The sequence below is a fragment of the Pan troglodytes genome, chromosome 17 (assembly GCF_028858775.2).
Source record: "Pan troglodytes isolate AG18354 chromosome 17, NHGRI_mPanTro3-v2.0_pri, whole genome shotgun sequence".
In the NCBI taxonomy this organism is placed as follows: domain Eukaryota; kingdom Metazoa; phylum Chordata; class Mammalia; order Primates; family Hominidae; genus Pan; species Pan troglodytes.
The window spans coordinates 83505168-83793525 of record NC_072415.2 but is presented as its reverse complement, the minus strand read 5'-3'; the positions used below and the strand labels follow the sequence as shown (position 1 = coordinate 83793525).

At 36.9% G+C, this 288358-nt stretch overlaps 1 long non-coding RNA gene across 1 annotated transcript; it reads left to right on the top strand.

Annotated features, from left to right (window-relative positions):
- Window positions 1-61549: 61549 nt before the first annotated feature.
- Window positions 61550-284887, top strand: LOC129137891 (uncharacterized). The gene is made up of 6 exons (XR_008540756.2): window positions 61550-61685; window positions 91090-91220; window positions 96416-97239; window positions 252194-252400; window positions 281319-281466; window positions 283933-284887. It is a non-coding gene; the product is annotated as an uncharacterized LOC129137891 (long non-coding RNA).
- Window positions 284888-288358: the final 3471 nt, after the last annotated feature.

Genomic DNA, 288358 nt, shown 5'->3' with positions numbered 1-288358 from the left:
TAATTAGTAATCAAGACACTTTTAGATCCCAGGGAGAAAGAGCATGCTGTTTAAATAAGAGAAAACAAAACAGTTTAGAATAGCCATTGAATGTATATTCCAAAAAATTAATAAGAAATAACTAAAATATGCAATTCCTGAATTTAGAAAGAATAAATTGGTACTGAATCATGGAACATTAGAACTGAAACAAACCCTGACCATAAGCATCAATTGTAGGTCTCTCAGTTTGTAGGGAAGAAGCTGAGGCCCAGGGTTGGACAGAGGCACGTTGGACTCCGGAATCACACATTTGCCCTGACAGCAGGCTCAGTCTCTGAGGTCCCGCAGGCTGTGTTCCCTGCTTGGTTTCCTTCTGTGGCTTGGATGCAGAAGAAGATAAAACAGGATGTGGGCTGCTTTTGTCATGTATAATATTAACTTTTTAAGTTAATCAAGGGCACTAACAATTCCATATATTTCTCTGTGCGTTTACACCCTAAAATTTCAAATAGCCATGTTTAACACGGCTTTAAGGCAACTTTTCTGCCTTTGTTCCAGATTTCCTTCCCAGTGTAAAAGCACTCCTCATTCTTCTGATGGACAATAAGTGAAAACATTTCACCTGCAAGTGAAAAGCCCACTTGTAAACAAACCCGCACCCCACCCCAATCCCTGCTAGGCTTTCTACCCCTTTGCATTTCACTATTTCTTATTCTTTCTGCAAGAGGATGGTAACATTCTTACATCACCTCTGGCTTCAGTGAAAACAGTTATTTGTGTCCACAGGTTAATGCTTCTGCCTAGAACATTTCCTTGCTCTTTTCTATTTGAAAATACTTGAATTAGGATTTTGAAGTCATGGAACAAAATCTGCAGCAGAATATAAAATGGAATAGGATGTTCAAATGTTCAGGGAGCGGAAATACAGTATTTGCAATCAGGGCATGGGAAAATCTCTGGGTTGATTAAAATGTAGACTAAGCAGCTGACATAAGATTCATTATTTACTCCGATGTAAGGCACTGGAATAAAAAAGATTAGGATTTTCTACATGCATACAGAGTTTGGGTCTATGATTTGCCTAAGGAGAGTAGGAAATAAGAATTGGTTTTCTTGATGATAATTGCTCAAGATGGTATGAAAATTGCTAATAGTTTCACTAGCACAAAGAGATGATAGGATTACGACCATTCTAATGGAAATGCAAACTTTGGAATTAGCTTGGCTTTTCATCTTATCTGCGTCATTTTTTAGCCTAGCAGACTTGGTCTAGTCACTTAACCCTTTTGTATCGTCCTTAAAATTCTATGCAGTTCTAGAGCTTTGTAATCACTTTAGTATGCGATTGACTAATATCCTGGGAAGGGCCAGCTGGAAAAGAAATCAACGTTATTTACTGAGCTGATAATTTTCTTATGTAGACTCTCTTTCTCTTCTTTCTGGTGTTTGTCCTTTGACCATTTATTGTCTACTTTGCAAGATGATATTGAGAGAATGTGAAAAGGTTTGAAATTTCAGCAAGTTTAGTTTGCAACTTGCTTATGTTTTTGGAAAAGAAATTTTCTTAACCGTGTATCCTTGTCTGCTATTATGACAGAGATTTTGGAAGTGAAAATACCTGCATAATAAATTTAGTTCTCTACGTGGACATAAAGTGGCTTTTACTAGATTGTGAACACCTTGAGGCTAGGGACCCTCTTGTATTCTGTGACTACCAGAAAATTTGTCATGGAATGGGTGCTTACTCAACTTTTCCACAAATTACAGACCTTTGGGAAAGCTCCAAGGGACCAAATTGACCTTCTATTGGTTTCCAGATTCCTGAGAACACTCAGGTGTTTTATACTTATAAAATTTTAGAGTAGAATTCAACTACACAATATCTTTTCCTATTGCCTTTGTTACATTTGATAAAGTGGTTTTTATTAGCTAGGGTAGTCCGACTGTTATAGTAAAATATCCCCAAATCTGAGTGGATTAACATAGAAGTTTCTTTCTTTTTCATGTAATGAGACAATGTGGGTATTCAGCAAGCAGCCTTTCATGTGGTGATTCAGGGACTCAAGCATCTTCTACCTGTGTCTCCTCAAGCTCTGGGGTCCTCTGTTGATTCTGATGCATTGGATGCAGATAAGAGAAAGAGAGAGAGAGAGAGAGGAGGATCACTGTGGGAGGATTTTATGGGTCAGTCCTAAAAGAAGAAACCAGTACTTCTGCCTACAGTCTCTGACTGGAACTATTACATGGCTACACCTGCCTGTAAGGGACTGGGACCCACAGACGAGTCATGTGCTCAGTAGGAGAAGGAAAATGATGTTGTGAACACATCAAAGTGTCAGCCATGGTCTACTGTGTTAGCCAGAACATACACTCCAGTCTTCTGACCACAGTAGGATACACCCCCACCTCCCAGTGTACACAGCTCCAGATCCCACTCATAGCATTGAGGGCCAAAGCCGGGATCTTCTGATGATGTGTGGGCCTTGCTTCCACACCCGTGTGTATTGGTACATATGGGATGGTAAAACTTTTATTTGGAAAAGGAAAAATAGAATACATAGAGAAGCCCTAGTCTCCAACCATTGTGAAATCCTCTAAACAGGTGTTATGCAGCCCCTGTCCTACACAGGAGCAAGATGACTTGTTAAGGCCCTGACTCTGCTCTCTAGCGCAAGCTCCCTCTGTCTTATTTTATGTCCTTTGCCTCTTATTCCCCATGGCCACATCTAAGTGAGGATGGTATGTTCTCTCTAAGATTGTAGAGATACTAGGTTGGTGCAAAAGTAACTGCAGTCTTTGCCATTAAAAGTAATTACTTTTGCACCAACCCAATAGTATTGTTTCCTTCTGATCAGGTGAGTTTTGGGGCCTAAAACTTGTTTTAAGCATCAAAAAGCAAGAAGAGTAAGAACTGGATTTAAAGTTTCTTGGTCCATAACATTTTCTCAAAATTCAGTAGGTATCTCATGGATTTTCTTCTAGTTAATTTCCCATGCTTTAATAACCATACCCAGCATTTGTTTCTACACATAATCATCAAGCCCGATTTGTTCTGTGGCTTTTTTGGCCCCATGACTCAGTGTAATGACAGCTTAATTTGAAATAATAGACTTTGGTGACACTTCTAACTTGACCTTTGCTGAGATCCCTTGTTTCATTGAAAAGTTTTTCTGGGCCCTTGTGGCTCAAGCCGAATGTGCACCTTAGCTCTTTCTCTTTGCAGGTGGCTTTTCCTACCATGCGCGGCTCTTTCCACTGATCTCTGCCGGAAAGCCAGCCAATCCTCATTGGTGCTTTTGTCTTTCTTGGATTCCTACTAATGTCAGTCAGCAGTAATCAACACATCAGAACTCTTTCATCCACTTCCTCTAGAGTAGAGGCTCAGCAAGAATGTGGGCTTTCTTCCCAATTATTGGAGGGCTGGATTTACACAACTGTGCAGTGTGATTGTTCAGCTAGTGGCCATCTGGGCAGCGCTTCAGAACACCAGGATCCTGCATCTCATAGCTCTGCCACCCCTAGGGCCTCAGAGTTCCCTGCTGGGTCCTCTGCTCATGGAAGGATGGAGGATGGAAGATGACTTGGGAAGGTTCATATGAGCCAGATATGGAAGTGGCCTGTGTTTGATTGGCAAAGACTAATGGCTACATCTAACTACAAATTCAAGAAGTATTTTCTAGTCCAGGTGAAAAGGAAACATGTTTTGGTGAACACATGGCAACCTTGGCCACAGGTAGCAAAGACATGGACAGGTGGCAATATGTGCTCATGTGAACAGTTCAAAAGCATGTTTAAAGGTAAGAAAGAGGAACAAGAAGCAGGTATTCTTAGACGCGGCTAAAGAAATACGAAGAGTAAGTACGGGGGACATCCTCATTCAAGGACTTTCTTAAAGCCAAATAAAAATTAAAGAGAAAGTGGTGTGTGTCTCTCTCACCTGTCCCTGCTGATGGCCAGATGTCGTAGAGTCCTTCACTAGACTTGAAGACAGAGGTGGAAAGAAAGTCTTCTAAAGAGACACAGAAGCAAGGTGGGCTGATTTTTCTCAAAAGTTGAGTCTGCAAACCATACATTAATGCCACTTAGGTTTGTTCCTTTCCTGCAAGGCTGTGCATGAGTCATCTTGGTTCATTATTATTTAAAAATAACACAGGGAAGGTAGGAACAATGGAAGGAAACCCATCTCTGGCATTCAAGTAAGCCATTGGCATCTATCTTGGGCAGGATGTGGGGTCGACTTCAGAGCTCCCAGCAGCTGGGGTTTCACATTCCAGATAGGCACTCGGCTACATGTGAGGACAACTTCTGACCAAACTGGATAAAAGTGCTTGGTAGATTTTCACAATTTAGCTCTCTAATGCAGTTTACTAAAGCCTTTCATAAGAGAAATTATTTCTGAATTTTCCCAGGGATACGATGCAAAATCATCAGCCTCTCTAAGTTCAATTTCCTAAGTCAACCACTTGTCAATTTAGTTGTGGCAGAAAAGTAAGAGAAAAGTGAAGACTCTCTTATTCTGCACTTGGCAACTTAATATTATATATGTCGAATCATTCCTAGTTTTAGAAATCTCATCAACCTAGAATTTTTTCTTCCTTTCTTCCTTCTTGACTGCCTTCCTGCCCTCTTTTCTTCTGTCTTTGTTTTCTTACTTTCTTTCAACATTCAGGCACTATTCTGGGTGCAGAACATAAACTGGTAAAGAAAAGTATATATATCCGTGGAGAGGCAATAATCTAATGTAGTGTGTGCAGTAGGAATATATTATGAGCCACACATGTAATTTTAAATTTCCTTATAGCCACATTAAAAAGCTATAAAGAAAAAGGAGAAATTAATTCAAAGCATGTATATCCCTATATATTCAAAAACTGGTATCATGAAAATATTTCTCTTTCTTGGTTCTAAATCTTCAAAATATAGTGTACATTTCGCACTTCCAGCACATCTCAATTTTGACTAGTGGCTAGTCCAAATATCAGGTTTTCAGTAGTTACATGTGGGTAGCAGCTACCATGTTGAAGGGTGCAGGTCTAGTGAAAGATACTGAGGCACTTATAGTCAACTGTAATAAGCACCATTCTATGTGTCTCCATGAGACATAGAGGAGTCACCTGACTCAGATTTAGGAAATCAGAGAAGGTTGTTGACTGACAGTTGAGGATTTGATTTCAAATGATAAATATTTACTCTCCCTATTTCTTTAACGCCATCTAAGAATATTGGCTTCTTGTTCCTCTTTCTTAGCTTACAAACATGCTTTTGAACTGTTCATGTGAGCACATGTTGCCACTTGTCCATGTGTTTAGTTGGTCAAATCAGTGGCACAAAAGAAATATGTGGGGAAGAAAGAATATTATACAATAACATAGTGGTGAAAGAAAACGCTGCCTGTTAAATAATTAAGCAACTCTGTGTGGTTCCAATATAGAGAGCAAGCAGCAGGACTGGGGTGGAAAGTGGTTCCTAAAGCCACATCAGGGACTGATGGGTTGACACCATTCCTTCCCCTGGAAGTTAATTTCTAGATCATTGTTCTAGACTGTTAGAGCAAGGAAAGCCTGGAGGCAGCAAGACTATAAGCTCTCTCAATGATAAAAGCCAGAGTCGAGGAAGGGCAGCCTATTTAGGATAGTAGGTGTTGGGAAGAAATATTTAAGAAGAAAGAAAAAGCAAATGGTATACCACAAAACCAGCTTCTATCTAGTGAGATAATATTCAAAATTGTTTCTGCATCCACGGTTCATTTCAAAATGAAAAATTGATTTACCCTGTGACCTAGAAGTTACACTTTGGGGCGTCTATTCTGGAGATACAAATATTTATTTTTGTGAAGGAACTTGTACACAAATGTTTGTATCAGCTTTGTTCATAATAGCCAAAACTTGGAAATGACTACTTCTCCTTCAGTAGGTGAATGGTTAAATGAACTGTGGTACCTGCGTATCATGGAATACTACTCAGCAATGAAAAACTCTCCATGCATGCAACGACTTAGATGAATGGCAAGACATTTATGCTGAGTAGAAAAAGCCAATCTCAAAAGGATAAATACTGTATAGTCAGATTGATGTAGCATTCATGAAATAACATGAATTCATGAAATAACAAATAGAGACAGAGAACATAGTGGTTTCCAGGAGTTAGGGATGGTAGGAGAAGCAGGGCTGTAAACTGGTAAAAAGAGAGGGTCTTGTGTTGACAAGAGGGAGTATCTTAATTGTGATAGTCATTACACGAGGATATTCACGTGATAAAATTGCACAGACACAAATGAGTGCATGTATAGACGGTGAGATCTGAATAAGCTCTGTGGATTGTATCCATGTCAGTTTCTTGACCTTGGTATTGCGCTATAGTTATGCTAGGTATTTGCATGGAGGGAAGCTGAGCGAAGAGTGGGCAGGACTTCCTGGCACATTTCTTTACAACCATCTGCGAGTCTATAGAAAAAACTAAATAAAAAGTTAAAAAATGGCCTCTGCTCTTGCCACCGTTTGCCTTAAGAAAGATCTAGGAAAATGCCGCAGCACTTTTTGCCTGAGTGCTATAAATCACCGCAGAGCATTTCCCTACTTTAACTACTTTCTTGTCAGGTTATAACCATCAAATATATGTATTAAGGACACATAGTAAGTGCTGTACACAGATATAAAATATAGAGATCATCTTGCATATTCAGATCCATGACTGTCTAATGATCAAATCCTGTTCTCATCCCCTTTAATCTGAATTATTGAAATGTAGAATTAAATAATAACTTTTCCTTCTTTGTTCATCCTCCCTTCTTTTTAAGAATACTAGATTCCTCTCAGAGTTCCCCAGGATGCAGTTGACTCCTTTGTATATAGAGACATCTGACACTCAGTGAGCCCTACTAATACTTGCATCTCCATGGACGTCCTGTTCCTGAATTCTCTTTTCATGGTTGGTCTAAGAGGTGTGATGTATAAATGTATACTCAATCTACAGGCCCTGGGTACTGAAAGTTTTAAAATGAAAACTATGTGAGAGAGTACTTAGATCACCTTCAAATGCGGACTTTCTTCCCTACTCCCACTAAAATCACCATTGTACATGATGACAAGCCACAGTTTCTTTTACTTAGTCTCTCTGCAGGCTTGGACATAGTGCACTGTTCCTTCCTTCTTGGGACATTTTCTTGGCTTTGCTTCCAGGAACCACAACTCCCTTGATTTCTTGCTTCCTCTCTGCCTGGTAGTTCTCACTGTTCAGTTTTTGATGACCCTTCCTCCCCTTCTCACTCCGCAAAGATCAGAATTCTCAAAGGCAGCCACGCTTGGCCTCCTCTCTAGCTGTGGTCCCAGAGCTTTAGATGTCATCTGTCTACTCATGAAACACAAACTTATATCTCCAGCTCCTTTCATGCTGCCATTCTCCCTCTCCTCCACATGTCAGGCTGCCAACTTAGCATCTCACAGCTGACACGTCTGGATCACAACTTGGAATTTATTCTCCATCACCCTCTCCTCCACAGCTTGCACCTTCTCCACTTTGTTCTGCCTCAGAAAGCAGTACCACGCTTAATGCAGTTTTCATACCTCGAAGCTTGGAGATTTTATTTCCCCCGCACAAGAGATTAAAGCACCAGTAAATCCTGTTGGAGTTACCTTCAAAACATGTTCTAGATCAGACTTCTTTCTGCCATCTGCCCAGTAATTACCTTAGATCAAGATGTGACCCTCTCTCATTAGAATTCTGTAGATCCTGTGGTATCCATCTCCTGCTCAAAACCTCCAGTGGCTTTTCCTGACACTTAGAAAAACAAAATCTGAATTTTTTACCCGGGTTTGCAAGGCCCTGCATGAGCTTGCCCTGCCACGTCCCCGTGACTGCCTCTTTTGCCACTGACACTTTCTCTTGGCCTGCATGGCTCCATGGGCCCTGCAGGTGGTCCTGGAGATCCCAGGCATGCTCTTTGTTCAGGGGCTTTGAAATGTTCGTTAACAAGCAGGTTAGGCTTTGCTCCTATTTGAATGTTCCACCATTAGTTTGCAGTGGTATTTCTTCATTATAATGACCTAGAATATTAAACACCCAAGTGGATACAAAGGGATTCATCCAAAGGGATTTTTGCTGCTCCTCAACACTCAAGGTTTCTCCCAGCTCCTCCCAGGTCTTGCTCCGGCCCTCTATCTGGATCAGAAAGTCACATGCTGCAAGGCTTTCCCTAACTCTCTACGCGCTTCCTTGTCCATCTTAGTTCCTTGCTCTACCTTTTCATCATCTTCCTTAGAGCTGTCACTCTCTGTCATTACATAATATTTTTGGAGAATTTTTTTCTGTTTTCTGTTTGTCTTCCTGCCACTAATTTCCTTTATTTTTCCTTCTTTCCTTTTTTTTTTTTAACTTTGAGCTGACAGTTACCCATATTTTGTTTATTTAAAATTTTAGAATTTTTAATTTTGTGGGTACATAGTAGTTGTATATATTTATTGGGTGCATGAGATGTTTTGATACAGGAATTCAAAGTGAAATACTCATATCATGGAGAATGGGGTATCCATCCCCTTAAGCATTTATGACTTGCCAGCCACAATTTTCAAAGATATGATCCAAGAGGTATCTTGTTGGTCTTATTTACTGCAGGATCCCTCGTGCTTAAAAATGGCAAATACATGAATTGCAAGCCATGTACCTGGATTTTGTACCTGACTCTGGAATTTCTGAAGTAGGTGTTAAGTTTTTGGCCTTTGTGGTAGGAAAGTAACTTTATCCTATATACATTTGGTTACTTGGCTGGTGTCAATACGTTCATTGACATCTTGAAAGTTTTATAAACAAGTAGGCCAGTCTTTACTCTTATTTGAATTTTTTCCATCATTAGTTCACAGTGGCATTTGTTCACTAGAATAAACTAGACTATTAAATACTCAAAGCGCCTACAAAGAGGTTCAAGATAGAGTTCCTCCTCCAAGGAACTCAAGGTCGAATATGTGGATTGCAAGGTAGTTAAAAATTCTGACAACCTGCTTTTGGGCGTTTGGAAGAGAGTAAACATGTCCTTCTGCAACTAAAGACAGGTACTTATGAGATTATGTATGGAGGAGAGGGCAGAGCTTGGGTGATAGCAAACTCGATGTAGAAAATACCAGCAGTTTTTGAGTTGCAGATGCCAACAGTTTGGCAAGGTCAGGCTGCATTCTAATTGCCACTGGTGTCATTTAATGATGTGATGGCAGATTCAGTATGCATTTTCTTAAATGATAGAATGTAACTTTGCAGAAAGCAAAATGTAGAAAAGTAATTGGAAGTCTCTCTTTGTTTTCTTAAGAAGTAATCATATCACCTCATTGTTTATGGCCCACTATGTTGCATTCTTATGAGCTGACTATGGAAATGAGTCTCTAGGATGAACATAGAAACTTCACGAATTACAGCCTAGCTACAAAATTAGTGTTATGTAATCCTCCAACCACCTCCCTCTGCCGCCGAGTTCTGAAATAGTGGTGCACTAGAGTGGGTGGTAAAACTGTCTAATAGTTAGCTGCTAGATGAGACTGATTTGCATTCATTTCTATTTTACCAAATTATTTTGGGAAAAGAGTCTTAATTGACAGCATCACCACAATAGGCCTTACTTTTGGCTGAGTTTAACAGCCATTCTGGTGCCACCCAGATCTGTGGCTTTGTGGAACCAGGCTGGGTTCCCCTAAGGTGAGGATGCTCACATCCCCAAGTGACCTGTCTTCAGGTGGGCCTTCGGCTGGCTGGACCCGAATGACACCCTCTCCAGGACACTTTCTTGCCATGTGGCTTTATTCTTGAATCATTTACTTGCGTCCAATTTTCCTAGTAAATATGTGTAGTCATATTAAATAGGTAAGTGTGTCTTGTTCCTGGCTTGTTTACTATTGCCAAATACTTCCAAACTGGAGTGGAAACTTGGCTACTTGTGAGTAAGAAGAAAATAACTAGGAAAGATGAGTGTACCTATAATAAGAACAGAGTCTCTGTGTGTAAGCAAAGTATTGAAACTCACACTCATCCACATGTATGCACATATGCTTAGGCGCAGATAAATGACTCCATTTTACCCTAAAACTCTGTCTGCTGTAGTTTGAAGAGTAATTCCCAGCTCTCATGAGGGTTTCTCTTAATAGTAAAAAAAAAGTATGGTTTCAAACAAACAAAATGAGTTCCTACTTTATACAGTGCAGTAAAAAACAACAATAACAAAAAGCTTTAGCCAAATAAAGTGACAAAAATACAATTTTGTAGATATAAAAGTACAAAATCTATTAACGTGGTTATCTGTAAAAATAAAGTGATATTCTTAGTAATCTTAGCAGACATAAATTTACACACAAAATATCTTAACCTGTTTAACCCATTTATTTCCAAACTAAAGCTTGTTTTCCACAGGATTAGAAAATATTTTACTCTGAGTTTTTCTTGGTGTAGGTTTTCCTTCTATAATTTATTTCTGCTGTACAGTGTTTGAAGTCTGGCTATTAAAATACTACTAAAATTTTTTTTTCTCTAGAATTGATTTCCTACTTCTTAGATAGGTCTTAGGCCAAATTTGCTCCAGACCTGCCTAGGACCACTGCATATTTTGTCTCCTACATAAATGAAAACGTAACAACCACGGCTCTTAAAGCCCTTATTTCTCAGTGGCTTTTCTTCTATGGAAGTTTCCGTCAGTTGCATTGCTTTTCCTGTGTCCTGAAGCTGGGTCTGCAAGCATTCTAACAGATGCTTAAATTTCTTCCTTGAACCCATTCTTTATTTTCTAGGAGGTGTTCTTGACACTGAATTTATAAAGAGTTTTTCAGGCCCAGAATATAATACTGAAAACTCATGTGTGGAGAACTTACAAGGATTTTAAAAATGAATTTTTTAAAGTGGATTTATTCAACAAGCTTTGTTGAGTGCATCATTCTTACAATTTCTTGAATTTCTAGAATTGAATTATTAGATCCGAACAACTCTGTCATCAAAATTGCGTTTGCTTTTAAGTGACTGCTTCAGAGAAAAGTACAAGCTTTACTTTTATTCTAAGCTAATTTGTCCACTTTGTCATCATCTGTAATCTCTAGAGTGTAGCCGGCCATTGTGTGAAGAGTGCCAGAAGAAATGTAAAAAGAGAATTGAAAGGAAATGAAAAGTTATTTGATCGTTGACTACTTTTTTATTCTAACACCTGAATGGAGAAGATGGAAGCATTGGAAGGACTGCATTTATTCTGGGAAAAACTTACAAGAGTAATTGTCCTTTACACAAAATCTTTTGTTACTTTTATCTTTCTCTTATTACTCGAAGGTATTTTTATGTGTGATTATCAAAAGTGGTAAAGTATAGGACAATGATATGAAATCCATTTTGTAATTGTTCTTTGGTAAAATAACTTTCCTTTTTTTAAGCTTGAACTGGAAGAATGAGCAGATATCATAAAGACTGTGAGCTTTTCGGTGACATAAAATTGCTGTTCTATTATAATTTCCTTTTACAATTTCTTGAAAATCTAACAGAAAGTTGAAACCTGCATTATAACTATCTACAAATGGAATTGAAACAAAATAAGGAGCCCCCAAATGTGCTCATTAATTCTCATTGAAAACTTTAATTTTAATTAAAAATACAACTTCTTTGGTGTTTTTCATTTCATACTCCATTTGCCTTACCTGACACTGTTAAATTAAGTTGCAAGCATTTCTCTCATAGTACAAATGGGATGTTTTTAGCATTTAGTTAAAAAATATGGTTTGTAATGTCCATTTATTAAACAAATGTTTGTTGAGTATCCATGGTGTTCCAGGCATGATTTTACATGGTGTGATACCACAGCAAAGAAACACGGTCCTTGTTTCCATCTGGTGTTAGGTCAGATGGTGGAAGCACAGTGTTGATATACATTGCAGGCGTGTGAGGCACTCTGTGTGTCCAGGTGGAAAAATGGAAACCAACTGTGACCACATGAGGTGAGGGTAGGCAGGTATTATAGGGGTATCCAGGGAGACATCTGCACACCCGGGGAGGCCCAGGGGCTTTCTTAAGTGAAAAGGAGTTGATGAGATAAAGGCAAGAAGGGAGAGGAGAGATACAAGGAGCAAAACCTGGAGCTTTCCTGCATCTGGTGGGCCCCAAGTTTTCACAGGCGCATAGGCTGTTAGGGGTGTTGAATGAGGCTGAAGCAGCACAGAGCTGAGATGTGGGGGCCTCCTGCACTGTGCAGAGGGAGGCTGTGATGTGCTGTATACAAGGGATCATATTGTTCAGACTGCAGGCTATTAAAATAGAAACAATGGTGAGGAGGTGAGAAATGATGAGAACCTGTATTAGGACCATGATAGTGGGAATGAGAGAGTGAGAGATTTGGAAGACACTGAGAAGGAAAATTGGCGTGACCTTGAGACCAAAGGGAAAGAAGGGGAAGAGTCTGGAGTGAGTTCAAGTTTTTCACTTGGGTTTTGGTATAGGGTCACTGAGAGAGCTATAAAGGATAGGAAGAGAGTGGGCAGGTGGTGAATGGGGTTCAAGAACACTGAATTGATGTTGGCTCCGGAGAACAGGAGCAGGTAGCAGCTGTAGCCATCTGAAGCCCACAGTGGGATTTGGATTATAAATAAAAATTCAGAAATCATCAGCATTTGGGTAGTTAAAATGCCATCAGATGAACTCACCAAGGAGAGTTGTATAGAGTAAAAGAGCCAATGCTCCTTTCACAAAACCTCAAAGTATACCGAGAAAGGGGGAAAAAAAGCCTAGATGGGATGCTTAGTTATCTGTTACAACATACTGTAACGCAGGTCAGGAGTCAGTGCCTTGTTAGCTGGGTCCTCTGCTTTGAGAATCTCCCAAGGTTGTAATCAACAGAATCAAGGTGTTAACCAGGGCTGTGGTCTCATCTGAAGCTTGAATGGGGAAAAATTTTACTGGAACTCATGTGGTTGTTAGCAGTATTCCATTATTTTGCAGACTGCTGGACTGAGGGCCTCAGTTTCTTGATGGAAGCCACCTTCAAATCCTAGAGGACACCTGAAGTTCCTCGACATGTGGCCTCCCCAACATGGGATCCTCCTTCATTACAACCAGCAAGGAAGAGAGGACCTCCTGGCAGGAAGGGTGTTACTATTGTATGTAGTGTAATCACATACACATGCTCACACATGTCCTGTGACCATGATGTATTCTATTGGTTATAAGCAAATCAAAAGTACTTTCCACATTCAGTGGGGAGGAAATTATACACCAGAAAGTGGGGACCCTGGGGCCACTTTCATGTCTGTCACTAGGAAGCAGGGAAGGGATGACTACAAAGTTTTAAAGAGATCTAGAAGGGTGTGGTGTAATGGCTTTCATAGGGTAGGGAGTTTCAAAAATAAAGATATGTGCACTAAATTGAGCAATTAGAGGGTCCCTCCCTGATGAGCTTAGCTAGAACAACTTTAGTGGAGGGGTGAAGGTGAAATGGCATTGCAGTGTGTTGAGGTATGAATGGGAGGTGAAGGCTTGGAGAGGAGAATTCAATTTCTCTTTCAAAATTTCATATTTCCACATGAAAAGAGTAAGACTAAAATTGTATCAAAATCAGTTTTTAAAATCGATTATATTTATTGAAATAAAGAGATTCAGGAAAGCACTAATTTGGAAACATGAAAGCCAATACTTCTGCATTAAAATTACTTACAATATTTAGGGACTTGGCTCTTCAGATTTGGAAAGTTTATTGGACTGGAGGGATATATGGGTTTTGATCACCTGCTCTGACATTTAACGTTTGTGAGATCCTGCAAAACCCACTGGCCTTTTGGGGGCTTCTTTTCCTTTCCATAAAATAAAGAGATACAATATATTAAAAGAGGCAGAATTTTGGGTCTCCTTCAGTTTCAATATTTTGTGACGTTGTGGTTCTTTTATAACTTCACATGTTCTTATTCACAGAATAAGTGGCAAATTTACAATTTTCTAAGAGATTTTAATTCTAGAGAGGTGTGTTTCATAGTACAGTAAAAGCTGGAACACTGCCATAAAGCAGCAGCATCTCCAGTCATCTGCAGCCTTCACAAAAGTTGAGGATGAGTTTGTGTGCATTGCCCTCTATAGAGAGTGGATTAAAGCTTTGAGATGCAGCAGTTCTTGTTCAGGCCAGTTACTGTGACACATGCCTGGTCAAAGCATGCTTTTTATAACATGATTCTCCTTTATCAACTGACAGTAAATGGAAACAATTTCTTCCTAGCCTCAACAGTGTTAGAAAAACAAAAAAGAACATGCAGAAGATGGTTGGAACAAGAAATGCAAATATACCCACTTTCCCTCTTACTGAAATTCTAGCTGGCCTCAGGCACCCAGTTTCCCCCTCAGGATTCACCAAGTCTGCACCTCCACCAGTTTCCTGGGGGCAAATGGGGATATAACAAAAGACCAACAATATTGACTCTCAGATACATTGAGTGGATAGAAGACCTGAATCTCTTCTCTCAAGAGTATCTTTTGATGACCAGTTGACCCACAGCTAAGGTTTAGCCTCCCATGTGTGGCTGCTGGAGACTCTGCCTGAGATGTTCCGCTTTGAGCAGTGACTAGGTCTCTAGGAAGACAGCTAGCTCCACATTACTTTTCAGTACCACAAGAAAGGGACAGCTAAAGTCAGTGGCTCAGTTCCCTCTCCCCTCTGCCAAAGCTGGCTCGTGAAGGAAGGTTTTCAAACTGTCTGGGTTGGCTTAGGTAGCACATTGGCTGCTGCAATCTTAGCAGCCTCCTGCAATCTTAGCAGCCTCCTGCCATCCTTTCTGATGAAGTTCAGCACAGGCCTCTGCCTCTTCCCTCAGCTATACTGTGTTTGCTTGCTTAGAATTCCATTTACAAGGGATGGTATGAGTTTAATAGCATGGCCATGCCTGTTGCTCATGCCCGCTGTCCTGTACAACTCCTCCCAAAGTGTTACAGGCATCATGTCTGTTATGGAGTGAACGCTTGCTTCCCTCACTCCACCAGATTCATACACTGAAATCCTAACCCCAGTGGGATGATATTAAGAGATGGAGCCTTTGGGAGGTGGTCAGGTTTAGATGAGGTCATTAAGGCCTGGCTTCATCACGGATTAGTGTTCTTATAAGAAGAGACACCAGAGCATGTCCTTTCCAGCCTGTGAAGACAGAGCAAGCAGAAAGGGAGCCCACACCAGGACCCAAACATACTGGCACCCTGATTTCAGACTTCCAGCCTCCAGAGCTGTGGGAAGTAAATGTCTGGTGTTTAAGCCATCCAACCTATGGTTTTTCATTATGGTAGCCCAAGCCGACAGACAGTATCCAAATTTAGGGTCCTAAGAGACTTTGCAGCAGTTCCAAATCCTAGTTCTGAAGTCCTATTTAAGGATTGTATGCCAAACAGTAAAGAGAGACTTCAGGTGCTTATGGTTCCTTCTGTCCTTTACGGAAAGATGCTTTCTAAATTCTAATACAGTCCACGGCCACTCCACAGGCTGACACAGCACTCTGGGTTTGGCCAATGGCTGCAACTACACATTTTAAAAGCAGTCTCTACAACAGAGCCACATGACATGACAGGGTGCCCTCTCAACCCTCAGTCATATTTTTCTCTGTGATAAAAACTCTCACAGGCAAAGAAATCCTTGACTATGAAAACTAATGGTATTTGTCTATGCACCACTGCACAATAATGAGACTGGATTTTCCTCTGTGACCTATGAAAATTGCGCTCATTACTTCATGGGTGTAATATATCTATAGTGTAGAGACACCCTACTTAATTCTTCCTTTATTCAGGAAGCAAGTTAATATATATAAGTCAGGTAGTTGTGTATGAGGGCAGAAATAATAATGATTCGAATATATGCCCATAAATATCCTAGATTAGCCTGGGATAGATCTTTCCAAAAATGAGAGGATTAAAGTCAATGATTTCCTTGACACCCTTCATTCTTGGGTTAAGAAGGCACAATTTTCTGTGTTTGTTTTGGGTTGGGGAAATGTGCAGAGCTTAGGGGACCTCCCCAAGGCTACATAGCAAATTGATGGCAGAGCCAATCCAGTGTCATAAGCAGTGCCTGAGACCTGTGCAGCCTGGAGTTCTCCTGCTCTAGAGAGGGTCTCATGCTTGGTTTAATGCTCTGCTGGGACTCTCTTGAAATTTTTAATAATTTTTGAACAAGGGGCCATATGTTTCATTTTGCACTGGGCCACAAAAATTATGTAGCTTGTCCCGATCATAAGCTTCCAGTACTTTAGACATATCATTTGGATCTCATATTCTGAAATTGTAAATTATGCCTTTCAACTAGATGTTAGTAAGAACCTGGTACAATGGAGAAAAATGATGAAAGATTTTCCTATGGGCAAGGCAAGCCAAACAGGCAGTGGTGCTGGGGACTTGCAAGAGCTAGGAGAATGTATTCTTCCATGTTCTTTAAAGAGGAAGGAGACAATGTGCTCTATACAAGGTCGCCCGCAGAGAACACAAAGGCTTTCTGCACCCTGGCACTAGTAATCTGAGACTTTTGCCCAGATTTTAAAACTTTGCAATCCATTTGAAATTATGAACTAGAAGCAGTGTTTGCAATGCTTTTTTATTTCCATACTATAAATAAAGTACTATAAATAAATGGCTGTACATTTAAGTCTTTGAAACTTTAAGTGCATTTAAATTATAAGGCATGGGCATGAATGTATAAACAGTGCTGATCCAATTGGATTATGGATTGAGAGTGTGTGTTTTAGTTCTTTATTTCTTTAAACATATGGACTTGGTGAGGGCAATGATATATCTAATTTCATTCTTTATTTAGCTCCAGTGGGGTCAAAGTCACCTGATTTGCCAATATGAGGTTATCAGTTTTTCCAATCTTACAATTTTCCTTGATAGAGTTGTGATAAAAAGTGGAATATCTACATGATAATGTACCATTGCTTTGCCACTTACTGACCTCTTGCATTTCACCTATTTCATGTCTTTTTTTCATATCCTGGTGCAAAAAACCAAATACCTTCCATCTTACAGTATAATATGGTGTACAGTACGTTCCTGATCATTTATAGCAGTAATTCTCAACTGGGTGGCAATTTCATTACTTAGGGGATTGGCTAATGTTTGGAGGCATTTTTGATTTTGTAAATCAGGAGACTCTACCAAAATCTAGCGGATAGAGGCTGTTCAGCACCCTTGAATGCACTAAGAAGCTTCCCTAATAGAGAATTATCTGGCCCTAAATTAACAATAGCAAGGTTGAGGAATCCTGCTCTGCAGTTTAGAATCAGATGCAGAATTAACCTTTTGCTGTCCTGAATAAGGTGAAAGTGAGAATGCTGGCATGTGGCTCAGCTACTTAAGTGCTGTCAAAGCAAATGTCAGCTAGATTGACAGGTATTTTATTTTATTTTTTAGGGAAAGAGCAAAGAGTGTTCCCTGTAAAAGGTAAAGAGTTGTTGGAACTAAAATAGTTTTCTGCCAGGAAAAGAGACTGGGGATTCCTAGTCTGTGTTAATAAGCTGACCTTTCTAACACCTTCCAAGGCTTTTTTGTATCTCTTTGTTTTCTGTCTTTTTGGTAAGATCACTTAACAGGAGATCTACAAATTTCATCAAATCATATGTGCAATTCTTTGTATATCAGTTATACCTCAATAAAACTATTTGGAAAACATGTTGGCATTATTTGTTGAAGTAGAGACTGAGAACTAATAGAGAAAGGTCAACACTAATTGTGGTCCTAGCCTTCAAGAAAGGCATGGATGGCCTTAGAGGAGAAAGAAATATGTGTAGAGGGGGGGAATCATATTCAAATTCCAAATAATCACAGCTTTGTGAGGTTATACCCTTTTACCTTTCAGTAGTGGTTTGACAAAGGGGTGTCAGTAGCAAAGCCAAATTTCTGGGCTTTGGAGGGTATTTATTAGAGAGAGAGAGAAATTTTCATATGTTCGGTAAGCTGAAAATTACGTCAACATACTTGTGGTATAAATGAGTTGTAGTTCTTGAAGACTGTAAAGCTGCGACTCACCAATTCGGGATAGCTGACTTTCTTAGCTCTCATCTTCTATTGGTAGGTGTGTGAATAACTTCTTTATCACCAACTAAATAGTCTTCTAGGACTTTATCACCCTTTTCATAAGATTATGTGTGTCCTGGTGGCGAGAAGCCTGAGCCAAGTTTTGCAATACAAGTAAGTATTCCTTTTGCTGGGCCATAAATGGCTGATATGTTTGAAGCTGGCAATAAAGTCACCACTAGATGCCAAAGGGAAATATGGTTGGTATAGTGTCTGGGGGCAGCTTAGAAAAGTCTTTGATCAAGTGAATGCTGGGTGATCTATGGGCCCCTACACAGTCCATGGGTGCACAAACAATGAGCTTTGCCAGATCCACTCACTCTTAATTTCAGGACAGCTGGTCCTCTCCATTCATGGGCAACTTTCCCAGAATAAATGTCCATACTCCATGATTAACTCCCTCCTTCTTTTCCTTTCATACTTCTGCTTCTTGTTTAGACTCAAGGAAAATCTTTCTTCCAGCAGTGTCTCCTTTTCCCTTCCTATCAAATCCCTTCTTTCAACCTGCACCTGAAGCCCAGTTCTCTAGATCAGCACTATCCAATAGAAATACAATGCAAGCCACATATAGTTACTTGTGAATATCCCAGTGGACACGTTAAAGAACTAAAAAAGAAACAAGTGAAGTGAATTTTAGTAATACATTTTATTTAACCCAATATATGCAGAATAACATCTTTTGAAGAATTATTTGGCTTTGGTTCTGATGAGGTTTATATTTTCTTATTTTGGGTTGGTAGAAAAGTGTTATGTGAAAGAACATATATTAAGTGCCTTTTATGGTCTGTCACATGGTGATAGCTATTGTTTTTATTTCCTCTGGGCTGGGCTCCAGGCCTCTCCTAGATATTCAGACATTTATCCCTGGGGTAGGCAGGGAACTGTCAGAATTTTGCCTTGATAGTTTAGATTTTAGACAGCATAGAATCTGGGAATGGGTATGTATGTATGAATACAAAAAAAGTATGTGTAAAACATCCATGCCTTTTTGAGTCTTCAGTAGTTCTAGGAATTTTTAAATGAGGGCATTCTATTAATATTTTGGGTCATAGCTAATATATTGCACATTATACCAAATTTATGCTTAGCATTGTTTCACAAGTTTCATTAACTTCTGATCTGCCCAAATTTGCCAAACTAGGTGTATTAGTTTAATGGGGTTGCAATAACAAAGATCACAGACGGTGTGGCTGAAGCAAAAGAAATGTATTTTCTTACAGTTTTGGCAGCCAGAAGTCTGAGATCCGAGTGTGGGCAGGGATGGTTTCTTCTGAGGCCTCTCTCCTTGGGCTGCACGTGGACGCCTTCTTGCTGTGTCTTCACGTTGCTGTGAGGACCACCTTGCCGTGGTCTTTCCTCTGTGCACAAGCATGTGTGCACCGCCATCTCCTATTCTCACATGGACACTGGGCTAGGGCCCATCTATATGATTTGAGCTTACCTTAATGACCTCTTTAAAGGCTTTATCTCGAAATACAGTCAGTCACATTCTGAGGTGCTGTGAGTGAGGGCTTCACCATATAATTCTGGCAGCAGGACACAATAATCTCATAACACTAGGTAACCCCAGAGAGGATATCCAACTGTCTTTATCCATCTCCTTTCATTAGCCAGCTATGGCTTTGGTACCTTTGACCCAAGTAGCCTACCGTATTCTATGGATCCATTTGAGAATTCCAAGGAGTTTTTTATGGCTCTTTTCCCATTCTCTTACCTTTTCTGATGAATGTCTACCTTGGAAACAAATTATCCACATGAATCAGACTGTAGTTCAGTAGAAAAACTGCTAAAAATCATTGTTATTTCTTATTTGGAATGTTTTAAACATTCAAACAGTGTAAAATGACACTGTTTCTATATGCAATTTCAAAAGACTGAAAAGGCGATTTGGTTTTTGTTTGATTTTTCTGTGTTGACTTTAAGACAATACTTCAGAAACTTTTTAGACTGTTTGATTTTATTTCTCCAGTTTCCTCACATTAGATTTTTTGTACCATATCTTCAAATTAATGTCAAGCAAAATGACTTCTATTCAATTAACACTCCTAAATGCTTCTTGTTTGACCTCACTTCCTTGGAGCTGTCAGTCTTCTTTGTGTCTTGAATCAAATCTCTTGTCCTTGGATTTATTCTTGCTTTTTTTTTTTTTTTAAATTAAGGACTTTGGAAGGCTGAGACAGGCAGATCACGAGGTCAGGAGATCGAGACCATCCTGGCCAACATGGTGAAACCCTGTCTCTACTAAAAATACAAAAAAAAAAAAAAATTAGCTGAGCATGGTGGTGTGTGTCTGTGGTCCCAGCTATTCAGGAGGCTGAGGCAGGGGAATCACTTGAACCTGGGAGGCAGAGGTTGCGGTGAGCTGAGATTGCGCCACTGCACTCCAGCCTGGCAACAGAACCAGATTCCATCTCAAAAAAAAAAAGAAAAAAAAACAACAAAAAAAAATTAAGGTCAATGTTGTTAACTTTACCAAAAATTGCCCTAATAATAACTATTTCTCTGGATATGTGTGTATTATACTATGTGAATGGAATTTCAGTGCATGCTGCATGATATGGTTTGGCTGTGTCCTTGAATTTTAGCTTTCATAATTCCCACATCTCATCTTGAATTGTAGGTTTCATAATTCCCGCATGTCGTGGGAGGGACCTGGTGAGAGATAATTGAATAATGGTGGCGGGTCTTTCCCATGTTGTTCTCATGATAATGAATAAGACTCACGAGATCTGATGATTTTATAAAGGGGAGTTCCCCTGCACATGCTCTCTTGCCTGCTGCCATGTAAGACGTGACTTTGCTCCTCATTTGCCTTCCACCATGATTGTGAGGCCTCCCAGCCTTGTGGAACTATGAGTCTGTTAAACCTCCTTTTCTTTATAAATCACCCAGTCTCCAGTATGTCTTTATTAGCAGCATGAAAATGATCTAATACAATGCACATAATCTCTACTAATCTCAGGAGTACTATTTGATTAGAAGTTATTATAAGTGGTTCTTGCACTTTAGTCTATATTTACATAATTCCTGAAAATAAAATGCTGGATTGCAATGAGAAAATATCACCTATCAGTGGTATGGTCTGACCAGCATGATTCTCAAATAAAACACTCAATTAGACTTTCTCATTATAAAGCCAATATTACTCATCCACAATTGGGGGAAAATTATTATTAGATGTTTTCCTTACAGTGGCACTTTTTATTTTTTCTAACCAATACTCAGACTTATACATGGCTCCTTTGAGTCAATGATTGTTTTTTGTTTGTTTGTGGATGAGTTTTTGGGTAACTGGTCATATCAAAGTTTAATTTTGGCCTTATAAGGATGCTGCTGTAAATAGATTAACTAATAGTCAAGTGGCAGCAAGGTATACAGATTTTTTTGTTGTTAATTATTTGAATTGATGATCTTGAGTGTTATGTGTGCACAGTTGTTGTCTCCCACTTAGACAGTCTTGTGTAAGTCAGTGGTTCCTCATTCTTTGTGGTCGCTCACTGGGTGGCTTTCATTTGGGCACATCATATTCACTTGTACATCTCCTTGCTTGCAATGTCTTTCTTCTGACTCCCCCTTCACTGAATCTTTGTTTCACACACAGGACTTTCTTGGAGTCTTGGTGCCACATACTTGAAGCAGCTCAACCTTCCAGGCCTTGCAAGGGTCACCTTCAGTACAAAAACAGTTCATGCATTTTATGGTTACATTTGTCTTGACAGTTAATGTGAAGTATAGCATAGACAGTACTTATGGGACTGTTTGCAAATATGAATGTTTCTCTTTGAGTAGGTTCAGGCTGCTTGTATTCATAGAGAGCTGAAGTGAGGGTCTCTGCATGCATCCTCAGCTTGTGCCATGTTGCATCCTTTCTTCCAAGCTTCCGAAGGTCCATGGCTGGGTCTTGTAGGATGGGTTTTGCCAATCGGAACATTGCTGAGGAGATTGCCACAACCCTCACCTTATCACATGAGAGATTCTTCATTGTCATTATGTTTTTCCTAATGACAGTTCACATTTGCTCACTTATTTACTCATTCATACACACATCCTTGCCTGTATTCAGCGCATGTGTATCTGCCCCCTATGAGGCCCTGCACCAGGCACCAGTGATCACAAGATCCATAACACAGGCACCACTCCCAAAGGGCTCACCGTATATTGGAAAGATAAGCACATGCACTCTGATATATCTGATGAATGGACGATCAGTTTATCACGCACTGATGCCCTACTAAAGTTAAGTTTGACATACAGCACAGACTATGAGGCAGGCTTCACCCTAGACGCATTTACAATCTATGAGAAAGGTGACATTTTAAACAGAATATTTTAATGGTGTGTTTATGCTTCAACGTAGGAATCCACAGCTATTTTCTGGATTTCCATCAGGGATCTAGACTGTAGCTTGCAGGACCAGGTATGAGAAGGTTTATGTGCAGAACTCCTGGACATTCTGCTGAGGTGACTCCCACTGGTGGTATGGAAGCTGGCCAAGGGAAAGAGTGGAGAAAACGTCTTCCAGGCAACATTAAAAGCATTCAGTGAAGGCAGGTAATAAAAGATACATTGTGTGTTGGAGAATTGTTAGCAGTCAGTATTACCGGAGTTTAATTATGAATCAAAGGAGATTGCCTGGCTATTGGCAGGAGGTGAGTCTGGACAGATAGGTAGGTGGCAGCTCATTCAGGGTCAAATCTACTCTTAATGGGCTGGGGCACTATCCTGCAAGACAGAAGTTCTCATCCCTACCAGACATTTCCTTCTACTTAAATGTTTAATAATGCTCTTTTTACTGTCTTGAAATCTGCAGATCATATAACCTATCTATCTGTAACTTAAATTTAAGCATTTATATAATCTTTTTACTATAATATGAAGAAATATAACAGAAAAATTAATTTATAATAAAATGATGTCTATTTAAGGAGGTAAATGTTTGCATATAACCTCATTAAGGAATATGAGAAAATGATAAGAAGTTTAAATTAAACATAGAATAATAAGTGTGACAACTTCAAATGCAGACTGACATGTGCCACGTTGATGACTCAGATGCATGGGAATATTACAGTGATGCAATTTTCTAAAATGATCAATAACACTTGCCACCTTTAGAATAAAGCACAATGCAAGGTAGATGCATTCCTGGAAAAATCAGTGTACATTAAAACTGTATGAGTGCTTTGGGTTGACGGGCAAAGTGTGTGGGGCCATCCCACACATCCCAGAACATCTGCATCCTTGGCCTCACTGCTCACGGCCATAGCCTTCTGCCCATCACTGTGACAGCCCCAGACCCACACATCCATTTCCACACATGCAGGTACTGCCTCTCTAAGAAATGTTGCTTTGGACAATGAGAATTAAGAGTGTTAGTCAAGAGACTACCATGACCAATTTGCATGTAGTCAGATACTTCCAGAGTGTTTGTGACTTGAGTTTGAGGAGCACAAGATGGGAGGCAAGAAGATCTGTTACTGAGCTACTGCAATCGTCCATGAGATATGCAAAGATGGAATGAGGACAGTTGTAGTGGGAAGGGAAAAGAGTGAAAGGCATTGGAGACTGTTGGTGAGCTGAAGTATTAAGGTGCAGTGATTGAGTTGGTGCAGGGGGAAGAAGGAGAGTTCTTTGGCATGAGTCCCAGATTTCTGCCCTGGGAGGTGGATGGGCCCCTGGTACAGGAAACTGAGAAACAAAACACCAGAAGAATAAATACAGAGGAAAGATGATGAGTCTGGTTTCAACTGACTTCTAGTGCAGGTGTCCATAAGTGTCTATATTTACATGTGTATGTATATACATGTTTATGTTACGTATGTATTATATGGTATATATGTACACATATGAACACATATGTATTATATATGTATGTGTATATATTTATATATGCATGTATATATTATATATAATACATGTGTACACATATTATATGTGTATATTTATATATGCATGTGTATATTACATATGTTTGTGTGTGTGTGTGTGTGTATATACGTCTAAAATTTAGTGGAAAGATCAAGGTTGGAGAGAAAGGTTTAGCTAGCGTAGGGTTGATAGCTAAAACTATGAAAGTATTTCCAGAAAAGAGTTTGCGACACTAGATGAGAAGAAGAGCAAGAGTGTGAAACTTTCAGGAAAAAGTGTTTAAGAAGAAGGAAAAGCAGGAGGAGCCCACAATGAAGAACAAAGAAGAAGAGAAGAATTAACAAAGGAAGATGGATTCATGGAGGAAGACACAATCAATAGTCTCAAATGCAGGAGGAAGCTTAGTATGTGTATACTACCATAACACACAACAATTTATACCCACCCTTCCCACATGGAAGTTAGGGGCAGCTTTACAAACAAAGTGTCTTTTAAATACAACTGATCGGGCAGATGCAGAGGCTCATGCCACCCAGCACATTGGGAGGACAAGGCAGGAGGATCCCTTGAGTCCTGCAGTTTGAGACCAGCCTGGGCAACATGGCGAAACCCTACTTCTACAAAAAATATGAAAACTAGCCAGGTGTGGAGGTGCACACTTGCAGTCTCAGCTACTTTAGAGGCTGAGGTGGGAAGATTGTTTGAGCATGGGGAGTTCAAGGCTGCAGTGAGCTATGATCGCGCCACTGCACTCCAGCCTAGGTAACAGAGTGAGACCCTGTCTAAAACAAACAAACAAACAAAAACCCTGATCTTTTCAGAAGCATGTAAGGAAGCATTCTGAAGACAGTCTAATAAAGAAATCATGGTGTCCATATATCAGTTTTTCTGTATTCCTGAGTATTCATGCACACACATAAACATGTCGTAAGATATGGGTATTTATATGAATGACTGTATGCATAAATGTTTGTATGTATAAAACATGTATAAAAAGGCATGTTTACAATCTTCATTCTAACCTTCACATTTCCTAAGGTACGGTTGTGTCGTAGTGCTTAACATTTAGGGTTTTGAAAGTTGAAGGGATTTGTATGTGTCTCACACCTTTTTATCAGCTTTAATCTTTACAGGACCGCCATTTTGTTTTTAACTCTTGCTCTTTCCAGGAATAAAATCTTACTGTGCTAAACATGAGTTATCCCAGTCATTTGAATAACCAGACAAAGGAGTGAGGGCTCATGTTTCTTTCATATTTACACCTTTTGAAGAAACGATTTTTCATAAAATGTGCAGTTTGATACTTATGCAAACATGTGCTTAGTTTTAAGGACTCAGTGTCAGTTTAGAGAAATCTTCGCTAAGCTTTCCTGCAGTTGTAACCCTGGTAATGACAACTGTCACTATCCTCATTATAGAGAAGGTGATCTGGATGCCTGAGGACACTAAACCATTTACATGTTGCCTAGGACATTCAGTGCCTTGCCAGACCCCTTGATTGAGCTCCTAAGGTGTTGGATTGATCCTTGCATGAGTTGGATTCTGAGAGTGTTTTAGGTAGAAAGGACAAGATATTAAGATATCCACATCCAGATCACATACAGGGCTAAATTGCTACAAGGTAGGTTTTCCTGCTATGGAGAAATGTCTCATTAACAGAAATCTGTTTGGAAATTCAGTGACAACTGTATTAGCAGGAAGACTCCCAGGTCTTTAGGTCAGTTCATTGCGATGAGAATCAAGCTAGCCTGAAGCCTGTGTCTTTTTTCCTTTAGGGAAAGAGATTCACCTTGTCACATTCAATAATTTGAAAAACACTGACGACAATGACATTCCTAGTGCCTTAGACACCCAGAGTGAATCATTTCCTGATACTTACTTCCTCCATATAGCAATTTGGCTACTAAATCATGCTGTTGATGAAAGATTTTGTTTTCTTTCTTCATTCTTTAGTTTTAAGATGAAAAAAAGAAGAATTATAAAACAACAATCACTTTCAATTTTAAAGTTAATATTCAAATCCAGTCACATGTTGTCTGCATGTTTTATGTTTGTACTAGAATTTGTACTTATCAAACAAAAATATCACATCTCACAATTAGTACTCTATTTCAGTGTATTAAAATTTAAACACAAAAATTTTCAAGTGGTCATACAGAATGACAACAACGAAGCAACACAAATGCAGTTTCTTAGTCTTTCCCATCACTACACTCTGTTCTTAAATACACTGTTGAAATGCAGCACTAGATGGTGAGGCAGCAGAGAGTCCCTAAAACGCATCCACAGGAAGCTCGTACCATTCTGAGCTACTAAGAACTTAATCTCCTTTGGGAGGCCAAGGCAGGCGGATCACTTGACGTCAGGAGTTTGAGACCAGCCTGGCCAACATGGTGAAACATGTTTTCTCTACTAAAAACAAAAATTAGCCAGGTGTGGTGGTACGTGCCTGTAATCACAGCTACTTGGGAGGCTGAGGCATGAGAATTGGTTGAGCCTGGGAGGCAGAGGTTGCTGTGAGTCAAGATCACACCACTGCATTCCAGCCTGGGTGACAGAGCGAGACGGTCTCAAAAAAAAATTAATAATAATAATATAAATAAATAAATAAATAAGAACTTACTGTCATTCCTCCAGTGTCAGAAAATGATCATTTAACTGGAAAGTCCCTAAATTTAACTTCCAGGTAGACCATCATGTTTACTAAAGAAGAATAATAAAAATATGTTAATTTGTAGCTTATACATGAGTTTTTAAAATTCAGTAGTAATCACATTTAAAACTTAGATCTTTTTTTTCTCCTAAGGGAGGTATAACTTATCACTGACCTTATTTAGAATTGCCATTTCATGATGTTAGTAAAAAGCAGGCAGTCTGCTAATTGTTGGCTTTAAATTCTCTACAATCAGTGAATCTCCCTCCTTCTCCCCTCCAAAGCCTGCACTTGGATCAGATCTTGCCTGCCACCCCCACATTGGAGCACAACCGATAATGAAATAGGTCTATCAGGTACCTTAACATCTGCTGCAATTACATCCAGAAGTCCAAGATTAAAAAAAAATCTATATGAAGCAATTTGTAGTAGAGAACTATTATACAATTGTTATAGACTGAACGCCTATGTCCCTCCCAATATTCACAGGTTGAATCCCTTATTCCAACATGTGATGATATTTGGAGATGGAATCTTTGGGAAGTGACTAGAGTCAGATGACGTCATGATGGTCTGATGGGCAGGGACAGGAGAGAGCTTTCTCTCTCTCTCTCTCTCTCTCTTTCTCTCTCTCTCTCTCCCTCCCTCTTCAGGTGTGCAAATACAAGAGGTCCAGAGAAAACACAGTGAAATGGCAGGCTCCTTTGAGCCAAGAAAAGAGGTCTCAGGATGAAACTACCTTCCTGGCACCCTGGTCTTGGACTTCCTAGACTCCAGAATTGTGAGAAAGAAATTGCTGCTGTTTAAGCCGCCCTGTCTATGGTATTTTGTTACGGCAGCCTGAGCAGACTAACACAATGATAGTCCCCTTGCAGCATTTTAATTTCCAAATCTTCCCTAGTTTTGTGAGAGAACTTTTATATCAATGATGTTTAGTTTGAAGGAATTTTCTATAACTCGTTTACAAGTCCTTAATTAATAGAGCTTTTTTTTTTTTCTCCCAACAGAAGCTGCAACTCAAACCTTAACTATAATGGTGTGAATGGTCTAGTATAAAGGTGATCCATGACTTCTAACAACAGGGTGTTTAAAATAAGATTTAATGTGGCCTGAAAAGCTAGATTTAACCTTGTATTACAGGCAGTATTAAAAGGGTCTAAAGTAATGAAGCGTATAAAGGCTTATGGAGAATAATAGACACAATAAGGGAATTTGAAACTCGAGCCAGCTATGAGGAAATGGTGCAGCTCCATCTTCCTCACTGGTGCTCCGCGTGCTAATGTCTAGCGTTTGCCAGGGGCCTTAATTATGGCAACATGCAGCTAAAGATACTCCCATACCACCTCATCCAACGGAAATGTGGGCATTTGGATAAGCGAGGTTAAAATGTCAGGAATTACTGTATTCAACAGTCACCAATGACAGCGCCTCCGCGTTTGATTCGGGACGTTCCTGTGGGAGGGAGCGGCTGGATCACACTTCGGTGTGCGGCTGGCTCTGCTCACATCCTCGTCCTTGGCATTACAGCGCTTCTTCACAAATGACTCTTGACCGACAAGCAAACACCACCAGGCATCTGGATGAGCGGCGTGTCCTGCTGCTGATTATTTTGAAATAGCAGCGATGTTTTGAAACAGGCATGTCTCCGTTGGCAGATAAGAAAGACGAAGTGAAGCGAGGCACCAGCACACCACAGTGCTCCGTCAAGCTCTTGTCTATTAAACAAACGGTGTTAGATAGACACTAACTAACATGTTGACCTTGCTGAAATGTTTGTCTAGTTTCAAGCTATTTACTTTTCCTGCATGTTTGCTCTTCTTTTATTTTTCAAGTATTTAAATATATGGAGAGCATTCTAAGCATGCACATATTTATCTGCTGTTTGTCAGCACATTCTTCACCAGTCTTAGAGTTTTAGGTTAAATTTTCTGGTTTTGGAGGAAAATAAACAAGCAGACAGACAAGAAAAAAAACCACACAAGTAAATAAATAAAAACTGAGGAGGACTTTGGTGAGGAATGTTCTCTTGAAATTCAGAGTGATTCCCTGGACCACGATACAGAGCTGGGCAGTCAGGTGACAGATGACACCAGGTGACAGATGACACCAGGTTCCTCGCCCCCTACAAAATCAAACAGTTGCAGACTCAGTCATAGAAATTAGAGATCTTGTCTCACTCTGAAGGCGATACTTGACCTTAAGAATTTCTTAGAATTTGTGTGTCTTACGCTGTAGGAAATTTCTCCCTGCTGTCCTAGCTGATTCCTCTTTGCTCCAAGTGTTCCTCCTGCTGTAATTAAATTGAAGCTAACACGTTTGAGGCCATGATGTTTAGCAGCTGTTCAGCCAGAAACATAAAGAGACATGAAAGGCAGGCAGAACGGTTATATTAAATGAATCTCAAAGTTAGAGAAAAAATATGGACTATATTTCTGTTTTACCAGCAGTAGAACTGATCAGGCGCTATGAAAATCAAGTTTGACATTTCTACATATTAGAATATTGCAGAGGAATTACTAGACAGTATTAGTGTGCAGCCATTTTACACAGACATCATCCTCAGCTTCCCACATGTGCAACCCAGCATCAGTGGAGCTAAGCATGAGATAAAATTGTGTTACCAAGGCTGGCAGTTCCTTACTATATCTGGTTCAATTTTTTGTTATTACTAGGCTTTGCATTTATATTGTACTGAGGGCATATTATATGCGATATCTTGTGCAGGCAAAATAAGCCTTGTTTTATTAATGAAAGTTTGGGCTCAGAGATGTGGAAGGATTTAGTCAAATGTTCACAGGACACAGATAGAGAATATTATCTCTATGTGGTTAAGGGCAGGAGCTCTGAAGTCAGGTTCTGTCTTAACCCCATGATTTCCTACACACAAGACCATGGGCAAATTGTGCAACATTCTGTGCTTCAGTCCTCATTTGTCAAATAAAAGCCATTGAGAAGATTAAATGAGGTAATTAATATATACACAGAATTGAGCACAGTGCCTCAGACTTGGCAGTCTTTTGGTTGGTTGTGACTAATATCATGATCACGCCCAAGATAAAATGGGATACTTTAAGAACTAAGAATAATTAACATTTGGCGACATGGTTTGGCTGTGTCCCCACCCAAATCTCATAATGAACTGTAGTTCCCATAATCCCAATGTGTCATGGGACCTGGTGGGAGGTAATTGAATCATGGGGATGGTTACCTCCATGCTCTTCTCGTGATAGTAAGTTCTCATGAGATCTGAGGGTTTCATAAGGGGCTCCCCCACTACCCTTTGCTTCTAACTACCACCGTCGCCACGTGAAGAAGGACATGTTTGCTTCCCCTTCTGCCATGATTGTAAGTTTCCTGAGGCCTCCTTAGCCATGCTGAACTGAGTCAATCCAACCTCTTTTCTTTATAAATTACCCAGTCTGTGTTTATTAGCAACATGGGAACAAAGTAATACATTGGGAAACCTCTGCTTTGGGACAGTAAATTTCTTGTGAATGGCTCTATCATTGGATGTGGAGCCATTTTGAGTTTGACTTAATACAAAAATAATTTCAGCTTTAAGGAAGTACCAAGCACTGTGAGAAACACATTCCGCCACACCTGATTTCTGTTTCCGATTCCCCTGGGTCTAGATCACCTTAGGGTTAGTTAGCATTAGAGATGGAGGGTGAGAAATGACAGCTGTGCATATTGTTTGGCATTTGAAAAATGATTTTATATTTTGATCTTTTCTTAATGGCTGCATCATCATGGCAATGTCAAGCTGTTCTTGTTTCATGTCATGAAATAAGTTTCCAAGTCACACCAAAGGGAAATATCTCATATTGGCTTGAGTTATCTCAGCTCCTACCTGCACTAGTGATGGTGAACTGCCCAAAGGGGCTGATATGCATTCAGCAGGAAAGATTTGGTCCAGGTCCTCCAAAGTGCTATTCCTATTATCTTCAATTAGAAAAGAATCTACAATATAAAAAAGTCAGTCACAAAAGTAATGAATATCCTTGTTGGCAAATAATACTTCCTTAAAACAAGCATACTTCTCTCTGTCTAAATTCTTACTTTTTGTCTCTAGAACTCCCTTCTCCCCTAATTTGCCTGTTGAAATCCTCCCCTTTCTTTCTTTTAGACATATCCCAAATTCTACTGATACACGAATCAAGAGAAGCTTCTCAAATTATGAAACTCAGAGTACATATATACACCATCCTATCCCAATCCATCTTGCTCTAAATACTGGTATGTCTACTTGGAAAAAAAAAAAGATTTTATGGTCAAATTAGTTTTGGAAACATTGCATTGAACTTTGTTATTTTTCCTCCAGGCTTGGAACCCTCCTCCCTTTTTCTTTTCATTAAATAGAACTTAACTTGGTTTTCTATACCCAGGACAGTTTTGGTTTTCCTTTCTTTTTTCTTTAGGGCACAAGAAGAATCAACAGTTTGTGGGAGACAGATTGTGTTTTCAGTGAGGTGACTGCAGGGTGGGCTGGATGGAACTTCAGCTTCAGTTTGGGTATTTGAGAGGCCCTTGCATCATCCAGAGAAGAGCTAACAAGAACGTGTGATAGAGCAGTGCCAGCAGACGAGATATAGGGAACAATTAGAGTGCAGTATTGGAGAGCTGGGATATCCTTGGATTGATGACTGAGTGGATCAATCCAATTGAGTTTAAAGGTTCAAGAGTAGTTGTGTGGGAGGAAGTTGGGTGCCATTTCTTGAACAAGGGAACACTAGAGGTTGACTTAGGAGTAGCCAGAGTAATAGCAGTTTTGGCACGCTGAATTTTAGGTGTAAAATAAATACATAAATTAAGATATTTAGGGGGAAACTGGAAATACAGGGCAGAGTTTAGAAGAGACCTCTAATTTGGGAAAATAGGGTTGGACATTTGTTCATAAAAATAATAATTAAGGCCGGGCACAGTGGCTCACGCCTGTAATCCCAGCACTTTGAGGGGCTGAGGGGCAGGGAGCACCTGAGGTCAGGAGCTCAAGACCAGCCTGGCCAACTTGGTGAAACCCTGTCTCTACTAAAAATACAAAAATTAGCCAGGCGTGGTGGTGCGTGCCTGTCATCCCAGCTACTCGAGAGGCTGAGGCAGGAGAATTGCTTGAACCCTGGAGGCAGAGTCTGCAGTGAGACGAGATTCCCACCACTACACTCCAGCATGGGCAACAGAGCGAGACTCCATCTCAATAGATAAATAAATAAATAAATAAAATAAATAAGTAAATAATAATTTTAAAAGATTACTGGCTCTGACCCTTGTGCTTTGATTAAAGGAAAGTGCACAATTCCCCTTTAACATCTTTTTACTTGTTTGTGGTTGTCTATATAAGTTTGTCTTTTGAAATTTGCATAATTTAAAGAACTTTTTGGTTTAATTACACTTCTACTGTGGAAGTTCTTCCTTTTATAAAAATAGTCATTTTCCTCCCTGGTTTTTTTTTCCCACCCAGCTTTTTTTGAGGCTGTCAAAAGCACAAGCTGCCATGGTAATGACAGGAAGATATGGGTGAAAAGCCAGCCCTAATTAGAGACTTGATTGCTCTGTAATAACAAGGCCTGTATTTGATTTGGACGGTTCTGGGTCGTCAGGTAAAATGAATTAAATATGTCTGTACTTTCATTTCAAAATGTGAAAAATGTGAATGTGCATTATTTATATTGTATTTCATGGCTATAATTAATTATGTGTCTGTGGACATGATGTCCCAAAGACAGTTGATTTTATGTTCAATCTGTATGTGCATTTGTAAAACTAATTTGTTCTCATTAAAATTTTTAAGGGTTTATTCGAGTTAAACTCAGGAGGCCTTTCTGGGTATAAAACTCACAAAATACAAAGCAAAAGTCGAATTTACTTTTTTTTTGCTAGTAAACTATTCAATGCCTGAAGCATTGTACTAGATATTATTGTAGTGAATATGGTGGGCTATAAAAATAAAGAGAAGACATACTTCCTTTTCAGCTAGTACTTTTAAACTTGTTTGGAAGACTTCGGTATAAAACAAATGAACATAATGCAATCTGAGCTTCTATTACTTAGTAAAAGAACACTGTGTTTTGTCAAAGAAATAGTAAGCCTGTATGATGAATTGAACAGTTTTTCTTGTGAATAGCCTATAGAAATGTGGAAGATATTTTGCTTTCTAAAACACTGTTTGGAATTTCTTCCAGTTTTAATTTTTAATATTTGCTAAATGTATCAACCATTAACATTAAAATTTTCAAATATATTCTCTCAAGTAGTATAAAGCTTTTTTTCTTATCAGTGACAGCAGTAACTGATTTACTTTCAAGTAGACCCACAAATGAACTTCAATACTGAAAATAATTTGTGTATCTCAAGTTCACTAAAATTAATTCTCTTCATTGTAGTTGGATATAATTGCAGTTATTAGAGCAATATTTACCAAAAAATTATTTTTCATCATTTTAGTTTTTTCTATGGTAGTAAATCCCTAGGTGTTCCTAGTCATGCTATAATTAATTAGTAGTTCAATGTGAATGTTGGGTAGTTCACAGACATATTAGAGCTAATTTCAATATTAAAAAATAATATTAGCATTAATGTTAATCAGTGAATTTACAGAGAATATTCATGTCTGAAATAAAGAGATTGGCTTCCATAGGCTCTGCGTATTCCACTTCCTTGTTAATATTCTTTTGTTAATTTTCAACATGATAATAATCGTAAGGACCAGCTGATTCCTTGTTTTATTTTATCCAATTTCAGAGATGACTACCCTCAACAAGATGAAGCAATTATTTGTCTCTTTATTTCTTGTTTTCAGAGACCATTAAGCTTATTTTGTCCTCATTGGAAAACAAAGCAATTTTCTATTCAAGGTATTTCTGATTCTCAACAACTCATTTTCATTAGAAAGTAAAGTTAGAATGTCCATGGAGTGCCGGCGTATAGAGAGGGGAAGTAGATCAATGGCGGAACACTTAGGAGCACCCCTGGCAAAGGAACAAGAACTTTTACATAACCTGCAAAGGAGACCAAAGAAGTAGATGCTGGGTAGGAGGAGACCAGAAACCAAGAAAAAACATTTCAGATGAACATCGCTATCAAATGAAGGAAAGGGCCATTGAAAAGTAGAAACCTGGATTGAATTTCATAGTAAGACATCAGTGCTAACTCTCGTCAGAGTTATCAGAGTGGTGTGAGAATATGATAAAGGTGAATGATCACAATGAAGTCAAAAACAGGGATGGAGACATCAAGGATAGTCTAATCTTTCATGAGAATTGAATTGCATTTATCGGCATGTAGTAGGTAGTAGAGAAGTGGAAATTATTAGACTTCTTATTGTCAGTAGCATGTGGTTCTAGGTACAGCTGGTATTAGATGCCTTACTCTGGGTTTTCTTTTATGTCACTTAGAGGCACACTATGATATTAAGAATAATTTTAAAAATCTGTTCTTGCCACCAAGTTTAAGAAAAAGAAAAAAAAGGGAAAATATCTGGACTCCATGTCTCTTTCTCTGAGGTTAATTTCAGGCATGCGAAGATTCTGGAATTTAACAAAATAGCTTTACTTACAAGCTGTTGATCTTTTCTTACTCTGTCATGTCATCAGGATTTACTCAACTGTATAAAAATTTTCTACATTTTAAACTTCAGTCTACATCCATGTAACCAATTAAATAACTTCTATTTACAAAACAATTCGAATACTATATCTTAGAGTGGACATCAGTATATAAATGACTGCAAAATAAATATTATAATATCTACAAATGATAAAGATATAAGATAAAATTATTACTTGATCAATCTAATCCATAGCTTTCAAAACGTAAATTGTGCATTCTTACAATGTATAATTGTCATTTTTAACAGACTTAGGTTTCATTCTAATTTTTAATTATATTATTTTTCAAACTTGTTAACTGACTGAAAAGTTGAAAGTTTGTGACAAACAAAGGAATTTGCAAGTTAAAACCAAAGGGTAGAATTTCATTTTATTTTATTTTTGTGTGTGGTTTATTATATTTGACATCATAAAACAGCCTACTATAAAAACAGTACATCTATTTTTCTTCTAACAAGAAACATTTTTTGTGGGTGATGAAAGTAAAGTGTTTTGACAATGCTAGATTTTTATTTTTGAAGCAATCATAACTCAAGATGAAAGTGCTTTAGCACTAAGTCCTCCTCTGCTGTGACCGCCATGTGACTGGCCCACTTGGGCAGATTGCACTGGCTCCCTGCCAACTTCCTGTTAACTCTGCTCTCGCTCCTATGCCTTCCAAGGAATCCTATTCCAAAACTTGAATGAGCAATGAAAATTGAGATGCAGATTTAAGGAGAGGTTTTGCATCACACACTGCAGTGTGTTGGAGTCAACTCATCCTGGTTTGCAAGAGTCAGTTGCGCACATCCGTTCCCTATTCTGTGTTCAGTAATGGCAACATTGGTAGCTTGAAATCAGCCACAGTGGGAATGTTTACACCTTGGAAACTGGCCATATTACAAACCAGGACTTGCACCTTGTGGAACACAGACTAACCAGCCTACCACTACCACACACTGCAGTCTCCCAGTATACATGGCTGCCCTCTCCATTCTCATCCCTGTTTGCCAGCTACTTAATTTAACGTTCCCCACAAGCATTTTCATACCCCACCAAACTATATGTCATAATCACCTTGCCTCACAATGCCTATTTACCCACAATTACTGTCTGTAATAGATTTTATTTGTTTAGAGCACTTTTAGGTTTAGAACAAAATTCAGCAATAAGTACAGGGAGTTACCATGTACCTAACGTCTCCACATACAGACAGCCTCCCCCATGAGCAGCAACTTCCACCAGAGGGTATGACCATCAACACTAATGAACCTGCACTGACACGGAATAATATCGTTTGGGTTTGTGTCCACACCTAAATCTAATGTCAAATTATAATTCTCAATGTTGGAGGTGGGGCCTGGTGCAGGCGATTGGATCATGGGGGCGGTTTCTCCTGAATGGTTTAGCACTACCCACCTTGGTATTGTCCTCATGACAGTGAGTTCATTCTCAAAAGATCTGGTTGTTTAAAAGTGTGTCACCTACCCCCTCCCTCTCTCTCTCTTCCTGCTCTGGCCATGTAAGATGACTATTCCCTGTTTGCATTCTGCCATGATTGGAAGTTTCCTGAGGCCTCCTCAGAAGCCAAGTGGAATGCCAGCATCATGCTTCCTGTACAGCCTATTGAGCTGTGAGCCAATTAAACCTCTTTCCTTTATAAATTACCCAGTATCAGGTATTTCTTTATAGCAATGTGAGAACAGACTAATACACATCACTATTACCCAAAGCCCACAGTTTACATTTCAATTCATGCTGGGTGTTATACATTCTATGGGTTTGAACATATATATAATGACATGTATTCCCTATAATAGTATCATACAGAGTAAGTTTCACTAAAAACTACTAAAAGTCCCCTGTTTTCCACCTGTTCATCTCTCCCTTCCCTCTAACCCCTGAGAACCACTGGTCTTTCTACTGTCTCCATAGTTTTGATGTTTTCTGCATGCCATGTAGTTGAAACCACAGAGTATGTAGCATTTTCAGATTGACTTCTTTCATTTAGTAATACAAATTTAAGGTTCTTCTGTGTTTCTTCATGTTTTGAAAGATCATTTTGGTTTAGTACTGAATAATATTCTATTGGCTGAATATACCACACTTTATCCACTTGCCTACTGAAGGACATTCTTGTTGCTTCCAAGTTTGAGAATTATGAATCAGCCTTCTGTAAACATCCATGTGCATGCTTTTGTATGGACATAGTTTTAACCTCCTTTGGGTAAATACCAAGAAGTGTGATTACCGGATCTTGTGATAAGCCTATGTTTAGTTTCATGAGAAATGGCCAAACTGTCTTTCAAAGTGGTGGTGCCATTTTGCATTCTCTCCGAAAATGAATGGGACTTCCTATTGCTCCACATCCTCACCAGCATTCAGTGTTCTGAATTTTGGTCATTTTAATAGGTATGTTATGGTGTCTCATTGTCACCTCAGTTTGCATTTCCTTGATGACACATGAGGAAATGCAAATTAAGGCCTCTTCTCATTTATTTCTTTGCCATCTGTGTATCTTATTTAGTGAGATGTGTGTTCAGGCAGTTGGCACAGTTTTTAACTGGGCTTTTGTTTTCTTGTTGTTGGGTTTAAGAGTTCTTTGCAATTTTTGGATACTAGTCCTTGATCAAATAGTACACATTGAAAGTAATGGCAAAAACTGCAATTACTCTTACAACAACCAAATACATTATTTGCAAATATTTTCTCCCAGTCTGTAGGTTGTCTTTTCATTCTCTTGACAGTGTCTCTACCAGGGTGGAATTTTTAAATTTTAATTAAGTCCAGTCATTAACTATTTCTTTCATAGATCATTTCTTTGCTGCTATATCTAAAACTCCTCACAACAAAACTTTATACCTTACTATACATATGCATACTGTTTTCAGCAAACCCAAAATTTCTTCTATAGAAGCAATCTCTAGCGAAAAAGGATTTTAAATCAAAGTCATCATCTTTCTCCAGAATTTAGGCAAATCCTCCTGAAACCATATTTACTTTACTTCTAGTGCTTGAGTTTCATAAAACTAAAGGCCCAATATTTCCCCGTCTCTATCTCTCATGCATGTGCACACACACATACACACCCGCACACACACATACACGCCCACACACACTTTTTTTAAATGGATTCATGGATGTGATTCACTTTTTAACTCCTCCAGCTCCTCTTTAAACTCTTAGATGCATGACAGCTGGTGAAAATGCAGGACTGGAGGTTACACACACACACACACACACACACACACAGAGACATGCACACATACAAACATGTTTGGTAGAAACGTGAAACACTAGAAACACTGGTGAGACAGGCAAGATCTCCACCCTGGTCTTCTCATCAAATATTATGCACCTTCCAGACAGGGCCACCATCTAGTCTCTGACCCCACACCCTGGGAGGAAGAGCATCATCTGGAGCCTATCCTTTCAGCATGTCCCTATTGGTTTCCTGAACTTCGTTTGGGAGGCAAAAGTGACTAGATGCCTTTTCTTCCTACCAGTGGATAAATGGATGGATATTTCCAAAGCACAAGGCCTTAGCCAGTGTTTGCTGTGTACACTTGCCATAGGAGCAAATTGGTATGCATGATCTCACTTAGACCCAGAGATGGAAAACCCATGTGGAGGATGATGGATTTCCTTGATCTGTACCGATCCTTTGACCTCGAGATTATTCCATGAGAGAGAGTGAGAGAGGGAGAAAGGGGGAAAGAGAGGGAGAACTGGAGAGAGAAAGGGGGGGTGGAGAGAGATTGATTTACATTTCTATTTTTTAAGCCATGGTATTTTTGAGTCTCTCTTTGTGGCTGTTTTGGTTTTATCCTAACTAAAGACACCTTGTACATATGATATTTCTACAGGTTCAACTATACATCGAAGTGTAATTACTGTAACTAAGCATATGTTTACTTAAAATTTTGAAAAAATGGTCCCCTATAGATGGTGCACAAAATACTGATGTGTAACAGAGGGCTGAAGAGTTTTGACACCCCAGCTTTCACATGTTTAGGGGTAGTGTAGGCCAAAAGCTAATTTATGATGTTTTGTTAACTTAAAACTTAATATATGAAAAGCCCCAATGTCTTCCCTTTATAAAAATTAGACTAACATATAACAGAAATTGTCAATTCCCAATTTTATGTTTAATCAACTTTAAACATCTTGTAGGCATGTACAATCAGGTCTTACCAGTACATAGTGGTATGTACACAGTGTTTCATAAATTTGACTGTACATCAGGATTGCCAGAGTAACTTTTACAATTTAGGTGCCAAAGTGGGTCCTGGATATCTTTTAAAGTATTATATGACATTTTGATGTACAAACAGATTTGAAAGCCCCTGATAGAAGGAAATAGGTGTGAGTTTAATGTCAGAAGACCTTAATCATATACAAAAATGTCATTTTAACAAGTATGTTTGACAATTTGAAGATAGGAACACTCCTCTGGACATTGGTTTCTACACGTCAGATGAGGGTAATATTAAGGATGCTTAATTTATACCTTTATTATGATATTAAATGAGGCAGTTTATGTGGAAGTACTTTAGAGTCTGTAAATGTTCTTCAATGATGTATAGCATTGCTATAGCACTTTTATGCCTAGAGCTGCAAAAATGAGGAATAATTTGTTAAACAACCAAATTTCATTTTCTCTAGAGTTAACAAAATGAAGAAAATAATTCCCATGAAAAGATTGATTTTCTGTCTATTTTTTATATGACTTCCGTAGATGTGATCCTATTTGTATTTTCATTTTTTCCGTATTACTTTGTTGATCTCTTACAGTCAAGCTCATTTATTTTGTTTCTGTTTTATTCTGTCCTATTTTCTTTTTCACTGTGATTTCTGTCTCAACAATGCTTTCACTCCATTTTTTTCTCTTCTCATTCCCCTCCAAAAAAGTGTTCCAGTTTTATAAATTAGCTGCATTTATTTTAAAAAATCATACCTGAGAGGTATGTTTACAATCTATGAATATAATCTCAAACCAACTTACTCTTTTGTTATAGTAACTTAAGTGTTTTGATTATTTTACATATCAATTTTTTGTGTTTCCACATTAGTGTGGCAGTTAAAATTTTGGAAATATAAAAATACTTCTATGGAAAGGTGATTTTTAAAATCTCCTTAAACTAAGAAGCTGATACTACCATATTGCATAAACAGGAAAATGTAATTTCAGTTAATAATATATGATACTCCACCTCAATTAATATACAGATATAAACTTTACTTAAAAATAAATTCAAATACATAATATTTTGTCATATGTAGAGATTTAATCATTGATCTAAATTAATTGAGTTGGAGGTGACTAATTCCCCAAATTTCTTTTATATACATAATGTAGTCAAAGTAATAATTTATTCTAGTAACCAGGAAAACATAGTGTGGTGGAATGATTTTAGACCTATGTCAAAGCAAAATTGCACTGGACAAAGTGAAATGAGTATGGAAAACTTTATTCAATGCTCTTGCAATAGAGGAGAGAAACTAGAATGCAGTCTGAAGTCAACCCACTGAAACAAAAGGCAAAAGGGTTTTCAAGTGCTGGGAAAACTACTGAAAAAGTGATGGAGGATATTAAGGAAGGTTAAACATAGTATGTGTTCAGAATGTTGAGTTATCTTGAGTTTGCAAATGTTTTTCTCTGGTGAATAGGGTAGCTGTGCTTGCTAATTAGCACCCTCCAAAGTTAGGCTGCCACACTTCCATACAGATCGGGAGATAGTGGCTGTATCATCCATGATGATTACATTTGAAAGGGATGGTTTCCAAGTCCTTGAGAGAGATGGTTCTGGGTCATAAACCTGGGAAGAGGAGTCTACAAAAATTTATATCTCAAAGGTGCAGAGGATTTACAAATTTTCTAAAAGTAAATGCTCTAAGGAAAGAAAGGTCAGGGTCTAAAGTCAGGAATAAGCTTGTTTACAGTTTAGTCCATCTGAGGGCACTGTGGTAGCTACTACTTACAAGATGATGAACAAAACATAGGTGAACTCTGTCCCCATGGACTTTACTGTAAAACTATAAATCATACTCACCTAGCCTAAAACTTGAATAAGTTATTGTCTTCTTAGGCAGCTGCAAACTTTCAGGTCTTTACTCCACGATATAGCTGAACAAACTGAAAAACAATTACTTTTCTTGAAACCCAATAGAATTGAGGTCACAGGGCAAACTACCATCTCAAAGTCTGGAAAGACAGGTGCATTGATGGAGCCACAAATGAGATCTGCTTACCTGGTGCAGAAGCTGCTGGAGCTATTAACTGGCCAGAACACTGATGTGGTCATTCTGATGAATTGCTAGAAGTGGAGTGTGAATGAGCATGAGAGTGAGAAACTCCTAGGGACTGAAGTCTTGGGAGGACTCCACATTTTAGTGGGTTTTATTTGCCTCCAGAAACCCCATGAGACTGTGACAGTAAAGAGCTGAGAGAGGGCCCTTTATGTCACCGGCAGGGGAGAGGAAGAACAATCACTGTGAACTGCACATGGAGCATCCTTCAGAGTAAAGGCCTGCCCTCCAAGTGAAGTCTTGACCACTGTATTGTCCCACTTGGGAGAAGGGCATTTATCCCATTCTAGCCTCTCTAGCCTTCCTGGCTCAACAAAGCAGGAAGTGGCCATACAAGAAGAAACATGTGGGGCTGTAACAGCCCAGAGACACTGGCCCACTAACGACTGAATTGGAAGATTATAGAACATCTTCCCTATCCCACTCCTTACCACCACACTCACAGGGCTCAGGTCATCATAGTGCTGACAGCTCAAAGACTCGCAAGACTTCAAGCATAAATAATTAGGCAAGATAAATCAACAGGGGATACAGAAACAAGGACCCCAGAGGAATCTGAAACCTCTGGCCCCTCCAGTTACAGGAAGAACAAGAGTAAGAAGTATAGCAGACTTCTCCCCAGAAACCATGCAAGCAGGCAGTGTGGACAGTAATAAAAATGTTGAAAAAATACAAAAAACTACAATCCTATCTCCAGTGTAAATTATTTTCAAAAAGTGAAACTGAAATAAACATGTTCTCACAGAGAAAGTGAGAGAATTTGTTTACAGACTTACCCTGCAGGAAATCTTAAATATTCTTCAGGGAAAAGGAAAATAATACAAGCCAGAAACTCAGACCTACATAAGGAAAGGAAGGGCATCAGGCAAAGAATAAGTGTGGAGAAAATAGTCTTTCATTTTTTCTAGAATAAGAGAAATAAAAAAATATAGGTGACCCCGGATTTGGTAATAGGTTTTAGATACAGTGAGAAAAGCATGAACCATGAAAGAAAAATAAGTTGGGCTTTATTAAAATTTTAAGAATCTGCTCTGTGAAAGATTCTGTTAAAAGAATAAAAAGACAAGCTGCAGATGGGAGAACATACTTACAAAACTTATATGTGGTAAAGGAGTTGGATCCCAAGTGAATAAAGACCTCTTAAAACTCAATAATAATCCAACAAAACGAAGTTCTAAAAATGGTTAAAGAAATAAACTGACATATCACCAAAGAAGATGAAAGATGCATCATCTATTATTAGAAAATTGAAAAAACAACAATGAAGAATCTCTTTATACCAACTTCAATGGCTATAATCTAATACATCAAAAATAGCAATTGTTGGAGAGGACGTGCAACAACAGAAACTCTCATACATTGCTAGGGGAATGCAAAATGGTACAGCCACTTTGGAAGACAATTTGAGAGTTTCATTTCAAGAAAAATACAGTCTTACCATAAGATTTAGCAATTGTGCTCCTAGGTATTTATTGATTTGTAAACTATGTCCACGCAAAAATGTTCATAACAACTTTATTTATAATCACCAACAACTTGAAGAAACAAAGATGTTCATCAATAGGTAAAATGATAAACCATCAGTGGTACATCATGCAATGAAATATAATTCAATGACAAAAAGGAATGAGCTGTCAAGTCACAACATACATAAATAAATCTCAAATATATATTGTTGAGTGAAAGAAGCCAGTCTGGGAAAGCTAAATACATTGTGATTGCAATTATATTACATTTTTCAAAATGCAAAATGTCATATATGATAAATGGTAAAAACTTATAGATGCCATTACTTCGGGAGTACTGGAGGGAGTTGAATAGGTAAATCAGAGAAGATGTTTATAGTGGTGAAACTATTCTTTATGATACTATAATGCTGGATAAATGACACTATGCATTTATCAAAACTCACAGAATTTTATAGCACAAAGAGTTAGTATTAATCTACACAAAAAATATTATTGTTCAGGAATTTAAGGGAATCCCAGGATGGAATGTAGAATACAACAAAAGAATCTAACTGTATTGCAAATATATAAAACAATCTCACTGAAGAAGATGAAGAAAGATGCTGACCTAAGTAACTTTGTAAATAAGTGGATCTATAACACTCAAGGAAATAGAGACTGCAGGCAAGCACTCTAGTTGATTTGATAGTGCTGTCTCCCAAAAGGGTGTGGATTAACATTTCTAATACCATGGTGGGAGCCAGGTTTCTCACTATTGAAGTGGATAAGCAAGGGGAGAAGGCTACAATGGTCCATGTGGCAGTGGATTAGAGTTGGAGATATTAGTATGAACTCATATTTAGCTTGATATAGATAAAGATGATTACATATGGACATGTGTTTCTACTTGCGTGTGCATATACCAGTTAGTATAAACACACCTATCTCCTTGCTTTGTCAGTTGAGAAGACCTGGAAGCAATGACACCCAGTAGCAATTAGCACACTGAATTCCCAGATTTGGGCTTCTAATACTGTTCTTCAATAAGTGAAAACAGGGCTCCTTGGAGAAATGGCTAATTCGAGAATTGGGCAAGGGGATATACAAGATGAGTGATATGGTTTGCCTCAAATCTCATCTTCAATTGCAGCTCCCATAATTCCCTGGTGTCAGTGCAGGAACCTGGTGGGAGGTAATTGAATCATGGGGGCGGGTCTTTCCTGTACTGTTCTCGTGATAGTGAAAAAGTCTCATGAGATCTCATGGTTTTACAAATGGGAGTTCTGTACTAGCTCTCTTTTGCCCACCACCATGTAAGACATGCCTCTGCTCTTCCTTCATCTTCTACCATGCTTGTGAGGCCTCCCCAGCCATGTGGAACTGAGTCTGTTAAACCTCTTTTTCCTTATAAATTACCCAGTCTCAGGTATGTCTTTATTAGCAGCATGAGAACATATAAATACAATGAGCTTGGAGCATCTTGTAGTGCTAGAAAATAAGGAAGAGAAGAAAAAAATGATGTGGGCATGTCAAAGGGACAAAGGGGTTACCTGCAAGAGCTTCCAGTGGCCAAAGTTGAATTTGGCAACATATTAAAGCATTGAATTATAACCCGAAATATAAAATAAATATCCATAGGTCCATACTGAAATAAATGATAGAATAAATGGATAAATGAGGAAAACAGACAAATATCTCAGGCAGAATTCTAAATAATTTATGTAGAAACTCTGCCCTCAAGGAGGTGGAAAATAACTCACCATTCCTTAAGTGAGGGCTCCACATGGGAACTTTCTTTTAAAAAGCACAGAATAGAAAGGAGGAAAACAACAAATAACTTCACAGTGGAGACAAAACTATCTCTGGCTGGTGATACAGACGAACAATAATAGTGATAATTTATGGTGACCATCTATACCATTCAAAATGTAATGAAAATGCACATCAACAAAATAAAAGGAAAAGAATATTTGATCATACAAGTTGTGCAGAAAAGTTAATTAATGGGATTTTATATAATCTAATACTTATTCTTGATAAAACCTCTAAGCCAGGTAGGAATGGAGGGGAATTACCCCAACTTGATAAAGAATGTCTACAAAATCCTACAGCTAAAATTATACATACTTACGAAAGACTAAGAATTAAGGACATGGAGACTGAGTAGAAAGAAATAAATCTCTATGCACATAGGACATCTATGTGCTTATCTATGTAGAAAATTCCAAGAAATCTATAAAACATAAAATCCTAGAACTAAGGGAGTTCAACAAGGTTGCAGATACATGATAAGAAACAAAAATCAATCACATTTTTATATACTCACAATAAACATGTGAAAATAAAAATTAAAGAAACACCACTTGCAACCACCCCCCAAAATGCACACTTTCTGTGCTAAGTACACACTAAACAATACATATGCAGAATCTGTATGATGAAAATTATAAGTTGATGAAAGAGATTAAGTAACACATAAATAAACTGAAAACACAGTGTGTTCCTGGATTAGATGACTCCCCATAGCAAGGTTGTTCATTTTTTCTAAAGTGATCAACACGGTAAAGACATTAATTGTCCCCAAAAGGATCTATAGTATTAATACAATTCCTCTGAAAAATTCCAGCAAGGTATTGTGTGAATATAGATAAATTTATACCGCAGAAAAGCAAAAATGATCTTGGAAAAGAAGAATAAAGTAACAAAAACAATTCTCCGCTATCTCAAGACCTACTAAAGCTACAGTAATCAAGACAGTGTGGCATGAAGTATGTCACTGGATGAGGGGCACACCTATAGATCAACAGAATAGAGAGAAGAACCCAAAAATAGACTGAAAAAAAATAGGCTCAGTTGATTTTTGACAAAGGTGCAAATGCAATTCCCTGGAGGAAGGAGAGTTTTTGGGCAAAGTGTGCTGCAGCAATTGGAAATTCAAAGGCAATAAAGAAACAAAGAAAGAACCTCAATAAAAAACTCACATTATATAAAAAAAAGTTCAAATTGGACAATGAAAGTAAATGTAAAATATAAAACTATAAAACTTTTGAGGAAAAGACATGGAAAATTTTTGAGATATAGGGCAAGACAAAGAGTTCATATGATTGACATGAAAAGTAAGAGCCATAAAAGGAATAATTAACAAATTGTCCTTCACACATTGACAAATTGGACTTGTCTATTTGTGAAAATTCATGTGAAGAGAATGAAAAGAGAAGCTATAAATAAGGAAAAATGATTTGTAATTATTATTATAAATTATACATCATAGAGTGAGAGAAGCTATAAATAAAAATAATTTGTAATTATTATTACAAATTAATTATGCATCATATAGTGAACTAGTATCTGGAATATATAAATAAACTCTCAAAACTCAAGACTAAAAATCAAATAATTCAATTAAAAAATGGGCAAGAGCCATGAACAGACATTTTACTGAGGAGGATCTACACACGACAAATGAACATATGAAAATATGTTAAATGTTCTTAGCTATCAGGGAAATGCAAGTTAATACCACAATGAAATATTATTGTACATTTATCAGAATGGCTAAATTAAGAAAAAAATTGTGGCAACACCCAATGCTGGTAAGAAGGAGAAACTGGATCTCTCATACATTACTGGTGAGAACGTAAAATGGTTTGGCCACTCTGGAAAATAATTTGACAGTTTCTTAAAAATCTAAACACATAATAACCACACCATCCAGCACAATTACACTCATAAGCATTTACCCTATAAATTAAAATGTATGTTTACACAACTACCTATACAAAAATGTTAATAGTGGCTTTATTTGTAATAACTCCAAATTGGAATCAGCCCAGATGTCCTTCAACAGATGAATGGTTAAACAGCTTGTGTTACATACATGTCATGGAATATTACAGGGCAATAAGAAGGAATATATTATAGATACTTAAAACAATTTAGATGAATCTCCAGGTAATCATGCTGAGTAAAATAATCCAATCCCAAAAAGTTGCATTCCGTATGATTTAATTAATAAAACATTCTTGAGAAAAATTTTAGAAATGCTGGTAAAATAGTGGTTGCTAGGGGTTTGGAACTGGGTGTGAACATATCCCTTATGTTGATAAGGGATATTCATGGTGACAGAATGTTCAGTTTAGATTGTGCTGGTGGATACATAAACATATACATGTGATAAAATCAAACGAAATTAAACACACACACTCACACAGCATGAGTATAAGTTAAACTGGAGAAATCTGAATAAGGCTGGTGAATTGTATCAATGTCAATATCTTAGTTGTGATATTAGACTATAGTTTTTACAAAATGTTAATACCAGGCAAATTAGGTAAAATGTACATAGGATCTCTTTTGTATGATTTCTTAAAGCTGCACATAAATCTATAATTATCTCCATAAAATTTTTAATTAAAAAAGTTGAATTCCTTCTAATCTTTGAACACATAGAAAAGTTGTCTTGTTTGCATTTTCCATCAAAGTCTAAGCGTTTCACTCACACAACATCACGATGGGGGCTATTACCTTGTTCTGCGCCCTCGAAATACAGAAAAAGGGCCTTGCCACTTATAAACAGCTACTGCATAGGACCAATTCTGCTGCTGCTGTGAAACCCTGCCTGAGATTTCAAATTGTTTGTAATATTTTAAAATGTGCTTTTTTTTTGGTATTTGGATCTAAACCAGAATAATATCACTATTCCCTCTGGAGATTGTATTTGAAACAATCTCTAGCCAAAATCACTACTGCAGCTTCCACAAAACAGCTGACTTTGGCTTGAAATCAGGGTTCCTACTGCATTATTTTTCTCAGGATAATGCTGAGTACGCCTACTATATCTCTCTTTGCTAATTTGGCCATGGGTACTCAGATTTTCTTAACCCTTTGTAATGCTCTTATAAATCCTACATGTCTACAGTGGACCACAGCTAAAATTTCTTGATGTGCCCACATTTTAAACTTCAGTTTTTGTTTTCACTATATTTAGTTTCTTGACTATCCTATAAGTCACGGGGAATGGCTCTCAAAATATTTCTATCCCCCCCGCCCGCGGCTACTTACTTACTACCTTGCCCTGGTAGTAACTTATACTCGTTATACATCTTTTTCATTTCAGAGGGCTCTTAGGTAAAATGTGTCACTTAATTCTTAGTAAACCTTGTCAGGTAGATATTTTTATCCCTTATTTATAAGTACGGAAATAGAAATTCTGAGTAATTCCCTAAGCTAGTAAGTAAGGAAGCATGACTTGAATTCTAGGCATTCTGGTTCTAGGTGGAGAGTCCTCCCTGTGACAATCAGGGTTGCTGGAGTGAAATGCAAACTGCCTTAGCGGATAGGTGGAAGCCAGTGCTTAGGGCCTCCTCCCAAGGCCTCCATGCCCATTCAAGGTCTTCATTACACATACCACAATCCAGGATGGCTAAAAGACTTCAGTGAAGAGCACAAAGTTTTCTCAAGCTTTACTTCGTTACTGGCATATGGATCTTGGAAAACATTTCCCAAAATCAGTATTTTAAGACTATATTTCCTGAGATATAAACAAATAGGATAATTAGTTCTAAATCTGCTTACTCATGGTGAGACAAGAATGTCCAAACTTAGTAGAACACTGCCTGAATGCATACTCGTTGAACAGATGAACAAATGAATGAGCCTATGAAGACTGTAATTGTGTGATGGAGAATGCCACATTAAGTAATTTTAAAGCAAACTTACTTAAAGGTAAGATCGAGAAAAATTACGCCAAGTGCTTTGAATACTGTGTGTTTGACAATGTGGATTTTCTTCATCTGTTTAATCTTTTAACATTTTACACCTTTGTTGCAGGTACATTTGTTTTCTTACCCAGGCACTTGACTGCATGTGCTGATAATGTCATTCTGGAGAAGGAGAGTCAATTGCATTCTTCTTTGTGGATGAACTAAATCAGCCACATAGGCATGTTTGTAAGAACCAGGCTGAATGTTTCTTTCTGCCTATCCCCAGTTGCCGGTATCCTGCATAGAATAGGCTTAAGTGAAAAGAACCTGGAGTCTGAAGAAGCACAACAGTAGTGTGTTTACATCATCATGTTTTAAATATAAGGTGAAGTATGCACTTTGTCCTTTCATTTCTTGAGGTGTGCCTCAATCTCTTCTTGAGTGTGCAGGGGAGAAAAGATTTCTTCCCTTGCCCATCATTAGGTTCATGGTGAAAGCACCTACAACAATTGAGAGATTAATAACAAAAAAAGCATACAGATTCTTATGTCATATAATTTTTATGTGAAATGAGAGACTTCATAGGAAATGAAGACCCAAAGAAACAGAGAAGACTGTGTATTTTGCTACCAAGTTTGATGAAGAAGTGGATAACTATGAAAAAGTATGACTGGTCCAGAGGTATGATCTAATGGTAATAAGCTGGGGGGATCTTAGCAAGGCCTACTTGTTTAGATTTTTCTCTCTGTCCCTGTGTCTACAGAGATAGGGAAAAAAGAGACAAAGGCTTTCCTTTTGGGGGGTATAGGTATATAAATGTGTACAAAATTGATATCTTTATGATGTTGAGTGTTAAAATCTGTTAGTTGGATGTAATTTTCCTTTTCATTTTTTGTTCTTTAATATACAGTCATGCATCATTTCATGACAGGAATAGATTCTGAGAAATGTATTGTTAGGCAATTTCATCATTGTGTGAATATCATAAAGAGTGCTTACTTACACAAACCTAGGTGGTATAGCCTCCTACACACCTAGGCTGTATGGTATATAGCCTATTGCTCCTAGGCTATAAACCTGTGCAGCATGTTACCAAGTACTGTAGGCAACTGGGACACAAATCACCAGGCCATAGCAATTCTTCAGCTCCATTATAATCTTATGGAACTACCATTGTAATATGAGGTCCATCATTGACTAAAATGTAGTTATGTGGTGCATGACTGCATTTTATTAAAATTTCAACATTTTTCCCATAAATTGTTGTATATTTTAAGATTGATTTTAGGAAATTAATAACTGATATTTACTGTAATTGGTATCTTTTAAATTACATTTTCTTATTACTTATGTGTAGATTTTACATAGTGATTTTGATTCCAATTTATAGTTTCACTTATTGCTTTCAATACCCATTATATGTAAATAACAATGACTTTAATTTTGTTTTTCAAATATTTATACATTTTTTTTCTTGCCTCAATGAACTGGCAAGCTCCTTCAGGAGAAGGGTGACTAGAACTGCTATTAAAGCAATTCGTGACTTGTTCCTGTCTGTAATTAGGTAATCACTGAGCATGATAATTGCTGTATAATTATCACCTTCAGAAAGTCATTTTTCCCCAGTTTTCTGTACATTTTTGTCATGAATGGACATTGAATTGTCTCAATAATTTTTCCGTATCTAATGAGATAATCGTGGAATTTAATTCCTTTTATAAGTTCACGTAGTATAATTCATTAATTGATTTTCTATTAATTCTTCTATTAAACATCTCCTACTGAGGCTGGGCATGGTGGCTCATGCCTGTAATCCCAGCACTTTGGGAGGCCGAGGTGGGTGGATCACCTGAGGTCAGGTGTTTGAGACCAGCCTGGCCAACATGGCAAAACCCTGTCTCCACTAAAAATACAAAAATTAATTGGATGTGGTGGCACGCACCTATAATCTCAACTACTCGGGAGGCTGAGACAGGAGAATCACTTGAACCCAGGAGGTGGAGGTTGCAGTGAGCCGAGATTGTGCCACTGCACTCCAGCCTGGGCTACAGAGTGAGACTTCTTCTCAAAAAATAAATAAATAAATAAAATAAAAATAAATAAATAAACAAACATCTCCCACTGTATTATCCTCTTGTCACATTGCTGGATTTGCTTTGTAACTTTGTTTCTGGTTTTGTATCTATGATCACAATGGAGGTTGTACTGTACTGCGCTTGTCAGTGTCAGTATGATAAACTTACACTGAACACATTTGTGGTAGTCTCTTTCTACACCTTAACATCATTTATGAAAGATGCATTGAGTCCTTTGATGGAACTTTCTGTAAACTGGGCCTGGTGGTTTCTTTGGAGAAAGAGTTGACCTGTTGATAAAATTTCAAATGTGATTATGGAACTGTATAGCTCTTCTAACTCTTCCTGAGTCTTTATTTTTCTTCTTCTTCTTCTTCTGTTTTTTTTTTTCCCAGCATTCCTGGTAAGACTGAAGAGTCTCTATTTTTCAACTCTCTACTCTGTACCCTGGTTCAAGCCAGACCATTGCTCTAACATTCTCTTCACAGTCAAGGCTACCCCTTTCTGAGCTTAGGTTTATTTGCAGAGAGGTCTTCTATTTTACCCCCTCAACACTGAGCAAGCCTGGGCTTGTCTCCTGACTTTCCCAACCCACAGGCTGACAAACCAAAGTTTCAGTGTATCCCAGTCCATAAATATCTTCAAGGGAAAAGTTGGTTTCCTTGCTGTGCTTGTTTTATGAAGTCATACTTTCATTGTGTTTCGGCCTTCTAATACGTATTATTTAATTTTGTTGACAGGAGGTTAAAGGCATTTACATATATTTTTCATTTTATCCAACATTTTTAGTTGTTTTTAGCTACAGGATAGTCAAGGTATCTAGACATTCATACCACCAGAGATGAAGGCTTACCTTCATTCTCAATTATATGATTTGTTAAATGCTTAATGTGCTTCAGGACCTACTTTTCTAATTTTTATTTTTTCAATTATTCCCTTTTTTCTGGACAATAACTTAGCAATTTCTAACACTATCCTAACACGTCAACAACTCTTATTTCTTTATGTTTTCGATGCATTTAGAGCAATGACATTAATTATAAAAATATTAATTTTTTTTCTTCATAGCAGGTGTGTTACTAGAAAGGGGTCCCAATCTAGACCCTAAGAGAGGGTTTTGGATCTTGCACAAGAAAAGAATTCAGGACAAATCTACCGAGTAAAGTGAAAGCAAGTTTATTAAGAAAGTAAAGGAATAAAAGAAAGCCTACTCCATAGACAGAGCATGGTGTTCCCAGAAGGAAGAGAAGGAACACATCCACCTTAAACAGAGCATGGTGTTCCCAGAAGGAAGAGAAGGAACACATCCACCTTAAACAGAGCATGGTGTTCCCAGAAGGAAGAGAAGGAACACATCCACCTTAGACAGAGCATGGTGTTCCCAGAAGGAAAAGAAGGAACACATCCACCTTAGGTACAATGCTCATTTATATATAAAACAGCAAAACAAAAAAAACATGGGGGAGGTGTGCTCTGCTACAAGGGCTTGTGATGAAGGATTGTTAATCTTTGCATAACTACTCTCTTCCACAAGAATCTATATTATTATCTTTAAAGCAAAACTTATTCTTAAACTAAGAATGTTCTTGTTCTTAGGATATTGGGACATCGGGACATTTTCTGGGTCTGTTATCTCCTGGGTCTGTTACATCCTGGTGTTAGCGGCAGCAAATCCATATGGGTCTGCAGCAACCTCAATTCTTGCCTTCTCTGAAGAAAGAATTCAGCCAAGGGGCATAAGGCAGAGTGAGAGGCAAGTTTTAGAGAAGGAGTAAATGTTTATTAAAAAGCACTAGAGCAGGAATGAAAGGAAGTAAAGTGCACTTGGAAGAGGGCTGAGTGGGCGACTTGAGAGAACAAGTGCACAGTTTGAGCTTGGGGTTTATATGTTGGCATGATTCCAGGGTGTTGCGTCCGTTCTCCCCGTAGTCTTCCCTCGGGGTGGGCTGTCTGCATGCGGGTTGGCCTGCCAGGACTTGGGAGGGGTGTTGTGTCCCTTCTCCCCTCAGTCTTCCCTCGGGGTGGGCTGTCTGCATGCGCGTTGGCCTGCCAGGACTTGGGAGGGGTGTTGTGTCCCTTCTCCCCTCAGTCTTCCCTCGGGGTGGGCTGTCTGCATGCACATTGGCCTGCCAGTGCCTGGGAGGGACCGCATGGGCAGTGTGTTTACTGAAGTTGTACCCATGCTCATTTGAGGCGTTCTTCCCCTACCAGTTGAGTGTTCCTAGAAGGTCACACACCAGTTAAACTGCACCATTTTGCCTCTTAGTGCACATGCTTAAGCCCACTCGCCCAACCCCCGAGATGTTATTGGGAAGCCGATCACTAGTTTCAGGTGTTTCTATCTATTGGGAGATGGGCTTTCCCTGGCACCGGCTGTGACCAATTATTACTTTAGAGAGAAACTTTAACAACTGCCTGACCATCACCAGATGGCTGCCTGATACTCCTGGTGTGGGGAGGGAGCAGCTCTCCTGCCCTGCTCACTGTCTGACTAGCCACCCACTGTAACACTGGGTCGGTTTTGTAAACATATTAACTTGTTTCCGTGACTGCAAATATCCTGTGACTAAGAATGCCTGATTTCCTGGCAATGCAGCCCAGCAGCTCTCAGCCTCATCTGACCCAGCCCCTATTCAAGATGGAGACGCCCTGGTTCAGACGCCTCTGACAGATGCTCCAAGATGATGTGAAGGTAAGTGTCATAAAACGTGGAGTGAGCTTCTAAGGAGTGATGTTCTGGGCTGTAGTGGGGAAGTCTCAGACAGATGACTTCATGAAAAGAATTTAAAAAATGTTTTAAAGTGGAATGTTTAAATGTAGCCTATTAGCCTGGTCACATGTAACTTATTTCAGTCAATCAGATTAAATCTTTATTTCAAGCATTTTCATTATTCTTATTCTAGAGTAAATCTCTAAATGCATTTTCAGCCACACTTTCATTTCTCATCAGCTCAACCTAATGCCACAAGTATAATCCGAAATAATTTTAGGTATGTAGACATTTAAAGAAAATGTTCCTATTTGACATTTGATTTTGTTCCACATAACTGGGCTACAGGCAGATATAAAGGAGGCAACTGTGGTGGAAAAAAACGAGCAGGAAGCTCTGCATGAGGAGACCTGGGGACTGATGCTCTCCCTCACTCCCTGAAGTTCCTAGGACAAGACACTATCCTCTCTGAGCATCAGTTTCCTCGTGTACTCAGTAGAGTCAACAATAAATTTCCTTCCACAGTTTTTATTAGAATAAACATCATCAGAACGTGATGCTAAAATGACGCTTTTACATTTCAAATCTATTCATTTCATTCTCCTGTTTAAAATCCTTCAACATCTTGCCATTTTATTTGCAATGAAATTTAACACCCTTATTAGCTGCATACATAACCTGGTTCCTTTTCAGCCCCTTTATTTCTTGACTCTCCTCACTGCCCCCTCCAGCTGCTCAGCAGGGCTCCTGCCACACCTCCTCTGGGACTCCAAACAATGGGCTCCTGCCCCTGTCATCTTAACTCCTATTTTTCCTACCGCCTGGATGCTTTTCTCCTTGTCTTCCTGTCTCTGAGGTCCCAGCTCAGACACTGCTCACAAGAGAGTCTTTGCTCGCCCTGTCTGATGGAGCACCCCTACCCAGTGCCCCAAGGTGTTGATTCTAGCCTTTATTATTATTATTCTGAATAAAACATGGGGTTTTTTTGGGGGAACTTACATACAGTGATGGTCCAGCAGCGGCAGGCTGGAGAGGAGAATGATAAGCACTTGTAAAAAGCATGCAGTTTATATAGCACCCTCACGTGGCACCCTCCCCTCAGCAACCTCCATGTGGCAACCCTAGTTTCTTGAGTTATTTCTGTCAGGTACATCTACCACACAGTGTTGCTATTTTTTAAAAAAAATTATCTATATGTAGAAATTAGAATCGATTCTAGCCTCCGAGGCTGTGGCTGCATGGTCCAAAGATATCCTCACAGGGTGACTTTCTGGCTGACCCCTGCTAGAGTGTAAGCACCTGAGGGCGAGGCTCTGGCTTCCACTGTGGAGTTCTGAACAGCTCAAAGCACCTGCCAGGCAATAGTCGCTGCATTTTGAATAAATGGATAGCTGTTTGGCTATGAATGCGTATTGAAAACTGTAAAGTGTTATTCAAACACATGGCATTTTGACTACATGTTTTATAGTCTGTTTTTTACATAGCCTGAGATTGTCAGCAAAGTCAGGTTGTATCATCATTCAGATCCAAGGTTTGATGCTCCATATGGCAGAGGCCCTGCAACACCAAGGCCTCGCGCCGACAGCAACTCCAATGACAGCCCAGGCTGCTCCTCGTGGCACTGCTTGAAAGCATATCTTGAAAGCCAGCCTTCAGCCTGGACAGATGAGCACTTCCAGCTGCTGTTTTTAGCATATTTTCTAAATGGAGGCACTTTAACCACCAGTGCCTTCCGTGTTTGCTGGAATCCTAAATTCAAATGTGCATTTTAGGAAGTGATACTGAGACAATGTCTGTGTGACAGCAAACAGGCAACACTTTCAACTCTGTCAAGCACAGAGACCCAGTGACAGACAACCAAGGAATGTATTGTTAGAGGTAAAGCTCTTTGTGGAATAATGTCAATAGTAGATGCTTTAATCACACATTAAAATTCCAAAGCACTTTTCATGAGCGTTACAAATTCCATTTAGCATAGTCCATTGCATTTCTTGTCATAATTGTACTAAGGCACGTTCCTCACTCATATAATAAGCACTGTATTACCAAACAACCATGACGCACTTGACCATTTAGAGAAGTCTCCAATATATTGTCTCCCTGTGGGAGACATGCTTGACATGGTTGTTTGGTAACAGAGTGCTTATTATATTGTGCATTCATAGCCAGGCAGCTATTCATGTATTCAAAATGTACTGACTAAATGCCTCAAAAGGTACTGCCTGGCAGGCACTGTGAACTTTTCAAGACTTCTCTAAAACAGTGGGGTCAAGCCTATGAGGGGACTGCTCACTAAAGGTGTCAGGTTACATAGCACTGTCAGCCGAACCAAAATGACTTAGCTTTGTGAAAGGAAAATAAAAACTCAGGACCTCAACTCACTATGCCAAAAGGAAAAAATGAAGCTGAAAGCTAAGTCATGCAAGAAACCACCTTTCCCTTTGTTCCCAAGCAGACAACAGGTTAGTATCGCCACGGCTATCTACTCAACGTTCATTTTATCTCATGTAAAGTGTCAATTTTACGGAGTACAAGAGGAGTTGTAATTGACTAGTTCCCTACCTGCTTCTTTTCTCTTGCCACACGTGGACCGACCACCATATCCTCTCACCTTCGCCTCCAGCCCACTTTTCCCCTTTAGATAGTGAAGCCCTCAGACTCATCTTTGGAGAAAGGCACGGACCAGACTGTTTCTGTGATTCCGTGTGTGTGTGTGTGTGTGTGTGTGTGTGTGTGTGTGTGTGGCTTCCAGGCATGTCCTTAACCTTGGCAAAATAAATTTGCGAATTGACTGAGACCTGTCTTAGACACTTTTGGCTTTCAGTGTGGTTGGGTGCTCAGACTAGTGAGTGTTTTGTTCCATGCATCAAATGACCAGTCGATGGAATCCCTTATCAGCAGAATCCATCTCAATGTGGTTCCAGAAACCGCTGCACGGTTCCACTCATCACAAACACAGTGCCTCCGGATCCTGTCCTACTTGCCCCAAATTCTGTTATTGAACATGGATTGGTTCTTCACATATTTATCTTCACTCCATCAGAGCTTCTGGTACATAATAATGATGGATAAAGAGTAAGAACAGTTTTATGTACCTTCTGATTCTATTTTAAGACTTTTGACCCTTGATAAGGAATTGACTTTGCCCACAAAGGTTTTCTCCTGTTAACTAAATATTTATCTAGAGGAGTAAAATACATGGACTGGGGGGAAAAGGGGATGTCTCCCCGCGTGGGCAAGTCAGCCAAATCCACATGGGGCGTATGGAATGATGGGCGTATAAACCAGAACACAGCGACATCTTTGAACATAGCTGATGGAAGCCCCCTCCTGCTCCACTCCCATCATCTTCCTCACACATCCTCACTCTCTGTCCAGTGTATGCAAAGTTCTGCTGCTCCATGAAGCCCTTCTACAATGTTCTATCCTGCAATGCCAGCCTTGTCTGGGTTTTTCATAGCCCTGAAGAACATGACTGTGAATGGTATTTGAGAGCATTTCAGTTAACTTTTCTTACGAGGTAGAAGACGTCTCTGCCATAAACCTGTCAGTTGGGTTTTCTTTTCTCCGTATGAACATGTCCAGAAATAGAGAGTTTATGTCATTCATTTTTCTGAAATACTCCTTTTGGTGCTTAGTCACATGCTGCTTTTGTATCGTTAGGGTCTCTGGGGGGAGATGGCACAGCAACATATCACATGCACTCGAGGTCCAGGTGACCTGGATTTGAGCAGTCACGTGGCACATTCCTAACTGTGTGACCTTGGTCAAGTTACTTCACCTCTCTATAACTCAGCTTTCTCACTTACAAACTTACAAATGGAATCACAACAACAATATAGACATCAGAAGTATTAATATACAAAATGGGCTTAGAATATTACCTACACACAGAAATAAAGGTTACCTCTTATTATTTTTCACTAGATGCATCTTTTGTATCCCCACAGGATTTGGCAAATAAATATCAAACTTAAAAAAAACCAAAGTCCATTTCTGTAACTTATGCTGTGGGATTTGAGAAGCAAAGCCACAGCATAAACATCAAGTGGTACATTTTCTGAGTTCTGTCGAACATCTTTGTCTTAGGCCAGGGACTCATCTAAGCTCATTACAGCCACCACATCCTGAATGTAGAAAGTCAATGGGGCTCCCCAGGATTTAAGGAAGCTGGTGCTTGGCAGGTGCTGAGGCTGCAGGGCAGGTCTGATGAAGGCCTGAAGAGAGGATGGGTTTCACACCACGCCAGAGTCAGGGCAGATGCAACTCAACCCATTAGCTTGAACGGGGTGTAACCACCATTGGGCCCTGGATTTTCACAGCTCCTGGGGGTGCATCCAGATGTGATTTGGATTCTTTGGTAATTCTGAAAGGTGGTGGGATGGGACAGTTAGGGGTTTCTGCTGCCAGAAACTGAATGCAACATGAATAAGCGGCTTCCCCAGGACCGACGTTGTCATCTCACATTATCAACGGTCTGGAGCCAGGGTGGTTTCAGACTCAGGGCAGGAGTTCAACAATGTTGTTTAGGACTCAGGAGTTGTATTTTCCTTCCCTCTCTGCAGCATCAACATGTTCACCTCTGCTCTGGTTACAAGAGGGATGCAGTGTTCCAGGTGTCACATGAGATAGCCGGGCATCTCATGAAGACAGGGGCATTTTTGTCCTTTGATACTTTCTATGAATAAGGAAAAAATTATCTGATATCTCCCTTAAAACCTTTCTGGCAGGATTGGGCCACATAGTGTGCCTTGCTGGAGGAGAGGCTGGAAGGGACAGTACCCGCCATCTTTGTTCTCTCAGGTCCTGCTGGAGAATGGGGAGGCACGAGGAATAAAGAGGGTATACTTCAGAGCAGCAGAAACAATGTTTCTTTCTGGAAATATACTGAAGAACAAAATGTGATATGAAGACATATGGAATATAAAAACAAAGGGTGGACAGGCTGTGTAAAAATGGAATCTGTCACTCATGTCTCCTATTTGATAAATTGGAGTATATATAAATTTACTCAATTTAAATGCAAATATTTGATTTTAGAAAGTCTCATACTCTTATAGGGCAGAAAATTTTCATATCATCGCACACTCTATTAAAGAGGATTTCAAACTATTTTAAAACTGTTCAGCAGCCTTGTAATAAAGTTATCCTCTGAACCTCTTCACACACTTATCAACCTTGACTTATATTACTCCAAATATTTCAGCCTGTTTCTTGAGGACGCTTTACCTTGGGGTCTCTAAGTGTAAAGATTTCCAGTTGTTTCCAGCACATTCTGTCACCTTTATTCAACTCTCCAACTTTACTTCATTAATGTATATGGATAATGTTCAGTTCCATCACATCTTATGAAGAACTAATGAAGCTCTTCCAGACTTAATTTTAGGATTCAGTGGCTGTCTGGATTCCCTTGTATCAGCATTCACTTTCGTCATCACTTGCCTTGGTAATTTCTCCTTCTCACAACAGCAAATTTCCCGACTAACGATGGCCCGAAGGCTCCTTCCCTCCACGGGATTCTGCTCCAGCCTCAGCAGAGACTATTTTGCACACCTTCCAGACATTGCTGCCCCATTCCAGGTACCTCAAGGTCAATAAACACAACATGCAAATCTCATCTTATACCCATCAGGAGTATAAACAAGACAGTTGAATGCACACTGTTATCAAACACTTTGTCTCTTACTGTTTTTTAATTTTATTTTTTTGCTGCTTTCAATTGCTGTTTTAAGAACACATTATATCTCCTTTAGGGAATAAATTCAACACAATGAGAAAATTAAGTACATTTTCACGGTTTTAGGGTTTTGAATTCTGTGTCATAACATAGATTTGCTATCTAATCAAAGGAAGTAATGATGATAACATTAATAGCAGCACCACTAACAACAATAGTACTCACAGCACCACTGGTTGCAAAGAGTTTGGGAAAAACTTACAAGCCTCTTAAAACAGAGTTAGTGGATTTTAGCTACTCACCAGCTTTTTACTTTTCTTATATTCTTATATGGGTGCTAACTCTTAAGGACAATACTACTTAACAACTAGTTACAAAAAGTAATGCCCTTCTCTTAGCGAAAAGGTGATAACAACATTTTTTGTAAAGTATCCTAAATCCAAAGACTCTTTCTGTAACCTTCCTTTCCCCCTCAGTGTCTCAATATCAAGTTGCAATAGAAGCTTGCTGTTAGTGGATCTGCAGTTTAAAATGGTACTTAATATGAATACATAATCAGAAGCGATTTTTTTTTACTTGTTTTGTGAAAATGAACTGCAAGTCAACTAAGATATTTAAAACAAGGAAAAAGAAAGTCTTCTACAGTGCCTCCAGGGTGAGTCACGGACTTAATCACCTGCTATATTTACCTCATGAAAGAATCAATGCCACTGCTGCAAGTCTTTCATGGTAAAGATTTTGAAAGCCAAGAGCTAAAAATCAATCCTACTACATATGCATCATTCATATGTTCAAAACAGCTCTATAAGAAATCCTGTTGTGTAGTAAATCCTATTAATTTCTCCATGACATTGATACCATAAATTTACCTGCAACCTCATTCTTACCTATATGCATTTGTCATTGTTAAATGAATACCCTTAAGAAACTTCATATTACCACAGATACAAAAAGAGAGATTTTTAAAAAAGTATTCTGCAATCTTAATTCCCCATGTTCAAAGGGCTCAACATAAGCAATTATTGTGAATCCTAATTAAATACTGCAAAACTCATCCTCTTTGTCTACATCAGTCTTCTCGTTACTAGAAGGGAAAAGAACTTGTTCTTGACTTTTCTGGCCTGTGTACTATCACTCTTGAACATAGGCATGATATTGAATCTTTCGGAAAGCACTGTGCTTCTATGCAGTGATAAGCCATTAGGATGTGGAGGGAAACATTCATTTTTCCAGATATTACTGCACATTCATGATAGATTTTGAATTCCCTCAGCAGATACAAGTGCCCTTCTTGTCTCATGGACTCAATCAGGAGATATGAAGATTGACAACTGATTGGCAAAAGTGAAGTCACTGTGTGACCTGTCCTGAAAAGATGGTGGCTGCATCTAGAAACAGTGATGTGTTTGGGGAACAATGGAGTAGAGTCAGAGACGTACCTACTAAGACATTTTGGCTGCTGGGCACCTGAACATGAGCAATGTGAAGCTTCTGGTGCGTGTTTCCATAGAGAGTTTTCTGATAATGTATCAGTTATTTTTAGCCACAAAACACTATAAGACAACTGAGCATGCTTTTCAGTGGCTAACAACTATAAGCATTAATTTTGCTCATGCACTAAGGGATGACTGAGCCCTTCTGCTGGCCTGGGCCACGCCTAACTGATTGCAGCTGGGCTAGCTCTTGCATCAGCTGGTGGATTGGCCTAGGGCAGGCTGGCCTAGGGTAGCTTTGGTTGGGATGATTTTTTCTGCTCTGTGGTCTTTCATCTTGTGATAGGCTAGTCTCGGCTTTTCCTACGGTGGAGGCAGGGGTCTGAGGGAAGAAGTGGAAACACTTGAGGCCTGGGAGGCCTACTTTGAGAATAAGCCAAGTCACCTCTGCTGCATTCTATTGGTTAGAGCAAGCCACAGCTCAGCCCAGACACAAGAGTTGGGTAACACCCTCTACTTCTTGATGAGAGGAGCTAACATGTAACTTTGCAAATGGAATAAATATAGAAAAAGGTGAAAATTCAGGGCCATTTTTGCAATCAGTCCATTACAGATGGTTTATTATTGAGAAACATCTATACATCCATATCCATATAAAATTACATATCTGTATCTATTTTTGATGTTATAGTTGACCCCTGATCCAGAGAAGAAAGGGAGAGAGTGTAATAATCTCTGCTTTCTGGTGGAACTCCTGTTGTTGAGTAAAAGGGAATATGATCAGGAAATCACAAATATCAAAAGAATGGAATGGATAACTGACAAATGATTTATATTCCATATACGTATGTCACATTTAATAAAACAAAATTATGGCTGAGCACAGTGGCTCACACCTATAATCTTAGCACTTTGGAGGCCGAGGAGGGCGGATCACGAGGTCAAGTTTAAGACCAGCCTGAACGACATGGTGAAACCCCGTCTCTACTAAAAATACAAAAATTAGCTGGGCATGGTGGTGCATACCTGTAATCCTAGCTATTCAGGAGGCTGAGGCAGGAGAATCGCTTGAACCCAGGAGGCGGAGGTTGCAGTGAGCTGAGATCGTGCCACTGCACTCCAGCCTGGGTGACAGAGTGAGACTCCATCTCAAACAAACAAACAAACAAACAAACACCCCACAAAACTACATAATAGGAAAATGTACTTGATAATATTAAACTTTTAAGCAGTCCTTTAGAAATGGCTGAGAAAAGTGATTAGGAAAAGAGGGTGAAAACCTCCAACACTTAGGGAAAATCCTGTAGCTATCAGCGGCAGAAAGCAATCCTTAATTTTCCATATGTCCCAGAGGGAATGAGAAAGTCAACTGGACTGAGGCTGTAGACCCACAATGGGGTTAGATTTGTGGGTGGGTGGTGGGGGTGAGCTGATCCCATGAGAGGAACTTCAGGTGTATCATCTTTCCCAGGTGCCAGACAGTGGCTGTGCCTGAGGCTCTGAATGTTTAGTCTCATGCAATTGTTGTAGATTACTCTCCTTAATAGTTCTGTGATATTGTCTTGTTTTCTCATTGTAAATATTCTATATGTGTGTCTTCCAGAACAAAATGGTTTTAGGTAGAAGCAGGTATAGCACAAAAAGGAAAGAATAATGAATTGAATCTATACTCAATGGATGGTGGAAATCTGACAGTTACATATCTGAAATCAACATTAAAACATAAATATTGACTTTACAGTGTCCTATCCAACACATAGGAATCATATACAGGTCAAGTGGCTGCAATAGGGCAGAACTCTGCCTTTGATTGACCCAGACCATCACCAGCCATGAACTTCAGGGATAGGTGATATGCCCACGAGGGACACATGAGGTTGTGTTTTTCCAGACACGGGTACCTTCCCTCCCACATGTTCTAAGTGTGAGGTGACCTTGTTTGCTCCACAGAGACTGATAGAGTCTAATTCCTCTCCTCTGAACCTTGACTGGTGTAAGTGACTCACTTGTAACCAATAATATGTCATGGACATGGTACTGTGACTTTTTTGGCCAGGTCATAAAAGGCCCTGCAGCTTCCTCCAGGTTCTTTTGGAGCACTTGACTCTGCAGACACCCCCAGGCCCCATGATCAAGAGTCCTGGGCATGCCGAGGCTTTACTGCACCTCACCCAGCTCAGGAACTAGATGTGAGCAAAAACGCTTCCAGGTGAGAACAGTCGGCAGTTGTTTGACGCTCCCGGAGTGATCCTAAAATCATGAGCCTCGTGAAGCCTTAGGCATCATGGAGTTGGAACAAAACTCTCTAAATTTCTGGCCCACAGAATCCAGGAGCATAGTACAATAGTTGTCATCTTACAACACTAAGTTTAGGGTGGTTTATTACACAGAACTATATAACCAGAAAGACCCAGGACAGGATGAGAGTCACAGCAGACGAAGCATCGTGCACCATTTCACTGAGAGTATGTAAACTTGTCACTGTATAGAGGTGCTGTGGTTGTGGGGGTTGAGCTGATCCCACAGGAGACCCTATAGCTGTCTCCTGTGCCAGGTGCCAGGAAGTGGCTATGTCTTAGGCCCAGAATGTTTGGTCTCATTGGGGTGGGGTGGGCAGAGAGGGAAGGGCAAGTATTTGAAAAGGGAAAGCACCTTGGTAATAAACTTTGGACACTTAATTTGACTATTATTTCAGAAATGACTGTAATCTGCCAGGCGCGGTGATTCACACCTGTAATCCCAGCGCTTTGCGAGGTCGAGGTGGGAGGATCACTGATGTCAGGAGTTTAAGACTAGCCTGGCCAGCATGGTGAAACCCCATCTCTACTAAAAATACAAAAATTAGCTGGATGTGGTGGTGTGCACCTCTAATCCCAGCTATTCGAGAGGCTGAGGTGGAAGAATTGCTTGAACCCAGGAGGCGGAGGTTGCAGTGAGCTGAGATTGTGCCACTGCACTCCACCCTGGGAGATAGAGTGAGACTCTGTCTCAAAAAGAAAAGAAAAAAAAAAAAAAAGAAATGAGTATATTCATATGAAAGACACTAAAACTTGAACCTTTACATTTTAATCCATTCTCCACCCCACAATCAAATAGGATCCTCAAGTAAGACAAGAATCATCTTACAAAAGAGACAGTTACATTGATCACACTGATCAACTTGTAGAATTAAATGTTGAGTCTTGCCACTAGTGGTTACAATGGCTGTATTGATTAAAATTAGTTACTTTGTAGAGGCTTTGGGGTTGTGAGATGTAAAATGAACTAAGATGTGAATGCTATTTGTAATTTTTATCAAAACTGAACATTTTCATTCATTGAATTGTATTGACATTTAGCAATTTAGGATAAATAATTTAAAGCTGTGTTGCTTTCTATATTACCTTGAGATAATTTGTTTTCTTTGTGTTTTGGTATCTGAAGCAAGTGTCACCCCATTACTGTATCAGATTTATGAAGGTTCATTTGCAGCAATGAATTCCCTGCGTTAGGGTCACTTTGTACTCATAGGCATCACATTCCCCTCCTTTCATCTGTAAAATGAGCATGGCATAAGCAAAGAAAAACCCAGTCAAGCACAAATCAGCAAAGGATATCTGAGTCATTTGAGACAGTAGCATCTTGACATCTGGCCCATGGGGGAGAAAAACAGGAAAATAAGTCACAAGAAAAATGAACAAGGCTGTTACAAATGGTGGATAATTATCTAATGAAAATACACAGTTTTAGTTGTATTTTTTCACTTTGCAATTCAATTAATGGTGCAAGATTTCAGCAAATATGTATGTCATCTTATTGAATGTATTTCCTAGTAAGTGCCTCATTGAGGCCAGATGTAGAATTACTCAAAAATTAGTCAGCAGTGATCCCAAAAGACACGAATGGTCAAACATTGCTGCTAAGAGGTGATAGATGAGCTCTCGGTAGAAACGCCTAGTGATGGGTGAAATATTCATGTTTCTTTTTCCATTTTACAAGGAGATGCTGCTGTGTAAAGAGAGGCCTCTTATTGCATGTGGTTTTGTGGTTGTCTCTGAGCCAGCAAGATTACTCACATCAAGAAAAACTGACATATTGGATATTTTGCCAAGTTTTACCTTGGATCAGACAGGTAGAAGAATTAAAAAAGGATATTCACAAAGACACAAAACAAATATTTTAAAAAGAATGAAGTATAGTGAGAAAAGTACGGCAGAAAGTACCGACGCTGTGTTCATTAAACACTGCCATGCTAGAAGGAGGGCTTGTCTCAGGCACCTAGCCAATATATTTGTACAGGTTTACAATGGCCCTATTCTCTAATATTTAACACATTTATTTTTAAATGTTCAGAAAAACATCTTGTTCTTTGCAATGCCGTGTCTTTTCAGTTCATTTAGATAAGAGAGAGAGAGACACTCTTCCTTTTTGTGTATTGTCCAGGGTTCTTTTATAACATCAATAATGAGAATAACAATACTACTTCACAATTGCATTGCAAGTTTATAACTTATATATTTCCTCAGTTTATTTGTGCTAAACCTTCTGAGATAAATAAGGCAGTCCTAGGTCAACCAGTGGAATAGCATAAGGAAATTTGAGGGCTTCTATGTTAACTGCTCATATGGAAAAATAATATAAGACTGTGCATTGGCTACCAGGGGATTTGAGTCCCATTTCTAATGCTATTTCTTAATGACTTCAGTGAAGCCACAGAGCTGTTTGTCTTTGTTCCCTCATATATGGAAGTTGAATCCCAAACCAACATTGACCTATTAAATTATGTGATACTCTATTTACTAGAGTTTCCATACAAATGTACATAATACAACTTACACATTTTTAAAAATTCAAAAGCAAGTTGTAATTGTAAAGTAATTTAAGCAAATATGTGTGATATAAATGTGGGTAGACAATATCTTTTCTTATATTAGTAGATGTTTCTTGCTGATAAAGGGGATGAATAGTATAAAGATTAGGCCCTCAGATTCTGCACCCACAGCTACTGAATTTAAATTCTAGCTCAGCTTTACAAAAGTTATCTTGCATTTTTCTGTCTAATTTTCCTTCTCTGTAAAATGGGATGGTAATGGTACTCACTGAGATAATTACTGTGAAGATGAAATGAAGAGCTATATGTAATTAAAAGAAGGCTCACACATGTTAATTACTACATGAAAGTTTGTTATTGTTAAATGCTGGTAAACATTTTAGTAGCAATTGCCCTATCTTGAATTCTCACTAGTAACTTGTTCAACTCTACCAAACAATGAGTCTTCATTTTACTTTGCATTATCATTTTATTTTATCTAATAAATTTGCTGAGTAGGATTTATACTTCTAGTCACTTGCTTTTGCCATTTTGAGAATAGTTCAGTTGATAAAATGGAGGAGTTTATTTTCCTTTGATATACCAATATTTCCAGTTGTAATTTTTATGGTGTATGTGAGCTCTTTATTGTGATTCTAGATTTGTAACGTATTCTTTCACAGCATAAACCTTTGAAAGTGAGACCGGTATATGTAATTTGGAAAGAATTGTTTTTTGGGAAAATGTTGCTCAGTAAATGAAGGTGAAATAGTCACATAGAATGAGTCAAACACCGTGATGTCTCTTAAACTCTCTTAAAATATTTTTATTTTTTATTTTTTATTATTTTTTTTTATTATACTTTAAGTTTTAGGGTACATGTGCACATTGTGCAGGTTAGTTACATATGTATACATGTGCCATGCTGGTGCGCTGCACCCACTAACTCGTCATCTAGCATTAGGTATATCTCCCAATGCTAACCCTCCCCGCTCCCCCCTCCCCACCACAGTCCCCAGAGTGTGATATTCCCCTTCCTGTGTCCATGTGATCTCATTGTTCAATTCCCGCCTATGAGTGAGAATATGCAGTGTTTGGTTTTTTGTTCTTGGGATAGTTTACTGAGAATGATGGTTTCCAGTTTCATCCATGTCCCTACAAAGGACATGAACTCATCATTTTTTATGGCTGCATAGTATTCCATGGTGTATATGTGCCACATTTTCTTAATCCAGTCTATCATTGTTGGACATTTGGGTTGGTTCCAAGACTTTGCTATTGTGAATAATGCCGCAATAAACATACGTGTGCATGTGTCTTTATAGCAGCATGATTTATAGTCATTTGGGTATATACCCAGTAATGGGATGGCTGGGTCAAATGGTATTTCTAGTTCTAGATCCCTGAGGAATCGCCACACTGACTTCCACAATGGTTGAACTAGTTTACAGTCCCACCAACAGTGTAAAAGTGTTCCTATTTCTCCACATCCTCTCCAGCACCTGTTGTTTCCTGACTTTTTAATGATTGCCATTCTAACTGGTGTGAGATGATATCTCATAGTGGTTTTGATTTGCATTTCTCTGATGGCCAGTGATGATGAGCATTTTTTCATGTGTTTTTTGGCTGCATAAATGTCTTCTTTTGAGAAGTGTCTGTTCATGTCCCTCGCCCACTTTTTGATGGGGTTGTTTGTTTTTTTCTTGTAAATTTGTTTGAGTTCATTGTAGATTCTGGATATTAGCCCTTTGTCAGATGAGTAGGTTGCGAAAATTTTCTCCCATGTTGTAGGTTGCCTGTTCACTCTGATGGTAGTTTCTTTTGCTGTGCAGAAGCTCTTTAGTTTAATTAGATCCCATTTGTCAATTTTGGCTTTTGTTGCCATTGCTTTTGGTGTTTTGGACATGAAGTCCTTGCCCACACCTATGTCCTGAATGGTAATGCCTAGGTTTTCTTCTAGGGTTTTTATGGTTTTAGGTCTAACGTTTAAATCTTTAATCCATCTTGAATTGATTTTTGTATAAGGTGTAAGGAAGGGATCCAGTTTCAGCTTCCTACATATGGCTAGCCAGTTTTCCCAGCACCATTTATTAAACGGGAATCCTTTCCCCATTGCTTGTTTTTCTCAGGTTTGTCAAAGATCAAAGGCAGATGTGACTTAGTGCTTTCATATCTAAGCTGTAACCTGGCTTATAGCCAGCTCCAAATATTTTACCTTAAATTGAATTATTCAACTAATTGGTAACTCTTGAATATTTGTCAGGTAATTGCTAAGTGCAAGGGAGTATGGGAAAAGATTACATTCTACTCTGTGGTGTATTTGCATTGACATAAATAGTAGCCAGCTCCAAATATTTTCCCTTAAATTGAATTATTTGACTAATTGATAACTCTTGAATATTTGTCAGGTAATTGCTAAGTGCAAGGGCGTATGGGAAAATATTACATTCTACTCTGTGGTATATTTGCATTGACATAAATAGTACACTGATTTATATAACATGGAATGATGCAGCATTGTAGATCCCAAGATTATGGGAAGCCTAGTTTGGGAAGCAGAGACAGATATATTTTCATGTTCCTAATAGTGTGTGTGTGTGTGTGTGTGTGTGTGCACACGCATTTACCTGTACCTGTATCTATATCTGTGTGTATATTTGACAAAAAGCAACTTGATCATAGATTTTGGTAACCATATGTACAACTGAATATTTTAACAGATTGTTTTCCTTTTATTTAATTAAAAAAGAAAAAATTAATTTGCTTATATTCTGTCATATACTTTTGATTTTAATAACAATTTTAAGGCATTATTTTGGAACTAAATCAATTGAAACTATATGGTCCATGCAGTTTTTTTCTGAATTCATTATTTGCTAACATAGTCTGCCATACTTGAACAGAATGCAGTAGTAAAGAGATTTGGACACAGGCCAAGTAACAATAAATTTCTCACATTCTTGTTGGCTCCCCTAGTTTATAAATTTCAAAACATTGTGAAAGTTTGCCAAAGAAATAGTGTTTGGTCTAAATATTGAAGAAATAGTAGACAGTAAATAAGAGTGGAATCATTTGAAACCAACAAAGCACAGAAAAATACAAAGAAAAGTTGAGATTCTATAGACAACATAAAGATGCTTAAATAACTTAAGAGCCTATCATATTCCAGTAACATTTAGAACTTGTCATATTAATGACGTTGATAATGTCATAAATCTTTGTTTATGATTAATAAGATGTAACACTATGATATAAAATTTAATGATTCGCTATTTCAATCAAATGGAAGAAAAATTTATTTTTAGATTATTTTAAATTAAGTAAAAAAAAATCATTTGAAGTTTGTAAGTTCCACTGGAAAAATTGAGTTTTGGATGTCTCAGTGGACTGGATTTATCATTTAAACAATGTATTCAGTTTTATGTTGTCAGTTATGACCAATGAAGCTTTTCAGTTTAAAGCACATGCTTTCAACTCTTTTATGAGAATTAATACTTAAAGCAATGATATGGGACACTTGTTCAATAATCTTCTATCAAATTTTCATCCCTTGAAATCTTTTAAATTGATGGTACCACTCTCTGCATGTCCCTCAAATGAGTCTACAGGGAGGCATCATGCAATTCGGCCTGCTTTATGTCTCTTCCTTATCACTATTCAACTATTGATACTATTATAGTTTGTTCTTTTCTCCAAGGATACATAACAAAAGAAGAATATTATAGTGAAAACGATCCAATTTTAATAAAATAGATAATGTAATTGGCATTTTTTCCCACACAGGGATTCTAATAAATTTAACAAAAGTGCATTTTATTTTTACTTTGTTCACATACAATTTTTCTTTCAAATTTTCCCCAAAGTTTTGTCTTTTTCAAATATCAAATAAATGCTTTTAATTTCAAAAACAAAACTTTTAGGATATCTGGCTTCCATCAGGAGAAAAACTTTTCAGGGATATTTTTGATTTATGATTAAAGAACTCAGGAAACAGAACTGTTAACTGTGCGCATTGAACATTTACTCAGCTTGGTTTATTGAAGACCTATTACCTTCTCGGTACTTTGCTAGGTGTGGGATACAATTTTGGGCCAAAGAAAGATAGACTTTCCATTCCTGAAGATTATAGTCAACTGAATGAGCATTCCCCTCAAAATCTGCTCTTTCAGAAAATGAAAGCAAAGAAATCTCTATCTGGTAAACTTATGGTTAGTATAATCTAACAGTCTATTTATGACAGGACTGCCAAACATATTACTTCGGCAAATATGTCAGTTGATTTACATGATGTTGACCCTCTAGAATCATATTCAAGGTTTACTTAGGGAGTCAACAAACACTTATGGGACATGAAGTAGCATGTAAACACTTGAGAGTTTTAAATTATTGTATACCTAGCGCTGTATGGTACTTAGGAATGCTCAATAAATGTTTGTGGAATTCATGAATAGAAGATTAGATGCATGTACCACCACCTGGAGATACCAGCTTAATTCTTGTCCTCAAGGTTACGCCCTTGTGGAAGAAATAGACAAATGTTTGTTGCACTTTTAATTAGGCCCATGATAAAGAGAAGCCCATGTGTGTCCTCCCAGGGGCAGGGAAGGCTTTCTGCAGGCTGAAATGGCTTTGAGAGATCTCTAGGTGTTAGATAATGAGGGAGGAAATTTTATTTAGTTAGCCGTGGAGCATAAATTAAAATTTTATAAGTAATTGAAACAGTGCTACCTAATAGAAATTTCTGTGCTGATGAAAATGTCATAAATGTGCAGTGTCCAATGCAGTAGCCATTTGCCACGTGTGGCTACTGGGCACTTGAAGTGTGGTTCATGTGGCTTAGGAGCTGAAATTTTAATTTCACTTAATAAAAACTTAAAGAGCCAGGCATGATAGTGGCTATTATTGGATGGCCTTGATTAGGAGGTTGGCAGGGTGAGAGGCTGAGGAACTCGTAAGGAAGCTGTTGCAGTAAAGCCAGACACGGTGGGAAAAACACGATTTTTCCCAGTGGCAGTGGGGATAAATATAAAAAGAGGAGTTAAAAGGAGTTTCAGGAAGAGGAGGGAAACCAGGAGACTGCCACTTTCTGGGTAAACAGCCAGGTATGGTGCCCAGTCATTTAGTGCTACAGGAAACAGAGAAGACAGGCCTGTATAGTCAAAGGTGACTCATTATCTTTGAGATACAGAAGAAAAGAAAGACCAAAGATGAAGACATGGGTGAACACTGAGACTTGAGGGGTAGAAATGGGATATATATGCAAGGAAGAAGATTATTATGTAGATGATGTAGAAAGACTCAGAAAACTGTGGTGTTGCTAATTCTAAAAGAGACTCAAGAAAGGATGAAGGGTTAAGTCTCATCAGTCATGGACAGGTGAGGAGAATAAGAACTAAGGAGTATCCAATGGAATGGGCATTCATCCTCCAGAGGTAACAAGAAACACAGTTTCACTCGAGATATGGGTTCTAATGGCTGAGAAATAAGCTCTTGGTGAGGGCAGATAAATGTAGGCTATGTCTTCCAATTTAAACTTTTAACTTTATATTAAAAAAATTAAATGATTTTTATGGCTCAATCACTCTTTTATACAAACGTCTCTCAGACAAACTTATATATTAATCTACTGTCAAGAAATACACTGAATTATTCATCAAAAGAAGCATGAAAGAAACTCCCAGAAATAAATGACTGAAATGAGGGAGTTTTCTTTTTAAATAAACAAATTTCAGTCATTTTATTTCAGTTTTTTATTTCTGGGAGGGATAACAGGGGTGAGGTATTCATTGTAGCTACTTTTAAAGGATTATTAGTATCTTCAACCCATGCGTTGTCTTTCTTCTGCAAACCTTCAGGAGAGTAAAAGTTTTCTTGTCCTCTGAACCATAAAGATTAATTGTTGTGACATGGCTAGAGTTTCACTCAAGCCAGAATGGCTCTGTTACTACTGATGAAATCTTGCCCAAGAATCTGGAAGTCAAACCCTTTTAAGTATGTTTAAAACTCTTGATTAGGCTGATGTGATGATGCCTGGTTACCTCTCTGCCAATTGGGCTCAGGACTGCGGAGGGAGTTGGGAAGTAGAGTCCCAGGGAGGGCTTGCTAGCCTCCCACCCACCCAGCACCTCCTGGCAGTTTAGAGTAGCCTACAGTTGTATGAAAAGGTGACCGAGGGCATGAGCAGAGCAGCAGTCACTGCCAATTATTACTCCTAACCCTCACCCAACAGGCACAGGACGACTGAAGAGGACAGCGCTACTTCAGAGACACAGCTGAGGAATTTTATTCTAAAAGTTGCAATAGTGCTTTGGTGCCATGTGACAGCTTCCTTGAACCTTCTCAGTGGGTCAGACTGACTGCATCACTGGTTCCCAAGTGAAAGAAAATATCTGTGCACTTTTGGAAGAGCTGTCATACTGTCACAATGAAGGGCAAAAAGAAGGAAAAAAAATCAAAGGTGGTTAAAATCTTTAGAAAAACATCAATTAAACAGGCACATTGGTCAAAAATTTATAAACTCCCAGTGCCCAGATTGTAGTCTTTAAATATTTCCCACATAAAGGGGCCAGGAGTTCTTTAAAAAATTATAAATTCCAGGACTTGGGAGAAAATGTACAGAATGAGCCTGGAACGGGTTGTTGTTCCAGGAATCAGAGCTATCAATGGCTATCAGGGTCAGGACCGCCAAGGTCATGTCAATGGACCGTCGGTAAAGATTATGATTGTAGTTGGTTAAAGCACATCACTTTTTTTCGATGTAAATTGTAACTTAGTGCAATTAAATGGTTCATGAGTAGGGATTTCTCTGTATGGGATGATTCTACATAACAATGAAGAAGAAATTGGAATATCACTTATTTGCAGTCCACTAATGAAATTAATAAATCCACGCAAAGATTGTCAATACCACCTAACTTCATGAAAAGGAAAACAACTAAACATTTTGTGTACCCAGTGGATGTACACTATGCTATCTATAAAGTATCATTGCCAAAGAATCCAACCTGAATCTGACCAAATGTTTGTTCCAATCTACCAATTTACTGGAAATACAGAAAGAAGGGAAATGTTTTAGGTAACACCACAGTGATGCAATGAGTAGAGTCCAGGCTGATGGAAATTCTACAGAACAATCTGGTTTCTTCAACACATAAATTGTGAGCAATTGCAAAACAAAACGAAGTAAAACAGAAAAAAAGAGGTGTTACTATGGTTTGAAAAAAGACATCAGATAATTATCTTTATTTGGATGTTGACCCAAGCGAACAATATAAAATTAATTTTTCCACTTGGAAAAATTTATATACTGCCTGGATATTTAGCAGGATTATGGAATGAGTTAATATTAATTTTGGAAGGATAATAATATTTTGCTTGTTTATTTGAGTCCTTATTTTTTGAAGATACAACAGTAATATTCAAGGACAAAATGATACGATGTTTGAAATTGAGCTCAAAGTATCTGAGGAAGGGGCAGAGTAGGTGGGGGTATAATTTGTTAGGTGGCAGAATTCTATATAGAGCCTCCCATTCCTGCCCAGCCAGAGATCTTAAAGGGCATGGATAGAGAAAGCAAGTGGTTGGAAGAGTCCAGGTTAATGTCAAGTGGAGGAGGACGGTGCTTATACTTTCATCTGGCTATATAAATGTCCGTTTATATCTGTTAAACACAAGCTCTTCCACCATGCGGTAAATTGGATTTTGGTCCCCAGCACCAGTATGGTGTTAGGAACTGCTATTTCCTTTTGTTTCTGGATTTTCTTACAACTTGAGAACTGGCCTTTATTTTCATTCATGTTGTTTTGTCAGTAACGCAAAAATGATTTAACTTTGAACTTATTTCAATTGGTCAGATTTTTTTTTCTTTTAGCCAACTTTATCAGATTCCAAAATTCCTTCTTCAGCCCCAGGTCATGAACTTTTGCCAACTTCTGCTTCCCTTAGTAATTAAAATTTTTCTTATAGGGAACATTGGGTTTATATTTACACCACCTGGCAAATTGACACCTGTATAATTCATAGGCACTAAAAAGGACAGACGCCCTCAAAACTGCCTGGCTTGTCTAGCTTTCTCTGGTTGGTTTGCTCTCTCACTCTCTGAAATAGTCATTTCAACTGTTAAAAACTTTCTAACCTCTAACCTTCCCTCCTCCACCTTGAATCTCAGTAGATCACTGCTCTTGTTACTTAACATGAAAAAAGAACTTATTAGATAGAAGTTCTGTCAAATTTCCTGCATGTATAAATAAATCTAAATATTTGGCACCCATCTTCTCCCCATCTATTGTGCTGCTTCTGTTGGTAAACAATGGAAACCGATACCTCCTCTAGGAATAACTCTATTCATGCTTTCTTAATAAACTTACTCTACTGATTATTTTTACTTTCTATTTTCAGCTTTTCTCTCCCTACTTAGTCTTCCCATCCCTATAGAAATGTGGTTTAGTTTCTCCTATGTTAAAAATGAAATGAAACAAGAATAATTCTCTTGGGACAGTATAAGGATCACACTATCTAGTTTCATCTAATCAGAGTCCAACCTTTTTAAAGAAATACTCTTATGTGACAGTTCGTGGTCTTCACTTCCATCTCCTCTGGTTCTGCACCTCTACTCAACTGAATCTGCTGCTTCCATGGACCCAAATAACACCTGGTTCCACAAAGTCAGTGGGTGACTTTCTGACTTGGCTTTTTCATCATCTTCAGCACAGTTGAACGCTCTCCTCCTTTTGACACTGTATTCCCTCTGCCTCCCCTTCTCCTCCACCTCTCTCTCTCTCTCTCTCTCTCTCTTCCTCTCTCTCTCAGCTGGGCATTCCGCATTCTCCATTGACATCAGGTTTGACTCTGATTAGATAAAACTAGATAGTGTGATCTTTATAATGTCCAGGGAGAGTTATTAATGTCTCGCTTTTATTTATTTATTTATTTATTTGAGACGGAGTCTTGCTCTGTGGCCCAGGCTGGAGTGCAGTGACTCGATCTCAGCTCACTGCAAGCTCTGCCTCCTGGGTTCATGCCATTCTCCTGCCTCAGCCTCCCCAGTAGCTGGGACTACAGGTGCCCGCCACCACGCCCAGCTAATTTTTTTGTATTTTTAGTAGAGACGGGGTTTCACCGTGTTAGCCAGGATGGTCTGGATCTCCTGACCTCGTGATCCGCCCACCTCGGCCTCCCAACGTGCTGGGATTACAGGCATGAGCGACCGCGCCCGGCCCTCACTTTTATTTTTTTTATTTTTATTTTTTATTTTACTTTAAGTTCTCAGAAACATATGCAGAACATGCAGGTTTGTTACACAGGTAAACATGTGCCATGGTAGTTTGCTGTACCTATCAACCCGTCATTTAGGTTTTAAACCTCGCATGCATTAGGTATTTGTCCTAATGCTCTCCCTCCCTTTGCCTTTCACTGCCCAACAGGCCCTGGCGTGTGATTTTTCCCTCCCTGTGTCCATGTGTTCTCGTTGTTCAGCTCCCACTTATGAGTGAGAACATGCAGTGTTTGGTTTTCTGTTCCTGTGTTAGTTTGCTGAGAATGATGGGTTCCAGCTTCATCCATGTCCTTGCAAAGGGCATGAATTCCTTCTTTTTTATGGCTGCACAGTATTCCATGGTGTTATGTGCCACATTTTCTTTATCCAGTCTATCATTGATGGGCATTTGGGTTGGTTCCAAGTCTTTGCTATTGTCAATAGTGCTGCAATAAACATAGGTGTGCATGTGTCTTATGGTAGAATGTCCTTCTCAGTCAGTTCTTTGAATATTGGTGTTCCAGTTTTGGTTCCAAGCCACATTTTCTTATGTGACTCTTTTCCTAAGCAAACTCATACACACCTGTAACCACAATGACTAATACCCAGAGTGTTGCGACTTTGTGTCTCCTGCTGAGATTTTGATTCTGAGCTCTGGGTCGGTATTTCCAATGCGTGTCTAATGACGCCCTTAGAAGCATCTCCCTCTCAGCATCTGGAAACTGAACCCATGCTTTTTCCCTCACACAGGGAAGGCCCTCCAGAGATCTCCCCACATACTTCTCTAGCTCCTTTCTTCATCACCTCATCACTTTGTCTTATTAGTTAAAAAGAGTCTCCCCGGATTCATTCATATATAGTAATTATTACTATAAGTGGGAAATATCTATACAAGTGGAAATTGATTTTTTTTCTGTTAAAACAGGAACATATTGATATCTTTATGCTTTACTGGGATGATAGAGATTCCATTTTATTTCAATTAAATGTGATTTATGTCATTCAGGAAATGATGCATTGCACCTAGCTAACATTAATCATAAAGGACTATGTTCTTATCTTTGGCATTCACAAATAAGACACATCTTATTTTCTGAATTGATTTCTTCCATTAGTCACCTAATATAGCCAGGAGCTACATTAATTTCACCTCTACCTCTGAGGAGAATGACAAAAAAAAAAAATGTGCCAGCCTGGGGCTTTTGTACATGGCATCTTAGAAAATTCCTGAAGGTCAAAATCCATTTCTTTGCTTCCAAATAATTGAGGGTGGATAAAAGCAAACTCCTGCCAGTTAACCAGTCGGAAAATCAAGATGTTCAAAAAACGTGCACACTGATAGTCTTCCAAAGTGGTTGAGGATGGAAGAAAAGACAGTAAGAAAAAAAAACAAAATTGAAATTTACTACACGCTATTTCTAATTGAATGTGGATTGATTAAGTTGTAATGAAAATAAAACTGCATTGGGGGCATCATCGTATCTGAATTTGAGTCCCAGCTCTGTCATTAAAACCACAGCTCTGCTAAATCATCTGGCAATGCCATGCCTCAGTTTCTTCAACTGTGAAGTGATGATCAAATGCCTCACTGACAATTCACATATGTGAAAGTATTCTGAACGTGTCATAAAACTGCAGGCTCATGTTCTTTATAAAGGTCCACAAATTTCCAGGCCATCAAATAATCTGATTGAGCTTTACTCCAGCTTTTGTTTTTAAAACTTCTAGATCTGAGAAATCCTCTCTCCGGGTACCCTGGTGGAATCCACAGAGTGATCCAAACCCCCCTGAATTCCTGGTGTACTGGCAGTGTTAGCCAAGGCAAACAAACGCGCAAAGCCAGCCCGGGCCTTCTGTCATTGCCTTGTGGGATTGTGTAACAGGATTTTCTTCCAAGGCATCCATTTATTTTCCTTTGACATTCTACCTTCACATTTTTCTTCCTATAGTTTCACTTAATACAAAGATCTGCTATGTGATACTTAGAAAAAAGGTGTTTATTTTTTCCTTGTTGAATATTTTCTATAAAAATTATACAGGACAAAATTCATGTTAATTAAATAAACTTTAAAGACATAACAATGGGGCTTTAGCCCCTGTGTGTTTCATTGAGACAGTTTCATGTTACTGGTTCTACTCTTTTTGTCACAATTCCTCAACCGTTCCCTTTCTCCATCCCCTCCTATCCTCCTTCCCTGAGGAGGAGGTGGTCCAGGCAGGCCCTGCCATCCCCTCTCCGGTGAGAAGGGCCGGGCTCTCTCGGAGGCTCTCGTAGCTGATGATGCGATGACTTCCTCAGCAGCCTCTGTTCTCCAGGTGCCGCCTTGAGTTGCCTTATCTCAACCTGCCACTTTTTGTATGTGGCAGTTTTCAATTGGTGAAGAATCCTGAAAAACGGTTCCTAGAATATGAAACTTCCCTAGAAGATAGATAGTAATATTACAAGACCAGAACAGTCCAACCTTTCAGCAATTCTCTTTGATGGATCTGTCTTCATCAATCAATTTATAAATCCATTTAATAAGGAGAATAATTACATTTTGCTCACCTGCTCATACATTTTTCTACTTCATAAACAAATACTTCAAGCTGCTAAACATGAATAGTTTGTGTCTGTGTTTTTGCTGCCGAAATTAAATATTTATATTTTAGCATTATTTGGTCACCTAATAAAATTATAGCCTGTTTATTGTCTAATTCTTTGGTGGAAAATAGATCTTTAGTGTTCCACAGACATTTCAAATATATGCTACATAATTAAAAAACAACCATCCAAACATATGCTGCATGATCTTTCAGAAGACAGTCATCCAAATATATGCTACATGATTCTTTTAAACACAAATGCCTAATACATACATACAATTGTTCAAGCTTACTTTTAAGAAATAAGAATTAAATGTAACAGATACATTTTGTCCACAAAATGGTGCAGATTAATAAGAATACAATAATAATGTCAAGAACGATGTGGGGAAATGGGAATCTTTTGTACTGCTAGTGGGCATCTAAGTTTGCACAAACTTTGTGAAAGCAATTTGTCAATATTTATCAAACACCTATACCCCTTGACTCAGCAATTCTGCTTTTAGGAAACTATCCCAAGGAAATAATTGAAGATGTTTATACAACAAAGCAGCTACAAGGAGAGCACTGCCATCTTTTTATGTTAGGCAAAAATGAAAATGATCAAACAGATGACTGGTTAAAGAAGCATGGCACAGTTGTACAATATGCCCATGAAAATGTGGGGATAGAAATACATTTTCTGACTTGGCAGGATATTCACAATACACTATTAAATACAAAGATAAGACATAAAACAGCCCAGGCAGCATTTTTGTATTTTTATATACAGAAGTGGTTTTCTCTGGGAGGGTGGATGATGGGTGACTTTTTTCTTACCTTGTTTTTATTTACATACCTGTAAATAAATTGTTTTTAAACAATAAAAACATGATTGTTTTGTAGTTAATTGGTAGTAAAATATATGTCTTTACTACACTGAAATAACATTTTTCTATGTTCCATAATGGAAAAACTCATCCATCTCTCTCTCTTCGTGATTTCTTTTCAAAGGGCAGTTCAGCGGCAGAGCTGGCTAGTGGCAGAAGTTCATGTCCTTGCAATTTGTCCATTATTTTATCAGGAATTTTATATTTTATTCTATCATTATTTTACAGGAATACAGTTCATTGATTACCTCATTTTCTTAATGTATGCAGAAATTGAGAAAGAAAAAGAGATGAGAATAGACCATGTATAATATTCAAAACAGGGAAAATCAGAGATTTGTCTAATATCCAAAGTTTTTCTTTATATGCACTGAGGAAAATGCTAAAATACCAAATACTTTCCTAAGTTGAATTTGTCTTAACAGTATACATACATAATAATCATCCATTAAATGAGCAGAAAAATCTTATGAAGATAAACGTCTAAGCAAGGTCATTGCATTTTTTTTCTCACTCAATAGCTTCAAATGTTGAAATAGGTATTTGTGTTAGAAAGCTTTACCCTTTCACTGTATTTAAATTTCATTAAATTATGTAAAATCATTTATAGTCTTTGGCATTAAACTTGCTGAATCATTTTTTGGCTTATTTTGGGCAGTGTGTGAGGTTTTTCTTTAACCAGCCTGTCTTAGTAACATTGTTGAGGGAGTTCTTTCAGGTAATTTAGTTTCTTAATAAATTATAGAAGTTCCCTCCTCACAAATAAGTATAAGTGACATTTATTTTGATCATTTTTTATCTCTGATATCAGAGGTAGTCTATTTTTCTGCTTATATCTATGAGATATTTCTAGAACGTTGAATGGACCACTTTATTTATTTATTTATTTATTTATTTATTTATTTATTTTGAGACAGGGTCTGTCTCTGTTGCCCAGGATGAAGTGTAGTGGCCTGATCACAGCTCACTGCACCCTGAAACCCCTGGGCTCAAGCAATCCTTCTGCCTCAGCCCTCTGAGTAGCTGAGACTGACATTTATTTTTGAATTTTTTGTAGAGAGAGAGTCTTGCTATTTGCCCAGTTTGGTCTCTAACTCATGGCCTCAAATGATCCTCCTTCCATGGCCTCCCAAAACATTGGGATTACAGATGTGAGCCACACATCTGGCTTGAACCACATTCTTAATTATTCACTATGTTCTTTGAATTAATTTCCAAAAATAGTTATATAATTCTTTAAGAACTCATCAGAACATTTTAACAAAGTTAAATTTCCCAAATTCAAGGAACCTTTACTTGTACAAAGTAAATTGCAAATAGAAAGAATGGTTATTGCAATTGTAAAAATAAAATAGATTCATCATGTCTAGTACATGCAAAATGTAAGACCTAACACCATAAAAACCCTAGAAGAAAACCTAGGCAATACCATTTAGTACATAGGCATGGGCAAAGGCTTCATGACTAAAACACCAAAAGCAATGGCAACAAAAGCCAAAATAGACAAATGGGATCTAATTAAACTAAACAGCTTCTGCATAGCAAAAGAAACTATCATTAGAGTGAATAGGCAACCTACAGAATGGGAAAAAATATTTGCAATCTACCCATCTGACAAAGGGCTAATATCAAGAATCTACAAAGAACTTAAACAAATTTACAAGAAAAAAACAAACAACTCCATCAAAAAGTGGACAAAGAGTATGAACAGACACTTCTCAAAAGAAGACATTTATGCAGCCGACAGACACATGAAAAAATGCTCATCGTCACTGGTCATCAGAGAAATGTAAATCAAAACCACAATGAGATACCATCTCATGCCAGTTAGAATGGCGATCATTAAAAAGTCAGGAAACAACAGATGCTGGAGAGGATGTGGAGAAATAGGAACACTTTTACACTGTTGGTTGGAGTGTCAATTATGTTGAACCATTGTGGAAGACAGTGTGGCAATTCCTCAGGGACCTAGAACTGGAAATACCATTTGACCCAGCGATCCCATTACTGGGTATATACCTAAAGGATCATAAATCATGCTACTATAAAGACACATGCACATGTATGTTTACTGCGGCACTAATTACAATAGCAAAGACTTGGAACCAACCCAAATGCCCATCGATGATAGACTGGATTAAGAAAATGTGGCACATATACACCATGGAATACTATGCAGCCCTAAAAAAGGATGAGTTCATGTCCTTTGCAGGAACATGGATGAAGCTGGAAACCATCATTCTAAGCCAACTATCATAAGGACAGAAAACCAAACACCACATGTTCTCACTCGTAAGTGGGAGTTGAAGAATGAGAATACTTGGACACAGGGTGGGGAACATCACACACCGGGGCTTGTCGGGGGGGTTTGGGGGCTGGGAGAGGGATAGCATTAGGAGAAATACCTAATGTAAATGATAAGTTGATAGGTGCAGCAAACAAACACGGCACATGTATACCTATGTAACAAACCTGCACGCTGCGCACATGCACCCTAGAACTTAAACTATATATATACACACACACATATATATACACACACACACATATATACACACACACACACACACACACATATATATCAGAGTATGGATATACAATCACTTTAAATGAGATGTCAGGTATTCTTCATTACAGCTGCATCAAACGCAGCTCTGATCCAAGGAAAACCAGCCAATGCTCCATCCCCATAGGAAACCAGCTTGTGATCCCTCCTCAAACAAAGCTGCTTCTATCCTGTACAGTGTAGCTTGAAATCTCCAGTTTCACAGTGCTCTAGATGAGCATAAAATCCTATTGACCTTAAGTACAATAACTTACTGTCCTACAAATCTGTTGAAAAATGTGACCACCTAGGCCCTTAAATGCCAGTTGAGCTTTTCAGTCCCTTTCAGCTAAATGAGAAAGCCAAATGCAAACTCTGTGATTCAAGGACAGTGGATGAATTTGTAAACATCTGTAAGGAACTCAGTCATAAATCACCAAATGAATTATATATATAGATATATATAGATATTTCTTAATAAGCAGATATTGGTTTTTGTTCTCATTGTTTAAATTATAATGTTGAAAGTGATTTATTAGCCAAATTTGGTTATGTCTTAATGAAAATGACAGTTAATGCCTCATCAGCCTTAACTGAATTATCTACCTTCTAGATATGGTAAAGCAAAAGACTCTTGTGTCTAGAAAGAACAAGAAGCAAATAAATGATTCGGGATCCCACTGACAGGTCTGCTGTGAAACTCAAGCGTTCATAAGCCTCTGTAACATATTGTGCCTTAATTACGATGCCAGTTTAATTAATCCTACTCATAATTTATTGATTTGTTAAATTCACTTCCTTGACAGGGTATTAACTAATCAATTTGAATCTATGGTACACAAATGCATACACACACAAAAACCTTCCTTTTTTCTTTTTCTTTTTTTTTTTTTTTAGATGGAGTCTCACTCTCACTCTGTCACCCAGGCTGGGGTGCAGTGGTGTGATCTCAGCTCACTGCAAGCTCCGCCTCCCGGGTTCACACCATTCTCCTGCCTCAGCCTCCCAAGTAGCTGGGACTACAGGTGCCCACCACCACGCCTGGCTAATTTTTTTTTTTTTTTTCTTTTGGAGAGACGGGGTTTCACCTTTTTGGCCATGGTGGTCTCGATCTCCTGACCTCGTGATCCGCCTGTCTCGGCCTCCCAAAGTGCTGGGATTACAGGCGTGAGCCACCGTGCCCAGCCACTTTTTTCTTTTGCTGGGTTACCTGCACATACAGCATCTATTCCTTTCCCTGCTTCACATTGTTGGGATTTCACACATTTAAGATTTACTGTTGTGTTTGCTTCGTTTAGGCAACAGTTTCACTCTAACTTTCTACTTGTGAAAAAGGGTCTGTCTCTATAGAAAGAAGACCTTGAATATACTCATAACTTATATAAAAATATGGCATTAAAAGAGCCTGAGGGTATTCTCCAAGAGGAGGAGGGGAGGAAAACCCAAGAGACAGGGAATTATTCCTTCAAATAAGCTTAGAGTTGCAAGATTTGTCATTGTGTGCTTGTGGCTTCAACTTTTAGTAGCTGCATAACCCCAGGCGAGTGTGGTAGGTGCCAAAAGTTGGTCCAGGTTTTGGATTGGCAAGCATGCAAACTCAGAGTCCCTAAGGAGAGTTTACTTCCATCTATTAACAAGTTGGCAATAACATCAACAACAGGGCATAGAATCCCCCTGGGAAGAAGGGTTTGAGTTTATTCCCTTTTGTTCCTTAGAGACGTTTGCTGGAAGTCTCCGAAGCCCAAAAATAAAAATTTGGCTGGTCAAAAGCATCCACTGACCTTTAAATTTTTGAGGAGGGGATGATGGTGGTGCGAATATCACACTCACAGTTTCAAGGGCAAGACTCATCCCATTTTAATGTATGATGACTCTTGCAGTGCTTTAGGGGCATCCACCCTTGAAAGTGTCAGAGCTAATACAGGCACCAAAAAACTTTGATCAGTGAATTATTCTAACAGTGTGGGAAGGTATGCAAATGTAAATACAGATACACAAATATATACTGATTCACAATGCTGTCATGATAAAACTGGGGGAAAATCCATAAGAGTAAAAGCTGTAATTCAGCCAGGTGCAGTGGCTCACACCTGTAATCCCAGCACTTTGGGAGGCCGAGGTAGGCGGATCACCTGAGGTTGGGAGTTCGAGACCAGCCTGACCAACATGGAGAAACCCCCCTCTCTACAAAAAATACAAAATTAGCTGGACGTGGTGGTGCATGCCTGTAATCCCAGCTACTCGAGAGGCTGAGGCAGGAGAATTGCTTGAACTTGGGAGGAGGAGGTTGTGATGAGCTGAGATCATGCCATTGCACTCCAGGCTGGGTAACAAGAGTGAAACTCCATCTCAAAAAAAAAAAAAAAAAAAAAAAAAAAAGAAAGAAAGAAAGCTACAATTCTCTGACATCTGTGCCTTTGGAAAATAGTCCCATCCAGGGCACCTTGCATTTAGAACCATGTCCTGGAATGACCAGCTCCATTGAATCTTAAAGGATTAAAGAGGACTGCTACCAGAACAGTGGCAGAATGAAAGGGGAATGAGAAGAGGACATAGCAGGCTTGCCGAAGGGAGTCAGTCCCTCCTTCAGCCCCAGCATGCAAAGTGTCCATCATCACTATAGAGCAGAGAAGAGAAAATGTTGATGCTGGCAGAGACCCTTGATGCAGGATTTTGTGGTCACTTCAAAGAGGAATGCAAAGCAAGTAAGCAAGCTGAAGCTGTGCAAAACAGCGTTCCAAAACACACCGAGCAGAGAATGTAGGTTAGAACGGTGCAGATCACAAAAGATAAGCAGAATCTGCAAGAAGATAATTTCCTTTCATCAGTTGAAACCATAATGTGAAATCAGAACCAACTTAAAACTGTCGTAGTTTTACAAACAATCAAAATGTATCTCCTCCTCTAGTGTGTGATTTGAAGTGAAACCTCTTTGTACTCTCCATCATGTCCTGTGTTGAAGCACTCTTAGTACCTGATTCTACATAGATACCTGTGCATGTTGGAGCTCATATGTGCATTAGACTTAAGTTACTGAAACTCAGAATTGCCCACTTTACCATGCAGTGATGTCCTGTAGCCCATAAAGATAAGAAGCAAGACTTAGACATCATTCAAAGCACTGCTTAACAATCTGCCATACCCAGCCAATCCTGATTAATTCCTTCTTGCATTTGTTCCATCCTGTCTCCTTTCTCTGAATTCCTGTTTCATTGCTTACAGTTCCAAGATGTTCATTGGATCTATCCAGATTTGGCATTCACGTGCTCCATAGGATTGCAACTCAGATCTCTTTTATGGACATGGTTTCCACCTCCTAGGTCTAGCATTACACATTTTCTTGATGGGAATTTCCTGCTCTAGGTATAACTCTTAAGAAGTAAAACTCTCAGCAGAATTTCTTCTGGGACATACAGTAGAAAATTATAGGTAAGAATTCAGTAGAAATTATAGATAGTAATTATAGAGTTAGAAGGTGGACTGAACACTCTTGCCTTCCCATAAAATAGGCCAAATACAAGAATAGATGATTTACATCTGTGCAATCAAATAAATGTACATAAAAGCATGAGCCATTGCCTATTAACAGATCAGCCAGATTAAAAAGATTGATATTACCTAAGATTTAGTGAGGCTTTGAGGAAACAGAAATCTCAAGCACATTAATGGGTACATAAATTGGTGCAAACTTCCTTGAGGGTAGTTTAGAAATATGCAGTAGGATTTTAAATATAGTTGTGGAAATAAACCAAGAACAACCAAACGAGCATGGACAAAGGCTATTTATTCAGAGTTTGCTATAGCAAGGGAGTCAGCACCATCATTTATGCTTTGGCAGAGACTCAAAGGCAGGCAGAAGAGTGGAAAGTTTTATAGCGGAAATCAGGGAAGGCTTCAGGTGTGCTGTGATTGGAGGCTGTTGGCCTGGGGAAGCTGTTGGTGGGCTGACTGGAGGTGGGGAATCCTATGTGATTGGTTAAAAGTACATATCTGACTTTTCCTGGTGGGTCCTTCATTAAAAATAGGGTCAAAAATTAGGGAACCTGTCAGTTATTAATCAAGTCATGGCCATTTGGGGCCATGTTACAGGGGGTCTTATTTGACTTCCTGGATAAGTTGCTAGTGTGGCCTGACTGACAGGTAGTAGGCTGGCTTCCTGGGTTGGTTCCTCTAGGAAATGAGTAGTTTTCCTAGTACAGTTGCTGCAGATCGTGGGTTAGATTCTGTTATTGTATGTGGTCTGGCCATCATCTGTTTGTATGTACAGACTTTTAGAATAACTGACTGGAGGAGGTAATTGAACAATGATTTTATTAAAGAAAGTGTTTGTTATTTCAGAAAACATAAAAGAGGTGACCTTTTTTTTTCAATCTACTGTTATACCAGACTGTTGCAAAAGACTGAAGCAACGGTTCTTGGTTTACACAGGGACAGATAGAGCTCTCTAAAAGTGAAGTTACAAAGGGAACCATCATCCCTTTGGTAAAACACAACATGATTCTTGCATAAACTGTCATTCTATGTGAAGTTTTAGAGTCCATCCCGATAAATCCCAGTGTCCACAAACCATCAGGAACACAACTATGTTTTACCTGTAGTCAAATAAATGTAGGTGTATTAACTTGCATGCCATAGGCAATCATGGGATGTCTCAGTAAGGGAGTGTTAGGGCGGGCTTGTATACAGTTTGGGCTTCCGATTTGGGGTGAAAATAAGACATTAAGGAATGGAGACTCTAAGGAAATGAGGTTTAATTTGGAATTGGGTGCTGCCAGAAAGCACAGCTGATGACAATTTTCTAAACACTTTTTACTTAGGAGGAAGGAGCACTGAAGTAGGTCTTGAGGTGTCATCAATGGTAGTGCTCACACTGGCCAGGAAGGAGAAATGTTTGGTTACTCAGTGGGAGCTTGGTATCCAGGTTTTATTTTTGTTCCAACAGTCATGGAGTGACCTGTCTGATGCTGACATTCTGTGAAATTGCTCGTGTTCAGTAGGAAGACCCATGGCCTGGCTTCATGGTTCCGAAACGGTGTGTAGAGGCATCTCTGGGCTCCAAAGTACATTCTCAAGACCATCTTGGCATAATTTTAATTTTGGGGGGAAGATCAGCAATGTCTTGCTGAGAATTCCATTAAAACCATCACATTGTTTGGACCTGACTACTTAACACGTGGAGTGGTTATGTGCTTCTTTCAGCTTTTGGAGCACTATGAGAAACAAACAAAAAACAAAAACAAACAAACAAACTCAAACAGGAAGGAAGCGATGAACTGAGCATGCTTAAGAACCTCTGGCCTTGCTATCACCCAACAGGCCAGATACTGGGCCAGTTCTCAGGGCTGGGGAGTCCTTCCCCAGTCCCTTTTTCTTATCCCCCAGCACATAAAAGTCTGAAATGATGGGAACTGCTGTCTAGACCTGTGCTGTCTAGTATGGATAGCATTTGCCACATGTTCTATTTAAAGTAATGCAACTAAATCAATTGTAAAAATCAGTTCCTTAATCACTATGGCCATATTTCAGGTGCTCAACAGCCACATCTCATGAGTGGCTGCCGTATTCGACAGCACAGAGAGACCCTTTCCATCACTGCAGCGAGGGCCCCTGGTTCCTTTGCTCTGTGTTCAGAACCTGGTCCAAATTCTGTGGGTGCAAACACTGCTGCCGTAGGAGGATGCCCACGTAGAAGCTCTCTCTCTGCTCATTAAACTTTTCACATCCTCTGGCCAAAACATATGTTCCTAAGCAAGGAGGTTGCCAGGTTTTCTTCCCTTGTTCACAAGTGAAGGACTGGCGGGGATAACCCTCTCCAGATGGTACAAACAACACCTGGGTCTGAAATATTTACCTTTGTGTTACTTCAACAATGTCTCCAGCGTCACTCCCAGAACTAAAAGACGTCGACAACATAAACAGATGCTTGTTTTCACAGTTAGAACTACAATAACGGCAATCAACAAGGAAGTAGTCACCTCCAAAAACAAATCAGATAAACTCATAAACTGATTTGTCTCAACTTAACAGTCATTAAGGGATCAGAGACTTTAAAGTTCAATACAGTATCAGAGCATCTTTTTAGGACAAACAACTAAATTATTGTGCTGTTTTGATACCAGACACCTGGGTTCCCACTGAGGACTTCACGTTGACCTTGAGTGAGGCTGAGCTTCTCCTGCTCCCTGGGTAAAGTTGGGGCTATCGCAACACAGATTAGGATTCTGAGCTTAGATTCGGAATCAGACTGCCTACCCTCGACCCTCCGCCTACTAAATCTGAGAATTTGGGAAAACCACTTAACTCTCTGTGTCTCAGTTTATTCCTTCATAAATTGTGAGGAAGGGAAAAAAGAATAGCATAACCTAAACCCATAGGTTGTTTGAGAACTTGATATTGGATACATAAAATGTTGCTAGGTATATAGTGCTCACTTAGCAAATTTTAGCTATTAATATTACCACATATCAGGTACTGTTAGGTGATTTGACATTGTAATGTCATTTAAATGTCATCAGAACACTGTAAGATATTCATCTCAATTATGGATAAGGAAATAAACATCAGGAAATATAAATGATTCACCCCAAATCCTACAGGTTAGGTTGCAAAGCTGAGATGCTTTGAACTCTTCAACAATATTAGGTCTGTCTATAATATGCTGCCCCTGCTAACAATGACATTTTTATTTAAATACTCCATTTACCTGTAATAATTTGTGAAATGTTGTTCTTCCCCTAGTATACTGTCCTCTTCACAAGAACAAAATTTACATCTGTCTTGTTCAGTGTTCTGCCTGATGTTCCTAGAACACTGTGTCAAAAATATAGCTCTTAATAAGGATCTGTTGTGTGGATGAATCTGTCGAATCCCATTTATATTTAATATTTCCTCTAACATGAGGTTTCTAAATGGCTCTCTCCTCATTGTACACTATCATTGAGATAATAATTTTACCAAGCTTCTTTCCATCATTGGTTCACAGGTCAGCTTAACTTTAAGTTGATTTTCTTTGAATTGTTTTAAACAAAATACACAATTCTTTTGTGACTTGTGCAAATAACTGACACATTGTTTCTCCATTTGATATCTCTAGTTTTCCAAAATCATTTTATTTTGGATGAAAAGGAGAAAAATGAAGAAAAACTAAATTTTTTTGTAGACTAAAGTTATTATTCAATTTTTGGAAAAATAATGTTTGTGTGAAGAAAAAGTGCTAAGTAGATTTAGATAAGATTTCCCAAGGAAAAGTGTCATTGATTTAAAATGAATGACATACTCAAAAGAAAAAATAAGCAGGCAGCATTTCGCAGTGATAAAAAGCATGAGTGAGTGGTAGATTTGTAGTATGGAAGATCCTGAAGTAATCCAGGCTGAAGCTGGCTAATGCCTGGATTGGGGACTCGCCTGCAGAGATAAAGAATAAATAAATATTCTTGATCTTTAATAGAAAAATATATTTTGTATATAGGGGAAATTCCAATCACCTTGAAAGTGACACTTTCTATATAATATTACGTTCCATTTTAATTTGAAATCTCAATTAAATTCCCTATAAATTTAGTTGTTGCTAGGTTATTTATTCTGCAATTAGTTGGCCTTTGACTTCTTTTATTAGAAATTACAGCTTCTTGCTTTATAGCTAATATGCCAAGCTACTAAATCATCACCTATACGTAATAAGTGCAATTTAAGCATTTAAGAGGAACAATAGCAGCCAAGTGCTGATAACAGATGAAAGCATTTACCCACAGGTAATGTCAGCAGAAATGAAATGTCTCTACTGAAGGCCCAAAAGCCTTACAGTAAAGCAAGTACCGAAGACCCTCACCTTAAACAGCTGCGCAGACTCAAAGGCATGCGGTATTCAGCAGTCAAGAAAAGCCTTTATTTCTCTCATGTATCTACAAACACGTATCTGTTACTGTATAAGGATTAAGAAGCTTTCTATTTTGGGAAAATGTAAAGCATCATTTTATCACAGTCTATAGTTGCACAATGCTTAATATTGAACAATTCTTTTATTCCTGAGATAAATCCTACTTGCATTAATCTTTTATTGTAATACTGGAGTTAATTTGCTAATATTTAATTGAATAATTTTTGCATTTATGTTTCTAAGTTAGATTTTTTATAGAATGAGTTGAAAAAATGTGCTGTTCTTTTTAAGCATGCATGGACTGAATATTTGTCCTGTCACCCCGCTCCACACATTTACTTGTTGAAACCCTAATCCCCAGTATGCCTGTATTTGAAAGTAATTAGGTTTAATCAGGTCATAAGGGTGGGGCTGTGATCCAAGCAGATTGGCAACCTTAAATGAAGAGAGACCAGACAGCAATTCTCTCTGTCTCTCTCTGCAGTTGACCATTGAGAAAAGGTCATGTGAGGACAAGTAGGTGACCATCTATAGGCCAGAAAGGTAGCTCTCACCAGAAACCACATCAGCTAGAACTTTGATCTCAGACTTCCCAGCTTATAAAACTGAGAAGTAAATTTCTATTGTATAACTCACTCAGTCTATGGTATTTTGCTATGACAGCCCTAGTGAAGTAAGACAATATGTTTTAGAGTAATTTAAATAATATAGGAAATATTTACTCCTTAAAGGTTTGGTAGAATTTACCAGGGGAAAAAAGTTGCATTTATCAAGTTTTCAAGGGAAACTTGTAAAAATTGAAAATTAAGTTTTCAATTTGTAAGAAATATAAATATAAGGTAATTGTAATATATACTCTTCTAAGGAACCATTGATTTGATTTTTTTTATTTTGTAATAAAAACTTTTTTATTCCTTTGAGAAAGTTTCTTGCATCTTTAGTTCTGGCTTTGTTTCACTATTATAACATTTATTCATACATTCTCTCACTTTCTCTAATCAGAATTAATGAGTGTTTATTCTTGTTTCAAAGATGAGTTTTTGATCAATACTGCTGTTTTTTAAAGTTTTATTACTGTATACTGAAATATTCTTTGACTCTGTTACTTTTTATAATTGATTATTTTTGTGTCTTTTTATGAAATAAATCTAGAAATGAATGACCAGTAATTTTATTTGCAGCATTTCCTGTTTTCTATTACAGGAATTTGATGTTATAAATGTTAGTACCTGAGGTTGTAAATATTTTCTTATATTTTCTTCTATGAGCTCATAACTTGAATTCTCTGTGATTTTTTGTTTTTGTTTTTGTTTTTGTGAGACAGAGTCTTGCTCTGTCACCCAGGCTGGAGTGCAGTGGTTCTATCTTGGCTCACTCCAACCTTTACCTCCCGGGTTCAAGCAATTCTCCCTGCCTCAGCCTCCCAAATAGCTGGGATTACAGGCACCCACCACCATGCCTGGCTGATTTTTGTATTTTTTAGTAGAGATGGGGTTTCGCAATGTTGGCCAGGCTGGTCTTGAACTCCTGACCTCAGATAATCTGCCTGCCTTGGCCTCTCAAAGTGCTGGGATTACAGGTGTGAGCCACAGCACCCAGCCGAATTCTATCATTTTTATTTAATCCTGAATAGACTATAATTTTCACTTTTTAAAAATTCAAGAATTAGTTCAAAAGGTGTTTTCAAACTTCTCTTTATACTCTCCATGGAGATCATAACCTGTGAATGTGATTGATTTGATTACTACTGTTTGAAATTTAGTAATTCTTTCATGGCTTAATAAATGTTGAATTTGCTTACATAGATCATGAATAATTGACTACTTGGGATATTCAGTTTAGCATGTATAGTTTTGTGACTATATTTGTTAAAACAAAGTAGGTTACTCAAGACTATGTTTTTCCTTCTCTTACTCTGGTTGCTATGCTGATTTTTGAGAAATGTTTATTAAAATTTTGCACTATAGCTACAGATATAATTATTTCTAACATTTTGTGTATAAATATTTCAAAACCACATTGTGACCAGTATGGAGGTGCTGTACATATTTGGTCAATGTACCTTTTGTCAATGAAATATGCCCACTCTGTATTGTGCCGATCAGGAACTCACTCCTTCCTGCTCTTTCTGGGCTGGTTTTGGCGGATTTCTTCCAGTGAGAGCATTGGAGGTGAGAGGATGATTTTCCCTGTCCCTCTGTGTCAGGTGGCAATTTGACTGTGGCCCGAATGTCCTCTGTAGCCCCATCTCCCCCCTTGGAGAGACCTGTCCTGCTTCTCCCTTCTGTCTGGGGGTCCAGTGGCACTGCCTGGCTCTTCCCTTCTCTCTGTAGCCTTCAGAGTGGGAGCAACCTCGTGTTGTTCATCTGTGCACTGTATCATCATCTTTATGCATCAAATTCCCTTTTCTATGTTATGTTGTCTTTGTTGAAATAGGAACAACGAATTCTATTTTCCTGATTAGACCCTAATACAAGCCCCTTAATCAAATAAAGGTTTGTGTATCATCTGATATGGTTTGGCTGTGTCCCCACCTAAATCTCATCTTGAATTGTAGTTCCCGTAATCCCCACATGTCCTGGGAGGGATCAGTTGGAGATAATTGAATCATGGGGGAGGTTTCCCCCATCCTGTTCTCATGATAGTGAGTTCTCATAAGATCTGATGGTTTTACAAGACACTTTTCCTCTTTTTGCTCTGCACTTCTCCTTGCTGCCGCCATGTGAAGGGGGATGTGTTTGCTTCCCCTTCCACAATGATTGTAAGTTTCCTAAGGCCTCCCCAGCCATGCTGAACTGTGAGTCAATTAAACCTCTTTCCTTTATAAATTACCCAGTCTTGGATATGTCTTTATTAGCAGCTTGAGAACAGACTAATACATCATCTGACCTAAGAAGTCCCGTGTCATGCAGTCCAAGATTGCAAGATTAGGCTTTTAAAATGCTTTCTAAAGGTAAAAATGCAGAGAAATGTGTGCAGTGATATGCCAATGGGTACAAACTGTGATGTGGTAAAAAGCATAAATGTGGAGATAAGCTTGATTCCAAATGTCAAAGTCAAAGTCTCCATTTTTCTGTTTTATTTTTTGGATGTGAAGATATTTCCTATTTAAAATAACAGGAGCCTCCATTTCCAAAACTTCCTAATCTGGGAAAAAATTTCATGAAATATTGCCAAATTCCACCTGAGTATTTCCCTCAATCACGATAACAGGAATGGCCATCACCAACTCGATCTAATAATGTGAGTCTGAGAGAATCAGATTTTTATTTTGGATAACACATCTTCTTGAAATGTCAGCCTTTACCTGATTTTCAGGCTCTCTTTAAATGGGAGAAAATGTAGATGTGTCTGTATTAATAGCTAAATGCTACGATGGAGAGTGACAGCCCCTTCTCCACAGCTGTCACTATGGGTGGAAGCTCTCCCCTGGGAGAGTCAATAAGGAATGAAATCATGTCAGAGAACACAGTCCACGTGATGGAAAAAACAGAAGGATCAAGTGAGGAATCTCACATTTTATCTTTTGAGAAATGTAAATGTTAAGCTAAGTACAGTTAACTCTTTTTATCCGCACTGGGTCCAATTTTGCTTTTTAATTGTTTTCATGGTGAAAGAAAAATTCCACATGTTTAAATCCTCTAATTAGCCTTACTCACATGCACTTGTTTTTTCTTCCTTCCTCCTGTCTTTAGACCAGAAGGTTTTTGAATTCCATCTCTAATGACCTGTCAGATCAGAAGACTGGTAAACCTGGAGCCTCATCCCAAGAGGTGATGGTGTCTGGGTTTATTATGGATTGCAGGATGTAACTATCAATCTGGAGGTAGGTTTAGCCTTGGCTCAGACAACTCAAAGCATCTGAAATGTCCTAATCCAATAAATTCTAATGTTTTCCTGGGTCACACACTTCACTTGTCATGAACAGACATGTTCTGTCTCTATAATCACACCATGCCAACTGGTGGTGACTTAGTAATATCTCCCCAGTGAACCATAACAAAATCATATTTCCTAGCTTCTTATAAACCAGAAGAAATACAATAATGCATGTTATTATTAGCCCAACACTCTCATTTGTGGTTGCTGTGTCACTATGTTTCCCTGGTATTCTGAAAGACTGTGGAATGATCAGGTCTACTGAGTAATGAAAGACCTCTAATTTATGTGGGAAATTACTTCTTGTCTTTGTGCAGCCCCTTATTTTTTATTTTTCCTTTTGCTTATGTTAACCTCTCTGTAGCTTTGATTCATATAGGGCTCCTAGACCCTCACCTTGGAATAGGCTCTGGTTTTGTTTGTTTCTTTGTTTGTTGTTGTTTGTTTTGTTTTGCTTTGCATAGTTGATTGAAGCCAAGCTTCGTATCTTCCCTAAAATATTCCCTAAATATTCTTCCCGTCTCTGCTTTTTCCTCCTCCTCTCTCTCTACTTCTTTTCTTCCTCTTTAAAATATTCCTGGGCACCCACCACGTGCCAGGAATTGTGTGTCAGGACTGGAGCTCGCACAGTAGGCAGAACAGATGCATTCCTGACAACCTAGTTGAGGAAACAAACATAAAATCACACAAATGAGAGATAGTAAGAGCAAGCATAGAGGAAAGATTTCATATATACAATTTATATTAGGAAAGATACACCTTAGGAAGAAAACGTGAGCTGGGAACTGCAGTATACATAGGAGAGAGCCAGGCAGGTAGAGGGAAGAGTGTTCCCGAGAGAAGGATCAAAAGTGCAAGGCTCTGAAGAGACAAATGATATGGCACCTTTGAAGAACTTAAAAGACTGACGTGGCCAAAGAATAGGTAAGGACATGGCTGTTTTTGTGAGATGATCCTGAGGCAGTGGTGCTGGAGTCTCACAGGATGTTGCAGGCCAAGTTAAGGATCTGGGGTCTTATACGTAAAGGCTGTTTTCCCTAGCAGAGGAGAGGTATAATTCAATTAAAATGAGGAAAGTCAGGAGGGGAATTCAGAAAGCCCTTGCAGGAAACTACAGCTTCCATAGAATTCCAAGTGGAATAGGGTGACAGCTGTGGACATAGAAAAAAAAGGAGGGGTAATCATGCGTTTTGGAATTTTAGTTGATAATCACCTAGTTTGGATATAGGAAGAAAAGGATTAGAACAAACCAATGGTAATTACAAGGTTTTTACCATGAGCAACAGGTTTGATGAAATTAAAATTTAATGAGATACAGAAGATTGGCAGAGAATCAGATGCTAAGAAAAACACCTGAAAGGGCACGTGCTTTATCTGAGACTCCTGTGAGACATTCACGAAGGGAGGTATCAAGTAGCTAGTTGGATAACTGGGAGCAGAGTTCGCCAGGAGCTGCCCATTTGGGCGTTATCTGTGTTTGGGTGGAACGGGAAGCTACTGGAGTGGATGAAAGCTCACAGGACAAGAGTGGATTTAGAAAGCATTCAGTGGCGGGCTTTAAGGAGCATTAACATTTCAGAGATTGGACAGTGGAGTGACAGACTGAGAAGTGAGCAATTAGGTAAGAGAATGTGGTTTCATGGAAGAAAGAAGTCTTTCAAGAGAGCAGGAGTAGTCAAAAATGCTGAGTACTACTGACAAGTAAGAAATGAATGAAGCAAGTCCATTGGATAGGCTGTAAGGGACATAACTGATGCTTTTACATGAGCAGTCACTTTCTCTCCTTTGCTCTCCAAGATGAGGTCAGCTCTCAGGGCTGCTGACCTGCATCACATCACAGGGACCTTTTTCACCCACTCCCGAAAGTCACTGTTTTGCACCTTCATCTTTTCTTCTTGTCTCCCACTCCGGATCTGTTTCCCCTTCCTAGGACAGCGTTCCCACCTCCGCTTTCGTCTCTTGCCTGTGGCGTAAACCTCCGGCAGCTGCCCTGCTCTCCATCCCCACACCTATCTGTGTCTGCATGAGTCTTTGTATCCTCAGGCGGTCCCCTTGGCCTCTGCTCCCTTTCTCTTCTGGGAAATCCAGTACTCACTGCCCTTCCTCTTCTGCTACAGTTTCTCTCTTTTAATTTACTTTCTGCTAGAACGATGCCGAAGCTACTCAACCCCCAAATACCTCCACTTGAAACTACCTCCTTTTCTTGGGGTGCCAACCCGTACTTCCGTCCTTTAACTGGTGAAATTCTTGGGGATTGTCTCCCCTTATCTGCCGTTTAGCTTTCCGTGGTTTCAGTTACCCAGTCAATTGTCATCCAAAAATAAGTAAGTACAGTGCAGCAACATATTGAGAGAGAGAGGGAGAGAAGACCACATTCACATAACGTTTTTCTTTCTACAACATATTGCTATAATTATTCTATTTTATTGTTATTGTTGTTAATCTCTTACTTTGTCTACTTTAATAAATTAAACTTGACCATAGGTACATATGTACAGGAAAAAACACAGTATATATTGGATATATTATCTGTGGTTTCAGGCATCCCCTGGGGGTCTTGGAACGTACCCCCCCACAGACAAAGAGGAACTTCTGTATGTGCAGACACATGCCCCCTAATTCTTCATATGAACAGTTCTCATTTCTGAGCTCTATGACCCTTGGACTCCACCTCAGCAGTGGTATCACTCACTCTGTTTCTGTTTTTACCACTAAATTCTAAGCTTCTTGAGGGCAGGTGGCCACATTTTATTCATCTTCACATACCATCATCATCAAACAGTGCCCAATAGGGAAGTTGCTCAATCGTGATTTGATGAATGAATATGCTTTAGAATACTTTAATGATTAAAAATATTATTCTTAATATAAAATATTGACTGTAATAAAGTACTGAATTCCATTGGTAAATGTAATTAGACATAGGCTCTCTAGGCTAAACCTGTAATATGCCTTAGAGAAAACATATGTGAACTGCCTTCCAAATTAAGCCAATGCGTTAAAAGAACCAGGAGCCCTTTGCTGACCTCACAGTGATAGATGTCCAACTGATACACAGACAATTAAAATCCTGGACTCTATCCTTAAAGAATTGTTGCAAAATCAGCTTTTGCCAAGAAGAGAGGGTTCTGCATTTCCCATCTATTGGGATATTTTAAAAAACAACTGTTGCAATGACTATTTAAACTAAACTGAGGATATTTAAAGTTATTTTTATATTTACATAATGCTCATCAGGTGTCTATTTTTTAAAACTTATGTCACATATGTTTTGCACACCATATTTCTGATGACATTCTTTTCATCTTAAATATGAAGGTTTAAATCATACTCAGCTTTGTCACCTGCTTGCTAATGCTTGGAAGGTGAGCAGAATTCTGTGAAATGGAAGACCATCTGGTTCCGCAGGTTACATCCTGTCATTCATTTAAAAGGGAGACTTTCATGGAAGAGAAAGCAACTTGGCCCATATATTCCCCTTTGCTCTCATCTGATGTTCCTGCTTTGAGTGCTAAGTATTGAATTTAGCATCGTGTGATGTAAACACAAGCAATCAATATGGTTGCTGCATTTCTACCTGAAAAGAAGTGCTGTTATCAGATTTACACTTTTGCTAACATAGTCAATTATTTTGCAACACTTTGTGGTGAAAACAGGTTGATATATGACTTACAAAACCATGATAGATTTCTTGTTTAAAATAAAAAGTTTTAATAGTGATTAGCTCTAAATGTACAAATTATATAAGACTAAGTGACAAAAGGTAGAAAAAGTTTAATGTTACTTGATTATTAGAAGTTATTATACTGATTTTTTCATGGACATAGCTAAAGAAAATACCAAAACACATATTTGAATACAGGCAAATCTTCTATACATATATGAAAGAATTTACTCAGAGGGGAAATTTTGTTTCTTCTTTTTTCTACATCAAAACAGACAGATATTGTAAAGACTGCCATATGAGTTACAATTAGTTGTGTCTGTTTTTAACATTAACACATGGTACTTTTTTCCAAAATAAGAAGTAACCATTTCCTAAGAGAACTTGGAAGACACACCCAGCAAAGCCTCATAAATTATTTGGAATCTGATAAAAACATTATTGTCTCCGATTACAAGAAAGTTCTCCTGATATGTATGGGCTTAAGACCACTTCATTCTGTGTTATGGGGAGTGTGCTGAGCCTTGCATTGGGAGATCCATATTTGTGTACTGCTCCCATTTCTGCCACTATATAATTTTGGCAAATTATTTCTCCGTTTTGAATCTCATCAAGTATCATGAACTAGATGATAGTTTATGCCTCTAAAATAAGGGCATGAACTATCATCTAAATTCTCTTCCTTTTCTAGATTACGGTAGTGTAAAATAACACAAAGGTGGGCAGGTCTTAGGCAAGATTTTACAGCAACTCTAATAAAATCAATGTTATAGTGAAAAGCATCAGTTTTATAAAAGACCTCTTTATGTTTAACAGGATGTTGAGGGCGGTGTTCCTCTTTCCTCAGAATTAGCATCTAGAATCAAAACTGGAGAAATAGAAGGCATTTAGTACTCCTATATCCTTAAGAGAGCTAAAAAAATGGGGCCAGCTACTCCTTAAAGCTCATTCAGAGGCAGCCACAGGCACTGCAAACACATCCTTATGGGCAGAGAACTTGAGGGAAGGAGAGAGAGCTGAGTGAGCCTTAGGACTCCTTGAACATTGAACTCATTGGAGTGGAGAGTAGAAAGGAGATTATCAGGGGCTGGGGGCCCCAGGGGTGAGGAGATGTTGGTCAAAGGGTACAAAATTTCAGTTAGGAGGACTAAGTTCAAGAGATCTCTTGTACAACATGGTGATTATAGCTAATAAGAATGTGTTGCATTCTTAAAAATTACCAAGATAATAGATTTTACATGTTCTCACCACAAAAATGATACATGTGAGGTAACACATGTTAATTAGCTCAATGTAGCTATTTCATAATGTATACATATTTCCAAACAACATGCTGTACATGATAAATATATATTTAATAGAAATATTATATATTATATATAATATATAATGTGTATGTATGTATATATAAAATTTGTCAATTAAAAATAAATAGATACAGAGAGAAGTTTGCTTAGGAATGCATTTTCCTCTCCTAGCTTTAGGGGGAAGAAAGAATATTTTGAACCACACCAGGAGAATTACCCTAGAGAATATAAGTTCACCTGCCAAAATGGGAGGCTGGCATCTTTTTGCTCTATGAGAAGGCTGCTGAGCTAACAGGTCTGCCTTGGCATAAATGTCTAGAAGAGCATGTGTCTCCTGGAGTGTGGGGACATTTGTGTTTCCATAAATTGGCAGCTGCTTCTGGTTAGAGACTTCTAAAAGGTCTGGAATACTGGAATACTGGTATAGTCCAAAAGGGGAAGATGAAAAGGAGCCGTGGAACATTGTACCTGGGAAGAAGATGGGACATTACTCTCCGCACGCCCTGGAGCTTTCGGAAGACGTATAAGAGGATCTTAGTTTCCATAGCTCCACATGAAAGAGCAAGCAGGGCTGCTGATGTCCACTGTGGGCTCCAAGTGAGGGACTGGCCCATGGGCAGGAGGTGAGGGAGACTTACTTGCTTTTCTCTGAGCTGGTCCACAGCAGCAGAGGAGACTGGGGTGAGCCTCACTCCAGAATACTTGTAGAGTATGTGACACCGGTTCCCAACCTTGGCTCCACAAAAATTACCTGTGAACCTTCTAAAATACACATAAGAAATTCTTACTGAATTGAACTGGGATGAGATTCCACGTATCAGGATTCTGTAAAAGCTCCCCCAGTGACTCAAGATGAAGTCCGGCTTGAAGACCAGTGATATGCAGGAAATGTGTCCTGTGATTTGGAACCACATTCCATTTGTCAAGCAAGACACTACGGCCACATAATGGAGATCTACTTCCATATGAACCAGTGGATTTCACTCTGCTTAATGGTAAGACATGACGTGGCTAACCCTGGCCATCTGTGCTGCTAATGTTCTGATCTTGCTTGAGATTTTGACTGCAAATGTAAGGAACCAGACATATACAGATAGGCTGTTTGCATAAAGGTCTCTTGAGACAATCTGAGCTGACTTGCTTATCTTGCAGAAAAATATACTGAGGCCCAGAAATTATTTAAATAAAGTCCTCAAATATGGTAATTTTAGAAAAAGGACAAGTGAAACCTATATCTGCCCACTACTCCCACTACTAGCACCAACGTTTTGATTTTTATAGTTATTTATGAAATAAGGTGTGTGCCTTTTGTAGAAACAAATAGAGCACTTCCTACAAGGCTGTCAGAGAGCTGGGAGGCAAGGAGCCTGGATTTTTATCATTTCTTTGTAGTTGCCTCTGGGACTCTGGGTAAATGCACGCCTTACTTGGTATAAAGTAGGCACAGTAATAGCATGGTAATACCTGTAATCATTTGTCCCATGTGTCTGAGCACCTGAAGGTAAAACAACACCGTCATCAGAAACAATTCAGTGGGTAGAGTCATTCAGAAAGAGAGAGGAATTTTTATCTGCTTTTGAAAATGTCTTAAGGAGAAAAAGACAAAGCTTTGAAGGCATTAGTAATTTAAGTATTGGGATGATGTTCAGGGACTTTTTGCTGTGATTCACATCCTGGGTAGGAAAAGGTGATGGAAGTTGTAGGAATGTCATCCAAGTGCCTGATTGATTTGATCATAGAGAAGAAAGAAGTGGCTATTGGAGAAAAAAGTGCAGTAGAAACAATAAAGGAAACAGGATAAAAACTGTGAATATTGTTCAGCTTCAAAGTGTCTTATGATTTAAATAGTACAGCTGGTTTGGAGATCTTTGGGTGAACAAAGATGTGAAATGACAGCATGTCAGAGTTGGGTCTGAGTATGGTACTAAATGGACGCTGTAATGTCAATGGCTGAGAGAGGTGTATGGAACACACCTGCTCCAAATGTGACACAAGAGAAGCCTTGGGGTGGTTTATAGTGTGTTTTTGAGCTCATGTGTTAAGGTGTGGATTGTTGGGACAGGAAAGTGCATGGAGAAAGAACATTGTCTGGGCAGATTTATGGGGAAAAAGTGTACCAGGAAGCCAGCTTCCTGAAGGCCGGTCGCAACATCTAGCTCAGAGCAATTGGGAAATAGCAGGAGGAAGCAATGGGCATCATATTTCAGTTTTCATGGCAAAAGAAGAACTAAAATAAAGATGCAGAGCAGTCGTGTTCTGGGTTTAGAGAAAATAAACACAGAATAATTTGGGCAAGGGAAAAAAATGTTAACTCAACTTTTGGACCCAGAAACAATGATCTACTTTAGTGTATCAATTTAACTGTTTGGTGTTTTCAATTTATTTTGAATTAGTTAATGGAAGTCATCGTAAATCATCAGACAACTAATGCACTTTCATCTTACACTGTGAACCATCATATGCAGCTATGGATGGGTATTGGAGATTAAGAGACAGGATGTGTGATATGTGCAGAGGGGCTCCACAGCTGCCTCTTGGATGGCCCATTAGGTCCAACTCAATTTTTGGGGGGTGAATTTCTTCATTCTCTAGTTATTGGTCCACACAGAGAAATTATTAACCCCAATGACACTTTAATTAAAGATTTATTTTCCCTTTAATCCTGTGGGGCGCCTAGGATCTTGGCGCCAAGATCCTAACTTTTGTCTCCGCCACCTTGTGTATAGTGAGCTGACTGTGATATGCATTATTTTTGATATAAGAATGTTTTGTAACATGTTTGTTTCTTCTCCAAATGCTACAAACTAATTTTAACATCATGGAATATTGGCTTCTGAAGTAGCAGTTCTCTCTTTGAACTAATGCTAATGCAGTTTATGAATTACATGGTACTACAATCCCTCACAAGGCTTTTCTTTACTATAAATAAAATATTCTAAACAAGAGCCAAATATTTTACTAGACAAATTCTATTACCAAAAAAAAGACACAAAGCTCTGGTATGAATGCATTAGTTAAATATATACGAAATAGATGGAATTGCCTAAGAATGCACAAAATCAAACAAAAGGTGGATTCTGATTACAAAATAACTTTTTTTTTTTTTTTTGGTGGAAGAGAAAGCAATGTAAAAACCATGAGTCACATTTTAGATTCTAACACTCCTTAGTAGTGGCTTCCTTTTCAGTCTCACGATAAACAACTTGTCTATGATTCTCTTTCTTCCTTTAGTAACTAGAGACAAAAGTGCTTCAGCAGTGGAGCTGACAAAGATTCCAGTTACTCTCTCCCATGTGTCTGTGCTGTGCACATGTTGTGTCTTACTGTTACTGTGGGACATCAGTGTTGATCTTTATAGCACATATTTCGGAGTAACCCTGAGAGCAATATGCATGCAATTTCTGATGCAGAACAGGTGAACACAGAAGAATGCACAGAGGAATTATGATGACTTAGACTTAGATGTTACTTAGATATAAAATGTATGATAGAATGTTGGTAGATCCAAAATTTGCTCTGCCAAAAAAAGTTGCAAATTTTGCCATGACACAGTGTCCTTAAAGCCTTATCTTCATAACTGGGTGTGAATAAATTTAAGAACCCTTTGCTCTGAGCAAATAATCACCATTTGTTAAAATAATATTCTTGATCAAAGATCTCATGTTTTCATTATACATTAATCTATTCATGTTCTTGGGATAAAGCTTCTTAATGCAATTATGAAAGCAATGTAGGAAATGTATGAAACAATGTATGAAAGCAATGTAAAAATGTTACATTCTTTAAATGTAACATTTAAATAATTATTTAATTTTCTTATTTCTTTTTTTTATAGTAGGTGTACATATTTATGGGTTACATGAGTTTTATTTTTTAAAAAATTTTGGGTCCATAGTAGCTGCATATATTTATAGGATTTCATGAGATATTTTGATACTGTCACACAATGCATAGTAGTGACAACAGGGTAAATGGGGTATCCATCACCTCGAGCATTTATCCTTTGTGTTAAAAACAATCCAATTATAGTCTTCATTATTTTAAAATGTATAATGAGATTATTTTTTACTATACAAAATAAAAATAATTTCATCACATATTTTAAAATAATTAAATTATTTTAACAAAATATAAAAATAATGAAATTATTTTTTACTAGCACCTGTTGTGCTAGCATATATTAGGTCTTATTTTTCTATCTTTTTGGTACCCATTACTACCACCTCCACCTTCCTGACAACCCTTTCCAGCCTCTGGCAACCATCCCTCTACTTTCTGTCTCCAAGAATTTAATTGTTTTGATTTTTAGATCCCACAAATAAGTGAGAACTTGTGATGTTTGTCTCTCTGTGCCTGGCTTATTTCACTTAACATAATGACCTCCAGTTTCATCCACGTTGTTGCAAATGACAGGATCTCATTTATTTTTATGGCTGAATAGTAATCCATTATGTATATAAGTACTACATTTTCTTTATCCATTCATCTATTGATGGACATTCAGGTTGCTTCCAAATCTTGGCTATTGTGAATAGCGCTGCAATAAATGTGGGAGTGTAGACATCTCTTCGATATACTGATTTTGTTTCTTTTGAGTGTATACCTAGGAGAGGGATCACTGGATCATATGCTAGCTCTATTTTTAGTTTTTCTTGAGAAACCTCCAAACTGTTCTCCATAGTGGTTGTAAAAATTTACATTCCCAACAAAAGTGTACCAGGGTTTCCTTTTCTCCATTTCTCCACATCCTCTTCAGCATTTGTTATTGCCTGACTTTTGGATAAAAGCCATTTTAACTGGGGTGAGATGATATCTCACTGTCATTTCGATTTATATTTCTCTGATGATCAGTGACATTGAACACCTTTTCCTACACCTGTTGGCCATTTGTATGTCTTCTTTTGAGAAGTGTCTATTCAGATTTTTGCCCATTTTTCAATCATATTATTCAATTTTTTCCTATAGAGCTGTTTGAGCTCCTTATATATTCTGGCTATTAATCCCTTGTCAGATGGATAGTTTGCAAACATTTTCATCCATTCTGTGGATTGTCTCTTCACTTTGTGGATTTTTTCATTTGCTGTGCAGAAACCTTTTTTATTTATTTTATTATTATTATACTTTAAGTTTTAGGGTACATGTGCACAATGTGCAGGTTTGTTACATATGTATACATGTACCATGCTGGTGTGCTGCACCCATTAACTCGTCATTTAGCATTAGGTATATCTCCTAATGCTATCCCTCCCCCCTCCCCCCACCCCACAACAGTCCCCGGAGTGTGATGTTCCCCTTCCTGTGTCCATGTGTTCTCATTGTTCAATTCCCACCTATGAGTGAGAACATGTGTTGTTTGGTTTTTTGTCCTTGCGATAGTTTGCTGAGAATGATGGTTTCCAGTTTCATCCATGTCCCTATAAAGGACATGAAGTCTTCATTTTTTATGGCTGCATAGTATTCCATGGTGTATATGTGCCACATTTTCTTAATCCAGTCTATCGTTGTTGGACATTTGGGTTGGTTCCAAGTCTTTGCTATTGTGAATAGTGCCGCAATAAACATACTTGTTCATGTGTCTTTATAGCAGCATGATTTATAATCCTTTGGGTATATACCCAGTAATGGGATGCCTGGGTCAAATGGTATTTCTAGTTCTAGATCCCTGAGGAATCGCCACACTGACTTCCACAAGGGTTGAACTAGTTTACAGTCCCACCAACAGTGTAAAAGTGTTCCTATTTCTCCACATCCTCTCCAGCACCTGTTGTTTCCTGACTTTTTAATGATTGCCATTCTAACTGGTGTGAGATGGTATCTCATTGTGGTTTTGATTTGCATTTCTCTGATGGCCAGTGATGGTGAGCATTTTTTCATGAAACCTTTTAACTTGATGTCATACCATTTGTCCTTTTTGCTTTGGTTGCTCGTGCCTGTGGGGTATTGCTCAAGAAGTCTTCACCCACTCTAATGTCCTGGAGAGTTTCCCCAGTGTTTTTTAAAGAATAATTTTAAAAATAATGAGGAGCATTGGAGAACTTCAAGAAATTTGAATAACGTATAATAAGGTTTACTGCCAATTATATATTTGTAACTTAGGAAGGAAATATTTATAAATGAGAACTCTAAGAATGTTAATTACATAGAATTCCATAGTTAGCAAAATGTATGTTGGTTATTAATATGCAAGTCTCTTAATTTTAAGTTCAATGATTTCTGTAATAGAGCTATAACAGATCTATAGCATTCAAAATTATTTTTTAAATGTAAAAAATTTCAATCTTCTCATTTTATGTATATGTAAAAGTAATATTTCTGTAGGGCTTTAAACATACATACTTCAGAATACTTTCATAAACACGACTTCATTTTTATCTTTACAACAATTTTGTGGGTTGAGTGTTTTATTATTATTCTCAACATAAAAATAAGCAAACCAAGGCCCAGTGACTTGCCCAGCTCATGCAGCCTTTTCTGGGAAGTCTGATGCCAGAAAATGATTATACAATAAAACTGAGTTGAGCAAACGTTAGCCTTTTTTTTTATCATAATAGCTTATGTTTTATAATCCTGCTTTATTTCAATTGGCTGTGCAATTGATTCTAAATTTAGTTTCCTAGTTGGACTAAACGCCGTAAGTATATTTTTCAAATCTATAAATTATTTTTCAATTTCAACATGAAACTCTATGATTTCACATAATTGCCCAAGGCCATTGCCATTTTGGCAGAGACAGGTGGCATAAAATGGAGCAGGACTCTTCGATGTCCCAGTAATGGCCATCAATTAACCTTTTAAAACTAAATATTATCTTTAAAAAAATAAAAACAACCCTCATATTTAAGTATTTTCTAATACACATGGAAAAAAGCAATCTTCCAAAGGAAAGCAGTCAGAACCAAATATGACTTTGAATTATTGTGCACGCTCCTGTGTATGCTGGCTTTCTACCATTTGAAAATGATTGTTATCTAGTCATGAGATTCTCAACCAAGTTTTACATCTACAGAGTGATGGGAGCCATGGGAAAAGCCATCTGCTCCTGTAATGGTGAGAGTTTCCTTCAGAGAGCACGGTTTGGGGAAGCCAAATTGTTTGTGTTTCTTCCATTCCAATCACCCTGGTTAGGTCTCTGCCAGCATGCCTTTCTTTATCATACCCCTTCCTTACTTCTGTGACTTCCAGTAGAAAAATGGCAACAGCCGTTGGAATAATGCACCACTAGATGCATTTTTCTTTTGAATTCTTCTTGAAAACAAAGATGCTGTAACTAGGAGAGAAAGAAAGGGACAAATTAGGAGTTTGTTCAATAAAAACGTTTCTCAGAATGGGATCGTCTGATGATTTGTACCAGAATTCTCTAAGGGTAGGCCAGGAATCTTAATTCTTAACAAGGTCACCTTGTTTACATCAAAGTTGTTTCCTCATCAATGGCATAGAACAGTGTTCCAAATATTTTAAAAGAATCCTAAGTTCTGACTGGGCACGGGGACTCACGCCTGTAATCCCAGCACTTTGGGAGGCTGAGGCAGGTGGATCACAAGGTCAGGAGATCGAGACTGTCTTGGTCAATATGGTCAAACCCCGTCTCTACTAAAATAGAAAAAATTAACTGGGCATGGTGGCATGTGCCTGTAGTCCCAGCTACTTGAGAGGCTGAGGCAGGGGAATTGCTTGAACCCGGGAGACAGAGGTTGCAGTGAGCTGAGATTGCATCACTGCACTCCAGCCTGGTGACAGAGCAAGACTCCGTCTCAAAAAAAAAAAAAAAAATCATATGTTCCTTTTGATTATACATTTAAAAATATTTACAAGTGATATGAATATAGGATGATAATAATGTTAGCAAACCACAAATGGCACTTGTAGATATTTAACATAAAGATTTAACAAAATTTTGTAAGCATTGCCAAAAAATCATAGATAATTGTCTTCATGCTCCGTGTGCCCATTTTTAATAATCACAGCACAGGCTCTGTGTGATAAATGTGGTGATTCCTACAATCATACGACAATAGTAACTCACAGCATAATATACACTTAGGGCTCTATTACTGTTTATAATCTTGGGCGTAAATCCATGTTTCTATTAGTGATAATAAGTGTTTGGTTGATTCTGTGGCAGATCTGATGAAGACAAGATTGCCACTTAGTTTAATGTGAAGCTGATGAAGTTTCTCATTAACTGTAGTGGATCAAGTTCTGTCTTTTTTACGTCATAACATCTCTAATAACCAATCCAAACAGTGCCCAGATTTTGGAATAGATACCATATTGGTGGGAGTAGGCTCTGGTCTGTGAGCTGCATGTGTCCCTCCTGGTGGAAGATCTATCAGCCCTGCCTGGGCATCCACTTTTAGCCTTACGTTTTATGGTTTCTTTTCAGAAATCTTTTAGTCTTACCTTTTATGATTCCTTTTCAGGAATCTTCTATAACTAATAATTGCTTTGTAGGGATTGAGTTGGCTGAAATTAAATTGCACAACCTCTTAAATCCTCTTACATGGATGCACCTAAACTGTAAACTTTAAGGAAACAGACAAGTGCAGCAACAGAGCCAGTGAGCAGCCCCTTGCCGTGGGCACTCGCATTCTTCCCTTGGGACATGCTGCACCAGGAGCGGTCTGAGCCCAGATGACACATGAACCAAGCGGATGTGCCCCAGTCAAACTGTGCTTCATGTAGTAGTGAAGCTTCCTGGGTACCTTACGCTTCAGATGAAATGAGTAGAGGCTTAATATTTCCTCCCTGTATCTCAGTGGGTCACCTTGAGAGTTTTGCTCTGAACTATATAACTCACCTGCACACTTTGGAGATCATCATGCCTAGGAGATACAGACACTGGACCAGTCACATCGATTTTGCTATTTAAATAATTTTTACTCTATATGTAATGTTGTACTTTTGGGGTACACGTAATAATTTGTTACATTCCTAAAATGTGTAGTGATCTGGTTGCATGTGCCTGTAGTCCAAACTACTTGGAGGCTGAGGCAGGAGAAATGCTTGAATCTGGGAGGCAGAGGTTGCAGTGAACCAAGATCCAAGATGGCACCACTGCACTCCAGCCTAGGTGACAGAGTGAGACTCTATCTCAAAAACAAAACAAACAAAAAAAGTGTAGTGATCAAATAGGGTAGTTGGAATATCCATCCCCCTCAAACATTTATTATTTCTTTGTATTGAGAACATTCCAAATTTTTCTTCCAGTTATTTTGAAATTTACAAAGGAGGGGTTTCATTGGCAAAGAAAGAAAATTAAGATTTACTGGGAATATCTGAGAGAGAGAGAAACAATAATAGAAACCACATCCAAGGTGGGCAAAGAAAAGTTGGATATTTTCTTTCTTCCACTCTTCAACTATAAGAAATTCAATATCTTTTCTTTACGTAGCCTGGAGGCATAAACTGACATGCATTTAAAATAAAAATCTGCAACATACTTATCAAGCATCTTAAAACAGTGATGCTGCATTGGTATTTACTTTTAAGTTTAAATGTGTCTAAAATATTGTATGAACTGTACATTAAGTAGGAAATTACTAATTTAAAAAGAGCAGGCAGATGTTTTATTAGAGCTACAAATAAACAGCTATATACTTTTTTTGATTGTGCTTCAAATGCTATTATCTGGATTCCTAACCAGTGAACAGACTCTAAAACATAATATTCCCATGAAAGGAATGCAGGAAGCTGTACTTAATCTTCTTTGTGGTTTTAAAGGCAACAAGAATAGTAAAAAGGGGTATCAATGATTAAGATGAAATAACTGACTATCTGACTACTTATAAAGCATTTGCTGTGAATATATTGATAATTTAGCAGGGAAGAATATATACTTTCTTTGTAAATGATAATTTATAAAGTACACACCAATATTTTGGGGAGATAAATTGTTTTAATATGTAAATTGTGCAATATCTATGTGAGCCTTTCTGTGCTCAAACTGGATATTTAAATAGGTAACACATTTATCAACTTGTGATACATCTACATTCCCATTATAAAATATATTTCCCATTTATCTTCATGGCAATTTTCATGCTTATTAGTATTTTTTGCATTTTACCATATGCATAAATTAACATGAATGTCTGGCTATATGTCTAGAGTATATGTGAAAACATTTTAAAAGCTAAGAATAATTTGCAGAGTTTAGTGTTGAAGTAAGAAGGGCTGTTAAATATTTGTAAAAATCTCATTTCTGTAATGTACTTTTTATATAAAGTTTATTCAATGGATTTTTGACTGCAGTTTTTTTGCAGATTATTAATGATGTTTATTAAAATTCCTGAGAAATGTATTATAAAAATATAACACTGGAAGACCTCTGCCATTTTGATCCTCTGCAAAATTGTATGCTGAGCATTTCTATGTAATTTGAGTCCCCTTGTATAAATGTAAATTTTTATAAAAAATCCAGACCTTCATGTTTCCTTAATTCTATAAAATAGATAAGCATCTAGATTTTAAAATTAGTGAAAAATATTCAAGAACAATTGATTGGCACAACTGCCTAGAAATACAGAGCGTGGTGTCAAGGAGGCATCTTGGCATCGTTCAGACACGTACTCCTCATTCTTCCCAGGTGTTTGGTTTTCAAAGCAGTCTCATTACACTGAAGAACTCACCTTCAACACAGGGGGTACTGCTTTTTCCTTAGACAAATGCCCAAGAGATACCTGAAATTTGGCAAAGGAAAGAACACAAATTAGAAGCACAGACAGATATATCAGCTGGTATGGAACTTGTTAGTGTGCTGTGGGATTTTCTTATTCTCCATTCCCCTTGTGTGTCTTAGGGAAAATCTTGATCAGTTTACCTGATTCCTGCTGTGATTTGAGCAGGCCTTGGATTAGGATCCAAATTATAGCCATACCATCTGCTGTTCCTGAGCTGTTTTTAACAGTAAACACTTTCATTAGTCTAATATATTCATTATTTCCAGGTATTGCTAAAAAGTTGCGAGCTATCATATAATCAATATTCATTTGTACATTTTATAGGTTTACATATTTTATGTTTTTAATTTATTTACATGTATGTATCTCTATATTATGTTTTATATTCATTTACACATTTTATATAAATACCTTCTTTCCTCAGCTCTTTGAAGTGTGTACTTACAATGGATTATGTTGAGAGAGTTTCCAATATTTTCTCAGCCCTATGGGTAAATATCAGGGTCAGGGAAGGAAAGTAATATTTACTAGCGTGTGATACAGTGTTAGGTATATTCTGTATATCACATCTTTACATCTTACACTAACCCTCTGAAGTAGGTACATTATCTTCATTTTGACAAATAAGGAGATAGGGATATTAAGTAGCAGGCCTAGTAGAAGCAAGCTCTCAAAGCTAGTGAGTGGCAATGCTGGTGTCTCAGCTGGGTTTATTTTACTTCAAGGCCTGAGGCCTTTTTATTATACAAAGTTATCCCCTTTAATATATCTGCTTAGGAGATATTTGACTCATTTTAAAGAGAATTTAAGTGCATCCCAGTCATTTTTTAGAAGGTTGTTACTTGTTACTCTAAATTTCTGACACCTAAATTTCTAAGTTTTGAATCTGAACTAAGGGATGTTGACTACACATTATAAGCATGAATCATGGTTAAATTTTAAGTTATTGTTGTTGTTTCTTGTGGTGGCTGTAGTAGGAGTGTGTGTGTGTGTGTGTATTTGTTTGAATGTTCAAAGCATTTGACAAGCGTGTTTGAATTTATTCTAAGAAAAAATCATATTAGTTATCCATTTCTGTGGGATAAATGACTCCAAAACCTGACCCAAAACCACTAGCATTTTGTTGCTCACAGTTCTTAGTTGACAATTAGTCTGGGCTCAAGAGGATCTATTTCCTGCTCCCTGCAGAGTGGCCCAGGCTCACTGGGGTCAGTTAGGGTCTAAAGGAGGTGTAGCTGCTTCTGGAGGGTGTCACTGACACTTGGGGCCTAACGCTGTTATCTGAAATGGCTGAGACTGATGGAATGTCTCCCCTAAGAGGCCTGTTTTTCTACTTGGTGTGTCATCTTCATGGAACCCAGCCTGGACTTGTTCACACAATGGCAGACAGCATTAACAGAGGGTGAAATTATAAACTGGAAGACCTTTTGTGTCCAATGCTTGTCAGTCACACAATATCACTCATGCTACGTTCTGCTTGTCACAGGGCCAGCCCACAGTCAAGGGATAGGGAAATAGACCTCATTTTCTCACAAAAGGAGATGCAAAAAGCTCGTCATTTGTAACTCACCCTGAATATAGAACACAGTGATTGTAATGAATGTTATAATACCCAAACAACCCAAAAGAATCAAAATGTTCTTAGTTTGAAATAAAAATGAGTCCTATATTTTCCCCACCCAAATACAATATATACATTTTTACTATGTATAACGTTCATCTGCTCAGGTAACCTCTTCTAATATAAATATTCAGTTAGAGAAGTTATCTGATATTCAGTGCTTAGCTGCAGTCGGAACTGATCAAATTTGACATTGACTGTTGAAAGGAGTACAATTTATTTCCTCTCCACGTATAAATAAGGAGATTGACATATCAGCTGGGGTCATGGCGCCTTTTTCTGTTTATCTGGCTGCCTGATAAGTAAGAAGAGGTTCATTGAGAAGGTGTATTATTTATTTATACCGATACACAATGCATGAAACCTAGCTAGGCTTATTTTTGCTTAAATCAGGTAAAGAAATAATGTCCGATTCTGGATACAATTCCAGTGTGAACCACAGATGCTATCAAGCGGATTATTACTAGGTAGTCAGCACCTAATGCAATACTTGAAGTCTGCAGCTGAGAAACTAGAAAAAAATGACATTGAGAAATCAGTATTCTTTTGGAAAAGCAGCCAATCCAAGGCAAAATATTGAATTAGACGATAAAATGCTTCATGTGCTGTTTTTATATGTTTATTTTTAAAGAAAAATCACCCAATTACTCTAAAGAAAGTATTTATTTTTGATTTTAAGACCCTAGTATGGTATGCTATGGTATATTTCTTACTTTTTAGAAATATAAATTTGTGGTCACTGGAACACATAAAATAAATCAGCCTTTCTAGTAAGTTGAGGGGGAAAACAGGATAATACACCATTTTGAGATGGCAGCAAGCTTTGGTGAAATGAACACAGCACAGAGAACTAGGAGAAGTAAAATTCCAGCCCAAATCTGTTAAATTACTTCTTTCTCTAACCTTGTTTCCCACGTATGTAAAATTTATGTTATATAATGATTGAGGGAGAGACTTCTGGCTGTCAAGGGATAAAGTGGTAGGTTAATTCTCTTTACACAAAAAAGGACAAAATCATATACAATTGTCTAATACAACAATTTCAGGGCTCTGTAAATTGACTAAAGACAGACAACAAATTGATCATCTTTCTTCTTGAAAAAATATCCACGGTAGAGATTTGAGTAAGAACAGCAGTAGTCTATTGTCTTTCTGCCTGGGATTGTTTCCCCCTTCTCCACAAATCAGTAAGTGAAAAAAAGTTTTACCAGCATAAGTTCAGCCAGAAAAGCAGCAGCTTTGCAGGCAAAGGGAGCTGACTCAGTTTGGAGCAAGGAAATAAACTTTGCAGCACTGTTAACTAGAAAATGGGTAATACCACTGAAAACAAGCAGGGAAAACCCACCACTTTGCTAGCCTGAGATTGTAGTATCTGTTGGGGTAAATGATACACTACCCAAAAATAGAATGTGGAAGATTCTGGAAATGAGAGAGCTGTGGAAGGGCCAATTAGGCTCTTTATACATCACAAGTGAATGTGCTTGACAGGAGAGGGCCAGGTGAAAAATAAAAGCCAAGGGAGACTTGAAAAATCATTGAACCTTGAATCCACTCTATGCCCTCCACACAGATTGGTAAGCAAAGGGTGTAATCCTTATAGTTAGAAGTGTTTGAGCACAGCGTGTGCCCAAATCATTGGCTGAGCTATAAATTATGATATATAGAAACAATCACTAGGAAGCTAAGGTAAGAAAATAAAGATTGAAAAACATTAACATAGTCCTCAGTAGCCACATACTCAAGGGAGCAAGGGAGATAGATTCCACAGAGGAAAAAAAGAAGAGGGAAAAAAGTCCACAAATCTCAGAAACATAAAGATAAATATTGAGTATTGTGTATTAAGTAAAACGTTGAGCTTTCAACAAAAATATTTGAGATGTGCTGAAAATCAGGCAAGCATTTACTAGTACAACTATGTACAAATTAAAAGAAACTATAATTAAATGTTAAATAAAATATGATAATCAATAAAAAGTAAATATGAAATCAATAAATGTGAACTCTCAACAGAAAAGGAGAAACTATAAAAAAGAAATAAATAGAAGCTCTAGAGTTGAAAAATACAATTAAAGTTAAAAAATCACAAGGGAGGCTCAACAGCAACTTGGGATGGTAGAAAAAAAAAATACCTTCCCTTGAAGATCATTGGAAATAGTCCAATCTGAAGAACAGAGAAAAAATGATTAAAGACAAATAAACACTCAGACCTACAAGACAACATTTTGTGTGTCAACATGTACATAATAGGAGTTTCATAATGACATAAGTAAAAGTGCATAAAGGTATTTGATGAAGGAGATACAGGATGAAAGGAAACATCAATAACACTAGATAGTATCTCAGATACACAGAAAGTAATGAAGATCACCATTGAAAAGTATGTATTTAAATAGGAAATATTGTGTGTGTGTGTATGAATCCTAAGGTTTTATGGATTCTGTATTCGTGAATTCACATACTCACTAAAATTTATTTACAACCCCAAAATCAATACTCAGGGCTTTTGTGGTCATTCATAGACATACACAGAGCAGTACAAAATCAAAGTCATTCAATGCACACAGTCTTCACCAGAGTTCAGGCCAAGGCAATATTCTACTTTATTTCACTGTAATACCATAAACAAGTATCCTTTTTATGGTCTACTGAGTACCATATTTTTGTCCTTTTCTTGGTGATTTTGTTGCTGACAATGGCCCTCAAGCATAGTGATGAAGTACTGTCTAGCATTCCTATGTATAAGAAGGCTGTGGTATGCCTTACAGAGAAAATACATATATTACATCAGCTTCATTCATGTATGAGTTATAGTGTCATTGGCTATAAGTTCAATCTTAATGAATCAACAATATACAGTATATTAAATAAGGTGTGTTTAAACAGAAACACACATAAAACAAGATCAAATATTGATTGGTTGCCTAAAGTGTTGGGACCAGAGTTTCACAGAAACATAATCATAATTTTCCCTAGAAGTAACAGTTCAGTATTCACTAATTGATTGTTTGCAGTGATATTATGGAACACAACTACTGTGTATGAGGACAACTGAAAATACATGTATACATGTGCATGTGGGTTTGTGAATGTGTAATTTCTCCTTTTTTTTAATTAAATTTTTTTTCACACCTGTAATCCTAGCACTTTGGGAGGCCACGGCGGGCGGATCACCTGAGGTCGGGAGTTTGAGACCAGCCTGACCAACATGGAGAAACCCCGTCTCTACTAAAAAATACAAAATTAGCTGGGCATGGTGGCGCATGCCTGTAATCCCAGCTCCTCGGTGGGCTGAGGCAGGAGAATCACTTGAACCTGGGAGGCCGAGGTTGCAGTGAGCCGAGATCACGCCATTGCACTCCAGCCTGGGCAACAAGAGTGAAACTGCGTCTCAAAAAATAAATAAATAAATAAATAAATAAATAAAATGAAAAATAATTTTTAAAACAATAACATTAAGAGTATTTGGGGGTTTATAACAAGTATTTATATGATATAAGTGATAATAATTGGACACAGGAAAGGGTAGAAAATAAAACCATATTGGAGCAAACCTGCAGCATTTTACCAAAATTAAGTAATTATCTGAAATAGATTGTAATAATCTAAGATATATATGATAACCCCTTGAGCAACCATTAAGAAAATAACACAAGAAGTAGCTTAAAAGACCCCAACAGTGCATTTAAAATGGCCTACTAAAAAGTATTTATTTTGCACAAAAATGACAGCAAATGAGGGCAGAGGAATGAAAAAAGATATCAGACGTAAAGAAACAAATAGCAAAATTTCAGATATAAACCCAGCAACATTAATAATTATAGTAAATGTGAATAGACTACACCTTTCATTCAAAGGACAGAGATTGTCAAACCAAATAAAAAGCCAGGTCCAACTGTATGATGGATACATTTACAAGCAACTCACATTAGATGCAAGGACAAAAATAGGTTGAACACAAAGGATGGAAAAGATACACCAAGTACACAGTAACCGTAAGAGACCTGGGCACTTTAAGTTAGTATCTCAAAATATAACTTTAAGACCAGAAATCTTACTAAGATAAAACAATTATTTCATAAGTAGAAAATGTTATATAGGAAGTAGATGTACTTTTTAAAATTTGTACTTTTCTTTACTCCTCCCACTAAGCATAACTAAAATCCCTGAACATCATCTGTAAAACAAACATGAGAAAATTGTAAAAGGTGAAGAGAAGGCAGGCTGGCAGGAGATCTTGAGAAATAGCGCAAGGTGAGTTCCTTGGCTTTTCTTTTTGCCTTTTTTATGCCAAGTTGGGGCTGAAGCAGCTGGCAACCTTGAGATGTCAGTGAGCATGGTAAAAATAAATTAATTGATTTAAAAAAGCCTCTTCAAAGCCAGACTCTGTCAATAAAAGGATCTGGAAAGAGACGTCCTAACACAACAGAAAACTTTATACAATAACTGCTCTAATCCAGTCAAACATCACAGCCCCACCTGTCCATACCAGCCAATGCTGAGTGGGGAATCAAGACGTTCTGAGACTGTAACAAAGCACCCCAACCCCTCCAGGCTGGTACACAGAAGTGTGGCTGGGGGCCAGGGCTCTCCTTCCATGGTGCCACTGGAGGCAATAGGGGAGCACCACAAGGTACTCCCACCCTTCCCAGCAGAGGAAGTGTCAGGTGAGGCCTAGAGGGAAGCTGAAAATCACATCCCCACCCAGCAGTAACAAGGAGCCTCCCCCACCCCACCCAACCTGGGAGTCAACAGAGACAGAGCGGGAAACCTGGAAACCATGAGATGATATCTCCTCTTCCCCTGCTGCGGTGGTCTCAGAGGAAGTCAGCTACTGCCAAAGTTTAAGTAAGATGCAGTCTCATCACATAGCACCAAGGTCCAGAAACATCATGTGACAAAATTCAATCTCTTTTCCTGATAAAAACTCTCAAAGACAATAAAAATAGAAAGTTTCTCAAGTTATAAAAACCATCTGCCCCAAACTTATAGCTAACGTTATTCATAATGGTGAAAGGCTGAATGGTCTCACCCTGAGGTTGGGAAAGAAGAAAGATGCCCACATTTCTATTCAAAATTTTATTAGAGTTTTTAGTCTATGCAAGAAAAAGAAACAAACAGAATAGTGACTGTAAAGAAAGACGTAAATGTGTCTACATTTGCAGATGATATGGCCTTGTATGTAGAAATTTCTAACGTTTAAGTCTTTAATCCATCTTGAATTAATTTTTGTATAAGGTGTAAGGAAGGGATCCAGTTTCAGCTTTGTACATATGGCTAGCCAGTTTTCCCAGCACCATTTATTAAATAGGGAATCCTTTCCCCATTGCTTGTTTTTCTCAGGTTTGTCAAAGATCAGATAGTTGTAGATATGCGGCGTTATTTCTGAGGGCTCTGTTCTGTTCCATTGATCTATATCTCTGTTTTGGTACCAGTACCATGCTGTTTTGGTTACTGTAGCCTTGTAGTATAGTTTGAAGTCAGGTAGTGTGATGCCTCCAGCTTTGTTCTTTTGGCTTAGGATTGACTTGGCGATGCGGGCTCTTTTTTGGTTCCATATGAACTTTAAAGTAGTTTTTTCCAATTCTGTGAAGAAAGTCATTGGTAGCTTGATGGGGATGGCATTGAATCTACAAATTACCTTGGGCAGTATGGCCATCTTCACGATATTGATTCTTCCTACCCATGAGCATGGAATGTTCTTCCATTTGTTTGCATCCTCTTTTATTTCATTGAGCAGTGGTTTGTAGTTCTCCTTGAAGAGGTCCTTCACATCCCTTGTTAGTTGGATTCCTAGGTATTTTATTCTCTTTGAAGCAATTGTGAATGGGAGTTCACTCATGATTTGGCTCTCTGTTTGTCTGTTATTGGTGTGTAAGAATGCTTGTGATTTTTGTACATTGATTTTCTGTCCTGAGACTTTGCTGAAGTTGCTTATCAGCTTAAGGAGATTTTGGGCTGAGACAATGGGATTTTCTAGATATACAATCATGTCGTCTGCAAACAGGGACAATTTGACTTCCTCTTTTCCTAATTGAATACCCTTTATTTCCTTCTCCTGCCTAATTGCCCTGGCCAGAACTTCCAACACTATGTTGAATAGGAGTGGTGAGAGAGGGCATCCCTGTCTTGTGCCAGTTTTCAAAGGGAATGCTTCCAGTTTTTGCCCATTCAGTATGATATTGGCTGTGGGTTTGTCATAGATAGCTCCTATTATTTTGAGATACGTCCTATCAATACCTAATTTATTGAGAGTTTTTAGCATGAAGAGTTGTTGAATTTTGTCAAAGGCCTTTTCTGCATCTGTTGAGATAATCATGTGGTTTTTGTCTTTGGTTCTGTTTATATGCCGGATTACATTTATTGATTTGCATATATTGAACCAGCCTTGCATCCCAGGGATGAAGCCCACTTGATCATGGTGGATAAGCTTTTTGATGTGCTGCTGGATTCGGTTTGCCAGTATTTTATTGAGGATTTTTGCATCAGTGTTCATCAAGGATATTGATCTAAAATTCTCTTTTGTTGTTGTGTCTCTGCCTGGCTTTGGTATCAGGATGATGCTGGCCTCATAAAATGAGTTAGGGAGGATTCCCTCTTTTTCTATTCATTGGGATATTTTCAGAAGGAATGGTACCAGTTCCTCCTTGTACATCTGGTAGAATTCAGCTGTGAATCCGTCTGGTCCTGGACTCTTTTTTGTTGGTAAGCTATTGATTATTGCCACAATTTCAGCTCCTGTTATTGGTCTATTCAGAGATTCAACTTCTTCCTGGTTTAGTCTTGGGAGGGTGTGTGTGTCGAGGAATTTATCCATTTCTTCTAGATTTTCTAGTTTATTTGCGTAGAGGTGTTTGTAGTATTCTCTGATTGTAGTTTGTATTTCTGTGGGATTGGTGGTGATATCCCCTTTATCATTTTTTACTGCATCTATTTGATTCTTCTCTCTTTTTTTCTTTATTAGTCTTGCTAGCGGTCTATCAATTACAAAAATTAATTCAAGATGGATTAAAGACTTAAACGTTAGACCTAAAACCATAAAAACCCTAGAAGAAAACCTAGGCATTACCATTCAGGACATAGGCATGGGCAAGGACTTCATGTCTAAAACACCAAAAGCAATGGCAACAAAAGCCAAAATTAACAAATGGGATCTAATTAAACTAAAGAGCTTCTGCACAGCAAGAGAAACTACCATCAGAGTGAACAGGCAACCTACAAAATGGGAGAAAATTTTCACAACCTACTCATCTGACAAAGGGCTAATATCCAGAATCTACAATGAACTCAAACAAATTTACAAGAAAAAAACAAACAACCCCATCAAAAAGTGGGCAAAGGATATGAACAGACACTTCTCAAAAGAAGACATTTATGCAGCCAAAAGACACATGAAAAAATGCTCACCATCACTGGCCATCAGAGAAATGCAAATCAAAACCACAATGAGATACCATCTCACACCAGTTAGAATGGCGATCATTAAAAAGTCAGGAAACAACAGGTGCTGGAGAGGATGTGGAGAAATAGGAACACTTTTACACTGTTGGTGGGACTGTAAACTAGTTCAACCATTGTGGAAGTCAGTGTGGCGATTCCTCAGGGATCTAGAACTAGAAATACCATTTGACCCAGCCATCCCATTACTGGGTATATACCCAAAGGACGATAAATCATGCTGCTATAAAGACACATGCACACGTATGTTTATTGAGGCATTATTCACAATAGCAAAGACTTGGAACCAACCCAAATATCCAACAATGATAGACTGGATTAAGAAAATATGGCACATATACACCATGGAATACTATGCAGCCATAAAAAATGATGAGTTCATGTCCTTTGTAGGGACATGGATGAAACTGGAAATCATCATTCTCAGTAAACTATCACAAGGACAAAAAACCAAACACTGCATGTTCTCACTCATAGATGGGAATTGAACAATGAGAACACATGGACACAGGAAGGGGAACATCACACTCTAGGGACTGTTGTGGGGTAAGGGGAGAGGGGAGGGGGGAGGGATAGCATTAGGAGATATACCTAATGCTAAATGATGAGTTAATGGGTGCAGCACACCGGCATGGCACATGTATACATATGTAACTAACCTGCACATTGTGCACATGTACCCTAAAACTTAAAGTATAATAATAATAATAATAATAATTTAAAAAAGAAAGAAAAAAAGAAATTTCTAAGGAATGCACACATATAAAACTTCTCAAATTAACAGAATATTTTGCAAAGTCTCAGGATATAAGATCAGTATTCAAAAATGAATTGCATTTATGCTATCAACAAATGATCTGAAAATTAAGTTAGGAAAACAATTCTACTCACAATAGCATGAAATAATTAGTTTCTTAATAATAAACTGAATAAAAGAAGTATAAGACATACCATACTGAAAATTAGAAAATGTTCCTCAGAGAAATTCAAGAAGACCTAAATAATTGGAGTAATTCACCATCGTCATGCATTGGAAGAGTTAATATTTGTAATACAGCAAATTGATCTATAGATTTATTACCCCCTTGCAAAATGCTAGCAGGCTTTTTTCTATAAAATTGACAAGATAATTTTGAGTGTTACAGGAAAATGCAATGGGGCTTAAATTTTAAAAAGAATTTTGAAAAATAGTAAATTGGAGGAGTTACCCTACCTGATTTTAAAACTTACTATAAATGTACTATAACCAAGTCACAGCTTTCTCTAAATTATTATGGTCAGATGTATTTGCAAACATGGTCATCTAGGTTATTGGTGAGTTTCCAGCTTTTGTTTTATTTTGAAAATGAACTGAAAGTATACTGAATAAATTTCTGAAAATAAACTGAATAAATTAGTGTCATCTTGGTAGAACCCTGATGAATCAGTTATATAATTGTAAAATTAAAATATGTAACATAATTTTCACAATGTTTTTTTGCTTAATGACTTAACTGGTACAACAATGTGACACTGTATTTTACCTTTTTATGCTTCTATTTTATCTTTCTTTTTGTATTTTAATATCTTTGCTTCAAGGCATCATATCTTTCATGTAATATAATAGTCTAAGGGAAAGTCTGAGCAATTGACAAAGCTTAATACTGAGTCAGACAAATGTGTTTTGGCCTGTGGGGTCTGTCGCATGGGAATACATGAAGCTCTGTAATGGGCAATACCCTGGAACAGATCCCTTCTTTGCCTTGTAGACTTAACTTCAGATGACTTGTCTTCCTGAAGTCTGCATGTCACTTCCCTCATGGCAGCTCACCAGAACAGGTCTTCCTTAAATACCACTTTGTACCTGCCACGGGCAGCTTGTTTTAGTAGCAACAGCATGGACTTCTGGGCTAATTACTTAACTTCTCCAAGCCCCACTGTTTTAATCTGCAAAATCAGCATTATAAAACTCGTTCAATCGGGCTGTGGTAGAATTTAACATTTTAGATTTTTTCTCTTTTCTCCTCTCATTCCTTCCCTTTTCCTTTCTTTCCTCCTTACCATCTCTCCTTCTCTTCGCGAATATTTTTAAAGTAGTGACTCTATCCTGGATGGTGCTCTGAGGCTTGAGGTTTATCAGAACAAGATTAATGAGATCTCTCACCTCATGTATCTAATATATCTGGCACAGGGTTGGAAACATATGTTTTTCTTTGCATTTCTCCTCCCATTCTCTGTCTGCTGTGCTGATACTCATCAGAATTTTGCCACCCAAGTTTTACTAGCATATAAAAAAATACTAGAATTAGACTCATCCAATAGTTAAGAGTATTTACTTTGAGGGGTGGAATTGGAGGTCCAAGAAGCATGGGGATTTACTGTCTTTATTTGTAAACTCTTTGTTTGACTTTGTCAAAATGTGTATATGCCTTTCTAATTAAAATATAATCAATGCAATAAACAGTGGTGGTAAACACAAAGCCAAACATATTTTATCAGCAAATCTCTTTCCCTCATGCCTTTTCCCTCGCCAATTGTGCCTTTCTATTTAGGAATGGTAATAGGTTGGAATAGTCTTTCGTCTAAAGAGCTTGAGAACATGTATGCATTTTAGCACACAGCACTGTCCTTCTGTTTGTCTCTGTCTCTGTTTCTCTCTCTCTCTGTCTCCCTGTTCTGTCTCTCTGCCCTTCTCTATCTCTCTGTCCTCTCTCTCTCTCTCTCACCATCCCTCTCTGCTTCTCTGTGTCTCCTTCTATCTCACACACTCTTTCTCTGCCCCCTCCCATCCCAGCTTCCATACACTGCATCATACCTGGGTTTACCTTCCACTAGTCTCTCCTTCTTTAATCCCTGTGCATATTCTTGGAAGTTCCCTTGAGTTCAGTGTGGGATCTGTGGGAAAGGAGGCATGAAGTCAGGGGCTTGAACTCATTTGTTTGGCTGGGAAAAGGGGGATTTTCTCTCACTTGCATTCATTTTCTATCTTCTTTCATTGTCCAAGTGATAAACAGATAATGGGGAACTCTGATGATGATATAACCGGAGTAAAATAGGCCAGACAACTGCACCTGCTTCTTTTTTAGGTCTTAAGCCAGAGAGGCAAATGAGTACCTGCATTTCACAAGTATCTGGGATAGCAGATGATGCTTGGCTCCAGTGTTAGGAGATAAGCAAGCAACGACTCAGCAGGTCTGCTCAGCCATGGACACCCCCAGGAACCTCTAGCCGTTTTGGGCAGTTGGTGGAGAATTTGTGATCCTTTGCATCCTTAAAATAGATTTTTCAAATTTCCTTATTTTATCTACTTCTTGATAAATCTCTTCCCAAGGCCTTGTGTCTCGGTTGCTGGACAAGCAATTAGTTGTTATAAAATAATGAATATTAATGTAACCTTAAAATCTGACTAAGAGACTGTGCAAAAACTGAATTTATGTTATTGAATCAGATTAATATGTTCAGAAACAAATTTCTATAGAAATCAGAAAGTTTCAAATATTCTTATTAAATGGGAGAATTTTCAACTAAAATTATAATAAAACTAGTTTTCTTTTTACTTGTTAGATGGATCTTTCTGTAATTACTTGTAATTATATTAACATGAGTATCATTTTATTGGCTCAGTGGCTCATTTTAAATGCATGTCCAATGAAAAATAATAGGCACCATTATACTTTATACAGTAAATGATCTTACTTTATTCAGCCAACGTTTATTAAATGGTCACAGGAGTCCATGGCAAGACTTGTTTTTTTCTAGTTTCTTTCTTCATCCCCTAGACATTTTAAATCATCTATTGTGGTTGATGATATTAATGGATGTAGCTAGAACTGAAGTTATCAGTCTTAATAATATGTTACCCTGATTTACTTTCCTTGGCTATTGAGAAACAGCCGGTATGCCTTGATTTAAATCCATCAGAAAGAATCTTCATGGAGAATTTAGGAACTGGAACTAAATGTCCCATTTAGGTTGAGTATTGAGAAGCACCAGCCCATCTCCTGGAGATGAAAGAGGGAAAGCCAGAGCAGGACATAAGGAGGCGGAAGGACAGGAGCCCAGCAGATTTGGCTCATGGTGCTGACATCATGAAGAAGAAATGTCTTCTTATTTTATAAGCCTCTTCAACTTCTAACACGTACTTGCTAAATAGCTTGAGATTGGAAATTTGTTACAATTAAGCTGCTAAACATCTTATGATTAAATAATGAGAGATCTGCTAGAAAGACTGTAATTATGTGATATGGGCAGGTATGTTGCATCTGGATTAAAAAATCCATTAGGCCGGGCGCGGTGGCTCACGCCTGTAATCCCAGCACTTTGGGAGGCCGAGGCGGGCGGATCACGAGGTCAGGAGATCGAGACCATCCTGGCTAACACGGTGAAACCCCGTCTCTACTAAAAATACAAAAAATTAGCCGGGCGTGGTAGCGGGCGCCTGTAGTCCCAGCTACTCGGGAGGCTGAGGCAGGAGAATGGCGTGAACCCGGGAGGCGGAGCTTGCAGTGAGCCGAGATCGCGCCACTGCACTCCGGCCTGGGCGACAGAGCGAGACTCCGTCTCAAAAAAAAAAAAAAAAAAAAAAAAAAAATCCATTAAACAAATCTCCAGTTCCCTAGTGGATAGTTAATTGAGATGTCACTGACCCGAAAGAGTGTTATAGAAAAGATATGACTTTCAATATTGTTTAGATAGGTTCAGATGGGTACATACAGGAAAAAAATACGATTTTTTTAAAGTAGGTAAATTTGAAAGTATTATTAACACTGCTGCTGACTTCATTTACTAACCACATCACTGTCCATTAAATTATGAAGTAATAGCTCTTAATAGCAAAAATGGTACTTCATTGAAGTCATTATATTAGTAACAATGCTTCCATCAGCAACTTCTCAAACATGTCCACAGTCTCCATGGCTTTCCATTGTTTTTCATCTTTTAGAGTATTGACTCTGGAGTTAATATTTTAACCTTTATTGCTTTTGCCACACTTTTGATCACTTACTTTATTACATTTATTGTATTAGTTTCAGAATTTGTGTCAAGGTCATAACATTTTAAACATGGGGATGGACTCTCAGATCTTCCTTTTAATATCTTTTTCTATTTTAATTAATGTAAGGATTAAGAGTAGAGTAAAGCAATTTCAGTAGTTGATCTAAAATATATAGCATACCAATATTATTCAGTTCAAGGAGCCACTTAACAGTACACAGAAATTTTTTTTTATTAACCCTTTTCAGTGCTACAAAATGTGTGCTAGTTCCGTTTTGTATATATTATATATATATTAAAGCATTCATTATATATATATGTCTTTTTATTTTATAAGCCTCTTCAACTTTATATATTATATATTATTTATATATATTATTTTATATATTATTTATATATACATTTATATATTATAAATATATATATAATTTATAATATTATATATATATATATCCAGCCACAATTTTGACTTTTTCTCTCTATTGGACTCCTGGGTTAATTTTAATTGGGATCCTGGAAGAGATAACCAGTTACTGAGGTTGAAAACGTTATCATTTATTATAATCTCGTAAAACTCTTACGTTTTCTGCCAGCAAAGGACTCTGTATTCAGTATCAAAATATTGCCCTTTGTAACTTCAATATATTATTATTGATTTTACCCACTTATATAATCTATATATTATATTTGACCAAAGGCCATAGAATAAAGAGAAACAATACTCCATGAATTGAAGATCAAAGTTTATCTAAAATATGGAATATTTTTAGTTTGTTTGCTTTTTGTTTGTATACTGACTACAACTTTCAAAGAGAAACAAAATAGATGTGATTCTCTTCAGAAACCATGTGTCCACTCACATACACACATGCACAAAACGTTTAAAAGACAAATGCATAAATATTCATATTGTATAAGGGTGTTTAGGTATTGAGTGTAGGAAATTTTACAATTTTTCTACATTCCTGCATAATTTACCTTTTCCTATTTTGGTTGCACAATACATATTTTACGTACAATAATTTCTGCAACTCATTAAAAAATGTGCAGCTTATTCAGAGTCGTGGAAGAAAATACTTCCGTATCATTTGTACTTAATTATTTATAATAATCTTTCTGTGCCTTTAAACTACAGTAACTATTAGTTATAGTTACTATAACAAATATGAGATAAGGATAATTGAATTTCAGTTAGAATAGTGACAAGGCTAAAAAAGAATATTTTCTCTTCTGAAAGAGAATACAGCTATTGATGCTAGTAGCTCATCACATTTCATCAGTTAATCAACATTTATTAAGTAACTAGCATGGATTTTGTTTTTAATTATCTTTGTGTGGTGAATCACATATATTGATTTGCATATGTTGAACCAACCTTGCATCCTAGGAATCAAGCCTAATTGATAGTTGTGAATTAACTTTTGATGTGCTGTTAGATTCAGTTTGGTAGTGTTTTGTTGAGGATTTTTGTGTCTGCGTTCATCAAAGATATTCACCTGCAGTTTTCTTTTTACAGTGTGCCTTTATCAGATTTTGGTATCAGGATGATCCTGGCTTTGTAGAATAAGTTAGGGAGGAGTCTCTCTGCTTCCATTTTTTTGGAATCGTTTCAGTAGACATAGTACTAACTCTTCTTTGTTATGTCTGATCGAATTTGGCTGTTAATCCATCTGATCCAGGGCTGTAAACAGGTTTTTTATTACTTACTCAGTTTCAGAACTCAACATTTACTTGATCAGGGTTTCAATTTATTCATGATTCAATCTTGGGAGGTTTTGTGTTTCCAGGAATTTATCCATTTTTCTCTAGATTTTCTAGCTTATATGCATAAAGGTGTTCATAATAGTCTCTGATGATCTTTTTTATTTTTGTGGGATTGGTTGTGATTTTTGTCATTGTTGCCATTTCTGATTGTGCTTATTTGGATCTTCTCTCTTTTTTATTTGCTAATCTGTCTAACTATCTATCAATCTTGTTTATTCTTTCAAACAAATCAACTTTTGGCTCCATTAATTCTTTGTATGGATTTTTTTATCTCAGTTTTACTCAGATCTGCTCTGATGTTTGTTATTTCTTTTTTTCTAATTTTTTCTTTTATTCTGCTATCTTTGAAGATCATTTTTCTATTTTTCAATTTCCTTTATGCATAATGTTGTTGTTGTTGTTGTTATTATTATTATTATTATTATTATTATTATTATTATTTCAGACAGAGTCTCGCTCTGTTGCCCAGGCTGGAGTGCAGTGATGCAATCTCAGCTCACTGCAACCTCTGCTTCCCGGATTCAAGTGATTCTCCTACCTCAGCCTCCCAAGTAGCTGGGATTACAGGCGTGCACCACCATGCCCGACTAATTTTTGTATTTTCAGTAGAGATGGGGTTTCACTATGTTGTCCAGGCTGGTCTCAAACTCCTGACTTCAAGTGATTGCCCACCTTGGCCTCCCAAAGTGCTGGGATTACAGGAGTGAGCCACCATGCCTACTACTTTACTTTACCTCTTACTTTAATTTGAGATCTTTCTGACTTTTTGAAGTAAGTGTTTAGCAGTATAAACTTTCCTCTAAACACTGCTTTTGCTGCATCTCAGAGTTTTTTGGTGAGTTGTGTCTTTGTTTTCATTTACCTCAATGAATTCTTTTATTTTTGCCTTAATTTTGTTGTTTACTCAAAAGTAATTCAGGAGAAATTTGTTTAATTTCCATGTAATTGTGTGGTTTTGAGCTATCTTTTTGGTATTGATTTTTATTTTTATTCCATTTTGGTCTGAGAGTATGGTTGGTATGAATTCCATTTTTAAAAATTTATTGAGACATGCTTTATGTCTGAACATATGGCTGATCTTGGAGTGTGTTCCATGTGCAGATGAGAAGAATGTATTTCTGTGGCTGATGGGTGGAGTGTTCTGTAGAGTTCAAGGACTGACAAAAAAAAAAAAAAAAAAACCACCACATTTCTTTTCTCCATTTTGGACAACATTCCCATCTGCAACACACATCTCAAGTTAGACCCTAGGGCAAATTCAGTTGATTTCTAATTTGAGATTTGTCTCTCCCTATCGTAACTAAGTTCAAGGTCTAGGGAACATAAAAAGTTCTCCATTCAGACTCCATTTCCTATCACACTTTCTTCCTTTTTTTTTTGTTTCTTTAGAACACATTCCTCCCTCCACACAACTCCTCAATTCTAAATATTAGTTTTCTCACTTTGGGAAAGATGCTAAGTCAACACTAAACTTCTGTTTTATCATCTACAACATACATATGTCAATATCTACCACATAGGGTTGCTGTGAAGAACAAATGATAATGTATATTAAATAAATTTAATGATATCTTGTTACTTAAAAATGCTGGACATTATGGCTATTATGTATTTTTCAAGATCCTATTCAAGCATCACCTATTTTGTGAGTATCTCCAGTTCTTTTCTCTTCTCTATGCCTATACTCCTCTCTGAACACAGCTTTCACCTTTCTTATACCATTGCACTTTTATTGCTTCTTGTCTGTCTTTCCTACTGTGAAGTCCTTGAAGTCAGGGGCTGCAGCAATCACATTACCCAACGTAAATTCATAACTCATAGAATTTTTAATATGATTAAGGTTAGGAATATTTTGAGGATCTAAAGGCAACAGAGATATCTGGATATCCCACTAAGCAAAGAAAGGTATGAACATTTTTAGGGTCAATACTGAAAAGGATTGAATTCTAAAACCAGCAGAGACATCAAAAGCAAAATTTGTCATTTTGGGTTTTCTCAGGGTCAGCCTTCCTATTAAACATTTCTGTTATCAGCTAAAAAGTATGACTATTCATCAGTTATCTACAGATTTTAGATATTCTGAACACTTCAGCTTACCATCTGGTGTTAGTGTAGCAAATGAAGAAATTGAAGCCTAACAGTCCTTTAATCAGACAATGAACATGTTTAAGTCACTCTGTTCAGTCTTTGCTTCCTTTTTGTTACTTTAGGCAATGAAACACATTGTGTGTCATGATACAAAAGTATATTCTGGATCAAAAGGGTTTTTTGATGTTTCAGAGTCTCATTTCTCTCTTGGGATGATTTAATAATGGTTTATGTACGAAGCAGGGCTTGCAAGGAGCTGGGGAGAATGAGAAGGGCCACCCATGTCTAGGGCATACCAGTTGCTAAGCTACTTCTTCAGAAAACATGAGTTAGAAACTTCCCAGCCTTTTATGGGGGACGAAAATATCATTCCAAAGGAGAGGATAAGAATATTTTATAAGAAATAAAGCTTAATTCCTTCAGTTCCAATAAAAGTTGAGAAGGTTTCAAGGATTTTAACTTTGTATAGCTTGATGGCTTAAGTAATGCTTGTAACTGTTGTGAAAAACTAATGAATAAGAATAAAATTCTAAGAATTTGGGGGTACTAATTATTTAATATTTCTTTTCAACTTGTGATCTGTTCTCTTGAGTGAGAAATGAGCATAAATTGACCAAAAGGAAATGAATTTATCTTACTTTTTTTGCCCTAGCTGAAATTTAGAGCTATAGCTACCACCACCTGGAAAATCTCTGTCAGAGATGCTAAATGGCCTTTCCCTCCTCATTTTATAGTCTCCATTGAGGAATGGGAATATTATGTGACTTACGTTATAGCAAATAATTTTGAAAGCATGGTTTCTATTATAGGATGGTTTATAAGCAATCACTGACTGATGATTTGGTGAGTAGTTTAAACCATTTGCTTCTTTTTTTAAAAAAAATTCAATTCTTTCCTCTAGATCCACTCTTCACAGCTGTGGTCTGAAAGTTTGTGTTTCCCCAAATTCATATGTTGAAACCTAACACTTTATGTGGAACTATTGTAAGGTGCAGTCTTTGGGAGATGATTAGGTCATGAGGATGAAGCCCTCATGAATGGAATGAATGCTGCTGTAAAAGACACCCGAGTTGCCTTGTCCCTTCCATCATATGAGGACAGAGCCAGAAAGTGCTGTCTGTGAAGAATGAGCCCTCACCAAGCAGAGAATCGGCTGGCTTCTTGATCTTAGACTTCTCAGCCTCTAGAATGATGATAAGTCAATTGTTTACAAGCCACCCTGCCCATGGAGTGTTTTGTTTTGTTTTGTTTTGTTTTGTTTTTGAGACCGAGTCTCGCTCTGTTGCCCAGGCTGGAGTGCAGTGGCGTGATCTCGGTTCACTGCAAGCTCCGCCTCCCGGGTTCACGCCATTCTCCTTTCTCAGCCTCCTGAGTAGCTGGGACTACAGGTACCTGCCACCATGCTAGGCTAATTTTTTGAATTTTTAGTAGAGACAGGGTTTCACCGTGTTAGCCAGGATGGTCTCCATCTCCTGACCTCTCGATCCACCCATCTCAGCCTCCCAAAGTGCTGGGATTACAGGGGTGAGCCACCGCACACGGCCCTGCCCATGGAATTTCTGTTACAGCAGCCTGAACAGACTGAGACATTCATTCCTCTTCTCATCTGCTCTGTGGCCTGAGGCAGGCTTTACTGTCTACATCACCAAGGAACCCTTACTGTCTGGCTTCCAGTTGAGTTTGGCCAATGAGAGATAGCAGAAATACATGAGAAGGTAAAAGGAGAAAGAGGTCAGGGTATTTGCTCTTCTCCCTTCCTTGCTTTCTGAGGCCACAGGCCATTTGGATCTCAACTATAGCTCTCTCTAGGTTCTGCACAAATAACACATTCTACAGTTTCTTGTTTCTGGATTCTTTACTATTTCTTCTCTGTTCCCTTAACACTTTTCACAATGCTATAAGTAGTCTTATGCTTCATTCATTGCTCCTCTGGGTTAGCCATGTTCTTCTTTCTTTATAAATGACTGATGCAGAATTTGTTACCAAGAGTAGTCCTAGGAAACTGACTTCCAAAGTGGGATTCTGGGATTGTGTTGCTCATATATTTGATGAGCTCACAAAGTAATATCAAGACTGCTGAAGTTTCTCTGGGTAGTGACATGAGATGGAGGGAAGAATGAAACACTCAGAGGTCAATATCCTGTGATATTTATTCACTTCATGGGTGTATTAGTTACTCATCACTGCATAACAAATAACTGCCAAAACTTAGTGGCTTCGAGTAATAAACACTAATTATCTTACAGTTTCTGTAGGGTAGGGAGTCAAGAGTGTCTTACCTGGTATTTTAGGTATTTCTGACTTACAGACTTCAATGAGGTTACAGTTGAAATATTTGCTGGGGCTGCAGCCATCTGTCGGTTTAACTGAGGCTAAGAAATCTGCTTCAAAGATGTCCCGCCTTTGTAAGTTTCTTGCTGGCTGTTGGCAAGAGGACTCAGCTCCTTACCGTGTAGGCTTCTTCATAGGGGCTGGCTAAGTATTGACATGAAACTGGTTTCTCCTTGCATGGCGAGGGTAAGTGGGAAGCCACATGCTTTTTGTGGAAGTATATGATATAGAAGTCACAAACTATTGCCTCCAGCTGATTCTGAACATTAGAAGTAAGTAGCTAAGTTTAACCTACACTCAACCAGGGAGGGGGAGAGTGGGATTAGGTTTTACCTTTTAAAGAGGCTAAGAATTTGTGGACATATTTTAAACCATTACAGGTGGCAATAGTGACCATAGAGTTTATGGAATGTCTGACTGTTTTTTATTGTCCTTATACTGCACATTTTATTGTCTGTGAAATACTACATGGTACAAAAAATTTCAATGTTCATTGCACAAATGTAGACAAACTGACCACCTTGAATGCTTGTCTCAATGCATCATGAAGAATCTGAAAGCCTCTACGATGACTTTAACAGGAGGTCTTATTTCCTGTAATTAAGGGCCAACCTGGCTGAGGATTAAATCTGTGGACTGCTTTTAAGTGTCACAAGGTTACAAGGCCAAAACAAGTGCTCAGTCCTATCATATTTTCTGTGCTAAAGTAAGGGCACTGGTTATGAAGCAGTGGGATCTGAGATGTGAGATGAGAACGTTTGAAGATAAAGGGATGAGTCTGAGACATTGAACCTCCAGTCCTCAAATCTTCCTTGTTTTTACTTAGGAAACTATAAGAATCTTCTTTTGCATAAAAATGTTTTAATGCCTCTTCCCATAGAGGTGCTTCCTTAAGAGATGCTAATTCTTCTCAGGACCTATCCCCACTAGAGCTCATTGCCTCCTAATGCATAAAGATAACTAAATCTTAGCATAGCTGAGAGAGAGAAGGGGAAGACCTGCTCAGGAGGAGAAAACTATTAAAGTAAAGGAGTTTTGCCAATTTTAATTCTTAGGTATCTAGGAAACATATGGCAGAAGATATTATAAGAGTATTAGACAAAGGAAAACAAAATACAAGATTGGATGAAGATGAATTTATTAAGATAGATGAACTCACTCAGGATTTGGAATTTAATAAATGTGTCTCAAGCACTGGCCATAAAAAATATGTATGCTTTATGGGTTCTCTTGCCATCCCACTAAAGGGAATTAGAGAACATACACCTAGGGCTTAGAATAAAGCCTTTCTTTCTGCTGACAATTCTCTTACATTTTCAAGGCAACATTTGCTTTGCTACTGAGCCCTGGTAGAGACTGACTTTCTAACAATGGACCCACAAGTGATTATATAACACGAGCTCCTTGTCAAGAACTAGACTACCAATCAAAAACTGAACTAACCATCCATGAAATCATAAATGTAGATGTAATAGCAACATTTTTAAATAAATGAAAATGATGTATAGAAAACTGGCCTGAGAAGGGAAGGTAGGTATAAGCATATTGCATGAGCAGTTAGCTCAGAATCCCAATTCTGCTATTTCATCACCTTTGCAGCCTACACTCTGCTCTCATGGGGAGTTTCCATTGACAAATTAAGAGAGCGACAAAAAGCACAGACATGGCTTACAAATAGGTCTACAAGATATGCTGGCACCAACCAGCTGTGGATGGCTACTACATTAGAGTGAAACTCAAGGCTGGCCATGAAATACTTTTGTGTAGAGAAGAGTAGGCATAACGTGAGGTAATTTATCTGATTGTCCACTTTGCATGACAGGTGAGGTAGAACTCTGATTTTAAACATTGATGGTAGGTGGGGTGAATGGTCAGAAATTTGGAAGTAGCAGAATGCAAGGCTAAGGGAATATTGGAAGAACAAAGAGGAAGTGGTGTGTTTATGAACTTCTTGTGCTAAGTCATCCATGTACTGTGCAAATGCCCCCCAGAGAATGCTCTTATTAGGTGGAGAAGATCACCCATCCAGTGAGTATTATCCAGCCTCTTCCTCTCCTCTCTGCTCCGTGCTCTCTACTGCTTGCTCATGAGCCTTTGTCTAAAAGGGCCATGGTAACAAGAATGGAGGCTATGCATGGGCTCAACAATTAGGATTTCACATTGCCAAGGCTAATCTGGCTACTACTGTTGCTAATTACTCACACTGCCAACAACAAAGACAAAAGCTAAATTCTCAGGATGGACCCACAAGAACCAACTGGTTAGGATTATTACACTGAACTACTTCCACTGTGTGGGGGGTGGCTAATGATTCATCCTCACGAGAATAGATGTATGTCCCACATTTATATTTGCCTTCCTTCCTACATTGCTTCTACCAGCAGCACAATTTGTGGACTTCCTAAATGTTTTATTCATCACGACAATGTCCCAAGCAATGTAAGCTCTGATTAAGGAGTTCTTTGCAGGGTGAAAGAAGTGTAGTAATTGGTGAAAGCCCATAAAATCTGTATGCTCCATCACTTTTAAGCCATTGATATGATCTTGAAATAATCTTCTGAAGGCTTATTTACAGCACCAGCTGGGAGGCATTAGACTGAAGGATTGGGGTCCTATAGGACGTGGTATATTTCTTAACTTCCAGCAACCAAAATGATGTCTTCTCTCCACAGCCACGATACACAGATCTTATTATTAAGATGTGGAAATGTTAGTGCTTTCTTTTATTGTTGCATGGAGAAGTGAGGGTTAACTAGCCCAAGATTAATCCCATGGAGGCTGGCCACAGAGAAAAAAGCGGTACCCCTTCAAAGCTCTGAGGAAACTAGCTAAATGCCTAGGCAATACATCCTATTGGAATCCATTTCCCCTTCCATCATGCCAGAGAAGAGCTATTCAACCCCCAAGTCCCAACCTTGAATATTCTGGTAGTGAATCATGCTACTAGCAAACCACACGATACATCTATAGCCAGGAGGCTTGTTTCCCCAGCTACCTATTTGTGCCAGGGATAAGGCTGGTTCATCACCAGATATGAATGCTGAGCTGGCAGGATAGAGCTGGAACTACAATTCCACCATATCCTCATGCTATTATATTCCAGCCCCTGCTTATACCAGGAATGAAGCCAGTGTTTCCTATCATGCAGTTTGCTCCAACAGCCCAAATTTTAGCATCTTTCTCCCAACGTCTAATGTCTAGTCCTGTTAAATCTCTGTACACTACCCTGGAATGCAAGATTCAATGGAGTATCCACATACTTACTACTGCTTCTCTGTATATAAATTTTCTCCAAAAAACTCAGCACTAGAAGGTTTGGCTAAACTCAACCATACATCAGAGGGCAAGGGAGCTTGAGAAATGTCTTCTGTAAAGTGCATCCTTGCAAAACACAAAGGAGGACAGAGAAGGAATGTGAAGGGGCTTATTTATAACAATCAACATAATTTCCCCCTTCAACTTCAGCATCCATTCTTGATTTGTATTTGGATGAAAATAAGTTGCACATACACAACATAGATGATGCTCATATTCCTATCGGCCCACTCATCACTGTGGGGAGAAGTCTTTTCAGCCAACCCAAAGAGAAGCTAAATTGAAATGTTAGCTACCATCAATGCTTCTCCTAGAAAGGAAAGAAAAAGAAATTAGTAACAAATAATTCATATCAAACATAATTGCCATAGTTCATGCATTGAAGCTGGCCACAGGGCTGCATTAATAATCACTGATTCCTTCTCCCCTTGGCACTTGCAATATAAATATTGTAAAAGTTATGCAATATCCATTGCATAACCTACATATGAAACTTTTGCTGCCGAACCAAGAAACAGACAAGGTAGTCTCTTTCCTGGTGAAGAAATTAATCCTGGTTGTCAAGAGGAAAGAGAGTTGCTGCTAAACAGACTGGGGTGGAGGCAGGCATGGAAGAGTATATCTGAAAGCTAGGGGTTTCACTGAGATATTTCTTGATATTCTTATTTTAAATAACAATGATTAATAAGAAACTCTGATGAAGTAATAAAGAGAGTAGACTTTAAGGATTTGGAAACTGGGAATGAAGGTTTGACTCATCACCAGGTAAAATCTTTGACTAGCTGTGGTACTGGCAGAAAGTCGGGGAATATATAATGAATGAGGGAGAAGAAATCTGTGATTATTAACAGTTCTATGGCCAGCTATAATGCAGGGACCATAGCAGTTATATTTCATATGAATTATTTGTCATTCATTTCCCTTTCCTTCCTTTCTAGGAGAAGCAATGGTGGTGGCTAACATTTTGACTTAGTGTCTAGATTGGGCTGACCGAAACAACCTCACCTCACAGTGATGGGGTGTCTGATAGGCATACGAGTATTGTCTATGTTAGGTACGTGCAATTTTGCATCTGAACAAAAGTCAAGAGTGGATGCTGAGGTTGAAGGGGGGTCAGAAATTATGCTGGTTATTCTACAAACACCCCTTCACTTTCCTTCTCTGTCCTTCTTTTCCTGTCTTTGTGCTTTGAGAGGATGCACTTCAGAGCGGACATTTCTCAAGCTCTCCTACCCTCTGATTTCTAGTCAAATCTAGCTCTCACTAGAGTCACTGGCAGGAAACAAGAGTTGGGATAAGAAGAACACTATGAATTTAATTTCCTTCCTTTCTTCCCTGCTGGGCTTTTTAATTTTATTTTATGTATTTTTGAGACAGAGTCTGGCTCTCTCACCCAGGCTGGAGTGCAGTGGCATGATCTCAGCTCACTGCAACTTCCACCTTCTGAGTTCAAGTGATTCTCGTCCCTCAGCCTCCCGAGTAGCTGGGACTACAGTCATGTGCCACCACGCCTGGCTAATTTTTGTATTTTTAGTAGAGATGGGGTTTTGCCATGTTGGCCAGGAAGGTCTCAAACTCCTGGCCTCAAGTGATCCACCCGCCTCGGCCTCACAAAGTGCTGGATTACAGGCATGAGCCACTGCGCCCAGCCCTGGGTTTTATTGGAATGGCAGATTCATTCCTCTACATAAAGGCAGAGCTTCTTAATAGCAGTCCCTGTCCCATGGCTGCAGCTCTAGTTGGGTCTTTCCTTTGTCCATTCACATCTAGGGGTGGCCATTGGCCTCCTGCTGTTATATTCCCTGGGTTCTTTGCCATTCATTATTGGTTCCCTTAACCCCACCCACACCTCTGTAAATAGATCTTTCATTAAAAATGTCTCCATTATTTCTTTGAATGTGTCAACTATTTTCTGCTTGACTTCCATCAATATATGCTACCTGACATTGACACGAATTAATTCTAATAGGAAAAGTTTACAAAGTGAAATTCAAATTCTTTGACACTCCTTTTATTGAGAGGTAGAATTTATTTCTCCTCTTCTTTAACCTTGGCTGAATTATAACTGCTTTGACCAATAGAGAATTGTAGACATGATACTATGCAACTTCAGAAACTAGATGAGAAAGACGTAATCCTTTTGGGCACTTGCTTTCTGGATATCCCCTGTCCAAACATTTCTTTTCAGAACTCAGCCGCCATATTGTGAGACGCTCAAGCTACCTGAAGAGGTTATTTACAGGTGATCTAGTGACAGTATCAGCTGAGATGACCTTGGCATCCTTCCAGCCCAGGCACCAGGGACTGTGTAATGTAGGAGAACAATTCATTTTGTATCTGTTACTCTTGTGCACATTGTACTGTCCAATCACATTATACTTTTTGGTATTTCTTGGATGTGTATTGTTCTTTCTCATTTTGAATAAATATTCTCATCTTTCTGCCAATGCATTTTCCCAAGAAGCTCCATCTTCCCACCTACCAGAATGACACCACTTTATTCTTCAGATCTGAGTTGAAAATTATTTTCCCAAGGTTGCTTTTGTTGACACTTAGGGCAAGCTTTTGTATGAATAAATATATCGATAAATAAGTGAAATCAGTAAATAATAAACAAATATGCCCATAATTAATGGAAATTTTCAATGAGTAGATGAGCATAGAAAGGTCAAGCAAATATAATCGAATGGGACCTGAGATATAAACTTAATACTCATTATTATTTGGACGATAAAAGATTAGATTGGACAGAAGCTTATGTAAAGTAAAGGAAAAAGTAGGCTGAAGACAGAAGATAAAAGATTAGATTGGGCAGAAGCTTACATAAAGTGAGGAAAAAAGTAGGCTGATGACAGAACCTACCTGGTGAAATGCCATCATCATCTACCTTGGTTAAAAGAAGAACGACCCATGGAGAAAAACAATCAGAACTTCAGGAGAGAAGTATCAAAGCAGAGTGACACAGAAATAAAAAGAGAAGAACATGTAGAGAAGGAAGAGGAAATTAACAATGTTAATACTGTTCGAGGGAAGTCCATTAATTGTGGCAATGAATGATTTTTAAGTTTGGAAATTTTTCATCTGTTTTTGAAATTTTTATCACTTTGAAAATAAAGATGGTATATATTTAAGGTATACCCCATAATGTTTTGAAGTACATATACATAGAGACAAAATTACTGCAAAAGCAAATTAACATACACATCTCCTCACATAGTTACTTTTTAAGGGGTGAGAATGCTGGAAATCTTCTTTCTTAGCAAATTTCCAGCAAAATCCCTCTATGTTCAATACACATTACAATATAATTAATTGTAGTCCTCATGTTGTACATTAGATCTCTATCCTAAAGCAACTTTGTACCTGCCCCATTCCCCCAACATTTCCACTCCTGGTAACCATCCTTCTATTTCCTGCTTCTATGTATTTGACTCTTAGATTCCACGTAAAAGTCATACCATTCAGTATTTTGTTTTCTGTTTTTGTCTTATTGCACTTGACATAATGTCCTCCAGGGTCATCCATGTTGTAAATGTCAACATGGATGAATAGTATTTTAAAGACCAAATAGTATTTCGTTGTGTGTATCTATACATATCTCACATAAACTGCCTTCTAATTCTCCCAAAGCCAGGACACTTCTCTCCAGTTTCCCTGCACTATCTAGTGCATACATCATCATCTTTCCTAGGCTAAGGCCTCAGTACTGGTTTTCCCAACTCCAGTCTTGTTTTCTTCTAATTTATTCTCTGCAAGACACCAGCCATAGTGATTTTTCTCTAGATCAAAAATTATGTATATTTTAAAATCAACTGTGCTGTTAGTTGCACAACTCTGAATATATTAAAAATCATTGTACACTTTTATTGGGTGAATTGTATAGTATGTCAATTGTATTTCAATAAAGATATTACAAAAATAAGTAGTGTGGCATTTGCCAGATAATCTTGTGATAATTTTGAATGGGGTGGGGAGGAGTGAAGATTGTTTTTGGCATGAGAAGTGGAGAACAGAATGTAAGCTCCATGAACCCAAGAGTTTTTGCCTGGTTTTACAGTGTTATAGACACTCTACCGTGTTTAAAAACAGTTGCTGGCACAGAGAAGGTGCTCGGTAAATATTTGATGAATGAATAAATGAAATAATAAGAGGTAAAAGGGACCACATGAGCCAAGAGAGGACTTTTGTTATTTTAGGATGGATGAGATGAAAGTTTCTTTGGACTGAGGTAAAGTGATAGTTGGGAAGGAAAGGAGAGGAAGGAGGTCACCTCTTTGGCTTAACTCTCCCTGCAGAAACTGCAATTGCTTCACCTTTGTATTTGTGCTTGTATATTGAGAGGTGGGTAAAATAGTGATTCTTTTCAATAAAATTTTGTTAAGAGTAAGTACTAATAATTTCTCTGTGATGGGTGGTGGTGACCTTCAGAGCCTCTCTACTGAGAATCTTTATAATTTCACCCAATTGTCTTTTCTCCTGCCAAGTATTTACTATTGAGTAAAATTTATCTTACTTATCCTAGCTTTGTGATTAAATTACCAACTTCATTTTATTGATTTATTCTTGCAATAGGTAAAACAATGGACAAGAGGTTTTATGCAGAAGCTTTTAGAGTTACATCCTATATGCTAAAGATTAAGGTGGCTATTTCTTTTTAAATTTATTTTTATTTTTATTTAAATAGTTTTTGGTGAACAGGTGGTGTTAGGTTACATGGATAAGTGCTTTAGTGGTGATTTCTGAAATTTTGGTTCACCTGTCACCCAAGCAGTGTACACTGTACCCATATTGGTGATTTGTTTGATTTTCTTATAGATTCTGAATATTAATCCTTTGTTGAACACATAGTTTGCAAAAATTTTCTCCTACTTTGTGAGTTGTCTGTTTACTCTGCTGATTATTTCTTTCTCTGTGCAGAAGCTTTTTAGTCTAACTAGGTCCCATTTATTTATTTTTGTTTTTATTACATTTGCTTTTGGGGTCTTAGTCATGAATTTTTTGCCTAAGCCAATATCTAGAAGAGTTTTTCTGATGTTATCTTCTAGAATTTTCATGGTTTTTGGTCTTAAGTCTTTGATCCATCTTGAGTTGATTTTTGTAAAAGGTGAGAGATGGGGATTCAGTTTTAATCTTCTACACGTGGCTTGCCAGTTTTCCCAGCACCATTTATTGAATAGAGTGTCCTTTCCCCAGTTTATGTTTTTGTATACTTTCTTGAAGATCAGTTGGCCGTAAGTATTTGGCTTTATTTCTGGGTTCTCTATTCTGTTTGATTGACCTGTATGTAAAGGATATATTTCTAATACAAATAGTTCATCTGTCTATGGATTCTAATATTTCTCTGAGATTGAATGTATCATAATTTTACATTGTTAACCTTGACTTTTCATTTGCTTTCACTCCCTTGCTAAATGTTTCATATGAAATTATACTTTTCATGAAATGTTAATTCTAATAGAGATCTGGAATTTGGCAGTTATTGACAAATGTTGTATCTTCAAGGTTACAAACAAATGCTTATAGGAAATGAGAAAGGAAGATAGAAAATCCTACAGGGAATTTTAGCTATGATCACATTGTTCCCTAAATAATTGAAAAAAAAATGCCATGGTTGATATTTTGAAATCATATGAGGATTTCAAGAATATATTGTTGTACAAGCTTGTCTTGCATGATTTTGCATAGGAATTAAACACCAAAAATAATACTAGCATAAAAGAAGAAGGATTAGGAGAAATAAAAGAAGGCTGAGGAAAATTAAATGAGAGGTTATAACATTTTAGAAATCATGAGAATTTTTTGTGTGCTTTCACCACCAAGAATATGGTTGTTTGAAAGACTTGTGCATAATTACATAATTTAGAATAAAAATATAAATATTGAATTGGACAAATTTGAAGGAGAAAAGAGCTGGGGTTATCTCAAAGCAAAATCATAAGCGGCAAACAGAAACAAGAAAGGGGCTGCTGGAGAAAGTGGAAAAAATAAAAGGAGAAGGGAAGGAAAAGATAATAGAGTATTTTGGAAAAATAAAGATGAGTGAAGAAGTCTTAGGAGCTTCATGCTTGCTAATAAAAAATTACCGGGACTGCAAAAGAAAAAACAGTGAACATAATTATTTCCATCAAATTTGGTTGGATAATAATATTCATGGATGTTTATTTCAAGCTTTTTATTAACAAATATTTTTTAACTTTCTGTATCAGGTATCCTGTTAGGTTACAGAGGTGAAAAGCTGAACAAAGTGTTTCAACTCTGAAGTCACAGTCTGTGAAAGAAATAGACACACCTGCACACATACTTTCAACACAGCATTGTCAAGTCCCGAGATGCACAGGATGCTAGAGGAATAGGGATGAGGGGGACAGAGCTCAGTGGGATGTAAAGAAATTATTTCCGGAGGTGATGATACCTGATGGGAGCTTTAAAGATGAGTGTTTTTCAAAGAAAGGTGGCACGAGAGTCCTTGGAAGACTCTCACAAACTCTCAGAGATATGTGACCACATCATGTAGGCAGGAAGCTACAAGCAGCTCCCTCCTAAATGTATAAATGAGCAAGAAGGAAAACGTCATGAGAAGGGGCTGAAAATGTGGGCCCAGGCTTGGTCATGAGGACCTTGCTTGCCATGCTAAGGAAGTTCATCTTTTACCTTGGGATGTTGGGATGTCAATGAAGGATCTTATTTTGGAGAAATACTTGGTCATATTTTATTTTTAAATATGGCTATGGTAGAGATGAATTAAAGGAGATAACATCAAAACTGGAACCAAAAAGACAATTGAGGTATTTTAGGTGAAATATGATATATAAGAACGAGGGGCCAGGCATGGTGGCTCATGCCTGTAATCCCAACACTTTAGGAAGCCGAGGTGAGAGGATTGTTTGAGCCCAGGAGTTCATGATCAGCCTGGGCAACATGGCCAGACCCCAATTCTGTATTAAAAAAATACAATTAGCCAGATGTGATGGCCAACCCCTGTAGTACCAGCTACTTGGGAAGCTGAGTTGCGAGGATCACTTGACCCTGGGAGTTCAAGGCTGCGGTGAGCTGAGATCATGCCACTGCACTCCAGCCTGGGCAACAGAGGGAGACCCTGTCTCAAGAAAGAACCAAAGTAGATTCAAAAAATTTCTGTGGGACTTGGTGATTATCTGCAGAGAGGAGTCTCAAACGGCATGTATGTGATGTAGGTGACTAGACAGACTGAGGCCATCATCTGAGATCTCGAATTAAGAGGAGAAAGGGTTTTATCAGGAAGGATGATGAGTCCAGATTTGAATATTTTGACTCTAACATACCTGCTGAATATCTAGGTGGAGATATCTTATAGGTGATTGAAGATTTTATTCTAAACCTCAGAGGAGAGAAGTAAAGTGGTGGAAATTAAAAACTATGAGAGTGGATAAAATCAACCTGTGGAGAACAATTCTGTCTCATTTATTTTTATTATTTCATTAATTTTTATTCTTTAATTCTTCTACTTTATGTGGCGTTATTTTGCTGTTTCTCTGCTTTCCTACACCAAAAACTTAGGTTTCATTTTCAGACTTTCTTCTTTTTAATATAAACACTTACAGGTATACATTTCCGAGTACCATTTTTTGTTTGTTGCTACATTCTATTCATTATAAAATTCAGTATTTTCAAAATCATTGTTTCTTATATTAGACCCATGAATTACTTAGAAGTGTGTTATTAGAATTCAAAGCAGATATTTTATTCTTAAATAGCCTTTATTTTTAGAACCATTTTAGAGTTACAGAAAAATTTAGAAGACAGTGTAGAGTATTCTTATATGTCCCCCACACAGATGCCCCTGTTGTTAACACCTTACATCTTTACAGTATCTTCGTTACAAGTAATCGATCAATATTGATCCATTAGTATAACTGAAGTTCAAACTTTGAGTTCCTCAGTTTTACCTGGTGTCTTTTTTCTGTTCCAGGATTCCATCCAGGATAACACATTATATTTAGGCATCCTCTCTCCTTAGTCTTTTCTTGGTTGTGACGGTTTCCCAGATTTTCTTTGCTTTTGATGACCTTGACAGTTTAGAGGAATATCAGGTATATTGTAGGAAGCCCTTCTACTAGAATTAATCTGACATTTATCTCATGATTAGATTGAGATTGTATATTTTTTGGGATAAAGATTGTAATGTGTCATTTTCGTCACATCCAATCAAAGATAGGCACTACCATTGTGATTTTTGACTGTTGGTGCTGACCTTGAACACTGCTGGGATGGTGTTGTCAAGTTTCTCCACAGGTTCTCCACAAGTTACTCTTTTGTTGCCCTTTCAGTCGCTATGAGCAACACCCACTTAAGGAGCAATGACTTATGTTCTCCTTCTTTATGGGGAAGTATCTCTCTGAATTATTTGGAATTCTTCTGCATGATTGATTTGTCTCTTCTCCCTTATGTTTTTCAGTCAACAGTGTGGGCTATGGATATTTATTTTGTATTTTGTGTTATGTTTCAATACTATTTTATTCTAAACACATATTTTTGGTTGTCATTTAAAAGTTTATTTTTACACAATTGCACTGTAATCAATCAGATACATGGTATGACAGTAGTTCTTTGAAATTTGTTGACAATTCCTTTAGTTCCTAATGGACATTTATTTTCCATAGGTATTCTGTGTGTGCTTAAAGTTAATATATGTTCTTCAGGTGTAGGGTACCATGTGTGTTAATTACATCAAGACTGTTGATTTTAATTTTCAGAGCTTCCCTATTCTGGTTCATGTCTTTTCCCTCCTTGGTCTATCAATTACTGAGAGAGGTATGTTAAAACTTTCTTCTATGACTGCGAATTGGTCTTTCTTAGGGTGGAGGGCGGAACTTTATAAATTTACCCTTAATTTCTTTAGAAACTGTGATGCATAGGTTTTTGGTGAACATCAACAATGCCACTTGCTGCAGCTAAAAGTTGTGGACTGAAGGTTGGTGGATGGCATTAGTCCCTCATTCTTTTGATCTCCTGCAGACAGAAGTCCTTGGACTTGGGTGCAGCTGCATACACTATGGTATTGTATTCCAGCAGAGAAATGCTGCTCTTACTCGTAAGAAATGCTGCTTCTTATTCATGTGACAACAGTGATAGCATCCTTGGATGTGAGGAATATGCACTGTGTGCTCAGAAATCAAGGAGTGTGAGCTTAGATGCCAGTTTCTACAGGGGTGCTGGGAGATACCTTCTGTGTTACCTGGCACCCTTAGTCAGGGGTAATGGCTTTATCCATGAGAAATTGACGTGATGCATGTTTCATTCACTGTGGGAATGGAGAGATGGTAGTCTTATAAGAAGTTGACTTTTATTTCATTTTCTTTCTTAATTGCCCTCTCTACAAACTCTAGTAGAAGGAGGTGGTGGTGGTAAGAGCAGATATTATTTTGTTGTTCCTAATCTTAGAGGAGCTCTTTCAGTCCCTTACCATTAAGTATAATAGCTATGGTTTTTTCAGAGATGCCCTTTATCAAATTGAGGAAGTTACCTTATATTTCTATTTGTTGAGAGTTTCTATCACAGATGGGTGTTAGACTTTGTCAAATGCTTATTTTGCATCAGTTGAGATGAATATGTGGCTTTTGTACTTTATTCTATTAATATGGCATATTACATTGATCAATTTTCTTACATTGAGCCACACTTACATTCCTGAGATAAGTCCCACTTAGTTGCAGTGTATAATATTTTTAATGGGTTGTGGGATTCAGTTTGCTAGTTTTTGGTAATTTTTGTGTTCATATTTGTGAGGAATTTTCATATGCAGTTGGGCATTAGGGCCACCATTATGCTGGGATCATTGAACTTAATCCCAAATTGTGCTTTCTTAGGGTACTAAAGGAAGCTAAAAATTGGTATGAAACTGGGCTTATGTTTAGGAATGCTCATAAATTCATTTCATTGTCTCCTCTCTACCCATAGCTAAGACCAAGAGAGGAACAAAGCATATCTTCAAGGTGCCTTACTTTCATTTTCTATTTCTTCCTCTAGAATTTTGTCTTTCAAGTTCCTGAATTTTTCCCTAGTGCCTGATATAAACTCCCATCCTAATAGAACCTCAGGCTTTGTCTTCTTAGCCCCATTTTGATGGCAGTTTAAAATCCAGTTCCAAGCTAGGGATTCTTAAATTCTATATGTTATGGAACACACAAAAATGTTTATATTGCATGACTTGGCCACCTGGAGAGCTGAGTGGATCCATATCTGCATTAACTGGAAGAAACCCCTTTATGCACCATCAGCTGTGAAGTTCAGCCAAGCCACCAGGAGCTGAAGCTTCTGAGCAAATGCCCACTCAGCTAGTTGACCTCTCTGCATCCAGCTTTTACTCAGAGACATTCGCTTAATACCATGCTGGCCCAGCCAACATAAAACTTGCTCATGATATTTATGTAAAGGATTATTTTATGATATCAATATTGTGATATTTAACATGGCCCCAGTACTTACTTTGCTGAGGGGGTTTCTGAACATCGTGCTTTCCTCTAGGGTTGGACTGTGACCCACCAAGAGATCCTGTCTCAACCTCGGAGCTGACGCTCTGCTCAATAAAGCTCAGGAGCCTTTGGAGTTCACATACAGGAAGAGTAAAGAAGTTATGGTCACTTCCAGCTGCTAGTTACTCCTGAGCCTCGGCTGCTGTCTAGTTTTTCCCATTAGTCTGTTTGTCCAAGAGATGATAAAGGACTCTTCTAAAAAGAACCCCTGCTTTGTTGAGTTAGTATTTTATGACTTTGGTTTAAACGACTGGACACACATGTCTGCACATATACACATCAAAGCACAATCCAAAATATGCACCCATTTTACTTCCTCTTCTCCCGTTCTAAGCTATTATATGTAAAGAAGCGTGCATAGGAATGGAAGGAAGGAGAGAATAGTGTTCCTGAGGATGAAGAGAACTATGAAAGCAAGAGTGAGGGTGAGACGAGAGGAGAGAATATGATTTGCAGCCTGACGATGCGGAATTTAGATAAGGGTAATGCAAATACAGTTTTCAGGAAGGCTTTTTCTGAGTTGTGCAAGGTTGATGATTATAGTGATTATAATTCAGCTGTTAGGTGTGTCAGAAAAAGTTTCTAGCATAAGATGCATTGAAGTTTAATTTATATGCAGTAAAATCCATGCTTTTAAGCATACAGTTCTATGCATTTTTACCAAAGTGTATCATGTTATCAACACTACAATCCACATGTGAGAAACAGTTTTAAAATAACTCATTTAACTCTCACAATGAACGAAGAGGCAGGAACGGTTATTATGGCCATTTCACAGGTAAGGAAACTGAACCACAGAGAGGTTAAATGCTCCAGTGACCGAGAAGATAAAAGAATCCTGGGAGTTTGACTTCAGAACCTGAATTTTTAACTAATGCAGATCTCCTGCTCATTTTGTCTATGAACTTTTGGTAACAACTTAAATTCCTTCTTCTAGACTCCTCGGTCTTGGTTTTGTGTTTTTCTTGGATACAACAATATGCTGAAAATGACTCAAGAAGCACAGTTTGAAGACAGAGGGGTAGATAGAAAATAGAAATTGATCTAGGTAAAGATACATGGATAAGTGTACTGATATTCTGCTCATTTGTTATTCTGTCCACAATATACATTTAATTCAAATAGGCAACTCTTTCTGACATACATTCCTCAATCTGAAATTTGGGAAGAAATAAAACAGGTGTTCTGAAGATCCGTGTCTGTAATTGAATTTACCATACCTTGGTATGAGCTCCTTAGATATAAACACGTGCCAAGAGCCTTATGACATTACCACCATCCGATTCCCTCGGAGACTTGCTGCATTAATGTGACAGAGAATGGGTGATTTGTGTTCTTTCTCATGACACTCAATTGCTTTCCTAAAAGGCTGGATAACATCAGATCGGAAGCTGAATGTTGAGTTCCAAGGGATTAGAATTAGTGCAGACCAGCAGGGACAATGAACTAGACGCCGGGAGAGTGAAATAGCTGCACTCTTGGTGATGCTCCTCCTAGCTCTGACTGTCTCTGAAGTGGGAGCCGTACTAGATAGTTCTTGCAGGCCCACCACTAGAAGCTTGTGAGTCTTATAACTCATAGTGATATGTCACACAAAAAGGGAAAAATTCATTTGATAGTTATTAATTAGAAACAACTTCATTTTGTTTTCAAAAACAATGTGGTATCTCTACTTTTCATCATTTTGTGTGTATCACCTTTAATTCACAGCATAATATATACATATATGTGAAATCACATTTATTTTTTGCTGTTTCTCTTTTCCAGGCACTTTTTTTTCTGTTGAGCTGGACATGAGTCAATAAGAGCTAAAAGCGTGTCTTTATTAAACAGTTATATGTGCAAATCATAATAAAAACTATCATTTATGCAGGGCTTCAACATCACAGATATGTCTGCAGTTTCTGAGATAGGTATCGCTGTCCCGATTTTACATAAGAGTAAACTCAGCTCACAGGGGTTGACTTCCTCAAGGCCCCACAGCAAGTAATTTATGAGGTCTGAATCCAAACAACCTGACATAAAATATTGTGACATTGAAGTTACACAACACACACACACACGCACATACATACACGTCACACAAACACTGAAGTCAGAGTCATTCTTGGTTATAGAAATAATACATTCAAAAAATTCATTCTTGCAATTATTTTTCTCACCTTATGCTTAATGTACTGAATTAGGGTGAAAACAGAATATGGAAACTCTTTTCATGATTAGCTTTTGATTTGTGTCCTCTGACAATTATTAGTTTTTTTTTTACTAACAAAATGTTTAGCTTAAGATAGCACTCTTCATTTGCTTACTGGTGCTTGGGAGGCATTGGAAGTTAATCAGAAGGCATGAAAAATACAACTTCATTTTTTTTCTGACATCCAAGGGCTTTGCCCAGCTGTAGCTATTTCTAAGAAACAAAGGGCATGAGTACATTATTTGTTCCTTTTACCAGCCATGCATCTTAATAACAGCAAGTATCTATGTACACCATGTACAATTTAATAAGGCTTTTTATTAATGTTATACTCTTCTACATATGAATCAGTACAATCTAGCCACAGAAAACTCTCTATACAAGAGTTTATGTGCTTTATTCTATTTAAGTTAGAGCCAGGCGCAATGGCTCATGCCTGTAATCTCAGCATTTTGGGAGGCCCAGACAGAGGTGTCACTTAAACTCAGAAGTTCGAGACCAGCCTGGGCAACGTGGTGAAACACTGCGTCTACAAAAAAAAATTAGGTAAGCGGAGTGGTGTGTACCTGTAGTACCAGCTACTTGGGAGGCTGAGGTGGGAGGATTGCTTAAGCCCAGGAGGTCGAGGCTGCAGTGAGCCATGATCCCACCGCTGTACTCCAGCTTCGGTGACAGAGCAAGACCCAGTCTTATTTAAAAAAAAAAAAGTTGGACAGTGACTTTCATTATATTTTGCATTATTATGTATTGTTTTACACAAATGCACTAATTCCCATATATTTGTCTTAATTCAGTCAGTTTATTTTTGGCTTACTTCTTTTCTTCACCCCTAAGTACATTTTATTTTGGCACATTTTAGCTTGGACATTTAGGTTTATACTTCTTGTGTCTCTTGTGTTGCATGTATTTATGAACTCAGAAAATTTTATTAAAATATAATTTCTTTATGACAGAGAGTGGAATTGAATTTCAAGGGTGGAGAGATTTCCATAATGAGGCATCTGTGATATAAAACGCTGAAGACATATTTTCAAAAAATACCTAAAAATATATTTTTGAAATGGTTGCACTCAGGGATCATTAATGATAATGTAAATAAACTGAAGGGAATCTTAGAGATTATTTTACTTCCCACTCTCATGTTGTATAGCTCAGAAAATTGCCTTTTAAATTTAACAGCCAATAACCTTAATGTCTTTTTTTTTTTTTTTTTTTGACCAAGTCTCACTGGGTTGCCCCGGCTGGAGTGCAATGGTGCAATCTCAGCTTGCTGCAAGCTCCACCTCCCAGGTTCAAGCAGTTCTCCTGCCTCAGTCTTCCAAGTAGCTGGGACTAGTGCGAACCACCAAGCCCGGCTAAGTTTTGTACTCTTAGTAGAGACGGGGTTTTGTCATATTGGCCAGGGTGGTCTCGAACTCCTGACCTCAAGTGATCCACCTGCCTTGGCCTCCCAAAATACTGGGATTACAGATGTGACCAACCGTGCCCAGCCTAATAACCTTAATTTCTGTCCCTGTTACTCTTAGAAACTGAACTTGAAACCTACTTTCACAGAGGAACTACAGAAAAAAATAAAGTGCACAAATTCTTTAATTTCCACTCTTCAACAGGACTTGATCACCAAGCAAACATAGGAGGTGATGTTACTGAGCAGAGGGTCTCGCTGCCCGGTGCACTGGAAGCCAATACTGGCTTTTATTGTGAGTCGACCAACACAGAGACCAGGTGTGCAGCTCAAATCTGTCTCCTTCTGCTGACTTTATGGCCATATTTTTATTAAAAATGTTTAAAGGTGGATTGGGGGATTAGCAGGCAATTGGTGAAAGGAAAAAAGGAAAAGGAAAGGAAAAAAGTCCTCAGGCATGGGCAGCTATTCTTTCATGTTGCCTCATAGGTCCCATGTGCAAATTCAGGAGGCGTTCATATGAAATATGCTGTTGAAATTCAGGCTGTAATTTCAGCAAGGTTGTTCTGCACATAATCTAGTTGGCTCTACTGGTTTTAACTGATGTCAGCCAGTTTTGTTGTCTTACAAGCAAAAGAAGTTTCAGCGTTTTGTGTGTGTGTGTGTGTGTTAAAATTTGTTATGCAAACTCAAGAAATTATGTTAGTCATTGGTTTCTTTAACTCTTTGGGACATGGTTTCAGTGAGAGAAAGGGAAGAATTGGGCTTGGCTCCTGGCTCCTGACTTTGATGACTGAATGACTATTCACCAAGATAAGAAGAGTCAGGCTTCAGAATGGGGGTTAATACAGCTTTTGAGCTAATTTTTGGATATAGTGAATTGAAGGTGGAGATCACCAGGAAACAGGTATTTATGCAGGCCTTGGAAATCCAGAGAAAAGTATAATGGTGATTTTCTCCAACAGTACTCATCACATTGGGTGTTTGAATGGAGAAGGCAGATGGGTCTCCTGGACTCCTTGGACTGCTTGAAGAGCACTGCAGAGAGATGCGCATGCCAGCTGATAGAGGCAGCATTAAATGAACGACCAAACACAGGAGTTTAGAGAAAAAGCAAAGGTGTAGGTGGCTTTGATGAGGTCAAAGAAGTGATATAACAGGAGTGATTCTAGAGATTAATAATTTACACACAAGGCGGTTTAGTGGAGCTAAAGATTTCAGAAGGGGAACTCTTCATAGATGACCACGTGAGAGATGTGGCCACAGTATGGGCTCCCGAGGCATGGAAGGGGGCCGGGGTGGGGCGAAGTTAAACACTCTTGACTGGTATATCTTTTTGATGCTCTGTCATCTCCCTTCCATTCCCACTCTCTTAGTGTATGCTATTATATTATTTTTCTGGACTATTCAATAGTTTTCTAATTTCTTTCTTTTCTTCCAATCCTTCTGTTTTAATTCATCTGTTAATACTGTGGCTAGAGAAACTTCTCTTAAGTGCAAACTTTCTAGTCTCATTCCATTACCTTCAGAATGATTTCACCTGTTTAGCTTGACATCTGTGTATTTCAGTCAATAAATTACATATTCCATACTCCATCTATTTTCAGCCTCATATTCTTTCATTCAAAACAACCTTGTCACTGTGGTCATGCTCATGGTGTTGCCATGCCCCTCATTATTATCAAACTCTAGCTAAGCCACGCCCCTCACCATGTCCATACCCCGAGCTATAGCTATGACCCTCACTAATAGCCATGCCCCTTACTACAACCATGCCCCTCACGACGACCATGCCCCACGCTGTAGCCACACCCCCTCACTAACAGCCACACCCTTCACTACAGCCAAGCCCCACTTATGGCCACACCCCCTTACTAATGGCCGTGCCCCTCACCACACCACATCCCACAATACGGCCGCATCCTCTGACTAACAGCCACACTTCTCACCATCAGCCATGGCCTCTTACAGGTTCACATCCCACATTATAGCTAAGACCGTCGCTATCAGCCATGTCCCTCACTATAGCCACGCCCCTCACCAACTACACCTTCTCACTGACAGCCACACCTGGTAATAAGCTTCACCCCTTACCACACCCCTAACCACCCCCACAACTCACCATATAGCCACACCCCCTCACTAATAGCCATGCCCCTTACCAAGCTTTCACTCCTCACTATGGCCACACCTTTCGTGATAGCCACACTCCACACTATAGCATGCCCCTTGCTAAGCCACACCCCTCACCAACAACCATGGACCTGTTTGAGCTGTCTTTCAGCACCAGCACTTTCATACTTCCTTGCCTTTGTTCATGCTACTTTCTTCACTAGACACACCCTCCTTCCCCATCCATCCTTCACCCTCTACTAGTCTACGCACCTTGTCTCTAGTATTCCTTCTTGGAAGCCTATTTAGGCTCCCGAAGCTGAGTTAGTCCTCTATTTCTATAGCACCGTGGAGATGTTATCATGACAGCAAACCACATTTAATCAGTGTTCTATTTATTTTTTTCATTCTTAGACTAGAGGCCCTTCAGGGTGGGAATCATGCTCTCTAATTTCACTCTTTCCACTTTCCACAGCACTTAGCATCTGGTAGGTGCTAACCCGGGGGGGGGGGGGGACTTGATCACAGGTGACTACTGAGAGGCGTCCTTTATCTCAGTATTCTTTCACAAATGGCACGGCTTCCCTAGCGAGCTTTAGGGAATTTTGCTCTGCTTTCTGTCCCAACCATCCTGGGCTCATCATGATAAGGGAGAAGGAGAAGCTGCTACCTGTAAATGTTTCTGTTGCTTCTTCATTCTCTAGAATATGATGCCCTAAGGTGTCAAGGCTCAATCAGTCTCATGACTCTGAGCAAATTTGCTGCCCTCTTTCTTTTCAATGTGACCAATTTTCTAATTCATTTCCTCCAAGTTTCTCTTTGTGTGCTATTTTCCACTCAAATTATACGTATGATACATTCTATTAATATTCTCTGCACCTAAACCTACAGAGCATGTATCGCTTCACTGATCATCTGGAGGGAGACGTTGCTAGAAAATAGAGCTCAATTATTTCTAAGGTGAAAGGAATTTCATGATAAGGGATTTTACCTTTAGCAGGGCTCATACTTGTCTTATTTTATTTTCTTGAAAAACTCAAAGTCTGAGTCTCTAAGAATTGTACATTTATGATGTCTTTTTGTGCTTTGGGAAAACAGTTCTCAAGAGAAAATACAGAGCATTCTTCAGCAGATTAGATTGGCCAGGAGCATGTTGGACCTGATATTTTCTTAATACCTCTAGGAGTTTAAGGCACAAATCTGAGAAATCTTTATGCATCCAGCCAGCATTCAAACACTATTTACCGAGAGTACAAACTGGGATGAACAAGTGTTGCTCACATGCATAACAAATCTATATACTTGGCAGTCACATTTTATATACCATGTGCCTAATATCCTATTGAGTAGACAAGATTTTAGATGACATATAGTTTAACTTGGAGTCATTATAATGGGAATAAATAATGTTTGCTACCAAAGACAGGTAATGTATATAAGAAAATTTATGATGCCTAGTTTGTGATAGTAGCTGAGTTTGCTAAAATGACTAAATATATTCTCCCTTGAGGAGCTCAGTACTGGGATTACCCTTCCAAATGGTTGCATATTCTGCCAAATCAAGTCATTGAATCCTTGCTGAGTGTTGCCCATTTGAATTAGGACCCAGATCCCTTTTCTGCCCCTTTCTGCCCTGCTCTGTGCCTCACAGGCCAACTGCCGTAGACTCTTTAACATGATCTCCCCTGACTTTAGTTGAAAATGGCCAAGGAGAGGGACCAGCGGAGGACCCAGGGTGGGAGACAGTTCTGGGTGTTTATGACCGCATTTCTCCCTATTGCACTGGTAGTTCTGGTGGTGACACATTCCTCTAAGGTCGTGATTCCTGTCAGTGGCCATTTTTCTTAGGCTCCTCATCTCACCAGGGTCCAGAACTATGACACACTGTCCCCACATCTGTCTTCAGTTCCAGGGCTGAAATGATTTCCCCTGTTGCTGGTGCATCGCTGGCCCTTGGTGACTCCCTTAATCTTAACTTTATTCAGTTTAATCCTTTTAATGTGCCATTGATTTTGTTCTTGGTGGGACCCCAGGAAAATGAGACACTGAGTGCCAAAAGAGGCCTTTCAACTACAGTAATCTATTTTTATCTCCTGTATTACTTTTTTGGAATTATTATAACAAATTTCCCAAATTTGGCTGCTTAAAACAACAAAACAATTTATTTTCTCAGAGTACTGAAGCCAAGACGTTAATAGTCACCATGGAAGCGGGGCCACACTTTCCATGAAGACTCTTGGAAAGACTCTCCCCTGCTCTTTTTAGCTTCTGGTGACTCCTGGTGTTCCTTGACTTATGGCCACAATACTCCAGTCTCAGCCTGCGTCTTCATGGAGCCACCTCTGTGTGTCTCTGTGTGTAAATCTTCCTCTCTTTTTATGAAAACGTCAGTCATTGGATTTAGGGCCCACCCCACATCAAATATAATTTCACCTTGAGATCCTTAATTACGTTTGCAAAAACGCTATTTCCACATAAAGTCACATTCCGAGGTTCTGAGTGGACCTGAATTTTTTTTGGGTTGAGGGGAGCTATTCTATTCACTCACTACTTCACTATGAAAAACATGATCGAATCACTATTTTAGCAGAAGATAATTTGAATATGTCAATAAAAACAGAGAAATTAGCTGTATAAGGATGACAAGCAATATGTTACCAACTCTGTGTTTAGTGGCTAAAATTACAAGTAAGTCCTCACTTCACGTTATTGATAGGTTGGGTCTCGAAAACTGCAACTTTAAATGAAAAAGCAAACAACAGGTCCTCCAATAACATCACCTTCTTCAACTTATCTTCTTACACGTTGATAAGAAAAAAAATTGGTTTCAGTATATGTCGTGTCACTTAAAGTTTCCATTTCCAAGAACCTATTGATGCTATTAAATGAAGACATTAGAAGAACTGATGTTGTGCGTTTATATTCAGGATATAAGTTTGTCTAAATATGATGAGGACTCCAAATAATTATTTTGTAAAGAAAGAAAGATGGTTCTTTCTCAGGCTGTTGTGGTTCTGCTCTACAAGGTTGTCGGGAATCAGGAATGCAGGAGTTTTCTACCTCATTGCTCCCCCAGCCTAGTGTTTTGCTCTCATCCACATGACTCATGAAGGCTCACCAAACACCTCCATTCTGACTGTCATGGAGGAGGAAGAGTGCCAACAAGGGCGCACTTCCAAGAATTCGTACTTGTCACTTCTGGTTGCATGTAGTTAGACAGAGCTTCATTATATGGCCCCAGATTGCGCAAAGGGAGCTGAGAATAGAGGGTTCATTTTGAACAGTCATATGTTCAGCTAAAGGTCAGAATTTACTCCCTATTTAATGAAAAACAAAGAACAGGTTTTTGGAATAATTAGCATTCTATGTCACCCTCTGCAAAAGCTTAAGTACCATTTGCTTAATCTTATCTATCTTATACCTTTGCAAGATCTGCAGAATTTTCTGCAAAACGTTTAATGAACTCCTTACAAGATACTTTTTAGGTAAGTATTTTCTGTGCTTTCATAACCTCATCTGAAAAGCAATTTAACACTTATTGTATGACTACCATGTGCCAAACATTCATTCAATCACCATATCTTTATTGGGTACCTATTATGTATCTGTATTGAAAATGTATCAGTGACAAAGACAGCTAAAGTCGTTATCCTTTGGAGGGAAACATATCTCTAATGAGGTGGAAAAATAATCATATTAATTCATTTAATAAAAGTATAAACAAATGAATTAAATCAATTTATATAGTTATAAACATTAATAAAATAAAATGAAGTATGATACAGAGAATGACTTGGGAGGGGAAAGTTTATTTTGGATAAGAGAAATATGCTACCTTAAAGCTTATTAGCAGTTGTGCAAGGAATATTCTTTTTCCTACTTTCATGCTCAAAGTAACAATAGTGTTTATTATTTTCTCATTTTACAGGTAAAAAATTTGCCCAGGGTCATATACCTTGTAAATTCAGCCTCTGAATTTAAAGACTAATTCTGGACCCAGGGTTCCCTGTCCTTCCCTCTATTCTACATTTCTTCAAATAAGTCTTCTCTAGGGTTATTACCATTTCACTTTATGAAATATATAGTTAGGCAACTATCTTTTAAGATGAAGGAAGATGCTAATGATTTCATCCAACTCTGTAATTTTCATGTTGCATCAATGTAGGAGATACTTAGAAGAGAGCAAGTGTGAGAGGACATCGAGGCTCAGTTCGAGGATCTCTGGGCATTGTTTGTGGAGAAAAAAAGACCCAAGGGGGCATGAGAGCAGCCTCCAAATATGGAGATTAGATTTGTTCCAAAGACCAATGTATTTTTACCTTCCTCTGTCATATTTCTGTACTTAACTGATGAGAAGATTTTTGAGAACTAAGTCTACCATTCCTCTGTAATACTTGGATTAAGTGCTTCATTTCTAGAGTTATATGTCTCTAAAGGTAGTATGTTGGAATCACATAATATGCTGGTTAAAAATATGGATTCCTGCGCATCTCTCTAGAGGCAGGATATATTTTGAAAATAAATAACCCCTGGCAACTCTTTATGCACATTAAATTTTGAGTAGCATTATTTTACCAAAGACTATTGAATAGAAATGAGCCAGGTTAGCCTTTACACATGGTAATAATCTTACATGTTGATTGGGCAGAAGATTCCAGATAATCTTGGGTAAGTCCCTCAACTGTGGGTTTCCCCATATACAAATCAGCACACAAGGAGCCATGAGAGCCTTGCCGTGTATCTATAATTCTAGATAGTGAGACAGAGCACAGGCATAGACTCACATGTGAAAGAAACTGAAAAGTATGAGTTACAACTGGTTATATCTGCAGAGAAATCAGGAAAAGCTACATTGAGTTGTTAAACAGTTATTATTGGTAGATGTCTTAGTACTTTTAACAGCGCTAAAAAATTTAATGAAAGTGAATCACTCTAATGAATACTCAAGTGTTTTTTGTTTATATTTTACTAATTGATCAGTGTGTTATCTTAAAGAAAAATCAAATTAATTACCCATCACAACCCTACATAATTTCAGAAACTTTAGGATACGTTTCCTTTCAAAAAATATTTAAGTCTGTGCCAACAAAACATTGAGATTTTTCTCATATATTAGGAAAACAAATGAGCAAAGAGAAGGAAGATAGATTGCAACTTGTAATTTAATCTCATGATACTGATGATATCATAAACATCACAATCTACAGATTGAATTACAACTTTGTGATCAATCTCTCTCCCTATCTATTATCCACCACTGAATAAATGATGGCAGAGGAATCTAAATCAGAAAATGCATCCAGCAACAACATTAACAAATGAATGCAAACTGCTCCTGAAACTTCCCTAAACAAAACTACCACTTACTGGTAAAATAAATAAATTTAGAACTTTTTGTATTAACATTGGGACTAAATCTTCCTGAAGACATAGAACTTTAGAACTAGCACTTCTAGGAATGACTGGCTTAATGAAATGACGTCTAAACTTGAAACGCTGTGAAGCTCTACAACTAACATTCAACATTTTGATTAAAGAGGATTTTGCCATCTGGCATGTTTTGTTGCCACATAGATGTAAGACATTAGAAATCAATGATTCTTTGTTTGGTAGTGTGATTTCAAATAAGATATTATCTTTGAATTATGGTTTATAAGTTATTAAATGTTTTCTTTTTTGTTTGTTTGTTTGTTTTAGACAGAGTCTCGCTCTGTCGCCCAGGCTGGCGTGCAGTGGCACGATGTCAGCTCATTGCAAACTTTACCTCCTGGGTTCAAGTGATTCTCCTGCCTCATCCTCTTGAGTAGCTGTGACTACAGGCATGTGCCACCACACCCAGCTAATTTTTGTATTTTTTAGTAGAGATGGAGTTTCACCATGTTGGCCAGGATGGTCTCGATCTCCTGACCTCATGATCCACCTACCTTGACTTCCCAAAGTGCTGGGATTACAGGTGTGAGCCACCGTGCCCAGCCTATTAAATGTTCTTAAGTGCTTTGGTTTAAAATTGCTCAATAATGTAAGGAAGAAATTAGAAATGCTAGTATGGACACTAACATATTGGAATATTGGACTGAAGAGAGTGAACTTGTGTAAGTACACATAGCTAGACAGAGAGTTATAAGATCCCGATCTAGGACTCAGGTTCTGAAGGTATCTGAGTGCCTTATCTAGTGCATCATCCCATATCTTGTAAAAACAGTAGAATTATTCTTTGAAAATTGGCTTTTCACTGTATATTTGTAATTATAGATGCATGTGCTTTTAAGAATACAGTAATTTCTCAAAATGAAATATATTTCTTAGTATTTTATAAAGCACTGTTAAAATTGCAATTATACATACACACTTTTGTAGTCACCGTTAAAATTTTTAGTGAGATGAAATCAAATCAATCTTATTGTTAAAAGTAATTCCTTATTAAGTAAAAGAAATTCACAATTGGAAGAGAATGTAAGAACCGCATTTATTATTTATGCCCCCATTCCATTACTGGCTAGGAAACTACCCGGAGAAAGATACAAATATCTTTGTAGAGGGTTCACCTCCCAGATGCATATTATTTTCCATATTAAAAACTGCTACCAACTGAAGTGCTGAGGCTTTTAAAAAATGTACAAGGCATTGTGACAAAACATTATATAATAATACTCTGGAATATGATATGGAAGGTAAAGGTATTTAATTAAAGGATTGGATACTTCAATGGGCCCTGCCTAACGAATATTATAATAATCAAAATTAATATTTAGTTAAATTCGTCTGTATTTTCCCTGTGCCAGGCACTATTTGAAATACCTCATATTTTAACTCATTTAATACAACAACCATATGAGATGAGTTCTCATATTATCTCAGGTTACAGAGGAAGAAAAGAAGTACAGATAAATCAAGCAACTTGCTCATGGTTCACACAGCTAGCCATTTTGGAGCTGTGATTTAATAGCAGTAAATCTGTCTCTAGAGCCCATGAACCTATTCACCGTGAGATTCTGCATCTCACAAGCTGAGATTAATCTCTCTTCTTCCATACAAATTTGCGAATTGAATGTATAAATACCCAGCGCCATGGTAGATATTTTCTGAATATTTCAAAAGATATGCTTTCAGACTTGAATTCTATCTAATTAGGTATTTTATTAATCAGTGTTCTCCAGAGAAACAGAACCAATAGGATGGATATCTATCTATCTATTGACATATTTATCTTACTTTAAGGAACAGGCTCATGAGATTGTGAAGGACGGCAAGTTTGAAATTTGTAGTAGGCCAGAAGGCTGAAAATTCCTTGCTGGAATTTTTATGGAAATTGCATTAAAACTATAGATCACTTTTGTCAAAACTGACATCTTTACTATTGTAAGACATGCAATCTATTAACTTTGTACATCTCTACTCATTTAGATCTTTGACTTATTTTTGTCTGTGTTTCATAATTTGCAGCATATAGATACTGTATATATTTTAAGTGTTATATGAATTATTTGTCATTGAGCAATTTTAAATGTTTTTTCTTAAATTGGTTTCTGCATGATCATTGTTAGTGTATAAGAATTCAATTGATTTTTGTGTGTTCCTGTATCCTGCAACTTGCTGAACTGACTAATTAGATCCAGAAGTTGTTTGTTGGACACCTTGAGATTTGCTACATAGACAATCATATAATCCAAAAACAGAAAGTTTTATTTCTTCATTTCCATTCTTTATGCCTTGTATTTCTTTTTCTTGCTTTATTGCACTAGTTATAACTTCCAGCTCTCTTGAATTAGATTACTGAGAGCAGACATCTTTGCCATGTTCCCAAGCTGAGAGGGGGTGACTGATCATTTAGTACAGTGTTCACTGTGGGATTTCTGCATATGATTTCTATGAAGTTGCAGCAATTTCCCTTTATGCCTATTTTTTCTGAGAGTTTGCACATAAATAGGTATTGTATTTTGTCAAATGACTTCCTGTGTTAATTAATTTGATCATATGATTATTGTTGATATGGTAGATTATGTTAATTGATTTTTGAATTTTAAACCAGGATTGCGTGACTAATAAATTCCACTTGGTTGTTGTATATATTTTAATTTTTGTCATGTTGTATTTAGTTTTGTTGAGTGTTTTTGCATCTAAGCTTATAAGAAATATTGGTCTACAGTTTTCTTTTTACTGTGTGCTGTTTTTGTCTAATTTATGTATGAAGGTAATAATAGCTTTATAAAATGCTTTGGAAAATGTTTCCGCCTATTTTCCATCTATTTTATGGAAGTAAATGTGTAGAATTGGTATAAGTTCTTATTTAGATGTTTGTTAGAATTCTCCAGTGAAACCACCTGAACCTGGAAATTTATTTTTGAGATTATTAATAATGAACTAAATTTTATTCAAATTATTTATTTATGATTGTCAAGTTTGGTAGTTTGTGGTTTTCAAGGGTTTGTCAGATGTTTTAGTGTTAAGTTTTTGGTAGTGTTCCCCTGTTATCTTTTTAATGGCTTGGGAATCTGAAGTGATAGCTTCCTTTTCAAACCTGATAAGGGTAATGTGTGTCTTTTCTATATTTATTTTTCTAAGTCTTGCTAGAGGTCTGCTAATTTTATTAAATTTTTTGAGAAACCGGATTGTTTTCATTGGTTCTTTCTACTTTATTCTTGTTTAATGTTAATTATTTCTGTTCTTTATTAATTTCTTCCTTCTGCTCCCTTTATATATTTTTTATTTATTTCAGTTTCCATAAGGTAGTAATTTAGATTTTTAATTTGAGACATTTCCTTGTTTATAATGCAAGCATTTAGTGCTATAAACATCCTTCTCAGAACTGTTTTATATGCACCCCACACATTTTGATTGTGTTTTCATTTGTATTTATTATTTATTTATTAATTTATTTTTTGAGACAGACTATCACTTTGTTGCCCAGGCTGGAGTGCAAAGATGTGATCTTGGCTCACTGCAACCTCCACCTCCTGAATTCAAGTGATTCTCCTGTCTCAGCCTCCCAAGTAGCTGCAATTACACGTGTCCACCACCACATCTGGCTAATTTTTGTATTTTTAGTACAGACGGGGTTTTGCCATGTTGGCCAGGCTGGTCTCAAACTCCTGACCTCAGGTGGCCCATCTGCCCCAGCCTCCCAAAATGCTGGGATTACAGACATAAGCCACCGCACTGGCCCATTTATATTTATTTCTATGTATTTTCTATTTCTTTTGAGACATCTTGACCCACGGATTTAGAAGAGTTGTGTTTATTTTTCAGATATTTAAAGATCTCCTGCTGTCATTCTGTTATTGATTTCTTATTTGATTTTATTAAGTTAGATAATACTCTCTGGTTGGTTTTTATGTTCTTTTACACTATGGCATTACATAAAGATATTGCGATCAAAGACAATTGCATATATGACAGTGATTCTGTAAGATTACAATATTGTATTTTTATTGTACCTTTTCTATGTTTAGAAATGTTTAAATACACAAACACTTATCACTGTGTTACAATTGCCTGCAGTATTCAGTACAGTAACATGCGGTACAGTTTTGTAGCATAGCAGCTATATGCTATACCATATAACCTAGGTGTGTAGTAGGCTGTATCATCTAAGTTTGTTTTGGTATGCTCTATGATGTTCACAAAGCAATGAAATTGCCTAATGATGAATTTTTCCAAATGTATCCCCCTTGGTAAGCAATGCATGATGGTATATATACTGAAGTTTATTTTATGGCCCAAAATTTAGTCTAACTTTGTGGATGTTTTATGGGTACTTGAAAAAAATGTGTACTCTCTTATTGTTGACTGGAATATTTATATATATATATATATATATATATATAAAACTTATTATATATAATCATATATATATGTTAATTAGATCCTGTTGGAGTATTATATTTTCAGATCTTTAATATCCTTGTGTATTTTCTGTACCGTACCTCTATCAGTTGCTAAAATGAGTGTGATATTATGTTATAGTTTTCTTTGTCTGTAGTCATTTCTCTTGCTCTGAACTCTATCAGATATTAATATACCCAGTTATTGTTTTTGAAAATAACTGTTTGCATGGTGTATCTTTTTTTCTATTATTTTACTTTCAGTTTACCTAGGTCATTAAATTTGAAGGGCTTTCTTGTAAACAACGTATTGTTGGGTCTTGGTTTTATATCTGCTTTGCCTATCTCTTTCTCATTTCTTTCTGGGACTCCAGTGATAAGAAGGTTGACTATTTTGTTATTATTTTCTCATAGATTCCTGAGACTGCTAAGTTTTTTTGAGTCTGTATTATCTCTGCTGTTTAGATTGAGTGAGTTCTATTGATCTGTCCTCAAGTTCACTGATTCTGTTATTTATCATCCACACTCTACTATTAAACTCATCAAGGAAGTTTTGCTTATTGTATTTGCTAGGTCTATAATTTTTATTTCCTTTTTTTAAATTTATACTTTTTGCTGAGAATTTTTTCAAGTAAGTTTATATGATTGTTGAAGCATTTTTTTCTGATTGATGATTTTAAATACTTGTCAGATATTTCCAACATTCAATTTATCTAAGCATTGGCAATTGATTGTCTTTTCCAATGAAGTTTTGATTTCTTGCTTCTTGGTTTCTGATTTTGGATGGTATTCTGGCCATTTTGTCTATTATAATAGCAGAATGAGTCCTGCTTAAATATTTAGTAGGAAGCCCCACTGTTTATGTTTAGCATGCATTTCCTAGCCTACTTTTGTGGGCTGTATTTCAAATGATGGTTTAATTTTCAGATGCCTTGCAATATTATTTTGGTTTGCTTAGTTTATTTGGTGCTTCTTTGGTTTCCACTGGTCGCTGTTGCTGTTGCCTGAATGGGCAGGGTTTCTCCAGGCCACCTACTGTCTCTCAGTGGAGGAAGGGAGTCTCAGGTCTATGGGCATGAAGAGGCTACCCTGGTTCGGTGCATGTTATGATGAGATCTTTCTGCCTTGGATAGAGAGGACTTTCCAAGCAGGTCACTTGCAGGAGTGGGACCTCCTGAATCAGTGCTCACTAGCCACCCATGTCTCTGGGGAAAAGTCTCATGTCTGTGGGGACAAAGAGGCTTCTTTGGCTGGGCCACATTTTATGGTGAACTCTCTGGGCAATGCCCATAAGCCACCCTGTTTTTCTGGGCCAGAAGGGAAGTCAAAAGCCCACAGGGATAAAGAAGATTTCCTAGTGTATTGATTTTCTCTTGTTGCCTTTACAAATAATCATAAACTGAGGGGTTAAGCAACTCAAATATATTATCTTATAGTTCTGAGGGTAAGAATCTCTCACATATCTCAGTGGACTAAGATCAAGGTTGACAGGGCTGCATTCTTATAGGCTTTGGGTATTATTCCTTTCCTTGTCTGTTGCAGCTTCTAGAGATCATGTGTATTCCTGGTCTTATGGACCCTTCCCCATCTTTAAAGTTACCAATGGCAGGTAAGGTCCGTTTCACATTGCATCACTCTGACCTACCCTTCTGCCTTCTTTTCCAGTGTTAAGAAGCCATGTGATAATATTGAGCTTACCTAGACAATCCAGGATAATCTTTTATTCCAACTTTCATCACGTCTGCAAAGTCTCTTTTACCGCATGAAATGACATATTCACAAGTTACAGTGATTAGGATATGGGCACTGGGCCAAGTCACTTGTGGTATAGTCCCTTTCACCAGTAACCCCAGTTTCTCTGGTGTCTGTGGTTGAAAAAAGGGGATGAAATCCTTAGGGACAAAGAGGCTAACTGAGTTGGGACATCTGTTGTGGTGGAATGCCTCTAGATTGTGCCACCCTGTCACCTGGTGTGTCAGGGAGGAGCCTCCAGAAGACGGTGGCCTGTGTGGAGGGAGAGTTCTTCTCCTAGTCACTTTTTTATTTTGATACTAGACACAGTGCTTACTTTCTTGAATCGATTTTTCTAAGTGTATTTAATTATACTCAAAATCGACAAATAAAAATGTGTACATTTGAGGTATACAATGGGATGATTTGATGTACGAATACACTGTGAAATGATTGCCACAATCGAAGTCATGAACAAATCCATCACCTGGCCCCTTATTGGCAGCGTTTCCTATGGTTCCCCCTGCCAGTGGTGCTGGGCTCAACTGGTGAGTTAAAGGAAGACGCATTCCATCCAAGGAAAGAATAAGGTTACTGGGATGCCTCTGTTGCTGTGTTGGAGATGGGAGGCATGAATTCTTGCTGCCTTGTCTGGTAGCTGGGGTCACCTAAGATGCCTTGCCACTGTGTTGATCCTCCACTCCTCGAGCCCCTAACTAGTTCCTCTTTCCTTTAATATATTTCAGAGACATCTTTTAGTTGCCTCTTTTGTTATTTCCAAAGCTTAAATTTATACTTAGGAGGATAGCGGGGAGAGACAAGTCTACTACATCTCGTCTACACAAGAAGTCATCTGTTCCGTTTCTTGTATTTCGAAGCTCTCTCCTTGAGTTATACACATATTGAGGATATTTATATCTTCTGGTTGAATTGACCAGTTTTTTCAATATGCAACATTACTCTTTATCAATGGTAAGATTTTTTCCAGATGCTTATTTTGTCTGATATTAATATAGCCACTACAGTTTTATTTCTAAATGATATATCTTTCCCCATCATTTTACTTTTAACCTATGTCATTGGAAGGAAAAAACCTGATTAAAAATGGGTAAAGAATCTGAATAGACATTTCTCAAAATAAGACACATGAAAAACTACATGAAGAAAATGCCCAACATCATTAATAATAAGGGAAAATGAAAATTAATAACACAGTGAGATATCACCCCATATCTGTTAGAATGGCTACTATAAAAAAGACAAAATATAGTAAGTGTTGGAGAGAATGTGGAGAAAAAAGAACCCTTTGTTCCTCAGTACACTGTTGTGGGGATGTAAGTTAGTATAACCAGACACAATATGGAGGTTCTTCAGAAAATTAAAAATAGGACTATCAGATGATACAACAATCCCACTTCTGGGTATATATCCAACAAAAATGAAATCAGTATGGTGCAGAGATATATGCATGCCTATATTTATTGTAGTATTATTCACAATATCCCAGATATGAAGTCAACTTGTGTCTATCAACTGATGAATGAATTTTAAAATGTGGTGTAATACACAATGGAATACTATTTAGCCTTAAAAAAGAATGAAATTCTGTCACTTGTGAAAACATGAATGGCAAATACCACCTGTTCTCACTTACATGTGGAATCAAAGCAGTTGAACTTATAGAAGCAGAGAGTAGAAAGCTGGTTACTAGATAGTGGGAAAGGGTAGGGTGTGCAGGAGAGAAATTGGTGAAAGGCTACAAAGTTTTATTTACATAGGAAACATACGCGTTTTAGATCCATTGCACAGCATAGTGACTATAGTTAATAAAAATGTGTTACATATTTCATATTACGTATTTCTCCTTTCCTTTAAATAATCGCTCCATTTTGTTCTGATCTGCAAGGTTTCTGATAATTATTCTACTGTAATTCATATTTTTATTCCTCAGTATATAGTGTTTCCTTTTCTCTCACTGCCTTTAAGATTATTTTTCTTTGTTTTAAATATTTATTCATGGATTTGTTTGCTTGGTGTTGATTCCCCTTGGAGGATCTCTGAGGTACTTGAGTTTGTGGCCTGACATTTTTATTATATTTGAAATTTCTCTGCCATTTTCTTTTCAATATTTTTTCTTCTACGGATTACCTTTCTCTTCCAATTCTGGGACTAAAATTACACATATATATTAGACATTTTGATATTGCCCCACCATTTTTGGTGCTCTATTATTTTTATCAATGTAGTTGCAAGTTGGATGATTCTTTCTTCAGCCAGGTCAAGTCTACTGATAAGACTATCGAAGGAATCTTTCATCTCTAGGATTTCCATTCTACTTTTTCTTGTAATTTCTACCTCTCTGCTGAAATCCCTCATCTGTTCCTGAATTGTTCATCTGTTCCACTGGGTTATTTAATATATGTCACATTCATTTTACTTCCCATTCTGACAGTTTTAGCATCTGGGTCATTTCTACATCTGGATCTGTTAATTGTTTTATTTTGACAATAGCTTGTGTTTTAAGTTGGTATGTCTCTGTTTTGACTGAATGTTGAATAGTATGTAAGGAGTATCAGAGACTGAAATAAATAGTATTTATATGTAGAAATGAACATGCTTCTTCTGTTTTAAGCTAATTAGCATTGAAAGTGACATCAATCTGGTGAGAATCTGGGCTGGATTTGGGATTTATGGTTGCTATGGTTATGCTTAGTGCATCAAAATCTTCAAATTCTTCTAACTGTAGGTTGTTTATTATATTGTTCCTAGAATAGTGGCTGTGGCTACTGGGAGTTTTTCTAAATGTTTCTGTTTCATCCGCAGCTGTGGGCATTTTCTGCATGCCTGCATTACAGAGGAGTTTCTCTCTACATCCTTACCCATCTCCCACAGGTAGGCTTCTCCTGCTGACTATTCATTGCTTCCTATGGTGGTGGAATGTGTACAGTTTTCTATTGTGTTGATCCAGCTTCCATGTAGGTAGCTGAGCTAGTCCCAGTTATGTGGCTTTCCTAGCTTTCCTGCCTTGCCTCACAGTGGCACTCAATCCCCTGTTTTACATGGTGGGTTCTTGCTAAGGGACAGAGTTTCCTCCCTCTTTGCCTGCTGTTTCAAGCCCTTCCTTGCATTGGTGTAGAACCTTGGGCACAAGACTGTTTCTGACCTCCTGTGAGGTAAAGTGTTGTTTCCTCCTTACTGCAACCACAGTGGCTCAAGTTAGTTCTTGCATGTCCCCCAGTGGAAGAGAAACTTGCACTCCTCCAGCCAGCCAGTGTTTTCTCTGTGATCCTGAGAAAGAGGCTTTGCAACCTTCCTACTCACCTCCCTTCCCAAAGATTTTAGACTTTTGTAGGTAGAAGACAAGATCAGGCAGTTGGCCGTGCCTTGTGCCTTCCACCTCTTCCACCCTCGGCTACTGTTCATCTCATTTGAGTGTGGGAGTGATAGGATTTGCTGCCCCTCCTCCAGCACCGTAAACCTTTCCATTGCTAAGAGAGAAGGGACGAGGCTGGGAGGTAGAACAACATTATCTTTCCCCTAGTGGTGGCCAATCCCTTCCTTCATTCCTGCACCAATACAGGAGTCTTTTTCCAGTCTTCCCACAATTATCCCCTTGAGCACTTGATGGATTCTATGAGTCGGGATTCCCCCTTGTCTCTGGGGTTTCCATGGTTTTTGCTTATGCTATTTACTCCAGCTCACACTCAGTCAATAGCAATCTATTCCAATTTTAAGTGCATTCTTTGGTGGCTGTCTGATGACCACTATTTCTTCCCAAGTATAACATAATAATCTAGGTCATGCATCCTGTTTCTCTTCACAGTGGTCTGATTTCCCTTGAATTTTGGGCTTATTTGTTGCTAAGAAACCTCAGCTTTCTGATAGGCCCAGGTGGGAGAAAATATTTGCAAACAATGCATCCAATAAAAGATCAATACCAGAATATATAAGGAACTCAAACAGCTCAGTATCAGAAAAACCCAAATAATTCTATTTTTAAAAATGAGAAAGTGATCTGAATAAATATTTCTCAAAAGAAGACAAACAAATGGCCAACAGGTATGTGAAAAAATGTTCCACATCACTAAACATCAGGGAAATGCAAATTAAAACCACAATAAGATATCATTCAACCACAGTTAAAATGGATTCTATCAAAAGGAAAAAAACAACAAATTCTGGCAAGGATAGGAAGAAGGGGGAAACTTCATATGCCATTGGTGGGAATGTAAAGTAGTACAGCCATTACGGAAAACACTATGGAGGTTTCACTCTAAAAACGAAAAACAGAACTACATTATGATCCAGCAATCACACCACCGAGTACATTTCCAAGAGAAAATAAACCAGTACATGAAAGAGATAACTGCACTCCCATGTTTATTGCAGCACTGTTCATAATATCCAAGATAGGAATCTACCTACGTGTCCATCAACAGATGAATGTATAAAGAAAAATTGGTATATGTACATAAGGAAATGCTATTTAGCTTTTAAAAGAAGGAAATCCTGTCATTTGAGACCACATGGGTGGACATGTAGGACATTATGTACAGTGAAATAAGCCAGGCAAATAAATTGAATGTTCCCACTTATATGTAGGAACAAAAAATTGAATCTCGTGGAAGTAGAAAGTAGAATAATAGTTCCCAAAGACTGAGAAGGGCATGGGAGAAGGCGAGATAAAGAGAAGTTGGTTAATGGGTTCAAAAATACAGTTAAATGGAAGGAATAATTTCCAGTACTCAGTAGTATTATAGGAAAATTATAGTTAAAATAATTTATTGTATATTTCAAAATAGCTAGATGAGAAGTAGTATAATGTTTACAACACAAAGAAAGGATAAATGTTTGAGGTTGTGGATATCCCAGTGACCTTGACTTGACAATTACACATTGTATACATGTATCAAAATATCACATCCACCCCAAACACATTTACAACTATGATATATCAACACAATAAACAAAAATAGAAGTTACGATTTCTTCTGTTAGAGTAAGAATGATGCTCTACCATTGTACATCCCTGGGAGAGGCAGAATGTCCAGGCTATGGTCTTTAAGGGCCAAACATCTGGATAAATGTTGCTGAATTCTGTCATGTTTTGAGTTTTTCCAAATCCATGAATCTTAAGAATCTGGTTGACAAACTTTAGAATGACGATTTTGTGTCCTATGTAGATTCGAATAAATAAAAACATTAAGGTGGATAACAGAGTGACATGGATAAAACCCATCTTCTTGAAACTAAGTGCACTGTTACTTTTGTGAAAATTAGATTTATCCACCTTATCACAATTATTAACTGAACTTATTGGCTAATTAGTAGTTTTCCATTTCGTTTTCCTTTCATAGACTCACCTAGGGTATAACTGAACAATGTAGCAATAACTCACCTGTGTCAAAGCTTAAAATATTTACTCATAAAGTGTGTGTCTCACAGTGCAAATAAACCTAGACCTAGTTAGTTGAGAGAGTTAAATTACTATATTAAAATTTGTCTTTTTATTTTTGACCTTTTACATATCTTTATCTGTTTATATGGCCATTTATTCTGCTATATAACTGTCCAAAAGATTAAAACTGCATTTTATGCTTCATTAAACTATACATTAGGATTCCTGAGATTCAGAATTAAAGTGACATTATTATGAATAAAATGATTGAAGCATAATTATGGCATAATTACCAACTATTAAGATACTTAACCTAGATGGTTGTGTCAATAAACATAGCCATTTTTTTCTAATTTTTATTAAAGAGTCAAATTATAAATATACTTCATGTTTTAAATAGCTATTTCTTCTGGTTTTAACTCATTTTTATCAGAAACATAATAATGACTTCATTTTAATCTTCAGGTAAAAGCACATCCTAAGTATAACCTTGGGAAAAGAGAAAGTTTGCATGACTTATGATGCTAGATGTCATCATTGATGAACTTGTCCAGGGAGTATAAAGCACGCACTGGAATATTCCAACTGTTTTCCACTCGGTGGCTCATTCTTTATTCACTTTCTGCCTCTATAAAATTAGCCAGTGGACCCTTTACAGGGAAGGATGACTATTCTTACCAAAACTTCTAATTTCATTCTAATCTAGTCAAACACATGCTGTAGTGTTATATTAGTAATGCCCAATTAGCAAGGCCTAGGGTAGAAAATAGAAAAAAAAAAAGGCAAATGCAAGTCACTCCTAGTAAAGTCATTTAATCTCACTCATCAACAGCTTTGCTTATCTTCACTAAAATAGCAAAGTGGAAGTTGTGAGAAAAAGTAAAGTGAGTCAGTGGGTCACGGTTCCTAGACAACATACAGTTTCTGAGCCAATGTCTTTTACTTAAGGCTTTATAAGGACAATGACTTGTCCCTAAGCAGAACCTTGTTCAAAGTAGGAATTCAATATAAGCTCATTCAATGAATGGATTGAATAATATGATACTCTGAATTTTCTATGCAAAACTTACAAGTATTAATATTTTGCCATATTTATTAAATTATTCACTCACATATACTCTATCATGTGACAGACACTGCCCAGGGTGCTGAAAATCCCTAATTCATTCTTGATACCCTCTCTCAAGCACTTCAAGGATAAAATGAGTTTTGCTGAGATAGAATTATCTTTGGGTGGGTGTGACTGGGACACAGCTTGAACGTACCTAAGGTCTCAGAATATTCTGCATCTTGACCTGTGTGCCAATTACCTTGACATTTTACATGGTTAAAATTTATTGAGTTTACAATTATGTATTTTTTCTGTATGCTTCTTATCTTAAAAACCTTTTTACATGGGATTTGTGAATTGACTTTCATAAACACAACGTATTTGGTTTGAGGGTCAAAGGGCAAGCTGTAGAGGACTAATAAACATCCAAGATTGCATGCCAATTAAAATACAGGAAGCCCAGTTAAATTGGAATTTCGATAAATACCAACATTATTTTTCCTGTAAGTATGCTCCAAATATTTCATGAACATACTTATAATAAAGAGTATTTAACTAAGTGTCCTACAAATCCTGTACATTTTGTTTGCTAAGTCAGGTAATCTTAATCAGAAGTAATCCACAATCACTGTAAATCAGCAATAAAATATTGCTTTTTTGCTTTTTACAGTTATATAGTATTTGCCACCTATCTTGAAACAGCTCACATTTTCCTTGTAATACTATGAAGCTGTTATAAATCTACTCTAGCTAAAGAAACTTGCAAGACATATTTTTAATGACAAAAGAAAGATCACCAGGCTTGGTTTTCAAGAATTAACCAGGAAAATTAAGCAGGAGGTGGAATGAGAAGACTAAAATTATCACATTGTAACTCCAACAACTGCCTTAAATTAATATTGTGCAGCTTTCTAAAATCAATAACAGTTTAAACCTATTATAAATAATATATTAATTCTACAGGTAGCTTTTACTGTTTCCCTGCAGTTCACTGTGGTCATTCTACTTATTATTAACTTTTCACATTTATGATATACAGATTGGTTTTGCCTTCTTGGCTCATTCTAGAAGTTAACTTTGTTGTACATTGGGCAAAAAACCAAGGACAACCTGAAGAACTCACTCATCTTATCACTGGTTCCTGCTGGTAGAATTCTTATGCCTGGAAGTGCCATGTGGAATAACTTACTTTGTATAGGCAACCGGTTAAATGGAGTTGCTTGAGTTCCCTACGTATCTTAGATATCAACACCTTATCAGATGTATATTTCACAAATATTTTCTCACAACATTGGTTATCTTTTCACTCTGTTAATTGTTTCCTTTGTTGTGCAGGAGCTTTTAAGTTTGATATAACCCCATTTGTCTATGTTCACTTTTATAGGCAGTGCTTTTGGGGTCTTACCCCAAAAAAATCTTTGCCCAGACCAATGTCACAAAGCCTTCCCCTTATGTTTTAAATTCAGTTTAAATTGGTTCTTCATGGTTTGTCATTCTTGCCATTGCTTTTACATATCCCTGCTAGTATTCTGATAGGCTGAACCGAAATGAGGGCCAGAAAGCAAGGGGGTCCTTTTGAAGAGTCAGCTCACGGGACTTACAGCAGGTGGAGAGTAGATCTGATGAAGTGGGAGGTACCCGGGACTTCCTATGAATTCCTTTACTCTGCAGGACACCCCTCTTTTGGAGAGATTTATTAAAGATGCTCATTGATGGGCTGAAGAACTACTCTTGACTTGCTTTTTCATTGAAATAGGCTGTTTGAACATCTTTAACTCATTATATATTTAGCCTTAAGTTGTTGGATTCCCCTTTCAGGTTGAATAAATGATTTCTAACTGAATCCTTGCCTTTGAATTTTGATGCATATTTGGATGAAACTGTGTTTTTGGATTATAGTCTCAGCCTAGGCATCCAAGCCAGCATTACCATTGTGAGTAAAAGTTAGTATTATTTTCCGATAGCAAATTCTCCGTTGCTCTCCTATGAAGAGCAATATCATGTTATATTTTTAAGGAAGTGAGATTTACCAAAGTGAAATCCTAGATAAATAAAAAACCGATAGTTGAGATTACTGAAGTATTGCATATAATATTTGAGAACTCTTAAAGAATAAAAAATGTAATGAAGAATTAGAAATGTAATAACATTGCTCAATTTTTAATTTGAGATGTTAGCTTTGAGCAAATACTCTGAAGAATTATTTTAAAATTTGACAAATGTATTATTTTCCAATAATCATAAAATGTATGTAGGCTTTTAATGCAATCTATAAAACTATATCTATCATTTGATGATTTTTTTCAAATAATATATACAACTTCACCATTTTAAAAGCAAAAAAAAAGGTGGTGAAAAAGTGAAAGAAATAAGCAGCCAAAAGTTGCTGTAATATACTTGGAATGCAGTTCATGCAAAATGCTACTATGACACAGTTTAATCCTTCCCAATGAGACGAGTTGTCAGTTACCATTTAATCTGCTAAAGCATAGTCCTTTGTTGGGGAACAGAAAAGAAGAAATTAGGAAAAAAGTAGTCTTTATTTAATCCTACTAACCAGGGCCGTGATAAGCTGATAGAGAAAACAAAAGGGAAATTGAATTTCTCAGAAATAATCTAGAAAAAATGGGTCAGAATGGAGTGGAAAGGGGAAAAAAGACAATACCACTCTACTTTAAAATAGGAGGCAGCCAGAAGTTCAACATGAATTATTGTTTATCAAAAGGTACCCACTTTCCAGCCTTGCTGTAAATTTCCATTTGCAGAAAGCTCAAATGTCTCTGAACTTGATGCTCAGAATAAAAGGTGTGATTTCTAGAGGAAATTTACTAGCTGTCCTATTTCCCATGCAAAGGGAGAAAATCCTGCAACTTCTAGGCTGACTTCCTCACTAGGTATGAAGTAATATCTCCTGTTCACATAAGATGAAGAAAAATCTTTTAGTTTGTAGTAGAGAAATATTCATTTTTAATTTGCTAGTTGTTTTTAATTGAAGTTTTAGAATAAAGATATAGTAGTTGGATATATGCCACAGGTAATTTCCCCTAAATAGGTTGCTAAATATGTTCTGCCTTATAGAACATGCATTCAAGATATCTTGTAGATTTAATTTATTTTAAAGTGGGATTTCTTTTTGAAATCCATCATTGTTTGCTGGTAAAATGAAATGTTGTCTGTTACTGAAAATTTACCTAATTAATTACTTCCAAAATCAAAGCAGTAAAATTCCAAATTGAAAAGGAATAAGTTAAATTGTCCTTGTTTGTAGATGACACAATTATATATACAGGAACCCTGAAGACTCTATCAAAAAACTGTTAGAATTAACAAACAAATTCAGCAGGATACAAAACCAGCATACAAATATCAGTAATGTTTCTACATATTAAAAATGAACTACCTGAAAAAAATCAAGAAAATTCCATTCACAATAGCTACAAAAAATAATAAATAAAACACTCAGGAAGAATTTTAACCAAAAAGTTGAATGATCTGGCTACTGAAAACCATAACATATTGATGAAAAAAATTGAGAAAGACAAAGACAAACGGAAAGAGATCTCGTGTTCATGAATTGGAAGAATTAATATTGTTAAGTCTACACCACCCAAAGTGATCTACAGATTCAATATAATGTCTATCAAAGTACCAATGACATTATTCATAAAAATAGAAAAAATAACCACAAACTTTTTGTGGGACCACAAAAGACCCTGAATAGCTAAAACAATCCAGAGCAAACAGAACAAGGCTGGAGACATCACAATATCTGACTTCAAAATTTATCGCAAAGCTCTAGTAACCAAAACAGCATGGTGCTGGTATAAAAGCAGATACAAAGGGCAATATAAAAGAATAGAGAGCCTAGATATGAATCTCTGCATTTACATCCAACTTATTTTGACAAAGGAGCTAAAAACATACAATGGGGAAAGATGATCTCTTTAGTAAATGGTGTTGGAAAGACCGGATATACACATGAAGAAGAATAAAACTAGAGGCTCATTTCTCATTATAAACAAAAATCAAGTCAAAATGGATTAAAGACTTAAATGTAAGACTCAAAACTATGAATATTAGTAGAAGAAAACATAGGGAAAAGCTCCATGACATTGGTCTGGAAAATGACTTTACGAATATCACTCTCAAAGCACAGGCAGAAAATACAAAAATAGACAAATGGAATTTCATCAAACTAAGCAGCTTCTGCACAGCAAAGAAAACAATCAACAGATTGAATAGACAACCAAAAAAAGGGAGAAAATATTTGCAAGCTATACATATGATAAGGGGTTAATATCTAAGATATGTAAAAACACAAACAACTCAATAGTAAGAAAACAAGTAACCTGATATTAAAATGGGCAAAGGATCTGAATGTAGATATACAAATGACCAACAGGTATATATGAAAAAAGGTTCAACATCACTAATCATCAGGGAAATGCAAATTAAAATCACCACCTCAAACCTATTAGAATGACTATTATCAAAGAGACAAGTGATAAGTGTTAGACAGATGTGGAGAAAAGAGAACCCTTGTACACTGTTGATGGCAATGTAAATTAGTAGAGCCATTATGGACAACAGTATGAGGGTTCTTCAAAAAATTAAAAATAGAACTACCATATAATCCAGCAATCCACCACTGGATATATATCCAAAAGAAAGAAAAATCAGTATGTCAAAAAGTTATTTGCACTCTCATATTCATTGTAGCACTATTCACGACAGCCAAGATATGGAATCAACCTAAGTGTCCATCAATGGATTCATGAATAAAGAAAATATGGTAGGAATACTATTCAGCACTGAAAAATAACAAACTCTTGTCCTTTGTAATAGCATGGATAACCTTCCAGGAAATTATGTTAAGTGAAATAAGCAAGCACAAAAAGAAAGATACCATATGACCTCATTTGTACCTAGGATCTAAAGAAGTTGATCTTATAGAAGTAGAAAGTAGAATGGTGGTTACCAGAGGCTGGGTGGGTTGGAGTGGGGTGGACAGATGTTGGTTAAAGAATATGAAAGTTCAGTTAAAAGGAATAAGTTTGAGAGATCTGTGGTGACTGTAGCTAATTATCCTCTATTGTCAAAAAATGCGAAGACAGTGGAAGTAAAGTGTTTTCATCACAAAAGTGATAGCTATATGAGGTGATGCATATGTTAATTAGTTAGATTTAGTCATCCCACAAAGTATGTATACTTGAAAACATCATGTTGTATACAGTTAATACATTCACTTTTACCTGTCCATTGTAAAAAGTAAAATAAATTTTTTTTTTTTTTTGAGAGGGAGTCTCACTCTGTTGCCCAGGCTGGAGTGCTGGAGTGAATTGGCATGCTCTTGGCTCACTGCAACCTCTGCCTCCCAGGATCAAGTGATTCTCCTGCCTCAGCCTCCCAAGTAGCCTGGACTACAGGTGCACGCCACTACACCTGGCTAATTTTTGTATTTTTAGTAGAGACAGGGTTTCACTATGTTGGCCAGGCTTGTCTTGAACTCCTGACCTCATAATCTGCCCGCCTCGGCCTCCCAAAGTGCTGGGATTACAGGCATGAGCCACTGCACCCAGCCAAAAGTAAAATAAAATATTTTTAAAAGCAATAATTATCCAAAGATTTAATAAATTTTATTTTATTTAATAAATATTCCACTGTGAACGTAGCAGTGTACTTGTTCTCTGTTGATCTACATTCTAGTTAAAATAGACAAGATGAAACAGAATATATATATATATATCTATGACTATATACATACAAGATATCAACAGATTATATTAATAGACAATATAACAAATAAATTAAAATGTGGTTTCACTTTTAGTAATGTATTTCTGGTAAACTGTCATCTCAACATTTTATGTTATAGAATATATCTAAATTCAAATTGCACCTCAAAACTCAGTACATTTATTATTAATCAGTGTCCTAGAGGATTTCCTTGCACTTCAAATACTGCTGCAATAGCTTAGGCACAGTACCTCCCAGATGATGTTAGCATTGACAATCAGATGGTGAGAAATGAAAAGACATCTGTGAGACAATAACTACCTTAGTTTAAGAGTTTTTCTACCACTACTTAGATTTATAGCAATTAATTTCCACATGCTTTAACAATAAGCCTGTCCTCATTAAAACACTAAAACCAATATGTAGAAAACATATTACTTCAGTGTCTTGTCTCCAAACTGTTATGTTGGCACCGGTTAGACAACGTATTTTAAAAATTCACACATCTTAAAGGCTAAGAGGTAAAAAAATCATACTCAACTCTGGAACATAACATTTTAGGGTCTTATTGTAGGTTCTTCAGGCTTTAGGAAAACAAAATTAAAATGTGCTGGCTTAATTTTCTTCTCTAGTTGTAGCCACAATATCCTGTGTGAGGAGAATCTTTTGATGTTGCAGGAATGAGACTTTTCAGATGTGACTCTAATATACGCTTGGGGACCATTGACCTCATGTCTTCAAGAATCCCATTCACACACACACACACACACACACGCATGCACACACACACACACATACACACACACCTCAGAAACCAAAGGTATTAAGAAAAGGAATAACCATATTGTATTTATATCTCAGGCCGAACATTAAAGGTGATCCCTTTCATGATCCATCCCTTTATTTCTTAAATCTTTTATGTCTTTTTCTCAATTTTCTTCCTCAAGAGATCTGCTCGATTGGCTCACATATAACAAACCCTGACAACTTTGCTAGACACCTTGCCCCCAGGATCTTATGAAGATCTGATAAAATAGAATGAAATTTTACCCTGACCTAGAGTTGCTTAAAGGCATAGGATCCCTCCTCTAAACATGGTTTTTAAACTCCAGACCCACCCAAGCTGGGCCCAGGACGAAAGTGAACCTCTTGATATATCTCTGATCTCAAATGGGTTATTTTAGATCTTTCTCAGAACAAAACTGCACTAAGAAGTTGCTTTGCTGTCTACACACATGCCTCAATAGTCCAAAAAGAATAAGCGAGGGAGAAATGGAAAGATAATCCAAGCTTGTCTTTCCACATCTTAACTACCCTCGAGCTCTTCCTTTTGCATAAGGATTCAGTAAAATTGTGACCTCTCCCAGGACAGACTAAAACATCTGGATTTCCCATGCTTCAGTAAGTTGTAAACAGCTTCCAGAGTCAGCAGCTTACATTTACTACTTGCAATTTTTAAAGGACTAAAGCTTTTATAGCTAAGAAATATTCTAATGATATGAAGTTAAATAAAAATTGGCAATAAAAGAATACATTTTGAAATCACCGGGGCCTTCTAGTGCTCTCCAAAATGAAAAGAAGTGGGACAAACATTTATATCATGTCTATTTTTATTGAGCAATGTTATGGTAATAACAAATATAAAAATATTATTCCCACCTTAAATCTGATAAACTTGAGGCTAAGAAAGAGTATGTAACAGGCCTATGATACCCATACAGTGAGGGGTGAAACACAGAATAGAAACTTTAAATCTTTGACGCCAATGTGCCCTCCTAAAACCAGGTTACCTTCTGTATTCATACATGGCAATGTGTAGGTAATTTTCTGTGTGATTTTGATTCATTTGCCTTGTGATCATTTGATCAAATGTTCCAAACTTTTCTCATTCAGTGGACTATATGTTTCTTTTCAGAGCTGGTAAATGAATACTTGAGGTTCACTGGGTTTAGAGCTGTCAGATAAAACAGAGAAGAGCCAGTTGAATTTGAACTTCAGATACACAAATGAACAATTTTTAGTAGAAGTTTATCCTAAATATTGAATAGGATATACTTGCAATATTTGGGACACAATTCTACTAAAAATATTCATCTATAATTCAGATTAACTAGGCATCTCATACTTGTATTTGCTCAGTCTGGATACTCTAACTGGGACACACCAAGTGAAGGTATTATCATTTGTAAATCCATCATTTTTTATCCTGACATTTACCTTTGTTTTGGGTATGTAAGATTAGATGCAAAATTTTACATTGCACTGGGATGAATGCTATAGGTGCATTACTGAATTCTATCTTTCTATTACTGAATTTCTTAATTTGAAGCAGAAAATCTATCTTTCACTTTTTCAGCAAGAAAAAGTGACTTATGAAAAGTAGAGTAAAATAAATAAAAGTTTCCGTATAAGTATTACTAACAGGAATGTGCATGCTTTCTTTCAACGTTTCATATTTTTATCTTGCTGTGGCACCAATTTTAGTGACTCTTTCTATAGCCTGTGGTGAATCGTTATGTTTGCCATCAATTACTTTTGACAGCTTTAACACACTTCATTGAATATTTAATAATGAGGGCATTTGATTGTACATATTTTTTGTAAAGCTTAAGATGTTTTTCTCTATTGAAGTTGAGGGCAAACGAATATGCTGAGGGTAATTTTCAGCAAGTGGCTAACGTCCCTAAGGGACTAATTTTGTTGAAAATCTGTATAGATAAAAAAATCAAAGCACATCCTTTGCCTTTCTTTTGGTGTGAATAGTGTTATTTACCAGCTTGGAAGTAATAGTTGTTGCCAAGAAATTAACATAATGCTGTCTATTTTTTATCTTCTTGTAGCTTACAATGCATTTTTACTTATGTTTTAATCCATAATAACAGCCTAGTGAGTTATATAGGTATTACCCCATATATACACGAATTAATTTTACTCCCTAAAACAAGGAATTTATGTCCTTTCGAATGTGCACAAATTGCATGATGGTATTTATCTGAAAACAATGACTAATGCTGGACAAATAAAGATATATATATATAAAACACACACATACACATATACTATGTATATACTATACTGTATATAGTATATACATACACGTGTTTGTGTATTTATATATATAAATGAAGAAAGTGTCTTGCAGTGTTAAATTTGCTAGCATGAGGATGCTTTCTGACACATAACGCAAATCCTGACTTTTGGGCCTCTGTGGGTACATCAGAATGAACATGATCCTTGTTTTGAGTTTTATGAGATTTGTTGCAAAATATTATATACGAATGGAACAAAAACATGTAAGGATTGTATTTTAAAGTGTTACACATAGGATTTTAAAAGTCTTTTGATTGTAGATTTTTAATTTATATGCATGTGGTTTCTATGATGTTATAATTTTTAAAATTTATGAGTATTTCCCTCGTGAGTCATTATGTGATCAAAAATTGAAAGCATCTCATATTTACATGACAAGAATCAGACACTCATATTGTGTGCATGTTAGATAACACTTGTTACTTTCGATATCCAAATCTTCTGTTTTCTTAATAATATTTTATCTTCTTTCTGAAAGAGAGGTATACAATGTTTGTGCTATGATTTTGGAGTTGTCAAGCCTTTCTTTATGTCCATCAGGTTTTTGTTTTCATACCAGTTATGGACATATTTATAGATGTTCACAAGATGACAACTGTATTATCTTCTTGGTTAGCTACTTGGTCAATAAGAGTGATCTGCTTTTAGGACTTTTTGTGCTTTTTATCTTAAATTTAATTTTGTCTGCTGTTAATATTACTACATCCAATTTCTTTTGGTTGAGTGTCACATTTCTGTTGCTTATTAGTCTCCATTCCTCATTTTCAAGCTTTGATTGCTAAGTAGCATCCATTTACTGGATTTTTCTCTGTATCAAATGTGACTATTTCGTTCAAAAAAAACACTTTTTATTTGTGAACAGTTTTAGATTTACAGAAAAGTTGTAGAGCTAGTACAGGGTTCTCACACATTTCATAATCATTTTCCTATAATTAACACCTGGTATCCTTATAGGATATTAGTTACAAATTAATGAACCAACCTTGATAACATTATTTTAAAGTAGTGTCCGTAGTTTGTTCACATTTCCTTGGATTTTACCTACTGTCGTTTTTCTGTTCCAGGATCCCACATTATTTTTAATCCTCCAGCTTTCATTAGGCTCCTCTTGGCTGTGACCATTTCTCAGCCTTTTTCTTTTTATGACCATGATAGTTTTGAGGAGTACTGGTCAGGTATTTTGTAAGTGTCCCTTATTTTTGTGTTCTCATCATGATTAGATGGTGGTGATGGGTTTTGAGATGGAGATGCCAGAAGTAAAGTGCCATGCTCATCATATCATGTCAAGGTTACAAATCAAGGATACTGTGAACTGAAGAATCACGAGGTTTATAAATTTGGAGAGGAGACTTAATTTCTTATATATGGTTACAGCCTGCAGATTGGCCATCGTGACAGAATGGGAGGTGTGCATAACCTCTGGCAGAGACTGGAAGATGGCACTTTGTGGGAAGGGAGGGCGGAACAGGAATTTATGTTGAAAGGGTTGGCCAAGTATACACATTTAACAGGTATATGGGGGTTATGCATATTTATGAAGGGGGGACATGCATATGCATGATAAGCAAATAGGCACATTACATGCATCTTACATTTACTTTGGGTTGGAGATGTAACATTTAAATGTATTACAATTAGACCCTATACATCAAAAGGTGAAGCAGGGTCACGGAGATAATCGGTGTGCAGCCTCTATAAACCAGTCAGAACCAGTTCATGGTCTCTAATTTTTTCAGAAAAAAATTATTAAAATCAGTCTCTTGTCCAATCAAAACTGTAGTTATGATTGGCAAAACAGGAGAGCCAGTTAGTGAGTAGCTGGCAGTTGGAGAGCTATAATTATTTTAATATTGTTTATATTAAAGGCCAGTTTTTGTCTACCTGCTAAAAAAAAGAAAAAGAAAAAAATCCCATGACAGTTAAAACAGATTTATTCTTTAAGTGTAGGGGAGTGTGCCTTAACCCTTACATGACCTTAAGTCTGAATTATAACAGTATTTTATTACCACAAAAAAGTCCATTCTGTCAGTCTTACAATCCCTATATAACAAACCATCAAATTACTTATCATGGTTGGTGTCAATCTTAATCACCTGGCTGAAGTGCTGTTTGTCAGCTTTCACCACTGTATTGTTACTCATTTTTCACCCTTTGCCCACTGTACTCTTTGGAAGGAAGTCACAAAATATAACCCACATGTAAGGAGTTGAAAGTTGTATATTACCTCTTGAGGATAGAAAATCTGCACAAATTATTTGTGCTGTGCCAGTAACAATTTTCCAGAATTTCTCACCTGCCCAATAAGTTAAGGAGATGTTCGATAATGATTGAAAAGAAGGCTACTTTATTTTTAATTACAAATAAATAAAAAATCATGTCAAGGATGCTAGGACTATGAACTTTTCCATGTACCAGTAATGAAGTCAAATTATATGATGAATGCTATATATTAGCAATAGCATAAAAACTATAAAACATCTAGATAAATAAACATGAGAAATATTTATAATATATAAATAAACGTAAAATATTTATAATATATAATAGGAGAACTAGTATGAAGATACTATAAAATGTTACTGAATGTCATACAACTATGTTTCTGAATTAGATGAAGTAATATTGTAGTAACTAACTCTGTATTACTTACTTAAAAATTTAACAAACTTTTACACAATTCTACTTAAAAGTCTCAGTGATATTTTTAGAATAAATTCTAATATTAGAAGTAAGTCTAAATTTAACACCAAGAAAATGATGATAAACCGTCAAATTGGCAAGTGATTTTAAAGGCACCATTATTTTTTAGCATAAAAGGAAATAAACAATTATAAAAATTATTGAGTGAGGATCTTCTTTCAGTGAACAATTTCACATTAACTATTAAAATCTTTTCAGAAATTAATAGCCTTAGAATGTTATCTATGTTTGGATCCACCACTTGTATTTCTAGACATTTATGCTAAGCAAATAGTCACGATTGAATACAAAATCATCACATGAGAATGTTGACCTCAGCAGCTTTTATAATGGTGAAAAATTGAAAGACCCCTTAGTCTCTGCAATAGGAGATTGATGATGGAATCTTCTTATATTAAAATACTATGTAGCAGTTAAAAATAATGATATAAAACATATATATTGCTACTAAAATATATTGATATATAGTAATTTAAAATAGAAATAAGTTATAAGTCAACATATATAGAAGGATTATATATTAAAATCTACTTTAGCACTCATAAAAATTGGGAGTATGTATATATTAAAATTTTATCATTGGTTTCATTTGTTTTCTTCTTGTTGATTTAATATATTTTAAAAAACTTTATGCAAACAACACACGTTCATTATAGAAAAAACAAAATATGAATGTTAAAATATAGCCAGTAATTATCATCTTATTGAGCTAGCTTTCTTCCTATTCAGTTCATGTTGTGCCAGTAAAATATCTGGTCAGATTAAGGTAAAGTGATTTTTGTAAAAGTGAAGGAGCAGCATTCTACACACAGAGCACATCCTGTGAAGTGGAAGGGTGCCTGATACTCCTGAGAACATGAAAGAAGACAGATGGAGGGAGATCTCAGAGTAAAGTGGCAGGACTGGCAGGCACAGGTAGGCAAGAGCCAGGTAAGGCAGGGTCTCTGAATGATTCTCATGCAGGGTAACACCATGCTCACATTTGTGTTTTACAAAGACTTCACTAGTTGCAGTATAAAGAATGCGATAAAGAAGGGAATGGGAGAATATAGTCATAATTCCAGCCCCTGATGTACTAAAATAAAGTAAAATTCATAGCACAGATTATAACAGGTAGAGATAAGTTAGAGCAGATAAAGCTGGAGTGACAGGTTTGGTTATAGTCCCTGTCTCCAAGTGACTACTAATGACTATGACTACTACACACACACATGCGCACATGTGCTTCTGCACAGGCACACACACAGATATATACACAATCTGTGAAACAGTAAGTGAGACTGTCAGCTAAGAGGATGGGCACTGTGAGGCCAGGAATAATATTCAAAAATCTTTCAGCTGTGTTGGCACCCTTCATGGTTACATTTTCATAGGCAGCCAAACAAGGGTGACTGGGGGGAATTCAAAGAGCTGGTAGGAAGCCGGCTTCAGGCAGCCAAATGCGTGCTGGGCATATGCCTGCTGTGGCCCCAACACCATAAACACTGTTGCTTTCCCCACATTCCATGCCTGCTATTGCCACTAGAATGCGCAGGGACCAGGCCAGCCAAACAGAGGTGCAGTGGGCCAGCTGGAGGGCTGGAAGCTGATGGCATACAGGTAGCTCCTTAGTGGTAGAGGGTAAGGCAACAAGAAATGTGGTTAGAAAATCATCAGAGTTTGGGGGACTACTAAAACATAAAGGGATAAACAGTTTAGAATGTCAGTCAAAGCAGAAAAACTGCAGACGTTATTGCAAAGAGAAAGAGGGCATGCTACTTAGAACAGTGGTTCGAAAACTTTAACTCACGTGAGAATCACCTAAAGGACTGGATGAATCCTAGATTGCTAGGGCTCGACCCCAGAGTTTCTGATTCGGTTTGGTCCAGAAAAAGTTCCAAGGATTTGCATTTCTAACAAATGATCTGGTAATGCTGATACTTCTGGTCTGTAGGCCACATTTTCAAGCCAGAGAATCACTGGCTTGAAAAAATTCAATAGGATAGTTGGGGAGTTGTTTTTTTTTTAATTTATGGTATTGTTTATTTGCACAATAATTATAATTTCTATAGCACTGCTCAATGGTTAAGATTCAAGTAGTGATTTGTTTTGTTTTTGAGTCAGGGTCTTGTTTTTTTCCCCAATGTTGAAGTGTGCTGGTGCAATCACAGCTCACAGCAGCCTTGAACTCCTGGGCTTAAGGGACCCTCTCACCTCGGCCTCCTGAGTAGCTGGGACTACAGACATGCATGCCCATGCCTGGCTAAATTCTTTTAATTTTGTAGAGACAGTATCTCACTATGTTTCCCAGGCTAGTCTCAAACTCCTAGCCTCAAGTGATCCTCCTGCCTCGGCCTCCCAAAGTGTTGGGACTACAGGCATGAACCACGATATCCAGCTTTGGTTTTGACAGGTATACTCAATCAAAATACAAAAGGAAGGTGAGTTTTAAATAATGACAGGAAACTTAGTGAAATGATGGATCATGGAATGTAAGTTAGATACATGTAAAGAAGACAAAAAGAAAGAGAGCTGAAGGGACAGGGAGGGGAGTTGAAGAAAAGAGATCAGAGAAGCAGAATCTTGTTTCTCAACCGTGGCTGAGCATTAGAATCATCTGGGACTCTTAAAAATTACCTGTGCTGGAATCCCAGCACCAGAAGACGTTTTAATTCAATTAGTCTAAGCTGGAGTGCAGACATCAGTATTTTTTAAAAGGTTTGTCTTAATTCATTATGCCTGCTATAACAAAATACCATAAACTAGGTGGCTTACAAATGACAGAAATGTATTTTTCACAGTTCTGGAAGCTGAGAAGTCCAAGAATAAGGTACTGGCAGATTCACTGTCTGGTGAAGGCTCACTTCCTGGCTCATAGATGACAACTTATTGTTGTATCTTTGTATAGTGGAAGGGTTTATCTAATAACTCCCTGCAGACTCTTTTATAAGGATATTGATCCCATTCAAGAAGACTCTGTTCTCAGGGTCTAATCACCTCCCAAAGGTCCCACCTCCTAATACCATCATACTGGGGATTCGATTTCAATATATGAATTTTGGGGGCACACAGTAAGACCCTGTCAGTTTCCATAGATGATTCTAATAAATAGTCAGGATTGAAGACTACTGGGCTAAGAGAAGCCCAGGTAAGGAAGAGAAGACAGGTGTAGAATGGTACTTAGCTCAAACTTGCCCAACAATAAGGGTCACCTGGATGATTATTTCATGTGTTGCTTCTCAGGCCTCTGCACTGGAGACTGAGTGGGTCTTGGAAGACAGATTTTTATGGTAAACAAATAACAAGTGATTATTATTTACTGGTTTACCAAATAATCAGAAAAGATAGGATCATTGTGTTCATGATTGGGGTATCTAAAACAGTGATTTTAGCATTTACGGTATTGACAAAATATTGAATCCAGACAAATTTATCTTGTAGATTATAAGAAAAAATAGTTTGGAGGCAAGAGGAGATGTTGGCTCCGTTGAAATCACAAGGATACTGGCTAACATGGTTGGGGATGATGAAGGCTATCGACAATGTCAAACTTTATCTGAGCTCTGTGTCCTTGGAAAACAATGAAAGTGAAAAAAAAAAAAATCTCTCTCACTCTTCTATGTTCCAGAAACAGCTTTCTGGAAAGAATCCCGCTTCCCCATATGACTTCGATAAAAGTCACAGATGCTCCCTTGTTTACCTATGACAAGGCCAGAGACCTTTGAAATTCCCATTTTTCTCCCTCATGAATGTTTAGCTGAACTGCTTTTCCCCACAAATCAATTGGAACAGAATTTTTGTTGAGCATATTGTGTACAATATAAGGTGCTGAGTATTAGAAGACAATGTATTTTCTGCGTAGACATGGACATAGAATGTGGAATAACAGTCATCAGAGACTCAGAGGGGTGGGAAGGGGGTGAGGGATGAGAAATTATTTAAGCAACACAATGTACACTATTTGGGTGATGGTTACACTTAAAGGCCAGACTTCACCGCTACACAACATATCTATGTAACAAAACTGCATTTGCACCCCTTACATTTAGACAAATAAAAAAGTGTACTTTTCAACTCGTCATTTATCCAGTCCTTCTTTGGGGGCATAAGCATTGTTTCTTCCTCCTCTGCTTGAGTAGTTACTCATTGTCTCATAAATAGAGTTGGAGTAAACTTCCTGGTTCTTCTCAATGTGACTCACCCAAAACCAGTTGGATGCCTCTTCTGGAGTGGCTGTATGACTAAGGAAAAAGTGCAGGAAACAAGATGTTCTAAATATCATTTCCTTTCATTGTTCTTTGGCTTTGTTTATTGTTTTCTTCAATTGACACATGGCAGTAGATCCATTATAAACACAGTACTTTAGTGAAATGTGATATAGGGCATTCAATGCCTCTTTTGTGAAATCACTATTTGATATGCATACCCTCCCACAAACACATAGCACTAAAGAGGAGGAAGTAATAGACCCTACCTACTTTTTCCTGTTTATGTTGTGCAATTGTTTTCAAATGGGGCATCAGAGAGGCTGTGGGAAAACAAGGAATTTTTAAGATCTCTTTTGTCTTCTGTCTGCATGCGTCACCATTTGAAATGAAAAGAAACAAAACTATAAATATAATAAAGAATACAAAGTCATGAGGGGATGCAGACTGTCATTTTTACGCACAAGGGATCTAATCATTATGTTTCCTTGGTTTCCTTGGTTTCTAAAATTGCAGTTTACCTGACTAAAGCAGTCTGGATAATGCTTATATTCAACGCATAGTGAGGTGAGAAAGATACTGTATTTCTCCTTGGGGCTCTTTCAAACTAGGAATCTACCTGCCCCTAAGAATCCATTACCTTTGAGAAAAGTCCTTGTGACTGGGAGCCACTATGACAGATTTGGGGAACGTGTTGGGGAGTGTGATTAATGCATCAGGAATGCTAGATGAGACAAAGTTTGAAGTTCTCTATGGAGAGTGTATAATTTGAACCAGAGGTTCTCAAATTGCTGATGTTCTTTGTGCGGGTGTGGGTCAGTGAGCTCATGGCAGAATCAACTGGAAATTTCTTCAATATCACAAATCCCCACTGTGACTACAGATCTTTTGAATCAGAATACCTGAAGGCAAGTCCAGTCATGATTATTTTCAGAAAATCCCAAAGATCACACTTCTCATCAAAAGTTTTTGTTAAATTTTGGAAAAACAATGAAATGTACCTGAAAGGTCATATATTAGAAATATTGTGAATATTCTCTTCAACTAATGGTGGGCTAGAAAAGCTAAGAAAAATGTTTTTGCTAAGAAGAATGAGATCATGTCCCTTGCAGGGACGTGGATGGAGCCGGAGGTCATCATCCTTAGCAAACTAACACAGCAATAGAAAACCAAATACCGTATGTTCTCACTTAAAAGTGGGCTAAATGATGAGAAAACATGGACACATAGAGGGGAACAATACACACTGGGGCCTTTAGGAGGGTGGAGTGTCGGAGGAGGGAGAGGATCAGGAAAAATAACTAATGGGTATTAGGCTTAATACCTGGGTAATGAAATAATCTGTACAACAAACCCCCATGACACAAGTTTACCTATACCATAAACCTGCACATGTAGCCTTCGACTTAAAATAAAAGCGAAAAAAAGAACTATAAATCTAAATGAAATATATTAACCTTCTTAAACATTTCTAAAAGCTACTAAGATAGAAAGGAATTATAGGGCAAAAAAACTGAAAAAACAAAACAAAACCCATAAATGTAAGAGGACAATTCAAAACCATTTTTCTTGAAGGGTTATTTGCCTGTAAGTGAAGGTTTCTGAAGTCTAGTTGGCTAAAGGTGGTGAGTGAAAGCTCAGGGCTTACCCAAGAGGGAAAGCAGATAAATATTCTTTTCACTTTTATTTGGCACCAAGGGGGACACACATTTCACATTTTGGGTAAAGACAAACTGGAATTATGATAACCATTTGTGAATGACTTTTAGCATTGTTTCGTGTGCCTTAGAAAATCCAGAAAACCTTATCTTTAACATGGCTTAATGTTGTCCTGAAATAATTCCCCCAAGTAACCAATAGTAGCAAACATAAATCCTCTCCTTAGAAAAAGTACTTTTATTATAAGCCTCAAATTATTTCTACAGATTTTTTATGATTGCTGTCCAGACGGGATCAAAGATGACCAGACACAAAAGCAATCCAGAATCTTTAACTGAAAAAATAGCAAAACAAAAAAGGCCCACAAAGAGTGTATTAAAAAATTAAAAGCAAGCTTGAGTATGTATAAAGTGAAAATTATGAAAAGATACAATGCAGATTTAAAGAAGTTACAAACCAAACTTTAACAAAGTATACAAGAACTCTAACTGAAACCTTAATATTTGAGTTCAAAAACACATGAGACATGGATAAACAGAGAATTAGTGAAACAGAAAATGGGTGAAAAGAAATTTTCTAGAGAGAAACAGGAAAAGACAAAGTAATGAATAATTATAGAAGAGAGAAGACACAAGTGACATACAAATTAAAGAAAGTCTATCATAATTTTAATGAGATTCTGTAAAGGAATAAAAGAGAGAAGATGAAGAATTGTTCTGGAGTCAATATTGAAGGATTTACCTCAGAGTGACAAAATTTGATTTGATAGAAGCTCTAGGATGAAACATTTTTAAAAAGGAGCAAATGTATGGGTAATTCTATATTAATTTAACTACATAAAATAATAATGCCTTGTGGTATTTTACAAATGTTGAATTAAAATATACAACACTGGTAGTATGTATGTTGGGAAGTAGTAAATGGAATTAGTGTTCTCAGTTTCTTCTATTGTCCTGAAAGATTTTAAAGTTATTAAGTAATATTAAATTATAATACATTTAAAAACTGCCTATGACTTATAGGATAAAAATAAGGATACATAACTTCCAAACAAGAGTAAATGGTTGCAAGTATTAAGTGTATTATATTTAGTATATACTAAAATATATAGCATATATATATAAACTATATAGTATATACTATATGTAAATATATCATATATAGTATATATACACTTTACTATATAATATATAGTATAAATATAGTATAATTTATATTTGTATATATAAAAGATCTAAAAGAAGGCAAGGGAGGATAGAGAAAAGATACACAGAACAAACAGCACAGAATGGATTAAGAAATCTAAATATAAGTTATTTGTAAGAGATAGATCTAAAACATAAGAATACAGAAAGGTTAAATGTAAAACAATTAAACAAGATATGCCAAGCACGTTCTAAGCAAGAACGTGTAGCTATATTACTATCTAATAAAATGGACTTTAAGGCAAAAATAATTACTGGACATAAAAAAGTGTTTCTGAGTAATAATAAAAGATCTAACTTCACTAGAAATAGAACATAATAATGAATATAATCATTGGCTTTCTGCTTTTACAATTTAGTTGAATGTGATAAATTAGAATATAGAGTTTATTTTTTAACACATTTCACTGGCCTCCGAGAGCTTACAGAACTGCTCAAGGAGGCTCTGCAAGGGGGAATAGAGGGTGGTGTGTTCTGTATCCTAATTCTAAGTTGATGATACAGGGGTGGACACTAGACCCAACAACAGCCAAAGACTATCCAGTGATCTTGGAATAATCTGATTTGAAACCTCAGGTAATATGCAGTAATTGTTAAGGGTGGCGCCTCAGGAGCTGATTGCCTGAGTTCAAGTCCTGCCTGACATATACCAGCAGTATGACCTTGGGAAACATGTAACTTTTTTACGTCTCAATTTCCTAATATATCAAATGGATCCATAGGAACAAGATAATAAATGTTAGCTATTATTATTTGTGCAAAGAGGCACAGATTACTCGTTGAAACTCTCTATGAGGAAGTTTGAATTTGGAAAAGTTAAATAATGTGTAAGAAGAGCAAAAATCTGAGAACCACATAAAGAATCTGTGGTCCTGGCCAGGCGTGGTGGCTCACACCTGTAATCCCAGCACTTTGGGAGGCCGAGGTGGGTGGATCACCCGAGGTCAGGAGTTCAAGACCAGCCTGGCCAACATGGCGAGACCCTGTCTCTACTAAAAATACAAAAATTAGCTGGACGTGGTGGCAGGTGCCTGTAATCCCAGCTACTCGGGAGGTTGAGGCAGGAGAATTGCTTGAACCCAGGAGGCGGAGGTTGCGTTGAGCCGAGATTGTGCCATTGCACTCCAGCCTGGGCAACAACAGTGAAACTCGGTCTAAAAAACAAAAACAAACAAACAAACAAACAAACAAAATCTGTGGTCCTGGACATCACGAGAAGGTGGAAGGTGGCAGGAGAGAGAGGAGTCAGTGTAAGTAAAATGTGTAAGTACAGACAGGGGCATTGGAAAATGTCATAGCATTGAAGAAGGTGATCAGTGGACTCTGCCTCTGAAGTGGTACTGGGAGCGATAAAATGGCCCAGTTGCTGGAATCATGGTGTGCCATGAATGCTGTTCTATTTTTTTTATTATCTCTGTAGCCTGCCTGGCTGTTGTTTCCATGGTTTTTTTTTTTTTTTTTTTTTTTGATGCCTGGCTCTTCAATTAGAGATTTCTGCCTTCATCATTTCCACATAGATTTTTATAATAAGTCTCCATTATTTTAGGTAAAGAGTGAACCTCTTTTCCTCACAGCTAATGGGCCTCACACACAGCAATGCCCACACAGTGTGGTCATTTATTTACAGAGGTGGCAGTTTGGAGAATCTCTGAGAACAATGCACTTTAAAACAACATGAGGGGACTCGGGAATACTTTATATAGAAGAAGTTTCTCCTTTGTGGCTTCAAAAAAAAAACCCTCTTTTTCTGGAGAAAAATGAGCAAGTTACAAGTGACATCAACATAAGAAAGATTTTCTAATAAATGGGAAGACCTAGTCAATGGTTAGCTTGCATCTTAATGTAGTCAGTCTCCTGCCCTGAGAAGTTTCGAACATTCCCATTTGTTTCAAATATGGACTTTCCCTTGGAACTTAGAGAAAATGTGGATAATACGACCTTACAGGCCTTTATGAATTTGTGGGTTCAATATTTTAACATTCACAGATAGTTGGCATGTGAACTGAGAATATGGAGGAATCACCAGGCAAACTGGTTAAAGAAGAAGACGGAATAACCAGGTTAGTAAAATAAACTGGTCTTTATGCAGAGAAATAAAAAAGTCATAAAAGGTAGGGCCAGAAAGAAAATAAATTTAACTTTATAGAAAGGATACAGTTTTATAAAATGAAAATAAAACAATTTTAATATCACTGACTAGCAAGCTATGATGTTTACCTGCCCCAAATTATATAGACAACCCCAATAAAGGTTCAAAGGGGAGACATAATAAAACTATTTATTTCAATTTAGATCTACTGCATTACATTCTGCTTTACGGTAGATTATGTTTTCCAAAAAATGTTTCAAAGAAAGTTCTAAGCTTATTGGAACTTATTTTCAAATATAGCTAAAGACATGCGACATACTATTTTTCTAATAAGAAGTCTATTGCCTTTTGGTGGCTGGCCCAACATATTTTTACTACTAGCATAACTACCACTGTTCCTGGAAGTGCAGGTTGAATAATATTAGTTGAATAAATACATGCAATTATAAATATAAGAATCACAATCAGATTATATTTTCAAATAAAATACCTGAGATTATTTCTCCTGTGTTACAAAAAAATAACACTAGTGAGTAGACAGCAAGACACACATCCAGGGTGTGGCAATGGTTATAATGTACAACTTATTTTATATATCCTTTTATAGTCCTTTTTAGTTTATTGGGGAGGTGAATGATTATTTAAGCTGTTTTTATAGTTCTATTCTTCTAAATCTGAGATTAAATTACACTAAAGTCTTACTTTGACAGCAAGTATTTTACAGAGTGAAAAAGGGCTGAAATACAGGTCTAGATTTCACTGGATGATACTTGGAGGAGTATCTTACAGAGACCAGGGATGGAGGTCCAGCTCCAGACAAAACTATAGTTTGTTAGGAGCACCAGGTCAGCTGCTATCTCGAACTGACTGGATATTCAGTAAGGGCTATATTCCAATGTTGGGAATTCATAGAAATGTGAAGTATTTATGAATTTCCAGTTGTTAGAAAACTAAGTTGGTTGGCATTATGGATATTTGGAATCATATGAGGCGACCAAGATTGGAAATGATACTTGTAGAAATTAGGTAATGATTATAATAACATGTGATATTCCAAATAATTAAATCTTGGACACAGATGCTGGTTATAATTTTATTTCCACCATTTGTGCGGAGCATCTAACATATTTTGTTTTAGCCACATAGAAAATTACAATTCATAAAAGAGTGTCAAGCTATTATTGGAATTCAGTGAAATCCAGTGTGCAAGTGTGTAAAACTCTCAGTGTGCAGCATTTTTAAGTAACCAGTAAGAGGTAACCAATAGTAGTAATGATAATAGTAGTATAGTAGTAGTCCACAAGAGGTAGTAGAAATAGAGGTAGTAGTAGTGGTGTAGTTGAAGCTTGTGTTAGTGATCAGGGGCCTGACATTCTTTCTATTTTTTCCAAGCTTCTGTCTGCTGAGATCTTGACTTTATCGTCATGATGTAAACAAAATAAAATATAAAATTAGGACCAAGAGCACTTTATAGATGAGGAAATCCTAAGCAAAGATAGACAGACAGACAGACAGACAGACAGACAGACAGACAGACAGATAGAAGTTGCTATCAAGGATAAAATCCGAAGTTACAGAATAGTAAAACTAGAAAAATTCATAGAATCTCAATTTTTACCAGTAAAATAAATTTTAAAATAGTGGATGAGTAGTTCTTATATGGTAACATTTGCAAAATACTTGGAAGGTAAGAAACTGGCCTTAACAAGGAAAGAGTATGTAGTTATCAAACAAATTTACCCAGGACATTAAACCATTTCTCATGTAGTAACAAATGAATGTATGTATACATGTCTAATGTGTTCAGAGTTGTTTTGAACAGGCTCCTACTTGCAGTACTATAGAGCCACATCTAGATTTAAATCCTGGCTGTAGCACTCACTGGTTATCTGAACTTTGGGCTTGCTCCTTTACCCCACAAGACCCCAGGTTTCTCATCTAAAAAATGAGCATTGGGACTTCCAGTTCTGCATGTATGGAGCATGAAAGTTGCCACTCCATCCTAAAAACGAGTAGAAGGCTGATCAGACTGAAAAGCACACTACTCTTCTTGGGTCTGTAAGGGAGATGAAGACATAGGGAAAACTGCTGTCCCCAAGTCCAGTGAGACAGATGGGAATACATGGAATCACGGCTGCCAGAGCACAGACAGGAGCAGAAACCACCTTGGGAGCAAGTGACAGGCCAGGCAGACCCGAGCTGTAAGTGATGAATTGCTGGAGGCTCCATGTAGATGAGTCTGAGAGTTGAAAACTCCACCAGGACCCAGTCATGTGGGGTGTGGCGGGAAGGCGCACACTTTTGTGAATTTTACCTCCAGGAGCTTGATCAGATTCTCACAGTAAATAGAAAGGGGAAATCCTCCAGGAGCTTGATCAGATTCTCACTAGGAGGGGGAAATCCCTCTGTGCTCCTGTTAGAGAGAGGAGAAAGGAACCATTTTGAAATACACGAGGGCACTTTGTTCTTCTTAACCAGGCCTGCCTGCAAGATAACCTGGTTAACCAGACCCTAACAGGCTGGGGTATTACTGGAGCCTAACAGAGGTGGGAGGAGGGAGATGCCCGACTCCAGCACACTCTAGCCATCACGTCCCACCTGAGAGGCACTGTGAAGTTCCCAGTCCCCAGGCACAGGCTCCCAAAAAAAGACCAAGACCTAAAATGAGGACTGTAGAACACTTCCACTCTGCCACACCTTACCACCACATTAATCAAGACCTGTGGTCAGCAGTTCCTTTTACCTGGTACCTCAGGTCTGGTTATCAGATATCAGATGTCAAGAAAATATTGCAAGATATATTTTGAAAACAGAGCATGAATCAGAACCAGACCCAGCAGAGAAGTTAGAATTATCAGACTGGATATTTAAACAACAGTGATTAATATTCTAAGGACTCTAATGTATGTTTGTAACTGTGTTAATTTTCAAATATTTAGAGATTTTCTGCATAATTTATTTTCTAATTTAATGTCATTCTAATCATCATCTATATGATTTCAGTCTTTCTAAAATTATAGATTTTAATGGACTAGCATTAGTCAATTATATGAATTCATCTATTGTCAATATTCTATAACTTTGGATTGTATCCTTGATAGCAAATTTCCATCTATCTATCTATCTATCTATCTATCTATCTATCTATCTATCATCTTTGTTTAGGGATTCCTCATCTATAAAGCACTAGAGAATGTTTAGAATAAAATGTGGATTTTTGCAGTTGTTAGCTGGATTATTATGTAAATGTCAATAAAATCAGGTTGGTCAATAGTGTTGTTTAGATTTGCTTTATCCTTACTTATTTTATGTCTATTTTTTAAATCAGATATTGAGAAAGGAGCATTCACATTTCTCCCCCAGTTCTATCAGTTTTGCTGTGTATTTCGAAGCTGTGCTTCAGGCTGCCCACACACTTAGGGTCTACGTGTACATGTACATATACTTTTATTAGATACTGCCAAATCTCCCTGCAGAAATGATATCCCATTTTTCATTTCATCAGCAGTGTCTATGGGGAATGATAGTAATGACAGTTTCCCTAAGGCATTATCAAATCTCACTGAAAAAGCGTATTGTCTAGTTTTTTTTAAATGTTTTTATCTTTTAAAAAAAACTTTTTTTTAAGTTCAGGGGTACAAGTGCAAGTTTGTGCTTGTAGGTACATGTAGGTAAACTTGTCTCATGGGTGTTTGTTATACAGATCATTTCAGCACCCAGGTATTAAGCCTAGTACCCATTAATTATTTTTCCTGATCCTTTCCCTCCTCCAACCCTTCACCTTCTGATAGAATCCAGTGTGTATTCCCCTCCATGCGTCCATGTGTTTTCATCATTTAGCACCCACTTATACATGAGAACATGCGGTATCTAGTTTTCTGTTCCTGCATTAGTTTGCTAAGGATAATGGCCTCCAGCTTCATCCATGTCCCTCCAAGTGATCTTATATCATTATTTTTTATGGCTACATAGTATTCCATGATCTATGTGTACCACATTTTCTTTATCCAGTCCATCATTGATAGGCATTTAGGTTGATTTCATGTTTTTGCTATTGTGAATAGTGCTGCAGTGAACACGCATGTGCATGTGTCTAGTTTTAAAAATATTGTTTTCCTATTGGATGAGCAACAACAGCACCTCTGTATCATTTTAACTTGAATTTCTCTTAGCATGAGTAAAGTTGAACATGTTTTTATATGACAGAGGGCCATTTTAATATTTTTAATTGTGAATTGTCTGTTCATGTTTTATCTATTTCTCTATAGAATTTTGGCCCTTTTCCCTCAATTTCTGGAATTTCTATATGAATTTGGCATAGTAGCCCTTAATATGTGGTCTGCGCTGCATGTTGCCAGTGGTTTCTCCCAGTTTGTCATTTATCTCTTCACTTTGCTTACAATGTTTTGTAATTAAAAATTGATGCAGTAAAATCTATCAATTTTTTTACTGCACTGATATTTCTAGTCAGGCTTAAAAATCCCTTCTTGAAACCCAGGTTGTGAGTAATGTGTGTTTTCTTCTAGTATTTGCAGATCTCATTTTTACATACAGACGTCTGATACATTTGAAATTGATTGTCATACATGGTGTGAGGAATAGACCTAATTTGATCTTTTACAAATTGCTACCTTTTTAGTGATGTTAGACAACACTTTTATTAAATAGTAGATTTTTAAGTGCAGCCGAATCTATTTCTAAACTTTTCATTGTATTCTATTGTGTCTGTTTATGCATGCACGACAACTACATTTATAGAGGCTTTTTATTAACTTTTAACAACGAATGGGATTTGGAGTACTTCTGCTTTACTGTTTTCCTAGCAATTGTTGTATCTTTATTTTTCAAATAACTTTGGATAAACTTGTTTATGTTCATTAAAAAATTCCCATTGAAATTTTTATTAAAACTGCATTAAATTTATAAATTAACTGAGGGGAACTGACATCTTAATGATGTAGAGGTGTCATAACCAAGAAAAAGAAACAGCTTTCTATTTGTTCATGGCCTTTTTTTTTTAATTTTTAAGAAGTATTTGATAATTTTTTATGGATTTTAAACACTTTTATTAAGTTTATAACCAAATGCTTTATGATTTTTATGGCTATTATAAATGGGATTATCTCATTCATTGTATCTTCTAACTGGTTTTTATATGTGAATACAAATGCTATTAATGTTATGTTAATTTTGTATATTGCTACTTTAACTTCTTTTGTGTTTTGGTTTCTTTTACTATTGTTTCAATAGAATTCTGATGAATAATAGTATCATGTCATCTGTGTATTGAGATGTTTAATTTTTTTGCATATTATGTCTCCAATTGTTTTCTGAAGTCCAAGTTCATTAGCTAGTACATACTGAAGTATCTTAAATAGCAGTGGAAATAGTAGTCATCCTGTCATTGACCTTGACCAAGTCCATTGACTTGGACTGTTTCTCTAGGGCTTTCCCATTAAATGATTATGTTGGCTTTAGAATATTTCTCTCTTTCTCTTTCCCTCTCCTCATCCCATCTCACTCTATATATCAATAGATAGATGATTGATAGATAGAGAGATGACAGATATTCTACCTTCTTTTCTACATGACTTTTCAATAATAATAAATTATAGATATTGTCATACATTTTCATGATCTATGGAGATAGTAATGTAAATTTTCTCCTTGTATTGATTAATAGAGTCAATTATTGTGATACATATTCAAATTTTGAAGTAGTTTTGCATTCCTGACATAAAACCTGCTTGAGGTAGTATCTTCTAAATGTAATGTTGGGGTCTTTTGCTAGCATTTTAGTCAATATTTTTGCATGCTTATTTACAGATGATATTTACCTTTAATTTTTTTCTCTGTGTGCTGCATTTATCAGGTTTCATTATCAGTGTTACATTTGTTTCATAAAAATAATTTGAAAGTTTTTCTTGCTTTCTATGTTCTGATGAATTTGTGCAAGATTAGTACTATCTGGTCTCTAAAAGTCTGGCAGAATTTCCTTTGAGATGACCACGACCTACCATTTCTCTTCTCTTTTCTTTTTTATAAAGTAATTTTTAATAACTTTTATTTTTTCTATGAAAAATTGACTGCTTCAGTTTTCTATCTCTTAATAGGGTCAATTTTGGAAGACTGTATTTTGTAAAAATGCATCCCTTTTCTCTAGTATTACCATCATGCATTACCATCAATTATAATTTACCCTGGGCTAGGTATTAGAATAGCAATAGTTGTGAGGCTGGCTAGTATATTTTACACCTCCAATATTCACATAGCAGAATAAACAGTATTTTTCCCTCTTCTTTGGGTGGTTTGTTTGTATTGCATTGTTTTAATTTTAATTTTCTATGTGTCAATAATTCTTTCTTCCTCGTTTTTTCTTAGTTTATATACTTCTGCTTTATCTTACCTTTTTATAGATTAAATTAGTGATTCGTTTATTTTAATTTTTTTTCTAATGAAGCAGAATTTGGTTTACTTGATGTAAGCTTTTTATTGGTCCTCTACCACACTAATTTAGGTTTTTGTTTTTATTTCATTCAGCGTACTTTGTTTTAGCTATTCTTTAACACATACGTGCAGCCCAGGTTTCTGCATACACAATTAAATATCTTAACATTATTAATCTCATAATTTTCAAATTAAACTAATTGCCTTTGTTTTGAAGAAAACTTTACTTATGAAGTTAGAATTCAATATTGTCTCCTATGACATCTAATGCAGTGCCAGGTATAGAGTCTGTATTATAAAATATATTTTGAATTGGGAAATTATCAGTCAGTTAAATAATATCTTGAAGCCTGATATAAAACAACTTGGCGAAGTGGCTATAGACTATTTCCTAGGTTGAAAGCTTCGTGTTAAGAGTTTATGCACCATGAGGATTGACACAGTTTGGCACTGTGTCCTCACGCAAATCTCATCTTGAATTGTAATCTCCACAGGGGGAGGAACCTGTAATCCTCACATGTGGAGGGAGGGAAGTGATTAGATTACGTGGGTAGTTTCTCCCATGCTGTTCTCGTGATAGTGAATGAATGCTCACAAGATTTTATGGCTTTATAAATGGTAGTTTTTCCTGCTCTCAGGCATGCTTTCTCACCTGCCACCACATAAGACGTGACTTCTTTCCCTTCTGCCATGATTGTAAGTTTCCTGAGGCCTTCCCAGAGACTCACATGCAGAACTGTGAGTCAATTAAATCTCTTTCCTTTGTAATTTTCCAGTCTTGGGTAGTATTCTTTATAGCAGCATGAGAATGGACTAATACAAGGGTGTATAGCTTTTGCTCTCAAAATTTTAGGTAGACGATAGTCTTATCCATGAAAGCATTAAAGAAAAGGCATAAAATAGTGAGCAAAGTATTATATATAATGTAATCTAATATAATAATAACTTCTAAAATAATTTCTCTAATGGTAACAGAAATGAATAGTTTAATATCAAAACATTGGTGGGTAAGTTGGAGGTGATTATAACCTCATTCCACATAATAGGTCATGTATGTTCTTTAGTAGGGGTGAACCACACCTCAAACAATCAGTAACAATGTTACCAGAGATCTTAATGATTCTTCTCCTAAAATATTACATATCGTAGCATCATCTTCCTAGACACTTGCCACAGCAGAGATTTTCACTATTTTTTATTTTGGAAAACTACTGAGAACTGTACAATTTTATTGCTTTCCTTGGTCACACATCATCTGTTACCTCTCTATGCTTCTCCCAGGTGAGAATCCACTCTAAGAAATGATTTTGCAAATTAAAAGAGCTCTTTTTAAATACACCCATAACACATGATATGTTTAAATAATGGCTACTGATAACTATCCCCCTATGGCATTTCTGACGCTGTTTTTCACTCGACACTCTGACAGCATCTGGGCCATGCACTAATCCTATGCAGAAGTAAGTAAGGGCCTGCCAGAGAGGTTAAAACCTGAGTCGTGTTGACAGATGGCTTGGAAAGCATTTTCAATTACAGAAAACAAGGAGCTAATGAATAGAGAAGGTGTAAACAGAAGATTACAGTAACTGAGTATCTTGTGCAGAAACTATCGTCTGTAACAATGGTGTGAACACACCTATGAAATATGAATAAAATAGATTATACTTTAAGCAAAAGTCTTTTTTTGTAGCACACACATTTTTAGTCTCGGTATTTGTAAGTCAGCATTTCTTCTAGGAAAATCTAAATCATTTGAAGTATTTTCTTTTTGTGGGAGTTTCTATTTTGAATTAAATCAGTGCAGGCCAGTACTGTCTTCCTACTCAAGAAAAGAGTAGAAGATTCAGCATTAGAACACCAGGGTTTGAATCCTGGCTTTAGGTTGCATTGTGTTCTTTGGCAGTTGCTAACACCAACACACCTCAGTTTTTAAACCCATATAATAGACATAATAACCTACATGAGAATAAATTTAAGATAATATATGTGGAGGCACTGGATAAATCTTAAATGTAAATTTTTACAGGCATGTTCTTAAATTCCTCTTCCTGTTACTCTTCTTTATTCTTTGTTTATGCATTTTTGTTGATTTTGTTTGTTTTTATTTCATTTCATTTTAAGTATTTAAGGTGTCCTTTTTTTTTTTTTTTTTTTTTTTTTGAGATGGAGTCTCACTCTGTCGGCTAGGCTGGAGTGCAGTGGCACAATATCAGTTCACTGCAACATCCATCTCCCAGGTTCAAGTGATTCTCCTGCCTCAGCCTCCTGAGTAGCTGAGATTACAGGTGCACGCCACAGTGCCAGGATAATTTTTGTATTTTCAGTAGAGACGGAGTTTTGCGAAGTTGGCCAGGCTGGTCTTGAGCTCCTGACCTCAAGTGATCCACCCACCTCAGCCTCCCAAGCTGTTGGGATGACTGCACCTGGCCTTACATGACGTTTTGATATACAATATGCAGAGTGAAATGATCACTACAGTCAAGGTAATTAACATATGTATTGTCTCACATCATTATCTTTTTCTGTGTATATAGGAAAGCCACCTAAAATCTATTCTTTTAGCACATTTCCAATACACAATACAGTAATATTAAGTGTAGCCCTCATGCTGTATATTAGAGCTCTCAACTTTATCTTGAATAAGTGCAGTCTGTACCCTTTGACCAACATCTCTCATTCCTCCTATCCCCATCTCTGAAGGTCTTTCTGTTCCTTTGCATTCAACTTTTATTTAGGATTGCACATTTAAGAGAGATCATGCCTATTTTTCTTTTTATGTCCGGTGTATGTCACTTAGCATAATGTCTCCAAGTTCGTTTATGTTGTTGCAAATGACAGGATTTCCTTCTTTATTAGTGCTGAATAATATTCCATCATTTGTGTGTGTGTGTGTGTATACAATTGATTTATCCATACATCAGTCAATGGTCACTTAGGTTGTGTATATATCATAGCTATTGTCAATAATGCTGCAATGGACATGCGGGTGCAGAAAATGGGGATAATAATGGTATCAGTCACATGTGGGTGCTGTGGGAGTTAAAATTTTTAAAAAGTTAAGCTCTTACCCTGGGCCTAACATACAGCATGTGCTAAGAAAGTTCTGGTTACTGCTGGTGCTGATGTTTTCCTGTTTTTTATAGTACAAGAGTTACATTTTTCGTATTTACACAACTGTTTCCCATTTGTGTGTTTTGCCATTTGGGGACAGACCCTATGTGGCATTCAAAGTATATGTGAACCTCACTGGGATTGAACAAATCTCATTGTTAAAGTTATAGTTTATGGACTATGGTGTCCTAACTGAGACTAACCTTCCCTGGGAGGAATCAGAATGATTGGGACAGAATGCAGAGGACATAGTAATTGGCAGTTCCCAGATTTGCTGACTGCATCCAAGCCACGTGGCACAGCTCCAGGCACCATGCAGCTCAAGATGTTCAGTGTTTTAGCCACGCAGGAGAAGCGGATGGCAGAATGATAGAGCCCGGTGCTTAATTGTTTTAACATCCTCATTCAAATGCAAGCTGAGTTTCAAAGATAGACATCCTTTTATATCAACAAAAGGCAGATTTTACTGACAAAAATAAATGCTGAAACTACAACCTCAGAGAACCATTACATTGCAAATACTTCATTGAAGTTTGATTCTGTTTTCTCTCAGCTGTGGGGGCATTTATGAAAATGTGAGAGCCACAAAATGATGTTCTGGCATAATATTATCTGTAATCTTCTCCAGGAAGAAGATGCCTGTGAGTACAGTTGGATTTTACTTTAAGGTACTCACAGCGGCCAAATTAATCAGAGTGTATTTTGAGGCAAGTTTTAGCAAGTATGTTCTTATTTAGTGCTGAAATACAGAAAGAATATAATCACAGAGATAATTTGACTATAAATCACTCCTTGTATAAAACCTATCTGACCTAGAATTTCTAAGTTTTCCAGGTAAATTTTTTTAAATTTTAATAACAAATTTAACCACCATATCAATGCTACAGTATAAAATGAACTTAGAATTTTAAGATAGTACTAGACATTTGCCTGTGTTCTGAGCAGGAACATACGCGTGTGTGTGCATGGGCGCGTGTGTGTATGTGCAGACATTCAGACATGTACATTTGCATAACTTTTACATTTTTATATTGTGCCAGAAAGATTTATCTTGTTACAAAGAGATTTGCTTAACAAACATGGGAAAAAGGAAGGAAAAGAAAAAAAAAAAACAATTGCTTGGGAATAAATTGAGAAAATTATTCAAGAATCAGAGCAATTACTCAGGTCTTAACATTACATGGCCTTAAATAAAGTTTTATTTTGAGTAAGCCAACCTATGTTTATGCCACAGAGAGGGGTATATTCAGAAATTTACATATATCCAGTGATGCATAAATCCATCAAACGCAAGTAGCAAAATTCTGTCTCAAAAAACAGTACTTCTGTTTTTGCTCTTTGTCTTAGAAATGTCTTGTTTCTTGTTAAAGATGAACGAAATGCCTTAATATTTGTTTTAAATGTTAAATAATAATGTAAAATAATTTAACCTGGGTCATCATGCCAGATTGAAATAACAGACTGAGATCTGTTGACAGTGTTAACAAATACTAGTACCCTGAAATCAAACTGATCAAGGAGACATCTTTTGGCCATACATAATTATAATTGACATCCATACTGATGACCACAAGGTTTTATGAAGTATTGAGGCACTTTTGTAATTACTGACCAAAAAAATTCTGTGCTTTTAAAGATAAAATTTATTTTTTCCCATTGTCTTTAAAGATTGTGTTTCTGCAAGATGGGAATGAGACTTGGAAGTTATATTCTTAATAAAGTAACCAGGTAATTATGACCATCAACCAGCTTTAAAAAAACCACAGTCCAAATACAGTAAAAACTAGCTTTTGAGTCACACTATTTCTGTTTTAGCATTGCAGGTTTATAGGGTACTGTATTAGTCCATTCTCATGCTGCTCTGAAGAAATACATGAGACGGGGTAATTTATAAAGAAAAGAGGTTTAATTGACTCACAGTTTGGCATGGCTGGGGAGGCCTCAAGAAACTTGCAATCATGGCTGAAGGTGAAGGGAAAGCAAGGCACCTTCTTCACAGGGCAGCAGGAAGGAGAGCTGTTGAGCAAATGGGGAAAAGCCCCTTATAAAACCAACAGATCTCATGAGAACTCACTCACTATCATGAGAACATCATGGGGGTAACCGCCCCCATGATTCAATTACCTCCTACCAGGTCCTTCCCACGACACATGGGGATTATGGGAACTGGAATTCAAGTTGAGATGGGGACACAACCAAACCATGTCAGGTACCTTCTGGGAACAAGAATTCTCCTGCCACTTAGTGTAACTTGGTGTTATTCAAACTCTTTCTCAATTTCTCCAGGTTTCAATTAGCAAAAACAATAGCAAGTATAGTGGATTCTCATTATTTCATGAAATCTTTATTTGTGAATTGGCCTTGCTAAGATTTATTTGTAGTCCCCTAACCAACACTCTCAGTCCTTTCATGGTGCACAAAGCAGTAAAAGTTGGAGTCACCTGATGCCAACATTCCCACCTGAGGACAGATAAGGCTATGCCCTGCCTTTTTGTTTCAGCTCTCACAGTAGGAACACATGCTCATTTTGCAGTCTATGTAGTGCCGTGATTTTCACATTTGTGTGCTTTTTTTTTTTTTTCTTCAGAGTCACTCTGTTGCCCAGGCTGGAGTGCAGTGGCACAGTCTCAGCTCACTGCAACCTCTGCCTTCCGGGTTCAAGCGATTCTCCTGCCTCAGCCTCCTGAGTAGCTGGGACTACAGGTGGAAGCCACCATGCCTGGCTAATTTTTTTTATTTGTATTTTTTATAGTAGAGATGAGGTTTTGCCATCTTGGCCAGGCTGATCTCGAACTCCTGACCTCAAATGATCCGCCCGCCTCGGCATCCCAAAGTGCTGGGTTTACAGGCATGAGCCACGGTGCCTGGCCCTATTTGTGTGCTTTTTGTTGATGATTCTGCATTTACTATGGCCCCCAAGCATAGTGCCAAACTGCTGGCTAGTGTTCTTAGATACAAGAAGTCAGGGATCAGCTTCAGTTGGGCATGAGTTACAGATCATCAATGAGTTCATAATGTTAATGCATCCATAATATACATCAAATGAGGTGTCTTTCAAGAAAATCACACACACAAAAAGGTTATGTATAGATTGTTTGATGAAAATGACTTGAGGCTCACAGGAATCTAACCCTGCATTTCCCTTAGGAGCAACGGTTCTGTATTTGTTAATTCGGTGTTTACAGCAGCTTTATAGAACATAACTACCATGAAACATGAAAATCCATTGTATATAATGAATAAATTTACCTTACATTTTAAATTCATCTAAATATAAGTTAATAGTTTGTTTGTGATTATTAAAGCCTCTTTGGGATTGTATAAAATAGAGCCCAATGAGAAATCTATATAAAAAACATAATCTGCATTTGAATAAATGTGTTTTTCTTAATAGCTATTGTACACATACTATGTAAAATCCATCTTATTTATATAAGAACAATATTTTATTATTGTAATTAGAGTAACAATAATTATTATTGAGTAGTAACTATATTGGCTGAAAATTCCTAGGTGTCCAGAACCATGTATAGCAGAACACATGCATTCTTTCATTTAATCTTCACACTGTACAGGTGAGCACAGGAAGGAACAGAAGTTTTGAGACTTCCCCAGGCACACTGCTGGTAAAAAGTGGACCTATTAATACATATTTTTGTGTTAAGAATATCTTTTATTAAGTATATATTAACTATTTAGAAATATGTACATATGTGAAGTAGATTAAACATGTATTGGAATAATTGATTTTTTAATGCATGTTGCCTTAGTAGACTGTAACTCATAAAAGAGGATCTCTTGTTTTTCTTATCTTGGCTTTAGTGTGTCTTGTGAACACAAGCCCTCAATACAGAATGGACACATAAATGGGTGTGTGTTGCATGTAAAGTGGGCTCTGAGCCCATAATGTCAGTGTTACATCTTAGAATCACAAGGTAAAGAAATCCTGGGAGTGTTATGTAATGAGGAGCACATTAGTCCCCTCCCTGGCAATAGTTAACATTGTCAATATTGGAAAGTCACTGAGTCAACCTGAATCACATATTTTAAAGTATACAATGGGGAAACTGTTATCTGTCCTTTGCCTTATTGTAAATTACTTCCACATCCAGGACACTTACGAATATTAAATAACACATTAGCTGTAAAAACAATTTCAAACACACAGGAGCTGCTGGCTGTGAATCATCATCGTCATCATCATTATCATCATCATCATCATGGTCATCATTTACTAGATTTTGTCATTTTGTCATTGCTTCTTTTAACATTTAGAATTTGTCAACTGTTTTTTGAACTAAGTTCAAGTATGATTCTTAATGTTCCTGCTTTTTAAACTGGTCTTGCCTGAATTTGTATGAGTTGAACCATTTCTAAGACGTATCATTAAAATTAAAAAGAAGACTTTCAGCAATTTGTATTTTATATGTTTTTACTGAGTCAATTTTGGCTTAATTTCTCATGTCATGTTTGATTACTTATCACTCAAAGCACATCTGAATTTGGCACTAAATATCTCTCTGATCAACCATCTCAGAACATTGGGATTTTCTTAATGGAGTACCTCCCTACATCAGAATGAAATACACTAGCAAATAAAAGCAGTGATATTTTATTGTTCTATACATAGCAATCAATTAAATCCTTTTTTAAAAAAATTAAAAATTTCCTTGCAAACTCATCTTGAGTTTATTAGATAACATTCAAAATCCTGGCATTATCCCCCTACAAGCAGAGTTTAGCTTTTCAAATGGCTGGTAGGAAAATTTAACAGCCATATTTTAGACTCAGGCAATTGATTTCCTTTTTATGATGTGATACATTTTAATGCCTGATAAGCTCAATGAGAAAAGAGTCTTCTGTGAAGCATTTACTCAATAAATATTGATGTGGGTTGATTTACAACATTGCGCCCTGTCAGCAATTTATGTTTTTAAGGTAACAAACTTAAAATGGAAACTGCTAAAGAATTTTACTTCTAAGAGTATGTTGAATACTTAGTTGTCTTCTTTTAACTTTCATCTCTGCCTTGTTTGGTGACTAACACCAAATATATTCTGTTCCTCGTGTTGCTTTTTCTATGTGACAAGATGGAAACTCACCAGATATATGGCTTGAAAAGATTTCCCATCCCAGACAAAGTTTCTTGTCTTTCATTGTATTATTGGTCAAATACAAATTCTACAATGACCTTTCATACAATGAAAGAAAGATGAAAGTGAGTCCTATGTAGTTAACCACTCAATGCTCTGTTGCCTGTTGAAAAAAGCAATTTTATGTCATAAGTACAGAGTCTAAGCCTGAGACAGTAGCTCTCTATTTCTCTTGAGCCAGTGTGGCTTTAAGTTAGATAAGTTTGAAATGACTGAGAAAATGGGGAAAATTAATGCATGTTAATACACATTCATTAAGTACCTGTTCTGCAAAGGCATGTGGCAACATTATTCAACATTCGGTAAATATTATTGAGCTGTCTTATGAGTAAATAATTGTTCCAGGTATCTGAGATAAGGCAATAAACAAAAGATACAAAGGCTCTTTGTAAATGCAATTTACACTGTAGTGAAATGAAGTGGGTGAATAAATATGTGTCAGGTAGAGATAAGTCTTGTGAATAAAAAGAAACCACAGCAGGCTAAAATAATACACAGGATATTTTATGTCTGGGCTACCTGTTGTTTGCTTGCTTTATAGACTTTGAGGGAAAACTACTCTAAGGAGGTGATATTTGAGAAGAAACTTGAAAGGAGTGAGGGAATAAGCCAATTAGAGGTGAGAGAAAGAATATTTCGATCAGAAAAAAAACAGCAGGTGGGAACCAACTTGGCATGTTTAAGGAAGAGCGAGATCAATGTGATTGGGAGAAACAAGTGAAGGAAGAGTGAAGAAACCCAGTCAGGGGCTAGAGTTCGGATTTATTTTACACATGAGGGGAAGCCATTAGAAGGTTTTGAGTGTGGGAATAGTATTCTCTTGTCTTATTTATATTTCAAGGAAGATTCACTGGCTGTTGGGTAAAAAATAGATTGTTGGAACCCATCTTTATGAGCTTGGAGTACTTAAAGTTCCTTAAATCGGACACCAAAAGCATTATCCAGAGAGGAAATGTTTGACCAACTGGACCACATGAAAATTAAAACCTTCTGTTCATCAAAAGACACCATCAAGCGAGGAAAAAGTCAGCCTGTAGAGAGGGTGGTGATATTTGCAATATGTGTATTGCAATACACACATTGCAAATACACATGTATATGTGTATACAAATACAAACACACACACATACACGTATACAAATATATATACACCAATGTGTGTATATATATGTGTGTGTGTGTATAGTGCCTCATATCCAAGATATTCAGAATATAAAGATATAAAGAACTAAGAATCAATAAGAAAAGATAACCCAACATAAAGTAGGCAGAAGACATGGGTGTTTTTATAGAAGATGATATATTTGACTGAACAGTAAAATGGAAAGGGGCTCTCAAGTTTATTAGCCATAAGGTTACTGCAAATTAAAATAACAATTTGATGCCACTAGATATGGGATGAGAGGCGAGAGGATCACCTGAGCCCAGGAGTTCAGGGGGGATCCCTTGAGACCAACCTCAGCAACATGGGGAGACCTCATTCCTATAAAACATTTTTGAAAAGTAAAAACAAAAGAGCAAATTAAAGTCAATTACATAGACATAAGGAAATGATAAAGATAATGGTAGAAGTGAATACATACAAATGGATAAATAGAAAAATATCAATGAAACTAAAAGTTAGTTTATTTGAATATTATGAATAAAATTGACTAATCTCTAAATATAAAAGCAAAGGAGATACACATTACCAATATCAATAATCAAAGAGGGAACAATACTATTATTTAAGTTATTTATCATATAGTACTATGAATAACTTCAGAACAATGTATTTGACAGCTTAGATGAAACAGACAAAATCTTTTAAAAGCACACATTTCCAAAGCTGACTCAAGAAAAAAAAGAAAATCGTAATAACTCTATATTTATTAAATAAATTGAATTCCTAATTAAAATTTTCCCACAAATAAAATTCCAGGCCAAGATTTTATCAAACATTTAAGGAAAAATACCAATCTTACACAAAATATTCCGTAGCATACAGGAAAATGGAACCCTTTCAAACTTACATCATGAGACCAGTATTTCTCTGATTTTAGACTCAGGAAGAGCATTATAATAAAAGGGAACTATAGACAAAATCACTCATTAATACAGAGAAAAATAGTCAAAGTTTAAGCAAACTGTACCCAACCATATGTGTGTGTGTGTACACACATATAGAGAGACATGCTTTATCCCAGGATATGCGAAGTTTGTTTGCATATATCAAAATTAAGGTAATCTACCATACTAATAAGTCAAAAAAGAAAAAAAGCTTTTAAAAAATCAACACCTGTTCATCATAAAATTCTGTCACCAAACTAGGAATAAGAGACATTTTTCAACCTGGTAAAAAGGCATCCATAAAAAATAGCTAAAAATAAAATAAAAATAAAAAAATATTTAAATAGCTAATATCAAACATAATGATGAGAGACTGATTTTTTCCTAGTTCACTAACAAAACAAAACAAAACAAGGATATTTGCTTTTACTTCTTCTATTCAACATTGTTCCTAGCCATTACAGTAAGACAAGTGAAAAAAGAACTCATATAGATTGGAAATGAAGAAGTAAAACTGTCCCTATTTGTAGAGAAGATGATTGTGCATGTAAAAAATCTTTAGGCTTCTTAGTGCTGGTAGCACTGATATGTCATTTAGGAAAGTCACAGCATACAAGGTCAATATGAAAAATTAACTGCATTTCTACATTTAAGCAAACAACAATTTGAAAGTGAAAATATTTAAATGATCATTTGCAATGGTATCCCAGAATATTCAGTACTTAATAGAGGTCCCAAGAATATCAAATACATAGGACAAATCTTGCAATACAATATGTGCAAGACCTGTACATGAAACACTACAAAAACTACTTTTTAAAAAAAAATGACCTAAAGTAAATGAAATCGTAATCCACGTTGATGGGTTGGAAGACTCAATATTGTTAAGGTGTTCATTTTTACCCCAAATGATACACAGATCTCTACAATCCTAATCAAATTCCCAGTAGGGTTACATTTATTTATTTGCTTATTGTAAAAATTTACAACTTGTATTTCAATTTACTTGGAAATATAAAGGATCTAGGATACCTGAAGCTACTTTGAAAGAGAAAAACAAAAGTTAGACTTAGATTATATGGTGTTAAGACTTACTTCAAAGCTACAGTAATCAAAACAGTATGTTACTGATGTAGAATAGACATGTAGATCAATGGAAGAAAATAGCCAAGAACAGACATACATATGAGGTCAATTGATTTTAACAAACATTCCAAGGCAATTAGATGGAGAAAGAAAAATCACTCAATCAATTGTTCAGTACCAAATGTGTATGCATAGGGGAATAAATAAATCTTTATCTTTACCTTAAACCATGTATAATACCATACCTATATCTCTCTGTGATAAAAATATATAATATATAAAGAACTCTTGAGATTCAATAAGAAGACAAAAATTAAAATAGCCAAAAAATGTGAGCATACACATACACCATATATATATTATATATATACACATATATATCTCCAATAATAGCCAATAATCAAGTGAAAATATACTGAACATCTTAGTTGTCAGGAAAAGGCAAGTAAAAATAACAATGAAATTGAAATTGCTAAAGTTAGAAATAATTGAGAATACCAGTCATTGGCAAGGCTATGGAGCAACTGGATCTCTCATGCAATGCTGGGGGAATGTAAAATGGTACAATGACTGCTAAGGGATGCAGTTTGACACTTTTTCATAAGCCTAAACTTACATACAATTCTGCAATTTCTTTCCTACATATTTACCCGAGAGAAATGAAAAATTATTTCACACACACTTACTTCTGCAGAAATGTTTAGAGCAGCTCTATTGGTAATAGCTCTACCCTGGGAAAACGTCAAAAGTTCTTTAACAGTGAATGTATAAACAAATTAATGTCTGTCTGGCCAGGAATATTATTTGGTTATAAAATAGCCAAAAATATCAATTCATGCAACGTTATGGAGCAATCTAAAATATATTCCTCTGAGGAAGCCAGATTCAGAAGAGTTTATAGCGTGTGATGCCGTTTACATGAAATTCTCTAGAATTTCATGTAAATAGGGACAGAAATTAAAAGTTAGATCACTGGTTGCCTAGAGTCAGGGGTCCAGTTAGATTGACCTTAAAGGGGCACCGGGAGACCTTTTGTGGTGATGAACATGTTCCATAGGCTGATTGTGATGGTGGTGGGAAGGGCTTTTAGTCCAACCCTTTGATCTGCTCTCTTCATTTGTGTCCATTTTAGTCTATGTAAATTATGTCTCAAAGTTAATTTTCAAAAGTTTTGGTCAAAAGTGCACTGTTGCTCTAACAGAATTGTCTCCCAGTTTGTGTCTGTGGTATTTGATGAATTAAAATGACATGCAAAAAACTGAGCAGTCAGAAGCAGGGCAGCTGTGGTCTACTTGGTTTCGCTTTGAGAGATTTGGTGAGAAGTTTAAGAGGGGCTTATGGCAAAGAACAGTGTCATTAGTGGAACGGTATGCATTAGTTTTGGAAGAATTGACTTGAACCTTCCCTTTTAAGAAAGAATTTGGTGAAGTTTGCCTCTCCTGCTCATTTGGCCTGCTCTACTAAAAAAAAAAAAAAGTAAAGAAAAAAAAAATCAATAAAAGCCTTGCCCTGGATAAAGGTAGAGCTCACCCTCCTTGTTCCCTGGGTTGAGATTTAGACTGGTGTCAACATCTTGCTACTAGAATTGCTTTCTTCTATCTCACTGTAACTCATGTGTTCAGCCTGCCCAGAGCAAGGAGAATGAACAGAGTATCTAAGAAAGCACAAACACAGGTTGGATTTAAAGCTGAAAGATAAAGAAATCTCACTTTATTTCTCAGGGGAAATAATCAGTAAAGACATTAGCTAAATTGAAAGAGAGAGGGACAGGCTGTGAAATTTTCATTTTAGTGAGTAGACAAATTAGTTGACCATGTAATTGTCCTATGGCAACTAGGGATTGTTGGAGAATCACTTGGAAGGTGCATCTATAGCTTTAAAATGAAACATGCTAACAGGGTCGTATGTTCTTAATTAACTACCCTCAGCTTTGCGGGTACAAGCTACGAGTAGGGAAAGGAATGAAGAAGCCAGGCTATTGGGTGATTGCGGGACAGGTAATTGGAAATAGGAATGTTTCTTAGCCACAACGAAATCATAGTTTATTCAAGGGACATACCCACACATGTATATTTTTGTTGTTTTCATTGTGATGAATGATTTCTAATTCTCCTCTAGGTCAACCAGTTTTATTTTGTGCTTCCATATTTTTTGAAGTACTATTTCCTCTACCATGGATAATATCTCTTTCTCCACCTATGACATTCCTATTCATTTTTAGAAACCTCACTGAAATATTCGCACTTCTTTAAAATATTCCCTAATTCAACTGGATGTTTTATAGATCACTCTCTCTCAGAACATTTTGTTCATGATCGGAGACTTTACAGATTTACTTATCAATTTGATGGTATGTTTCTTCTGTTACACCATGACTCATGTCCTCGTCCCATTCACTAATCTAACCATTTGGCTGCATCTCCATTTAGCCCTTTTTGTTAGGGTTACCATAACATTCCCAGTCACTTCTCTTCATTTTGCAAGGAGGCTATACCTTGTCTACAGTGGTGTTCTCAATCAGCACACAGAGAGTCCTCCATTCAACCTTCTAGAATTCAATATTTGTCAATATCACTTAACTTTAGTTAACTGAATTAAGTCACTGTATAAATCAATGTGGTGGTATGTTAAGCAAATGTATTCCCTACCTAACTGAAACTCATATTCTGCTTATTTCCTGGGTCTTATCCTGAAAAGTTTTTCATCTTCATAATATTGAATTAAATTACATGGATTTGTAACTATACCATCTCATCTCTCTCATCCTCCCACTTCACATTTAGTACAACTTTTAAAAGGTAAATTTATTGAGATATTAGAATCTCAAATCTTTCCCTTTCTCCTAGTCCATTATCCTTTGTACACACAGTTAAGGCAGAATATGAAGGCATAAGAAGTGTGAAAAGTGAGAAGAAATTTCATTATTGCAGAGAAACCTAGTGTCCAAGAAAACCACCCTGCTCAGAGGCAGGATCTGCAGAAGTGGATTCTACAATTTTCATAGTCTTAAAAGAAAAATGTTGCTGTTTCTATTTCTGCTTCTTCTTTGACTACTTTTATTAACTAGCTAGGATTTATTGAGGGCTTACTATAAGCCTGGTATTTTTCTTGGAATTGGTACACATGATCACATCTAATTCTCTACAACAATGGTTATCAAAGTGTGTTCCGTGGACGACCTGGAAGCATCAGCAACCCTGAGAACTTGTTAATAATGCAAATTTCAGGTCCCAGCCCAGTCCTACCAAATGAGAGATTTGGGATGAGGCTCAGTAATACGTTTTTCCATCACCCCAGATGATTTTGAGGCACACAATGAATGTGAGAAACACTGGAATGAAAGATCATTAAATTTCATGCTAATGTGGGATACTTTGGTTTATTCCAGATAGATGTAAATGCCAAAGAGTTTAATATTTTGTTGAAGTTTTTGATGTTTTCTCTATTATTTTCTTCAATATCTCTGGAATAGTTCTTAATCACATCATGGTATGTGCAAGCCCTGCAGACCCCAGTTAGAACAGCTTCATTTTGCTTTTAGAGCGTTTGAAACCACTTAGCCTGATTGTAATTTTATTTTCATGCAGCTGAGATACCATACATGTTCATATTGCTGACCTTGAGTTGCATAACAAGGACAGTATACATTTTATTTAAAACCTTGATATAATCTCTCGGTGTTCAATTAATGTGGTACTATTGGACTGGCAGTTTTAGGTAGCCCAAATAACTATTTGTATGTTTAATTAGGCATCGAGTTGAAATGGCGAAAACTTTTATTTAAAAAATTAACTTTAAGTCTTCTGTAAACAAGTGTTAGAATGCCCAGTTAAAATAAATTTTTGAGAAGTAGCTTATTTAACATAGGTAAATTCAATTTTTACTAATCTCATTAAAATAATAATAATGCAATCCATGTCGTAATATAAGAAAATAAGGAAAAAATCGAAAATGTTTATATATATATATAGATTTTCCAAGTAGATTTTTACATAGGAAAATTGGTTAATACAAACCAATACAACATTTTTACTACAGGGCATGTTAGAATTGTAAGGAAGCTTACATCTTCTGACTTTTGTCATGGCTAAACCCAAGTGACATGCTGCAAAAACATAAAGGCTTCCCAACCCCCAACCCCCCCCCAAAAAATCAAACTTTGTTAGGACTGAGAAATGTTGAAAACAAAACAACACAAAAGGTATTTTCTGAATAAAATGCCAACGCAGGTGGCAACTAGTAGAAAACAGACTGCTTGTGGTTACTGCTCCTCCTTATGATAACTGAAGTGTTACCTTTAATAAACAGGAAGCTGGGAACGAGAATAATTCTAGAATTTCAGAAAAAAATAATTACTTTGAAATTAAATGCATGAATTCACTATCATTAATGACAATGGACAATTTAATCACTGTTAAATTGATTAATCATTATTAAATAGAACCTCATAGTTATATCTGGACTATCACGGAGAAAACAGTTACACATACTGTACCTTATAAAATTATTAACAGATCGGAATTTGACACTTTAAGCACAAATAGTTAAAATATCCTCTTGAAGAAATTCATATAAGGGTAGCATATTCTCACTTATGTTTTGAAAGGTGATTTAAAGAATTAGAAAAAATGTACCACAAACCTTAGACGTCCAAATGAAGCCACTTATAACTTCACAACAACCTCTACTGTAGGATTTCCAGTGGACTTAAAAGAGGCTGTGATCAATTTGAAACCAGATTAGAGCCTTTGGCATCCACCCTCTTCTGGTATTTCTCTGGCCCTTAGGTGTTTGGACTTTGGGAAGTCCCTTCTCCTGAAGGCTGTATCCCTTTTGAGTGCAATTATTGTCTATTTCTGGGCCCAGGTGAAAACACTGTCTCATCAGGGAGTAAACTGAGACTCAAACCTGACAAGTCCATCTAGTAGTGGATGAAAATGTGGGAAAATTCAAGAAATATCCATTGTAAAAAGGCAGCAATACGTGGCTGGAGGGCCCACCTTTTTAATCCCCAGACCTCAGGCACGTTCGTGAATAGGTCATTCTCTGCACAATAAGGACTGAGAAGACCTAACTTCTTACTTGGGAAGGGGGAAGGTTGCTTTTAAAACCTGCAGCCTGGGAGGAAATCTATTTAGCTAATGAGACAGCCTTCTCTTGAGGCAGGCACAATCTAAGATGCTGTAGCTTATTATAAAATTATTAATGACATGACATGTAACCATGAGGATGTGTTGCTGAGGACCAATGGCCTTGGCCTCTCTGTCACAGAGCAGGATTGATGAATCCTTGGACTTGCACACAGAGGCTATTAGGCAAGGCCTTTAGAATTCTTTAGTAACTTTAATTTATTTGCTGGGATTCTCCATTTCTTCATTTGTTTCAGGATAATTCAAATTGTTCATTGGAGCATTTGAATGATGGCTGCTCTAAATTTCTTGTCAGATAATTCTAATATCTGATTCATTTTGGTGTTCATTTTCTCATTGGCAACAGGGGATTGTCTATACTATTCAGGTTGTGCTTTTCCTGGTTTGTGGTATGATATCTGCTTTTTCATCATATTCTAGACATTTTGGATGTTGGGAGACTTTGATCCCATTTAAATATATTCTAGCAGACAACTTAGACTTATTTTGCCAAACTTTTTTTTTTCTAAACTTTCTTAAGGTTTAGCTTGTAGGTCTTGTCTTACTTTTATAAGCTTTATATCCAATAACAGTTTTCAGAGTACTTGCAATAACATTCTGGTACGCTTTCAGTCTTCTGATGTCTCTGGGTCTCTGATTTCTGCAGGTGCCTTTGGGTAGGAGTAAAACAAATATTGACCCTAATTTGCTTTCTGATTCAAGGGGAAGTTCAGGGGAATGCTGGCCCTGGGCCATTTTCTGCTGCAGAGCGGAGGTCCCAGGGATATCAGGCTAGCTGGCACTGCCCAAGGGCCACCCACACCACTGAGAGTAGGACGGGTGATGATGGGTAGGTAGCTGCCCAGGCTCTGCTGAAGTTGATGCTGCTGGCAGATTGAGTCACCACCACCTAGGCTGGGGAGGGCAGCTGCTCAGGCTGTTGTGGCTGGGGAGGCCTGCTCTTCCCCACGTGTGCTCAGGCATGGATCTCCCTGCCAGGCCTCTGCTGGTCTGTCCCTTTCCCGCCACTTTGTCCAGAGAGAAGCCAGATTTTTTTTTTTTTTTTTGACAGAGTCTCAGTCTGTCACCCGGACTGGAGTGCAGTGGCACAATCTCAGCTCACCACAACCTCTGCCTCCTGGATTCAAGGATTCTCCTGCCTCAGCCTCATAAGTAGCTGGGATTACAGGCATGCACCACTACTGCTCTGCTAATTTTTGTGTTTTTAGTAAAGACAGGGTTTCACCATGTTGGCCAGGATGGTCTCTAACTCCTGACCTCAAATGATCCACCCATCTCGGCCTCCCAAAGTGCTGGGATTATAGGCGTGAGCCACCGTGCCTGGCCCAGGTTTGTTTTTGTTTGTTTGTTTTTCCTATTCTCTTTTGGTCTGCGCCTGTTGTTAGTTTCAAAGTCCAAGACCCTGGTTCCCAGTCTGGGATATAAGGGAGATAAAGGGGAAGCTTGCGGAATTCACCTCAGTGTCACCAAGTCCAGGGATCCCCAGGTAGCCCTCCTTTTTTTCTCCATCTTTCAGAGTAATTTTATCTCTGTTGAATTATTTCCAAGGACCAAGGTGGCCTCCATGTTGCCCTTAGTTTGACCAAACCTCAGATAGGCTTCCTGCTTCTAGGCCTGACCTCCCCTTCACCAGCCCTTACGGAATGCAGTTACCCTAACCACAGAGGCCTTTTCACTCCTGTTACTTAAAGCATTTGCTTTAGAAAACTGGTTATTATCATCACCTGTTTAAGATGTAAATCTTTTAAAATGCTCCTTGGCAGTTTTGTAACCCAGAACTCTCTTTTCAAGCACCTGGGAGCCACCCCTTTGACATGTAATCAGAGAAGCTAGCGTCCCCACCTCCCAGTCTTTGGGAGAGGGTAGAAGCCTAACTTCCTTGCTGTAAGTTGTACAACTACCTCCTGCAAGAAGATAAGAGGAAATGTACTTTTCCTTTGCATAAGGCCAATTAGCAAACACAGATGGCCTCAGATACTCTCTCCAACTCCAGCTCTTCTTTCTGGGGGCTGAGTCCTGACTTTTCTCTCATTGCAGTAGCCTGGAATACAGCCTTCCTTAGCTGGTTACCTTGGTCCAGTGCAATATTTGCTTCTAGATTCATATTAGAGTTTCTTGCTGGGAAGTCCTACCCAGTTTTTTTTAATATGTATTTGGGCTCTGAAAGCCCTCACTGGTTTCTCTCTCTTCCCCCTGGCAAACTTGCTTTATAAGAATGCAAGGAAGGTTTTGGAGGTGATGGGTATGTTTATCGCCTTGATTGTTCTGATGGCTTCATGAGTGTGTAACTGCCCAAGGAGTTCACCTTGCCGGCTGCCTAGATAGAACCAATTTATCAAGACGGGAATTGCAATGGAGAAAGAGTAATTCACGCAAAGTCATCTGTGCAAGAGACCAGAGTTTTATTATTACTCAAATCGGTCTCCTCGAGCATTTGGGGATCAGAGTTTTTAAAGATAATTTGGTGGGTAGGGGCTTGGGAAGTGGGAAGTGCTGGTTGTTCATGTTGGAGATGGAATCATAGGGGATCAAAGTCAGTTGTTCTGCTGGCTTCTGTTCCTGGGTGGGATGGCAGAACTGGTTGGGCCAGATTACAGGTCCAGGTGGTGTCAGCTGATCCACCAAGGACAGGTTCTGCAAAATATCTCAAGACTTTTTTTTTTTTTTTTTTTGAGACAGAGTTTTGCTCTTGTCGCCCAGGCTGGAGTGCAATGTCGCAATCTCGGCTCATTGCAACCTCCGCCTCCCAGGTTCAAGCAATTATCCTGCCTCAGCCTCCAGAGTAGCTAGGATTACAGGCATGCGCCACCACGCCTGGCTACTTTTTTGTATTATTAGTAGAGACGGGGTTTCACCATGTTCGCCAGGCCTGATCTTAGGTTTTTGCAGTAGTGATGTTATCCCCAGGAGCAATCTGGGGAGGCTTAGATGCTTGGAGCCAGAGGCTGCACAACCCCTAAACTGTAATTTCTAATCTTGTAGTGAATGTGTTAGTCCTGCAAAGGCAGACTAGTCCCCAGGCAACAAGGGGGTCTTTTCGGAAAACGGCTGTTATCAGTTTTGTTTCAGAGTCAAACCATGAACTGAATTCCTTCCCAAAGTTAGTCGGCCTATGCCCAGGAATGAACAAGGACAGCTTAAAGGTTAGAAGCAAGATGGAGCCAGTTAGGTCTGACTTCTTTCACTGTCATAGTTTCCTCAGTTATAATTTGGCAAAGGCGGTTTCAGGTGTGTGCATATGTTCAAACTCATCAAACTGTACACTTTAAATTTGCACAGTTCTTTCTATGTCAATTAGACACCTCAATAAAGCTGTTGAAAAAATGTACAGGGGCCCAGCTTTGAATATGCCTTTCATTCTTCCTCTCTTTCCCTCCCTCCCTCTCTACCTTCCTCCCTCTTCCCTTCTCCTCTGCTTCTCTTCTCTTTTTCTTCAGTCTTTCTTTCTTTTCTTCATTCCTTTCTTTTTCAAAAACTCTTTGGGAGTTTTCTCAACTAAAACTTAGATGAAAATGTAAGAGGACATTTGATTCCCTCTAGGTACATCTGCATTTGAAGAAGGAATCACTTCTTTCCTCTCCCAAATGACTCTTATAAAACTCTTTCAGCCATTGGAAGATTTGGTAAGTCTGAGATATGAGACCAAAGTGATTTTATCTGTTTTTATTTAGGGTAGTAATATAAAGTCAAAGGTTGTTACTGCCTATATGTTTAACAAAGATTTCCCTTGGCGAGAATTGATCATTACATATTTAGATCAACATTTTTTCAATAACATATTATTAAGGATAGTGTTAAAATTGCCCTTCAGAATACCTTAAATTGCCACAAGAGAACAATACGGTGCCGTGTCTTTATGTCCAAGTCAGGACATCTTTTTCCCAAATCATTTGAACAGATCACTATTACTAAACTTGAACACAAACTAAATTATTTGTGCTATATTTGGGAGGCAGGTTGTCAAGAAAGCATATTGTATTTTTGAACACTATAATCACACCCTTAACAGGTTAAAAAAATAAATCTCATATTTTGTGAGGCTAAATGAAAAAGCACAGACTTGAGTCTCCCATCTGTTAATGTAAATTAAAATGGGGACCAGGCCTGCAGAAGCCCCAAGCAGACAAAGCCTGTTAGGCCTCGTGACACCAACTTTGCTTGATTTGCAAACATAAGTGAAATGAGCTATTTCTTGTAATTGCCTATTTTGAAAAACAGAACATAAGCTCAACCAACCAAAAGGAGCCAACAAACTTACAATTATGTAACTAGAGACTTTCCGGTGGAATAGAACAAATAAGGCAACTTTGTAACCAATCACATATCTTCTTTGTGTGGCTTCTTCCTTCATCCTATAAAAGAATGACCCTCATGCTCCTTCCATGAGGGCTCCAAACCACTCTTGGCATAGAGCTCCTACTTCTGGAATCATTATTTGCTCAAATAAACTATTAAGAATTTTATTGTGCCTCAGTTTTGTTTAGCTTGCCTTTTAATACATTTCATCGTCAATAAGAAGTGTATGCTTATACTGCATATCAAAATCATCTCTCTCTCTCTCTTTCTTGCCATGCATGTGTACAGTTAGGTTTTGGGGGCCAATAAATAACACCCTGCTTTGCTTTCTAGGGTCAAGATCTCCTGAGTGATAAAGGCAGAAATTACATGTTTTGGTATCACAATATCTGCTTTATTACCAATAAAGCTGATCAGAAAATATGGCCTTGGATTTGCAGCTGACTTCACTGACTAATAAGCCTTCCCCTTTGATAGAGACAGATGAATGCACCAGCCCCAGGCAGTGTTGAAAAACCACACACCATAGGGGCCTCCCAAAAGGACAGACCCGGCCCTGGGAAGCTTGCTGTGTAGGGCAAAAAGTGCAGAATGGGAAAAAGTGGGCTTTTCCTTTATCCCAAACCAGAGATATGAGAACACAGAGAGTCTGGGAAGGTTCCTCCACATGAGAGGCCAGGAATATTCTTTCTTTTTGTTTTCTTTCTTTTTTTTTTTTTTTTTGGTAGACACAGGGTCTCACTGTGTGGCCCAGGCTGGTCTTGAACACCTGGTCTCAAGCAATTCTCTTCCCTGGCCAAGTATCTTTCTCAATGAGAGTTCCGAGCTTCCTATATTCCCTTGTCTTCAATACTCTTCTGTGGTGTGTGCCCAGCTGGTAGGGTTGAGCCCATGTTGCTTCAGGGTCACAATCTGGTCCCAACCTTGCTGCCTGGCATTCTCCCTCTCTGAGGGGTCTCACTGGGCTCTGTGCCAGTGAATCTGCTTCCTACCTTCCCTCTACTTGGCTTTCTCCCTTCCATTTTCATCTACTGAAAAAATCCTGATCATAATTTTTAAAGTATCTATCCCATAGTGTTGTGATGGAAATTGCATAAATTATATTGAATAAACTAATGATCATGGGTTAGATGAGGCTTTTGGTGATTATTATTGGTATTTTTCAGGGTGCTATTCAGGCACGATGCTGTCCAAAAAACACATTCCCTTTCTCAGCAAGTGGAATGGATTCTCCTCCTCCTTCATCCTCTCCCAGCACCTTGACCCTGTGTCTACCACGGAAAGGTCTTCGTTGACTGCCTTTCCCTGGTCCCTACCATTTCCCTTGTTGCAAGGTCATACTTTACTCCCACCTCCACCCTCATAACTGAGCCCAGAGTTGACAAATAATCACACTTAGTGTTTGGGGAATGAATTTGCTCCTCATCGGTTGAGCTCACAAAGCCTCCATCAGATTCCCCTTCTCGGCTTACCTTAGCTCCCCGCGTTCCTCTCTGTCTTCCTCCTTTCCTGATATGGTTTGGCTGTGCACCCACCCAAATCTTAACTTAAATTGTATCTTCCAGAATTCCCACGTGTTGTGGTAGGGACCCAGTGGGCGGCAACTGAATCATAGGGGCTGGTCTTTCCTGTGCTATTCTCATAATAGTGACTAAGTCTCACGAGATCTGATGGGTTTATTAGGGGTTTCTGCTTTTGCTTCTTCCTCATTCTCTTCTGCTGCCACCATGTAAGAAGTGCCTTTCACCCTCCACCATGATTGTGAGACCTCCCCAGCCATATGGAACTGTAAGTCAAATTAAACCTCCTTTTCTTCCCAGTCTCTGGTATGTGTTTATCAGCAGCATGAAAACGGACTAATACATTTGCTTTCTTATTCTTTCTGTCCATTCTTCTCCTCCATCCTAATTCAGATGTGGCTGCATCTGTAACCATGGTGAAGGTGATGGCAGAAAGAAAGAGGCATTGATGTGGAAAATCCTCTATCCTCTTCTTCCAGCCACAGCTCTGAAATGGAGGAAGTTTGGAAGCATGTTGGTCACTGGCTGCTGAGGCCTGGACCTCCACTTTCACTGTTGATATCTTCTTTTGGTAACAACCAGTCTTTTGCAAAATCAAATGAGAGGAGGCTGAAAAAGAGCTGAGCATTGCTGGTTCCGTAAGTGAGAACTTTTTATATTGAAATAATAATTCTAGTTTTAAAAGACAGAGAGAGCAGGAAGATTAAGACATATTAACATGGTGATAGAAAGCCAATAAATCCTGCTAATGCTTTCCAGTACAGCAGTGAGATGGTTTTAGCCATTTTAATGACCAGCTTATAATTAAGAAAAAGAGGGTATTTCAGAACTAAAAGATAGAACATGTAATTATTTGAAAGAGTTATGGCCTTTGTCTAGGTAGAGTGGTATAACAGGACTTCCCCTGAGAAATTATGACCAGCACCGGTCTTGGTTAACCAGGGCAGAACCTGTTAATATGCTTGGGAGTATCACTAACCCGCTTTAAGTAGATAAATACCTGCAGTGTCTGGTAGCAGACCTCATGGTGTGTGCAAAGCGGTTCCTGGAGCTGCTCTGAAAAATGACAGCTCAATTTTATACCATCCTCCATTGCACAGCCCTGGCCTTCCAAAATGAGGAACAGCAGGCCTTTCCACAAGAATTCCTCTGCTGTCAGTAAGAATTCAAAACACTGTGCACCAGGAATCGGACTTGGAATGGTGGTTGTTGTACTTCTTCTTTTTTACCTCAATGGTGGAATATCTTCTATAGACCCAAGGGGTCAGGAAGACCATGAGTGGAGTGAGGAAAATCCAAAGGAGACACAGACTTTGGGACTTAGATAAGGAGCCCATTTCTGTGTGTGTAATAGAGAGGGATTTTGTGAATCATAAACATAGATTTGTCAAGTATGTAACTTAATTTCTTTATAAAGAAAATTTACTTTGCTTTTGAATCTTAATTTCTGTATGTTAAGTGGAAAATCTAATTTTGCTAAACCATCCTAAATTACTTCTTGTGAAAAAGTCAGTTTCTAGAGAAAAAAATAATAGGATGATTCAGGATTCGCCTGTGTCTCCCTTCTTGCCTAACTGCCCCAGGTAGTGAGCTGAGTGTTGGGGGCAGGGGTGAGTGGGGTGCCTCTGTGTCACCCCGTGTCTGAGCGAGTGGCGTGGAGAGCCACCGTGTCACCCTCTCCATACGTGGCCCTCGTTAGATGGTTAGATGAGCTTCCTTTCCTCTGGTCCTTCTCATTGTTCACTGATATCTGCTGGTCCTGTCAAAGCCTCCAGCTGCAGGACTCCCCACTCCCATCCCCGCTCCTTTTTCAGCCCAGGTATTTTTGGTTCTGCTGCTCTTCTCTCGGAGTCTCCCTCCTGTCTGGCTGGGGGGACAGGACCTGCCACCTACATTCCTCATGCCCTGCTGGGAAGACGTGGATTCCACCACTTCTTTGTCAGGCCCATCCTCTCAGTCTTATTTCTCATCAAAGGTTTAGTGCTGCAGCCAGATCAGCGCCCATGCAGACACGGCCTGCCTAAATGACTCCCATTCTCAGTGCAGGTCCACCTGCTGCGTTCTCTCTTAGTTTAAAAAGAAGTTCACTCAGAAACATAATTCTTTGTTTTATGCTATGTGATTTTCCTTCTGAGTTAATGAATAACTCTGAATCAGTGGGTAGAGGCCATAAAATGATAAGAAAATAGTGCTGTAATAAACATTCATGTGCATGTGCCTTTATAGTAGAATGATTTATATTCCTACCAACTCAAATGCCCATCAGTGATAGACTAAATAAAGAAAATGTGGTACATATACACCATGGAATACTATGCAGCCGTAAAAAGGAATGAGATCATGTTCTTTGCAGGGACATGGGTGAAGCTGGAAGCCATCATCCTCAGCAAAGTAACACAGGAACAGAAAACCAAACACTGCAAGTTCTCACTCATAAATGAGAGTTGAGCAATGAGAACACATGGACACAGAGAGGGGAATAACACACACCAGGGCTTATTGGTGAATGGGGGGCTAGGGGAAGGAATGTAGAGGACACGTCTATAGGTGCAGCAAACCACCATGGCACACATGTATACCTATGTAACAAATCAACCTGTTCTGCACATGTATCCTGTTTTTTAGGAGAAATAAAGAGAAATTTTTTTAAAAAATGAGAAGAAAAATGGAGAGAAAGGAAAAACACTGTCCTCTTGAAGTAGCACATCACATTTACACAACGAGTTTAACATCTGTATGGAAGCATCTGGAAATACTTGGGAACATGCAATGCTCAGGGTGCCACATGGAAAGGCCATCTAGATAAGACTATCCAAAAGAAAATAAAAACAAAGAATGGAGAAGCATGCCAATGAACTTGAGGGTGCTTGGATTTGGGGGACAGGTTAGAGAAAGACACAAAAGGAAACAGAGGAGTATGGAGATCTAGCAAAGTTAGAGCCTTTCCACAATCAGTGTGGGAACCAGGGGAGGAGGGAGACAATGGTCCACAACCAGTGGGGGCAGATGTTAGGGATGGGAGAAGGAAAGGTCAACAGCATGCATTGAGCATCAACAATGTACTTTTGTTAGACTAGACACTGTGGGACTCTTCATTCAAGTTTATGGGAAATGTGTTTGGCACGTTTTCACAGGAGGAAATGGTGATTCCACTGTGTTCAGAGAGAAAAAGTTCCTTTCCCTGAGATTTCCTGGTCTTATAGGTGGAAAAGTTGAAATGCATATCTATTTCTATAATCTCCATTATGTATTTCTTTTCTTTCAGCAGTTAATACCAGCTTATTGCATAGCTTTTTTACCCCATAAACGACAGAACTATAGTTGGGAAATACTGCATTTAATTATATTTTATTAGAATAAGGAAGACTTTTTTTGTTTATTTAAAATAAAATGACAGCAGGAGGGGGAGAGGGAAAGGAGGAGGGAGAAACAGGAAGAGAAAGAAGAAAAAGAAGGAAAAGGAGGTGAAAAGAGGAGGAGAGGAAGAAAAGAAAGTGGAAGAGAGGAGGAGAAGAGGAAGGGGAGAAGGAGAAAAAGAGGAAGAGGAAGAGGAGAGGAGGAGGAGGGGGAGAGGAGGAGCATCATTCAAATTAGATGGAGAAGGATGTAATTGATGGTGCATTGCCCCAGGAAAGTGAAAGAAAGTGGTAGAAAAATACAGGGGAAGGATTTTACTTTCCTGGAGTAAGTAACTTTTCTGCATAAACAGGAAGAGCCAATTATATTTGATTCAAATAAATTTGAAGTAAAGAGAGAGGGTGTTCCAGCTTTCTGTGAAGAGGCAGTTGGAGTATGCTGGTTGCTTAAGATAGGGTTACATTTAGGGAGAATCACTGTCAAGCTGGTATGGGGAATGAACGGGGAAGAAGAAAAGAAAATAATTGAATTTCACTAAGGGCCTTGAAGAAAGGCGAGTATCACACTGTGGTTTTCTCTACATTCTGCTTGACACATATTTTTTCACTTATAACATTTATATGTTGGGTGTTTTGGTCTCTTAAGTGGGCTAAGAGAAATTTTTACAAGGCACACAGAACTCAAATAATTGCAGTTGCCATAATCAGGTACTGTTTTCACCAGGAAGGATAAAAAAAGAAGGGAAGGAAAAGAAAATATTAGTGAGGAATCTATATTTTACTGAGTGTTTCATAGGGAAGATAAAAGAGTGTGTTTGCTTTATAGACTCTCTAAGAATACTTCCAGGACCTCTGGGAGCCTCTAATCTTCCTAATACAGCAAATCCTCCTCTTTCTGATCTTCCTCAGCCCACAGCTTTACATCCACAGCCCCTGCCTTCCTGTTCTCAAATTACCATTAAGAACATCATTCTCCACCACAGCTCCAGGTCAGTCCCAGTGAGCCCAGCCAGCAAGGGATCTTCCCGGAACGGGAACCTCCATCCTATGAGGACACTGAAGGGGCTACACATGACACCATCAATAAAAATTATCTGTGACATAAAAATTCATATATTTTAACACTGCTGTTTTCTTGCAAATATTACAGAGTAGGAACCCGTAACTTGTAATGCTTACATTTAGTCTATTATATAACAAGAAGATTGACCTAAAACTCTTTAAAGAGGAAAAGTATCTAAAATAAAAATGAATAAATCCTGAAACATATCTTTAAAAATACCAATTCCCTTTGGATATATAATCAATAATAGGATTGCTGGATTATATGGTCATTTCATTTTTAATTTTTTGGGAAACCTCCATATTGTTATTCATAATGGCTGTACTAGTTTATATTCCTATCAACAGTGTGTAAGAGTTCTGTTTTCTCATCATCCTTCCCAGCATTTATTATTTTTCTTAATTACAGTAATTCTAACTAGAGTGAGGTGGTATCTCATTGTGGTTTTGGTTTGCATTTCCATGATGATAGTGATGTAGAGCATTTTTTCATATATCTGTTGGCCATTTGTATGTCTTCTTTTGAAAAATGTTTATTCATGTGTTTGCTTATTTTAAAATTGGATGATTTTTTGTGGGGGGGAAGGCGAGATACAGGATCAACCTAAACATCCATCTAATGATGAATGAATAAAATAAATGTGTTATATATACATATGTACAAATATACACATACATACAAATATACACATACATATACAATTTGGTGTATATCCCCCCCCACACACAAATATATATACACATATACACAATGGAATACAGTTTATCCATAGAAAATCATGAAATCCAGCATGGATGAACCTAGAGGATGTTACGTTAAATAAAATAAGCCAGGCACAGAAAAGCAAATAATGCATGATCTCACTCATATACGGAACCTGAAAAAGCTGATTTCACAGGAGAGATTTCATAGAAGTAGAGAGTAGAATAGTGATTACCAGAAGCTGGGGATGGATGATAGGGAGGAGGGGAGACCAGGAGAGGCCGGTCAATGGGTACAGAGTTACAATTAGGAAAAATATATTTTTGTGTTTTATCACACAGTAGGGTGACTATAGCAAATGACAGTGTATTGTATGTTTCAAGATAGCTAGAAGAGAAGATTTTGAATGTTGCCACCACAAAAAAAGATAAATGTCTAAAGTGATGAATATGGTAATTACCCCCATTTGATGTAGTGTGCATACATGCATTGTAACATCATATTGTAGGCCATAAATATCTACAATTATAAATTTTAAAATTATAAATTTGAGTTAAATAAAAATAAAAATACAAAATATAGAGATTTACATAGTCCATTTTAATGACTCACTAAATACTAAGTAGCTAGAGATACTTTGGAATTTCTGTTCTTGTGATATCACATATTTTAATAACAGACATTAAAATATGTACATAATTATTAAAATCTGGGTTTTTACATGTCTTTGTTTTTTAATTACTTTGTTTTAATTTTTTAATTTCAATAGGTTTTTGGGGAGCGGGTGGTATTTGGTTATATGGATGCATTTTTAGTGGTGATTTCTGACATTTTGGGGCACACATCACCCAAGCAGTGTACACTGTACCCAATATGTGGTCTTTTATCTCTCACCTCCTTCCCACCCTTTCCCCCAAGTCCCCACAGTCCATTCTATCATTCTTATGCCACTGCGCCCTCATAGCTTAGCTCCCACTTATGAGTGAGAACATACAATGTTTGGTTTTCCATTCCTGAGTTACTTCACTTAGAAAAATGGAATTTCTTTAACCAATATCTCCTGATTAATAGTTTTCTTTATTTTGCTCCTTGTTATCTACTATAAAGATACTATAACACATGTCCTTCATTTAAACCTTTCAAAATTGTGCAATTATCCCCTTGGGAAAAATTTATGAAAACTAGGATTTCTGTAATGTCAAAGGGGAAAACTGTCATTTACTTTTGTATCTCGTGGAGTGCCTGAAGAAAAACCTTAAAAATAATAGATGTTTAATAAATAGAGGCTGAATGAATGAATTCATGAGTAAATTAGTGGTTGGTAAATTAATGATTGGTTACTAGATGGGACTACTTATTTTCATAGAAAAATCATGCAAGAATTACAAAGAAATAAATAATAAGGCATGAAATGTACAGGGTAAAAGACATAAATAAATAAAACATATAAATTTCCCCCTGATAAATATATCTGAAAATGTTGATAAATTATTATTACTCATAGTCATATTGTAAGTGGAAAAAAAAGAATATAAAAGAAAATAATGTTCTTACTTTTTTACTGTACCAATTGGTATGTACTGAGCATTTCGTCTCTAAAGAAAATTTTAATTTTTTTTCTATGACAACTGGAAGGTGACATATTTGGAAGTGTAAAGAAACGTTGCCACGATTAAACATGTGATGTAACTCTCACACTGATAAATTTTTTAAAAACCTGCCATGTACAAATTAAATTAACGTATTTGGTGGTGTTTTACAACTGTATTAATGATCGTTTTATTTTTAATAATTTTTATTGTGTATATTTAAGGTGTGGAACATAAAGTTTGGATATGCCTATACATAAGTCATTGCTACAGTCAAGTAAATTAAAATACCCATCACTTCATATAGTTTTCCTCCATCCCTCCCTTCCTTTCCTTTCCTTCCTTCCTTCCTTCTTTCCTTTACCTTTCTTTCTCTTTCCTTCCTCCCTTCCCTTCCTCTCTCCCTCCTTTCCTCTCTCTCTTCTTTCTTTCTTATACATATCTTGGCAAATAGCTTGACTATAGTCCTTATGTTGTTCATTAGGTCTCCCAGAATTATTTATCCTATATAACTGTAATGTTGCATGTTAAGAACTCCCACCATGAGAAATGAAAAAACAGCTAAGTAAAAATAATATAATTTGTAATTTTAAATGACAGATTATTTGGAATAAACGCCTGTTCTATATAAAGATGTTGGCTGATGATATACTTACCACTCCTCTCCCAAATCTTGAGATATTTAAAAAGTAAGAGTAACAATAGCTTACAATAAAGCCCCGGGGAGTGTACTATCAACAAAGTAGGGCACTCATGAGTTGTAAGACATTGTAATGCACCAAAGAACAGATTCATGGCAAAATCCAGTGAAGCCTAGGAGATTGTAATTCTAAAGAAACACACACACACAAAAAGGTCCCTTGAAACTATGTTTTCTTGTTTATTTTTTCTGTGGAAGCCTAAAATAATCTTACAATAAGAAGCTGCAACTACTTAGAGAAGGAATAAGCCACAAGGCAGTTAGTTAAGGCCTTAATGGAGGTTAGAGAAATTAAGCTCTCAGTCTAAAATTCCTAAATTCAACCAAGGCTAAAATCTCAAACAGAGCTCTTCAAGTGGGTTGTAACCTCCAGGAAGATTCCAAAAGTAGATATAGGGGTTGGAGGGGAAGCAAGGTGGGGCACAAGGTAAATTGAAGCTGCTCCTCGCGGTGGGAAGCCACCACAACCAAAATACTCGTCTTCTGCCAAGGAAAGGTTACCCCATTATTTTTTCTCAGACTTAGTTATTTTAGAACAATTATATATTTTAGCAAAAGTGAGAGAAAAGTCCAGAGGGTTACCATATATTCCCTGCCCTCACACATACACAGCCTCCCTCATTATCGACATTTCCCACCAAAGTTTTCCCCATTGCACGCTCCCACAAAATAATAAAAATGAACACTCTTTTGCCTGGAATCCATATGTACTGCTAGGACAATATGTATTGTTATTTGTTCTAAGGATATCACACCACTCAGAATAAATGATCAATGAAGGTTGTTTAACCATCTGTTCTTTCAACTAATGTTTGTAAGCATCTGTTATTGGCCAGGTGCTGCCGCAGACACTGGAGATATCACAGTGAGCAGATACAACTTAAATCTTTGAACAGATCTCCACAATTCACCCCTCAGCAGTCTCAATTTTAGGCATTTATCTAAAAGAGATAAAAACTCATTTTCACCAAATGACTTGTTCAAGAATATTCCTAGCAGCTTTTTAATAACAGACTATACCAGAAAAAACACATATACATAAATGGGAGAATGGATAAACAAATTGTGCTATATTCTGAATGGAATACTACTAGGCAATGCAAGGAATAAACTACTGATATAAACTCAACATTTTTAAATAGTGAGAATATTATTATGAGGGAAAAAAATCACACATACATATGAAATTCTAGAAATAATAAATCTATTCTACAGTAACAGAAATCACAACCACTACTGCACTGGGTTGATGCTGGCTGGTGAGACAGGGATTGATGGAAGGAGCATAGGGAACTTTCTGGAAAGATGCAAACATTCTCTCCTTTTATTGAGATGGCAGTTATATGGGTGTATCATTTGTCAAGCCTCATAAAAATGTACCTAAAAATGTATACATTTTATTATATGTCAATTATATAGCAATTAAAAAGTGATACCATTTCATATAAAAGTGGTCTTTTTTCCATAGTGGCTGTACTAATTTACACTCTCACCAACAGTGTATGTGTTACCCTTCCTCCAAATTCTTGCCAGCAAGCATTGGTTATTTCTGCCTTTTTGATACAAACCAGTTTAACTGGGATGAGATTGTTTCTCATTGTGGTTTTCATTTGCATTTCTCTGATTAGTGACATTGAGCTGTTTTTAAAAAATATATCTTTTAATCATTTGTATGTCTGAGAAATGTCTATTCTGGTCTTTTGCCCTTTTGTTGTTTGTTTTTTGGGACAGAGTTTCACTCTTGTTGCCTAGGCTGGAGTGCAATGGCACAATCTTGGCTCACTGCAAACTCTGCCTCCCAGGTTCCAGTGATTCTCCTGACTCAGCCTCCTGAGTAGCTGGGATTACAGGCATGCACCATCAAGCCCGGATAATTTTGTATTTTTAGTAGTGATGAGGTTTTCCCATGTTGGTCAGGCTGGTCTTGAACTCCTGACCTCAGGTGATCCGCCCGCCTCAGCCTCCCAAAAGTACTGGGATTACAAGCATGAGCCACCACGCCCGGCCTTTTGCCCATTTTTAAATCAGTTATTTTTTTCTATTGAATTCAGTTCCTTATAAATTCTGATTATTAATCTCTTATTGGATTGTGTGTTAGTCTGTTATCACACTGCTGATAAAGACATTCCTGAGACTTGGTAATTTATAAAGAAAAAGAGGTTTGAGTTCCACATGGCTGGGGAAGCCTCATAATCATGACAGAAGGCGAAAGGCACATTGTACATGGTGGCAGACAAGAGAGAACTGAGAGCCAAGTGAAAGGAGTTTCCCCTTAAAACCATCAGATCTCATGAGACTTGTTCATTAACATGAGAAGAGTATGGGGGAAACTGCCCCCATGATTCAGTTATCTATGGGAGCTACAATTCAAGGTGAGATTTGGGTGGGGACACAGCCAAACGATATAAGATGGAAGATGGAAGTTTGCAAATATTATCTTCCATCTGTAGCTTGTCTCTTCACTTTGTTGATTATTTCCTTTGCTGTATCAATTTAAAAAGGGAAATTAAAACAGTAGTCTGAAAAATTAAGAAGGGTCAGACAGTGAATGACATAGCAAATGGATGAATTAGCCAGGCTGTGCTGTTCGGAGTTTGTCCTGCAGGTGACGCAGATGTGCTGGAGAATTTGCAGCAGGGCTTCCCTCTAGTGAGCTGTGCATTACAAGGCGGTAACTCCCGTGACAATGTGGAGAGCAGTCAGGGAGCCCCAGGCAGAATCCACAGGAGAAATGGTGAGATCCTCACAGGAGGATGAGGATGATTTCAAGGGGTAGAATGTTTGGATATAATTTAACAGTCTTGGTAGTTGATTGGATGTTTGAGATGGAGAGAAAGGAGTTGGGGATGGCTCTAAGTTAGGTGGGCTTGGTGAGGAGCTGCGCTGGCATTGAGCAGTGGGACTTGGGCTGGAAATGAGATGAGTTATTCGAAACATGACAGGCATCATCAAAAACTCAGTCATCGAGATAAAGGCAGGATTAGAACAGGAGCATATTTGAGTGGGAAGATCATGAATTTACTTTGGAAAATATTGACTTCCAAGCAAAAAGAATTGAGTACCATGGCACAGAGAAGGTTTGCTTTATAATTTCAAGCAGATGACAAATGAGGTAGGTCTAAGAAGAAAAAAAGAAAATAAAATAAAAAGAAAGATTTGAGCAGCATTTAAGTTAATTCACTCAGATACCCCAGAAAAAATGGTAGCACAAAGGGGATCACAGAGCCTCTACCCTTAATATTATGGGTTGGCATTCTATATGACACTTGATTTTTATTAGTCTCAATGTGTTCTACAACCCAACAGGTTAAGAATTACTAGAGAATATGTTGAAGCAGAGTAAGGGCGAGGAAAATTGTATGTAAAGAGCTCATTTTTTCCCTGGTAAAGTAGGAATCAAGGTCGTTTGAAAGTGAACCAACAAAAATACATTAGAGAGGCAGAAGAAGGTGGGAAGAATATAGAACAGCTGCTGTAGAGAACCAGAAAGAGTCTACTCAAGATTAATTAAAGATATCAGCGAGTACCATTGAGGACTCACTGACTGATCCCAAAAGCAATACGCTTTTTAAAAGGTTTTGTGCAGAGACACTATGATTGGATAAGTATGTATCTCCTCTATGTGACCTCTTTTAGGTAAGCAAGACTCATTTGTACTGTAAGTTGATTTGTTTCATAAAATTATATTATATAATTTTATAGGCCTGACTTGTATTGCAATGATAAACCCAAATAAAGACTTTCTATTAGAATATACTTTAGAATACCTGAAAATGTTTACATTAAAAATCCTTAAACATTGGATAAAGCACACAATTTCTTTGAAGTAAACACTTCACCAATCCTACAAATGTCACTGATCAAAGCCAGCAGTATTAGAGATTTAAGCTGAAACTAAGTAGCACACTGAAGCAAGGAAGATTTTTAAAGCCATAAAACCATAATCCTCTATTAAAATATGGGATTCCATTGCTTTGTCAAATTTGAGAGGTGTAGTTTTACCGTGAAGTCGATAAAAGCCTCAGAAGGAAGGTGACAGAGGATATCAAGTCAGAGTGTTTTTCATAAGTAGAGAGAGGAGAAGTGCTTTGCTTAGTATTAAGCACTTTATTATTTAGGGAGGCTTGTGAAATAAAAATAATGTAAGTGGATTCCACTTTTATCAGATACAAGTGATGTTACTATCTTTTGAAGTGTCAAATTACCTCACAATGAATGGAGGAGATATGTTGCTAATACTTTGCAACTATTTCTCGAACACCTGATATTATCCAGCTTACGGTTGGTAATAAAATGCATTTATGTGGAGAATAAAGTATGCTATAATTAGGTAGGAAAAGTCTTGAGCAATAAGAAATAAATACAGAGAAGATTGTATCAAAATGGCTATATACCCAGTAAATAGTGAGATAAACACTGGAAAGATGGTATACTTTCAGTTTTTAAATGGAATATTATATATACACACACATATATATTTTATATTATATATATAATGTTTGAAAGATATCTTTAACAAAAATAAATATTTAATAAACAATTTGCCACACAATACTAAAAACAGTAAAAATAAATCTATTTACTGGCATACATATTAGAATGGCCAAAATACAGAATATGATGAAACCAAATGCTGACAAAAATGTGGAGCAATCAGAATGCATATGCCAGTGGAAATGCAAAATATCACAGCCACTTTGGAACAAAGTTGGCCGTTTCTTACAAAACTGAACATAGTCTTACCATATGTATTAGTCAGGGTTGTCTAGAGGGACAGAATTAATGGAATATATACACATACACACACACACATATATGTACACACACACATATGTGTGCATATATATGTACACACACACATATGTGTGCATATATATGTACACACACATATGTGTGCATATATATGTACACACACGTGCATATATGTACACACATGTGCATATACACACACACGTGCATATATATGTACACACACGTGCATATATGTACACATATATGTGCACACATATGTGCATATATATGCACACGTATGTGCATATATATGTACACACATATATGTGCATATATGTACACACATATGTACATATTTATATATGTGTACATATATACACACATATATACACACATATATTTATATATAAATATATATTTATATGTGTGTATATATACACATATATATATACACATATATGCACACATATGTGTGTACATATATATGCACACATATGTGTGTACATATATATGCACACATATGTGTGTACATATATATGCACACATATGTGTGTACATATATATGCACACATATGTGTGTGTACATATATATGCACACATATATGTGTGTGTACATATATGCACACATATGTGTGTGTACATATATGCACACATATATGTGTGTGTACATATATATGCACACATATATGTGTGTGTACATATATATGCACACATATATGTGTGTGTACATGTATATGCACACATATATGTGTGTGTACATGTATATGCACACATATATGTGTGTGTACAGGTATATGCACACATATGTGTGTGTACAGGTATATGCACACATATGTGTGTGTACAGGTATATGCATATATGTGTGTGTACAGGTATATGCACACATATATGTGTGTGTACATGTATATGCACACATATATATATATATATATATATATATATATATGTTGCGGGAAGTCAGGGTCCCCGAACAGGGGGACCGGCTGAAGCCGTGGCAGAAGAACGTGGATTGTGAAGATTTCATGGACATTTATTAGTTCCCCAAATTAATACTTTTATAATTTCTTATGCCTGTCTTTACTGCGGTCTCTGAACATAAATTGTGAAGATTTCATGGACACTTATCACTTCTCCAATCAATACCCTTGTGATTTCCTATGCCTGTCTTTACTTTAATCTCTTAATCCTGTCATCTCGTAAGCTGGGGAGGATGGATGTCACCTCAGGACCCTGTGATGATTGCGTTAACTGCACAAATTGTTTGTAGGGCATGTGTGTTTGAACAATATGAAATCTGGGCACCTTGAAAAAAGAACAGGATAACAGCAACGTTCAGGGAACAAGAGAGATCACCTTAAACTCTTACCGCCGGTGAGCCAGGCAGAACGGAGCCATATTTCCCTTCTTTCAAAAGCAAATGGGAGAAATATCGCTGAATTATTTTTCTCAGCAAGGAACATCCCTGAGAAAGAGAATGCGTCCCTGAGGGTAGGCCTCTAAAATGGCCGCTTCGGGGGGCGGCCGTTTTTTTATGCTTGAGCTGTAGGGATGAAATAAGCCCCTGTCTCCCATAGTGCTCCCAGGCTTATCAGGACGAGGAAATTCCTGCCTAATAAATTTTTGGTCAGACCGGTTGTCTGCTCTCAAACCCTGTCTCCTGATAAGATGTTATCAATGACAATGCATGACCGAAACTTCATTAACAATTTTAATTTTGCCCGGTCCTGCGGTCCTGTGATCTCGCCCTGCCTCCATTTGCCTTGTGATATTCTGTTACCTTGTGAAGCACGTGATCTGTGACCCACATCCTATTCGTACATCCCCTCCCCTTTTAAAAATCACTAATAAAAACTTGCTGATTTTGGGGCTCAGGGGGCATCACGGAACCTGCCGACATGTGATGTCTCCCCCAGACACCCAGCTTTAAAATTTCTCTGTTTTGCGCTCTGTCCCTTTATTTCTCAGACTGACCAACACTTAGGGAAAATAGAAAAGAACCTACATGAAATATTCAGCCTGACATCTGGCTGAATTTCCCCTGATATATATATATTATATATATATAATATATATATATTATATATGTATAATATATATATTATATATATATAATATATATATTATATATATAATATATATATATTATATATATAATATATATATTATATATATAATATATATATATTATATATAATATATATATATTATATATATAATATATATATTATATATATAATATATATATTATATAATATATATAATATTTTTTATTAAGTATTAACTCACATGATCACCAGGTTCCACAATAGGCCATCTGCAGGCTGAGGAGCAAAGGCAGCCAGTCCAAGTTCCAAAACTTAAGAACTTGGAGTCTGATGTTCAAGGACAGGAAGCACCAGCCCAGGAGAAAGATGTAGGTTGGGTGTCTAGGTCAGTATCGCTTTTTCATGTTTTTCTACCTGCTTTATATTCACTGGCAGCTGTTTAGATGGTGCCCATCCAGATTAAGGGTGGGTCTGCCTTCCCCAGCCCACTGACTCAAATGTTAATCTCCTTTGGCAACACCCTCACAGACACACCCAGGATTAATACTTTGCATCCTTCAATCCAATCAAGTCAACACTCGGTATTAACCATCACAAATCCACCCCTTGTCAATTTGAACCCATACACATCTCCTGAGATCACACATAATCTTCAAATAAAAACAATAATAAGGTCATAATTATGCCTAACATAATACAACTATCCTTCATACAACTGGAAACGCACCAATCCCCAACCCAAATACTATTACATTAACAATACTTAAACGCTGATATGAAGTCAATAAGTCTTATGTTACATGATAAAGGGAAAAGGAAATAAAATGAAGATGTTTTCTTCGTACAAGTGTATACATGCACAAACATGTTTTTAACAAAAGGAGGAAATACTCATGACAATTCTGCAGCTGGTCATGTGGTTGTAGCTGGTATTGATGACTGCCTTCTTCTACTACCCATTCTGTGTTCCCTTTGCCTTCAGGAAGCACCTCAGCAGGTCATTTTTTTTTTTTTTTCTTGGTGGAGTGATCCAAACCTTCATTCCTGAAGGGTCTGGGCCATTTGTAGTCCTGCCTGGACAAAGCTGTTGTAGTTTCTCATTGACCTTAATCACAGGGCATGATGATACTAAGGGATGCCCTAACTTTGTCCACTGAACTGAGGAGCAACCAACCAACTTCATTATTTTTCCTTGGTTCTCCACATATGGTCAAAGGTATTACGTATAGAGTCACTAAAGTCCTTGCCTCTCACGAGCAGTGAAGCAGGAATTTGAAAGGCATTTATTTTGCATAACTCTCTAAACAGGTCACGCCAAGGACTATCAGTGTTCTCCACACTATTAGAAGTAGAATCCTTAGCATTTTGGTGTCTAATCATATTAAGCAGCCAACTCCAGAAACCCCCAAACCAATGAAAGAACTCCATCCTTAGTATTCTGTTCCTCTAGAACCACTCTTGGTACCAAAATTTGTATTAATCAGGGTTCTCGAGACAGAACTAATAGGATAGATATGTATATAAAGGGGATGTTATTAAGTATTAACTCACATGATCACAAGGTCCCACAATAGGCTGTCTACAAGCTAAGGAGCAAGGAAAGCCAGTCTGAGTCCCAATACTTAAGGACTGGGAGTCCAATGTTCAAGCGCAGGAAGGGCCCAGCACAGGAGAAAGATGAAGGCTGGGAACCTAGGCCAGTCTCATCTTTTCACATTTTTCTGCCTGCTTTATATTCCAGCTGCACTGGTGGCTGATTAGGGGGTGTCCCCCCAGAGTAAGGGTGGGCCTGCCTTTCTCAGCCCACTGACTCAAGTGTTAATGTCCTTTGGCAACACCCTCACAGACACAACCAGAATCAGTATTTTGCATCCTTCAATCCAATCAAGTTGACAGTATTAACCATCACACCATATGTCCCTAGTGTAGGCCCACCTTCAAACCAGGGATAGCCTGAAGCCTGGGGGCCTGGCTGACACACCACAATGGGAACTTATGGTGGTTTTTCTGGCCACCCATGGCTGCCCATGAACCAATCAGCATGCACTGCCTCCCCTCTGAAGCTCATAAAAACCTTGGACTCAGACAAACTAGAAGAGATGCCTAGATGACCTGCCTGCAGAGAGGAGCTTCCCACTCCAGGGTCTCCTCTGTGTGACAGCTGGGTAGATGTAGAGACTACCAGCTGCAGAGAGGAGCTACCCACTGCAGGGTCTTCTCTCTGCTGAGAACTGAACACTCATCAGGACACACTGCCTGTGGAGAGGAGCTACCCAGTGCAGGTCTCCTCTGAGCTGTTCTGTTGTTCAATAAAGCTCCTCTTCTCCTTGCTTACCTTCCACTTGTCTGTGTATCTTATTCTTCCTGGACAAAGGACAAGAATTTGGGACCTGCCGAATGGTGGGGCTAAAAGAGCTGTAACGCAAACAGGGCTGAAATACACCACTTGATCACCACATTGCAGGTAAAAACAAGGAAAGAAGAGAAAATGGGAGAAGAGCTGTGGCCCTTTGGGGAGCCCAGACCTAGGAACTCCCCAAGCCAGGGCTGTGACACCCACTCTGGGGCTCTGCAGTTCCTGTTGTCGCCAAGCTTCCAAGAGCCACTGTGTTCTCTGGTGCCAGCTGTAGAACCTGCTTGTGGTACACCTGGTCCAGCTGCAGCCTTACAGGGAGCCAGCACCTGTGCTGGTGTCTGTAGCTGCCACCCCCTCCACAGCTGGTGTGCCTGGCTGTGTGCAGTGGCTGAACCCCATGCTTGCTTGCTTACACACCCCTCATAGCTCTGCACCTGGCTTACCCTTGGCAGGCATGATATTCAGGTTGGTAGCACAAGGTGAATGCAGACTGCCAGGTTGAGTGGGCAGAATGAGCCCAGCAGGCCTGAATAAAATCTTGGGCAAAGGGCCACCAGCCACAGAGGTTTCTGGGTGGCAAAGTGACACCGCAAGGATCCTGTGACAATATCACCTCATGTCCATTAGAATAGCTATTTTCAAAGGAAAAGCAAAAGAAGGAAGGAAGAAAGGGAGGGAGAGAAGGATGGAGGGACACAGGGAAGAAGGGAGGGAAGAAAGAAAAAAGAGAGGAGGGAAGGAAGAAAAGAAAGAGAGATAGAAGGAAGGAAGGAAGGAAAGAAGGAAGGGAGGGAGAGAGGGAGGGAAGAAAGAAAGAGAGAAAGACAGAGAAAGATGAAAGAAAGAAAAAGAAAAAGAAAGAAAGAAGAAAGAAAGAAGGAAAAGAAAAAGGAAGAAAGAAAGAAAAGTGGGAAGGAGAGAGATATAATAACTACAGTTGGCAAGAATGTGGAGATATTGGAACTCTTGTGTATTGTTGGTGGGGATGTAAAATGGTGTCACCATTATGGAAAACAGTATAGCGGTTTCTCAAAAAGTCAATAGAATCATCGTGATCCACCATGGTATGCTGAACATGCTGAATATCCACATGTAAAAAAATGAAGTTGGATTCATACCTCACCCCATATTCAAAAATAATTTGGATATATCTGGGTATATATCCAAAAACAGGTTCATGAAGAGATATTTGCATACCTATGTTCATAACAGCATTATTCACAGTAGCCAAAACGTGGAAGCAACCCAAATGAAGAAGAATCAACAAAATGTGGTACATATGTTGTACTACAAAAATGTTGCAATAAACATTCTTTTGCAAACATATTTTTATATATTTGTTATATTTTATTATTTATTATTAACTTCTATATGTATACTATGAATAGAGAATATAGCTAGTACTAATTTTATAATTTAAATTTATTTTTTAATATGTCTTTTGGGGGATGCTAACTATGTCATCAATTATCTAATTGTTCCATGGATATAATAAAATGGATATTTTCTATATACCTATTAGGATGATTATTCATTTCACCCATTTCTTTACTTACATTTTTGGCTATTAGAATTGATTGGGATAGATTGAAATATCCCAATATAGTTTGCTTTTCCATTTTATTTGAATTTTTAACAATTTGTCTCTGAAAATGTTGTTTGCCTTCGTAGTGCTTTTTTTTAATTTTTAATTTTTTGGGGCACATAGGCCTTCGTAGTGTCTTTAATCTTCTCGCATCAGTATTAGTTTTGCACTTCTTCTGTTTACTCACATCCCACCTTTTTGTTTTAGTATTTAGCTACCCATCCCTTCATATTACATTTCATAAAATGTAATTTAATGTAGTTCTTATAAATTCCCTTTAACAAGCAGTTGGCCCATTATCATTTAGTGAGACCTGTTATACTCTAGTCCTCACATTGTATGTATGCCTACTACTTATTTGTCATTTCCCTTTCATCTGTACTTGATACTTGCCTAATTTATCAGGTCACTATATTTCGTCTTTTCTCATTTGCTAATTTGGAATTGATACTATATGCTACTATTATTTTAGAGGATAAAAATGTCCTTTGTTAAAGGAAAGATAGAGTTAAATCCTGGTTATGTTAATGGGGCTATCTTTGGCATTTCCTTGTGTTATATTGCTTTCTTAGAGTCTTTTTTGCTTATTTGGTTAAAATTTCCAGAAGGACAAGGGCCATTATTCACAGTTGCATAGCTAGTGCTTGGGGCATAATAAACACCCAATAAATACCTGTTGACTAATGAAGATTATATCAGTGAACCTTCTGGAATCATATATATGTGTGTAAATATGTATATATACATATATGTACACGTACATATGTATATATGTGTGTACATATATGTACATATGTACATAAACAGATTTACACATTCAGTATAATGCTTAAAAACACTAATTACAAATAACAGATAATCTGAAGTAACATTGAAATTTCTGGAAAATCTCAGGTATGCTAATAAGATAAGATTGTGGGTATCTGAAAACACACTTAACTGTTTATATGTATAAACAATAAATAATTTTTATTATAAAAATTTAGCATCCTCTGAACCATTTCTAGTGAGTGTAATATGGGTGTTGGCTTAAACATGCAAAACGAAGCTGTTCCGGTTTCCCTTGTAAACCCACGTGGGAGACCTGCCTTTACTGTGACTAACAACTTGGATGCTATGCAAGTCATTTGATAAAAGTGCCATTTAGTGAACTGTGCAATTTCCTAAACGGCAGCCATGAGGCCTGAGCGTAATTACAACTCCTCCCTAAATGATGGGAAAATTTCCACTCATAAGGCCTAGATGCTTTTATGTATTAATGACATTACTAAGAAAAAATACTTTAATTAAAAGTTAAGTGTATTTGAAGATAAAAAGGCCATCACTGAATCCAGCTGTTTGTTACTGTTTATAATAGACTTTCTTTACATTAAATGGAAAAAGAGTAATGTGTTCGTATTAGAATTGCATTAACATTACACTGAAGTAAACAGAGGAGGAGCAGCTGCTTCCTGTTCCACATGCTGCAAATACATTCTTGCAAAATCATGAAGCTGTGTAGCACTTCTCGCACATTTGATGTGCCCTGTATACTCTAAGTCAGAAGTGTTGACAGTCTCCTGAGTTTAGGTGAATTCACAGAGTTAGTAACATTATTACTAAAGGTCTTTACATGGCCTTCAAATTATTTACCGTTTCATTTATTAAATGTATAAACTGACCATGTGAATTGCCATGCAGTTTAGAATCTAGAGGAACTTCGAGTACATTACATGGTCATTTTCCCCTATTGGACATTTCCTGAATGCTGGAATGGTATAGGATGCAGGGTGTGAGAGCTGGGCTAGAAAGGCTGAATATAGTACTTGATGAGGAAGCAACCTGTAGCAAGCATGCCAGCTTTTTTCTTTCTTGAACAGGTAAAATAAATGAAAGGAGAATCAAAAGTCTGCATACATTATTATTCCATTTAAGTGGCATTCCACCCGTAGAATGGACAATTTTGTAATAAATGGAGAAGGCAAAATTTAAGGACAGAGAAGAGCGGTGCCAGATACAAGGTTGTGTGAATGAGATAAATATAAAGGGACACAGGAAATTATTTGGAGTTATGAACCATCCATAATTTGATATGGAGATGGTTATGTCACTCTATGAAATGCCAAAATTCATTTCACTGTGGTTTCATCACTCCTATATTATAACGAAAATAAAGTTGAACAAACTGAAAATCAGTGAGATTTCTTGCAACCATCAGAGAACTGAGGTTGCAGGGCAAACTGCCACCCCAAATTCTGGACAGACAGATAAACACAGAAAATCACAGCTAAGATCAGTTTACCAGAAGCAGAAGCCACTGTTATTATAAACTGGTAGAAATACAAAAATGGTAACCTTCACAAATGGCTTTTATGGAGGCTGAGTGTACACCAGTGTGAGTGTGAGAAACTCCTCAGGGTGGTAATCCTGAAGGATCACTCCCTTTCATGGGTCTTATCTCAAAAGCCCCACTAGGTTTTCATGAAGAGCCAAGAGAAAAAGAAAACCCTCTTGTATCTGGCAGGAGAAGGGAAAAAGCAACAATTTTAATGTACACATGGAGGATTCATCATGACAAATGCCTACTCTGCAAAGGAAAAGACCTTACCAGGGCCTCATCAGACCTAGTAGAAGAGCAATTACTCAGCTCCATCCCCATCTAGCCTTCCTGTGTGGGGAAAGGGGAGCAAAGTGTGTTGGTGATTGCCCAGGGACACAGGCCACTATGAAACTGATATTTAACTGTAAGATTATAGAATGCTCCTCTTCTCTTCTCTTCCTTGTAATATTGCTGTTGTTTCTTATAATATTGCTGTCATTCATTTCATTTTTCTGTATAATTACCTACTACATTGTCACTATTATTTGAACAAATAATTAGCTATTAGATCTATTAAGAACAAAGAAAAAGTAAAATATATTATTTTACCTTCATTTATCTCTTCCCCACTGCAATTGCATCACGTAGACGTGAGTTTCTGACCTGTGTCATTTTCTATCACCCCGAAAAACTTCGAATGTTTCTTGCGTGTCATTTCCACTTGTGATTAATTCCTTCAACTTATATTTGTCTGAGGAAGTCTTTGGTTCTCCTTCACTTCTGAAGGATAATTTCAGTGGATATAGAATTCTAGGTTATTAGGATTCTTTAATCCTTTGAGTATTTTAGTCCACTCCCTTCTGGCTTTCATGGTTACTGATGCAAGATCCAATGTAATTGTTATTTTTGCTCCTTTCTAAGTAATGTGTGGTGTTGTTTTCTGTCTTCTTTTAATATTTTATTTTGCCTTTGGTTTTCTCCAATTTAAATGTGATATAATGAGGCATATTTTTGGGGAGCTATTTAAACTGGTTGGTATTCTTCCTCGATCTGTGATTTTTTTTGGTGTCTGCCATAATTTTGGAATTCTCTCAGGCATTAATGCTTTAAATATTGCTTCTGATACATTATTTCTTCTTGTGTATTTCAATTATGTATATTTCACATCTTCAAAGTTCTCGAATATTCTGTCATTGTGGTTGTTGTCCATTCTGTTTTCTTTTGCTTTTCAATGTGAACAGTTTCTGTCGATCTTTTTACTCAGTGATTCTTTCCTTGGCCATAGCCAGTCACTAATGAGCATATTTAAGCCACTCTTCATTTCTCTTACAGTGTTTTTACCATTTCCTTCTCATTCTTTCTTAGAATTTTCATTTTTCTTCTTACATTATCCGTCTGTTCTTGCATGTTGCCCACTGTTTTCATTAGAATCCTTAATGTATTAATCATAGTTATTTTAAATTCCTTGTCTGGCAATTTTAAAATCGGTGCCATATGTGAGTCTTATTCTGATGCTTTCTTTGTCTTTTCAGATTGTGTGTAGTTGTAGGTTTTTTTTAAAAAATTCATTCCTTTGGGCATGCTGTGTACTTTTTTGTTAAAGGCTAGACATACAGTACAGGATAATAAGAAGTGAGGTAAACAAAACTTTACTGTAGGGTTTTATAATTATCTGCTAGGAGTTGCTGTGTGTTTTATGTTTACTGTAGCTAAATTGTCAGAGCCATCACTGCCTCTAACTTTGTTTTTCTCCCATTTTCTCTTTAGTTTTCCTACTATCTCCCTGTGACATACAGTCTACACCTTGCAGCTTTCTGGCTGTAATCCACTGCTATTTTGCTGAAGTTCTGTTGTTGTGGAACCAGGGGCTCCAATGAGAAATTGCTTATTTTATGAGTGAGCCAGAAATATACATGATGAACCTGTAACTCTTCTAGTGCCAGAAAGTTCTCAAAAAACAAAACAGAACAAAACACATTGATGGGAGTGTGTCAAAAGAGCATAGGAGCTCATTGAAAGAGCCATCAATGGCCAAAGCGGAAAAAAAATTGTATTGGATTGGATTATATTGGATTATAATCCGAAGTACAAAATAAATGTTGGTGATTTCATGCAGATTTTTAAAAAATGTCAGAATGAATTAATCAGCAGTTGAAAAGAGAGAAATCTTCCAAGCAAAAAAATTCCACATCATTTACACAGACGCTGTTTTCTAAGGGAGGAGGAGCATAACTCTCCACTTGTTTTACACAGACACTGTTTTCTAAGGGAGGAGGAGCATAACTCTCCACTTGTTAAATTCGAGTTGCACAGGGACTTCTGTCCAGAGAGCAGAGTGTGGAAAGGGAGAAAGAGGGTGGTGTTAATTTTATGTGACTTGACTGGACTACGGGATACTAGGATAGCTGGCAAATCTTTATTTCTGGGTATGACTTTCCAGAAGAGATTAGCATTGTATTAGCAGACTCAGCAAAGAAGATCCACCCTCACCAATGTGAGAAAGTATCATCCAATCCACGGATTGCCTGAACGGAAAGAAAGGTAGAAGTGTGAATTCACTCTATTCTTGAGCTGAGACATCGGAGTTGCCAGGGCCTTAGGACTTGGACTAAATTACACCACTGGTTTTCCTGGTTCCTTAGCTTGCAGACAATGTATCACGGAACTTCTCAGCCTCCATAATTATGTGAGCCAGTTCCCAAGATATGTCTCTTTTTTTATATTTACATCGCTCCTATTGGTTCTGTTTCTCTGGAGAGCTCTGAGTAACACAGAAAGGGACAGTATTCTTTCCACAGAGAAAACTGACCAATCTTACCATAGCCATGTGTTCAAGGTTAGCATGAACAGTGATAAATTATGTTGATAGCATGTACTGTGATATGATGTGATGAAAACAATACTTTACTCCTGTGGTCTTCCTCACCAAACTTATAAATCTAGTCTAATCATGAAAAGAAAGCAACATTAAACTTCAATAAATGAGTGTCCTACAGCATACCTGACCAATGTATGCTTTAAAATTGTCAAGGTCATCAAGAACAAGGAAAATCTGAAAAAAATGTCATGCCCAAGAGGAGCTGAAGGAAACTTGATGATTAAATGTAATAAGATGTCCTTGTTGGGAATCTGGAAAATAAAAGATATTAGGTATAAACTAAGAATAGCTGAGTAAACGATGGACTTTAGTTAGCAGTAACACATCAATGTTGGCTCATTGTACAAATGTACCATAGTAATGTAAGATGTTATTAATAAGAGAAAGAAATTTGGTGTGGGGTATACCAGAATGTTATGTACTGCCATCTCAATTTTTCTGAGTAAACTTTTCTATAAATTAAAACAATAAGAATACTTTTAAAAAGTTTTACCAACAATAAAGTGTCCTATTATATAATATTTCAACAATGAATATTATAAATTTTCAACATTTTCCCCAACCTGATAGGTAAAACAATAATAAAATTACTTAATTTCTCACTTGCATAAAACTTTCATTGAATTAGTAAAAATGGTACATTTTACCGAAAATAAATTATAATTTAATAATCCTGATTTTTTTTTTTAGAAAAACATAAATTCTTACCATTAGTAATCTGGTCAAAAGAGGGAAAACCAAACTTCTAATTTAAATGATCTATTACTAAAAATCCTATAGATTTAAAAAGGAAATAATTGTATATATAAACACTCTTCATGAAAATAACTATAAAATTTAGATGAAATTCAAAGATTATTTTAAAAACAAAATTCTTCCTTTTTAATGTGGGCAACGATCTCATGTCCTATGCAGGGACATGGATGGAGCTGGAGGTCATATCCTTAGCAAACTAACACACGAACAGAAAACCAAATAATGCATGTTCTCACTTATAAGTGAGAGCCGAAGGGTGAGAACTCATGACACATAAAAGGAAACAACACACGCTGGGGCCTTTTGGAGGGTGGAGGGTGAAAAGAGGGAGAGCATCAGAAAAGGTAACTAGTGGGTACTAGGCTTAATATCTGGGTGATGAGGTAGTCTGTACAGCGAACCCTCATGACACAAGTTTACCTATGGGACAAACCTGCACTTGTACCCCTGAACTTATAAAAGCTAAAACAATACAAAACAAAACAAAAAAAAAACAAAAAACAAAAACACTGTGCAATGAAACTGTAAAAGAAAATTCAAAATATGTATTCTAATTCATAATACAAAATCTCCCCATTAAAAAAAAATCTAAGACCTGATGACTTCATTAGTAAATTTTTCATTTAAGAAGAGAATAGGGGCAGGCGCGGTGGCTCATGTCTGTAATCCCAGCACTTTGGGAGGCCATGGCGGGTGGATCCCTTGATGTCAGGAGATCAAGACCATCCTGGCCAACCTGATAAAACCCTGTCTCTACTAAAAATACAAAAATTAGCCAGGTGTGGTGGTGCACGCCTGTAATCCCAGCTACTTGGGAGGCTGAGGCAGGAGAATTGCCTGAGCTCAGGAGGTGGAGGCTGCAGTGAGCTGAGACAGCACCATTGCACTCCAGCTTAGGTGACAGAGTGAGACTCCATCTCAAAAAAAAAAAAAGAGAACCAATATTATGCATACAATTTCCCTTAATTGTGAAAGATGGGGCATTGCCAAACTTTGGTAATTAAAGCAGCGTACCACTGATAGAAAACATATATAGTCTATTATGAGAAAATAAAATTAGGACCAACATCTTTAATGACTATAGATACAAACAAATGCAAACCACTGTAATAATAAAGTATAGTCAAAAATATAAAAATATAATTTCCAGGAGGAGTTTATCCTATAAATGGAATTTTGGTTTAAAATTCAAAATTAAACATTGCATTGTGACTATTAGAAGATGCAAAAGTAATTAGATAAAATTCACCACACATTTATAATTAAAGTTCTCAGCATACTCAGAGTAGACAGGAACCCCCTCATTCTCATTAATGGCATTTTTTAAAAACTTACATAGTTAACAGCGTATTTATTTTTAATGTATTAAGCTCTTTCCCTATAAGATCAAGAAGGCAAAGATGTCCACTGTCACTAATTCTATCAAATATTGTACTGAAAATCCTAGCCTAAGTAAGGCTAGCAAAATATATATATTATATATATAAAATATATATAGCTGTATATAAAATATATAAAAATATATAAAATATATAAAAATATATATTTTATATATAGCTATATATATTTTCTTTGCTGATATTTATGGGTTGTGTTTTATATATATAGCATATATTTATGGGTTGTGTTTTTATATATGTATAGCATATATAGCATATATGTTGTGTGTATGTGTATGTATGTGTGTGTGTGCGTGTATATATATATATATATATATATATATATATATCTCACAGCAAGTCACCATTATACATCTGCAAGGATAGACTGTAATGATGTGTAAATGTATGGATCAGTCCTTCATAGCATTATGCCTTTAAAAGATGGCTTTATCTGTTAAAAAAAAAAAAAGACTGAAATGCAATTATTCCTTATTCTTTCTCTCCATTGGTGTTATAATTAATAATTTAAATTTAAATTATTAAAAGCTCTAGATTTAATTTAAAAAGAAAAATAAATTGTTAGCACTTTAATAAGTAATAATTTATATATAATTGAATTAAACTGATAAAATTATGTAAAATATTCTATTTTCTAAGCGATATCTATATTTTCCAAGAAAATGAAACAAGAGCTTACAGTGTGCCAGAATGTTTTTTTAAAAAAGAAAACCTCCAATATGTAGCACTTGCCAGTTTGCCTGGGGTAAATACTCTTACACCCGTGATACACACAATCAGATCTGGAGAGCCAGGGCTCTCTAACTTCAGGGCACCACAAGAAACAACACACTCTGAATTTGTTCTTTTCACAGTCTGTGTTATTGTTTGTCCCTGGACCACACTTAAAAATGACTTAAAGATCTAGACTTCCCATGACAAGGCACTTTCTAATGATCCCCAAGCCATAAGCATCTGGAGTCTATCAACAAACCTAGGACTACTAAGAAAATCAGTGGCAAATGAATGTTTCAACTGTGTTGAAAGAACTCAATATTCCTATGCATTCTCCCAGAGGCAATGAGTATGAAAGTAGGGAGTGTGTTTGCTTTTCCACACAAGTATTGGTCTGTAGGGTCAACATGCCAAGGAGCATCCTGGGGTAAGATCTGGAGAGTCTCATTCAGATAACTTCACTATGGATTCAAGAATAATTCATTTGCTGTTTTCTTTCACTGCTTTTTGAAATGAAAGGATAGTTTGGCTTTATGGTAGAAGTAGAAAGGGAGAAACTGACAGCTTTATATGCTAGCTCATGAACATATCATAGTCAAATCTTCTTTGCCTATCCTTAATCAGACCAAGGAAGACCAGAGTTTCACTCATATGGCAGAGCTGGCATTTAGCGATACAGGATGATAAACTAGTATGCACGAAAATGTTCTGTTTTCTCACTTGAATTTTTAAAAAAATTTTCTCCAGTGTCTGCAAACAGCTATTTCAGAACTGACACAGTAGAAATGGTGAAATTTTGAATCTATGTAAGCAAAGCATCTAAAAATAATGTCACTTTTTAATGAATAGAGACACAGGCAAATATGATTGTGATGTTAATTTTAACAAACATAGAAAATATAAAAAATGCAAATAAAGAACTATAAGCCATATTCAGAATTAGTAACTTAAAAAGTGACATACATACTTCCATCTTTTGTCTACCTACTTGTCTAACCGATGTCTATTTATATCTGTGTCTATACCTGTATCTACCTATCATCTATCGAACTAAAATGTCATTCAAATTTTCTCAATGCTCCCGATATCTATCCTGACAGCTGTTTTGCATTTATTTAATCTGTTACTTCGGATCTCTATCTTTCAATGTTGCTGTGTCATTTTGTTTTATCTGTCATGTGGAGATAGTATATACATTTTATTTGTTTTTCTTGTTGATTTTTATCTAATTCGTTATTAACTGTCTTTATCATGGAAATTTATCCTTTTTCTCATTCTTATCACAGATGTATTTGTTTTAATTTTTCATCTTATATTTATCTTTCCTCTTTACCATGTCCTGTTTGTTTCTATTTTTATCTTTCTTCAGGCTTCAGATGGATTGGTGACATGATTTCATTGTTTTATTTATTTTTGTTGTTAAAAAATTTTGTTCATTAAAGATTTGGAAGTTACACACTCTACTTATATTCCTTTTTTGTGATTACTCTTAGATATTGAATGCCTATTTTGAATGTGATTTTTTATTGCAAATGCTAAAACAAATCATAACCTCTAGCCTCTTTCTAAATAATACAAAAACCTTAGTTTTCTTTTTAATATTTCTGGATATCTCCATTTCCATTTCCCAATATATTTTTGTCTAGAAATTTTGTTTAGCTTATTTCTAAAAATGTATTGATGCAGAGAGATAGACTGGTAGAGGAATAGATATAGATAGGTGGATAGATAGATAGATACATACATACATACATAGATACATAGACAGACACATTCAAGCTTCTGGTTTTGAGATCCACCTCAGTTTCATTTATTGGTAATCTCCTTGCTTTTTCCTTCCAAGTTGATTTTTAACATTTTGTCTCCTTAATATTCTTTAGTTTATTTCATTGTATCTACTGTTATTTCTATTACTTGATTTGTCTTGTATCCTTATGACTTTTCCAAATTGAAGCCTTGCAATTTTCTGAAGATAATTCTGAGCCATTATGTTTTCAAATATAGTGTCACCTGTGTTCTCTCTACCAGATATATGTTAGTACCAATGGATTTATCCTCCATATATCCAACTTGTTTTTCAAAAATGTTAATCTACTTAAAAAATTTTAGCTACATTCTCAGTTGAATCTTCCAGTTTAGTAGTTCTTGTTTCTGTTAGTTTTGTATTCAACACATCTACTGTTGTTTTCCTAATTTAAAAAAAACAAATTTAAAAAATATATCAGTTTTCTTTTTTAAATTTTATAGCCTCATTGTTTTGTATTTATGTTTCATGACCCAGTCTCTATTTCATGGGCATTATTCCTTCTGTTTATCATGGGCAGTATTAAGCACACTTACTATGAAGGCCATCAAAATGCTCAATTCCCTCAAGCACACTTACTATAAAGGCTATTAAACTGCTCAGTTCCCTGTTTTTCCTCACTTTCATGTGTTCCATTTGTTGAACATGCTGCTGTGTTTCTCACTGTGCTGGGCTGGTCTTATACTCAGTGATTCTTGGTTTGAGGTCATAGTGTGGGTGAATCACAGTTTCTCTCCAGGTATGGAGCGTGAGGTTATCCTTTGTGGATGCTTTAGTAATGACCTCAGCACTGGTCTTCTAGCCCAGCTCTGGTCCAAGTCTTTCATGGTCATCTTGTTTAGGGGCTTTTCTCATGTGTGACCAATGTGGTTTCAAGCTGCTTCCTAATGTGATGCCCCCCTCTGGGACCTGGTTACAACCCATGTCATCTCCAAGAATGTCCATGGTCATGTCCATGGTGCCATTCTTCTGCCATTCTTGGACATGACGACGGTTGTATCTCAGCTGGGTTCTGGCACACTCCAGGGGGGTGAGGATAGTATGAGAGATTCCTGGGCCCTGGTGTGGCCAGACAGCATATCTAGAGTCTTAGCTCTGCACAGTGTAGGACCCTAGCCCAGGGCTTCACATATGCTTCAAATCCTTGTCCCCAGTTCTACGTGTGCAGACGACTTTCTCCATACCCTTACTAGAAAATGTTGGTTCCTACTATGGGTGTTGTTTTCTTACTTTCAGGGATATTTATCTATTTCTAACTGATGAATATTCCCCATTTCTAACTGATGAATATTTATAATAGTTGATTATATTTGTTTGTTTATTAATTTTTAACAAAGTAATTTATTACATCTACTGTATTTAAAGCAGAAACATTAGGTTTTAATGTGTGCTCAGCCGAATGGGGCATTGAGTTTTATTGGACTTTTCTTGGTCTTTGTGTCGATACAAATGTACTTACAATGATTATTATTATAATATTCTCCTAGAACTTCCGGGAAAAGTATTAACTACCTTTCCCGGATATGGCAGAATATTCCTTTCTGCCATAACACACACACAATGGCCTTAAAATTAAATGTTTTCATTATATAACTGCTTCTGTTCTGATTCATTTAAGATAAAATGCCTACCTGATTATAAATAGACTTCTCAAGACATTTTTCAGGTAAAGAATACACTGGTCATTCCAATGATCAATTCTGGTCCAAAAGAAATTTCTACTCCTAATGAAAAAAATGAATAAAATTCAAATAAGATTAATCCTATCACTTCAGTTTATTTGTATTTTATATTTTCTATTGGTTTGTGGAGTAAATTCTAGGTTGAATTTTTGTGTCTAGGACCAATTATAGTTTCATCAACAAAATGCTGATAGGTGAGGTTTCCTGGGTATATTCAATAAATCATCTCAACTATCACTTCTTTTTATTTTTCTGTATATGCTACTCTTTCCATTCAAAACTTCTATGAAAACATTACGGTCTACTGAAGACACTAAGTTAGTGATTGTGGCTTGATACCTACATGAAATATGGCTAATAAATTCTTCCTCACCTTTCCACACTACATTTGCATTCATTTCCTCTATTTCTTGCTCTATTTTATTCTTATGCATCAGAGACACATCAGTGAGAACTAAGGTGAAATATGTACTTTGACATTGTTTGCTGCACATCATCGTGCTATACAATGTATCAATCCCTAGGTTTGCTTCAGTTCGGAACAATGTTTTACTTTCTTTGATTTGCTTTATTTGAGTTTACAAAATCATTTGTTTTTATTGTTTGAATTTGCACCTCTCTACATCTCATTCGCACACAAGACCTTTGACTGCTCACTGAACTTAGTAGGGTTAAAAATTAAAGGTGAATGCCGGGAGTAGGGTCTCACACCTGTAATCCCAGCATTTTGGGAGGCCGAGGCAGATGGATCACATGAGGCCAGGAGTTCGAGACCAGCTGGCCAACATGGTGAAACCCCGTCTCTACTAAAAACACAAGAATTAGCCAGTTGCTGTGGCAGGCGCCTGTAATTCCAGCTACTTGAGAGGCTGAGGCAAGAGAATCTCTTGAACCCAGGAGGCAGAGGTTGCAGTGAGCTGAGATCACGCCACTGCACTCTATCCTGGGTGAAAGAGGGAGACTCCTTCTAAAAAAAAATAAATAAATAATAAAACAAAGCAGACTTGTAGGGTAGCACAAACAAATAAATGGCTATTTATATTCTCCACTTGCATTTCGCACACGATTTGTTTCATTCCTTTAAAAATTCTCAACCAAAATATTTACTTCATTGATAACTTATTAGTTTATTTTTTAAGAATAACAAATGTGACACCAGCCACTGAAATGTATTTAGAATAAAAATATTTTTGTAGTTTAGATGATATAAGTTAAAAGTCTTAGCAGCAATTTCTAAAACCTAGGCACACATGCAAAGGCATCATAAATTATTAGCCATTCTTGTTAATGGAATTTATAGTAAGACTTAGTCCAAGAAGTTGGAAAGTTAGATTGCCCTAGAGTGAAATTTTAAAATCAATGCACAATGGATCAGAGTAGAGGTATGAAAAATCCTTTAGAATGAGAAAAAAAATAGTTTCTATAAATATATAGGTGGGTTTATAACTTAATTAAGTACATTATCATATATAAGTTAGGAAATATCAATTCAAAGGCCATTCAATCATCTTCGAAAGCTGAAAAAGAGAGGACCACTTTCAATTTTCTGAGCAGCGAGAATCAGAGCCAATGGACTTGGGGTGTTCCAGCCTCTTGGTAAAACAATTCCTACCTTGAGATGTCTATATCATTCTTGATATAGTTAAATATTGTACTCTAACTCCTCTTGTTGATTTTAAGCTCACCCCGACTATCAGCTTCCCCTGTCTGTCTGTTTAGGTAAAATCTCAGGGAGTGATAATCTGAAGCCTGTAGTAACTGTGCCACTTGGCATCGAATTAATCAATGCGTCCTTTTCGTCACACTTGAGCTGGGGTGAATTTACCCTTAGTTCATTGGATAAGTCACTTTTCTGAGCCTGAAAGCAAGAGGGCTCAGTTTTCAAACTGAGCAAATTTACTAAGATATCATCCAGCATTGAATGGGGCATCCAGAGAAATGACTACAGAATATTTCCTAGCCTTCCCATGCCCTCAGCAACTTTGATGAATGAGAGTATGTCTATTTTGTACACTGATATCCTAGGCAAGGCATAATTCTCCATAGAAAATTGCTAATGGGTCAGTGTGAGAAGTACCCAGGAAGAGAATTGGGTAGAATGTCCATTTTTTCAAATAGAATTATCTTAAAATAAGATTATTTTTTCCCAAAACTTTTAGATCCAAACAGTTTTAACTTTAAAGATAAAATTATTTATCCTATTTAATAAAGGAAAATATGTGACCTGGTGTTTCATCAAATAATAGGACAAGTTTTAAGATATAACAAAGCTTTCAGGAGCAATGTTCTGATTTAAAATGGAGGGCTATTTCTATCATAATAACATTAATATCCTTTACTTCTCTAATAACTGAGAAGAATGAATTAATGTTTTCATTCATAAGTTGACACATGCTGGTAAAATACCACGAACCATTTGGGATAGAAGATTATTAGGAATAATAAAAGGGCATTACATAATGGTAAGGGTCAATTCTCTGAAAATACATAACCATCCTAAATGACTTTATATCAAACAAGAGACTGTCAAAATACATGAGGCACAAACTGATAGGAAAGAGAGAAGTAGACAAATACACTATTGTAGTTGAAGTCTTTAAGACCTCTCTGTTATTAACTGAAAGATCAAGAAGGTAGAAAATCAGTAGGGATGTAAAGAACCTTAACAGTGCTATCAATCAACTTGATCTAATGCACATTTATGGATACTTGAAATGTCAGTAGAATACACATTCTTCTCAAGTCAACAAGGAACATTCAACAACATAAACTATATTTAGTGCCATAAATCGTGACTTAACAAAATTAAAAGAATAGAAACAGCATAAAATATGTTCTTAGGCCACAATAAAATTAAAGTAGAAATCAATAACAGAAAGATAAATAAACAAATCTCTAAATAATGAAAATTAAACAATACACTTCTAGTAACATATGGATCAAAAAGTATCAAGAAAAAATGAAAAATAAACTATATTAAAATATTTTTATTTTTGAATGTTATTTTTCAATATATTTAAATTTGAAATTTAAAAATTCCTTGAAATATCAAATTTCAATGAAAGTTGAAGGATGCAGTAAAGCAATACTTATAGAGGTTTTATAGTATTAAATGTATATATTAGAAAAGCAAAAAGTCTTAACCTAAGTGTTTTCCTTTGGAAACTAGAAACAGAAGAACTAATTAAGCCTAAAGCAAGCAGAAGAAATGTAGCAGCAAAAATTAGTGCAGAAATCAATGAAACAAAAAAACAGGAAAGCAATAGAAATCAACCTTTTTCTAAAAAAAATTAATGAAGTTGATAAACCTCTAGACAGACTAAGCAAAAAAACAAAAAACAAACAAAAAGGGAAAAAGAAGAAAAGAAAAGAGAAAGATAAAACACTCGTATAAATTCCTGATATCAGACATAAAAGAAGGGTCATCATCACGGATCCTGTGAACAATAAAAAAAAATGAAGGACTATTTTCTATGCCCACATATTATAATTTAGATTGAAAGGGTCAGTTCCTTGAAATATGAAAACTACCAAAACTCACACGAGGAAAAATAGACAACCGAATATCCCAACCTATTCAAAATTTTGTGTTAATAATGAGTGACCTTTTAAAATGGAAAGTACCAGCCCTGGATGGCTTTACAGGGTAATTCTCAGTTTTATAACAGTTTTATAACAATTTTGTTGAGATATAATGTACAGGCTGTATAATTCACCCTTGTAAGCTATACAATTCAACTATTGCTTTATTCACAGAGCTGGAATGTTCTCACTACAATCAATTTTGCAGTATTTTCACCACCCCCAAAGAAACCCTGTACCATTAGCAGTCACTCTTCTTATCCCTCTAAATCTCCAGCTCTAGGCAATCACTAATTTACTTTCTATATCTATATACATGACTATTTTGGACATTTCATTTAAATAAAATCATTCAACATATATTCTGACTTGCTTCTTTCATATAGCATAATGTTTTCAGGATCATCCACATTGCAAAATGTGTCAGTACTTCAGTCTACTTATTGCCAAATAATATTTCATTGTATGAATGTACAGCATTTTGGGTTGTTTCCCCTTTTTGCTTATTATTAATTATGCTGGTATAAGCATTCATGCACTGGTTTTGGTGCAGGCATATGTTTTGCCTTCTTTCTGGTATAGACTTAGCAGTGAAATTGCTGAGTCAAATATTAACTCTATGCTTAACTTATTGAGGAACCACCAGACCATTTTCCAAAGTACTTCCACCATTTTACATTCCCACTAGGAATTTCACATTCCCAGCAGGAATTTTACATTCCCACCAGGAATTCCAACGTCTTAATACCCTTACAAACAATTATTTTTGTCGTTTTTCTTGCAATCATCCTATTGGGTATAAAGTAGTATCTCATTTTGGTTTTGATTTCCATTTATGAAGGCTAATGGTGTCAAGCATTATTTTCTGTTATTGTGATTTGTATGTCTCCTTTAGATAAATGCCCATTTAGATGCTTTGCTCATTTTTATTTGAATTATTTATATTTTCATTGTGCTGGAGAAGTTCTTTACACATCCTAAGTACAAGTCCCTTATAACATATATACTTTTCAAATATTTATTACCATTCATTCTGTGGTTGTCTTTTTACTTTTTTGATGGTATCCTGTGAGCAAAGAACTTTTTAATGTGATAAAGGCAAATTTATCTATTTTTTGTCTTATGTCACTGTACTTCACTGCCCTATCTAAAGGGACTTTGCATAACTAAAGTCGCAAATCTTTACTCGGATATTTTCTTCTAAGTTTGTATAATTTAAGCTCTTACATTTAAGTCTGTGTTCATTTTGAGTTGAAGTTTGTGTGTGGCATTTGGTGTGAGGAAGGTGCCCAACTTCATTCTTTTGTTTATGAATATTCTGATATCCCAGCACTATTCTTTCCCCCCGAATTGTTTTGTGACCATTGTTCGATATGAATTGACTGTAAATGTGAGGATTTCTTTAGAGACTTTCATTTCCATCCATTAGTCTATATATTTACCCTATAACTTTATCTCAGTCTTGATTACACGGTTTTATACTAAGTTTTATGACCAAGAACTGTGTGCCCTCCAAATTTGTTCTTCTTTTCCAAATTTGTTCTTCTTTTCCAAAATTGTTTTGATTGTTATTGGTCAGCTTGAATTTCCATATGAGTTTTAGTGTTTGCTTGTTGATTTTGGCAAGTAAATCAGCTGGATTTTGATAGGGATTGAATTGTAGCTGTGCATCAATTTGGCAGATATTGTTATCCTAACAATATGAAGTCTTCTGATCCATCAAAATGGGGTAACTTAACACTTATTTAGGTCTTCTTTATTTTGCAGTTTCACAGTGTGAGTGTTTTAATTCTTCAGTTAAATTTATTCCTAATTATTTCATTCATTTTAATGCTAGTATAAATTGACTTTTTAAAAAATTACATTTTTGGATGGTTCATTGAAAGTGTACAGAGATACAATTGGCTTTTGCGTATTGACCTTGCATCCTGGAAACTTGCTAAATTTGTTTATTAATTCTGGTAAACTTTTAGTGGATGTCTTAGGATTTTTTAATATACAAGATTATGTATATTAATCATACAAGATTAATCATACAAGCTCTTCAAATAGAGCTTGTTTTATCTTTCTTTCCAACCTGTATGCCATTTATTGCATTTTATGTCTTAAGAGCCCTGGGTAGAATTTCACTGCAGTGTTGAATAGAAGTGGTGATAATGACCATCCTTGTCTAAAATCTGACAAAGTCAGAAGCATTTGTTCACTTAGCATCAACTGCAATATTTGCCGTAGATTTATTGTAGATGCTGTTTGTCAGGTTGATAAGTTATCCTTCTATTTCTATTTTTTATTTGTTTATCATGAAGTATTGTAAGACTTTAAAAAATTATTTTTATCCATCTATTGTGATAACCATCTTTTTAAACATTTTTCTAATAATATGCTATATTTATTAATTAATTTTCAGATGTTAAGCCACCCTTCCATATTTGGATAAATCCCGATTGATCATGGTGTATGATCATTTTCATATGGTGATGAATCTGGTTGTCTAATATTTTGTTGAAGATTTTTGTGTCTTCATAAAAGATTTTGGTCAGTTGTTTACTTATGATGTCTTCTGGGGTTTGTGTCAGGGAAATAGATGCCTTATATAATCTGTTGGAAAGTGTTTCTTCCTCTTGTATATTTTTTGGAGGAGTTTGAAAGGAGTTGATATTAATATCTTTAAAGGTTTGGCAGAATTCACCTGTTAAGCCATCTGTGCTGTATGATCTCACTTCTACGTGGAATCTAAAAAAGTTAAACTCATAGAAGCAGACAGTGAAACAGTGGGTCTTTTCTGTATGGAAACTTTAAAAATTACTAATGTAAATTATTGTTTTCAATTAATTCATTCTTAATTTTAGTAATTAGGGTCCCTCCCTTTTTTTTAGTCTAACTGTTTGTCAATTTTGTTGTTCCAAAGACCATGCGTTTAGTTCCATTGATTTTCTCTATTTTGCATCTTACTGTTCCTTCTTTCATTTTGAGTTTAATTTGCTCTTTGTTTTCCACCGTCTTAAGGTAGAAGATTAAATTGTTGATTTGAGATTTTTTTTCTTTTAAAGGCATTTATAGCTATACATTTCCCTTAAAATATGACTTTAGCTTAATTTGATACATTTTGGTGTTTTATGTCTTCATTTTCATTCATATAAAACTTTTTTTCTAATTTCTCTTGTTACTTTTGCCTGATCCATTGGATATTTAGGAGTATGGCATGTACTATCATCATATTTGTCACTTTTTAAGTTAGTTTCTGTTGCTGATTTTTAATTTTATTTCATTGTGGTAAAATAAAATACATGCTTGTTGTTTTTAATTTAATGAGGCTGGTTTTAATTGTGAGGCTCTAGTGAGGTTCCTGGGGGTAAAACCCACAAAAGTGTGGGGGTCAGCTAAGACTGGGCCTCCAATAGTTCCTCATTCCTCTTCCAGTCTACTCCAGCAGCAAAGTGTCATTATTACCATTTACGTGTCTCTACCAGCATACAGCTCCAGTAATTTCTGCTGCAGGGAACCTGATTTTGGTTACAATTCTCTATATTCACATATTTCTCAATTTCAGGGTCTGTTTGCTCTGTGATCTCAAATCCTTGATGGGTCCAAGGAAGTCATTGATTTTCAGTTTACTCGGCTATTTATTTGTTTGTTTTAATGTGAGGATGGGAGACTGTCAATCTCCTTATCATGTTGAGCTCAATCCAGAAGCCATCCTCCAAACCCCTCACTTCCTAACGATGATGGCAAGCTTTCCCATCCCTGGTAGAAACCGATCAATTCTGCCGTTTCTTAGATTTGTCTACCTTGTGCCACCCTCAGAGTTCTTCATTTGCTCTAGGGACCTTAACTTGAAATTATGCGGCCCCTTGAACACCCCCTACCCTACCCAACTTTCTACCCTCATCTTTCCATAACTTATCTTTGAAATTCTCTCCCACATCTAGAGTTTGTTTTTCAGAAACACTAGCAATAGCCCTATTGCCATCCCAACACTTTAATTCTCACACATTTATCCACATCTTCTTCTTACTATCCCAGTTGATGCATTAAATGGTTGATGAAAGCCTAGCTTCTTCTGTACATTCTTGTTCTAATTGTAGAAGGTCTGGAGCCCTCTGCATTGTCTGGTAGATTGAGTAGGGAAGTCCACGCTTCTATTAATTAGCTGCTTAAGTTTTATTTTCTCCATTAGGCCATTTCCCCAGGAATTTCCATACTATACTAGTTCTTAAAAGGGATTATACCCCTTGATCAGACCTTTCAATTGAAGGCTTCAGATTTAATGAGGCAACTGAGGTTAATTTAATTAATCAATTTGTTAAAATTGTATGCCCCAAATTATCTTACTGATATATTCTTATGTATTCAATAAAGTTTGTATTTTGACAGTAAGGCAATAAATCTTTGGCTCAAGAGCCAAATTATATAGTAATCAAGTAAAATTATGTTTAATTAATATCTGGGATATGAAATTTGGTTTAAAAATAGGGCTCTCTTTTAGAAACCTTCAAGAAAAAAATCTCATTAGGCTTCAAGATACAAGAAATGCTTAGAATTTTAGAAAAATTAAAAATAATGAAAACAAAAAATAGAAAATGTCTATAACAGAAATATCATTGTTAAGTGGAAAATTTTTCAATGGCAGAATTAACCTTTGATTTAACTGAGATAGACCCAGTGGGCATGAGGACTGCAAACCACTTAGCAAGGTTCAGGTGTTCCTAAGAGTAAATGGTGTTGGTGTTATTGTTGTATAATAGGAAATTATAATGGCTGTCTTTGTGGTCACTCACATAGGTTATGCAGTAGAGGAGCTGAACTTCTTACAAGGTGGCTCCTGGTCCCTAAAACACCAAATGTTTCGAGAAGGTTCAGACAAAAGTTGTAGTGCACTTTAACTTCAAGATTAACCTGAGACTGGTACAGTGTCACTTCTTCCACCTGCAATTCATGAACCCGAGTAGCTGACCAGCCCAGAATCACTATAGGAAGAACTACACCAAGGTATGAATAATTGGAACTCCAGTTTAATGCAGGGAATCTTTGAAGCCTAGATGCCAAAGAGAGTGGAATAAGTAGTCTCAGCTTATTTGAATGCTGTCAGTAAACTTTCCTGCGCACTTTAGTACAAGTTTGTTTCTTGTCTATGCAATGTAATCCAATGATTATTTAAATATATTAATATATAGAAGTCTGTGACTTTGAACTTCCAAAGTAGAATGAACTAATATCTGCTAACTCTAATTAAGGAAAAAGAGTTTCTTTTCTTTGAAGAGAATATTGTGTTATTTTGCTTCACTTTTTGTTTACTAAACAAAAAAAAATCAAGTCTGTGATTATGAGATGTCAAAATAGAAACAACATCATCCTGGGGAGGCTAAAAATGTGTGTTCTTGCCCCAGATGTGTTATTTAACAGGTAATTTAATACAGTTGACCCGTGAACTACATAGGGGTCAGGGCTTTGACCGTCTGCATTGTTGAAAATTTATGTGTGTATCTTTCGACTCTTCCAAAACTTAATTACTGTTGACTGGAAGCTTTACTGATAACATAAATGGTCAATTAACACATATTTTGTATGATGTAAGTATTATACAGTATATTCGTACAATAAAGTAAGCTAGGGAAAAATCATATGAACAGAAATATATTTACTATTTATTAAGTGGAAGCGAATCATTATAAAGGTCTTCATCTTCATTGTCTTCACGTTGAGTAGGCTGAGGAGGAGAAGGAAGAGGACGGGTTGGTCTTGCTGTCTCAGGGGTAGCAGACGCAGAAGAAATCTACCCTATAGAAGTGGACTCATGAAGTTCAAACTTGTGTTATTTAAGGGTCAACTGTATTTTTGGGTCCTTGGTATTTTCCCAACAATGAAAGGATATTGGATTTAGTTGACTCTGAATGTTTTCTTCCTCTTTGAAAGTTTATGCTTGATTTTACCTGATATGAACTTTTGGAGGAAATAGGGACCTCTGGGGTCCTTCATCATCTAACTTATAAGTACAAATGTCTAGTTAAGATATTGCACATATTCTTGTTATCATAATGTTCAAGATCCTGAGATGCCTAGGAAGAAATAAGACATTTATTTATTTTTTTCTTATTTTAAGTTTACAAATTTCCTTAGGACCCCAATCTTTCTTCAGCCTACTGGCACCAACCCAGTTACACACACACATGCATACACATACAGAGATGTGTTGAAAGGGGTCATCATCAGATCATCCTTTTCATTTTCTCATCAGATTATTATTGAGAATAAGCTTGTCCATCACTCCTGACTTTGTCTTTGTGGTGAACATATATTCAACTGTGGCTCCTGCCCTTTTCATTAGAGCCCTTTTAAGTCAGAAAAGTTTTTTTTTTTTTGTCAATCTGGGGCATAATATGGTAAAATGATCAAACTATAAGCTACTGGAACCAGGAAGTATGAATGATCATGTTTGATTCAGAAAATGCCCTAAATTTCTTGTTTTCTACACAAGAGGGAACTTTAACTAGATAAAGCTTTGCCTAGCAGTTGAGATTTCTCACCAAAATCCAGGTACTCTACAACCATTTCTATAGTTACAGAACTCAAGGAGAAACAAATTGGAGATATTGCATGCAAAATTAGAACGGCATGCTGCCAGTACACGTTATAATGAGAGCAAGCTGACTTGCAGAAGAAAATTGACCCTATCTGTGTAACTAAGAAAAAAATAGGACACTACAAATATGGGAAGACTTTAAACTTAAAAGTATGAAATTTGAATAACAATAGACTGAGAAACATAATTTTGTGCAATTCATACCAACAGTCCTGGTCTGTGAAAAGGATCGATTCAATACAGATGGCTCATCATTCAAATAGCATCAGTCACTGAAAAGGAACTAGAATGTTATAAAAAGGAGAATGTTAATAAAACAGCTGAGCCCAAAGAAATCTGATTTGGTTTTGTCTGGCAAATTATCTCACTGATTTCTTAGTTAAGGGAGAATGGATGTTAAAGTCAGAATAAGACTAAATCTTCCTTTTAGATTTATCCATGTGTAATTTTGACCCAATCGCTAATAATCTGCATATGATTCTTGCTTGGGTAATGGTCATTCTTTATTAATAGGTTTCTTTGTTATTAAAAAAGGAGTCATTAAAAGGCAGGTACCTAACAAGGTGACCACCACTCTATAACTAATATTGATGTTTATCCCCAGAATTTTAAAGCTAAGATTTTAATAAAATACAGTCCATTCTGATTGAATCACATGTTTTATTTTCTCCATATTTCTAGGTTAGCAAATGATCTGCAATTTTCAAAACCATATGCATTTGTTTAAAGAGTAGTGTGTCTTTAGAGTGCACCTTCTGAAGTTCTTGTTAAATATGCAGAACTTCTGAGATACAAACTAAAAATTGAGAATGACTCTTATGAGTTTTTTGTTCTATCTCTGTAATAAAAATATAATTCGTTTATGAACCCAAATTTTTCTTTTGTTCAAATCTTTTTATATAGTGTATAGACATTTATTGCATACTACTATTTATTATTGGGGATTATGCTAGCCATAGTAAGTGAGAGGATATTAGATAATTTTCAATTATCTCTGCTAAATCAATACAAGTGAAAAATAAAATACAAATTATTAGCAGTGTGTAACAGTAGAAATCCAGATAAAACATCTTCTCAAGGGTTTTCTTTTTTCCTACTGTCAGGTCAATTTTGGTTCAAAAATGGGTGGTGATGATGAATAAAACTAATGCACACAGATTGAATCTCAGAATTGGGACCAGATGAGTAAATGTTCAGCACTTGTATTCCCTCTTTTTAGAAAGTGCTTTGTCAGCAAAGCAACTTGACAATGCTTCTTGAAGGAAAAATGATCACAGAGGGTTTCATTTGGATCATAACTATTCTTAAATGAAATATATATCTAGAAATCACAATACTCTAAGACCTGAATGATTTTTAATATAAAATTTAAAGTCCACTCTTGAATTATTAACTAGGCCATTTTGTCAAACCAATTATTAATTGTTTATAAATATTTCATTGTAGCTAGTACTATTTTCCAAAGTCATAGTCCTGAAAGAGGATTTGTAAACAAAAGTAATGTGCTCAGGTCTTCTTATATAAAAATTACAGGTAAAATATTAGCTATCGATAAGCTATGAAAGATTTTAAACTTCCCAACCAGGCTACAGAAAGTTCCTTACAAATGATGGCAATTTAAAAGAGATTTCAGTTCCATTTCTCAGTGTTAGTTTGGGTGCCTATATGTAGGGCAACATGCTGAGGTCTGGATACAATGAAAAGGAAAGTGGTATTTATTTAAAGAAACATATGATTCTGTTTACATTCATATAAGGAAAAGTTCATTTACAACAAAGTTCTTGGTATATTTTTTATAATTGGAAAACTTACTGAGTTTCTAGGTGCTGAGGATAATTGCTAAGTTTATATACTGAGTTCTGTTATAAAGAATTGCAGAAAGAACTGATAATAATGGCAAAATATTCTGAGAAAACTGGAAAAATTGCTCAGACCCAATTTCCTGATGAAAAGACTGATGTTTTTGACAGTTCTGAAAATTGTTTTTCTTTTCTCCTGTTGCTCTCCGCTAATTATAATATCCATATTTCACTTTTTATTAGTGCCAGATTGCAAAACCCCTGTCAACAAGATTATAACAAGGGTATAAATGTGGGAAAAGAATAATACAGATTTCCTTCCATATGGTATATATGTACATGTAGGACTTTTGGAATTTGTTACCATGTGCCAAGGAGCTCGGTAATAACCAAGATGGAATATCAAAAGATGAGACAAGGTCATTAGAAGAGGTGATATCAGAATTACCACCGGGAAGGCGAAGATTGCAGGAAAAAAAAAGAGGCAGCTTTGTTTGTTTTCCTCATTAGCTGCCCTTCCTTCCTCTAACACGTATTCACAGGTACACTGTTATGGAGAGATAATGGAAGGTATTAAGATGGGCAATAAGAGTAGTGGGGTTGCTGTAGAGGGGATGTGGGGATGGTTAATAGGTAGAAAAAATATGAAGAATGAATAAGACCTACTATTTGGTAGCACAACAGGGTTACTACAGTCAATAATAACATAATCATACATTTTAAAATAACTAAAAGAGTACAACTGGCTTGTTTGTAACACAAAGGATCAATGCTTGAGGGATGGATACCCCATTTTCTATCATGTGACTATTACACATTGTATGCCTTTCTCAAAACATTTCATGTACCCCATAAATATATACATCCGGTATGTACCCACAAAAGTTAAAAAAAATTAAATAAGTAAATAATAAATATACATTTTATTGCTACCCCAAACCCACTTCCCATTCTTCGTGATGACACAACTTCAAATTTCCTTTGGCAACCAACCCTCCCCACATTCGTTCATGTCATTTGGGATTATTCTAACATAAAGCAATCAGATTATCTCATTTTCACTACCAACACAATTGGTTCTAGAGTGGTTGTTATGGTTTGAATGTATGTGTACCTCCTAAATTCCTGTGTCGGAACTTAAACCCCAAGATGATGGTGTCACAAGGCGAGGCCTTTTGGAAGTGATTAAGTCAGAAGGCTCTACCCTCATGAATGGGTTACTGCCTTATCAAAGAGGTGGAAAGGAGTACCCTAGTGACTTTGTCCCTTTCCCTTCCACCTCCCGCCATGTGAGGATGCAGCAAGAAAGTCCTCAGCAGACACCTGATCTGAGGCCTGGATTTTGGACTTCTGAGCCTCCAGAATTGTAACAAATAAATTTCTGTTCTTTATACATTACCAAGTCTGAGGTTTTCTGTTATCGCAACAGATACAGACTAAGACATCAGTCTTGGCCAAGCAAGGCCACTGTGAGGCTCTAAAGAGGCACCCTGTGGGGAGACCCCAAGATGGCAAAGGACATTTAAATCCTCAGATGAGCCGCACGCAAGAAAACCAGCTGATGACATGGATTCTGAGGGTGTCTGAGTTCTGGATCAAGCTATGCTTGACAACATTGTCATCTTTCCAGTGGTGACAGTCAATAAATAACCTTCAGGTTTTACATAAAATTTATTTGGCATTTCTGCTGCATACAAATGAATTAGTTCCATAACACGTTTGTAGATGTTTTGCCATTTTCCCATAATCCACCATGCTCCAAGATGCACTACTGTATTAATACCAAGTATTGTTCTGGTAAAAAAAAAAAAAAAAAAAAGGGAAACAGTAAGTTTTTGCTTTCCTTGCCCAATCAAATTGTTTAGCTAACTCACATGGAGTTATATTTTTAAAATCCCATCTAAAGTCTTAATGACTCTAAGAACAATGCATGTAGGCAATATCCAGTTGCTATGTATAAAATTTCAAGAGGTGCTTACAGAGTTGATTAAGATGGCTTGATTTGATTTGAATAAAGAAACGATTGGCCTCAGAAGGCTTTGTTTCTGTCTTTTTTCCTATCTCTATATATAGATAAAGTATTCTGCCGTACATTTTGTTAATGTAGCCTTGGACATGGAGAGTTAACAAAAAACAGGGAAAATAAAATTATGTACTTTTTTTTTGGTGGAGGGGGGGAAGGTATTATGTGTCTGACTTCCTCTGTGTGCTGTAAGTTTACTGGTCATCAGATAACTAACACTGTATTCATCACCAACTTATAATCACTTAGTAGCTTATGATGACATGCGATTTGGATATTTAATGAGACTTGAAAAGGAACAAAATTCTTTCTTGTAGCTCTCCACATATATCCAATAACATAAGCTTGACACATGCGATAAGTTGAAATGCCAGATGCTCATATCATGAGTATATTTGCCAAAGTGTCTTTTGCTCAGTGCCTGTAACGGAGTAGGTTCTGCATGACCATTCGCTCCATCAGTCTGAGTCCCACGCTTCTGTATGAGACGGATTTCAACACTGCATATTACTCATGATCTCACCACTTGTAAAATAAATGTCTTTGCAATGTACAGAATATCTTTGCTTTCAACACTATGTAAAGCATAAAAGAAGAAAAACCAACACTAAATTATTTGAATCTATTATAGATTAACATTTTAATGGTTTTTTATTATTAAGAATTTCATAAATTATGTAGGAAGGCCAAGACAAATTAGCTATAAGAAGCTCATTTGAAGGTGCCGAAATTCCACTTAGAACTAATTTGCTAATTAGTCAAGAAATGGGCTGTGTTGACAATGCTCGTATTTCATGGGTGTATTCTCTTCAATTCTCATAAACTTTGTGACCATGAGATTGATTAATAAGTATTTTATCAGAACTCTTTCTTTCAAGTATGGTGTAACCTTGTTGTACATCTTTGATTTAATTCCTGCCAAACTCCATTTAAGAAAAATAGTAAATTTGTTTTTGTATCAACAAATGGCACTTTCATTATTACCTCCATTGAACATTACCCTGAGACAAAGAAAATACTGTTTAGTTATATGTTTGCTGATTTTTCAAAAAATTAACTTTGACTAAGCATTCATTATTCTTCCTAATAAATTGATGTGTCCTCACCTTATCTGTCATATTATAAAAATATATTGACAAAATAACAGCTTATATAAGCTACTTTTCTTAGTATGCATTCTGTACAAATAGTTTGAAATAAGTTATGCAGGGAAAGTACTGAATATTATCATTATCCTGTGCATCAACAGGCCACCTAACCATTTGGGAGTTTCATTTAAAATGACATTTGAGAAGAGCAACAAATTGGGACTTCATAACCCTTGTTATTCTCTGTGAGTGCCGTGGGCTGTTTATAGATTACTCCTACAACATACTTTACATGAAAGAAAAGGAAAGGGAAAGGAAAGGAAGGAAAAGAAAGGGAAAGGAAGAAAATAAGGAAGTCTAGGCAGCCTGAAATTATGAAATTATGGATTGCTTTCGTGTACAATGACCAAATAAATAAATAAATGAAACAAAAAAATGACATTTGAGAAAGAGAAAGAGAAAGAAAGGAAGAAAGAAAGAAAGAGAGGATAGAAAGAGAAGAAAGAAAAAGAAAGAGAAGGAAGGAAGAAAAAAGAAGGAAGGAAGGAAGGGAGGGAAGGAAGGAAGGTAGGAAGGAAGGAAGGAAAATGGTTAGTTTATTCTCCAACTATTGTTGGCTTCATAGTGTATTCTTCTAAAAGAGTGGCTGTATTTTTCCTAGCATGTTTCTCTTATTTTGAGCTTGGCAACTGAAAAGTTCTGGAAAGGAGAATGAAGGAAAAACAGAATCTATGAATTTAGTATGAATTAACATTGAGATGGACACTTTGGCCTTCTGGTCTACCAGTAGAGCCCTATGGAATGATCTCTTGAGGATATAATGCTGAGGTATACTGAGGGAAATTATATCAATGCTCAGGTTGGAAATAAGTTCTAGTTCCACCTTATAGGTAGCCAAAAAATACCAACTCCTGCATCAAAGAGCAAACATTTAGCTCCATAGGAAATGTTTAGTCACTCTCTAGGCCATACATCTTGGAGCTGTTGTTTGATGATTCTTCAAGAAACTACTGGTGAATAAGCTGTCCACAGATTTAAAACTTCCATGAAATAAATAATTATCTTATATGAAATTATGAGACAGCTATAATATTGTCATGATTGGAGGGCATTCTGAATCTCCCATCTACTCCCTAGAGGAGTTAAGCATGCAATTGGAGTTTCAAGATGTTTGGCCAAAATGTGCTGGAAAAGCAACCTTCTCTTGAGAATGACAGAGCAGATTACATAAAATATGGAATATGTCTTTTTGTGTCTCATGTTCAAATGTCATACATAGAATGCTTCTCCTAAAGGCAAATGTAAAAGGTATGAGGATGGAAGTTAACTTTGAGAATGATTGGTCTAGCAGGGGCATCAGCTACAGTCAAGTTGCTCAGTATCATTGTGGAATCCCCAGTCCATCTGTACTTCAGAGCCACGAGACGTATTCGGAAACTCTTGTGGAACATTAAATTGTGATACAGCTTTTCCTATGCTTACAACCTTTGAGGGTTTCTTCTCTAAATAACTTATTTGAGTAGGTTACAGCTAACAAGGTGGGAGAAATAGAGTCAACGTTTAGACTCCAATCAATCAACAAAACGTAATCAAATGCCAAACAAGAGTTAAATGATCTCAACTCAAATGAAACAACATTGTTCTGAAGGGATCTGGGGCCTGGTTCAATCTTGCCTTAAAGCATAAACTTTAAACATTTGTTAAAATCACTTCTCTTCAAATTTTCCATAATTTTATAACCTGTTCTGTCATTCCAAGCAGTTTTATTTACTTGAATATATGTCCTCATTTTATCTGTGTTATGAATTAATTTGAAAAATTAACCTATTATTGACTTAAAGTAATTCAGGAAATGCTACAAATTTTTGCTTTGTTAACATGTACACTGAAATATTTAAATTTATTCAGTCCTGGCAGTTATGCATTTTCCTTACTATTCCTGTATTCAAAATTTCTAGTGGAGTTTAACAGGATTTTAACAAATTCATTCTTTTAACGATTCTAGGAAAACTTAGCACATGATTTTTTTTTCCTCCTAGATGGATTAGGATAAACCGACTGAAGTTGCTCTTTGTCAATGCTGTGATTTCAGTGCCTCTGTGTCGTTCAGTAAAACATATGTTACAACAGATTTGGTACTGTGCCCTCATTTCTATAACAGCCTTAATTCTGCAGGTTCTTGATCCAAGTTATTGGCCTTTGTTTGTGTTTGATTCTCACAGCATATGAGCATTTATAATGTGAAAAAGTCTCATTTTTTATATACTAGTAGAAATATCTTTGCCATTCTAGTATCTGATGTGGTTTGATTTTAACAACAAAGTCATCCTTGTTTAATATCTTCAGGATGTTTGCCTTTCTGTTCATGTGTCAGGACTTTAATTGCAGAGCTCCGCTGTGGTGGCTGTCTCAAAATGTGAGAATGTACCTTGTAAATCAGCATTCATCTTTCACTTTGTCACTGTTAAAGTACCAGAGAGAAATACTCTCTTAAAAATTATTTTCGTTTGTGTCAACTTCTTTTACATTCTTTCTAACTATACTCTTTAATGCAGTAGAGTGGCTATATTTTCATTGAAAAAAATTCACTGATCAAGATGATCTCCAAACTTCCAATCTCAATCTTCTTCCTGGAATGAGCCACCACTATCATGTTGAATTACAGCCTTCCAAACTTTCAACCATGTATGCATATACATGTATACATATGTATGTTCATCTATTTATCTAATGCAGCCTATGTCTTAGCTTTAAATGTAAATGATGTTGTATTACTTCTTGCTTTTTTTTCACTTAACAAACAACATGTTAAAGATATCTTTCCTATTTCTAAGTGTAGAATCTCACCATATATATGTGTATATATATATATATATATATATATATATACCTCTTCCTTGGTAAAGAATTAGGTAACTCACTATTTTTCTGCTTCAAAAAATCATGCAATGCACATCAACATCATTATAAAAATCTTTTATATCTGTGTACTTTTATTCCAGATAAATGCAGATTTGCAATTTTTGGATCTGTGGGTGATGTGTGAGTAATATTGTAGGGGGGAACTTACATTTTTAAAAAGTTATAAAAAAAAAGTTCACTAAAAGATCTGTAACATTTAAAAAATTCCTTAGCATTTATCACATCTTCACGACAAATTCACATCATCAAATTTCATATATTTTTAATCTGGTGGTTGAGAAACATCGTGTGTCATTATTTACTTTCCATTTTAGTGATTATTACTGAGATTGAGCATCTTTTCTTAGGTTTTTCAGCCTTGTTTTGGTGAGTCAATTATTCACGTCTCTTGTCTATTTCTTTTACTGCATTGTTTTTTATAAAGATATATAGGATTTAAACATATTCTGCATATGAATTATTGGGTATTGTTAAAAGAAAAACTTCAGCTGAATTAATTTTAAAGGGGTTTAATTGAGCAATGAATGATTTGCGTTTCAGGCTGCTCCCAGAATGACAGCAGATTCAGAGAAACTCCAGGGGTGCCATGTGGTCAGAATAAATTTATAGACAAAAAAAGTAAAGTGAGGTACAGAAATCAGAAGCGAGGTACAGAAACAGCTGGATTGATTACAGCTTGGCATTTGCTTTATTTGAACACAGTTTGAATGCTCAGCAGTGTATGAGTGGTTGAAGTGTGGCTCCTAGGATTGGCCAAGACTCAGCAATTGTTACAGGCGCATATTCCTAGTTAGGTTTTCAGTCCCGTCTACCTTCTAAGCTAGGTTATGGTTCATCCACAAAGACTCAAATACAGAAGTACAGACTCCTTCTCAGGCCATATTTAGTTTGCTTTAACAACATTAATATTTAATAATTTCTCCCAATTGATTTGACTTTTAACTTTATAAATAGTGTGTTGTACAGCAATTTTAAATTTGAAGGAATAAACTGCATCTTTTTCTTTGTTTTTTTTTTTGGATTTGTGTTTTTTCTTAGAAGCTCTGTTTAGTTTAAATTTATATAAAAATGTTGATATTTTCCCTTCAATATTTTGAGTTATGATCTTTTAAATCCATCTGGAATATTAATGTGATGCTAAGTGACTCTAAATTTATAAATTTATATATTAATAAACAAGTACACAAGTACCATTAGTTTTATTAATCCCCCATTGATTTGAATGCAAATCACCACATTAGTATGTGTTGTCTACACAAAAGCCAACCAAGATTTCCTTCTGACTTTTCTTCATTTTCTATATTTGTCAGAAAGTGTGGACATTCAGTTACCCAGATTCCTTTGCAGCTTGCAGTGGACATGTGATCCAGTTCTTGCCAATGAATTTCAATGGTGTTTCCTCAAAAGTTTTATCTATGGATCCATTTAGCATCCCTCTTTTGGCTTTGGTTCAGTCATGGTCTTCCTGGTTAGAATATGAATGAGTTTTGAGGAACAACTGTCTTGAATCCATGTGACAAAGCTCCATATGGAAGGAGGGTGGGAGAAAAAGCTGAAAAGGTCTGCGTTTCTAACAGCATCACTACACCACTGTTTTCAATGCTGAAATACTATTAACCACAATTTATTTGCGCTGGTGTTGTTGGGTTTTCTGCTGCATGCAATGAAATGCGATCTAAACTATTAGAAACATAAACTAAATTCCAATATATTTCAGTCTCTGTTTCTTGTCTGTTTCCTTTCATATTACTATTTATTACTACACAACAATAATTGAATTCATATTTAATTCACATAGATTTTATTATGTATGTTTAATATGTGGATATAATATCTTATTTAATTTTTATAAACTTTTATTCTTTAATTCAATGTTAAAATTTATTATTTTATCATATTTTCTAAAAATCATATTTAGGTATATTTTGTATATTATTTATATAATTACGTTATGAATATATTGAACGTTTTGTTTGTTTTGTCTTTGCATAGTATTTTCTAACTTATTAATATAGAAAATTATATTATTATGTTATGTAATTTGAACTATTCTGGATTACAGAGGTAAATCCTGGTTGATTGTGTTGTGGTTTTTATTTTAGTATATTTTCAATGCAATTTGGTAAAATTTTTGGAGAATGGTACATCTGCGCTTATTACTGATATTGAATTGTAGTTTTCTTTCTTTTGCCATCATTTTCTGGCAGAATACCATGGTTATTTAGGTCTGAGAAAATGATTATGGTATTTTTCCATTGTTTGCTCTGAAATACTTTGTAAAAGTTGTGAATAATCTGTTCTTTGAACATTTGGCAAAACTTGTTCATAAACTATTTAGGTGTTATAGGTAGGCTTAGTTCTTGAACTTAATTTTTTTTAAGAATTCATCATTCTAAAATATTATTTAGTAATGACTATAATGTTGGTAAGTTGCTGATTTTATCTTTTATATTTTGCCTTGTAATTTCTCAGATAATCAAAGAAAATTAAATAAGATATGTATTATACAAATTAACATTTACAAAATAGCTAACATTTGAGGTTTTCAGTTTAAGTAACAAAGGGAATTTCTTATGACAAAGTAGCATTTCTTTTAAGAAAGTGCTCTTAAAATTTGTGAAAAGTTGTAACATAATTTAAAATACAGGTTCTAAATTTTTATTTATAATATTAAAAATTTATATTTAAAACTGATTTAATGGAATGTTATTGAGGACATCAGACAAATATCTTGACAAAGAACACAAAATATATAATTTTAGAGAGTATCATAATACCTCACAATATTGTCTTACAATTATAGGCATTTTCTATAAATGCCTTTTGAAATAGTAACAGACAGGGGACCTACTGCTTCCTTACAAAATAGGCACCTCTCTTCTAAGCAATACTGAACACAAAGTATATTCGGTTTTCAAGTAACAAACATTTATATTTGTAATGTTCAATTGATTATAAAAAAATATGACTAACATAAAACCTAACAATTTTTAAGTAAAGAAATTTTTCATTTTGATTATATTTCATATGATATTATTTCATGGTAATGTTTTATGTATCATGATCCTTATCTGGCATTGTGAACTATATATTTGTGTACTCAGAATCAATAATGATAAGTCACTTGTACAACTGGAGGATTCTTTTCAAAGTTAAAATATGTGTTTGTTTACATATATATGTATATATATACATATATATATATATATATAAACAAAGTTAAAAAGAGCCTCTGTATTCATTGGTTGTGGCAGCCTGATAGGAAAGATCAAGGGTGACTCCTGGGGTTTAGGCTGGAGAAACTAGCAGGCAGGTGATAAAATTCCTTTCCTTATTGGTTTATGACCTCTATTTGTAAAAATTTGTCTGTCATACTTGTATAAATTGTTTTTCCAATTTGTTTCCTTATAAATTTTTAATAATTATTTTTGACATTAAAAAGTTCAAAGTGGTCAAATCTATTTAAGACTTCTTACATGGATTTATGCTTAGAAGATCATTTCCCATCTTCAGAAAAAAGATGCCTTAATTTGCATCTTTAAAAATATTATTCTTTTATAGGTAGCTCTTTAATTTAGCAGAAATGTATTCTGTGGTATGATGTGAGCCTATATATTAATATATTTTGTTAAAATTGAGCTCATTCCACAAAAGCATGATTACTGGATTGGAGGGCACATAAAAGTAAAATGTTAAAGTCAGAGAATTCTCACGCTCTCTTTATCTGCATCTCACGTATCATGAGCAAAGTAAAGAGGGAAAGGTTCAAGGAGAGGTGTTTGCTCCATTTTTACTGCTCTTCAGGCAGGAAGCAGTATTCCTTCTCTGATCTCTTATTCCCTTTTGCTGTCACTCTTCAATCAGCCACCTCCTTATGATTTTCTTACTCTTGGTCCTCAGATTCCCACTTCCAGTAACTGTTGTTCATTTTCTGATACTCGAACATTGTAGTTGTGCCCACAACACATACATTTTATTAGGCAATAAGATGTTATTTGATGGCCCATGATTTGAGAAGCACCAGCGATTGTCATCTTTGATGGAGGAAAGGAGAAGAGCTAAAGGAATTTAAAAAATTTTTTTAATGGAGTAATACAGATTTCCTAAATGGAAAGCTGAAAGCATAAATGCACTTTATTTTCTTAACTATCTCTGATTGTCAGAAGGAACTAAAACTCTTGGTAGAAGAAAGATTAAGCAATATTTTGTTTCAATTTTCCGTCACAAAGCTGAAGTTACATTAGTCTTTATGCTAGCCAAATTTACATTTATTCAGGCATTCTTTCCCTCATTCTTTCAACTTACTCATTTTTTTCCAAGCAGTATTTAATTAACTAGGTACTAAGTGTCAAGTTAGCTTTTAGCTATAGGTTATTGGAAGATGAGTGACATTCAGCTTCTGCCATTAAAAATCTTCAAGCCTTAGTGTGAGATGTAGATACACAAGAAGATTTTTATCATCCTGTGGTAAGGGCAGTGATGGAGACTGGGCTGGTTTGAATGCACATGGAGGGTCGGCTCCCTGAAATTGGTTTATGTGGTGAAGGGTAAGAGTTCCTGAAAGAAATGTTATGCATTACATTAGTGAGCTTACTTTAAACAAGGGGGAATGTAAAATTAGCAACACTGGAGAAAGGAGAGGGATGAGGCAGGAGGACAATCTAATTCTATGCATCTTTAAAATTTTAACGTATGAGAACAACATATTTTCTGAGTTTTATTGGGAGTGCTCCCAAATAATGAACAAGAGTTGGCGAGTCAGGTAACCCCACTTCCAGAAGCTGTTAGCTTTGTGCATGAATCATGCTCCCTGGGGATCAGCATTCAATCCAGGCTGTGAGGTGAAGCTGATTAGGTTTAGCCATCTAGAAACTAGAGCCACAACTTATTCAGAGATAGTAAAGGTCACTGCTTATTTTGGCTAAAATGGTTGTGAAAATATAAAATATGACAATATTTTGTAAAGCATGTAGGCATTCTAAATGGGTTTGTAAAATCGTATAAACAATAGTAAACTCTAATTATTCTGTAGTGGCAAAGTATGTTTTCTTCTCCCAAATGTTAATATTTTCTTTTTCTGTAGAGATAGTTCTAGGCAGAGTTACCAAATTTCTACCTTGACGTTTATTGATATTAACAATGGAATATCTCTAAATTAAATCATTAATTAAGAGATCTGATGACATTTGGAAGTGATATTAAAATAAGTCAAATATTTAACCAAAAAGAAAGCCAGTGTTTTCCTGTTGATAAATCAAGCCCATTAAGTTGCTTCTTTGTGTATTTCAGATAACTATAATCTTATCTCAAGTCAACTGGAAAAATTGTCCCATTTTAAAAATTGCATTTAATTTCTTACCAGTGAGCACAAAAGTGCTCTAGGGTTAGAAAAAGATGTATAGGATCTTAGAAAAAGTTATATTCTCTGAATGTTTTTGAGATTAAATACATTCCTCTCATACTGGCTGGGAAATGACCTTTTTGTGTTCTTTTTAATAGCTTCAAGAGATATTTGATTTTCTAAAGAGGAACAAAGGAAACAGCAACATTCTGTTGCCTTTTCTCTCTGGTGTCTCATTTTTTTTTTCAAACATGTTCTTCAAGCTATGCAAATGAAAGTCAAATTACTGTCTGACATACCACAGTCAGAGAGAACCAGAAGGAGTTTTTAAAGATCTATAGACTCACACTCTAGACAATTTATAAAAGGCTGATGTATAATTGGATTCATTAAAGTTCATATTGAAAAATTCCATTTTATAGTTATTTTAAATTATTTCTGCATAGTGTGGGTATACGTATGTGTATACATGTGTGTATGCATTCACGCACATATGTATAGGTATACTATTAAAGGTCATTTTATTTATATATATGCCTATACATACACACAAACACACACAGAGTCAAAGAGAGAGACTTTTCCCTCAACAAATTCAGAATTGATCCCATATAATTTCTTTCACCAGCACTCACCTGAACAAACTTGACTTCTTTCTTTGGCATCTTTCTTCCCACATCCACCCCATTTCCTCAGTAAATCTGAAAGCTTTTTTGTTTTTTGGGTTTTTTTGCATTTTTGCTGATACAGCTGGCTTCCGTTCTACAATATGGCATAATGGAAATCAGAATTGGGAGGTGAGCTGGAATCTGAGTGCACTCCAGTCATGCTTTGTGGGAAGCAGCCACACCCTCAGGCAAAGCATTTAACATGGGCTCCTGTGCCAGGATCATCACAGCAGCCATAAAGCTTATCTTAACTTCTCATTTAAACACAAATCGCCTGCTTCTCATTTTTTCTCATCTGCAAAATAACTAGAATAATTGTACTTATGTCACAGAGATGCAGAGGGCTGGAATAAGATATTGCGTGCAGTGCACGTAGAATGATGGCTAGCACCCAAAACATGTCCCATTAATATTAGGTGCTACGTTGTGGCGAGATGGAGACTTGGGGGATACCTGGATACAGGTGATCATGCAGGTAGTAAATGTAGGTGGGACCACTTACAGACTGTAGAATGAGGAAAGCGTCCAGAAATGCAGTGTCTGATAACATAGCCACTAGCTCAACAAAGCTGTTTAAATTTAAATTAATTAAATAAAAACTATTTCATTAGATACACTGGCCACATCTCGATCTCAATATGCACATGTGTTCATTGGCTACATATTGGCCAATGCACTTTCATCATCACAGAAGTTTCTCTGGGAAGCAGTTATCTTGCATAAAATTCTAATTAATGTGCCTAGTTAAGAGATCATGATAGGAATAGCTAATAATCACTGAGCATTTACCATGTCATGTGCTGTGCTGAAAACATTAATAAATTATCTGCATTTTTTCCTCAAAAGCTCTATGAAATACTCATTATTGCATTCCCATTTTACATCAGAAGAAACCAAGAATCATGTAATTGAAAGCATGGCTCTGGGTGACTTATCAAAGGAGAATTTGGAGATGCTGTGACTCAAATCTAAGTGTGATGTGGCTTGGTTGTGTCCCCCCCAAATCTCATCTTGAATTCCCACGTGTTGTGGGAGGGACCCAGTGGGAGGTAACTGAATCACGGGGTCAAGTCTTTCCTATGCTGTTCACGTGATAGTGAATAAGTCTCACAAGATCTGGTGGTTTTTAAAAGACGAGTTCCCTTGCACAAGCTCTCTCTCTCTTTGCCTGCTGCCATCCATGTAAGATGTGACTAGCTCTTCCTTGCCTTCCACCATGACTGTGAGACTTCCCCAGCCAGGTGGAACTGTAAGTCCAATTAAACCTCTTTCTTTTGTAAATTGCTCAGTCTCAGGTATGTCCTTAGCAGCATGAAAACGACGGACTAATACAAAGTTAGATTCCCAAATAGCAGTTCCATATCAGTGTTTCATTTAGTCTCTGTCAGCCTTATTATCACACATGGTTGATTCTAATAATTCTACAGGCAACATTATTTATATTAAGAAAACATTTACTCTTTATGTGTAAGCTAACTTTCTATTTCTGAAGTTTGCTGTATCTTCTGTGGTGATACAGAATGGTTATATTATTAAAAAGTTTTAATTATTTTTAATTTTTCAAATATTCTAAAGCCAAAAGACAGAACTGTTAAATAATTTACCCAATGGCACATATCATTGAGTGTCTGGCCAGGAGTCAAACCAGCTCTTTGGGAAACAGCACAAATGCTGAAACCCATTCTCTAGAGCTCAAATCTGAGCACTTCTGTTTGCTATCTCCCCCTCTGTCTCCCTGGAGTGGTCATATGCACCTTTACTGTATTCCTTATGCACTTACCTTATTTTATAAAACCTGTGGTCAAACATTTGCTGAGTACAATTAAAATTGTGCACAAATCACTGCTGTTTCTTCTCTTACCCATAAAAGAAGCCAAGATACTGCAGCCTGTTGTTTCTGGCCTCTGTTTTTCACTGGTTCTGTTTTGTGTTATGTTGATAATAAAAAAAACTTTACTATTTTGCTTACAGACATTTTGACAATGCTGCAACTCTTCTATCATCAATCTTGTTAATAATAAAATTAAGACAATCAAGCACTATTATAGCCATTCTGAATTAAAAACTGTTCTTCTCAGGAATAATAACTTTTTTGCAAGACTGCATTTTCCCTCTGTTTCTGCAGTGTGCTGCTGATTGGTCTGTGCCAATCTGTCACTCTGCATACCTTTGCATTTATTTTTAAGTGGCATTTTGATGATATGTGTGACTCATGCGATGCTAATGATACTTTTCATATTCAATTCAATTTTGTCTTATATACTGTACCGACATAGCCACAAAATTACTAGCGTTTGTATAAAAACAGTTCTACACAATTATCTTGAGCTTAGAGAATTACTCTTTCAATTCAAACTAAAAATGTCACCACTTAACTACTTCTATCATCCTGTCAATCATATCCTGAGATGTCATTTCAAGGTAGGAATGAAAAATCATGTTCTCAACAAAAAGAAAAATAATAAAACATTTCTATCTCAATAAAATCATATCCCAGTCCCATGTATCAGGGCTATATAATGACAGAAGAGACATGTCATTTATTCTTATGGGAAAACACATCATGCCAAAAAATTATGATTGAAAATTCTATTTTAACATTCTTGTCTCTATTGTGTATATTCAATAAACATTTCTTGACTGACAAACATATCAGATTGGGTGTAAACTGCTACTCAGTAATTATTTTTTGTACTCAAATTTTAAGAAATTTAAATGTCTGCAAATTATTTTTTAAATGCCTGTAATCTTGATGCTGTTACACAGTATTTCATGTTTGTAATTTTTATCTGAAACTGTACCAACATAGCCATAAAATTACTAGCACTTGTATAAAAACAGTTCTACACAATTATCTTGAGCTTAGAGAATTACTCTTTCAATTCAAACTAAAAATGTCACCACTTAACTACTTCTATCATCCTGTCAATCATTCCCTGAGATGTCATTTCAAGGTAGGAAAGAAAAATCATGTTCTCAACAAAAAGAAAAATGATAAAACATTTCTATCTCAATAAAATCATACCTCAGTCTCATGTATCAGGGCTATCTAATGACAAAAGAGACATGTCATTTATTCTCATGGGAAAACATATCATGCCAAAAAAATTATGATTGAAAATTCTAAAATGATTTATAACATTCTTGTCTCTATTGTGTATATTCAATAAACATTTCTTGACTGACAAACAGATGTCAGATTGGGTGCAAAACTCTACTCAGTAATTATTTTTTGTACTCGTATTTTAAGAAATGTAAATATCTGCAAATTATTTTTTAAATGCCTGTAATCTTGATGCTGTTACACAATATTTTATGTATGTAATTATTATCTGCAACTGAATATGAAATCTGAAAAAGAATTTTAACTTTGCTTTTGGAATTTATATTTCAAAAAATAGAACAAGTATTCAAAATCAACTCAATTTCCTGAAGTAGTACCATTAAAAATATATATACATACTTTTTAATATATATACATACTTTTTAATATATATACATACTTTGTAGTGGTGCTACTTCATGAAATTGGTTTGATTTTGAATAGTTATTCTATTTTTTGAAATATAAATTCCAAAAGCAAAGTTAAAATTCCTTTTCAGATTTCATATTCAGTTGCAGAGATTCAGATAAAAATTACAAACATAAAATATTGTGTAACAGCAACAAGATTACAGGCATTTCAGGCAGATCACTTGAGGTCAGGAGTTTGAGACCAGCCTGGCCAACAGAGTGAAACCCCGTCTCTACTAAAAATACAAAAATTAGCTCGGCGTGGTGATTGACACCTGTAGTCCCAGCTACTTGGGAGGCTGAGGCAGGAGAATCGCTTGAACCTGGAATGCGGAGGTTGCAATGAGCTGAGATCACGCCACTGCACCCTAGCCTGGGTGACAAGAGCAAAACTCCATCTCAAAAAAAAAAAAAAAAGTACTTATATATAATAAGGTTGATATGATAAATTAATTTAAAAATTCGTATTTATGTTCCACCATATGCCCGTCTCTATGCAAGGCATATGCAGTGCTTCTATATTAGGCACTATATATGCAAATTATATATATATAGCCTGATCTCTGTATTTAATGAGCTTGAACTCCAAAAACAAATACTTTAATAAATGAAACATCAAATATAAAATCTGTCAGCAAATAATTCATCAGCTACCTAGAGAGATACAACTACTACTATTGTTAACATCAGTTAAAGTCATTTTATGGAGAAGCTGGCACTTAATATGGGCCTTGAAGGACTGGTAATGTTTGAATGAGACATGCAAAACATTCAATAAAAAATGATTGTTGGAAACAAATAATTATTTAGAACATATACTGACTTAAAAATATGAAATATAATAGCATACCTATTATAAAAAATTATAAATGTGGGAATCGACTCTTTAATGTATACAAGAAATACAAAGTTAAGTTGATTTTAACAGTGTTTAATTGCAATTAAAGTAAATTAATATTATTTAAACATAACAATTACCACTAAACAGTCTGGGAGGAATTCTTGAGATTCTTTTATTTCACCTAATCATAAAATTTTTCATATATAAAATAATATGAACACAAATTATTTTGATGTCCTCTAATTTGCCTAGGCAAAAAGATATTTTTATCACACTTGAATCCTTTTGCATCAATTTGTATTATGTACTTTTGCTTGTTTCCTTTTTAAGTTAGGAATATCTGGGAAAGATAGATTTTAGTAGACTTTATGTAGCCATGCTCTTAAACGATCACACATTATAACAAAGGGCAAGGTGAGAAAGGAACTGATAAAATTACCATGGACTCCTTTATTTGGAAACTAGAGATAGATTTTGTTGACTAAATTTATAACTAGATAAAACCTAAGGGAAATCAAATTATAGAAGATATAAGCATTTCTAATACTGGTATAAATTATTAACAAAACAAAAGGGTATAAGAGGAAAACTTCATTGATAATAAATGAAATCAACCCTAAGAAGAGCTTTGTGCAAAACATTGAGAACTAGCAAGCGAATGTGTATTTACTCTCTTGAGAAGTTGTATGTGCTGAAAATATAAATAGGCAGTTTCTGCTGAGATGAGAGTAAAACAATCTGAGGGTTATGCCCCCTTAATCCAGCCCTTAAGAGGCTGCAAAAAGAAAAAGAGTTTAACAGATTCTGAAAACTAACCTAAACAGTATGAGAAGCCACTGTGGAGAAAAGATTATTGAGTCATATCAGTCTACTGGGATGCCATAACAAACCAGGGGCCTTACACAACAGAAATGTATTGTCTTACAGCTCTGGAAGACAGAAATTCCAGATCAGGGTATTGACAGGATTGGCTCCTTCTGAAGTTTGTAAAGGAGAAGCTGTTCCAGGCCTCTCTCCTCACTTCTAGCTTGCTGGGAATCTTTGGCATAACTTGGCCTGCAGGTGCATCACCTCATCTCTGCCTTCACCTGCACATGATCACATGATGTTCTTCTCCTGCACGTCTGTGTCCAAATTTCCTCATTTTATAAGGACACTTATCATAATGGAATAGGAGTTTACCCTAGTTATCTTAATGAATATGTCTTCAGCAACTTAAACAAGATCAGATTCTGATTTTTAGAATTGGAAGAAACTGCATCAACTAACGAGCAAAATAACCAGCTAACATCAAAATGACAGGATCACATTCACACAAAACAATATTAATTTTAAATGTAAATGGGCTAAATGCTCCAATTAAAAGACACAGACTGGCAAATTGGATAAAGAGTCAAAACCCATCAGTGTGCTGTATTCAGGAGACCCATCTTACGTGCAAAGACACACATAGGCCCAAAATAAAGGGATGGAGGAAAATCTACCAAGCAAATGGAAAACAAAAAAAGGCAGGGGTTGCAATCCTAGTGTCTGATAAAACAGACTTTAAACTAACAAAGATCAAAAGAGACAAAGAAGGCCATTACATAATTGTAAAGTGATCCATTGAATAAGAAGAGCTAACTATCCATATATATATGCACCCAATACAGGAGCACCCAGATTCATAAAGCAAGTCCTTAGAGACCTACAAAGAGACTTAGACTCTCACACAATAATCGTGGGAGACTTTAACACCCCACTGTCAACATTAGACAGATCAATGAGACAGAAAGTTAACAAGGATATCCAGGAATTGAACTCAGCTCTGCACCAAGCAGACCTAATAGACATCTACAGAACTCTCCACCCCAAATCAACAGAATATACATTCTTCTCAGCACCACATCGCACTTATTCCAAAATTGGCCACATAGTTGGAAGTAAAGCTCTCCTCAGCAAATGTAAAAGAACAGAAATTATAACAAACTATCTCTCAGACCACAGTGCAATCAAACTAGAACACAGGATTAAGAAACTCACTCAAAACTGCACAACTACATGGAAACTGAACAACCTGCTCCTGAATGACTACTGGGTACATAACGAAATGAAGGCAGAAATAAAGATGTTCTTTGAAACAAACGAGAACAAAGATACAACATACCAGAATCTCTGGAACATATTTAAAGCAGTGTGTAGAGGGAAATTTATAGCACTAAATGCCCACAAGAGAAAGCAGGAAAGATCTAAAATTGACACCCTAACATCACAATTAAAAGAACTAGAGAAGCAAGAGCAAACACATTCAAAAGCTAGCAGAAGGCAAGAAATAATTAAGATCATAGCAGAACTGAAGGAGATAGAGACACAAAAAAACCCTTCAAAAAATCAGTGAATCCAGGAGCTGGTTTTTCGAAAAGATCAACAAAATTGATAGACCATTAGCAAGACTAATAAAGAAGAAAAGAGAGAAGAATCAAATAGATGCAATAAAAAATGATAAAGGGGATATGACCACCAATCCCAGAGAAATAAAAACTACCATCAGAGAATACTATAAACACATCTATGCAAATAAACTAGAAAATCTAGAAGAAATGGATAAATTCCTGGACACATACACCCTCCCAAGACTAAACCATTAAGAAGTTGAATATCTGAATAGACCAAAAACAGGCTCTGAAGTTGAAGCAATAATTAATAGCTTACCAACCAAAAAACGTCCAGGACCAGACGGATTCACAGCTGAATTCTACCAGAGGTACAAGGAGGAACTGGTACCATTCCTTCTCAAGCTATCCCGATCAATAGAAAAAGAGGGAATCCTCCCTAACTCATTTTATGAAGCCAGCATCATCCTGATACCAAAGCCTGGCAGAGACACAACAACAAAAGAGAATTTTAGACCAATATCCCTGATGAACATTGATGCAAAAATCCTTAATAAAATACTGGCAAACCAAATCCAGCAGCACATCAAAAAGCTTATCCACCATGATTAAGTGGGCTTCATCCCTGGGATGCAAGGCTGGTTCAACATACACCAATCAATAAACGTAATCCAGCATATAAACAGAACCAAAGACAAAAACCACATGATTATCCCAATAGATGCAGAAAAGGCCTTTGATAAATTCCACAGCCCTTCATGCTAAAAACTCTCAATAAATTAGGTATTGATGGGACGTATCTCAAAATAATAAGAGCTATTTATGACAAACCCACAGCCAATATCATACTGAATGGGCAAAAACTAGAAGCATTCCCTTTGAAAACTGGCACAAGACAGGGATACCCTCTCTCACCACTCCTATCCGACATAGTGTTGGAAGTTCTGGCCAGGGCAATCAGGCAGGAGAAATAAATAAAGGGTATTCAATTAGGAAAAGAGTAAGTCAAATTGACCCTGTTTGCAGATGATATGATTGTATATCTAGAAAACCCCATCGTCTCAGCCCAAAATCTCCTTAAGTTGATAAATAACCTCAGCAAAGTCTCAGGATACAAAGTTAATGTGCAAAAATCACAAGCATTCTTACACAACAATAACAGACAAACAGAGAGCCAAATCATGAATGAACTCCCATTCACAATTGCTTCAAAGAGAATAAAATACCTAGGAATCCAACTTACAAGGGACGTGAAGGACTCTTCAAGGAGAACTACAAACCACTGCTCAATGAAATAAAAGAGGACACAAACAAATGGAAGAACATTTCATGCTTATGGATAGGAAGAATCAATATTGTGAAAATGGCCATACTGCCCAAGGTAATTTATAGATTCAATGCCATCCCCATCAAGCTACCAATGACTTTCTTCACAGAATTAGAAAAAACTACTTTAAAGTTCATATGGAACCAATAAAGAGCCCACATCGCCAAGTCAATCCTAAGCCAAAAGAACAAAGCTGGAGACACCACGCTACCTGACTTCAAACTATATTACAAGGCACAGTAACCAAAACAGCATGGTACTGGTATCAAAACAGAGATATAGACCAATGGAACAGAACAGAGCCCTCAGAAATAATACCACACATCTACAACCATCTGATCTTTGACAAACCTGACAAAAGCAAGAAATGAAGAAAGGATTCCCTATTTAATAAATGGTGCTGGGAAACCTGGCTCGCCATATGTAGAAAGCTGAAACTGGATCCCTTCCTTACACCTTATGCAAAAATTAATTCAAGATGGATTAAAGACTTAAATGTTAGACCTAAAACCATAAAAACCCTAGAAGAAAACCTAGGCAATACCATTCAGGACATAGGCATGGGCAAGGATTTCATGTCTAAAACACCAAAAGCAATGACAACAAAAGACAAAATTGACCAATGGGATCTAATTAAACTAAAGAGATTCTGCACAGCAAAAGAAACTACCATCAGAGTGAACAGTCAAGCTACAGAATGGGAGAAAAATTTAGAAATCTACCCATCTGACAAAGGGCTAATATCCAGAATCTACAATGAACTCAAACAAATTTACAAGAAAAAAACAAACAGCCCCATCAAAAAGTGGGCAAAGGATATGAACAGACACTTCTCAAAAGAAGACATTTATGCAGCCAACAGACACATGAAAAAATGCTCATCATCACTGGCCGTCAGAGAAATGCAAATCAAAACCACAATGAGATACCATCTCACACCAGTTAGAATGGCGATCATTAAAAAGTCAGGAAACAACAGGTGCTGGAGAGGATGTGGAGAAATAGGAACACTTTTACACTGTTGGTGGGACTGTGAACTAGTTCAGCCATTATGGAAGACAGTGTGGTGATTCTTCAAGGATCTAGAACTAGAAATACCATTTGACCCAGCCTTCCCATTACTGGGTATATACCCAAAGGATTATAAATCATGCTGCTGTAAAGACACATGCACACGTATGTTTATTGTGGGATTATTCACAATAGCAAAGACTTGGAAGCAACCCAAATGTCCATCAATGATAGACTGGATTAAGAAAATGTGGCACATATACACCATGTAATACTATGCAGCCACAGAAAAGGATGAGTTCATGTCCTTTGTAGGGACATGGATGAAGCTGGAAACCATCATTCTCAGCAAACTATCACAAGGACAAAAAACCAAACACCACATGTTCTCACTCATAGGTGGGAATTGAACAATGAAAACACTTGGACACAGGAAGGGGAACATCACACACTGTGGCCTGTTGTGGGATCAGGGGACAGGGGAGGTATAGCATTAGGAGATATACCTAATGTAAACGATGAGTTAATGGGTACAGCACACCAACATGACACATGTATACATACGTAACAAAACTGCACGTTGTGCACATGTACCCTAGAACTTAAGATATATATATATATATATAAAGATCAGATTCTGAAATACTAGAAGTAAGGACATTAATGTTTAAATTTGTGGAGAACACAATTTACCTTACAACTGAGAGAAACAGAAGGCTAGATCCAAAGAGGGCCAGACACCATTGATGGGAGAATAGACTTGGGCAACTCCATTCTAAATGGCACATCTGAAAATATATGAAATGAGACTGACATGTAGAATTAATCAGGAAATTTATATTGATGCTCCACCATATGCCAATCTCTATGCAAGTCATTGTATAAAATAAACAAAATATATAAATAGGTCCTGACCTCTGCATTCAATAAGCTTGCACACAAACCAGTAAAAAATATTTCAAATGAAGGAACATTAAATATAAAATATATAAGGAAATAATGTATAAAGTATCTAAAGAGCTACAATTGGGATTTTTAATAATCATTAAGTCATTTGAGAGACACAGAAGAGCTGAGGAATTGTTAAGATTTGGGTGTCTACAAAACATGTGCAAAAGGATTTACTAAAAGTGACAAGTTACAAATAATTGTTTAGAATAACTAGTAACTTAAAATTGTTGCTAAAATGTCAGCAGAGATGGTTCCTTCTGGAAGCTCTGAGGGAAAATTAATGTCCTTGCCTTTTTCAGCTTCTAGAGGCTTCCCACATTCCTTGGCTTCTGGTCCCTTCCTCCAGCTTCAAACCAAGTGATGACATCATTCCCTCCTCTGTGAATGTCATCTCATCTTTTAATCTCCTGCCTTCCCCTTACTCCTATAAGAAACTTTATGATGACATTGTCCCACACACGCACCCCAAGTATAATCCAGGATAACCTTCTTATCTCAAGGTCCTTAACTTCATTACGTCTGCAAAGTCCCTTTGGCCATGTCAGGTGGCCTATGTACCAGTTCTAAGATTTCAAACACAAATTTCTTAAAGGACAATTGGTCTGCCTAAAATTCAAGGTAGCATCAGAGAGGTTCCAGATCTTAGCTGAGGTGGAAAGCAGATGTCACAAGCCCACAGAGAAGCCAGGAGTCTCGGATATTTTCTTATCTCCATCTGCACCTCTGCACCCACTTTTACAAACTGTTGGAAAGTCAATGGTTTCATACTTCATCATTCACATATATCCTGTGACACACTTTACTGGTAGATATTACTAACACTAAAATTCTCTTTCCCTCCGGGGAAGATGGAGGACTACACTTCCCATGATGCTTGCATTCTTGCCAATGAACTGAGATGGAAAGCGACGTCTACCTTTCCAGATGACAGCAATGAAAAGACGCTGGATAACTCTCCAGAGCCCTCATTCTTCTCCTAAAGAGGCCGATGACTGTATGGGTGGTAAAGGTAGTAATGTCAAGCTGAGTCCCCAGGGAACAATGTCAAGCAGAGTCTTCTCATGTTCATCCTCTCCTTCACTCGTGCATATTATAAAAGACTCTGTATGTGCAAAAAAAAAAAAAACACTGGGAGAGAGGGTCAAGTCAAGTCATTGGTGTTTATTACTGAAGAATGAGCTTATCTTTCTGACTAGTAAACTTCTCAAAATAATTTTTTTAAATTAACTCCTTTATGTATTTTAAGTTGATGTATAAAATGTTTCATCCTAATTTTAACTTGTTGCATGTGATGTAATTTCTAGTGTGTTGTAATATATTGATGTTATAATTTAAAATTGATTCATCACCCTTTGAAATTTACTCTCGTGAACATTTTGAAATGTACAACATTCTATTATTACCTATATTCACCATGCTGTGCAATAGAGCTCAAAATATAAAATATTCCTTCTGTCTGAGATTTTGTACCCTTTGGCCATCATCTCCCTCTTCCCCTCATCCCCTAGCCTCTGTAACCACCCTTCTACTCTTTGCTTCTATGAGTTTTGTTGTTTCAGATTCCATATATATGTAAGAACTTTCAGTTAATTGTCTTTCTGTGTCTGGCATATGTCATTCAGCATAAAGCCCTCCAGGTTCATCTGTGTTGTCTCAGATGACAGGATTGTGTTCTTTTTATGACTGAATAGTATTCATTTATGTTTATTTCATAACTTGACTATTGTGAATAATGCTGCAATGAACATGGCAGTGCAGAAATCTCTTCACAAACTGATTTCAAATATTTTTGGTATATCTCAGCAGTAGGGTGACTAGATAATACGGTAGTTCTATTTTTGTTTTCTTGAGGATCCTTCATATAGATTTCCATAATGGCTGTACTAAGTTACATTTTCTCCAACAGTATGCAAATGTTGTTTATTAGAAATATATCACACAATGAAATCAATGGGGTTTTAAATTGTCAGTTAGTTTAAGTATCAATATAAGAATATGAATTACTACTAGAATTCAAATGTTCAGCTTTAATTTATTTTCTTTTTTATGTAAATTATCAAAAACTTTATAAATAAGAAAATAAGGTATAAATTAACCTTGTTATAGCAATGTTATTATATATCTCTTATTTGTCATCAAAAATTATTTTAAATAATTTATGATTTAACAATTATGCCTCCTTTAATTTGTTAAATAATCAAATAATTAAAATTTACCAACTCAAGTGAATTCCTTAGAAAAATCTTCCTGTATCTCAGGATAATATTCACACTATTTCAATGACTGCTACACCAGATGACTATAACCTAGGAAATGCAGCGTTAGAAAAGATAATTGACTAGATTGGAGTTTCACAGAGGTATCATGAGAGGCAGTAGCACCTGGTGAATGTGGACATGAAAACCCAAGAGAGAGATGCCAGTGGAGAGTCCTGTCCACAGTGAGCCAGAGATCCCACTGGAGACTCATTTCTACAATGAGACAGAGATCCCAGTGGAGATTATTTTCCACAGTGAGCCAGAGATCCCAGTGGAGACTCCCTTCTACAGTGTATTAATCCATTTTCACGCTGCTGATAAAGACACACCCGCGGCTGGGCAATTTACAAAAGAAAAAGGCTTAATGGACCTTACAGTTCCATATGGCTGGGGAGGCCTCAGGATCATGACCGAAGGCAAGGAGGAGAAAATCACATCTTACGTGGATGGTGGCAAGCAAAGAGAGAGAGTTTGTGCAAGGGAGTTTTCACTTATAAAGTCATCAGATCTCTCAGACCACAAACTGTCTCTCAGACCACAGTGCAATCAAACTAGAATTTAGGATTAAGAAACTCACTCAAAACGGCTCAACTACATGGAAACTGAACAACCTGCTCCTGAATGATGACTAGGTACATAATGAAATGAAGGCAGAAATAAAGATGTTCTTTGAAACCAACGAGAACAAAGACACAACATACCAGTGTATAAGTCGTGAGATTTATTCACTATCATGAGAACAGCATGGGAAAGACCTGCCCCCATGATTCAATTACATCCCACCAGGCCCCTGCCAAGACACGTGGGAATTCAAGATGAGATTTGGTTGGGGACACAGCCAAACCATATCATAGAATAAGCCACTGTGATTTGTGGAAATGTGCTTTGTCCCTTGAGGAACTTTGATGTGGACCTAAAATTTGGGAAATGTTATTATTTGAGTTTTGCATTAAATTCTACATTTATGCATGGTTTTCTTTTCCTTTCACTGTTCTAACAGCATTGATACCTCGCCTACAACCAGTGTTTCAACTACCACCCAAAATAGGCTTTTAGTGTTGAATTCACAAACTGTCTTCTTTCCATTAACTGGACAGCTCTGCCAGAATCTCAAATTCTATATTCTCTAAAACTAACCACATCAATTTGTTTTACTTCCTCAGGATTTTCTGACTGTTTCTTTTCTTCTTTTCCCCCATTGTCCTTATTTCAGGCTGATTTTTCTTACCTTAACAGTGGGAATGGCTTTATGATGCATATCATGTCATTCAGCGTAGCCTTCTTCCAGTAAATTTCTCAACTGTCTCCAAGATTATACTTCTAAATGCATGTGAATCGTGGTAATCCACTCTTTAAAATCTGTAAGTAGCCTGTTGTCTCCTTCCCCCCAAAATAAAGGCATTCACATAATAAGACTTTTCCTAATGTGACCTAAGAGATCATCTCAGTCGACCTCTCTGGCGTCTCATTTTTTTTCATGTGTTCCTTATAGTTCATCCATCCAAAAAAAATGCAGTTCCTCAATGTTACACTCTCTTGGTCTGTTCTCTTAGTGTAATCTTCCCTATACACATTCTTTGACCAAAATTAACCTTTAATACTTAGCTCACTTTGGGAGGCCAAGGCAGGTGGATCACTTGAGGTCAGGAGTTTGAGACCAGCCTGGCCAATATGATGAAACCCCTTCTCTACTAAAAATACAAAAATTAGCTGGGTGTGGGGGTGCACACTTGTAATCTCAGATACTTGGGAGGCTGAGGCAGGAGAACTGCTTGAACCTGGAGGTGGAGGTTGCAGTGAGCCAAAATCGCACCGCTGCACTCCAGGCTAGGTGACAGAGTGAGAAACAGTCTAAAAAAAAAGAAAAAATTAGCTCAAGTGCCCCTTCTTGAGGAACTCATGCCTGCAGCCCACTGTTCTTATATTTTAACATAGCTGATGCGTATGAGAAGCTCAGTATCAACCTGTATCCAAGTGACCTAGAGCACATGCACTTCTTATTATACACGTTTTACCTTCTCCCAGACTGTGAGCTTTTGAGAGAAAACAACAATAGCTCTTTGTATTATATCCTTAGTGATAAAAGAATATTTGGCTCACTTGTGTTTTTTGAAAGAGTAAAAGAATTCATAAAATTGTGTCTCTTTCTGATTTAGTGCCCTCAGTGTTCTGTTGATCAAGTTTCTCTGTTCTCATCAGGGTAAAGTAGATTTTTCAAAACATGATATTTGAACTAATTCATACATGTTTGCAGTAAAATTCTATCAGTGCATATCAACTAGAAAAGATGTTATTATTTCATTAAACCCCTTTCAACAAAATCAAGATTTAAATTGCTGCTTTTCTCGTACCATTCAAACTACAAAGCCTCTGATAAGAAAAAGAAGAAATCTTGAAAGCTGATTTTTATATCGCAGATGTTGCATGAGTATTTATATAGAAGGGGGTGGGAGAGGGAGAGAAGCAAATACAAGACAGCAGAGGAGAGAGGGAGGGAAGGAGAGAGAAGAGGAGGCACATATATGCTTTCGTGCTTTCCTTTCAACAAAAAATATTGCCTGCCCTTTCTTCTATGTGTAGTAGCTAGAATAATGCTAAATTTAATTCAATGTCTAATGCTAGATATCGTAATCTTTCAGCAGAAAAATCTACTGAAACCAGCCCTTCCTGTAGCATTTTTTTTATGTACAGGGATTCTGGAACTCACAATTAAGTGAATAGGTAACAAGACAAGCATAAATCTTGTCAAGTCATAACTTTACAGAAATCATAGTAGATTTGCAGACTGAAACAAGCTTTGAACATTCAGAATATTGCTGGTTTTGCTCATTTTATTCAGGCTCAAAGGTCTCTGTAGGACAAATAAAATTTTCTTTGAATATCCTGAAGCATGAATAATAATTTAAGTTTATTCTGCATGCCTCCTTCTCGACATAGTAATAGAATAAAGGTTTGAGGCACTGTTCTTTGAGCCTCTTGTATAATATATCTTCAACAGTAAAGTATATCATATGTTTGGATTCTGGACATAGACGAGCAATTTATGCCTCAGTCACATCTGTTTGTTCCAGTTGTATTTTTATTGATATATGAGATTGCAATATTATTAATTAAGGTAAGAGACTTAAAAATTACAATGATAATGCAACTCATTACTTGCTCAAAATAATTATTTATGTTTTATACTACCTGATTTTAATCAAAATTAAATTATTCTGTATTTTCACATTTTCAAAAATTATATGTTTAAAAATCATAAATTAAATATCTAGGATTATAGAAAGCATGTATGTTTCAATACAACAATGGCTCAATAAAACCTTGTAAAACCAATACAACAATGTATTGCAGCTATAAATAAATAAGGTTTTTTTTTCTTGCTACTTCTGCATTATTTTGACATTGCCTCTTATTGGTTTCATTGATATAAGTATATCCTAAATCATTGGATTGGTTCATAAATAATTTTATGGTTCTTAATATCTTGTCTTATCTTGACCAGATATATCCAAGTGTTGCTAGGATATAGCAAATATATGCCTGAAAATCTGTATCCTCTTAGAGAAGAGAAGCAGTCTCAGAAGCAGAACATACTGTCAGTGATAACCTGGAAATTAGATTTTCTGTAAGGCACATATAAACTCATCAAATATTTAGAGGGCCTTATGTTAATAGTCATATCAGGAAATATGCCTACATTCAGCACTATGGGTTGTGGTAACCATGTAGATGAAACCAAAGAATATTCTGTTTATTTCTAGTACCTTTTTATCTTTAATTGTAAAAATGTTATTTATTGAATAACCATTTCCTCTTTATCTCTGTAGCCAGTAAAAATCAAGAGCTGGCAGCTCTCCACGTTTTGACTTATGTCTCCTAGAGAAGAATAGGCACCCTGCCTGGAGCATGACTACACAACACGGTGTAACTTGGGTGAACTGTTAGATCCTTCAGTGAACAGAACGACATTGCTCTACCCTGATAAAAGTACTGCTGTTGCAACAATTAAGCTCTTTCTCCATGTTTTCCCCCTCAATAACAAGACTCCTATTCTCCCTCTTCCCCCAGAAAAGAAGTTACAGGAAAATTGTGGACTATAATTAAAATATTTTCTTGAATCTATGAATAGGAGACCATCCTTAAGTACGATGAATTCTGAAGAGAAATGTGTTGTCTTCTCTGTAAATATGTCTTTGGAAATCAGTACAAAGTTGAGCTACAAAGTAGCAGAACTCTTCTGCACTAAAGGCACAAAATGATTAGCCCCATGAGGAATGATTAAGAACTGTGACTGGAAGTTGACATAACAAGGCTTTCATCTATTTCATTTCCTGCATAAAGAATGTCTAGCCCATCCTGTATGAAGGAGTGACTGTACTGATTCACTGCTGGGATTTGAACTGGCTGATAGGAAATATATTAAAGCTAGTTACAGTAATAGTCAAAAAACTGTTTACTTACATGGGCTTAAGACTAACCTTTGTCCTATCTTAGGTACTTTACGGCCTCCTACGCAGAAGTTTGGTGTTTGCTTTAGGCCTGGGAACCCGGCCTTTAATCTTTACCCTCTAGTGGTCTTTACTCACAACCTTTGTTAATTAGTCTTACTGAATAAATGCAAACCTGACTAGTGGATCAGGGCCGAGTCGCAGCTGTTTACAGAACTCGGCTTGGGGCCTGTAAGCGGCTCAGACCCTCAGCTGGACTGGCAGAGCATTTTATTTGCTATGAGAATACCTTATTAGGCAAAACCGCATACTATAAAAATGCTTTAAGATGCTCAGGAGCAGATGTGTGTGTCAGTGTACTTTATTCATCTGTCGGAATCAGGGGTCTGCAGGAACAGACCCCTCGCAGCTAGTGCCCTCGTGAAAGGAGCACTGCCTCAATTCATCACATTAACCTGTTCTTCAGGCCCCTTCATTCAATATGTCTTGACGGTAGGCACATATCACCAATGTTTCACATTAGTACAAATGACAGCTGCCATTTAACTATGATAAGTGAATATCATGAATGGCTGGTGATGTGACAATGATATTTTCTTTTAGTGTTAATAACATTTTAAATGTAATTCGGTATAAAATTTAGCATTTCAAACACAGGTGCCATTTAGTATAAATTAATTACAGGTGCCATTTTACTATGATAAGTCAATAACATGAAAAGCTGGTGACGTGACAATGATATTTTCTTTCAGTGTTAACATTTTTAAATGTAATTCAATGTAAAATTTAGCACTTCAATACATTTTTACTCCTTCCTTTGGTTCACTTCCGTTACTGGAAACATCCTATTTCTTTTAATAAAACCACATATAAGGTCAAATATTTGGGATGCCAAGGCAGGAGGATTGATTGAGGCCAGGGACTCAGAACCACCCTGGGATACACAGCAAGAGTCTGTCTCTACACAAAGTAATAAATTATCCAGGCATGATGGCTCACAGCTCCAGTTCCATCTACGCTGGAGGCTGAGGTGGGAGGATTGCTTGAGCCCAGGAGTTTGAGGCTGCAGTGAGTCAAGATTACCCCACTGCACTCCAGCCTGGGTGATAGAGAAAGACCCTCTCTCTCTTAGGAAAACAAAACAAAACAAAAGGTCAAATAGAAATTTGCCTGTTCTGCCATATACATGGCCCACTTAAAAAATAAAAATACAACAAATATATGTATAACAGTCTTTGTTTCTAAAATATTTTGATACACAATGTCCTTTCAGTATTCACAGCCAAGTTATGTAAGATAATGGAGCCAGGCATGTCTCATGCACTTCACATAGCTCAATGCTGTGCTTATTGTCTTAAACAGTTATGTGAATTAGAGCTTTAATATAACTCATAGAATTAAAGTGGATGCATTGAAACCAAGCATTTTATAGTTACCTTTGCTATACACATTTTGATATCCACATATAAAAATATACAAATGGAAAGGTTTTAACATAGCTCCTGTCGACAATAGACAGTGGGGACTCCTAGAGGCTGGAGGGAGGGGGAGGGGGAAGAGTTGAAAAACTGTTGGCTGGATGCGGTGGCTCACGCCTGTAATCCCAGCACTTTGGGAGGCCAAGGCGGGTGGATCACCGGAGGTCAAGAGTTCGAGACCAGCCTGGCCAACACGGCAAAACCTTGTCTCTACTAAAAATACAAAAAAAAAAAAAAAAAAAAAAAAAGTTAGCCGGGTATGGTGGTGCATGTCTGTGATCCCAGCTACTTGGGAGGCTGAGGCAGGAGAATTGCTTGAACCTGGGAGGCAGAGGTTGCAGTGAGCCGAGATCGCACCACTGCACTGTAGCCTGGGCAACAGAGTGAAACTCTGTCTCAAAACAAAACAAAACAAAACAAAAAACTGTTGGGTACTATTCTTGGTATCTGAGTGACCGGTTCCTTCATACCCCAAACCGCAGCTTCATGCAGTATACACAGGTAACACACCTGCACATGTACCACCTGAATCTAAAAAGTTAAAAAAGAAATAAGAAGAATAAAATTCCTGAATAGATTTGAAGACTCGAAAGTTGACCCAAACCTCCCAGTAACTTTCAGGTTATCCGGTACAAGTGAGACCTACTGACATTGAGCACTGCTGATCATGAGAGACTGGAGGTAATCAATCATGAACCTGAGAATGTGAAATTCAATATAATTTAATTTCATGAAATTGAGAACATCTTTGACAATTTTGCAGATGCATACATTTATTTTATTATTTTTTAATTCTCTAGTGTGACACATGATTCAATTTTGAAGCGTGTTATGTATTTTTCTGGGGGAGACAAAAGGCATGTCTTTGTGAATACTCCTTTTCTGCATTACGGTCCTATTTGAGTATGTGGTTATACACTTCCAACCCTTGACATCTTTAAAATTGTTTACCTTTTAAAAACGGAACAGAATTAAGATAACTCTCATGGTGCCGATCACCCTGCATTCCTTCTTCTTGGATGACAGCTCATGCTATTTGATGTGATTGAAGCTTCTGTACCCCTCTGTGTTGACCAGCATCCTAAACTGGGCACTGATTGCCTTCACTAATTTGCTTTATGAATAAAGCAGACCTAGAGATCAGTTGTTCAATACTTAATTTGCTAGGATAAATCTAAGACCTTCAGATCAAAGACATTTTTAATTATGTAATACAAAGTTGTACATGGATACATACTTCAGAGGAATATTAAAAAGTACCCCAACTTATTCACAATCTTTGAGAAGCTATTAAACCTGAGAAGAGAACTAAGCAGTTTCTCTAATTACTAACATATATCACACATTTTATGGCTGTATTTCAATTAGGGTCTCTTCTCTGTGTGCTCTCAATGTCAAAGTTTCCTTTCTGAGTTCATTAGGGTACTTGAAGAGGAGGAGAGAAAGTTTGCATGCACCTGCACTGCCCCCATCACTACCTGCCCAGAGCCATGTGGCAATCCCCATATTTTCCTGACAGCCTTAACTACACCCTTACTTTTCCTTAAGCACTTTAGTGTGACTAACAGAAGCTCTTGAACTGAAGTCAAATACCATTTCATTTTTTATATTCTGGAAAATGAGAAGGCAGTCATAGAAGTAAAACCAGAAACCATAAAACAAACACGTAAGTTTTGGGAGTTTTCTATGCCATAGAGAACTGAGAAGAGAAAAAAGAAATCATGACAATAAAGTATGATGATGTTAACAATGGTAGCAACAGGGCTTTCCTGGTCAGAGGATGCTCTAAGCACTTCACCCACGTCATCTCATTCATTCCTCACAACAATCTCATTAGATGTGTGCTATTTTTAGCCCCATTTTAAAAAGGAGGAAACAGGAATTAGGATGTTGAAAAATTGCTTAAGGTCATATATCTGGCAAGGCCTGTGGCTGTCATACAAAAATGGCAATCAGTATGGCCTTTGCACTCGATAACATTTTAATGTTAAAAAGTAATTGCAGCTTTATGAGTCTCAATCCCTTTGCTTGCACAAAGGAGGATGTATGTGAGAATAGAAACAGCCTGAACTTTGTTGCTTGTTGGATTCCACGCTCAGGATTCTGACATATTTCCTTGGGTAGATTTTACATTGATGGGGACCTTTGATAGTTTTATTTCACAGAAAATGAAAATAATGATACCTACCACGTAGGAGTTTGGGGGGTTGAAAAGTTAACATGTTTCACATGCCTTGCACAGTTCCTGATACATTGATATCAATAAATATGAGTTCTTATTCTTTCCCTCTTTGAATAATGGTGGAGGGAAAAATGATACTCAAGGA